Source organism: Schistocerca piceifrons, chromosome 1 (genome assembly GCF_021461385.2).
Source record: "Schistocerca piceifrons isolate TAMUIC-IGC-003096 chromosome 1, iqSchPice1.1, whole genome shotgun sequence".
NCBI lineage: Eukaryota > Metazoa > Arthropoda > Insecta > Orthoptera > Acrididae > Schistocerca > Schistocerca piceifrons.
Window position 1 is genome coordinate 1,253,764,915 of NC_060138.1, and position 288,358 is coordinate 1,254,053,272.

Sequence of the window (288,358 nt, forward strand, 5' to 3'; positions counted from 1 at the left end):
AGGTGATGGGAATAGATTATTCCGTGATGAGCATTATTCTGAAATGCAGGAAAAAAGACACGACTGAAACTCAACTGCCGATTCTACATGTGCACATACAGAGCATTGTAGGGAGGTGATTAATTTATTCATATGATCTCTTGGATTGATTGAGAGCTTCTAATGACACATGTGTCTGGATTTGACGCAAATGCTGAAATTACATACAAAAACCGCACGTTGTCTTAGCAACAGCTCATGAGACACCCACATTCTCCGGGATGAGACGAGGTCACAAACGAGTGAGGTACTGATTGATCCGGTTGGTGTGACTTTCTTTACCACTGCAAAAATTATTTGTGTCACAAACTGTATTACGTTAATGTATCAATAACAATCTACGTTTCTGCGTAACGATGCTTTATTGTATACTTAGTTTTATCGATTTCGAAGGTCCTACAGCATTTTCGAAAATAGTGGACATTTCAGCCTTGCCCGACGGCTGCGAACACGTGTACGAGCAAACAGACATGAAACTGTTGAGCAACTGGCCGCCCATCTACAGCTACATCTAAGTGGTTACTCTGCGATTCACACTTAAGTGCCTGGCAGAGGGTTCTTCGAACCATTTTGATACTACTTCTCTACAATTCCACTCTCGAATGGCTCGTGGGAAAAAGGAACACTGAAATATTCCCGTTCGAGCTCTGATTTCTCTTATTTTATTATGATGATCATTTCTACCTACGTAGGTGGGTGTCAAAAAAATATTTTCGCATTCGGAAGAGAACGTTGGTGATTGAAATTTCGTAAATAGACCTCGCCGCGAAGAAAACAGCCTTTGTTTCAGTGACTGCCACGCCAAGTCGCGTATCACATCAGTGACACTCTCACCCCTGTTGCGCGATAACACGAAACGAGCTGCCCTTCTTTGCACTTTTTCGATGTCATCCGTCAATCCTACCTGGTAAGGATCCCATACCGCCCAGCAATATTCCAACAGAGGACGGACAAGTGTAATGCAAGCTGTTTCTTTAGTGGGTTTGTCGCATCTTATAAGTGTTCTGCTAACAAAGCGCAGTCTTTGTTTCGCCTTCCCCACAATATTATCTATGTGGTCTTTTCAATTTACGATGTTCATAATTGTAATTCCTAGGTATTTAGTGGAACTGACAGCCCTGCGATTTATCGCATACCCAAAATTTATCTGATTTCTTTTAGTACCCATGTGGATAAACGCGCACTTTTCTTTGTTTAATGCCAATTGCCACTTTTCGCACTATACAGAAATTCTCTCTAGATCATCTAAGCGGGCTGCTCAGAGTATCACCTAGATCATTTATGTAAATCAGGAACAGCAGAGGGCCTACGACGCTACCTTTCGGAATGCCAGATATTACTTCTGTTCTACTCGATGATTTACCGTCTATCACTGCGAACTGTGACCTCTCTGAGGGGAAATCACGAATCCAGTCACACAACTGAGACGATACTCCAGACGCACGCAATTTTATTAATAGTCGCCTGTGAGGAACGGTATCAAAAGCCTTCTGAAAATCTAGGAATGTGGAATCGATCTGAGATCTCTTGTCGACAACACTCTTCACATCATGGGAATAAAGAGCTGGCTGTGTTGCACAAGAACGATATTGGTTATGTATCAATAAGTCATTTTCTTCAAGGTGATTCGTAATGTTCGAGTACAGTATACGCTCCCAGATAAGACGCTATCAACAGCGCCTCGTGAAAGACAGTTCCATAGACGTTGCTGCGCGTGGGACTCCGCACAACAGTCTCCTGGTTCATGAACCCGTGCTGACTGCTTTTCATCGGCGACGAGGGCTGAAATTTGCACGCCAAAAGCGCAACTGGACGTCAGCTGAGTGCGAAATGTGGCCCTTTCAGATAAATCACGTTTTATGCTACATCAGGCAGATGGCCGTTGCCTGGCACGGCATGAAACTTCTGGAAGCAAAGACTGAGAGAACGTTGTGGTGTGGTGAGTATTTTCGTAGCATTCCCTGGGTGACCTTGCCGTTCTGGAAAGCACAATGGATGAACACAGGTATGCCCTTGTCCTTGGGGACGATGTTCATTACTACAGGCAGTTTGTTTCTCCCCAGCACGATGGTGTTTACCAGCACGACAATGCAACGTAGCGCACAGCTCTCTGTGCGCGCGTGGTTCGAAGAGCACCGGGATGGGTGTACCATACTCTCCTAGCCACCAGACTACCCCGGATTTAAACCCAGTCGAGGATCTGTGCGGCCACCTCGGTCGGGCTGTTGGCGCCTCGCATCCCCAACCGAGAAACCTAGGGCAGCCGGCCACCCCAATGGAGTGGGGCATGGCTTCACATCCCTGTCGATACCTTCCAGAAGGCGACAGACTTTCTCCCTGCACGTCTCGCGGCTGTCCGCTCTGCAGAAGTTGGTTATTCAAGCTTTTCACACGTGGCCACATTAAAGTGACAGGACAGCGCACGATGTGCAAATCAGCAAACAGCCTATTGTATCTAGTGTGAACTACAGGGACTGTGTGTGTAATGTGTACCGCGGACTTTCAAATCAAAATAGAAATATGTTAATAAATTTTCTCACCGTGAAATAATATTAAGAACATTAATCTGGAATGTAAGATGTACCGATCACACGCGATTGCGTGGGCCACACGGTATCTATTGTGAACAGTAAGGACTGTTTGGCGCGTACGGTGGATTGTGAAATCATGTTACAAATATAGGGCGAGTCAAAAGTTCTTGGACACCATCATAAGTTGGAAGATTAAAGGGAAAATTGAAACGTGATGATGGGAACAAAGGTTTGACATGGGGCCGCAACTTTTGGAGTGAATGTCATTCGTGGCCGCCATCTTGAAATCCTCCATTTTGGATTCAAGTCTTTTTTTTTTTTAATGGGAAGGGGGTTTATGACACATCAGAAAACACTCGCTTGAGCTCTGGAATTGATTGGTGTAATTTGTTTTTGTCTATCTTGTACAGTTTAGAAGTTATTAAAGTTCAAAGTTACCTCGATGGGGATTCATGGTTCGGGATGGACAACACGTAGAACATGTGTTGTAGCTGTCGGTATGAAGGTAATTTCCCAACTTTGAAAATTAATAACCTCTAAACTGTACAAGATAGACAAAAACAAATTACACCACTAAATTCCAGAGCTCAAGCGAGTGTTATTTGATGTGTCATACACCCCCCTTCCCATTTAAAAAAAATGACTTGAATCCAAAATGGCGGATTTCAAGATGGCGGCTACGAATGACATTCACTCCAAAAGTTGCGGCCCCACATCAAACCTATGTTCCCATCATCACTTTTCAATTTTCCCTTTAATCTTCCACCTTATGAAGGTGTCCAAGGACTTTTGACTCACCCTGTATACTGACGTGCTTCCTTATCGAAGAGTGGTACTTTGAAATGTTCCGATTCGTGAACAAACGGGAAGCCAGTAATTCAAAGTTGTGACTATAAATTGCTAATAGGCGTTGTGGAGTCAGGATACATTACGTATTAACCGAATTCAGCGTGTCTTTCCTACGTCGCCGCTTGTAGATACGTATAATCCAGAAGCATCACGCTGTCCCACTTCAGCCACGAAAGGGCAACTGCGGTTAAGATCAGCACAACAACGATAATTACTGGACTGCACTCTCTTGGATCATGGTTAAACCGAGCGTAAGACGAGGACATGTCGATACCACCAGCTACATGGGAACTGACACTGCAGATGTTAAAAAAGCTCAACCTTCCTGACCAGTTACTGAAAAGAATTTTGTAATATAGCTATTATTTCTGCTCAAGCTGCATTGGTCTCTCTCTCTCTTTGCCACCTCCTCCTTCGTAACTGAAGCCCCCAAAAAGCTGAGCAGAATTTTTTCAATAACTTTCAATTTGAAAATAAAATTAATTTCGTTCATTAACTAACTTCTTGATTCTGTTAGTACAATTTGGCAGACACATTCTTTTTGATACTGCCCTCATTGCTGCAAATAGCTGCTATTATTTCTGAGGTCGTCACTCTCTATTTCTTTATTCGCATTTGTTGCCTATGCATACGTATTTTTTGAGTCGTCTTTAACTCTACAAGTCAACCAAAAGTTTTCAGAGTCGAAAAGCGTGTAATACGTATTATTTGTGGAGTAAATTCGCGGACGTCCTGTAGAAACCTCTTCAAAGAACTGGGTATACTAACTACTGCCTCTCACTATATTTACTCCATAACGAAATTTGTCCTAAATAATATATCTCTTTTTCCAACAAACAGCTCAGTTCATACTTACGATACCAGGAACAAAAATGATCTGCACAAGAACTTAATAGCACTTACCTTAGTTCAAAAAGGGGTCCACTACTCAGGAACACTTATCTTCAATAATTTGCCAGCACACATAAAAAATTTAGTTACAAATAAAGCTCAGTTTAAATGGAGTCTGAAAGACTTACTAGGGGCCAATTCCTGCTACTCCATTGACGAATTTTTAATAGAAACAAATGATGTGTTGTATATACTCATACCATTAGTATTGTTATTTCAGCTTAAAAAATGATGTATTGTATATACTCATACTGTTAGTATTGTTATTTCAGCTTAAAAAAAATTGACATGTTCCACATCCACGGGGATCTCCTCAGCACGGATCTATGGTACGAAAAACTAATCTAATCTAATCTAATCTAAAGTGTTACTTTTTGCAGTTGTCTGCTGCCTTCGTTTCGCTTGTCTTGCTGAGGTGATTATTGCCACATTTTGAGGACATACACGCAATGCGCAGTGTCCTCCATTAAGCTACCAGGCAGCAGTTAATCAGAAATAACAACATTGGTGAATTACTTAGGTAGCGCGAAAGTGTTGTAGGTATACATGAGATGATTTGCATTTGCTCAAACATCAACATTCATCACGATATGGTTTCCTAAGTCAGAGTAACGCCTAAACACATGTGTGTTAAAGATTCATACCAATTTCAATCTGTGTGGGCATAATAAATACGCCGGCCGGAGTGGTCGTGCGGTTCTAGGCGCTACAGTCTGGAACCGAGCGACCGCTACGGTCGCAGGTTCGAATCCTGCCTCGGGCATGGATGTGTGTGATGTCCTTAGGTTAGTTAGGTTTAATTAGTTCTAAGCTCTAGGCGACTGATGACCTCATAAGTTAAGCCGCATAGTGCTCAGAGCCATTTTATAATAAATACTGAGAATAGTCAAATATTCCTCGTCTACTTACCTTCAAACTTGTATGCGATACTGATTACACACTAGGGGTGACGTATTAGGGTTCCTTCACTTTTATGATTTAATTACAGTCATATTTAGAAACATTAATGTTTGAGGGTGTTCCTATTGCGACACATGCATTCTTCTTCTTCTTTTGCTTGCGCCTTTGTCCCGCCGGTTCCGCAAGGTGGACGTGGTTACCATCCGGTTTGGCGTAGTTAATTTGAATGGGTGGCCGGTTGCCCTTCCTGCGCCACCCCGTACCCACCACCCCACGCCCCTCCCCCCCCCCCCCCCCGAACCACGGCATGGAGAAAGTGTATCCCCAACTGTCTGCATCCGGTATAAATCATGAAATTGTGCGAAAGTGTTTCAAATGTCTGCGAGTCGTGCAACTGAGGCGTAACTTGGGGACCAGCCCGATATTCACCTAGTGGGATGTGGAAAACTGCCTAAAAACCACGTCCAAGGTGGCCGTCACACCGAATGCTTTCTAAAAACATGTTTTACAAACTCTGGTAGTAGTTCAAAGGAAGTGCTCTACAAAAAAAAATGTCTTCCATCATACTTTCATATGTTTCAAAGCACACAAATACCGTAAATTACGCACAATCTGAAATGGGTTCTTCTTTAATTTTTCGGTTAACTGTTCTCGAATTTAACCGGCCATATCGTTATTCTGCGTTCAGTGGTATTATCAGAAAGTGGTATTCTTTTCAGCTTATCTGACTCCTGCTTACCTAACATAATTTCATCCATATCCAGGGCTGCTGCCAAAGTAAGATTCTCGGCATCTGCCTGCGGGTTTCCTCTCTTAGAGCCTTGGTAGCTAGCTAATATTGCTTTCTCGTTGACACTGGATACCTAAAATCACGTAAAAATAAGGTTATATCAGAAAACAAACAAATAATGAATAACGTAATATTTTTTATCGACAAATAACAATACATTTTTATTACCTGGATTGTAGTGGTTTGCTGCTTTTTGAGCGTTTACGGTTACCTTTCGAAGAAATACAACGGTATGTCAGCTTTCTTGGGACGTTTAGTTCAGAGATGACACATAAGCTTTGACAATCCCATAGTCCAACGTGAAAATACTTTACCGCAAACTACACACTGAGGATTGTTAGTCACGTCAAGAAAACATACTCCAAATAATTGTCGTCATAAAGTCTCTTTTTTCGATTTTGATTCGCTTCCGCCATTGCCGCCTGTGCCAGACGTGGAAGGCTGCGCAAATCTTTTGAGAAACTTTTCCATTTTGTGCTCGCTCGGAGCGAAGTGCGAAGTTACAGTATTCACAATTACCACGGCTCGCTGGAGTACTCGGAGAACTGGCTGAAGCGAGCGAAAGCGCGCGCCTTTGCGATCGCTGATCCCTTCTCGCCCCCACGCCTCTAACGCGGCAAACTTTATATATAAAAATATCACTGCCCGCAGCGCTCTGCGACTACCTTGCTCAGTGCACTCCATCAGTGTGGTATCAATAGAAAGAAAATTGAATACGTTGCCTTTGAAATCACTGGCATAGTGTTGCTTTATTACTGTTATGAGGGCGGGAGGCTGGCCAGAACTGTTTTACTTGGAAAGCGGATGTCTAGTATAGAAGGTTCAGAAACACTGACCTAGACAGCAGATGTGGACAGTGAAAGCTATTGTCATCCACTCGGTGATGCACTCCCATCAAAATACTGACATTTAACCGAAAAAACACAGGCCATGTCTCGTTATACAATGCCACTTACCTATGGTGGGCATTAATACAGGGCCGGCTGGTGTGGCCGTGCGGTTCTAGGCGCTTCAGTCTGGAACCGCGTGACCGCTACGGTCGCAGGTTCGAATCCTGCCTCGGGCATGGATGTGTGTGATGTCCTTAGGTCAGTTAGGTGAAACGTCCCCTTTCAACAATTCTTACACGACTGTGCTTAAACTGACATAAAATATTTTTGTTAGCGCAACGCAATCTGACTTTCAAAATTCCCTACAAAAGAATGGCCCTGACTAACATTAAACTATACCTTTCACAAATCACTTACCTCACAAAAATCTTCGCTGCTCAAGCTACTGCAATACAGCGAGCGCCACTACTGCCAGCTAAATAAAAGATTCAAACTATGGAAGGCACTAACTACTGATAGGGATAGTTAGCAAATGAAAGATATTAATAGAGAACAAACAATGTATTTACCTTGATATCATCATATATAAATATAGCAGTTCATGACAAATTTCAAAACTCCGCCATCTCTCTCCCCACATCCACCACTGCTGGCAGCTCACCTCCAACTACGCAACGCTACGCGCTGTTCACAGCCAGCTGCCTAACACTACAATGGCGAGTATTACAACAATGCAAAGCAGCCACAGACTGCACACAGCACAGCCAGTGATTTTCATATTGAGCGCTACGTAACGTTGCCAATAAGAAAACATAAACAGCCTACTTACATAGAGAAAACATAAATAGCCTACTTACATAGCCCCCATGCTCCCCACAAAAAATTTTTACAAATGGTGTTGGGCACTGGCCAATACAGATTTGACAAAAATTTTTCACAATTACAGTAACAAAGATATAAAATGCATACACTTATTGATACAATGTTGGTCAAAATCTAAAAATTTCTCACAGTCCATAAAGACAGTCCTCATCATTCGTCACAGTAAAATTGCAGTGTTTTTCTCAAAGTCTGACCAGTAAAAGGCAATGGACACAGACGTAGTGGATTTCCATGCAGTCTTGAAGAAGTAGTGTTGTCCTTCCAACGGAAAGACAGTGCTGACTCTTGACATGCATACAGGTAATGGGCCACAACAGAGCAAACCCACAGCAGAGTCATTCGAAGTTCTGACGAATATTGGTAGGTAGGTCATCACAGAGCAGACCCACTGGAGTCCTGGTAGAGATTGTGGTATTGGTGGGCCACCAGAGGTGCAGACTCACTGCAGTCCTTGTAGAAATAATGGCATGGTGGGTCATCAAAGATGTAGACCCACTGTAGTCCTTGTAGAGATGGCCAGCAGCCATCTGTTGCGATTGTGCAGGTGCACAATCACCATCAAAGAGTCTTGCAGACAATATAGCAAGTCCATAACCACCACTTGTGCGCTCACAAAGTTTTTGGAATTGTCCTTAGAACCAGCAATGCTGTTATCCAGTCCCTTGCTGAATCATTAACACACGTGCAAACACTATCAGTCCCTACTTCTCACATATTGTCCACATACTATGACCAACAGAAACGTGTGCAGTGAAATGTAACTAACAAGTTAATAATGTCATGAACTGGTGACAATTACAATTTTATAACATAAGAATACAATTACAAAGGTACAAAATACATCATTAAAAACATAACAATACAGATAACATTTGTAGTAAAACAGGCGTTACAAAAGAATAGAAATAAACATATACATCAGTGTTACAAAAATAGTGACATAAGTACATACATAAAATAATGAGAATAGTTTTCGAAACATTAATTTCACACATGAACATTGAAACAGAACAGAATTGTAAACAACTTTACAAAGAAAATAACATATTATTAATGCAACTTATATTTGAGGATAACAGTATTCCTCCTCATAGTGAATATAGCTTAGTATTAGAAGAGAAAAAAAATTCTATGAAACAGTACACAGAGACAGGAAGAAAACAAATACTCAAGGGTACACAAACACATAGTGGGATAACACCAATAGGAAAGGACAGGGTTCGTTTTCAGTGTAACATTTGGTACTGCAGTCCAACCCAAAACTTCATATATCTTTCCTCTTATTTCATCCTCTGTTTCCACCAAAAAAAATTCTATCTAAGCATGCTTTCTGTATTTATATGTTCACACATTTCTTACCTCAACATTTATTTCCAAGAAAATCCTACCTAAACCTGTTTTATGTACTTTTTTCGTATTAATTCTCAATGCATTTCTTCCAATTCATCGCAACTCATTCTCTTATATAGTCTACCCCCTCTTAAGCTAACTTAAATCTACTGAGCTCAGATGCTAAACTAAGGGACGAGGCAATGCAGCATCACATAACAAATCAACACAAACAGCAATGCAAAAAAATGCAAATTGGCAAAGCTAGCAGCATAAATGAGCAAAAGTCAAATTCAATAACACTATGCCTGGCAAACAGCAGCAACTTATACCTAAACATGACATAGCGCAAGCAGAAAAAATATTACACTAAACAACAATGCAGATAAGGGAAATGTATCATCTTAATGTCTATGTAATTAAAGTGGTGCACCACAACAACTTATTGTAAAAGAAATATTACCATGTACTTGAAAAGAATATTATGTATGCAGTTACTAGTTCCTTCTTATTGTTCTTTCCTTTCCAAGTGCTCCTTTTTTAAAGAATGTGGATCATAAAATAATTATTTAATAGATCTGTTGACAGAAAGTGTTCACATTAGCAAATGCATTTTATTTTATAAAAGCAATGCTGCAACACAGCTGGAAACCAGATATCAAGTGAAATAAGCAATTACGCAAACCAAAGCATAAAAACATCATTCAATAGCTATGTGGCATTTCGTAAGTCAGTAGCTCTCAATTCTCGTAGAAAGACACTTGTCATTATCAGGTTTGCAGATGTAAGAATATTTCCAAGGATAATGGCCTCCCCTTTTTTTTTTTGTGCAACCTGTGCCGCTGAAAAGGGCTCGCAATAATGGCTTTTTCTCCAGGCGTCTGACACAGCTGGGTGCCCGCGACGCATTACGTGCAGGTGGTCACTTAACTTTCGTACGGAAATATTTACGACAGGAGATTCTGCTACCGTGGTAGTCTCATATAAAAATATTTCACAGGTCAAGAATTAGCGTTGCAAATCTGTAGAAACAAAACCCTATAAATATAACAGTGTCCAAAAAAATTTTCAGTGGCATTGTGATACATTCATGCATATACACACACATTTCATAACTCTTAAAGTACGATTCTTGGTTTCCAACAACCTTTTCATAAATCAGAGTCCCTAACCCCTACTCCTTATTCCTTACCTTATTACACATATACATATTCATATTCATCAACACGTCTTCAATATTTCATCATAATAGCTACATAGCATAATCAGATTCCTCATATAGCATCAGCTTATTTATCATAAACATACCTCAACAGCATAGTACACATCGTCGTCGTAATAATAACATCATAAGACTTCAGTCAAATCTTAAAATCGTCGTAACTTCCTCCAATAATTTCAAAACGTAAAAAAAAAAAATCTCTGCTCATTTCAATAGTGTCATCTACCTCAAACGTACTTTACAATCATGATCCCATACCAAATATCTCAAAGCTCTCATAGTATCACAATGAATCCGAAAAAATATGAACATTTCACAAAGTACAGACAAAATACAGTTTCATAAGTGTGAAGTTATCCAACTGTAATTGCGTAAACATCTGTCACTGACGTAGTAAAAAGAATGTTTGTTTCTCTGTCAAATAATCAGATAGCTGTGTAATTCTGTGTTAGAGAAATATGGTACCGACGTGTAAAGTTGTATAAGCAAATACCATATTAGCTAGGGTTCCTTGTGGTTGCCACACACATGGTACACAAAGTAAGTGTGTACCCCCCTGAGGATAAATGTAATTATACCCTCAGGTGTTACAGATTACAGCAATGGAATGTAATGTATCACGGAAAACTTTCTTTGTAATTAAAAAAACCTTTAAAAATAAATGTTTTAAGTACAAAATCTCTCAAATGCGTGTCCTGTAGCGCCAAATGTGCGTCTTGCTGTAAGATAATTCTGTGGAAGTGTCGTAATTATCGTCCTCCGAAAGCTAAGTTCTGCAGAAGTCAATGTACTTACCCCATCAGAAACAAAAGTAAAATGCTTTGCGTATAGATATCTTAGTTATTACGCTTATTGTTGTGATGATGAAAGTACTGTGCTGTAACGTATTGTTGTGCTATGGAAAAGGCTGTCTCCTTGTAGCTATACCACAAAAGTTACTAATAAAAGATGTTTTGATTTCCAGAAGAATTCAGAAAACTGTGCAGATATAAAACAGATACACTGCAAAAGCAACATTGTAAATTGTCACTCATTAGTAGCGTCGTGATAAAATCGTGTAGCTGTCACATTAACTAACTATTGTCTCATCTGGTATCTCACAGAAAGTACTTTAAATCCGGAATGTATTTTCAAGTAAACCAAAATGTTGCATTAAAATCTCATTAGCAGTACTGGTAAATGTTCTAATCGTGCAACTAACAAGCAAGAATGTACACACACAATTACACTGTGTCGTCTGTTCGCAATAACAATGCATTCGTAATTTCTGTTTAAATAATTTCTCTTGGTTCTTGGCTGGATATTTAACTTCAAACATTGTTACATGTTAGCAGTTTCTTAAGTCTAACACAGCATACTAGAAATGTGAAGTGAAAAGTTTTATGGCAAAGACGAAGTTAAAAAGCAGATTATCTTTCAATAATCGGTTTTACATGTGAAACGTGGTACAGTCTTTTACTCTTCAAAGTACTCAGAATTCAGCTTGAACGCAATTATCATGCAGTATACGTCGGTAAAGAATGCTAAAATTTTTCTCAAGGCTAGCGTCTTATGTTATTTTTCTCGGAGCCAGCGGGCGCACGCGGCTGCCTGCGGCGCGAGTCATTGCCTATTGTCTCTTTGTTGGCGCGCGTCGTTATTGGGATTTGGAGACCTAACTTCTACAAATTCACCGTGACGAGAGGGCCCTGCTCTGTTTGAATCCCTCCAGTTCTGATGCAGTTCAGGTCTGTCGTTACGATCATATCGTCTGTCGTCATGTCGGTAGATTCCATAGTTTCTTTCCTGTCGGTCACATGGTGGAGAATTTCTCCCTGAATCGTAACTGCGCGCTGGTCCGTTGCGTCTAAAGTTATTCTGTCTCCCTTGATAGTATTTCTTTTGGTTCCCGTATTGTCTGTTTATCTTATTGTCTCTGTGATAGTCATTACCATGGAGAGGTGATCTTTCCCTGTAGTTATTACTACTCTGCCAACGGTTGTCATACGGGTGGTGTCTGTTTTGGTCACGATTTGTGTTGTGAGAATAGCCTTGTCGTGTCAAGTTATTATTTCTTTCATCGTGGAATTGTGACAGATGTGACCTGTAATTGTTGTGCTCCTGTTTCCGCGTTCCCCGATTGTCAGTGTCAATTTCCAGTTCTTGTAATAGACCCTGAAATGCTTCAATGTCATCTTTGCAGCGTCCTGCTAAAATAATATGTCGTAAATGTTCAGGCAATTTGAGTAAGCAAATGCGGATGAGTTCTGAGGGGCTGTATGGGTTTGATAGATATTGATTCTTATGCAACATGTCTTCAAAATATTTGACAAGACTGGAAAATTCAGATTGTTCGAAATGTTTCATCATTATGATGCTATGTTTTACACGGTCTTGTGTGGCTTGAGACCAATATGCTGAGAGGAAGGCATGGTAAAACTCTCCTTCACTGTGGCAATCGTGAATTACCGATCGCATTCTTACAGCTGGTTCATTCTTTAAGTAGCCACACATAAATTCTAATCTGTGTTCCAACGACCAGTTGGGAGGAAAACAATGAGAGAATTGATGGAGCCATGCTTGTGGATGAATGTCGTTGCCAGAATTCTTAAATGTTTTGAATTTACGTGTAGTAATGAACAGCTTACAGTCAAAATCATCATGTCGGCGAGTCGCATATCGGTCATTGTTAGGTCGTGTCGGCCGTTCCCTCTCAAAATTCGCTGCACATTCCCAATTTCTTTCATTACTTCCGAAATGCCCTGTGTTATTTTGTGTCTGTTCCGTATTTGTATGTCCCTCTTCCCGTATTGGGGCGCGAGTGTCCTCTGAAATACGTAATTCTTGTACTACTTGTGCCAACTGATCTTGCACTTCCCGGATTTCTCTTTTGTACTGTGTATTGATTTGATTTTGATTTTGTTTGAATTTTCTAATTTGTTCATACTCTTCTGTGTCAGTGAAGGCTACAGGTGTTGTGTCATTCAGATCATCATCTACCTTTGTAGATAAGTTAGTGAACTGATCTGAAAGTTCGGCTACTTTATCCGATAGTGAAATCATTTCCTCTGTATGTTTTTCTGAACCAAGTTTCAGAGTGTCCATTTGTGTTGCAATCGTGTCTACTGTGTCTTTTAAGTTTTCTTGACTTTTTTGCAAGTTGCGTAACCGAATCGGTAGATGCAACTGCGTCAATTTTAGCTTGCAAGGTGTTGTGATTTTCATGAACAATAGTTTGCAGTTCTTTTATGGCTGCTTCGTGATTCTGTAATGCATTTTCATGACGCGAAAAAATAGGTTGGAAATGCTCACAAATTTGTGTTTTTACGTCGTTACAGACTTTTTGACATTTCGATTCAACGTGATGTAACTCAGCAGTTAAATCCTCACGTGTTCGTTCAAGAGTTTGCTCCAATGAGTCTAACTTTTTAAGATTTTGTTCCATTGTGTCTAACTTTTGAAGCTTTTGCTGTGTTTGTCTCTGATTTTGTTCCATTGTGTCTAACTTTTCAAGCTTTTGCTGTGTTTGTCTCTGATTTTGTTCCATTTGTTGCATTAATTGCAATAATAATGTATTAGTGTCTGGAATCTGTTTCTCTACGCTTTTCGGCAGTGCATTTGCACCGACAACATTCACATTTTGACAAGCAGAAAATGTGTCTTGACTTATTTGAGAAAACAGTGATGACCCAAAACCTGAATCTACAGTATTTGCGAAATTGTGTCCTGTCATTTCGGATTCCTGAGGCGAGCTGTTGCCGACCGATCGATCGATAATGCTTCCCTCTTCACTAATTGTTTCACTGTCCGTGCCACTGTTTGCCGCCCGCTCCATTTCCCTATGCACAATTACCAAATTACTACTTTGAACATCAGTTAATTCATAACTCGGTGGCGCTAACACACTGCTCTCATTTTCACTGTCATTTCTCAGTTTACTTTGGAGCCTAGTATTACGTTTTTCACACGCCATTATTGTCACAGTATTTCACACGACAACACAGAAAAACACAATTTGAAGAGCAAAAATAAGAGAACACATTAACATAACACTGAAAATAATATCTTGTTAATTACAGCTGCGAAATACTTGGTGCAAATCTATATGCATGCCACAACTGTTTTACTGTACAACAATGAAAGGCTACAACTACAAAGGAGATTCTCTCTACAATTACGCGCTAGCAATAAACAAAAGCTACACTAAATACACAAACTACAAGAAAAATCAGAAGATTCCAGTGAGGTATCCTCGGCTAAGGGTCGACATATGAAACGTCCCCTTTCAACAATTTTTACAGGACTGTGCTTAAACTGACATAAAATATTTTTGTTAGCGCAACGCAATCTGACTTTCAAAATTCCCTACAAAAGAATGGCCCTGACTAACATTAAACTATACCTTTCACAAATCACTTACCTCACAAAAATCTTCGCTGCTCAAGCTACTGCAATACAGCGAGCGCCACTACTGCCAGCTAAATAAAAGATTCAAACTATGGAAGGCACTAACTACTGATAGGGATAGTTAGCAAATGAAAGATATTAATAGAGAACAAACAATGTATTTACCTTGATATCATCATATATAAATATAGCAGTTCATGACAAATTTCAAAACTCCGCCATCTCTCTCCCCACATCCACCACTGCTGGCGGCTCACCTCCAACTGCGCAACGCTACGCGCTGTTCACAGCCAGCTGCCTAACACTACAATGGCGAGTATTACAACAATGCAAAGCAGCCACAGACTGCACACAGCACAGCCAGTGATTTTCATATTGAGCGCTACGTAACGTTGCCAATAAGAAAACATAAACAGCCTACTTACATAGAGAAAACATAAACAGCCTACTTACATAGGTTCTAGGCGCTTCAGTCTGGAACCGCGTGACCGCTACGGTCGCAGGTTCGAATCCTGCCTCGGGCATGGATGTGTGTGATGTCCTTAGGTCAGTTAGGTTTAAGTAGTCTAAGTTCTAGGAAACTGATGACCACAGATGTTAAGTCCCATAGTGCTCAGAGCCATTTGAACCATTAATACAGCTTCGTAACGGATAACGCTAACAAGCAAAACAAATGAAGCAGTCATGGTAATGCCGAGTGAACCACAAAATAAATATGATCTACAGGTCGTCCACGTCCCAGTTACGTATTGACAAATGTTACGTACTGCCAGCTGAATTCTGGGATTGAGACCAATGTTGGAATCGCAGGACAAAATGTCGTGAAAGGGTCTATTGTAACCAGGGGGCAGACAATATGGACGCCATTATAATTTTATTCTGAACACCATGGCGATTTATTCAGCTTGAAGACTACCCGAATTTTGCATGAAAACGATGTGTCAGAATAATAATCTAATCTTGGACAAGACATGTAACTATCGTTGCAAGTTAGCCAGACAATTTTATCGTCAATTGCTGCCGGACACCCTCAAATACAAATTAAGTGGTCTGATATGTATATCGTGCCAGTAAAAGGGAATACTGGTGAGAACTTGTCCTCATTATTAGGTGACTCAGACTGTTCACTCTCTCTTGCACCCTCACACACATACTCACAGACTTGTACTGCATCACACATTGAAATTTCCTTTAGCTCAAAATTATTAATAAACCATAGTAAGTCCCACTGCATAAACATCGATAAGCCAAAACATTATGACCACTGCCCACCACAAGGTTGGATGTCACCTGCTGGCGTTGCGGGAAGGTGGCACTGTAAGGAATACACACTACTGCCCATTAAAATTATTACACCACGAAGATGACGTGCTACACACGCGAAATTTAACCGACAGGAAGAAGATTAGCTTTTCAGAGCATTCACACAAGGTTGGCGCCGTTGGCGACACCTACAACGTGCTGACATGAGGAAAGTATCCAACCGATATCTCATACACAAACAGCAGTTGACCGGCGTTGCTTGGTGAAACGTTGTTGTGATGCCGCGTGTAAGAACGAGAAATGCGTACCATCACGTTTCCGACTTTGATAAAGATCGGATTGTAGCCTATCGCGATTGCGGTTTATCGTTTCGCGACATTGCTGCTCGCGTTCGTCGAGATTCAATGACTGTTAGGAGAATATGGAATCGGTGGGTTAAGGAGGGTAATACGGAACGCCCTGCTGGATCCCAACCGCCTCGTATCACTAGCAGTCGGGATGACAGGCATCTTACGCGCATGGCTGTAACGGATCGTGCAGCCACGTCTCGATCCCTGAGTCAACACATGGGGACGTTTGCAAGACAACAACCATCTGCACGAACAGTTCCACGACGTTTGCAGCAGCATGGACTATCAGCTCGGAGACCACGGCTGCGGTTACCCTTGACGCTGCATCACAGACAGGAGCACCTGCGATGGTGTACTCAACGACGAACCTGGGTGCACGAAGACAAAACGCCATTTTTTTGGATGAATCCAGGTTCTGTTTACAGCATCATGAAGCTCGCATCCGTGTTTGACGACATCACGGTGAACGCACATTAGAAGCATGTATTCGTCATCGCCATACTGGCGTATCACCCGGCGGAATGGAATGGGGTGCCATTGGTTACCCGTCTCGGTCGCCTCTTGTTCGCGTTGACGGCATTTTGAGCAGTGGACGTTACATTTCAGATATGTTACGACCCGTGGCTCTACCCTTCATTCTGTCCCTGCGAAACCCTAGATTTCAGCAGGATAATGCACGACCTCATGTTGCAGGTCCTGTACGGACCTTTCTGGATACAGAAAATGTTCGACTGCTGCCCTGGCCAGCACGCTCTTCAGATCTCCCACCAATTGGAAACGTCTGGTCAATGGTGGCCGATCAACTGGCTCGTCACAATACGCCAGTCACTGCTCTCGGTGAACTGTGGTATCGTGTTGAAGCTGTACACGCCATCCAAGCTCTGTTTGACTCAATGCCCAGGCGTATTAAGGCCGTTATTACGGCCAGAGTTGGTTGTTCTGGGTACTGCTTTCTCAGGATCTATGCACCCAAATTTCGTGAAAATGTAATGATATGTCAGTTCTAGTATAATATATCTGTCCAATGAATACCCGTTTATTATCTGCATTTATTCTTGGTGTAGCAATTTTATTGGTCAGTAGTGTATATTAGTGGATCAAAGATATATGGGGAATCATTCCAGCGACGACACGGGGCACAAATTGGGACACCTACTGACATAAGAGACTTGGAAAATTATCAGATAATTATTTCGCAGAGTCTGCGGATCAGTGTCTCGAAAACGGCGTAGCTGGTTGAGTGTTCTCGCTATACTGTAGTGAGCATACATGTGAAGTGGTAGAACGACAGTGAAACTACCACAGGGCGATAAGTGGTTGGACGTCCATGACTCTTCACAGGACGTTAAATTTGGAGGCTTACCTGCTCTGTAAAGCAGGACAGACGGCGATCTGTGCCATCTCTACCGAAAGAGCACAATTCTGGAGCACGAATAAGTGTTGCGGGGCACACCGTTTATTGTACACTGTTGAACACGGAGCCCCGCAGCAAACGACCCCTGCGTGTTCTCGTGTTGGCCCAACGACATCGTCAGTTACGATTGCAGTGGCGACAGGATCGTCGTGATTGGATCGTGGATCAATGGAAAGGTGTCGCTTCGTCGGATGAATCGTGTTTTGGCTACAGCAGGTTGAAGGTCGTCTCCGCAAACGCCTTCACCCACGCGATCGGCGGGTCGAAATGTGCACCGCCCCAATGACGCGGGGTTGTGGTATGCCTATGGAGACATTTTCATACACTCACAATGGACCATCGGTAGTAATCGAAGCCACGCTGAAGACTGTGGACCACCTGCACCCCTAAATGCTTGTTTTCTTCGCCGCCGGCGATGTCATCTTCCAGTAGGACAATCGCCGTGTCTCAAAGCTAAAACCGTGCTACAGAGGTTTGAGAAGCATGACAGTGTACTCACGTTGATGTCTTGGCCACTAAATTCGCTAGATATGAATCCAATGGAGTCCAATTGGGACACCAACAGGCGTCATCACCGCGGTACTCAAATCAGCGGCCCGCTGTTTAACGAAATTACATGGCTTGTGCGTGGACATCTGGTGCGACAAACCCGCCAACAAACTGCCGAATTCGTGATACGCAGAACGGGTGATGTATTGCGCTCCAAAGATGGATTAACAAGTTGTTAAGCAGTTGGTCATAATGTTTGGCTTGTCAGTGTATAACCAAAGCGCTTACAGCCCATGAGTCCCTGCAGATCAATAATCTACGAGGGTAAGTTAGTTATTGTCCGAAAATTGCTTATAAAATTTTATTGTATCAAATAGGAAAGTAACAAGGACATCATTTTTCGACTTAGTCCCTTGCGTTTCAATGCACTTAGTCCACCGTTGTACAGGCTTCCTGATGCCCTCATAAAACAAGGTTCTTGGTTGAGATGCGAGCCGGGAATGCGCCGGTTCTTTCACTGCTTCGTCCGAGGCAAATCGACGGCCCCTTAATTCCTGTTTGAGTGGACCAAACAAGTGATAGTCAGAAGGGGCAAGGTCGGGACTATATGGAGGAAGATCCAGTACTTCAAATTTGAGTTTCTGGAGCTTTTCAGCAGTGTGGGCAGCAGTATGAGGACGGGCATTGTCGTGCAACAACACAACACCTTTTGACAGCAGTCCTCTGCGTTTGCTTCGAATTGCAGGCTTTAGCCTGGCAGTAAGGGTCTCACTGTAACGTACACTGTTTACTGTTGTGCCCCGTTCCCCATAATGTTCCAGGACTGGACCTTGTGCATACAAAAAAAAAAAAAGAAACCGTAAGCGTCAGTTTTCCTGTGAACGGTTCGGTCTTGCCCTTTTTCTTGCACGGCGAATTTGGATGTTTCCATACTCTGCCGTTTACTTTCCGGGTCGTAATGATGGATCCATGTTTCGTCACGAGTAATGATCCTGTCTGCGAAGTTGTCCTCTTCGTTACCATAGCGGTCCAAATGTTTTTTGCTGATGTCCGAACGAGTTTGTTTATGCAACTGTGTGAGTTGTTTGGGAACCCATCTTGCACAAACTTTATGAAACCCAAGTCTGTTGTGGATGATTTCGTAGGCACAACCGTGACTAATTTGCAGGTAATGTGCCACTTCGTCAATAGTTAATCGTCTAAGAGAATCATTTCACGTGGACGCTCAATGGTTCTTTCATTTGTGGCCATAAACAGTCGTCCGGCTCCTTCATCGTGCGTAACAACTGTGCAACCATTTCGGAGTTTTTCAATCGATTCGTACGTACTCCATTGTGGCAAGACACTGTTGCCGTACTGTGCCGAAAGTCTTCCATGAATTTCGGCCCCTGATACGCTTCCGACCACAAAAAACGGATCACTGAACGTTGCTCTGCTTTGGTACAAATAGACAGTGGAGCAGCGATGATTAACTGCACGGCAGCGATAACATCAAATAAACAAAGCACGCGTCATCAACGTAAAACGACAGTACTACCAAAATAAACAAAAATATAACTAAATTGAGGACAATAATTGACTTACCCTCGTAGTTCCAATGACCAACTTAAGAGATTCAACTAAAATGCTGTCCACCAATTAAAGAAATTATTTGACGCGCTATAAATCTTAAAAGTGACACAGTCAATGGTGGCGCATTCGCAAGTAGTGTTATGCGCCGACCAGTAGGCCAATTCTGCTCTATATTACTCATCTTGTTACCACCCTGTCTGAATAATCTTCATACAATTTTTGCTTTACTGATTTCATGATTAGATTTCAAGTTGCTAACAGCGATTTTGAATCTGAGCCCGACTCACTGTTATCGTGTCCGTTCAGTCATCTGCGTCTTTCATTAATTATTACGCAAATACGTCTCCAAATTGATTAACAACTATACAATATTGTTCGCTTGCACCGCAACATGGCGACAGTTTTCTAAAAGCACTGCAATCTAAACTAATAAACATTTAACTTCATTATCTGAAATTTCAGCACTACTATGCAGTTTTTATCATTTGTCAAAAGTCTTCCGATCGTTGTGGAAGTAGTCGCTCAATAACGATTCGGTTATAACTGATTCTGCATTTTTTTATTTGATTTGTTCTTCGGAATCGATGCATTTTGCCAGATAACAGGGACATTAGGAGCACGTGTCATTAGTTATTATAGTTATCCGAAAGTGTCTGCCCGTTATAGATAGTTCTCGACTTTCAAAGATCCACGTAGAATTATCAAGTATTCAAAGAAAATGAAGCACACTTATGTGCGAGAAACAGGTTCCTACTGAATAATACACGGAAATTTGTCGGTTTTAATTATGATAGAATGTAAGTTCGGGGCTATAATGCTCAGTACAAAATACATAGATAGGTCTTGCTCGTTACGTAGGTACATAGTTGCTTTCGTTAAATAAAAACACGTACAGGCAGAAGAAAGAGAAAAAAACATGTTTGCAAGAAGTTTAGTTAAGTAAAACATCATGTATTTCTTTCATAAGAATTCTCAAATAGTTAAACTGTAGCAAATGATTATCTTAACATAACTTTGAGACTTGTGTTTACTGAAGTAATTTCTATATCTGAAAATTACTGATTGTTAAGGTGTTTTTCATTTGTGTTACTTAGTGGTTTTTACAAATATGACGCTAATAATTTAGCCTACACTCCCCTTTTACTAGGATTAAGTAACTGTAAGAAATTTCTTCATTAAGTTAATGGTGATTTTACATTTTGATTTTATATAATGCTTTGTAAACTCGATGTCTTCAGATGTATTGATGACGGTAGATGCACTGACAAAATTATTTACTGATCATGATGCACAGTACACTCATTGTCTTATGTACGGGCGACGGTTGACGAAATGAGAAAATTCTTTACTGCATACAATGTAAAGTAGAATCATTATTTGTCTTCATGTATTCAGTGCGCAGTGGCATCGGGATTAGAGCTGGAAAGCCGGCTAGGCTTTCCCCCTTCCCTGCCCCGCCGCCACACAGGTTTTGACTTCTGGTAAGCTCCGTCACTTGATAAGTTTAGCCGTAGCAAACTCCGTACACAATAGGCGATCGTGTGCAGCGGGTCTGGCATTAGCGCGTTGGCGGTCATTGTGAAACAAGGTGAGATCCATGATCCAATTGTCTATCATCGTTAAACATAAACTGCAGTTCATTAGCGCGCGCAGCTATAGATGAGGACTAGTGTCATTCGCTGGTTTTACATTGGTACTAGTATTTATGATTCTTGACTTTTAAAATTACTCACACTAAAGGTAAACTGATTGTTTTGCTCCTACTGGAGACCATAGTTCAGTGCGGGGTTATTAATTGCCAGCAGATATTAAACTATTGCAGCATTGTGGCTTTAAGTTCCGCGAACAGATATCATGATCATATGCCGCATAGAATAGTTGTTGTGACATCTTACTTTAAACTTGTAAATTAATGCACGAGTAACTGGTTCATTAGGGGCGGTAGTGCCGTGTTCATTGCAGGGATACTTGGGATGTTGTCTCCTGAAGATGTGTAAAGTGGCCCTGTTAGTCACACATACTTAATTTGTGCCCTCCAAAATAAACAAATGAGGAAGTAGTTAGCCACGAAATTAAACACGGATCGCAATTAGTGTAGTTTATTAGTTTAAACGTGTACGTTATACTGTAACAGCACCACCGACCACCTTAAACGGCAGTCGATGCTAACGTTGTACCGCAGCGAGGAATTTTTAAGTCGTTGTGACCGTGAGACAACTTAATGCAAACAGAACAGTAAAAATGGGATTCATTTCCGAAATACTCCAGCAGAGTATAACCAATAGTAAACGGTGGGTCTGTTCTCCCAGCACAAAAGCAAGTTGTAACATTGCATATTAAAACCGATCGCCAGCCTAATTAGACAGTCTTGTGTCAAGCAAAATGATAAAGGAGGAGGCAGCGCTAAGGCTAACCTAACCTGCCTTGACACACGCACTAAAGTCTTTCCTTATATCTGTTCACGCTACAACACAGTAACCTTTAACCTTGCAGATAAATGTTCTACTAACTATAAGTCAGACAAGCAAATGGCCAATGAGATAGTAAACAGTAACATATGCCTCTCAACAACACGTACCTGAAATGAACTAGGTGCAACAGTTTTGATAACCAATTACCGACACACATGAAATTAGTAGCAATACTGAACAGGGAAAAGCTTGAAATGATTCTGAATTTAATTGAGGAGGTCTGCTATTGATCATACTCTATAACTTCATTGCTTAGTAAAGGCACTCTATGCCTGTGCATTAACTAACGTGCATTAGAATAGATTACACAGTAAATAGCACCTTCTCAAAGTCGGTTTGAAGCAACTAAATAGAACGCAAATCTAACTACACTGGTTCTGAAGGAGCCTTTGCATTGCTTCATTAATTAACTAGCCTGGTACACGAGGGCCCTGAAATTTTCATGGTTTGAAGACCACATTCGTTAATAAAATTACACCACTATGTATGAAAAATAATAAATATTTTTATAGTTAATTATTAATTAAGTAAAACGCAACAAACTATAATTCTTTAAATAACAAATGTGCTTGGATAAGCAGTCTTTTGATCTACTCCAAAATATGATTGGTTGTGCAAATGACAACACAAAATTAAATTCAAGTTCAACCACTTTCTCAGATTAATTTAGGACAAAAAAAATGGTTCAAATGGCTCTGAGCACTATGGGACTCAACTGCTGAGGTCATTAGTCCCCTAGAACTTAGAACTAGTTAAACCTAACTAACCTAAGGACATCACAAACATCCATGCCCGAGGCAGGATTCGAACCTGCGACCGTAGCGGTCTTGCGGTTCCAGACTGCAGCGCCTTTAACCGCACGGCCACTTCGGCCGGCTAATTTAGGACACTCGGAATTAAATTCACTAGGATACAATGCCTGTCCAGGTTTGTGGTTTTGGATAATCATGGGTGTAAGATAGTGTTTTTAGCAACACCACAATTATTACTAAAATCAACTAAATTTCACAAACACCTGTTCCATTTACAGAGCGCCAAATGTAAACAATTTAGTGGAAGACTGGTGGCACAATTTGCAGTGGCTGTTAACCTGGAGGCGATGCAATCATAGCAATACTGTTGCCATCGCCCTGTTACGTATCCTCTTGGCGTCGGAATTATATTTTTATAGGGCCAAAAACCATGCTAACCAAAAATGGTATCATCAAATGCATCATCCGAGGCCGACAAATACTGCCCTTAAGGTCTTCTGGCCTCAAAACACCAGGAATATGAGCCACAACGATACGCTACTGCTAGCGAGATGTTAATCTCAGCACTGCTCAGCCCATAAACCTTCGCCGTCACAAAGGACGAGTTGCCACTTGCGCGCCAACCACATAGTTTCCACTCAGCCAGGCTTCTTCCGTAGCTGCGGGGCTTCCCCACATCTTTTTCATTTAACGCTACGTTCCCTAATTATAGACCAAGTCATTTACAGTACATTATATAACAATCTTTTCAGTAGTTATTTAATTTCACAAGCATAATTTAAACAACATCGTTCCAAAGTTCACATAACTGACACACGTATACATAGTCAAAGAACTTCCATGACAGATACAACATTCTACATAAGCAATACTATAAACTGACATAGAAATACAGATACAGATACAAAATAGGTCAAAAATAGGTGTTACAACACCATGTGACATACGTTGTCACAGGCAGTCTAATACCTTGGTAACCAGCTGGTGAATAAGACAACCAACCACTTGCAATAAATGGTGTTTTTGAGTTAACCTTAGCAACTACCTGTACATCCAATTGAAAAGTTAAGGCCTCTAAAATCAATGGATTTGTCACATCAATAAAATCAGTGACATGAAATGGTACTATAATTTAGTAATATGTAGCTCTTAATATAGCCTGGCATTTTATGTGATTGATTTTACTGATGTGACAAGCCCTTGATTTTAGGGGCCTTAACGTTTACAAATGGATGTACAGATCGTTGCCGACACATATCATGTGGTGATGTTGCGAAGGACTTCATCTTGCACCTTGTAACTGTGGTTTTCGTAAAGCAGGATAGAGCCTCCTTCTCTAAATTTACAGCTATTATGGTGTTCCCTAAGTGGGTAGGTATTGCCCTGCCAGACTGTTCTATACAGAATTTGCCACAATTACGAGTAATTTCTTTATATTCCAGTCTTTGACGTGCTGTCCTTACCAAAGGCAAAATGTGTTCAATAGTCTAGTGCGTATAAAATGTTATCTGTTCTCAATCTGAGAGATTATTCCCAAACATTGAACTGTGCACCATTTATTGCTGTCTTAGGATCCTGGGTTGACCACAGCGTAAAGAAGAGTGGAGACACGTTGTCTATGTTTTCTAAAAAAAAAAAAAAAAAAAAAAAAAAAAAAAAAAAAAAAAAAAAAAAAAAAAAAAAGAAAATTGTTCAAATGGCTCTAAGCGCTATGGGACTTAACATCTGAGGTCATCAGACCCCTAGAACTTACAACTACTTAAACCTAACTAACCTAAGGACATCACACACATCCATGTCCGAAGCAGAATTCGAACCTGCGACCATAGCAGCATCGCGGTTCCGAACTGAAGCGCCTAGAACCGATCGGCCACAGCGGCCAGCTATGTTTTTCATGTAGTATGATATACTACATGGCAGGAGCGTTACCATTACTTGAATCTATTTGATTAACTCGGTTTAATTCAGGTTGGAAGTTGTCATCACTCTTGGGGTTGATATAAGGCAATGTATCATTGAATGGGAGGTGGCATGTTTACGGGCACTCGGTATTGACAAGCAGGTGAGATTACATTTTCGAAAGCCCATCGAAAGACTCTTTGTATTCATTTAATTTAAAATATTTGACCTCACAAAAATTCACAGCCACGCATACACTACCTGATGAGAAGCATCCGGGGACCTCTATGTAATGCAGAAATGGGCATTAGATGTCATGGGGTGCGGACCATCCCCCCCCCCCCCTCCTCCACCCCCAGTATAAAAGGAGGCGGCGAGTATCGTGATGTCGGTAGAGAAGTAGTAGTGTCCTTGAGTAGAGTTCAGTGAAATCGTATGTGGAGTAGTCATTGGATGTCTCTTGGCGTTGAATGCACCTGGCGGCCGAACTTTCTCGAATAGGCGTCTCCCGGCCAACGATGCCATACGCTCATAATCATTTACCTGAGCTACAAAAAATCCATCACAGGAATTTCAGTCCTTCTACATCTGCCCTAGTCGGCTGTTGGTGTTGCCACTGTGAAGTGGAAACGCGAACGAAACAACCACAGCCAAACCACTACCACGCAGATATCACGAACTAACGGACAGGAACCGCCGAACATTGCAGAATGTGGTTGTAAAAAGTCGCATGGAATCAGCCAAAGGAATAATTTGTAAGTTTTAGAGTGCTACGAAGAGTTCAGCTAGCACGATAATGGTGTGTAGATAAACAAAAGAATGGGTTTCAGTGCTCGGGTAGGTCATCATGAGCTACTCATTTTTGTAGTCGGTACTAAGCAGCGCTTGAGGTGGTGTAAAGAGCAACGCCAGTCGGCTGTGGATGATGAGAAACGAGCTATATGGAGCGATGTTTCGCGCTACTCTCTGTGGCAATCCGGTGGAAGAGTTTCGGTTTCGTGAGTGCATGGAGCGCGTTATCAGACATATCAGCCATCATGTACGAAGGAAGAGCCGACCATTGTGGCCGAGCGGTTCTAGGCGCTTTAGTCTGGAACCGCGCGACCGCTACGGTCGCAGGTTCGAATCCTGCCTCGCCCATGGACGTGTGTGATGTCCTTAGGTTAGTTATGTTTAATTAGTTCTAAGCTCTAGGCGACTGATGACCTTAGAAGTTAAGTTGCTTAGTGCTCAGATCCATAATCAGGTAGTATACAGTTTCTGGTGCCTGATAATGCCCTAAAACAGTTAAACAATAAAATCTGTAGAACATTACACAAATTTCGTGTGGTTTTGATTCACAATGTAAACGAATTGTTGGTATTACATTAAAACATCATACATATTTTATTGCAGTTTAGCAGTTTATTGTCATTACAATAAAATAAATTTCTTGTTGTTATTATTATTAAAATCATTTGTGTCACGTTAATGGCTCTTGGCGACAATTTATATTTAAAGAATTTTACGGACTACAAGACGTACTTTTCTTTGTGAGAAACTGCCTCCGAAATTCAGGTGCGTCTTTCACTCGAAATTAATATAAAAATGTCCAGCGTATGACTTAAAATTCCTGCCAGTCTTTAAAATGGCCACATATTCGATGCCCACGGGAAACCTATTCTCTATATGGCAACAATGGATTCAACTGGTAGCAGCATTGCACCGATGCGCCGAACATGAGCTGCGGGGATTCACAAGCCTACTAACATTGTCTCCCTTCCCCCCCTTCCCTCCCCTCCCCCCGTCACAGGTCCATAGCACAAACTACCCCGGCCGCGTCCGCGTCAGTGCCAGTGAATTTGTATTGAAAGTGATTTGTGTACTCGGTAACAGTACAATAGTTTTGTTAGTAGCTAACTCTGCCAGGCACTTTATTGTGAATAGCACAGTAATCACTTAGATGTAGATGTAGGTTCGTAATGGAAAAAAATAAAATTGATTCATATGATTCGGGCAATAGATTGAAAGTAAGAGCACATACAGAAGAACTTGTTAACAGAGCAGCTGAGCGGCATTTAGGCCCTCCATCAACAGAAAAAAACCATTCCCGATTGGCGAACCAGTAAAGAAGAACTGAAAAAATGGGTAAGACTAAAATACGTATAGAGGACTGAACGCAAAATGGCCAATACTATAAGATGACGATTTTCAGGGATTTTAAGGTCAGTTCGGTTTTATAAACTAAGAACAACTTTTTAGTCTGGCTTTCCAATCTAATAATAAAACATGGTAAGATTGTTACTTAAAAAAATGCTCAAAAGTTAACGAGCGACTTATAGTTCGTAAAATACGGTAAGGGGGAGGGGGAAAATCAGTAACAAATTATGCCCCACCAAATCCCCTGTAACCGAACCCTAGATCTGAACGTCGGTGGCCGTAAGTTCGTACACATATCTGTTTCATGTCTTTTTATTTCTCACAACTATACTCAGTCTTGCTGTCCTATCCGTAGCAGCTAGCGGCTTGAAAAGGCAGCTCATACAAGAATGTTCTCATCGTGGTATATTTCGAATAAGCGACACGCCGCACGAACGAACATCAAACAAACTGAGAGAAGCCCCTTCCTCCCTTCCCCTACCCCCCCCCCCCCTTTCCACCCTGTGTGACGCGCCGCCACTGAATCGCTGCCCTTTGTGCCGGCAGCTTTCCCTCTCATTACACCCCACCCCCGCCGCCGCCCTTTGCGGGCCTGACACAGTATGGAACATTCCACACGAGTCTTTTGTTCTGGCGCTCAGAGCTGAGTGCTCTGTCAGGGTTGCATGACGATGGCTTAGGCGTGGCCGCTCTCACTGGAGCCGCGGGTGGGTCTTTTGCTCGACTAAAACACGAGGACGTGTGACACCGTGTGAGACGTGTAGGACACACGATGGTGATGTGGAGGAATTATTCAAGTGACTTTCCTGTGAGATACAGTGCTCTATTTAATTCATCACTGGTGGCCGAGTCAGACAATACAGTGTTGCCTATGGAAAAGACACGTTTTCAGACTGGAACGCTGTGGAATGGGAAGGAATAGAAGACAGAGTTACTGGAAAATATGGGCTCAGTAGTGGGGATGAGGGAGGAGATGTTCTGCAATAAATTTAAAGGTAGATTGTAGAATCTGGAGACATTGCAACAGACTTTCTGAAAAATGTCATCTATACAATCCTGAATATAGGAAGATCAGATAAGTTTGACATCTCATACAACCAAATTCCGACAAGGATAATATGCGGAAGAATAGAAAGGGAAATTGTGGGTCTTTTACATTACGATCAGTTTGGCTTCAGGAAAGGTGAAGGCACCAGAGAGACAATTACGACATGAGTATAATCTGGTTTTTAATAGAAAATGGTAGTCAAAAGGTTGAACTGGAGATAGGAAAAATGTTTAGAAACCAACACAAATATCTTTTGGTGTGCGGCCACACCCAAAGTTCCGCTGCTTTGACACATTAAATGTTGTAATTAAACTCCAGTTCGAGAACAATATACTACACAAAGGTTTTTCGAGTTGGCAGCCCTGTGAGAAGATATAATTTGCAACGCTCTTATGTTTTCCCTCCTGTATCTTTCGTGTTCGACTGTTGCTTTTGTGATAAAGTTTTCTTTAGTTTCAGTTGTTGCTGTTCCATTATTCTCGAAGTTTATCATGTCTCCTATTATTATGTCTCCAACAAAGTGTTTTGTTACTGGAAAACGTACGTTCTACGGCACGAGGCTTATTCCGCTAGCAAGTAGGTCGTGTAAATACATTGATAAATTGACTGGACGTTAGGTCGACTCCATCAAATGTGTCAAAATAGATGCTCAAATATTTGATACTTGTAAAAGAATTTATCAAGACAGTATATCTGAATGTGGTTCCAAAATTGCTGAACTAAGTGCTTTGTAAAGGTTTCTAATGGGTGTTGCTCTTTGTGCGCCCTGCGGGAAAGTAGAAGACCTTTAAGGCAGTAAAGGTGAGGCCAGGAATCTTAAAATATTTTGTGATTTTTGTGGAGTAAGTAAAACTGAATATTCTTAGGGATCGCACAGAGGAAGAGTTCATCATTCAAATATTAGACTAGCGCATGGGATGAGGTGCATTGTAAAGGGTAGAACAGCACCTGAAGTGTTTCGCGGAATCGTCACCTCCAGTATCCAGTCACTCGTCAACGAGTCTGGAAATTTTGGAATTTTGTGGTAAGGTCTTATGGAACCAAACTGCTGGCATCATCGGTCCGTAAGCCTACTCACTACTTAATCTAACTTAAACTGACTTACGCTATGGACAACAGTGCGTGGCCAGAGGTCTGCGTGGGGCGGCGGCCGCATGCAGCACGCGGTGTGCTGAGGGCTGGTGTACAGTCAGAACGGTGTGTCCGAACTGCAGGCTCGATGAAGAACACGGCGCTGGTGCAACGGCCGGTGCCCTTGCAACAGCGGGCGGAAGGGAGTCGCGGCGCAGCCACGGAGGGGCTGATCCGGGAACTGGTGTGGGCCGACGCCATGACGAAATGGGCGGAAGGCGGTAGTGGGACATCCACGGTGCAACGATCGCAGAAACTAGCGCGGTCGACGTGAGGGGAGGGGGGTGGGGGTACTGCGACACTAAGCTTGTAAGAATTTGCTACCCTGTGTATAGAAATGATCCATTCACAGTTCTGGAACTTCGTCGGCATGTCAAGCCAACCCAAAGGTAACGGCGTAGATGAAGGATAAACCACAATGTCTGGAACTGGAAGATCGTCCACGAAGTCGTCAGGCGGCGTGCACTGTCCATGTTGTGACTGTTGTTGTGCTACCATGATAGATGCTGGCCATGTTGAGCTGGTTAAGGTTAGGTGGTCGCTGGTGTGGCCAGGCGTAAATAATTGTTCACTTTTAACCAAACTCACATTAGGTACACTTGACCACTCGTTGTTGCCAGCACAGTTAATAGGGGGCGTGACACTTGCACCGAAAGACACTAGTAGATCCACTGTGGCGGAAACAATGTGGGATGTCACACGAAGTTCGTAAATAATGAAAACAAGCGAATGACACAACGACGGTGTCGGGGTCACCACTGTGGTTATCATGTATAGTTGGTCGGTAATTACACACACTGTTGTTGTTGTGGTCTTCAGTCCTGAGACTGGCTTGATGCAGCTCTCCATGCTACTCTATCCTGTGCAAGCTTCATCATCTCCCAGTACTTACTGCAACCTACATCCTTCTGAATCTTCTTAGTGTATTCATCTCTTGGTCTCCCTCTACGATTTTTACCCTCGACGCTGCCCTCCAATGCTAAATTTGTGATCGCTTCATGCCTCACAACATGTCCTACCAACCGATCCCTTCTTCTGGTCAAATTCTATTCAAAACCTCCTCATTAGTTGTGATCTACCCATCTAATCTTCATCATTCTTCTGTAGCACCACATTTCAAAAGCTTCTATTCTCTTCTTGTCCAAACTATTTATCGTCCATGTTTCACTTCCATACATGGCTACACTCCATACAAATACTTTCAGAAACGAGTTCCTGACACTTAAATCTATACTCGATGTTAACAAATTTCTCTTCTTCAGAAACGCTTTCCTTGCCATTGCCAGTCTACATTTGATATCCTCTCTACTTCGACCATCATCAGTTATTTTACTCCCCAAATAGCAAAACTCCTTTACTACTTTAGGTGTCTCATTTAAAAATCTAATTCCCTCAGCATCACCCGACTTAATTTGACTACATTCCATTATCCTCGTTTTGCTTTTGTTGATGTTCATCTTATATCCTCCTTTCAAGACACTGTCCATTCCGTTCAACTGCTCTTCCAAGTCCTTTGCTATCTCTGACAGAATTACAATGTCATCGGCGAACCTCAACGTTTTTATTTCTTCTCCATGGATTTTAATACCTACTCCAAACTTTTCTTTCGTTTCCTTTACTGCTTGCTCAATATACAGATTGCATAACATCGGGGATAGGCTACAACCCTGTCTCACTCTCTTCCCAACCGCTGCTTCCCTTTCATGCCCCTCGACTCTTATAACTGCCATCTTGTTTCTGTACAAATTGTAAATAGCCTTTCGCTCCCTGAATTTTACCTCTGCCATCTTAGGAATTTGAAAGAGAGTATTCCAGTCAACATTGTCGAAAGCTTTCTCTAAGTCTACAAATGCTAGAAACGTAGGTTTGCCTTTCCTTAATCTATTTTCTAAGATAAGTCGTAGGGTCAGTATTGCCTCAGGTGTTCCAACATTTCTGCGGAATCCAAACTGATCTTCCCCGAGGTCGGCACACTAAGTATCGAATATCCATTTATTAGTCACTGAGACAATACGAACAAACATGGCAGAAGAACAAGTTACGTGCTGAGAAGAAGCTTGAACAAAGCAGTCCAAAGAAAAAAGAGTCAAAGATAGGACGCTCTGCGCTAGAGACGCCACAAGTTCATAAACACTGTAACGAGGGATGTCAGCCTATTTTACTACTTTTCAAACAAAGATGTGTTTCATTGCCACCTCAATTTATGAAAGCAGTGTTCATTAATGAAGCCTGGCTTTCAGTATTCGACAACATATGATTCACTTGAACTGTTAGGAAGTAATTGTTTCGAGTTGATATCAATCACTCACAACTTATAACTGACTATATAACGATTTTGGTAAAAGAATTAATCTACTAAACAATGATGCTTTATTCAAAAATGAATTTTTCACACTGCAGCAGAGTGAGTGCAGATATAAAACTTCCTGGTAGCTCCCTATCTCTGGCTCAGCCATGTCTTCTGGAAACATTCCTCAGGTTGTGGGTAGGACATGTTTTCACAATATCCTTTCATCCAAGCGCGCTAGCCCCCCAAGTTACGTATGTCATGCTTGCAAGGTAGGAGAGTAGGTACGTCGATTTGCTTGCCTTTCTTTTACCAGTAAAAGACTTGCCTTTCCCTAATTTCCAAGTCCAGTGGGTATAGTCGTCTTCCTAGAATTACTAACAAAGCATAATTCCGGGTAGCGCAGTAGGCGTCTGTTAATCTTAGTAGCAGTCCTCGTTGAACTCTTCTCACTAATGAGGCTGGCTTCACTGGCTGCACTCCATGAGCCCAGACGCTCGCTCCATATCTACGACTGATGCTAATATAAATTGTTGGTATACTCTGATTCTTTTCAAGGGAAGCCGAAATTGCCTATTAGCAATGGTTATTATTTATTCATCACGTTTGTACCTTTTCTGCCTGCTTCCTCTACATGAAGTGCAAAGTTATGAATTTCATTCAGTAATACCCCCAGATATCGAGTTACTACACTTCTCCTAATCCTTAGACCATTTAATTTTATTTTAGGGTTCCTTACTAGATTCCATTTCGGTAGGAGGTACGTTGTTTTGTGAGATGCTGGTGACCCAATCACTCCCACGCATTCGCATGACAAAATATAGCTGAACATTAATTTTAAAAGATTCCAATATTACTTCAAAAAATTACAAATGTTATAAAATGAAAGATTCTAGTTATTTGACTTGTAGGTGCTGAACTTTTCATAACAACCCCATACCATGTTGAAATTTAATCTATTGCTGTTACTAGGTTACACTGAAGAGCCAAAGAAACTGGTACACCTGCCTAATACCGTGTAGGGCCCCCGCGAGCTCGCAGAAGTGCAGCAACACGACGTTGCATGGACTCGACTAATGTCTGGAGTAGTGCTGGAGGGAACTGACACCACGAATCCTGCAGGGCTGTCCATAAATCCGTAAGATCACGAGGGGTTGGAAATGTCTTCCGACCAGTATGCTGCAGGGCATCCCAGGTATGCTCAATGTCTGGGGAGTTTGGTATCCAGCGGAAGTGTTTGAACTCAGAAGACTGCTCCTGGGGCGAAACTGTAGCGATTCTGGACGTGGGGAGTGTCACATTGTCCTGCTGGAATTGCCCAAGTCCGTCGGAATGCACTGTGGACATGAAAAATGGATGCAGGTGATCAGACAGGATGCTTACGTACGTCTCACGTGTCAGAGTCGTTTCTAGACGTATCAGGGGTCCCGTAGCAATCCAGCTGCAGACGTCCCACACCATTACAGAGCCTCCACCAGCTTCAACAGTCCCCTGCTGACATTCAGGGTCCATGGGATCATACAGTTGTCTCAATACCTGTTCACGTCCGTGCACTCGATACAATCTGAAACGAGACTCGTCTGACCAGGCAACATGTTTCCAGTCATCAACAGTCCAAGGTCGGTGCTGACGGACCCAGACGAGGAGTAAGGCTTTGTGTCGTGCAGTCATCCAGGGTACATGAGTGGGCCTTCGGCTCCGAAAGCCCATATCGATTATGTTTTGTCGAATCGTTCACACGCTGACACATGTTGATGGCCCAGTGCTGAAATCTGCAGCAATTTGTGGAAGGTTTGCCCATCCGTCACGTTGAACGATTATCTTTAGTCGTTGTTGATCGCGTTCTTGCAGGATCGTTTGCCAGCCGCACCGATGTGAAAGATTTGATGTTTTACCGGATTGCTGATATTCACGATACACTCGTGAAATGGTCGTCCGGGAAACTCCTACTTCATCTCTACCTCGGAGATGCTGTGTCCCATAGCTCGTGCGCCGACTATAACTCCATCTTCAAACTCACTTAAATCTTGATAACCTGCTATTGTAGCAGCAGTAACCGAGGTAACAACTGTGCCAGACACTTGTCTTTATAGGAGTTGCCGACTAAAGCGCCGTATTCATCCTGTTTATATATCTCTGTATTTGAATACGCATGGCTACACCAGTTTCTTTGGCGCTCCAGTGCAGTTTTGAAATACTGAATTTTTTGTAATTTTTAGGTAAAATTTTCTATTTGTGAAACTATGATAAATAACATGATGAAATTTGGACAGTATCTTTTCAGCAATAACAAAAAGCAATGTGTAAATTTGAACAAAATCGGTGTATAACTAACGTAGTTTACTTACATTCACGGGGAGGATAAATATTCGCAGCGTTCTACAGGCAGGGTCAGCCAATGTGACAGGCAGCGTCTGATGTACTCGTAGGTGCGACAGCTGCGTCCTAAGTAACGAAAAGGAAAATAAGAAAAAAAAAATCTGCTGCAGTTACTGGACCAGAGGCATTCACGACTCCACACCTAAACCACACCTATGATAACCCAGAGTAACTTGCTGCTACGTTACAGAATGGCAATGCACCATGTCACCACGCCACAATTGTTCACGATTGGTACGAAGAACAGTCTGGACAGTATGAGCGACTGGTTAGGCCACCCAGATTGCCCGCCATGAATTCCATAGAAAATTTATGGGACGCAATTGAGAGGCCAGTACAGGAGAATCCACTGAATCAATATTATCTTTTTCGACGGCAACGCTTCTCATTTAAAGATCACGCAGAAAGAAGAGAAGTCTGTTTGTTTCCCTTGGATTTCCTGTACTGTACGGGACCATTGAGATATTTGTCCGTAGTTGAAATATATAACAACAATAAATTGATATACAATCATGAAATGACTTAATTTGATTCTCGGAAGGCCAAATACACTCGTAATTCCTGTAGCGCACGAGATGGTGGGCAGAAAGTTGTAAACGAAGATAGCGTTTCTGTACGAGGCTGCTAAGAACAACATAATGGGTCGTAGATAAGCAGGTAGAAAAATGTAAATGATGATTGTACTTCTGTACGAGGTTGCTAAGAGCAAGACAATGGGTCGTAGATAAGCGAAAATGCACCGTGCCTCCTCTCTGCTACTGTCTCAAAGCTTCCCAGAAATACAAATGTTTCTGGAGCCACAGATGGTGCAAGACAGAATTAAACGCTCAGTTTGTATTACCTCCAAAAATCATGTTTTTCGGGCTTTGTCCGAGAGGTGAACGAAGTATTGTATGTGGCAAATATTCAAAAGATCATTCGCCAGGATGACGAAACGACAGCCAGAATCCTAAAGTAAAAAACCTGAGTTTGCTGTTAGTAATGAAGTGTTGGGCGTAACTAAGAGCAACGTTTCAGCTTTTGAAATTTGCAGTGGTGGCTTCATAGTGTGGCTGGTTGAAGTCCGCAGAGTGCGGAAAACATGTGTATCCAAAATTTTGAAGAATACTAGAGCCCCTCCCGCATTACACTCTGGAAGACCGGAGTTGGCAAGCGTGCACTGCCGCTGCTGTTACATAAATCGCACTTGCGTTCAGCTGCCCTGAGACGGACGTTTTATTTTCATTTTGAGTACGAGACGCCGATCTCCGCCTCTCTACGGTAAAAGACGTAATCAGCCGCGACGAATGTGCAACGTGGTTCGATTTTGAAATTAAGTACATGAGGTGCAAACTCCAGTAATTATTCTCCTTAACTCAAAGCTGTAATTAAAGTCTTAAAAAAATAGGATGCTGGAATCTGAATAACGGAAAAGATCTCAAGTAAGTTAAACAGTATCCATTCAATTAGAAATGTTTCTTTACTTTGGAACTGCAGTCTTCCTGAATGCTATCTCCGCTTTTCTTATTATCATTTGACACAGAAAAACCCTTTTAACGACCATGCATAACGTATATCTCTATCTCATTCCAAAAACTCCAAAACCCTGAATCTCCAAACACAGAAATTAGTGGTAACCTGTTGTTACATCGCCAAACCATAGTAATGTTTTTATAGTTACACTGATGTAGCTCTACATTAAAACTTCGCTGCTGCAGTTCGAAAGTTACATTATTCACTCCAAGACGCCACTCGTGTCGACTGTCTCCGTTCTTCCTTTCAGGTTTTCATTTTTGACACTAGATGGCACTACACTCGTCTGTCACGAATGGTGCCTTCCTCCGTTGCAATATCAACGGTGTTTGTAACATGTGAATGAAATAAACCGAAAATTAACTCTACTTCTCTTTTCCTAGATAGTTAAATAAATTTTACTTAAACTAGATTTGATTTGGGTGCTGACAAAAAATAAGTGCGTTTCTTAGGAGAAGAAAAAGGGCTTGTGATTGGAGGTTAGAGTAAAAAAATATTCTATGTGAAGTGTTATCTTAGAAGTTGTTTTCCGGTGGGAAGGGCACCAGACCATTTTTACTTGGTTGTCTCTAATTAGATGCATGTAGCTTTCCCGCGACATGGATTAAGTGGTGTTGTCAAAGGCTTTTGGTGTCTTAGTTCCAGTACCGAACTTCTTAGATTTCTTTGCGTGCCTGTTTGTCGAAGCTAAAATGTTATCAGGCGAAGACTGATAGCATAACGAACCTAGAACAACAAAACAGAGATGCAGTTGTTCAAATCTCCCCAACTGTATTGAGCGGTATATTTTTGTCAGTGGAAGAACGTTGGTAGCTATGGGTAGACTTGCTTTGAGATGGTTCTTCTGTGATACATGTGCATTTCTTACATGGCACTTTATGCCGAAACTGTAACACAAGGTATTTCATACTGTAATATGCATTCTCAACAGTCAATATAGTCGATTAGTTAACGATGTATGGGGAATGCACACAATATTCACTACTGCCAGTAGCTGCACATCTAATTCCTTCTATTTAACCCTTCGTTACAGGAGAGTGAGAGGGGCTTGCTATGTACTGCAGCCTGTGGGGCTTTCTCTGGCTGGCTTACGACATGGAAGTTAACTTAGGAAGACCAAGGAGTCAGCAATTTGTTTGGCACTGAAAGCAGCTCTTGTGCAGGTGTAAGGCGGGGAGTCCGCAGTGTCCGTCCTGCCACCACCCAGCGGCCTCGTTGCGGGCGGTGTGCTCTCCATAAAACCTGCTTTCTGCAGGCCACAAAGAGACATCCTTTCAAGAGGGATAAAAATCTAAAAGATAGGTATGGTACTCAGAACCTGAGATCGCGGTATTAGCTGTTGTTTGTGACCATACCGCAACGGAACGTTCGTTTACGTTCGAGTAACAGGGACAGCGATTGGCTCAGAATAATTGTTTTTGAAGAAGGAATATTTTCCTACCCATCTCTACTGCCAAGTCTTTTGGCTGACTGTGGTTGGAAAGTTGGCTTCCTCGCCCCAGCAGAACGCTATTGGTTTACCGTGACAAAATCTGCATCAGTAGGAATTCGTTAAATTTGTTTATAAAGTTACTGTTGGTCGATATTCACAAGGTCTGCAGATACTGCTAGGTGAGCTTCCTAAGCTGGCAGATCCAGCTGAGTTCCAGAGAGCAACGTCGGTCAGACATATATTCATTTACATAACTGTAATGCCTTTTACATTAGTATAGAGACATTGAATTTTTGAGTTGATATTGCTAAATTAATTATAAAATTTTTTATATATATTTAGAACTGTATAGGTAAAATAGTATATTATTTAATTACATTTGGCATCATGAGAATTATAGTATCACTATTTACGTGCGCAACAACGAGGATGCAGTGGGAATGCATTTACATCTGTTGGACGAATGTTATGAAAACAAACACTCGAAACCGACGTTTCACGTTAGTCATTTGCAACGAAAATCTATAACGCAACCATCTGTGTGTGGCGTGTTTATAATTATGTTTTATTTATAGTTTAGGACAATTAATCTGTAAAGACACACCAAATGTCACAAAGGAAGCGTGTAAACCGTCTGAGGATGAATCACAACGATTCGAAACCGGTAACGGTTTCCTTTGAATAAAGGAACTGAAAGTAAATTTGTGGCTGGTTGCTGTCCTAACACCATCAACATTTCTCTAAAGCACTAAACATTTTGGCAGTCATTGGCTGTATCTACGATATAGTTTGATGTTCTGCTTACATATATTTAACCACTGGTGCCAAGATTATATTTCATAATTGCAAACTTCGGACCACTTGCGAAATGTGTACATGCCTAATTTGCTGGGTAAATCATTGGTCTGGTAATAATTGAATTGTTGTAACAGGCCGGCCGCGGTGGTCTAGCGGTTCTAGGCGCTCAGTCCGGAACCGCGCGACTGCTACGGTCGCAGGTTCGAATCCTGCCTCGGGCATGGATGTGTGTGATGTCCTTAGGTTAGTTAGGTTTAAGTAGTTCTAAGTTCTAGGGGACTGATGACCACAGCTGTTAAGTCTCATAGTGCTCAGAGCCATTTGAACCATTTTGTTGTAACAGATGTTAGCTGTCCTGCAGTTAGAGGAAACTCTTCGTTAATATATCCATACGAAGTTTGGGGTGCGTACTTTCGCGCTTAATTGGGCCAACCCTAGTAGTTTTCCTTCACTGAGACGTTACCCCTGTGCAACGTTGTTTCTCTTGGAACTTTCATTACCCGATGGGGTGCTTCCTTTCCCTGTAACCCACTGGGTATCAGAGTCGTAGCATCTTAGGGGTACGCTAAACAGTCCAACTTACAATTCACGTGCAGATTCGTCGGCACTTACCCAGGATTTTTGAAGCCAGGAACCGTCAGATTTATGTAGTCACAATTTTGGAGCAACCAATCCCTCTATTTGAATAATTTTCATATTGGCTGCATTTTTAACAGAAAAGTAAAGTCGAACCTCTCAATAACAAAAGAACTTCAATAATTTGAAGTAATGATAAGTTTCTCGTGCTGTGCTACTTCGTGCTTCTCTTACAGGAAAGGCTGGTGGGAAGTCCATCGTCGCTTTGTTTCGACGTCGCACTTTCGGTGAAAACATTTTAGCGTGCTGGTGTTCTCAGTACGATTTTATTGTGTTTCGTGGCGTGTCTAGGTTAGGAAATTAATCATCAGAGGAAAGTGTTTGTTTTGGATCAGTCTTCGGCTATGCCAAGGTTAACCCCAATCGTGCACGTAGCTTAGAAAATATGAGTACAATTGATAGAGAAGATTCAAATGGCTCTAAGCACTATAAGACTTAACATCTGAGGTCATCAGTCCCCAAGATTTTGAACTACTTATACCTAGCTAACCTAAGGACAACACACACATCCACGCCCGAGACAGGATTCGAACCTGCGACCGTAGCAGCAGCGCGGTTTCAAACTGAAGCGCCTAGAACCGCTGGCCCATTAACAGTTTTAGATACGCTAAGCTAAAAGCTGCGTTTACTTTTGAGGAAACATAGCCCATCAAAAATAACTACGAGATGGCGACTTGGTTAAGAGAAATTAAGATTCCGCATGAAGCAGTGAAGGAATCCCTGGATACAATCGGCCTGTGTGCAGATGTTTCAGCTGAAGAGACTGTGCAGATCATAGGAGTTAATCCTCTTAAGTACATAAAACTTACAGAAGAGGAAATTTTTGAACTGTTAGATTTGTTGCGTATAACCCAAGCTTTTAACTGTACTGACGGTAAGGCTTGTTTTCCAAAGCAAGACCTGGCAGTGGATCGCTGTCTTTCCATCGTACTGGCTGACATTTTCGTTAATTTCCTAGAAAGAAAATTCTTTTCAAATAATAGGACAGCGTCTGACAATATAATTATCTATCGTAGACATCTAGACGATATTTTCATTGCACTTAGAGGAACACAATCAGACATGACCTATTTGGCATTCTCCATTAACCTGTTGCATTCAAAAATACACCTACTGTAGAGTTGGAACGGAGTAGAAGTCTTAACAACTCAGACTTGAGTGTTACTGGGCAGTCTACAGATTTTCGTTTAGGCACGTTCAGAAAGGCTTAGACCTGTGATGTACATTAGTTATCAGTTTGGGCTGATGCCATCCACGGGCGCATAAGCGTGCTTTTTTTCACCTGTCAGTGTTCAACAGGTCCGCTAAACTTGACTTAAGCCCAACATGTATAAGGAAAGGAAATAATGTGATCACACAAATAGGCTTGCAAAACGGCTACACTGAACGTGCGACGAGGTTCATTTGTGAATCATTTTTCAATAGAAGAAAAAAATTTATTCCCAATCCTCCCGATAATCCACCCAAATTTGCATCTGTATTCCGTACACGACATTTTTGTGAACGAATTGCCAATCCATTTAGAGAGACCAATATAGAAATCGGCTCCCAGACGCGCAAGAAACGTAAGACAGTTTTTCGTACGTCTCTTGACAATAAGGCAGTATATAAAACCACTTGTGGATTCTGTGATAGTGTTTACGTTGGAGAGACAGCTCGTGGCTTTGCAGCCAGATTCAGGGAACACCGTAATAAAAACACCACTGCTATCGGTTGTCATCTTACTGATAAGGAGCATCGTTTAGAGACGATTGAAAAGATCTAGCAGTCTTACACATAGAGCCAAAAGGCTTAGACCTGGACATTTAGGAAGGTGTTGAGATTTATAAGCATTTTAATGTTAACCAGCATGGAATCTGGAATGAACAGACCCACGCCCCACAGGAAGTGGTTTTCCGTTATCTTCCAGGGTCTGTTGGGAACGCAGGCGGCTGCGCACTCGAGGGCACCTTCGTGCAGTGTGGTGTGGTGTGGTGCCCGTGTCCTCATTCTGACGCCCTATCCTACTTTCTAACGTCCGTGTTTTGTATTTTATGGTCTGAGATGTACGCTTACACTGCGTATTTCACACTTTGACTTTATATCTTATGTAAAGCGTCACAAGTTCCAAAGATTTTCACTTGTGACTGTTCATAGGACCAAGTAATGGTTCTCACTTTCATATGGTCATGACGTGCAATCCCCCTCGACTGATTTTTGCTCATGTCGAAACATTTCCCAAGCTTTATAAAAAAAAAAACTAGTTGTATTCATTAGCAGAAAATGGTGCTTTGGTCTGATGAAAGCGCAGCAGTGCACATAATTAGACTCGATTAACCAGACTAACTGCAATCGTAAGTAGTTCGGACAATCTAAAATCCGGACAGTTGAATGTCTGAAGAAAACTGACTTTTGTATTAGTAACTCCAGACAGACAAGCTACGTCACAACCTTACGGTTATGTTTCGAGTACGTTGTCGCACGGTTATCTTTCTAGGGTGTAAGGTGGCATCATTTTGAGCGACATTACAACTACCACTCCGGAAGTATAAACATCGAGACAGGAAACCATTAACGATACTGACATCGGCTAGGGGTCTTAATTTGTAGCAGAATATCTGCACGTCGGGCGATGGTGAAGCGGACGGAGACGGGAGGCTGGCAGGAGAACGGGAAAGACACAAGCGTGGCAGGCAGGCCTGAGAGCTGAAGACAACAGCGCCCGTAAGCTACCCTGGAAACCCCAGGCGGGTGGACCGCAGCTTGGCAGGAGCCACGTGGCCGAAGACAAGGACAAGACACAGGGGTTCGCTCACAAAACGCGTGGCGGCGTGTAGGAGGTTTTCCCAACGGCCGGAGCGGAAGCTTCTGGAACAGTCTCGAAGCTTCTAGAAGCTTCGGTCGGTTGCAAAAATGAGATTGGTCACCGCTCGGAAACGAACGCCTTCCAGCAACATGATTGGCCACCCCCATTAAAAGGGGGAAGAAGAAAAGAACAGGAGCTGCGAAAAAGCTTAGTGACTGAGAAACACTTGTTCCTGGAGCGTCGAGGAGAGAGGTTGGTCCTTGCGAGGTGTGCGACCTCGTTACTGGGGCAGAGTACTTGTAGCGAGAGCCTGAGGATCGTCTGGTGTTCCACGGCAGCCGTGGAGGTGCCTACGGAAGCTTCTGGTGAAGTAGAATTTATGTTATATCGCTGAGGCGAGAACCTTTGCAGCGATAAGCGTCAGATCACTGAAGTGGTCGTGCGAGGGAAGTAAAGTAAATTGCTGATCACGTGCCTTTCTCGTTCTATGCTGAGGCTTCACGTTGCTAGTCGCGAGTGTAGTTCTAAATATAATTGCAATTGTCATAGCTGATGTCAGTATTCCGGGTTTGAATTAACGACCGCGATTATATATCACAGGACAGTGCCAGACAGCGATTACCAAATGTGAATAGGCAGAACTAAAATGTTACTCGTACTGTGTAATCTTGAATAGAGTGAATTGCAGAAGAGTAAGGAATTTAGCACTACTGAGTGTATCATTTCATAGCTAGTACTTTCCTTTGTCATTTTACTATCTCCTTATTTGTGTATTTCATGTTTGCAACCACCTGGTGGAGGCAGTGTTTGTAGGTCACCACATCTGAACATTCTAGCAAATACTGAGGATATGGTTATAAACTAATCAGATTTGCATACGACTAGTTAACGTCACATATAGAGCAAAGGACAAGCTTACCCTTCTGGAGAGCGTATAAGTGTCAGGGCGACAAATCAGCGTTATGAAATCCGTTGTGCAAAATTTTTCACTTATACGTTCGGCTCTCAGGCGTAACCATCAGCAGAAAAGAGCAAAACAGAAGCGGTAGCTTACAAGGGTTAATACGTAACATTAGGTGTTTATTCAAATTAACAAAAAACTCGTTAAACTTATTAAACCCAATAAAAGTCAGTGTTCAGTAGGAGCTTAGAAACATATATACATATTTTTTTGGAAATTACTACAGTACTGCAACCTTAATCATGAAGGACCTAATAACTCACACTGGATAGTCATTGTAGTTTGGTTTTGTTTAAAATGTTTTGTAATTGTCATTTGACGTATACATTTTTTTTCTCTTCTTGCTGCTAATTCGCGAATTCGTTTTAACTATAGTAAACTCTCCGTATCACACCCTGCTTGTTTTTCGAACCACTTGTAAGCTGTTTCCAGGGCTTCAAGTGCTTCCACACGAGATAGTGCTGCATCGTTTTCTGCATCTACGTTTCCTTCTGTTTCATCTTCTTGTATTTCCTGCCGTATGCTTGCCTGCAATGAGTTTTCAACAATTTCGTCATCCGACTTTATCTGAAAACCTAGATCATTACTGTCAGAATTGAACCTGTCATTCTTATCATCGACATCACTTTCCTAGCGTATTTGTGTTTGTCATTAGCTCATTTATATCCTCCAAACCACAATCATCTATATCGGTATCGAATTTTTCAGTTTCTTCATCACCCTAGATGTTTACTCCTGTGTTCACTATCAAGTTTCCAGGTGTGCTTCGAAACTGAATCACTATCCTTCTTAAAATCGCTTCTCGTGGAAGTACCTACGCCATACTCACGACCAGTTCCAATTTTGAATGAATCAATAATGTTTATTTTGTCTTTAAGCGATAACGCCTCTGTGTCGGGCTTTGATATTTTTAAGCACAGAGGCGGCGCGGCGCAGCGGCAGACAGAATGGCGACTGCCTGTCTGACTCAAACGGCAGCGGCGGAGGGCGCGGGGCAGACAGACACACAGAGACAGGCAGAGGCGGCGACAGGCAGGCAGTTGCCGGCGAGGCGGCGTGACAACCCGCATAGTCGCGAATCCGTACAACTGAGGTTCGGGTAATCGAGTCTCCACTGTACTAGGTACTTCCTGGTAGCGGATTTGGGTTCGACAGACGTCCTGTCGAAGTTTCAACGAAAATATCGTGTCCCCCTTCATCTGTCTTACAGCCTATATTTAACTTCGAGGCCTATGTTTGTTCTGCTGTTTTATACTTCAGTTTCATGTCTCGAGTCATATCGCAGAGTTGCTGTGACTGCAGGTTCTGACGATCTGTGGCACCACGTTGTGTTCCCCGTGTTAAACAAATATTTTGCGTAACCTTTTATCATTGTAACTTCGTGATAACCATTTGTACAAAGAAGATATTTTATATCTGTTATAATTAGTTGGTTAATAATCATCATAAACAAGGTATAACAAAAATACGTTAGTTGATACGCCTTGGGGCCGTTATACATATTGTAATGTCACCTGGTGGCAAAAGTATCTTCGTGGTCCCCTCTCTGGATAACTGTATCTGCACTCTGTGAATGTTGGTTTCCTATATAACTTGAAAAGCCACATTGCGTGCAGTGATCGCTCATTGGTAGACGTAGTGCAATTTGCACCAAGTGTTCTCAGTCAAACGGAATTCTGTAGCTATCCATTCCTGTACAGAAATGTTAAAGCTTTCGTGGCCATTTGTTGACAAACTGCCTCTTGGCTTCTGCCTCCGGTTCTTCGGCTGACGTTTGTTTCACGATTTTTCCGACGTTTCGCCAGCACGATTGGCCGGAATTGTCTCAGCTTCACCCTCCACTGTTGGCGCTGAACTCGCGTCTAGCACGCGGCCTCAGATTACATGTACCTGGCGCGCCAACGTGCAAGGGCTTTTCTGCGGTCACTTTCGGTGCGGTTCTCTTGTTGTGACCTGCAACGATCGTTCGCTGCAGCACGGGAATAGAGGATCCTCCCTCGCTGAGGCTTTCCTCTTTCTTGCTGAAGCTATTATCGTGTTACTGTATTTCTATAGCTTCTCTGAACAAGCCGATGTGATAGCTCTTCTCTACGGCCAGAACTCCTGCGTCGGCGAAATTCGCTGCGCAGTCGGCCTCACACAGCGCGTACTCCGCCACGGCCGATTCCTCCACCTGCCCCAGCCTGGAGTGTCCCTTATGTTCTGCGATCTTGGTGGTGACTGATTCCAACACAAACTTTCCCACTTGTGCATAGCATGTGGTACATTGACGACATTGAAAGTGTGTCCATTTTCTCCTTTTCCGATATAAGACACTCTTTCATCTTCTTTTTCGGTTTACAAATAGTCTTTATGGTGTGTTTGTGCAATATACGTCCGATTCTGTCCATAACTCTGGTAATATAAGGCAGAAAACAGATTGATAAGGCTATTCCCGACACGTCATGGACAGTGTACAATCTCATAAACGACAGTTGACCAAAGAGGAACAGTCTGTCCTTCGAAAAGGAAGGAATTTCACTCCCATGTCGGGAACTATACCTATGGAGGATATCATTGCTGATACTGATGGTACCATTCGGACGCTTGCTTGTCAAAGAACTGAGGAAATATGCACTGGAACAGCGAGAATATTGCGCTGAGCAAAACCAGCAGCTTGCAACTTGCAGTAGGAAGAAGTCAAGCTGCCAAGAACCTGAACGCCGACAGAAGTATATTGGAACTGCCTGCTGTCGAGGGAAATACGGCCGTCGTAATGAAGACCAAAGATTATGAGCAGAAGATGCGGGACCTATTAGATCGGACGACGTACCGATAACTAAGCGTAGATCCGACGTAGCTGATCACCCGGAATACGAATCGGTTAAACAAGGCGTCTTCTCTCTCGGCGGACGTACAGAGGAACCTGCGCAACACAGAATCCCCACCAGCTCGGCTGTAGGGATTTCCAAAGGTCCGTAAGAATAATGATGCATTAAGACCGATTGTTAGCGCTCCTGGCTCACCGTCGTATGAACTGGCAAAACAGCTGGCTATCTGCTTCAGAAGCAAATGGTGGAGAGTGACACACACGTAAAAGATTCAGGATATTTCACTGAGAAGCTGAAGAAACTAAAACTTGGACCAAACCTCATCCTGGCCAGCTTCGATGTTATTTCTTTGTTTACAAAAGTGGCACTCAGTGCTTCTCTGGAGCACATCGGTTTCATTTTCCTGCAAGATATCACAAATCCTTTCCATGCATGTCTCATCACGTGTTATTTCACATGGTATGGCAACTTCTAACAACAGCTGGAAGGCGCCGCCATGGGTAGTCCACTTAGCCCAGTGGTGGCGAACTTCTTCATGGAACATTTCGAAACACTGGCACATCGTAAACCTAAGGTGTGGTACAGATACGTCAATTATGACTTCTTGTGTGGAACCATGGCGATGAACAGCTCAGCCACTTCCCAAGACACTTGAACAACCTCGACATGAAATTTACCATGGAAGTAGAAAAGGACAAACAGCTACCCTTTCTAGATGTGCTGGTCAAAAGGGATGGTGAAAACCTGGGACACAGTGTGTATCGAAAACCGCAACACACAGGCCGATGCCTGCACAAACTGTGAAATCACCACCCGATCTAGAAAAGATGGCTGATTAATACGCTCGTAGCGCGAGCAGGACGAATATCTGAACCGAAGCACCTCAGACGCGAGATGCAACACCTGGCAAGTGTTCTGAAGAGCAATGGGTGTTCCACCGGTTATATGAGAAGCGTGACAGAGTGAGTCACTCGGCCTTTCTGCCATACATTCCCAGAGTGATGGATAGAATCGGCCGTATATTTCGCAGACACGGCATAAAGGCTATTTATAAACCGACGTAGAAGTTCCAAGAGTGTCTTAGATCGGCAGAGAAGAAAAGAGACCCATCTGCAGTGTCACGAATACACCGCATTTCATGAACAAGCGGGAAAGTTTATGTTAGAATGGCTGGACGATCAATGAACACCAAGGTCACAAAATATAGAGGACATTGCAGATTGCGGCAGCTGTAGAAATCGGCCGTAGCAGAGCACGCGCTGTGTGAGGCCGACCACATAGGAAAATTCGCCGACACAGAAGTTCTGGCTGTAGAGAAGAGCTATCACCACCCGCGTCTTCACAGAAGATGTAGGCATACACAAACATGAGAATAGCTTCAACAAGAAAGAAGAACGTCTCAACATGAACGTATCCTGGATTCCCAGGCTGCAGCGAACGACCGTTGCAGCAGGTGTCAAGAGGAGAACCGCACCGGAGATGACCACGGAAGAACCCTCGGACGTTCGAGCGCCGGGAACGAATGATCTGCAGCCTCGAGCTCGACTCCAGTTCACCACCAGCAATGGAGGGTGAACATTTGACAATGTCAGCTATTCGTGTTGGCAAAACGTCAGATAATTCGTCAAAGAAACGTCGGCCGAAGAACCCGAGACAGTCTCCATTACCACGTTTTATAAAATACTTTTATATTTGATTTTTTTGTAGATATGTGATGATGCATAATTTCCGAAACGCATCATATCGGGAATAAAGTCATTGCTCGCCTGTTGTCTGACTATTGCCTTTGGTACCCAAACAGCCTGAATGCAGTACTACTGTTTAATTCGCGGTAAAATTAGGAAGGAAGCTTCAAAAAGACCTGCAGCCATACCAATCATGCACTGAGGTGAGAGAAGTCACGGGACAGCGATGTGCACAAATACAGATGGCGGTAGTGTGTCGTACACGAGGGGTCAAAGGGCGGTGCACTGGCTGAGCTGGCGTGTGTACTCAGGTGATTCACGTGGAAAGCTGTCCGACGTGATTTGTGCCCTCAGACCGGGAATTCACAGACTTTGGACGCGGAATGGTTGTTGGAGTTGGGCGCTTGGGACATTCCATTTCGGAAATCGTTAAGGAATTGGATATTCCGAGATCCACAATGTCGAGAGCGTGTCGAGAATATCTCATTTCAAGCATTATCTCTCACCGCGGACTGCGCAGTGGCAGGTGGACTTTACTTAACGGCCCAGAGCAGAGTCTTTTGCTTAGAGTTGTCAGTGCTAATAGACGAGCAACATTGTGTGAAATACCTGCAGAAGTCAGTGTCGGACATACGACTAACGTACCTGTTAGTACAGTGCGACGAAATCTGGCGTTAATGGTCTGTGGCAGCAGAAGACAGACGCGAGTAACAGCACGACATCGCCTGCAGCGCTTCTGCTGGGCTCGTCACCGTATGTGTTGGGCCCTGGGCTACTGGAAACCGTGACCTGTTGAAACAAGTCCCGGTTCCAGTTGGGAAGAGGTTTTGGTTGGATTCTGGAGTGCTGCAGAGTCCACGAAGCCGTGGACTCTGGTTGTCGTTGGTTGTTTGGGGAAGTAGACCAGACAGCGAGGTCATCGGTCTCATCGGATTAGGGAAGGGCGGGGAAGGAAGTCGGCCGTGCCCTTTGAAAGGAACCATCCCGGCATTTGCCTGGAGCGATTTAGGGAAATCACGGAAAACCTAAATCAGGATGGCTGGACGCGGGATTGAACCGTCGTCCTCCCGAATGCGAGTCCAGTGTCTTACCACTGCGCCACCTCGCCTGGTCTGGTTGTCAAGAAGGGACAATGCAAGCCCGTGGTGGCTCCATAATGGCTATTTTTGGCTACTTGTAGACCATGTGCAGCCATTCGTGAACTTTATTTTCTCAAATAACGATGGAATTTTTGTGAATGACAATGAGCCATGTTAGCAGGCCTCAGTTGTTCGCAAATGCATTGAAGAAGATTTTGGACATTTAGTGCGAATGATTTGGCCAACCACATGCCCCGACATGAATCCCATCGAACACCTGTGGGAGATAATCGAGAGGTCCGTTTGTGCCCTAAATCCTTCGCCGGGAGCACTTTCGCAGCTATGGACGGCTATAGAGGCAGAACGACTCGTAGAGTCCACACACCGTCCACTTGCTGCCCTACGCCGGGCAAAAAGAGCTCCGACACGACACCAGGAGGGAGGCGTCCCGTGACTCCTGTGTCACCTCAGTGTAGACTGGAGCAGGTTGACGTTGAAATTGGCGTTGTGTTGGAGCGACTGTCTGGGATGTCGCAGCAGCTCTCGGTTCTTCTTCCACGTACATGATAAACTCTAGGTTACTAGGAGCGTAAATTTGTCTTAGCCCTCGTCAAGTCTATCATCTCGCATTTGATGTCCAAAGGTCCCGTGTTCGATCCCTGGTCAGCCCTAGGATCTCTGTTCGTCACTCATCAGTTCTATAATCTCTGACAGCGTTTCTTGAGGCCAAAAACGCCGAGTTACAACACAGATCGGAATCCACGTTAAGCCGCAAGTACCCACAACACATCTGGCTGGGTCAGTCATTTGAGAGATCTGGGGAAGGCGACCGCGTACCACCGCCAACTGGACCACGCGCTGCTCGAAACAGCCTTCGGATTGATGACTGCTTCACTTTTTATTTCCCCATGTCCGACGTTGTCTGAACATGTTTCGTGCTCTATGAAGACGGTAGTTGTCGACTTATCTCAGTGACACAAAATCGTCTGGAATTTGTCTATTTTATTATTTTTTCTTTATTACAGCCAATTATCTGAAAAGCTGAAATAGGTAACAAAAAACATACTTCCGTGGATAGTAAGAGTATGGTAACTATTTATTTCTCATACTCAATCTCTAAAATACAACGACTTGTACTACTATAAAACTACAATAAAACCCTTGACCAATTATCCACCTACTAATACTACTCTAAGTACTATTATCTCTTGTCTATTTGTTCATTTATTTCAGTGCATTTAACTGGTAGATGGCTGCTTCCGCTACTGGACCTGCTCTCCTACTACCCCAGTCAACAGCCACGGTCTGCTGGATTCTTTGGGCATCAGGCAGCACGTCAGAAGCTTTTCCACCCAAGCAAGTGATTCCGCCCATCGCTGTTACGTCTTAAAGTCCACACTTGCACCAAGGCACTGTACATTCCTGGGACACTATGTCATTCGGTTGTCTCCAATCTAAGTAACCTTCTCTCCGCATGCAGACTATGTTTCCTATTCTGGATGGCAGCATGCTGACATACTCGTGTGACTGAATGCTTCGAGAAGTCTTCCTTGCCCTTCCTGGATACTGAGGCTGCAGAATCGTCCAAGACGCGCCAGGTCGACTCGTTCCTCAGTGCTGCTTCGGGATCCCGTATCCTCAATACCTGACGACCACCAGCCTCCGCACCTTCATACACCGCACAGTCCCACAACGTGTGTTCCGGTGTGTCCACACTGCGGCAGGCCCAGCTGTCACCCACCTGTCTTCTCGTTTTGTACAGATACGTGGCGCAAGGGCCGGGCCCACTCAGGCAATGTACCAACCAGTCCACTCGACGGGAAAAGAAATCTCATTTCTAATCTCTCCCTGATGTAGAGGGAGAAATTCGCGCGTTCTCCTGCCAGTGCCTGAAGCGTCCCATTCATGATGCCACAGTTGTGATACGCGATCTTCTATTTCCTTTTTCGAAATGGCCTCAGTTCCGAGCACCATTCGCACTTCTCTGTTCTTGCTTTTCTTTAACCAGTAAAAGATTCCCTTTGCCCTAACTTCCAAGTACAGTGGGCATATTCCTAGAACTACTAACAATGTATAATTCGGGGTAGTGCAGTAGCCGCCCATTAATCTTAGTGGCAGTCCTCGTTGAAACTGGCTTCACTAGCTGCAGTCTATGAGCCCAAACGCTCGCACCATGTCCTACGACGGATACTAATATAAATCGGTCCTACACTCTGATTTATTTCAAGGGAAGCCGAAATTGCCTATTTGCAATGGTTAATCGTTCGGAGTCAGAGTAACTGATTTCATTAGTTACTTGTTACAGAGGGAGAAGAAGCTGAATTGCGTGTATGTAATGTGTTTTTCTAGACAGCGAGCCATTATGAGCTGATTGTTTATTCACGTGTATTTGCAAGCGCTTCCCGACGACGGCGACACGTGTGGCTGTTTTACGTAAGCGCTGCGAGAGCTTCCGCTGTGACAGCGAAAGCCACGCGGTACGTTGCGACACTCCCCTGCCGTTATCTCCGGCTAGCTGCCGTACTCGTATTGTTAACCAGCAGTTACGCCTGGGCCTGACGTCGTCTCGTCTGTACCTCTATCTCTCTCTCTCTCTTTATCTCTCTGTGTCTCGCTCCCCTTTGTGTGTGTTACTGTCTTGCGGGCGTTATACATTTCTGCACATTCTCATGTCGTTGCCAGATGTGCGTTTCTCGGAACAAACACAACAACTTTCATCTCATCCCCATTAAACGCTATAATGGTGCCCATTAGGACACGTGCTCTTCAGTTGGTGGGTTAATGTCCGGCGCAATGGCTCTAAAAACACTCTGGTCGTCGCTAGCGATCGCCACATCTCCACTGAAGGCGAGCAGAGGGCGCCGAAGTTCGTCGAGGTACCGCCAGCACACAGGTGAGCTCCAGTCCAACACATGCTGACCGAGCCGGCCGGAGAGGCCGAGCGGTCAAAGACGCTACAGTCTGGAACCGCACGACCGCTACGGTCGCAGGTTCGGATTCTGCCTCGGGCATGGATGTGTGTGATGTCCTTAGGTTAGTTAGGTTTAAGTAGTTCTACATTCTAGGGGACTTATGACCACAGCAGTTGAGTCCCATAGTGCTCAGAGCCATTTGAACCATTTTGAACCTGCTGACCGCGGCCACCGCAGTCGGTCTCTGCCTTTCCAGTCAGCCTCGTCCGTCTCCTCCAGCACACGTCTTCCTCTCCAGCTACTCCAGTCGTGCTCGTACCCTCTCGGATCTCTTCAGTCCATCTCAGATGTGCTCTTCCGCCTGGTCCGTTACCTCTGACGTCTTCTCCCACTACTTTCCCGCTCATCCAGCTTTCTACATCTCCTCTCTGTAATCACTGCCAAAAGGTGCAGCAATTAGGACAACTCCTGCAGTTCGCAGTTTTTTTTTTTCCTTTTCTCCAATCGTCTCCATGCTTCATTGGCCCAGACGTCTGTCTCAGAACAGCATTCTCGAGTGTTATGACTTTTCTTTGCATCTTCTCGGTCAGAATCCACGTCTCTGTCCCGTTAAGCACCACAGATTGTATTACTGACTTATAGATCCCAGTCTTCGTGAATCTCCATGACAGAAACCGGAACTGGAGCAGCTTTCCGAGTGCAAACCTAGAATCGTTTCGTGCCTAAATTCTACATCTGCATCTACATGGATACTCTACAAATCACATTCAAGTGCCTGGCAGAGGGTTCATCGAACCACCTTCACAGTTCTCTGTTCTTCCAATCTCGTATAGCGGAAAGAATGAACACCTACATCTTTCCGTACGAGCTCTGATTTCCCTTATTTTATGGTGGTGATCGTTCCTCCCTATGTAGGTTGGCGTCAACAAAATATTTTCGCATTCCGAGGTGAAAGTTGGTGATTGGAATTTCGTGAGAAGATTCCGTCGCAACCGAAAACGCCTTTCTTTTAATGATTTCCAGCCCAAATCCTGTTTCATTTCTGTGACACTCTCTCCCATATTTCGCGATAATACAAAATGTGCTGCCTTTCTTTGAGCTTTTTCGATGTACTCCGTCAGTCCTATCTGGTAAGGATCCCACACCGCGCAGGGACCGACAAGCGTAGTGTAGGTAGTCCCCTTTAGTAGGTCTGTTACATTTTCTAAGTGTCCTGCCAATAAAACACAGTCTTTGGTTAGCCTTCCCCACAACATTTTCTATGTGTTCCTTCCAATTTAAGTTGTTCGTAATTGTAATACCTAGGTATTTAGTTGCATTTACGGCTTTTAGATTAGACTGATTTATCGTGTAACCGATGTATAACGAGTTCCTTTTAGCACTCATGTGGATGACCTCACACTTTTCGTTATTTAGGGACAATGGCCACTTTTCGCACCATTCACATATTTTTTCTAAATCGTTTTGCAGGTTGTTTTTATCTTCTGATGACTTTATTAGTCGATAAACGACAGCGTCGTCTGCAAACAACCGAAGATTGCTGCTCAGATTGTCTCCAGAATCGTTTATACAGATAAGGAACAGCAAAGGGCCTATAACACTACCTTTGGATCGCCAGAAATCACTTCCGTTTTATTCGATGACTTTCCGTCAATTACTACGAACTGTGACCTCTCTGACAGGAAATCACAAATCCAGTCACATAACTGAGACGATATTCTATAAGCACGCAATTTCATTACGAGCCGCTTGTGTGGTACAGTGTCAAAAGCCTTCCGGAAATCCAGAAATACGGAATCGATCTGAAATCCCTTGTCAATAGCACTCGACACCATTTGAATAAAGAGCTAGTTGTGTTTCACAGGAACGATGTTTTCTATACCCATGTTGACTGTGTGTCAATAGACTGTTTTCTTCAAGGTAATTCATAATGTTCGAACACAATATATGTTCTAAAATCCTGCTGCATATCGACGTTAACGATATGGGCCTGTAATTTGGTGCATTACTCCTACTACCTTTCTTGAATATTGGTGTGACCTGTGCAACTTTCCAGTCTTTGGGTACGGATCTTTCGTCGAGCGAACGGTTGTATATGATTTTTAAGTATGGAGCTAATGCATCAGCATACTCCGAAAGGAACCTAATTGGCATACAGTCTGGACCAGAAGACTTGTTTTTAATAAGTGCTTGAAGTTGCTTTACTACTCCGAGGATATTTACTTCTACGTTACTCACGTTGGCAGCTGTTCTCGATTCGAATTCTGGAATATTTACTTCGTCTTCTTTTGTGAAGGCATTTCGGAAGGCTGTGTTTAGTAAATCTGCTTTGGCAGCACTGTCTCCATAGTATCTCCATTGCTATCGCGCGGAGAAGGCATTGATTGTTTCTTGCCGCTAACATACTTCACACACGACCAGAATCTCTTTGGATTTTCTGCCAGGTTTCGAGACAGAGTTTCGTTGTGGAAACTGTTACAGGCATCTCGCATTGAAGTCCGTGCTAAACTTTGAGCTCTACATCTACAACTACATCCATACTCCGCAAGCCACCTGACGGAGTGTGGCGGAGGATACCTTGAGTACCTCAATCGGTTCTCCCTTCTATTCCAGTCTCGTACTGTTCGTGGAAAGAAGGATTGTCGGTTTGCCTCTGTGTGGGCTCTAATCTCTCTGATTTTATCCTCATGGTCTCTTCGCGAGATAAACGTAGCAGGGTAGCAGGGAGCAATATACCGCTTGACTCCTCGGTGAAGGTATGTTCTCGAAACTTCAACAAAAGCCCGTACCGAGCTACTGAGCGTCTCTCCTGCAGAGTCTTCCACTGGAGTTTATCTGTCATCTCCGTAACGCTTTCGCGATTACTAAATGATCCTGTAACGAAGCGCGCTGCTCTCTGTTGGATCTTCTCTATCTCTTCTAACAACCCTATCTGGTACGGATCCCACACTGCTGAGCAGTATTCAAGCAGTGGGCGAACAAGCGTACTGTAACCTACTTCCTTTGTTTTCGGATTGCATTTTCATAGGATTCTTCCGATGAATCTCAGTCTGGCATCTGCTTTACCGACGATCAACTTTATATGATCATTCCACTTTAAATCACTCCTAACCCGTACTCCCAGATAATTTATGCAATTAACTGCTTCAAGTTGTTGACCTGCTATATTGTAGCTAAATGATAAGGGATCTTTCTTTCTATGTATTCGCAGCACATTACACTTGTCTACATTGAGATTCAATTGCCATTCCCTGCATCATGCGTCAATTCGCTGCAGATCCTCCTGCATTTCAGTACAATTTCCCATTGTTACAACCTCTCGATATACCACAGCATCATCCGCAAAAAGCCTCAGTGAACTTCCGATGTCATCCACAGGGTCATTTATGTATGTTGTAAATAGCAACGGTCCTACGACACTCCCCTGCGTCACACCTGAAATCACTCTTACTTCGGAAGACTTCTCTCCATTGAGAATGACAGGCTGCGTTCTGTTATCTAGGAACTCTTCAATCCAACCACACAATTGGTCTGATAGTCCACATGCTCTTACTTGGTTCATTAAACGACTATGGGGAACTGTATTGAACGCCTTGCGGAAGTCAAGAAACACGGCATCTACCTGTGGACCCGTCTCTATGGCCCTCTGATTCTCGTGGACGAATAGGGCGAGCTGGCTTTCACACGATCGACTTTTTCGAAACCCATGCTGATTCCTACAGAGTAGATTTCTAGTCTCCAACAGAGCCATTATACTCGAACATAATACGTGTTCCAAAATTCTACAACTGATAGACGTTAGAGATATAGGTCTATAGTTCTGCACATCTGTTCGACGTCCCTTCTTGAAAACGGGGATGTCCGGTGTCCTTTTCCAATCCTTTGGAACGCTACGCTCTTCTAGAGACCTACGGTACACCGCTGCAAAAAGGGGGGCAAGTTCCTTCGCGTGCTCTGTGTAAAATCGAACTGGTATCCCATCAGGTCCAGCGGCCTTTCCTCTTTTGAGTGATTTTAATTGTTTCTCTATCCCTCTGTCGTCTATTTCGATATCTACCATTTTGTAATCTGTGCGACAATCTAGAGAAGGAACTACAGTGCTGTCTTCCTCTGTGAAACAGCTTTGGAAAAAGACATTTAGTATTTCGGCCTTTAGTCTGTCATCCTCTGTTTCAGTACCATTTTGGTCACAGAGTGTCTGGACATTTTGTTTTGATCCACCTACCGCTTTGACATAAGACCAAAATTTCTTAGGATTTTCTGCCAAGTCAGTACATAGAACTTTATTTTCGAATTCATTGAACGCCTCTCGCATAGCCCTCCTCACACTACATTTTGCTTCGCGTAATTTTTGTTTGTCTGCAAGGCTTTGGCTATATTTATGTTTGCGTCTGTAAAAGATTGCCAGTCTTGGGGATTTTGCGTCTGTTTAGATTTGGCATGTTTGTTTCGTTGTTTCTACAACAGTGTTCTAACTCGTTTTGTGTACCAATGCGGATCAGCTTCGTCGTTTGTTGATTTATTTGGTATAAATCTCTCAACTGCTGCCGATGCTATTTCTTGCCATTACTTCCTGGTGTACCCCGTTCCCTTCATCGAGCATCGCCCCCCCCCCCCACTACCCCGCCCCCTGCAGCCCTCTCTGAAGGCCAGTCAGCCTCCTCTGTCCATAGCTGCGCTCCTCTACTGCTGGTCTCGTCACATCGCACTGCCGCACTCCAGTCCTGGCGCCCAACTTCTGCACGTCTTTCCATTCTCTTTCACCGCCTGTTTGCAGTTTTGCCACATTCACATGTGACTCTAATTTTTTGGTATCTCGCAACACAGACTTAACAAAAGTTCTGACATCCATCTTTCCGATGTATGTCTTTGTGAAATTCAGTAAAATTTTTTTTCAGCTGTACATTGACTACACTGGCAACAGCCAAAGCCGTCCTCAGACAGCGTCTGCGTCTGCTTTAGCTGTTCGCTGTTGGCGTCCATTTAGAGAAGACAGAATTCAATGTTGTTGTTGTGGTCTTCAATCCAGAGACTGGTTTGATGCAGTTCTCCGTGCTACTCTGTCCTGTGCAAGCTGCTTCATCTCCAAGTAACTACTGCACCCTACATCCTTCTGAATCTGTAAGCGTCTCGAGCTATTGGTCTCCCTCTACGATTTTTACCCTCCACGCTTCCGTCTAATACTAAATAGGTGATACCTTGATGCCTCAGAATGTTTCCTACCAACCGATCCCTTCTTCTAGTCAAGTTGTACCACAATTTTCTCATCTCCCCAATTCTATTACTTCCTCATTAGATATGTGATCTACCCATCTAATCTTCAGCATTCTTCTGTGGCAGCACAATTCGAAAGACTCTGTTCTCTTCCTGTCCAAACTATTTATCGTTCATGTTTCATTTCCATCCATGCCTACACTCCATTCAAATACTTTTAGAGAAGACTTCGTGACTATTAAATATATACTCGATGTTGACAAATTTCTCTTCCTCAGAAACATATTTCTTGCCATTCCTAGTCTACATTTTATATCGTCCCTACTTCGACCACCATCAGTTATTTTGCTCCCCAAATACCAAAACTCATTTTCTACTTTAAGTGTCTGTTCCTAATGTAATTCCCTCAGCGTTGCATGACTTAATTCGACTACATTCCATTAAGCTCGTTTTGCTTTTGTTTATGTTCATCTTATATCCTCCTTTGAAACACTGTCCATTCCGTTCAACTACTATTCCATGTCCTTGCCTGTCTGTGACAGAATTGCAATGCCATCAGCAAACTTCACAGTTTTTATTTCTTCTCTACGGATTTTAATTCCTACTCCACATTTTTGTTTTGTTTCCTTTACAGCTTGCTGAATAAACAGATTGAATAACATTGGGGAGAGGCTACAACCCTGTCTCACTCTCTTCTCAACAACTGCTTCCCTTTTGTACCCCTCGACTCTTGTAACTGCCATCTGCTTTCTGTGCAAATTGTAAATAGCCTTTCGCTCCCTGTATTTGATCCCTGCCACCTTCAGAATTTAAGACTGTTCCGATTTCAGTTTCTACCATTTTTCCCTTCGTTTGTAAAGATTTCGTGTCAGTATTTTGCAGCCGTGACTTATTAAACTGATAGTTCGTTAATTTTCACACCTGTCAACACCTGCTTTCTTTGGGACTGGGGCTATTATATTCTTCTTGAAGTCCGAGAGTATTTCGCCTGTCTCATACATCTTGCTAACCAGATTGAAGAGTTTTGTATGGCTGGCTCTCCCAAGGCTATCAGTAGTCGTAATGGAACGTTGTCTACCCCTGGAACATTGTTTCGACTTAGGTCTCTCAGTGCTCTGTGAAATTCTTCACGTAGTATCGTATCTCCCATTTCTTCTGCATCTACTTCCTCTTCTATTTCCATAATATTGGCCTCAAGTAAATCGCCATTGTACAGACCCGCTATATACTCCTCCAACCTTTCACTTTTCCCTTCTTTGCTTAGAACTGGTTTCCCATCTGAGCTCTTGATATTCATACAAATGCTTCTCTTTTCTCCAAAGATCTCTCTAATTTTCCCTGTAGGCAGCATCTGCCTTATCCCTAGTGATACATGCCTCTACATTCTTAAATTTGTCCGCTAGCCATCCCTGCATATTGCACTTCCTGTCGATCTCATTTTTGTGACATTTGTATTCCTTTTTGCCTGCTTCATTTAGTGCATTTTTATATTTTCTCCTTTCATCAATTAGATTCAATATCTCTCATGTTATCTAAGGATTTCTACTAGCCCTCGTGTTTTTACCTACTTAATCCTCTGCTGCCTTCACTATTTCGTCTCTGAAGGCTACCTATTCTTCTTCAACTGTATTTCTTTCCCCCGTTCTTGTGAATCGTTCCCTAATGCTCTCTGAAACTCTCTATAACCTTTGGTTCTTTCAGTTTATCGATGTCACATCTCTTTAAATTCCCTAAATTCCCACCTTTTTCACCTGTTCACTCTGTCATACACTGTTTTGAAAGTCCTCCAAACGACAGTGGACACTTCGGCGATATTCGCAGCTCGTTGGTAAGACTTGGCTCATTATATGAAGTTACTCTACGGTCGATGTTTTTCTTTCTAAACTTTGTTTGCTGGAATCCAAGTAGCTCTATCGGCGCGTGCTGCTAGCCGCTCCAGCGACAGCTCGAGGTCTTACGAGCCACTCCCAGTAAGGCCGTGCCCCTGCGGTTGCTGCTGCTCGCCCAGCCTCCTTTCCTAAGCACCGGACAGATGACAAACGGCTCGCATTCTACCAGCATCCGTTCTCTCCCCCAAACAGAGCACATGAGGTGACTCTCTCTCTCTCTCTTTAAACATATCTTTTCTCCATTTCAGCGTCTGTGCAAGCAATCCATGTATTCCTGACGCCTTCCCTTTCTTCGGCATTTCTATTACTCCGTTCCGTGCTCGGCAGTTCATTACAATTAGTTCTGAATGTATATGCTCGCTGTTAAAGGACATATACACTGAAGCACCAAAGAAACTACTACAGGCACGCGTATCCAAATACAGAGATATCTAAGCAGGCAGAATACGGTGCTGCGGTCGGAAACGCCTATATAATACAACAAGTGTCTGGCGCAGTAGTTAAATCGGTTACTGTTGCTAGAATGGCAGGTTATCAAGATTGAGTTTGAACGTGGCGTTATAGTCGGTGCACGAGCGGTGGGCCACACCATGTCCGAGGTAGGGATGAAGTGGAGATTTTCCAGTACGACCATGTCGCGAGTGTGGCGTGAAAATGAGGATTCCGGTAAAACATCAAATCTGCGACATCAATGTGCCCGAAAAAGATGCTGCAAGAACGAGAGCCAACGACGACTGCAGAGAATCATTTGACAGAAGGGCTAGCTTTCCACAAACTGCCTCAGATTTCAACGCTGGGCCATCAACAAGTGTCAGCGTGCGAAACATTCAACGAAACGTTATCGATGTGGGCTTTTGGAGCCGAAGGCCCACTCGTGTGCCCTCGACACAAAGCTGTACGCTTCGCCTGGGCCCGTCAACACCTGCATTGGACTGTTAATGACTGGAAACATGCTGCTTGGTCGGACGAGTCTCGTTTCAAATTGTATCTAGCGGATGGACGTGTACGGGTGTGGAGACAATCTCATGAATCCATGGACCGTGCGTGTCAGCAGAGGACTGTTCAAGCCGGTGGAGGCTCTGTAACGGTGTGGGGCGTGTGCAGTTAGAATGATATGTGACCCCTGATACGTCTAGATACGACTCTGAAAGGTGACACGTACGTAAGCACCCTGTCTGATTATCTGTATCCATTCGTGTCCATTGTGCATTCGGACGGACTTGGGCAATTCCAGCAGGACAATAAGAAACCGCCGTCCAAAATTGCTACAGAGTGGCTCCAGGAACACTCTTCTGAGTTTAAATACCTCCGCTGGCCACCAAACTCCCCAGACATGAACATTATCGATCATATCTCGGGTGCCCTGCAACGGGCTGTTCAGAAGACATCTCCACCCACTCGTACTTTACGGATTTACGGACAGCCCTGCGCCGGCCGCTGTGGCCGAGTGGTTCTAGGCGCTTCAGTCTGGAACCGCGCGACTGATACGGTCGCAGGTTCGAATCCTGCCTCGGTCATGGACGTGTGTGATGTCCTTAGGTTAGTTAGGTTTAAGTAGTTCTAAGTTCTAGGGGACTGATGACCTCAGATTTTAAGTCCTATAGTGCTCAGAGCCACTTGAACCATTTTTTGGCAACCCTGCAGGATTCATGGTGTCAGTTCCCTTCAGCACTACTTGAGACATCAGTGGAGTCCGTGGCACGCCGTGTTGCGCTCGTTGTGCGTGCTCGCGCGGGCCCTACACGATATTTGGCGAATGTACCAGTTTGTTTGGATCTTCAGTGTGGAATTATGACGAAATTGTAGTAAACGTCTGTAAATGTAATTTCGCTGCAGATACGCAGTCTCACATTGTAGGCCACGATAATCGATTTATACTTTCCACTACTATCGTTTCAGGTCACTGCGTCTTCACTTGTTTTGTCCCTATCGACCCACTGGTTTCATTTCAGTGCATTCATGTCATCCCATATTTCTGCCCTTTGGCCAAGTAAGTCACTCCCCTCCACCGACTTCGTTTCCGGTAAAAACTGCCCTCACATGGCCCATGGGAACCCCTCAGCAGCAGCCACCGTCGAGGACGGGGTTCGAGTTGGTTCGTGTGAAGCGGGCCTGCAGGCGCAATCCGCCAGCCACACGAGGCGACCAAGCAGCCAGCCTCGCTTCTCGGCCTTTTCATTTTCACCACATATTTACTACACTGTAGGTCCAGCATATTTCATCTGTTTGCACTTCTGTCATCTTCTGTCATTGCATCTACATCTACATCTGCACGGATACTCTGCACATCACACTTCCGTGTCTGGCAGAGGGTTCATCGAAGCACCTTCACAAAAATTCTCCATTATTCCAATCTCATACAGCGAGAGGAAAAAAAAACGAACACCTATATCATTCCGTGCGAGCTCTGATTTCCCTTATCCCGTTATGGTGATAGTTTCTCCCTATGTACATTGGCGACAGTAAAATATTTGCCCGTTCGGGGAAGAAAGTTGGTGAGTGGTTCAAAAATGGTTCAAATGGCTCTGAGCATTATGGGACTTAACATCTGAGGTCATCAGTCCCCTAGAACTTAGAACTACTTAAGCCTAACCAACCTAAGCACACCACACACATCCATGCCCGGGGCAGAATTCGAACCTGCGACCGTAGCGGTGGCGCTGTTCCAGACTGAAGCGACTAGAACCGCTCGGCCACAACGGCCAGCGTTGGTGAATGGAATTTCGTTTAAATTTGGCATGGTTTTTTGTTGTTGCTCCTGCAACAGTATTTTGACCAGTTTTCTGTATCAAGGAGGATCAGCTCCGTCGTTTGTTAATTTATTTGGTATAAATCTCTCAATTGCTGCCAATATTATTTCTTTGAATTCAAGCCACATCTGGTGTACACTTACGTTGTTAATTTTGAAGGAGTAAAGATTGTCTCTCAGGAAGGTGTTAAATGAATTTTTATCAGCTTCTTTGAATAGGTACGTTTTTCCTTTATTTTGGGGGGATTTAGAGGGTTGCAATATTCAGTCTCGCTACGACAACCCTCTGTTCAATAATTTCACTAATCCCTGTATCCGTTTTGATGCTCGTTATTGGCTCAGGATAATTTGTTGCTAAGAGGTCATGTGTGTTTTCACAACTGTTTACTATTCACATGAGCTCATGAACTAACTGCTTGAAACAATTTTTAGAGAAAGCATGTAGCACCATTTTGGATGATGTTTTATGTGTACCTCTGGATTTAGACATGTATTTTCACCAACGTATCAAGGCTAAATTAAAGTCACACCATCTACAGTTGTATGAGTTGGGTATCTGTTTGAAATTAATCTTGCAAGCAAAACTGGCAGCCTTTACCACTTCCGTTAGGACCTCGAAACAAATGAGAATCTCTTTTGACCCAAAACGACACACACCCTTGGTACTGATGTGAGCCACCACCTGCAGTTGGCTGCATCCTGTACTCTTCATGGCATCCGGAAGGATCTGTTCCATGTCTGGAATGACTCCACCTGGTATGCACACAGAGTCTTTCTTGCCATTGTTAGCAGCCATGTCCCTAAGGGGCCCCATAATGCGCCTGAGGTTGGAGCTCCCAACTACCAATACACCACGCTCTGTGATACCCAGATCTTTCTGGCTGAGAGGTTTTCTCTGAAACAGTACAGGCGACGGCATCTGACTGAGCCACAGTGTCGGCCACAGACAGCGCCTGGAACCTGTGTGTCAGACTGACCGGGGAGGCCATGCGTGCAGCACCCTGGGAAGTCTTTGGCGTCCTGAGGCGACCTCCCACTCGGCCACAGGTGGGGAGCAGTAACTGGGCTGACCACCGGTAAGGACCATCGGAGGACTCGGACGTGCTGCACGTCCTTTGGATCCCCACAGCCCTCCCAAAAACGTGGCGCCCATCCACTACAGCCTCAAGCTGTGTAACCAAAGCCATCACAGCGTGGAGCTGAAGCGAAGTCTCACCAACTCGGCTCGCATCCGCATACAGCAGTCATAGTCCCTATCCACAGTAAGGAACGTGGAAAACTACACTACACAGACAAAAAAGGACTATCGACTACGGAATTATTCTATAGATATGGAGGAAAGCACAAGAAATGTGTCTAATAAACTAGATTAACATGCGGAGAGTCAAAAACCGAACTACCGAATCACTAGAAAGACTAAGTAATTCGTTTCTGATTTGGAACTTGTAATATGTCACAAAATCGTTTTACTTTCCGATGCAAGTGAAACCGCAAGAACTGTATCTATTAGGTATTAAATTAACACGCAGAAACTGTAGAAAGTAAAATATTAAGTAACACAGATGAAATTATACATTTTGCTCCTGGTAAGGAACTTGTAAAAGACACAAAATCGGTTACATCCGTGTTGCTGTTTCTACCTCGGCCAGCTGCTGCCTGACTTCATCATTTTCTGTTCATTTCATTTCAGTGAATTTCAGATCGGTTCGTATATTCTGTTCGTGTGTCACACTTTGTACACGAAATACACGCAACTCTGCATTGGTAAAGAATGGCTGGTTAGTGCGTGGAATCTTCTCGTATCTTCCGGTCTTTTCCAAATATACCTCCACCTCTTGTGATCCTTGAGCAGAGTATTCTCTGTTATTAGCTGACATTTATTGCAGAACTCGATTAGTCTTTTCCTCCCTCCTCCCTAATACCAAGTCTCTTTTCTCTCTTGATCCTGTGCCCTTCCTACTACCAAGTGTCTTTTCTCTTGTGATCCTTTGTTCTACTCCTTTCCATACTACTGCAATCCAACCCGCCATGATTAATAGATTTTCATCTCCATTTACGTACTGAATTACCAGTTCCAAAACCTCACATACTTCCACTGTGTCTTCCTCTTCTGCTTGCGACGTCAGCATGTATTACTGAACTGTTGTTGTCGGCTTTGGTCTGCTGTCATTGAACTCTTCACAATAACAAACTCTCTGCCCTAGTTTCCTATTCACAATGGCACGTCATCTCATTATACCATTTTCTGATGCTGTTAATGTTGCCCTAGATTCGTCTGACAAGAAATCCGCAACTTCTTCCCATTTCACTTCACTGATCCCTACTATATGTAGACTGAGTTTTTGCATTTTCTTTTTCATATTGTCAAACTTTAACGGCCTTGCCGCAGTGGATACACCGGTTCCCGTGAGATCGCCGAAGTTAAGCGCTGTCGGGCGTGGCCGGCACTTGGCTGGGTGACTATCCTGTCCGCCATGAGCTGTTGCCATTTTTCGGGATGCACTCAGCCCCGTGATGCCAATTGAGGAGCTACTCTACCGAATAGTAGCGGCTTCGGTCAAGAATACCATCATAACGACCGGGAGAGCGGTGTGCTGACCCCATGCCCCTCCTATCGGTGTCCTCCTCTGACACAGCGGTCGGATGGTCCCGGTAGGCCACTCGTGGCCTGAAGACGGAGTGCTTTATATTGTCTGACTTTCCTGCTACGTTCAAAGTTCTGACTTTTCATGCTCTGAGTCGTAGAACGTTATCCTTTCGTTGATTGTTCAGTCTTTTCTCATGGTCACCTCCCTCTTCGCAGTCGCCTCTTGGAGGTCTGAATGCAGGACTATTCAGAAATCTTTTGCTCACGGAAAGATCATCATTACAATTTTTCAATTACAAGTTACATGCCCTGTGCATACATATTACGTGTCTTTGATGCGTGGGTTTTCCACTGCCTTGTGCATTCTCGCTACGTTGATCATTACTGACTGTTTCTCCTTTTAGGTGCAGTTTCCCACTGCAAGGAAAAGAGCGCGCCGTGAACCTATGCCGCTCCTCTGCCCTCCTTGAAAGGGCTGTTGGCTGAACGGGAGTGACTTCTCATGCCTGAAGCCTTCAGTCGCCGTTGCTGGAGATTTTTATTCAAAATTGAGTCAGTGGCTGCATTTGAGACCACACGCCCCAGGAAGTTTGGATAACTACTCAAAGATGCTACCCTGGACCATAATATTTTAAACTGAATCGATTAAACTGGTTGTGATCACTGGTGTGTGTGGTGAGATAGGCACCTCTCCAGCTGCTCAATCTGGGAGAATAGTGGCCTCAGGAACATTGCTCTTCATATTTTTAATCAGCAAACAGAGAACTTTACAATGTTTTGGACGATTCAGACTGTGCAGTAGTACTCTTATCATATGCCGATAAGCCACAAATACAGCTTTTCTAGTGTAGAGGTTTTATGTGATGAAGAACTATGACTACATATTGTTGAATACACAATTTTTGTTTTGAATTATATATACAAAAGAACAGTACATATATGAGAAACAATTTGTCAAATGGTTTAAATGCCCTAGTGACGCAGTTAAAACTGGCTGTGAGAAAGATAACTAAACCACAGGTATTCACAGTACACCACAGGATTTTCTCTCTCGCAGCCAGTCTCAAAAGAAAACCTATATACTGCCTTGTAAGAAAGTAATAAGCCCTTGTTGTCTCAATATTTATTAGGGTATTGTGGGCAAAAATTTAAAGTAAATCGCTCAAGAACTTTTCCAAATCTTTTTCATTCGTTTTCCATAATTTAGAACCTTCAAAGAAGGGGAAGTAACAACATGAAGCCGACATTTCCGTCCCATCACAGCTGCCAGGGATACACCAGATTAGGACGTATATCCAATTTACATATCTAGTTAGCAACTACGAAGCATTGCCCGGTCCACTTGCATATTATAAAAATATCTGTAAGTACGTATGTATGTTCTACGTCTCCTCCTAAACCACTACATGGATTTCAACCATACTTGGTACACCTGTCATTTGTTATGTGGAAAGAAGCACTGTATGCGTAAGACTGAGCTACCTCCCATAGGGATGGGGATGAAAAGCTGATGACATAGAATGTGAGTGTGTAGATTTTATTTTGTGAAGTTGTGCAATGGATTGATCCCACAAGTACCCTTTGGCTCCTGCAAGAAGCAATTTCCACCTCACACTACTACAGAAGTCAGACAGACGCTCCTAATGTACCAACAAGAACTGCTTGAAAAACTTTCAGCAACAAATATCTTCTGGAGTCGTCCGCTGTAAGGAAAAGACACAAAAATATTCTGTATTTTTACGTAACTAGTGGAATACTTGGGTACTGGAGTATTGCTAGTTAGTGTAAGAAAAACATTAAATGAACGAAAATTATTACCTATTGCAAAAAAAATTAATAAATTTCTGGGTTCTTTTTGGACCAGTAGGTTGCCTCTCATGGATAGGAATGCTATTATTTTATAAAGTATGGGAAGGTTCTTTTCTCCCTTTTCTTGAAGAATTTTATTTACTGGGCACAATGGCTGAGAGCTGTGCCTAAACAGCTTGAATAACTTTTCTAGGTACGGTCAAGGCTGTCGCACGAGAAATGTAAGGGAGTGTACCGTTATGGAGGACAGATGGGGCTCTCATACGCTGTGCACACAATACCGTGAGCTGCGACGACTGCTGCCTGCGTCGCTCGCTGCTGACAAATAGCACAACTATCTCTTTCTCCAACAGCGACAACAGAATGGCCCCTTTTTCGGGAAAACTTGCAAGGGTATATCATTCGCTGTCTTCCCTCACTCCTCTGGCTCTTGGTGTCAGAAATATTCCACCAATCAGTGTTGCTCTTTTAAACGGGAGAATGACGTTTCGTTTGAGTCGACCAATGCGGATATATGTAGCATCTCCATTAGGCGTAAACTGTCCTCCTGTGAGAGCTCCATAACTACGCTGTCGGTCCGTCAAAATATGCGTCTTCTGGGCACTCCCACACAATGTAGCGGAATTTGCTTTTAAGTCGAAGACGGGGGTCCTTCGCTCTGGTAAAAGCTGTCCTCTCTCTGGGTGGTCGCTCCGGCCGAAGTAGGTGTGTGATGACTCACACCTACGGGATGGGCCTCCCAGCAGGCCGGTTGCCTCTTTTGAACGAAAATTCCTGTGGTCATCATATTGTGTACGCCAGCCTCTTCGTTTTCGACCTTGTTGCACACTTGCGATTTACTTATTAGATTTGCATATTGCTTACATGAATTCATACAAAATTGACTCTAACTTATCGAGTTTGAGTTCGAATGAAGCGTCTTGATGTGCAGAATACGAGTGTGAGGATGGAATATGTAAGAAACGAAGGTCAAGAAACCACACCACCTTACAAGAAGTATAACTCGGGAATGTGTTTAGCAGTTCAACCAAATTTCATACCCACATGTCTCATTATTTGTATAACAATACTGCACGGGGGACTATAATGCTACTGTATCTATCTCTGATGTGGGTGCAGGGATGAGAAGCCATGACCTAAAAAGATAATGACCGATATTAGTACTGAATCCATGGGTTCTGGGGTCGCTAGGCTTATTGGAGGAAGCCCTGGTGAAGTTTCGTCCCAAAGTTTGGGCGTAGCAGGAGGGAGCAGGAGAGCAAGATACGGCACACATACCACTTGCAACGTGGAAAACAATTCCTGTGACAGGAAGACCCAGCCGACGCTGTGGATGGGGGTGGGAGTGAGAAGGGCTGACGTACGAGCACAACTCAGAGTCACCTGGAGAAATTTTAATCAAATTTGGTATTTATACATGTCACATTTTTTGTATAAAATGACTACGGGAGTGAGACAGCCCTGCTACCTCTAGGATGTGCATGAGAAGGGCGTGATATGCTGAAATGTGCAAAAACGACCTGCTGGTATTTATTTCTGCATTTGGTTGTCTTGTTACACTTTAAAGAAATGAAGTGCAATTTGTCTCTTATTTATTCGGTTCACTGTGTCAGCCGTGTTGCGAGAATGAACACAACTACTCTGCAATAATTTTATCCACGTGTTTTGGGACCTATCATAGCGCCACATGGCTGAATATGCCACATAATGTAATATTCTTTCTGGAATTGTATGGGGAAAAACCGTACAGAATCACACATATAATTATGTGTGCAATATATGTGGCTTGTTTAGTCATCTCTAGCAGCTATTGGGGGAAATTTGAGATAGCTGGTTCAAGCATTTAAGTCCTGTCTCGAAATGAGGCTCTTATGTCCGCAATGTTGTGCTATTAAGAACACTGTCACCATTTCTGTCAGTGTGTGTGCTAGTAATGGTTGCCACATAGTCCACAGACAAAATTCACATAAGTTATTTGATAAGCATTTCAATCCATTACACTGTATTATGTATATTCCGCTTTTAACAACGTCTGAAAAATGTCATAAATGTAAATGATGTAAACCACCTCCAACAGTCAGAAGGGAAATGAGAGTCAGCTGCGTCTGATTCATTGGTGGAATGGTGGTAGTCATTTCTGAAAAAAAAAAAAAAAAATTGTATGTGGCGCCCTGTGTCACACCTGAAGTCTGTTTCTTCGTACGTAAGTCTGTGTCAGTCACAGACACGGCCCAGTATTTACACACGGGCCACATGGGCACGGGCTCAGCGCGGCAAATCTCAGGGGCTCCAAAATCTTACGGGCGACAAAATTTAGAGTATACAAATTTACGTGTGCAGTAAAAAAAACCGGAGCAATGTTTGCGGGAACTATTATTAGGTTCGTTCGGGTTATGTCGAAACCGTTTCGACAGCGTTAATGCGTTCGAGTGCATCTTTTTCCCAGTTGTCGTGGTTTCTGACTGGCCATTTACTATTCGATTTGTTGCACAATGGATGACCGAAACTGACTCCCACTGAGGAGAGGATTTTTTGTGATGGTTCCAAAGTGTTTAAAACTGTGCCCCAAAGAGATCATCGCGCATGTGGATAGAACAGTTTTCTGAAGCGAGCAAAGTTGTCAACTAGCGCTATGGGTGGCCAAACCACGAAACAGACAAAAAGCGTTCGAGTTTGCAAAGGAATCGAAACGAGCGCAACAGTTTCAATAGTTTGTGATAGCTTAATTCAAATGAACCTGGGGCGGAAATCGTAGGTAGGCGGTTGGGATCTCCACAGTGGCATGGTTTCAGTTCGGTGCTTTTATTGTTGTTTGTGTGTATTCCCCCCCCCCCCCCCCGGTTTATTAATCTGGTGACGTTTTGACATAACGTAATCGTGAATATGGATGGTCTCAGTGGCACTGGCTACAGCAAATTAGTTGAACAAAGGAGGAAGAGGGGAAAGGACTAGATTCTCCCCCAGCAACTTCTTCCACCCTTGCGAACTTGACACCTACGAATGATTCACAGTGCAGCGGCAATTGTGGTGAAAGGCTAGACGATGGTGACTCTGAAACTGATAAAAAGCATACGAACAATTCCACAGAAAGTGAACCAGAGTTTTGGCAAGGGGAAGTTGCATCAAACTCTACTGTTGATAAAGATCCTTTCTTTTAGGAAATCAGTGATAAAACACGAGATCATGTAGTATGATACCGATTTAATCAGAATTCTGATAAACGAAGATTTATTTCCCAGGATTTGTTTGAAAGGAAATTGTTGGTGGAGACATTGTGCAACGCGATTACTTGATTCACTCACCCAGTCAGGGATCACTTTGCTGTGCACCATATAAAGTGTTTGGGGGATCATCCCAGTTCGCTGCAAGTGGCTTTAGTGATTGGAAACACGGTAAACATGGACATTCCAGTGCACATCGCGACTGTGTTGTAAGTTGCAGACAGAAAGGACGTACTCTATGTAGAGTTGATAAACAATTTATTACTCAGCTACAAGAAGAAGTAAAGTATTGGAGAAATGTACTACAGAGGATAGTGACCGTAGTGAAAAAACTTTCCTCAAGGGGACTGCCATTTCGTGGGGATGAAGAACTGTTTGGTTCCTTAAGGAATGGCGATTTTATGATGCGTTTACAGCTGATAGCTGGATTTCATCCATTATTAGCAGCTCATATACCTAAGTACGGAAACCAGGGTAAAGGAAATACCTCATATGTATCATGTAGCACTTGAGAAGAAATTATCAGTGTTATGGGGAAGACTGTCACAGAATAGACCATACAGGAGATAGTTGATGCAAAGTATTTCTCCATTATTGTGGATTTTACACCTGGTTTTTCACAATGTGGTCAGTTAAGTTTGGTTATTCGATACGTAAACAAAGATAGTCAACCACAAGAGTGTTATTGATGTTGTTGTGGTCTTCAGTCCTGAGACTGGTTTGATGCAGCTCTCCATGCTTCTCTATCCTGTGCAAGCTTCTTCATCTCCCAGTACCTACTGCAATCTACATCCTTCTGAATCTGCTTAGTATATTCATCTCTTGGTCTCCCTCTACGGTTTTTACCCTCCACGCTGCCCTCCAATACTAAATTGGTGATCCCTTGATGCCTCAGAACATGTTCTACCAACAGGTCCCTTCTTCTAGTCAAGTTGTGCCACAAACTTCTCTTCTCCCCAATCCTATTCAATACTTCCTCATTAGTTATGTGATCTACCCATCTAATCTTCAACATTCTTCTGTAGCACCACATTTCGAAAGCTTCTATTCTCTTCTTGTCCAAACTATTTATCGTCCATGTTTCACTTCCATACATGGCTACACTCTATACAAATACTTCAGAAACGACTTCCTGACACTTAAATCAATACCCGATGTTAACAAATTTCTCTTCTTCAGAAACGCTTTCCTTGCCATTGCCAGTCTACATTTTACATCCTCTCTACTTCGACCATCATCAGTTATTTTGCTCCTCAAATAGCAAAACTCCTTTACTACTTTAAGTGTCTCATTTTCAAATCTAATTCCCTCAGCACCACCCGACTTAATTCGACCACATTTCATTATCCTTGTTTTGCTTTTGTTGATGTTCATCTTATATCCTTCTTTCAAGACACTATCCATTCCGTTCAACGGAATGGATTTTAATACCTACTCCGAATTTTTCTTTTGTTTCCTTTACTGCTTGCTCAATATACAGATTGAACAACATCGGGGAGAGGCTACAACCTTGTCTCACTCCCTTCCCAACCACTGCTTCCCTTTGATGTCCCTCGACTCTTATAACTGCCATCTGGTTTCTGTACAAATTGTAAATAGCTCTTTGCTCCCTGTATTTTACCCCTGCCACCTTCAGAATTTGAAAGAGAGTATTCCAATCAACATTGTCAAAAGCTTTCTCTAAGTCTACAAATGCTAGGAACGTAGGTTTGCCTTTCCTTAATCTAGCTTCTAAGATAAGTCGTAAGGTCAGTATTGCCTCACGTGTTCCAATATTTCTACAGAATCCAAACTCATCCTCCCCGAGGTCAGCTTCTACTAGTTTTTCCATTCGTCTGTAAAGAATTCGTGTTAGTATTTTGCAGCCGTGACTTATTAACCTGCTTTCTTTGGAATTGAAATTATTATATTCTTCTTGAAGTCTGAGGGAATTTAGCCTGACTCACACATCTTGCTCACCAGATGGTAGAGTTTTGTCAGGACTAGCTCTCCCAAGGCTGTCAGTAGTTCTAATGGAATGTTGTCTACTCCGGGAGCTTTGTTCCGACTCACGTCTTTCAGTGCTCTGTCAAACTCTTCACGCAGTATCATATCTCCCATTTCATCTACATCCTCTTCCATTTCCATAATATTGTCCTCAAGAACATCGCCCTTGTATAGACCCTCTATATACTCCTTCCACCTTTCTGCTTTCCCTTCTTTGCTTAGAACTGGGTTTCCATCTGAGCTCTTGATATTCATACAAGTGGCTCTCTTTTCTCCAAAGGTCTCTTTAATTTTCCTGTAGGCAGTATCTATCTTACCCCTAGTGAGATAAGCCTCTACATCCTTACATTTCTCCTCTAGCTATCCCTGCTTAGCCATTTTGCAGTTCCCGTCGATCTCATTTTTGAGACGTTTGTATTCCTTTTTGCCTGCTTCATTTACTGCATTTTTATATTTTCTCCTTTCATCAGATAAATTCAATATTTCTCCTGTTACTCAAGGATTTCTACTAGCCCTCGTCTTTTTACGTAATTGATCCTCTGCTGCCTTCACCACTTCATCCCTCAAAGGTACCCATTCGTCTTCTACTGTATTTCTTTCCCCCATTCTGTCAATTGTTCCCTTACGCTCTCCCGAAACTCTGTACAACCTCTGGATTAGTCAGTTTATCTAGGTCCAATCTCCTTAAATTCCCACCTTTTTGCAGTTCCTTCAGTTTTAATCTACAGTTCATAACCAATAGATTTGTGGTCAGAGTCCACATCTGTCCTGGAAATGTCTTACAATTTAAAACCTGGTTCCTAAATCTCTGTCTTACCATTATATAATCTATCTGAAACCTATCAGTATCTCCAGGCTTCTTCCATGTATACAACCTTCTTTTATGATTCTTGGACCAAGTGTTAGCTATGATTAGGTTGTGCTCTGTGGAAAATTCTACCAGGCGGCTTCCTCTTTCGTTTCTTACCCCCAATCCATATTCACCTACTACGTTTCCTTCTCTTCCTTTTCCTACTGACGAATTCCAGTCACCCATGACTATTAAATTTTCGTCTCCCTTCACTATCTGAATAATTTCTTTTATTTCATCACACATTTCTTCAATTTCTTCGTCATCTGCAGAGCTGGTTGGCATATAAACTTGTACTACTGTAGTAGGTGTGGGCTTCGTATCTATCTTGGCCACAATAATGCGTTCACTATGCTGTTTGTAGTAGCTTACCCGCATTCCTATTTTCCTATTCATTATTAAACCTACTCCTGCATTACCCCTATTTGATTTTGTGTTTACAACCCTGTAGTCACCTGCCCAGAAGTCTTGTTCCTCCTGCCACCGAACTTCACTAGTTCCCACTATATCTAACTTTAACCTATCCATTTCCCTTTTTAAATTTTCTAACCTACCTGCCCGATTAAGGGATCTGACATTCCACGCTCCGATCCATAGAACGCCAGTTTTCTTTCTCCTGATAACGACATCCTCTCGAGTAGTCCCCTCCCGGAGTTCCGAATGGGGGACTATTTTACCTCCGGGATGTTTCCCCAAGAGGACGCCATCATCATTTAACCATACAGTAAAGCTATATGCCCTCGGGAAAAATTACCGCCTTAGTTTTCCCTTGCTTTCAGCCGTTCGCAGTACCAGCACAGCAAGGCCGTTTTGGTTAGTGTTACAAGGCCAGATCATTCAATCATCCAGACTGTTGCCCCTGCAACTACTTCAGGAACCACACATTTATCTGGCCTCTCAACAGATACCCATCCGTTGTGGTTGCACCTACGGTACGGCTATCTGTATCGCTGAGACACGCAAGCCTCCCCACCAACGGCAAGGTCCATGGTTCATGGGGATAGACCGCAAGAGTAATTTGTAGAATTTATGAGAAATGCTGGACGTACCGGGAAAGAGTTGGCAGGTACTGTATTTATGTTCCTCAACTCCCAAGGACTAGACATAAGCAATTGCCGTGGCCAAAGCTATGATAATGCTGCAAATATGGCGGAGATCTACTCTGACCTACAGGCCTAAATCAAGTCATTTAACCCTTTGAGATTTTTCAGCCCCTGCTCCAAGGGCATCCACATGCTGTAAAATGGCTACAACATTTTTTGACCTTCTACAAACGATTAATTACTTTTTTTTCGGCATCTACGCACCATGACCCCCTCTCCTCCTGCCTGTAGCCTTACGACGATTTTGCAAAATGTCTGCTTCCAGATGTTTGACGCCATACAAGCCAACAGCCGTCTGTCGGATAGAGCGTAAGAAGTGATCCACCCGAAAAGGTCATCTGTCGTCTCACAGTGGACGTCCACTTGCGATATTGGCGTGCAAATTCCAGCCTTCACGATGAACAGCAGTCAGCGTGGACGCACGGACCGGGCACCTGCTGTGGAGGCCACAAACAGCCATACTCGCTGATCGGCCGTCGGTAGCCCCTTGGTTCATCTACCTGGGGGATCAGTTGCCCAACAGCTGCACTTCTATTCGTCAGTACATATCTTCTCAGCTGCCATTCACGCCTGTCATCTGTAGGGTATGCAGCATCACAGTTGCCTCGGCACTGGTTATGGTTAGCGCCATTTTGCCACGCACAGTATACAGGGTTTATTAAAAACAATCATCTGATTAAAAAAAAAATCGTTACTGTACTGTTGGAAAGAGCAGACTCTCGAGTCTTACATGGTTCCCGCTAGATAGCAGCAGTGTGCGCCCACTTCAGTTCTAGTAAAAATGGTCTCGGGACAACAGAAAGCGTTTGGTATTCTACGTTTTGGGCAATGGGGGTCAGTAATAACTGCTCAGCGTATGGTGCGGATCTTCCTACAGCACAGAGCATTAGACGATGGCATGAACAATTCCGAGTAACAGGTTATTTGCGTAAAAGCAAACCGCCAGGTAGTCCCGGAGCGCCTGACACAGACGTCGGACGCATCCTCCACAGTTTGCCAAGGAGTCGGCAGAAATCCGTTCGCCGTCCAGCCCGACGTGCCCCTGATATCCGTCTGGCTTGTGTTGCGTCGAGTTTACACTTCAAAACTGTACAAAATTCGAGGTCTTCGTGAAGGTGGCGAATAACAACATGTGGAGTTCTTGGCCAGATGGAGGATGGCAGTTTTCTTCCCTGCTTAGTGTTCACTGATGAGACAACATTCCATTTAAATGGAAACGTGAATCGTCATAATGTGAGAATATGGGGTACGGAACAACCACATACAGTTGCACAACAGGAGAGGGACTCTCTAAAATTTAATGTGTTTTGTTGCAGTTTTGGGAGAAAAGATGTACGGTCCATTTTTCTTTGCCGAGAACACAGTTGCAGGACGTACTTGTCTCGCTATGTTTGAGAGCATTCTTTTTCCACATACGGAAGCTGATTCGAATGACTTTATTGACCAACAGGATGGGGCACCGCCACACTGTCATTGGGAACTGCGGGAATTTTTAAATCAAAGAATTACTGAATGATGGATCTGTCACACTGGACCAAATGATTCAGCCTTACATTACTGCCATCCAAGGTCACAAGACCTGACTGTAAGTGATTATTTCTTGTGGGGCTTTGTAAAAGACTGTGTTTATGTGCCTCCATTACCGACAACAATGAATGAACTGAGACATTGCATAACAGCAGCTGCCGAAGATGTAACTCAAGACATGTTCGCTGCAGTGTGGGAACAATTTAAACACCACGTTGACATATGCCATGCATTTCAAGGGGGGATAGTGAACACCTTTGAAAAGGTATAAAAAATAACCTTCTTGAGTTTCCAGTTCATCAAGAAACAAAATTCATTGTATGTGTTTATTAGTTTCAGAAGTACAGATGTGCCAAATCGGATGATTCTTTTTTATACACCCTGTACTTTAACCACTATGGCACACGAATAGTTTACAAACTTAGCCGTTTCAGAAATGCTTCCACCCTTGGACCGAAAACCAATGATGATGCACTTTTAGGCTTCAGATAAATCTCTCCGTGTTCTCATTACGACAATGACTACATTGTTTCTTCGTCTGCCTTCCGCCCCCCCCCCCCCCCACACGCTGTGTATACCTTCCACTGCTGATGCTGCCACCTGCAGTCTTTGAGTGGTTGTTGGACGTAGACGTCGAACATAGGTTGTGGTCACGTCTATGTGACTGAACCGTGCATAACATGTGGACAATTAAGCCATACGTCGTCGGTCACGCACCATCTTGTCCCTCGGAACGGAAGGCCTGTTACCACAGAACTTGTGATACTTGCAAATAAACTAAGATTTTTAGTTTCTTAACAATTTCACCTACCCTGAATATGGAAATTCGTATGTGTTTTCAACAGCTTCCGTTTTAAAATGTGTTTAACTTGTAGTTGATTTTCGATAATACTTCTGCTTAATTTGATTTCCCTATCTGATTATTGGTGTGTAGCAGAGCAATAATGTAAGAAATAGACTATGAAATAACATCTTGCCAAGATTTACCATAGCAACACTTTTAAATTTCAATAGCATGTTGTTAGGTACATTGCTAAGTACTCTGAAACAGCAGATCCAACGAGAACAACTCAGGCAGTTCAGAACTTGCAGGTACCCAGTAAAGCTAGCCTAGCATCTTTTGATATTGCAAATCTGTATGCTAGTGTCACTGTCAAAGCAAAGTTAGACATCGTTAACAAAAGTTTACATAAATTTAAACCAATTGCAGCAACAGAAGTGTTAATGGACCTCTTTGGACTTGCAGTGAAACATAATTACTTTTAATCTAAAAGAAAACGTTTGTCAACTGCTAGATGGATTAGCCATGGGACCGAGTCTCAGTGGCTTGTTAGTTTGCATTTAAATTGATCACTTAAAAAATCAAATTCTGTCTCCTAATCGTGAAAAACCTAGTAAAATAATTTACTATTGTATATATGTCTATGTCATTATCGTACATTTCCATGGCTACAGAACTGAAATAGAACACTATGTAACATTTTCGGCCATTTACACACCAACATCAAATTCGACATCCAACATTGGGGTACACAAGACATTACATTTCTTAGACCTAGCTGTCTGCATAAAAAAAACACACACACACGTTCAGCATGATCATAAAACAACAGCTACAGACATAACTATTCACAAGAGCTCCTCCCATCCCACCACTGAAAAGCTAGCTGCATGCAGAAATAACACGGGCCAGTGAAAATCCCAATTGCACCACTGATTTTGCTGATAAATTTGCATTAAATAAACAAATAGCCACTAATAGCGAATATTCACCATTCACAAAACATAAAATATTTCAGTATTCTACCCATTGGAAGAGCTTCTCACAAAATTGCCAATCAGTTCAAAAGGAATTCCATCATAACAAGCCATCACACATCTAGTAACATGAGAAACATGAACAACCAGGTGTTTACAAGATCACATGTCGAGACTGTCACAGTTTTTACACAGGTATGAGAAGCAGATCATTTGTCATACGATATAATGTATACATGTCAGCTCTTCGGTGAAATGTTCATCATAAGTCTGCAGTGACAACTCACCTTTATGAATGGAAACGCAGCATTCCAGACATCAATAAAGCTGTCACAATTTGTCACAGACAGGAACAAAACTCAGTATATTAGAGACACTTGAAATACGTGGACAACAGATCTTCCAACCTATTGACATGCTAAACAAATAGTCAGATAGTGAATAAAACACATTACTTTCTGTATTCAGTAATGACTGTGTCTTAGTACAACAGCCTCACAAGAAGCAACGAACACAGTTTCCTTACCCGTGGGTCAAAAACAAATACAACATGACATTTGCTTCTCATTCCACCGACCCCAGTCTCTCTCTTTCTCTTCCCCTCCATTCCAGCATTTGCTCACTGCCACTTTGAAGGCAAATTCGTTTATGCATAGAACTAAAATAATGTGAAGCTTCGGTCGCAGTAAGTGTAAATTACATTCTTAGCAATAGAAGTAGTAAATTACAATGATAATTATGCCACTCTGTAAGCAAATAAGCATGTCATATTTCGTCTTGAATGCTTAGGTATGTCAAACCAAAGTTATTAAACGATATTCCTCTAAACAAATTTTTTAATTTCTTATTTTATTTCCTCTGTTATGTAAATGGAAATAACATTAAATCTAATATTCTATCATACAAGTCTCATTGTAACATAAATTTATATGCACCATTTTCGTATCGTAACACTGTGACAAACATGTTAAACAGATTCAAAATGCAACTGGAAACGGGGAAGTTTTTCTTCTGCACAAAAGACTTTAATTCTATAATTGGTCTCGAGTTATGTCTTTAATCCCACCTGAGGTATAAATATGACGACTGTGTCCTTCTGCCACTGTTAGCTGAAAACCTGAAGGAGGTGTAATGCCCAGTTTATAAATACATTTCTCGTAAATAGAATTATAGCTCAGGAACGCGTTGGACAGCAATCAGAAAATAAAAAAAAAAGTTGTTACTGACGACGAAATATTATTAATTAATAATAATACCTAACCCAGAAGTTACTGTCACGGATAGTCCACAACATAATGCCTATTAATAACTTTGGAACATGTTTTAAAATTTGGAAAACACTAATTGTTTGGAGTAATTTTTGTAATTTCGGAAAAAGACTGCAGCACATAAAAAGAGAATGGCATTATTTAAAAAAATAATCAGAAAATAAATTTACGTTGTATTACAGTTCGGAGGCCGAAGTCCGAAAAGGTTCCAACCTGCAATAGTGAGCCCGACCACTGTCTGGAAGAGTCTAGCTGCAGTCTGCGAAATAGAAAGGGCTAAGGAAGAACTGTGCATGCATGTGTGAGAGAGAGAGTGAGAGAGAGATAGACTCTAAAATTTATTATTGCTACCAAAGCTAGACAATCAGGGCATTTAGGGAGCACCTCGTGCGTGTGTCCTTGCGCTGCAGTGTCTGCGGTGTTTTGCAGGGAGATGGCGGGTCCTGCGTCAGTCGTGGTGCTGGCTCGGCTGGTGCCGCTTCTGCTGGCTGCAGCAACTCCGTCTTCTGACAGAGGCCGCTCTGACATACAGTCGAGACTCAACAAAGCAGGTTCGGCTTAACCGTCGTCATTAATTGTTTCGCTGCACAGCTCTGAAAATACGCATTTTTCAGTTATTTTTAGTTGTACTAAATCCCCTCTCGAGCCTACATAACCGATGCTTTCCCCATTACAGGCCAACGACCTTACAACCAGGAAAGATGATTAGTTTTCACTTCTGTAATTGTCAACTAAGCTTCTTCGACCAGTTTTTCCTTTTCGGTTTCCACAGCAAAAATTTATTGATATACAATTTAATTTTAACCCTGAATGTTATACAATCAATGTCATTTATTCTACACGATAAGCTCATATTGGCTGTTCACCACTTTCATATGCGTACTCCTTCACTCGTAAGTTCATATCGTCGCCCTTTGTGGCTTTGTGCAAATGTACATCTCCCATATTAATCGGAGGTGCGTACAGCCAGTAATGCAACGCTTTTTTTCTGAAAGCAGTTTGGCTTTATTCAGGATCGCGATACACTACATTATTGCCTACCCTCTTGGCTACAAAACGCTACTTATGAACGTAATCTCCACTCACTGCGACAGCCTTACGCCACCTCTCTGGGAGCACGTTTGTGCCCGCCCGGTACCACCCTACCTGCTGGTGGGCGCCGCAGCCCGCGCCTCGCTGCACCAGTCACCTCCCCGTCATCCACCTACTGCTCTCCTCAAAGAGTGCATCCTTCTTTGGGCCAGGCAGATGCAAGTCGAAGTTGCGAGGTCCAGGCTGTAGGGTAGACGAGGGAGAGGTTTGCGTCACTCGTTGCGATGATGACAGACATCTAGCCCAACGACTCGCTGTGCTTTTGTTCACTGCCAAGTCTCTGGAGACATTGTACAAGCGCCTTTGAATATACGCGACGCTTTGCTTGTCTGCCAAAAGGAACTCTATGACAGCTCTTTGCTTAGAACACACATCTCCGTTACAGACGCAATTTTGGAGGCTACATATAGTTCCGCCACCTGTCGGAACTTGATGAAACTACAGGGGCTGGAGCGAGGATATTCCACGATGTCCCACAACAAATTCCTCATTTTTTAAAACCGAAACTGTCTGAGAGAAAAATATTGTTGCATTAATTATTGAACGCCACTAATACGTAACTACTGTCGTAGTAACCACAAGTCAGAAAAAAGCTCCATCTTCGTCAACACTTTAAAATAACATTGCCACCATAGTAGTGTATGTATAAAAGCACAGAACTCATAACACATGGAACAGACCATTATTCTGTTTGAGTTAAATCATATATTAGTGATGTAGCGGTGAACTGCATGTAATGTAAATACAAAGCGTAGTATTCCAAGAGACTTATTTCGAAACTTTTCCATGCCTTATACGACTTTATGGTACAGCATGTGTTTAATGTCAGCAGAAAATCGATCTATTTCAATTTAGTACATGGTACTACTTCAACACTGGATACGACACTTTCTTCACGAAATTATCTGCCCAGCCGCCTGCTGCTACCCACGTGCTCTCGTTGCCCAACTGTGACATCTATTACTCTCTACAATAATTCAGGCCGGTATTACACTGTCATATTTCTTTGTCAAAGTTGATGTGTGAAATATGTATGTCAAACAAATTTGAAAGTATAATATGGAACTTTGACAAATCTCGCCCATCGTCAAATAAATGTGATCAAATCTAGAGCCTCGCCGTAGATTTGGTCATGAAAGTCGTTCTTCTTCTGTTCACTGCAATGTGAAATGTAACCGCATGGAGCAAAGGCATCGCTACGGCTATTTGACGTAACTGTAGTGTGTTTGTAAACATGTCTTCAAAGTTGGTGTGTTCCTTCGAATGTTTCTAATAACCCTGCTTCGACTAAGGTGCGGGCGGGTGGTAAGCAAGGGGCACATTGCATGCTATGAATCGTGTGGTGATGAGCAGGTAGAATATGCTGCAGGCCACTTCATATCCACAATAACAGCTACAGCCATCCATCTCTACATCTGAAAATATCCAGGCAGCTTTATAGCAAGCTGGAGTAGAGGGTGTGGCCACAATCTAAAATTTAAAAAATTTCTCAGCTTTTCATTCCAATTTGTCTATTTTTGAACACTGAGTGCCCCAAGTTAAAAAGGATTTCATTTATTTCGTACTTTTCTTTAATTTTGTAGTTGTTGGAACACTAGTTCCATTACTTAAATTGTTCAAAAATAATAATAGTTCTTATTGCCCATATAGTGTACTAAACATTTATTTACTTTCTGCGCTTTATAAACCGCTTCACGTGTTTTTGGAATTATTTTGGTTAATGAGGGCTGTAGTACTTGAGCGCTGTATTGTAAACTAGAGTACATCTTTCCTGTATCAAGAAATCGCAGTGTCATGGTGAGCCTCTGTTCAGCACATATGGAATTGCTCAAGTGAGTATTCTATTTTGTAACTGCAGAATTCACCTTACTAAGCAAATATTGAAATCCACTTTCATCCACTCGTAAGTAATTTATATGACTTGCCGTCCTCCATTTCCAGCTCTCGTAACAGATTGTGCTGAATGCTTTCATTCTCTTGACGTAATACCCATGGCTTCACCCAAGTTTGTTCCCATTTTTCCGCCGCCTTTTCTTAGAAATGAACGCACAGTGTAACTGTGGTATAAGTGACTGCAGTGCATAACAAAAAGTCGTTGGTGTCCGCCATCTTGGAATCTGACAAAAAATATGATGACAGTGTAACAACCCTTTTTAGTGCCACGTCAAAGATCTTTGTCAAAAAAATATGGTAGGGTAATATCGGCCTCACTTATGTCAGCTGCTGTTGTCCAAGATACCACAGTTTTCTATAATAAACGGACTGAATGCCACATAGTGCACTTTCGATGCATATTCTGACTCTGCTTCCTATAATTATTGATTCAGATTAATTATTTAAAATATGTCTATGCTGATTTTCAGGACACATACTTTGTACTTCATAGCAGTAAACTAAGCAGACAGGGTGGAAAGTTCAGAAATGTTGATTGACCAAAATAATTGCTACATAGCTGGTACAATTCTTCTTTGTTGTTTCTCTTTGCTCACATCTAGGGATCTTCTTTCTCGCTTTCATGTAGAATATTGACATAATATTTGCTTTTGCACATGTTGACAGGTTTGATCTTGTTGTATCAACTCTAATCAAAACAAGGAAAACGTTTCAGTTTTCATTTTGTTGATGTATTCTTAAAATCAATTCAAAGATTTTAAATAACAATTTTTCCTTGTAGTTCATAATTATAAAAATATACTGCTGAGCATTATTATTTAGATATAATGGACAACACTTGCCCGACTTTGACCACTTTTCTCGGCAAACTATTCCCCAGAAACTAACTTACTTTATCCACTGACAGTCCACACATTATTAAATATAGAGATAACAACATATTGGTCAAAGATTATTAAATTTCTCAATGTTTACATACCTTTCTGACGCTTACATTCATAAAATAATGAACACAGTTTTATAAGAAATGTTTACAAAATGTATGAAAACTGGAAAAGGGTATCGTAAAATGATTAATAAAACATCTTTTATCAGAAATTGTGCTTGGTACATAGAACATGATACAGTCAGACCAGCTTCATTACACAACCTCATCAGTCAGAATGTGAGCATGAGAATGATAATAGGCTGATGTAAATGTAAAGGGAAGTGGTCTGACCATGGTTTTATATTTTATACAGTGTAAAATAGTACGTTTTATATTTCTTCATGGAGGTCTCGTTTCTCCTGCTGCATTTCTTTAGCATGATTGGTTGAATGGCACATCCCGTACTGCTTCGCCATCATTACATGTTTCTGGGGAGACTACAACAGATATGACACTTTGTCACTAACTGGCGAGGACAGGAGTCACAAACACAAAAGGATTTCAGGAAGGGATGCTGACATGAGACACAGTGGATTTTAAAATGTTAAGGAAGTTACCACAGAACTATGGATAATGCAACAATGACAATAATATAAAGGTACATACCATAAAACATAGAATAAAATAATAGAACAACAGTTGTACTAAGAAAAATGAGAAACTGTATCATACTGTGCTTAGTGTGGTTCATTAACTACTTAGTTAAATTTTTTCAGTGTAAGTATAGATGCATTGGTTTAAGAGTTTTGCTTCATTAATCAGACATACTAGTTTTTGTCTACCTTTTAAATTCAGCCAGTATGTGGGCTACTTATAACTATTCCACCTCGAATCTGTTATTCTATAATTCAATTCATCATTAAAAAATATTTTTCAGTCTGATCTCCCTTATTTTTCTATAACTATGTTTTTATTCTGTAATGCAAAATGAGTTTTTTCAAGCTGTAAGTATCATTTTCTTCACCATTAAACTATTAACTATTCATCAAAAATTATCTCATCTTACAAAGATGTGTACAACAAAAACCAAAAATATCATTAAACTTCTCAAACAACATTTCTTCACTATAATAATCCAGTACATCATCTCTATCTCAAATTGAGGTCGGTATTACATTTATTAATTTTTATGCATACAATAAACCCAGTAATTAACAAGTTATTCAAGTTGTAATGTTGTTCCTTTAATTTGCTATGAAAGCAGTACTGATAGACAATAAAAGCAGGTTAAAAGCTGTGAGCTGTCTGGGGAAGTTAACCTTGCATTACTGAGCAACTATTTCACCAGGTATCCAGTCTAGCTTACCAAATGCCCAACCAGACTAACGTCAATTATAATCTTTTAACAGTCATACGACAACTGGTGAAATGTATATAAAAAAGAGAATTTAAATAAAAAGAAATATATCAGTTTGTATTTGGAAATTTATTTTAACATTGATCATTGAAATTTCAGCATATTAAACTTGAGTCGTAACTAAGCTGGTGCCTTATTTAGGATTGTGAAAATGTGAGATTGTAATCTTACGGAACACATCAAATATGGAGCCAAGATTGGGAGACTGCATACAACACTGCTTTCATAAACTAACACACGAAGAATGTTGAAACATATGCAAGAGGAAATTAACCACAACCAACCGATTCAATTTTCACCCAAAGAAGTCACGTTCGTAGCACAATCCTGTCCATCATGCAATTACCACACACTGGTATACTAAATTCATACTAATTCTCTGTGAAATCTTCCTGAAAATAATAGCTGAGGGCTACTTTGATGATTACACCACATGCTTTACGTGGTCAACTTGGTTTACACAAAGAGTGTAACTCCACAATAATTTTGATAATTAAAATAAATTAGATCGAAAAGCAATTTACAAAAGAAAAACCTCGAACTGGTTACTATCGTCTTATTATTAACCTGATGGGTCAAACAATTGTATAAGCACGTGGTACTGGTCTCACAAAGGACACCCCATGTGGGTTGAACATAAAGAAAAGTTGCTATATTGAAAAATATTGTCAAGACGAGACGTTCTAATCTCACGCACATTCGCATTGAAGATTGATGATGCTAGTTAGAGTTACTTATCAACACGTGGTTCCACTTTACTCACAAAGTAGTGACAAAGCAACTACTGGAATATTCTGAACTGTACACTCGAATCACACTGCGTTGCAATTTAAGATAACATGAGATATTTTAGAGCTAAACCTGAAATAAAGGTGATTAAATTTTCAGTTAGGCTGAACATAAGAAATCCATTGTCCTACGGACTTAGCAGACACGCGCTTAGCCGGAGATCTTACCACTTCAGACGCTCGCCATGGACAGACTGCCCTGGTCCCTTCCTGGGGAGGGTGGCTCACAAATACAAACGGAAGTGGCCAGAGGGGCAGCTTCCTATACCAACATGGCAAGGGACGGACAGGACCATACTAAACATAAAAACCTCTCTGCTTTTAGAAAGCGTAGCTACCTGTTCCGACGTTGGTCCTACTGTTCTCTAGCAGACAGGCTTGTCTGCTACCATCCAGCATGCAACTAGAAATACATTTGCTCATTCATCCTCTCACACAGAAGGGAAGGGGGGTGACAGTATCTTATCATATACAGTATATAAAAGAAAGCGGATGTAGGTTCCGTATGAGACTGTGTGACACGAATTACATATAAACTTTGTTTTAAAGTGTAGTGGTGTGACAGATCGTTCTTGTTTATGTGTAAAAGTAACAAGTTTCACTACTCAGTCTCCTCCCAGATAGTCACAAACACCACAGTAAATTTAGAAGAGGAATTTATGCCGTAAATGACGATTTAAGAAATTAACATGAAGGGAATCAAAAGAGACCTTTCAAAGTCTCCCTCAGAGCTTTAATCTCACTTTACTCTCCAGTGTACACAGGTTTGGAAAATACTACTTTCTTTTTCTTTCCGTTCTCTCAGATTCTCTACCCACAGGTTTATTTAGTTACAAGATTATTATCATGGAGAATGACCCCTCTGCTGACTGAAAAAATTGCTACGAGGGTCACTCCAGAAGAAATGCACACTATTTTTTTTAAATCCATCTTTTATTCCACATGTCTGAAAATTTTACAGTCTGTAGATACATCCTTTAGGAACAATATTTTCATTTCTCCACATAATTTCCATCCCTCTCAACTGCCTTACGCCATCTTGGAACCAGCGCCTGCATACCAGCACAGTAAAATTCTGGACCAGCCTGTTGGAGCCACTGTTTGGCAGTGTGCACAAGGGAGTCATCATTCAAACCTTGTTCCACTAAGAGAGTCTTTCAGTTTCCCAAAGAGATGATAGTCACATGGAGCCAGGTCAGGACTGTAAGGCAGGTGTTTCATTGTTGTCCATCCGAGTTTTGTGATCGCTTCCATGGCTTCTTGACTGACATGTGGCCGTGCATTGCCATGCAACAGCAAAACATCCTGCTTTTGTCGATGTGGTCAAACACGACTCAGTCGTGCTTGAAGTTTCTTCAGTGTCATCACATATGGATCAGAATTTATGGTGGTTCCACTTGGCATGATGTCCACAAGCAAGAGACCTTCGGAATCTAAAAACACTGTAGCCATAACTTTTCCAGCAGAATGTGTGGTTTTGAATTTTTTTTCCTTGGGTGAATTTGCATGATGCCACTCCATTGATTGCCCCTTCATCTCTGGTGAAAAATGATGGAGCCATGTTTCATCACCTGTCACAATTCTTCCAAGAAATTCATCTCCACTATTCTCGTACTGTTCCGAAAGTTCGCTGCATACCGTTTTTCTTGTTTCTTTGTGAGCCACTGTCAGCATCCTGGGAACCCACCTTCCAGTATTCTGCAAACACTTCCTTCCCATATCCCAACGTAGCGTGACAATTCGTTCGCTGTGATGCGTCTGTCAGCAGTCACCAATTCGTTAACTCTCTGCACATTGTCTGGAGTGTGTGCAGTACGAGGCCTGCTGCTGCGAGGACAATCCTCACTATTGCCGTGCCCACTTTCATCACGTGACCTGCCTGCCCACCGACTAACTGTACTGCAATCGACAGCAGAATCTCCATACACCTTTTTCAACCTCTTGTGGATGTTTCCCACTGTCTCTTTTTCACAGCACTGGAATTCTCTGACAGCACGTTGCTGGGTTCCAAGATGGCCACCGAGTAAGTGACGCCAGAAACCATTTCCAGAAAGTTAAGTGATTTAGACAGGAATATAATTTAGTTTAACGCCGACGACAAATTAAATACGTGCATTAGTGTATCGTTTTGTCTTGCCATTAAAGGTTTGACTTTTCTTTGCGTATTTTTTCAGAAAACACGAAAAGATCGTAACTTCGCGAAGTCGCGCTTGTTTCTTGTTTCACGGTAATATAACTAGTTTCTCGGTAACAAATAAGTAAACTACCGTAAATAGCGTATAACTTCATTGTTTTAATACAGATTTCATAAAAACAGCGTAACTTTATATCAGAAACTTGCCAATACACATTTGTTTATAGGCCTAATTCTCGTAACGTTTTTGGAGAATCAAAGTTAAAGTATCTCGTTTAATTGTCCTTTTTTTCACTCCATCGAGTGAAATATATAATAAATAGCGTATACCTTCATTGTTTTAATACAGATCTCAGAAAAACAGCGGAATTTTAAATCAGAAACTTGCTTGTATACATTTGTGAATAGGCTTAATTCTTGTAACGTCTTTTTTGATTTTCGGTAATTTAATTGATTTATTCTAGCTAAAGTATTATTTTTGCCATGAGTGAGAAGTGCCTGACTTGCCGTAGAATTGTTAGTTCCGGGGTTTGGTGTGATGGATGTAGTAGTTCTTTCACTGGGGGGACTGTAGTGGCGTGGGTGTTGGGAAAGTGGATCAGGCTCATCACTGGTTATGTAGGATTTGCAGCAGAGATAGGAAGATAGTGGAACAGGAGGGGAAAATTGCTGCCCTTCAGGCTGAGCTAGATCAGGCTAGGGAAGATCTGGACAGGTTAAGGAGGGAGAAGGGCAAAGAGAGGTGGGAAGTGGCAACAGGTAGCAGAAGGAACAGGCCTAGAACTAAGTCTGACAGTTTTGTGGTGAATGTCAAAAATAAGTTTGGCCTGTTGAGCCTCAAGCAGAGGTAGGAGTAGACAGGACACAACAAACTTTCAATAGGAAATTGAAAAAGAATGTAGGAAAGTCATCGAAAAGGAAGAAAGTTTTGTTGTTAGGCAGTTCTCATGCCAGAGGTGTAGACCAACTTCTGCTGGAGGAATTAGGACCAGAATACCAGGTCACAAATTTTTTCAAACCAAGTGCTAGTCTGGATCAGGTGACAGAGGATTTAGGTTCACTCTGTAAAGGATTTACCAGGGAAGACACCGTGGTTATTGTGGGAGGGCCAGGGAACAGCATCGACAGAGATCCTGGGTACAGTGTAGAGTGTGACCTGGTAAAGATTGCGTCGGCATCGAGACACACCAATGTTGAATTTGTATCTGTCCTGAGACGCCATGACCGGCCTCATTTGAACTCTTCTGTTGGGAGAGTTAATTTGGAGTTGGAACGGCTGCTTGGGTCGGGTGCGGGGGCTCGTATTGGTGTGGTTCCTGTTGATTATCTCAGTAGGTGGGACTATACCAGGCACGGCCTACATCTCAACAGGAAAGGGAAGGGGAAACTGGCTGGGGTAATAGCAGGAAATTTAAGGGGGGGAGGCACTGCCATGAATGGTAAAATACCAGTGGTTACAGGTGTTGGAGCAGCACCTTTTTTAGGATAGGTAAGACTGAAAGATGTCAAGTTCTACGAGAGGTCAGGATTGAAACAAATCTTCAGTTTAGGAAAGAAATTAAACAGCACAATTCTAGCACATTGGATCACCAATCACAGCTATCAATTATAAATTTTCACCAATCACCAGAAATTTTATCTCCACCAAGTTGTATCTCAGTCCTAGGTAATTGCATTGATGAATTAAAGTCACCCAACCCAGTTGACATAATCTGCCTCTCTGAACACCATGTGACCACTGGTATAGGAACTAGGCCTAAGCACAATGAGAAACTCAGACAGGAGAGTACTGCAAATGTTAGAATAACGAAAGGTTCTCATAAAAGTATAATTAAAAATAATGTAAGTATATTTCATCAAAATATTGGGAGTTTAAAGAATAAAGTAGATGAGCTTCTGGTTTGTTTAGAAGATTTAGAAGCTGAGGATGAAATAGATATACTATGCCTGTCTGAGCATCACATTGTTACTGATATGGATAAGGTAAATGTAAGTGGATGTAAGCTCTCTGCACATGTAATGAGAGAAAATATGGAGAAAGGAGGAGTTGCCATATATGTCAAAAGTTATCATTGTGCAAAAAGTATAGAAACAAAAAAGTTTTGTGTAGAGAAACATATAGAAGCATATGCCTGTGAGCTTAAATTAAATAAAGGCACATTTATAATTGTAACTGTATATAGGTCCCCATCAGGAAATTTTCATCTATTTCTGAAAAATTTAGACTCCTTGTTGTGCTATCTGTCAGACAGGGGGAAGCAAATTATTATTTGTGGGGACTTCAATGTAGATTCTCTGAAAGAGGGTAATAGGAAAAATGACCTTGAAGTATTACTCGGTTCATTCAATTTGACACCCGTTATTGATTTTCCTACTCGGGTGGTAAAGGATAGCAGCTCACTGATAGATAACTTCTTTATAGACCAAGATAAGTTTAACCAGATAAATGTTCAGCCCGTTGAGAATGATCTTTCTGATCATGGTGCACAGCTAGTTACAATATATGACATAGCTCCATTCAGCAATACTAAACAGTCCTCCAAAGTAGTACGTTCAGTCAACGATTTAACAATTGCAAATTTTAAGGAAAGCCTACAGCAGTTAGACTGGGATGAGGTGTACCGTGAACCTGACGTCAATTTAAAATATAGTTTATTTCATGACATTTTTGTAAATGCATTTGAAAACTGCTTCCCCAAGAAAATAGTTAAATATACTTGTAAGAAACCTTGTAACAAACCATGGCTTACTAAAGGTATAAAAATATCTTGTAACCAGAAAAGGGAAATGTATCTGACAGCAAGAAAGAGTAGTGACCCAGAAACTATCAAAAATTATAAAAACTACTGTGTTATATTAAGAAAAGTTATTAAAAAATCCAGTAGTATGTGTATCATGTCTGAAATCAGCAACTCTGATAATAAAATTAAAACAATTTGGAATATTATTAAAAGAGAAACAGGTCAACCAAGAGCAGAGGAAGACAGTATTACCATCAAATTGAATGAAAACTTTACGAACAAAAAGTCAGAAGTAGAAAATATTTTTAATAATCATTTTCTAGATGTTGTGGATATAGTAGAATCCAGGTGTTCATTAGAAGATGCTAGGCTGTTGATGGAAGAGGCCATACATATGCAATTTGATACAATTGAAATCTCACCCACTTCACCCTCTGAAATTAGGAAAATAATAAACTTGCTTAAAAGCAAAAACTCACATGGAATTGATGGCATTTCCAGCAAAATACTAAAAGCTTGTTCTCAACAGATAAGTAAGATTCTCAGCCACCTGTGTAATAGCTCTCTGGAACAGGGCATTTTCCCTGATAGACTGAAATATGCTATTGTTATACCTTTGCATAAAAAGGGGGATAGATCTGATGTCAACAATTACCATCCAATCAACCCTTCTAACAGCTTTATCCAAAATTTTTGAGAAAGTAATGTATTCAAGAGTAGCTTCACATATCTGTAAAAATGAAGTACTAACAAAATGTCAGTTTGGTTTCCAGAAAGGTTTTTCAACAGAAAATGCCATATATGCTTTCACCAATCAAATTTTGAATGATCTGAATAACCGAACACCACCCATTGGGATTTTTTGTGATCTCTCAAAGGCTTTTGATTGTGTAAATCATGAAATTCTGCTAGACAAGCTCAAGTATTGTGGCATGAGTGGGACAGTGCACAAATGGTTTAATTCGTACCTAATTGGAAGAGTGCAGAAAGTTGAAATAAGTAGTTCTCGTAACATGCAAAGATCAGCACATTCCTCAAACTGGGGAACTATCAAGAATGGGGTTCCACAAGGGTCAGTCTTGGGTCCTTTGATGTTCTTATTATATATTAATGACTTGCCATTCTATATTCATGAAGAGGCAAAGTTAGTTCTCTTTGCTGATGATGCAAGTATAGTAATCACACCTGACAAACAAGAATTAACTGATGAAATTGTCAATACTGTCTTTCAGAAAATTACTAAGTGGTTCCTTGTAAACGGACTCTCACTGAATTTTGATAAGACACAGTACATACAGTTCCGTACAGTGAATGGTATGACGCCATTAATAAATATAGACCTTAATCAGAAGCATATAGCTAAGGTAGAATATTCCAAATTTTTAGGTGTGTCCATTGATGAGAGATTAAATTGGAAGAAACACATTGATGATCTGCTGAAACGTTTGAGTTCAGCTACTTATGCAATAAGGGTCATTGCAAATTTTGGTGATAAACATCTTAGTAAATTAGCTACTACGCCTATTTTCACTCATTGCTTTCATATGGCATCATATTTTGGTGTAATTCATCACTGAGGAATAAAGTATTTATTGCACAAAAGTGTGTAATCAGAATAATAGCTGGAGTCCACCCAAGATCATCCTGCAGACATTTATTTAAGGATCTAGGGATATTCACAGTAGCTTCTCAGTATATATACTCTCTTATGAAATTTGTTATTAACAACCAAACCCAATTCAAAAGTAATAGCAGTGTGCATAACTACAATACTAGGAGAAAGGATGATCTTCACTATTCAAGATTAAATCTAACTTTGGCACAGAAAGGGGTGAATTATATGGCACTAAAGTCTTTGGTCACTTACCAAATAGTATCAAAAGTCTGAAAGATAACCAACAAGTATTTAAGAAGAAATTAAAAGAATTTCTGAATGACAACTCCTTCTACTCCATAGAGGAATTTTTAGATATAAATTAAGAAAAAAGAGAAAAAAATATTTAAAAAATAAAAATAAAAAATAAATAAAAACAAAAAACACAAAAAAATAAAGTTGTTATATTAACTTAAGTATGTTTTTAAATTAACCTAATTATGTCATGTATTGGAAAATTCGACTCGTTCCACATCATTACGAAATATCGTATTCATGATCCATGGAACTAGTATTAATATAATCTAATCTAATCTAATCTAATCTAATCTTCTGACGAACGTCAAGTGTAGCAGCCATCTTGAAGACATGCTGTGATGGCGCCACTCACGGGAACAGGTTGAACAAAGTTTGAAAACAAGCGGAAAGGACGTGTCTACACATTGTAAAACTTTAACACATGCAGAATGAAAACTATTTTTACAAAAATAGTGTGCATTTCTTTTGGAGTGACCCTCATATTTTTATACCAAACAGAGGTTCCTCATACTTTATTTCTCACATTAGTATCTGATTATTTCTGTGATTTTCTAGTATAATAAATATTTTACTGAGAAAATTAGATGAATGTGTCTCATTTACAACAGTGTTGCAGTGACAGAATGTTATGTTGTACATAATGAGATAAATATGTACTTCCTATTTCTTATTAAGTAAAGCAAATGTCTTTTGTTGGAACATGTTTTACACTGATTATTTGTTTATTAGTCAATAAGAGAAAATATTAAAACACTGTATTCAGATAAATGTTAAAGAGACAGCATTTCATTAATAGCACACCAAAAGTGTAGTAGTGAAGACAAACTTAATAACTAGTTACATGAGTCTAAAAATTTCTAAAATATTCAAAATGTTCATTCATTATTATGTACCAATAGACTTGAGAAAAGAAATATATTTAGCTAAAAATTAAAGTTTTCACAACTGAGATAGAAACTGTAATACTACATCTACATTTATACTCCGCAAGCCACCCAACGGTGTGTGGCGGAGGGCACTTTACGTGCCACTGTCATTACCTCCCTTTTCTGTTCCCTTCGCGTATGGTTCACGGGAAGAACGACTGTCTGAAAGCCGCCTTGCGCGCTCGAATCTCTCTAAACAGTGAGAATCCCTTCAAATGCGTAAATGTATATACAAGAACATGGTTTGCAGTGCGTTGTGTGCTGTGACCTGTTTTGAGGCTGATCTATAAATGATGAACTCTTGCTCAGAGCTCTGTTCTGATACTGCTTAAGAGTACTGTCATGAACTAGAATACGTGGTCAAAGAATAATTGTGAGGATGTGAGGGTTTCATCTGCTACGGACCAGCAAAACCGATCAGTAAAGACTGAAAAAGAAAATTTGCGCAGGTAGCCTTTCCGAGACTTTCTGTTTGGTGCCACTAGCCAGTAACATTGCTCAAACAGCAATATCTGAGACTTTTAATGGTGATATTGCGTGGTGAAAACCAATTTAAGTTCATAATGATTATCTTTGACACATTCATTTCATCATCACCAATTTAAAGACAGTTTCTCAACATTTCAACATGACAAAAACTACTTTATCATCTAGTTGAAGATTGTCCAACCTTTCCTTTCGCAAAAGAATAATTCTTGAGTATGGCACATGTCACGGTTCAGAGCGTAGATTAGAAGTTTGTTTCACAGTAGGCAAATTACGTAGTGTTAAATCAATACACAGCATTTTGTGTCTAAACATTTTCCAGGTAAATATGTGTAGCTTTATGATTGGTGTTTTCAATGAGAAAAGATAGCGTTGACAGTAGTAGAAAACATTGATAGGTTCAAAGATAGGAGAGGAAGCTGTAGTTAAGAAAACTACAACACCTAAGGCCCTTGTGCTCACCAAGCAAATATTTTGTTCAACATCATTTATAATGAAACTTCCTGGGAGATTAAAACTGTGTGTCGGACCGAGACTCGAACTCGGGACCTTTGCCTTTCGCGGGCAAGTGCTCTATCAACTGAGACGAGGTACTGGCGGAAGTAAAGCTGTAAGGACTGGGCGTGAGTCGTGCTTCGGTAGCTCAGTTTGAAACACTTGTTGTAAAGGGCATTACATCTGGATTTCGTGACAAAAATAGTTCGTACATTGTTGTAACTTTTTGTTTAGCATCAGGATATTTCATACGTAAGCTACCATAGTGGGATTCTTTCACTGGAAAGGATTCCATGATGTCTTTCACAAGTTCACAGGTTTCCCCAGGCACTGCGTGACTTTCGACAGTCTTTCTTCTGAAATCATTCGTAGATTGAAGCAAGAGACCAGGTAATCGACGAAGTCTCTTTGTAGAAACGTCACACAGTCACATTATAGCTCGTTTGCACACTTGAAATCTCCACATCGGTTTCTGGGCGTGAATGTTTTTGGTGCACTGTTTCCTCAATCATACTTTGCAGAAATATATCTTGTTTTTTTTGTTGTAGTCATATCGCAGAAATAAGAAAGCATTTGTAGTTTTTCATCATCACTGAATTGCTTCATGCAGTGTCTGTTTGGGGAACTCGATAGCGAACTCACCGAGGTTCTCCTGTGGAACTGTAGGTTTTGCAAAAAAGACAAGAGAATCGGTGAGCAGGAGAGACAAAGATTTGAGCTTCCAGGATGAATTAGATCACACGAAATTTTAACTAGATGGGTTGAAGGGGTAAAAAGATTCGGATGAGAAGCACTAGGCGAAAGGAAAACTGTTCTCCAACTTCATCTAAATCTGATTAATACTATCGAATAAACTTGACTTGCTACCTGAATTCGGAGAGGGGGGGGGGGGGGGGGAAGAGCCTCATTGAGCTGTAGGTCACACTAGGGTGCAGCAGACTTATACCAAAGAAACTAAATGTAGGCCGGTATTGAAAGAGAGTAGGAATGGGGGTGTAGACCAGATGGTGCACGACAAATTAAGGGCAGAGCATCGGGTCACACGTGTTGTGAAGCTAAGTGCTAGTCTTACCCAGGTGACGGAGGGCATAGGACACTTGTGCAAAGATTTTGGCAAAGAGGACTGGGTCATTATAGTTGGTGAAGCAGGGAACAGCATAGCTAAGAACAGTAATTACAACATTAGGGATGGCCTGGATGAAATAGGAATAGGAACTACACACACAAATGTGAGTCCTGTGGAGGTTCTGCAGCGCCATGACCAGTCCTGGGTAAACACTGCTGTGAGCCAAGTGAAGGCTGAGTTGAGCTTTCTGCTGCTGACTGGAACGAAATCTCCTATGAGTGCAGTGAGTGTTGCTAAAATTTGGAGATAGGAATATACTAGAGATGGCCTGCACCTGAACAGAAGAGGGAAAGATAGGTTGGCTGAGCTTCTTGTATGTAATAAGGGGGGAGGGGCAGCATCATACATAGCAAGATCCCTGTGGTTGATGGTGTCAGAGGGGGGCCTCTTTTTAGGTTAGACTCAGGATTCAGGCACACTGTTTTCAAAGAAGAGAAAATAACAGAACAACTCCACAAAATTCTTAACAACGCACAGAAAAGTAAGGTTAGCTTATTTCATCAAAATATTAGAGGACTGAGTAATAAGATAGAAGAGCTTCTTGTCTATTTGGAAAATTTAAAGTATTCTGAATAGAAAAACATCCTGTGCTTCCTGAGAACCACAGAAACACAGGATTAGATACGTTATATGTAAACCATTACACTACCACAGCTTATTCATGCAGAAATAAGATAGGAAGATAAGGAATTATTCCATATGTTACGACAGAACACAAGTTCAAAAGTAGTGAGGCAAGTAGATTTTCTAGTAATCAGCACATAGTGTGTGCTTGTGAATTAATGCTGAAAAATAGTTCACTTTTAATTGTAACTGTATATAGATCATCACTAGGAAATTTTGAAATATTTATGATAAATCTCGAGTCCAAATTATGCTATCTGTCAGAGAGCAGGAAGCCATTAATAGTCTATGGTCACTTCAGTGTAGATTTTCCAAAGGATTTGGATAGGAACAATGATCTGAAAACCTTATTTGGATTCTAAAATTTGGTCTCAGTAATTAACTTTCCAACACAGATGGATAAAGACAGTAGGATAATGGATGATGCTTTCTTTGATGAAGTTCAAAGTGAGAAAATAACTGTTTAGCCAGTAACAGATGCTCTCTCTGATCAAGAAGCATAGTTAGTTAGGATAACTAACATAGTGCCTTACAGTATAGATACTCCTCAGTGGAAATCAGTTAGAACAGTTAATGACTCCAGGATAAATGTTTTTAAGAATAGTTTACAGAGGTGATGTGGAATGTAATTTATAATGAGCTAAATACTCACATACAATTCCATGATAAATTTGTATCATTATTTCAAATAGCTTTCTGCATAAGCTAACCAGAAAGACACTAAACAGCCATGTAAAAAAACCACAGATCACTAGAGGGATTAAAGTATCTTGTGAAAGGAAAAGGGAAATGTAATTTTTGGCAAGAACAAGTAGGAGTCTTGCAGTAGTTGCACACTACAAGAACTACCCAAAATTACCAAGAAAGGTTATTAAATATCAACGCATATGCACATAATGTCATAAATCAGTATTTATGACAACAGACTTACGGCTATATGGAATGTAGTGAAATGAGAGACAGGACAACCAGCCACAGAACAACACAAAAGTGCTACTGAACTGAATGGAAGGACTATAAATAACGAGTCACAATTAGGAAATGCCTTTAATACTCATTTCTTAAATCTAGTAGAAGCATAGAGACAAACAGTATAAGAGCAAAATCACAGCAGTATGTTGAAAATGCAACTTTCATTAAATTCAATCACATGATTGTATCAGCAACTTCTCCTTCTGAAATTAAGAAAATTATAAATTCTCTCAAAAATAAAAGCTCATCTGGTATTGATGCTGTTACCAATAGGTTACTAAAAATTTGATTCCATGTAGTAACCCCATCCAATCTGAAATACGAAATGCATCACTAACTCAAGGCATTTTTTGTGAGAAAATGGAATATGCTGTTGTTAAAGCCCTCTTTAGGAAAAGTGATACGAGATCAGATTAGATTAGATTAGTACTTGTTCCATAGATCATGAATACTACACTTTGTGATCATGTGGAACGTGTCAGGTTAATAAAAGTTGTCTATAGAAGATATTGCAGTACACAAAATATTACATGACACCTAATTTTTTTGGGTGGGGGTGGGGAAATTACCCACTTACTATATCCAAACATTCATCTTATGAGTAGAAGGAGTTGCCATTCAGAAATTAATTTAATTTCCATTTAAATGCTATATGGCTATCTGTCAGACTTTTGATGCTATTAGGTATGTGACCAAAGACTTTGTGGCAGCATAATTTACCCCCTTCTGAGCCAAAGTTAGATTTAACCTTGAGTAGTGAACATCATCCTTTCTCCTAGTGTTGTAGCCATGTACACTGCTATTACTTTTGAATTCGTTTGGATTGTTAATAACAAATTTCTTAAGTGAATATGTATATTGTGAGGCTACAGTGAAGATCCCCAGCTCTTTAAATAAGCATCTGCAGGATGATCTTGGATGAGCTATAGCAATTATTTTGATTACACAGTTTTGTGCCATGAACACTATTTTACTCAATGATGAGGTACCCGAGAATATGATGTCATACGAAGGCAGAGAATGAAAACAGGTGTGGTAAGCTAATTTACTGAGATATAAATCGCCAAAATTTGCAATGACCCTGATAGCATAAGTAGCTGAACTCAAACGTTTCAGCAGATCTTTAGTTTGTTTTTTCCAGTTCAACCCCTCATCAATGCATACACCTAGAAATTTTGAATAATCTGCCTTAGCTACCGATTTCTGATCGAAGTCTGTATTTATTAATGGTGTCATTCCATTTACTGTGTGGAACTCTATATACTCTGTTTTGTCAAACCACTTTATGATTTTCTGAAAAACATCATTTACAATTTCATCAGTTAATTCTTGTCTGTTGGGTGTGATAGCTATACTTGTATCATCGGCAAACAGTAATATATATTAAGAACAGCAGAGGACCCAAGACCAAACCTGGTGGCACCACATTCTTGATTGTTCCCCAGTTTGAGAAATCACTAGTTTTTTGCATATTATGTGAACTGCTTATTTAAATTTTCTGTACTCTTCGAGTTAGGTATGATTTAAACCATTTGGACGCTGTCCCATTCATACCACAGAACTTGGGCTTATCTAGAAGTATTCCATGATTTACACAATCAAAAGCCTTTGAGACATCACAAAAAATCCCAATGGGTGACTTCCGGTTGCTCAGAGCATTTAATATTTCATTAGTGAAAGTATATATAGCATTTTCCGTTGAAAAACCTTTCTGGAAACCAAACTGACATTTTGTTAAAACTTTATTTTTACAAAGGTGTGAAGCTACTGTACAATTCAATAGTTTTTCAAGAATTTTGGATAAGGCAGTCAGAAGAAAGATTGGGCGGTAGTTGTTGACACCAGATGTATCCCCTTTTTTATGCATTGGTTTAACAATGGCATACTTTAGCCTATCTGGGAAAATACTCTGCTTCAGAGAGCTATTACATATGTTGCTAAGAATCCCACTTATTACTTCGGAACAAGCTTTTATTATCCTGCTGGAAACGCCATCAATTCCATGTGAGCTTTTATTCTTGAGAAGTTTATTATCTTCCTAATTTCAGAAGGAGAGGTGGGTGGAATTTCAGTTGTATCAAATGGCGTGGGTAAGGCCTCTTCCATTAACTGACTTACTTCTTCTAATGAACATTTAGATCCTATTTTCTCTACAACATTTAAAAAATGATTATTCAAAATGTTTTCGACTTCTGGCTTGTTGTTTATCAAGTTTTCATTTGCTTTGGGGGTGATGCTGTCATCCTGTACTCATGGTTGCCCTGTCTCCCTTGTAATAATATTCCAAATTGTTTTGATTTTGTTATCAGAGGTATTAATCTCACACATGATCCACATGCTTCTGGTCTTTTTAATAACCTTTCTTAAGGTAGCACAGTAGTTTTTACAATATTTGACTGCCTTTGGGTCATTACTCATTCTTGTTGTTAGATACATTTCCGTTTTGTGGTAACAAGTTTTTTTTCATTCGTTTAGTAAGCCAAGGTTTTTTGCATGGTTTCTTATAGTTAGATTTAACTACATTCTTGGGGAACAGTTTACAAATTCTCTTACAAGTGTATCATGAAATAAGTTATATTTTATATTAGCATCGTGTTCATTGCACACCTCATCCCAGTCTAACTGCTGAAGATTTTCCCTGAAATTTCTAATTGGTGAGTCATTAATCCAACGCACAACTTTGGAGGTTTGTTTTGAATTACTGACTGGAGCTATTTCACATACTGTAACTAGCTGAGCACCATGATCAGAAAGGCCATTATCAGCAGGACAAGAATTTATGTTTTTAAGCTTATCTTGGTCTATAAGGGTGTTATCTATCACTGTGTTACTGTCCTTTACTACCCAAGTGGGAAAATTAATGACAGATGTCAAATTGAAAGAACCAAGCAAGACTTCCAGGTCATTCTTCCTATTACACTATTTCAGTTAATTAACTTTGAAGTCCCCACAAATAATAATTTGCCTTACCCTGTCTGACAGATAGCACAACAAGGCATCCAAGTTTTGCAGGAATAAATGAAAGTTTCCTGAAGGGGATCTATATACTGTTACAATTATAAAAGAGCCCTCCTTCAGTTCAAGTTGACAGGCACATGCTTCTATATGTTGCTCTAGACAAAACTTTTTCGTATCTAAGCTCTTTACACAGTGATAACTTTTGACATATATGGCAACTCCTGCTCTTACCTTATTCTCTCTACTCATATGTGCAGCTAGTTTATAACCACTGATATTTACCTTTTCCATATCAGACACAATGTGATGTTCAGACAGGCATAGTATATCTATTACAGTATCAGATTCAATGTCATCTAAACAAACCAGGAGCTCATCTACTTTATTCTTCAATCCCGGAATATTTTGGTGAAAAAGGTAACATTATTTTTTACTTTTCTTTTGTGAGAATCTACTTTCTTCTTTAATCCACCAATATTTTGGTTAAATATGGTAACGTTATTATTTACTTTCCTGTTGTGAGAATCTTGTGAGCTTTGGACCTCTTTACCACCAGCATGCCTGAACTCCTAATTGGACACTGATATTAATTTAAAAAAGATGTACATTCATACTCATGCACGAAAGCAGGCACCAACCCAACATTGGTATGGGTCGTTGCAGAGGCTATTTTCACCAGGTCACACTCAGTACCTTGCTGTTAGTTGGGAGGTTTGCGTGCCTCAACAATACAGATAGCCGTACCATAGGTGTAACCACAACAAAGGGGTATCTGTTGAGAGGCCAGACAAACGTGTGGTTCCTGAAGAGGGGCAACAGCCTTTTCAGTAGTTCCAGGGGAAACAGTCTGGATGATTGACTGATCCAGCACTGTAACACTAACCAAAACGGCCATCCTGTTGTGGTACTGAAGCAAGGGGAAACTACAGCCATCATTTTTCCCGAGGTCATGCAGCTTTACTGTATGATTAAATGACGATGCCGTCCTATTGGGTAAAATATTCTGGAGGTAAAATAGTCCCCCATTCGGATCCCCGGGCAGGGACTACTCAGGAGGACGTCGTTATCAGGAGAAAGAAAACTGGCGTTCTATGGATCGGAGTGTGGAATGTCAGATCCTTTAATCGGGCAGGTAGGTTAGAAAATTTAAAAAGGGAAATGGATAGGTTAAAGTTAGATAGAGTGGGAATTAGTGAAGTTCGGTGGCAGGAGGAACAAGACTTTTGGTCAGGTGAACACAGGGTTATAAATACAAAATCAAATAGGGGTAATGCCGGAGTAGGTTTAATAATGAATAAAAAAAATAGGAATGCGGGTAAGCTACTACAAACAGCATAGTGAACGAATTATTGTGGCCAAGATAGATACGAAGCTCACGCCTTCCACAGTAGTACAAGTTTATATGCCAACTATCACTGCAGATGATGAAGAAATTGATGAAATGTATGGTGAGATAAAAGAAATTATTCAGGTAGATAAGGGAGAAGAAAATTTAATAGTCATGGGTGACTGGAATTCGACAGTAGGAAAAAGAAGCGAAGGAAACGTAGTAGGTGAATATGGGCTGCAACTAAGAAATGAAAGAGGAAGACGCCTGGTAGAATTTTGCACAGAGCATAACTTAATCATAGTTAACACTTGGTTCAAGAATCATGAAAGAAGGTTGTAGACATGGAAGAACCCTGGAGATACTAGAAGGCTTCAGATACATTATGTAACGGTAAGACAGATATTTAGGACAAGATTTTAAATTGTAAGACAATTCCAGGGCAGATGTGGACTCTGACCACGATCTATTGGTTATGAACTGTAGATTAAAACTGACGATACTGCAAAATGGTAGGAATTTAAGGAGATGGGACCTGGATAAACTGACTAAAGCAGAGGTTGTACAGAGTTTCAGGGAGAGCATAAGGGAACAATTGACAGGAATGGAGGAAAGAAATACAGTAGAAGAAGAATCGGTAGCTCTGAGGAATGAAATAGTGAAGGCAGCAGAGGATCAAGTAGGTAAAAAGACGAGAGCTAGTAGAAATACTTGGGTAACAGAAGAAATATTGAATTTAATTGATGAAAGGAGAAAATACAAAAATGAAGTAAGTGAAGCAGACAAAAAGGAATACAAACGTCTCAAAAATGAGATCGACAGGAACTGCAAAATGGTTAAGCAGAGATGGCTAGAGGACAAATGTAAGGATGCAGAGGCTTATCTCACGAGGCGTAAGATATATACTGGCTACAGAAAAATTAAAGAGACCGTTGGAGAAAAGAGAACCACTTGCATGAATATCAAAAGCTCAGATGGAAAACCAGTTCTAAGCAAAGATGGGAAAGCAGAAAGGTGGAAGGAGTATATAGAGGGTCTATACAGGGTCGATGTTCTTGAGGACAATATTATGGAAATGGAAGAGGAGGTAGATGAAGATGAAATGGAAGATATGATACTGCGTGAAGAGTTTGACAGAGCACTGAAAGACCTAAGTCGAAACAAGGCCCCGGGAATAGACAACATTCCATTAGAACTGCTGACAGCCTTTATGAGACAGGCGAAATTCCAGGTGTTGACAGATGTTAAAATTACCTAACTATCAGTTTAACAAGTCACAGCTGCAAAATACTAACGCGAATTCTTTACAGACGAATGGAAAAACTGTTAGAAGCCGACCTCGGGGAAGATCAGTTTGGATTACGTAGAAATGTTGGAACACGTGAGGCAATACCGACCCTATGACGTATCTTGGAAGAAAGATCAAGGATAGGCAAACCTATGTTTCTAGAATTTGTAGACTTAGAGAAATCTTTTGACAATGTTGACTGGAATACTCTCTTTCAAATTCTGAAGGTGGCAGGAGTAAAATACAGGGAGCGAAAGGCTATTTACAGTTTGTACACAAAGTAGATGACAGTTATAAGAGTCGAGGGCCATGAAAGGGAAGCAGTGGTTGGGAAGGGAGTGAGACAGGGTTGTAGCCTCTCCCCAATGCAATTCAATCTGTATATTGAGCAAGCAGTAAAGGAAACAAAAGAAAAGTTCGGAGTAGGTATTAAAATCCAAGGAGAAGAAACAAAAACTTTGAGGTTCGCCGATGACATTGTAATTCTGTTAGAGACAGCAAAGGACTTGGAAAAGCAGTTGAACGGAATGGACAGTGTCTTGAAAGGAGGGTATAAGACGAACATCAACAAAAGCAAAACAAGGATGATGGAATGTAGTCGAATTACGTCGACTGATGCTGAGGGAATTAGATTAGGAAATGAAACACTTAAAGTAATAAAGAATTTTGCTATTTGGGGAGCAAAATAACTGATGACGTTCGGAGTAGAGAGAATATAAAATGTAGACTGGCAATGGCAAGGAAAGCGTTTCTGAAGAAGAAAAATTTGTTAACATCGAGTATTGCTTTAAGCGTCAGGAAGTCGTTTCTGAAAGCATTTGTATGGAGTGTAGCCATGTATGGAAGTGAAACGTGGACGATAAATAGTTTAGACAAAAAGAAAATAGAAGCTTTCGAGATGTGGTGCTACAGAACAATCCTGAAGATTAGATGGGTAGATCACATAACTAATGAGGACGTATTCAATAGAATTGGGGACAAGATGAATTTGTGGCACAACTTGACTAGAAGAAGGGATAGGTTGGTAGGTCACGTTCTGAGGCATCAGGGGATCACCAATTTAGTATTGGAGGGAAGCGTGGAGGGTAAAAATCGTAGAGGGAGACCAAGAGATGAATACACTAAGCAGATTCAGATAGGATGTAGGCTGCAGTAGGTACTGGGAGATGAGGCAGCTTGCAGAGGATAGAGTAGCATGGAGAGCTGCATCAAACCAGTCTCAGGACTGAAGACCACAACAACAACAACAACTCTTAATACTATAGCCCTGATCCCTATCAATGCTGTTTCCCACTCCACCCACAATCATCACATGATCCTGCTTTGAGAAACCCTTGCACAAGGAACCTATATCCTTTTCTACCTAGCTAAGACATGCACTTGGCTTGAAAAAGTTTGTGACCTGGTACCTGTCACCTAATTTTTCCCTCAAAATCTAGCCCACACCTCTTCCATGGCTGCTACCTAGCAACAGAACTTTCCTCTTACTTTCTACTTTTTTTTAAGCAGTTGGTTCCCTAGTAAGATTCTGTTGCATCTTAACTACACCTACTTCTACTGGAGCCTCTTCCTTACTTAAATGTGGTAGCAAGGCCAATCTATTAGTTGCGCCAATTGGGAAACTGTCAGACACTCTCTCTTTCTGTGGCCCCTGTTGCCAGCTACCACTTCCCACCACTGTTTACCCTCCTCCCCCTTAACCTCTTCAGTTCCTCCCTTGCTCTGTCCAAATCAGTCTTAAGGACTCCAGTTTTCTCCTCCTGTCCAGCTATAATCCTATCTCTTGAATAAACCCTGCAAGGCAATGGAAGAGTCTTGTTTGCTTCCCCAATTCCCACGCCACTACAATTTCCCCAATGAAACCACCTGTCACAACAGCTGCACAAAACCCCTGAACTAACTTTGCTACTGCAGCTCACACACTTAGTATCCATGGTAGTTTGGAAATTAGTTATGAGATTTACTAAGTGATAACGACAATGTATTAAATACAGATGTAAAAGGGCACTAAATATGTTTTGGAAACTAATGTAAGTAAACTGTTAGCAAATGCTCTTAAGTTTGTGGCATAACGCTAAATATGCACTTTCAAAAATTAGGCATAAACAGCCGAATGTAACCAAAACGAACTTTTTGCGATTACTGGAAGAATACTCAAATAAATGAAAACCTTTTTGGCGAAAAACCTTTAATGGTTGTAAATGTCAACAACTACTGACCTGTTTCACTGCTGACATTAGCCAAAGTTTTTGTGATGGTGATGTATTCTAGAATCCTATCTCACCTTAGCAACCATAGTATCCTTAGCAAATCACAGTCTGGGTTTCAGGAGGGTTGCTCTACTGACAATGCCATTTACATGTTCGCTAACCAGATTTTACAAGCATTAAATAATATAATAATGCCAGTTGATATTTTCTCCGACGTCTCTAAGGCATTTGACTGGGCGAATAACAGTATTCTCCTAGATAAATTAAAGTTTTATGGGGTTAATGGTATAGCCAACCAATTATAATGTCATGTGTAACCAAAAGGCTGTGGAAAGTTGTACTTCGTAGTTCAAGGAATAAAGTTCAGAGACATTATTCTGATTGGGGAGATATCATGAATGGAGTTCTTCAAGATTCAATCTTAGGCCCACTACTGTTTCTCATAAGCGTAAATGATCTTCCATCTAGTATACAACAACGAGAGCCAGCCGGTGTGGCCGAGCAGTTCTAGGAGCTTCAGTCTGGAATCACACGACCACTACAGTCACAGGTTCGAATCCTGCCTCGGGCATGGATGTGTGTGATGTCCTTAGGTTAGGTAGGTTCAAGTATTTCTAAGTTCTACGGGACTGATGTCCTCAGATGTTAAGTCCCATAGTTCTCAGAACCATTTCAACCAACAACGAGAATTATTTCGTTTTGCAAATGATACTAGTATTGTAATCAATCCAAGTTTGTGTACAGAAACAGAAGAAATAGCAAACAAAGTTCTTAAAAAAAAACGTGGACTGATTTGATGCTAATGGTCTTACCCTCAATTTTACAAAGGCACAACATATTCAGTTCTGCTCATCTGGAGATACTACACCAATGACAAGTGTAATGTATGGTGAGTAAGTAAGTAATGTGGAAACTTCAACATTCTTAGGTGTTCATGTTGATGACAATTTAAATTGGAAAAAGCACATTTGTAACTTGTAAAACAAGTTATTTAAGCCACATTTACAGTTAGAATCATTGGAAATTTTTTGAGTGACAAATCAGTAAGTTGATATATTTTGCATGTTTTCATTCAATAATATTGTACAGAACAACGTTCTGGGGTAACTCATCTCTGAGTAAGAAAGTCTTCATTTTGCAAAAGTGTACTGTAAGAATAATATGTGGTGCTCACCCATCATCATCTTGTAGACATCAATTAAGTAGTTGAACATTCTGGCTACCACTTCACAGTGTATTTATTCCTTCATGAAGTTTGTTGTAAATAATCCACTACAGTTCAAAAGGAACAATGAGGTTCATAATTACAATATCAGAAGGAAAAAAGACATTCATTACTCCACATCAAGTTTGTCTTTAGTACAAAAGGGGGTGCACAATGCTGCAACAAAAATTTTTGATTACTTTCCCAGTGACATAAAATGTATGACAGCAAAGTAAAATTTGATTACAAATTGAGAAAGCTTCTCTTTGACAACTCCTATTCCCTAGAAGAATTTCTATTACTGTAATGTGTAAAAGGTGGTAGGTAGGAAGTACTAGCTCACGTCTGTATGTCCTCTTTCACTATTGTAAAAAAAAGTAACAAAACAAAAATCCCTTAGAAATGTTCAGAATGTAACCATTAATACAAATTAATTTGAGATGTGAATGTAAAGTGACTCTTTCCACATCATTATGATCTACAGTGCAGAATGATCCATGGAACATGTAACTAACTAACATGTGGCGCCTAGCAGCAGTATTACAAAACAAAGCTATGTGAGTTCACGTGTTGCAAACTGTACCGAAGAGTGCTGTTACCTAGTGACGAAAGTCTGAAGTAGATAATGTATTCTTTTCTTGAGTAGTATGTAAAATGCACCAACTGTTAAAATGTTGAACACTGAGATGTTGTTAAAAATGAAACAAAGAGCTGAATAACATTTTAAAAATATTCTGTATTTAAAGATAGAGAAATAGCTCAGAGTAATTAACTGTGATGCAAATAATGAGAAGTAACGGGGCAGTACTACAGAACAAAGAAACCATGCAATCCCACCTTTCTCATTAGTTGTAGTTGTAGGCTAGCAGAATCGTCTGTCTTTAAGAGTCACTGTGGGAAACTATTTTTGTAAAAGTGGGTGAGTGTACTTATGTGCCTCAGACTATTTTATTAACTATGCTACTTTTAAAGAACCTGTACATCATGAAAGTGGGTTAACTGTGGCTCAGTTTCTGTAGATAAGAAGAAATCAATATTACAGCAGTGATATGAACATAAAAGGCTTCTAATGGATGGTGGTTGGTGTTTAATATTTAGTATTCAGTAGCTTATATGTTGTGCTAGGTATGTCCAAGACCCATAAGTATATATTGTACAGCTGTTTGGAAATTTACGTAGCATTTTCGATGGAAGAAGATGGGGTGCTCAGTATATTAAGTGAACATTTAAGTATTGTTATTGTAAGTATTATTAGAATTGCTAAACGAGTTGGGCACTGGCCATTAATGAAAGTTGTAAGTTAATCCCTCTCCTATGTCCTACATGAATTGCTTAAATAATTATTTCATTGGTACCAAGATAGTGTGTTAAGTGTTTTTATTCACCAACTATGAGTGATTCCAAGTTTGTTTCCTTTCAATAACATTGTTTTCCTTTTCCTGTAGTCATTAGAAGAAACATATACTACAGAAAGCAATTTCAGCATCAAAAGATAGTAATGAATCATATGGATAAATTTGTAGCTTTCTCCATTTAAAATATCATCTAGCTGGTAATTAGGCCTAGAATTTTACGTCACAAGATAATATGATAAAATCTCTATTATAAAGCGTAGGTGGTGTGGCGATGAAAATCGGTGAAACCGTACACATTTTTTGCACATGACAAATTTAAGTGTTTTTCCAGTACGAAAGGCGATTGTTAACATTACGTTCAGTCAGTTAAATGTTTTCATATCATTACGATAAAACGAAGTGTTGCCTGCTTTTGCACACTGTAACAACATATAAATCAATGAATAGCATCTTTCTGACTGAAACACCAGCCATTCAAGTGTGCACTGAGCCTTCAGCTGAAGGCAGGTTAACTGAATAATTAACGTCTGAAAATTAATTACGTATACCAACAGCATTTGAATTTTTTCGTGTTAATATGGTTTATGTTCTTACGTGCATACAAATTGAAGCATTTTCTGAATAAATTGTTTTACAGGTGAGTTAAGTACCCTCCAACAGTCAGCTCAAAGTGACTAAACAGTTAACATCACAGACGTCATTCCTTCCTCTACGCAATACAGAATTCCAGTGAGGTTATTTGCGTGCACAGTCGTGTAATGAAGTGCACTGTGGTAAAACGTGATACTGAGCAACTGATCCCCATGATTGCTAGTGTTCCAAAGTCCGATGTCGCACAGACAATTGCAGGTCACGTAGGAAAAGACGCATTACTAGACACAGAACAGTGGCATCGCATGTGGGAACTGGGGCTGTAGTACATCAATCTTAAATTTTGTAAAAATTTTGCACGTGTTTAGATTGTCAAAATTAAAAGTATCTTTTAAGTCAGCACAAAAATTACTTCTTTCAATATTTTTGAATTTTTGTTGCAACTCCTCCTTTTTCCCATGTTAACTCTATACGAAAATGATGCAAGTCTATAATCTGTGATATTTAACTTCTCCATCCCTGTTGTTACATGGTGTTCAGAGAGGCACAGAACATCTAATCATTCATAATTTTCCAAATCTTCTAGGCATGCAGAAGTTCATCTCTCTTGTGTTACAACTCTCTAATGTTCTGATGAAAAATATCAATTCTATTTTCCTGGAAGTTTTGACACATATTATGGTCTTGTACTGTTCGGATTCCTTTCAAAATCTCTGTATGTAATCCGACTCTAACCTAAAAAATATGTCCCTTTGGCCCTAGTAATCATAGGGATTTTGTCTTGTGTGCCTATGCCCCTCCCCCTACACATCTATTTAGATGCAGGCCATGATTAGTGCATCCCCATCTCCCAATGGTAGCAACAGGCATGGCACAGATATGAGACTTTGTTTCAGTCAAAAGCAACTCGCTCAGCTTTTTGTTCACGTGGCTAAAAACTTTGTTAGCCCAGACTTACTCATATCACCGCAAAACTTCGAAAAACCCCACACGAGTGTATGCCGTTGCTTCTCATATCTTCTTCAGGTCACTATCAATGCTATATTCCTAGTTGTTAGCCAGGTTGTTTCCTGCTCCTCCTACAGTAAGTACATTATCCTCGACATCAAAATCTCTACACAAGGCCCGTGTGTTCTCTGGCACCTTTCCAAGCATTGTGATGTTTCATTACGCTAGTGACCTCGTATTCTATGCCTGGCTTTTCCTATAGCAGTTGGCCTGCACCTCTCCTGTGACTGCTCCCTAGTAGCAAGACTCTTTTCTTTCTACGTGACTTTTCTACCGACTTAGCCTTAATGTCGTTCCTATAAGTCTTGTATACTATTACGTTCAAACATTGGTTGGGGTTCTTTCCCTATTTTAGTAACAAGTCACACTGATGGAATTCAGAGGTTTTCTTCTTTGCCTATTATTTGTCACCTTTTCACAGTTGTCACTGTCTCTTTTCCCCTTCAACCGTTGTAATTCATAATACTCCATTTGTAATTCTGCTTGGAGGGCACAAATCTTTTTCCCCTGTTCCACGATTTTCTTCTTTCGACTACGTAATCTACATCTTCATGGAGGAGCCTCATCTGACACATTTTTAGCTTCCCCACTGCATTCTCTACAATGAAACACCAACCCACAATCCTAACATCTTTCTCCCATACCAATAAATCCACAGCAGTCCACATTTGTCGCACATGATGCTATGCTGACACTAAACTAAAAAGCACTACAACTCACTTAGACTGTAATAAAGTAACAATCAGTAAAACTATGTTTCAGTGAGTCGTGCAGATATCTTCCAGGCGTCAGGCAGGCATACAAAACAAGATCGAATTTCGTTGAACATAGGTAGTACCAGACACAAAGTGAATTAAAATTATAAAAGCACGACATTTTCTAATCCCATTCTTAAACCGCCATTATGAGGAAATTATTTAAAGCAATATAATTTATCCTAGGCAGTACGTAACGATTATACGGTTTATAAACACAACATAGATTTGCACTTAACTTAGGTCTAAATCACAGAAGACACGAAAGAAGCAGAAACTCGTGGTATTTATAACACTGTATAACAAGATACAATCTGGAAATTTTGGTGAGCACTGCACCTATTTTAAACAACTCGTAATGCTACACCACTGCTGTTGTTTAATGCCTAGCATTTCAGTGCACCCATCTGCAACGGCTGCTACCTGCCAGTGCTGATATGAATTGAAAACAGTTTTATGACGAACGATGTTGATATAGGGCTCAATTTACTACACATTCAGTGACATAAAAGCTATTTTCAAATGTCCACAACTCTACAAAGGATCATAAAAGAGTAAACGTGATGCGTTCTTGTTCAAAACGTCGTTAAAAACAATTTAGCAAAGGATATATTTCATAATTGTTAACATGTGCTTGGTTCCTTCCAGATCAGTGATGCAGCCAGCAGAAAGTCGTACTCTTAGCTCACTTACTTGTTTCATAGTTTAAATCTTAATTTCTTTGCGTGTTTTTGGTAACTTGCTTAGGTAATTTCACAAATTTCGGGCGTATTATAGTATTTGAGAGTTGTAGCATCGCGTTTTAGTACCTGAATAGTGTAAATTCGCGTAGTCGTCAGTCATCTGTTTGTTTTGTACGGCTTGTGAGATAAAAGAGAGGAAAAAAAGTTGTTAGGGATTGATAGGGATTGCGCCTGTTGTGTACGGTTTCAGGGGGAATTGGCCACCGTCCGTAAACAGCTGGAAGCTGTGTTGGCTGTGGTCGGCAGGCTCCAGGCTGTGACCCTGGGCTGCGGTGACACTGGGACACCCGAGGCGAGCGCTTTGGCGCCTGTGGAACCTGTAGCATCGTCTGGGATCTCTGACGCCACTGAGCCCTAGGATTCGGACGTCTCTGCCGGTCGACACTTGCCTGACTGTGATTGGCGAACCGTGGCGGGGTCGCGAATCCCTGGGCGGAAGGCGAAAGTTGGTGCTGGCCGCAAGGCTGTAGCCTTACGCCTCCGTAACAGGTTTGAGGTGCTGCCCACTGCTGAAAGTGCTTCTGAGCCAGCAAGGGCGGCCTCGCCCGTTGCGGCAGTGGCCGGTCTTCCTGAGAGGTCCGGACAAGCGCAGATGGTGGGATTACATGTCACTGGGAGCTCCAATGATATGCGGATGATGGAGCCCCTTAGAGATATGGCAGCCAAGGACAGGAAGAATAACAATGTGCACTCCGTGTGCATACCAGGGAGTCATCCAAGATGTGCAAAGGGTCCTTCCGGATGCCATGAAGGGTACAGGGTGCAGCAAACTTGAAATTTAGTGCGGACGTCAATACGAGATGCTTTTAATAGTTTCCACAATGAAACATTGTCTCAAAATATGGCAGAAAACCCAAAGAGATGTATGTAAAGTACACCAGTGGCAAAAACAGTCAATACCGTCATTGCGCGATAGCGATGGAAATGTTACCGATGATGGTGCCACTAAAGCGGAGTTACTAAATACAGTTTTCCGTAATTCCTTCACGAAAGAAGACGAAGTAAATATTCCAGAAGTCGAAGCCCGAACAACTGTTAGCATGAGAGACATAAAATTAGATACTTAGGTGTCGCGAAACAACTCAGATCACTTCAGAAAGGCAAGTCTTCCGGCCCAGATGGCATACCAATCAGGTTCCTTTCAGAGTATGCAGACGCAATAGCGCCTTTCTTAGCAATTATATACAACCGCTCACTTGACGAAAGGTCTTTTCCTAAAGGCTGGAAGTAGCACAGGTCACACCAGTGTTCAAGAAAGGACATAGGAGAAATCCATTGAATTACAGACCCATATCACTGACCTCAATTTGCAGTAGGATTTTTGAGCATTACCGTACTCCAACATTATGAATCACCTTGAAGTAAACGACTTATTGATACATAACCAACACGGATTCAGAAAATATTGTTCTTGGCATTCCCATGTTGACAAGGAATCTCAGATCGATTCTATATTCTTAGATTTCCAGAAGGCTTTTGATACCGTTCCTCACAAACGACTATTAATCAAATTGCTATATGGAGTATCGTCTCAGTTGTGTGACTGGATACGTGATTTCCTCTCAGAGAGGTCACAGTTCGTAGTAATAGACGGCAAATCATCGAGTAGAACAGAAGTGATATCTGGCGTTCCGCAAGGTAATGCCATAGGCTCTCCGCTGATCCTGATTTACATAAATGATCTAGGTGATAATCTGAGCAGCCCCCTTTGATTGTTTGCATATGACGCTGTAATTTACCGTCTAGTAAAGTCATCAGACGATCAACTCCAAACTCCAATTACAAAATGGTCTAGAGAGAATTTCTGTATGACCTAAAAAGTAGCAATTGGCACTAAACAAAGAATAGTGCGAGGTCATCCACATGGATACTCAAAAAATTCCGATAAATATTGGGTATACGATAAATCGCACAAATCTTCCAGTGAACAACATAATTCCTTGTTCAACGCCTGTCTAACAATCATGATCTAGTATTAGATTACTGAAGTCCAGCATTCATATTAATAATTGTATAGTTGTTCTGTCGTCGTCCATTGCAGTTTTTCCCTTTTGACTTACTCAAACTAGGACGAAAATAATTTATTTCTTATTAATACCAAACTATCTTGTACTGAACAGATTTGTAAATTTAATGTGTTTCCTGGGCGACAATAGAAGCACTAATCAAAATATCCACGGGTGTACTGCCGGTCTATAGTGTCCAACGGGCACAATATTTCGGCGATCATACATGTCGCCATCATCAGGTGAACTGACGGACTGAGCTCCTGTGAACGTGCCGGCACGGAGATCCGTACCCTATGGCTGCTCAGAGGGAATTGGGTTCGGTCGCGGCGGCGGCCCATTTAAATACCCTCCGCCCGCGGCGCGCTCCCTCCGCCGTCCGCGCCCCGCGCCACGGTCGCGCGGTGGAGCAGATTGCGACGGCGTCTGAGATGACGTCGGAGTGATGGCTCTGTCCGCCGTGGTCGTCACAACTATACGTTTGCTCGATTTACTCTCGATTAACCCAATCGCTGGTTCCCGAGCCTTGCTAAGATTATAGCCACAGTCATGGTTTATGAGGTCGTCATTGGTGCGAATTTCGATGGACTCTCTAACAACGCTGTCCCAGTATCTCGATGTCTGTACCAGAATCCTCGTGCGTTCATATTCCATAGCGTGATTTTCCGACATTGACACGGAATCTGGTACACGCCGGCCTTCCTCAAACCGAGGTCATCTTTGGCACTCCCCACCAGTGCACGAGTTTTATTCGGAGGACAAAAGAGTAAATCGAGCAAACGTATAGTTGTGACGACCACGGCGGACAGAGCCATCACACTGACGTCATCTCAGACGCCATCGCAATCTGTTCCACCGCGCGACCGTGGCGCGGACGGCGGTGTGAGCGCGCCGCGGGCGGAAGGTATTTAAATCGGCTGGAGCCGCCGCCCTTCTCCATCCGAGAAGGGAATGAAATGTGCTAAAAAAAAAAAAAAAAAAAAAAAAAAAAAAAAAAAAAAAAAAAAAGCCACCGAACCCAGTTCCCTCTGAGCAGCCATAGGGTACGGATCTCCGTGCCGGCACGTTCACAGGAGCTCAGTCCGTCAGTTCACCTGATGATGGCGACATGTATGATCGCCGAAATATTGTGCCCGCTGGACACTGTAGACCGGCAGTACACCCGTGGATATTTTGATTATCAAATACGCCGGGACAAACTCAAGAATCACATCATACACCTTTACGGGGAGAAGATGTACCGCAGAATGAAGAAATTTGAAAAGTTGAGCCACCGTAGATGTCGTTTGCTAAGTACTCTTGCCTTTCTAAAGATATGTCGTTCTGAGAATGTTGTTCCAAATTTTCCTAAGGTTATGCATCACATCGATTCTGCAGCAACTAAGAGAATCAAGAAACGAGCCAGCCTCGCATTGGTACGTGAGAGAGGGCAATTCACCCGCCGGAGCCTTGAGTTTATCTCACAGGAATTACTCAAACTACATTTGCAACTGGCTAGTAATTTCACTTCCTTTTCCTGGGATTGGATTGACGGTGTCACCTGGGTTGCAGCTGATTCCGCCCATAAGAAGGCAACGGGACGTCAAACAGCTAAGTTCTCACGTCTCCTTGACAAACCATCTCTGCAGGTTCCGTGCAAGACTGTCATCAATTTGAGTGGCATGGTGTTGAGTGATGTTGCGGTCTCGGTTTTGCAGAAAGGTCTCAACTTCGCTCCCACCCCCGAGTTCACTCCGGTCGCAGAAATTGTTAGTGCTGTTGAACAGGTTGCAGCTCGACTGCCGCCTGAATCAGCTGTGGAAATACGTCGTGAAACTTATCGTGCGTTGACGAAATCCAAGCCGATGAAGTCAAATATCAGCAGTAAAGAGAGGGCGGCCATTCGTGATCTGAGGGAGCGCTCTGATATTGTTGTCTTGCCGGCTGGCAAAGGCAATGCTACAGTTGTTGTCTCCCATAAGGACTACACTGATAAGATGCAGAGCCTGCTAAACGACGATTCCAATCGGAAGATCAGCGTCGACCCTACAAAGAAGGTGGAGAACAAGACGAGGGCGCTTCTCAAGGACCCAGATTTACCGGAGGGTGACGCTAAGAAATTGTTACCCCAAGGTCCGGTACCGCCTAGACTATATTGACTCCCGAGGGTTCACAAAGAGGGGGTACCATTACGCCCCATTGTCAGCAACATCAGGGCACCTACATCTTTGTTGGCCAAATACCTGACGGGAATATTAAGTCATGTGGGTAAATGCCCTCATCACATCCGTAATTCCGTAGATTTTGTTAAACGCCTTGATAGCTTCAGGTTGTATGAGTCAGATATCATGGTGAGTTTTGACGTCGTTTCCTTGTTTACGAGGGTACCCCTGCGAGTCACTAGAATTGATTAGTCAGAAGTTTGACGAGAAGACCACTGAACTTTTTAGGCATGTCTTGACTTCCACGTATTTTCTTTTTAATGGAGAATACTACGAACAAACGGAGGGAGTTGCCATGGGTATCCCACTCTCACCGGTGGTAGCGAATTTGTACATGGAGAACCTCGAGGAGGAAGCCCTGTCGTCATCCGTATGGAAACCTACTTGCTTTTTCCGTTACGTGGACGACACGTTCGTCATCTGGCCACATGGTATGGATAAACACCTTGACTTCCTTACACATCTAAACTCCATACACCCCAACATCAAATTCACTATGGAGACTGAAACGGAGGGTAAACTACCTTTCCTTGACGTCTTGGTCAAGAGAAGGCCTGACGGCACCCTAGGTCATGGGGTGTATCGGAAGACAACGCACACTGATCTGTATTTGCACGCAGACAGCTGCCACCACCCTTCACAGAGGAATGGGGTACTTAAAACTCTAGTACATAGGGCGCGCACTATCTCTGACGCAGAGAGTCTACCCCAGGAATTGGAACATCTGAGAACTGTATTTCGAAAAAAATGGGTACTCAGAGTGGCAGATTCAACGTGCTCTCCGCCCAACCACTACAGCACAACCTGTGGAGATGGATGAAGTCACGAGGGAGGAGGTAGGCACTGCATTTATTCCATATACAGGCGCACTCTCGGGGTAAATCGCCCGCATTTTGAAAAAACACCGGGTCGGAACTGTGCTTTGTCCTGTGAATAAAACTCGTGCACTGATGGGGAGCGCCAAAGATGACCTCAGTTTGAGGAAGGCCGGCGTGTACCAGATTCCGTGTCAATGTGGCAAGTCGTGTATTGGTCAAACGATGCGTACCGTCGAGGCACACTCGACTGATTTATCCGAGCAAGTCGGCGGTCGCTGAACATTGTTTGTCGCAAAATCACGCTATGGAGTATGAACGCACGAGGATTCTGGTACAGACATCGAGATACTGGGACAGCGTTGTTAGAAAGGCCATCGAAATTCGCACCAATGACGACCTCATAAACCGTGACTGTGGCTATAATCTTAGCAAGGCTTGGGAACCAGCGACTGGGTTAATCAAGAATAAATCGAGCAAACGTATAGTTGTGACGACCACGGCGGACAGAGCCATCACTCCGACATCATCTCAGACGCCGTCGCAATCTGTTCCAACGCGCATCCGCGGCGCGGGGTGCGGACAGCGGAGGGAGCGCGCCGCGGGCGGAGGGTATTTAAATCGCCCGGAGCCGCGACCGAAGCCAGTTCCCCCCGAGCAGCCATAGCGTACGGATCTCCGTGCCGGCACGTTCACAGGAGCTCAGTCCCTCAGTTCACCTGATGATGGCGACATGTATGATCGCCGAAATATTGTGCCCGTTGGACACTGTAGACCGGCAGTACACCCGTGGATATTTTGACAATCAAATACGCCGGGAGTAACTCAAGAATCACAATAGAAGCACTAATGTCTTCTATACCAATAAAACCAGACTTTGAATTATTTTATGTTATATCATTGCCTGACAGTTTATAAGAATACATATGCTGAACAAGGTATATAAGTTATAGGAAATATACAGTTTATGTTTTTATTGGTAAGTACGAGGGCAGTTCAATAAGTAATGCAACACATTTTTTTTCTGAAACAGGGGTTGTTTTATTCAGCATTGAAATACACCAGGTTATTCCCCAATCTTTTAGCTACACAACACTATTTTTCAACGTAATCTCCATTCAATGCTACGGCCTTACGCCACCTTGAAATGAGGGCCTGTATGCCTGCACGGTACCATTCCACTGGTCGATGTCGGAGCCAACGTCGTACTGCATCAATAACTTCTTCATCATCCGCGTAGTGCCTCCCACGGATTGCGTCCTTCATTGGGCCAAACATATGGAAATCCGACGGTGCGAGATCGGGGCTGTAGGGTGCATGAGGAAGAACAGTCCACTGAAGTTTTGTGAGCTCCTCTCGGGTGGGAAGACTTGTAAGAGGTCTTGCGTTGTCATGAAGAAGGAGAAGTTCGTTCAGATTTTTGTGCCTACGAACACGCTGAAGCCGTTTCTTCAATTTCTGAAGAGTAGCACAATACACTTCAGAGTTGATCGTTTGACCATGGGGAAGGACATCGAACAGAATAACCCCTTCAGCGTCCCAGAAGACTGTAACCATGACTTTACCGGCTGAGGGTATGGCTTTAAACTTTTTCTTGGTAGGGGAGTGGGTGTGGCGCCACTCCATTGATTGCCATTTTGTTTCAGGTTCGAAGTGATGAACCCATGTTTCATCGCCTGTAACAATATTTGACAAGAAATTGTCACCCTCAGCCACATGACGAGCAAGCAATTCCGCGCAGATGGTTCTTCTTTGCTCTTTATGGTGTTCGGTTAGACAACAAGGGACCCAGCGGGAACAAACCTTTGAATATCCCAACTGGTGAACAATTGTGACAGCACTACCAACAGAGATGTCAAGTTGAGCACTGAGTTGTTTGATGGTGATCCGTCGATCATTTCGAACGAGTGTGTTCGCACGCTCCGCCATTGCAGGAGTCACAGCTGTGCACGGCCGGCCCGCACGCGGGAGATCAGACAGTCTTGCTTGACCTTGTGGCGATGATGACACACGCTTTGCCCAACGACTCACCGTGCTTTTGTCCACTGCCAGATCACCGTAGACATTCTGCAAGCGCCTATGAATATCTGAGATGCCCTGGTTTTCCGCCAAAAGAAACTCGATCACTGCCCGTTGTTTGCAACGCACATCCGTTACAGACGCCATTTTAACAGCTCCGTACAGCGCTGCCACCTGTCGGAAGTCAATGAAACTATACGAGAAGAAGCGGGAATGTTTGAAAATATTCCACAAGAAATTTCCGGTTTTTTCAACCAAAATTGGCCGAGGAAAAAAATGTGTTGCATTACTTATTGAACTGCCCTCGTATTATGCGTTTCCATAATTGATATCTGAGCTTCTTGTTCTTTTGTTTTGCTGAAAAATGCATACTTGTCAAAGCATTAATGCAATGTGTCAACCTATGGGTTGATTCACAATTATAAAAATAATAGCTCTCTGCCATAGTCCTCTGGCTGAACCTAATTCTTTAATACTGTTGCACTGCAAGTAAATTAATCATTATCTACTTTAAAATCTCTATGTTGTTCATCAAACATCTCATCTTACAAACTGTGTATGAATTGAAGTTGGTGAATACAGTTGTTAACAGTTAAAAAAACTCATCTTCATTTCTCTCAGTATCAGGATGAATACTGTGCCCATAATACCATGCTGACTGTCAGTATTGACAGTGAAGAGAGGTTTTTCTTTCCAAGATAAGTAATACGCTGACTATTTACCGATGAAGAATATTTCTAAAATAATTGTTTATGTTGCCACACTAGTCTATTTTCGTGCCAATTTTCATTCACTGTAACTGTATTATTATATACTTAAAAGTGTTGATTCCTAGTATCTAAAGTCTAGAAGTATAGGAACTCTCCTTTATTTCAGCTAGAGCAGTGGCTGCTTGGACACCATGTATGGGAGTGAGTCCATCGGAATTAAGTGATCTGGAAGATACTGATATCATGGACTTGGGTGATGAAAGGATGGTTTATAAAGACAGAAAGTGGCCAAATAAAACCATTCCATATTTCATAGAAAAGACTGATTTTAGTAAGTGAATTATGTTACAATTTATTATTACACACTTAGAAAGTTAACATTAAGGCATCATAATCCGTCATCAGTAGCAATATTGTACAGGAATTCTCAGTGAGCTAACTGACAATATTCAAGCAAAAGTGCGGCAATAGTCATCCGTTTGACTTTTGTTGCTTTGAATTAGAGAATGCAGTAGTCCTCCTCCACACTTCTCAACCTTGCCTGTTGAATGAAGATGTCGCGTGACGTTTAAACGGTCGCAGATCGTCACATACAAGTATTCCTGTTGTATAGACTTCCTAACTGTAGAAAATAGCTCGTGCCAGAACGATCTTTCTTGCAACAATAAAACTATTTTCTGTCGTGTTTCCCAAAAAGCACTCGCAATACGAAGTTTCTGAGCTGTCTCTTTTTCCTTCCCCCCTCTGTTAAAACCTTAACGAACATTATGTCTCAAATGTTAGAGGTTTTCCCACTTGCGACCCTATTTTACAACTCTCGGACAATGTTCATGTATCAAGCACGCAGTATACAAGACTTAACAGCAAGATAACTACTAGAACCGCAGTGCACAGCTGACAGTACACTCGCAGCCCCTCCACCTGTTCGCCTGGTGGTGGGCTACGGGCGGTGCTCGGTGACTGACTCCCAGCCTGAGGCCCGTGGCCGCTGTGGGGCGAGCAAACTCTCCAGCACGAACTGCTCTCATCTTGACGCAGCCACGAGCTATTTGACGGAGTTGTTACTGGTGAGCTAGACAGTGAAGGGAATTGTCTTTGAGTTTCCATCAGGCATAACTTTAGCAGAAACCCGAAATATGATTGTAAAATATCAGGCACTGAGGTATCCCGACCTTGTATGACGGTCGTTCAATAAGAAATGTCCAACAATTATTTAAAAAGCCATTAATATACATAGACAAACGTCCTTGTTGGTGCTTCACATTTCATGCCTGTTCTGTGCGCCAGTGAAGTTTCGGCAGAGCCGTAGCACAGCGTCAAAATGGCGTCTACATACGACTCACGTTACAAGCAGCGTGCTGTTATAGAATACCTGTGTGCAGAAAAAGAGACCCTGGTGAACATCCATAAACTTTGTGTGCAGTGTATGGCGATGCTGCAGTCGACAGGAGTACAGTTGGGCGATGGCAATAGAAAGTTACAGCCTCACGAAATGCATAAACAGAGCTTCACCTTCAGCTAGGTCCGGGACGTCCTGCCACACCCACTGCTCCAGGCATGCCGAATCGTGCGGATGCCATTATTCGTGCCGACCGGCGCATCGCAACTCGGCAATTGGCTTTACAGTTGTCGGTCAGCATTGGAAGTGCGTCTGCAATGATCGAGACTCTCGGATATTCAAAGAGGTGCTGCCGATGGGTTCCACGAATGCTCACAGCGGACCACAAGATTCAAAGAACGACCATTTCATCTGAATTATTGTAGTGTTATGAGACCGATGGAGACGCCTTGCTGTCACGAGATCTGGGTGCACCACTTTGCACCGGAAACAAAAAAAAAAAGCAGTCCATGGAGCATCATCATCCTCATTCATCACAAAAGAAGAAATTCGAGGCAACCCTCTCTGCCGGAAAAGTCACAGTGACAGTCTTCTGGGATTGGGATGACGTCATTCTCGTGGATGTGACGCCAAGAGGGTTAACCATCAATTCAGAGGCATACGTGAAGACTCTGAATAAACTCAAGAACCGTTTCCGACATGTTCGATCGGACAAGAATCCAGCAGAAATCTTGCTCCAACACGATAATACACGCCCACACGCAAGTCTGTGAACCTGGGAACAGATCGCGAAATTGGGTTGGACATCATTGCCTTATCCAACCGACAGTCCCGATTTGGCACACTCTTAGTCCCATCTCTAGGGGGCTGCTTAAAGATGCCGAGAGCGTCAGTGGTGCAAGTCGTGCAATGAAAACGTGGCTACGCCTGCAGGACACGAGCTTTTACCAGCAGGAACTACATACTCTTCCACAATGTTAGCGTACGGCCATAGAACATGATGGGGTCTACGTAGAAAAATAGGACGTGGACAAGGAATATTGATGTATATTGTCACCAAATTCTGACTCTTACCTATAAATATGTTCAGAGAAAAAAAAATTGGGCCATCACTGACTGAACGACCCCCATATCTACACTGTGTGACGTTGGCCACTAGACCACGAAAAGATGCAGCTATGGAATGACGCGAGAGGAATCAGTATTTCCTGCTGACATTTCCGTATCCCACTGTGTTGCCAGTTCGTGCACAGGGCTGGAGTTCTGAGGGACAGACAGCCTGTAACACTGGCTGCCTTAAGTGAAAGACTTGGACGTCTCTGTGGCGGCCGGGATGTGTGTCTGGGACTGCACCAGCCAAAACAACTGGTTAACGCGCTCCTGCCCGCTGTCTAAATACTTTTACGCTTACGAATGGGTATTTACGTTAAAATGTTCTAATGCTCTGCGTTACTCATTGCTACAGACAGACTGGACCGCTGGCATCCATATATGCTGTAATGAGTGGAACAGTCTAAAAATTTCTAGGTGAGATACTTCGACAATTTAGTATATGTGTGTGGCATACCATATTCCCCAGAATGGTGGTAAATACTAACACGTGATAGTTTGACACTACAAAAATGAACGTGCTGTAGGCAAATGTGTGTGACTGAACTTAAAAATGGTAGGCAATATTACCATAATTAATGGATTTCGTATCTTAATTAACACAGTAATGTATTAGACATTTTCTGTAAGTGCGCCACAAATATCTGCTCCAAGTCCGAGATCGTGTGACGCGTTTACATTTAATATTCAGGTGCTGTTAATACGTATTAGTGATCGCATATGTTACAGTATTTGTTCGACGTAATGTATCGATTAGGTGGCTCGCATTTTTCTGTTCCTACACTCGCACATTTTTACTGAGTCGTTGACTGCTAAACGTACTGACTAAGATCATTGCCAGTCCCAGTTTGTTAGGGATTTATAACCGAACTTGTCACTTCCACAACTGAAATTGATCTGAAGGATCTCTAGCTACTGTTCACATAAGGACGAGTCACGAATTGCTCTGTAGCTGGGAATCGAATTTTGTATACGAAAGGTAAAGTGGAAGTGTCTCCCGGTTTTTTAACGTTTCCCGGACCATTTATCGCTGTTACCAGCGTACATCTCTCCTCATCACAAGAATCTGCCGCTAACAAGCACAATATTTCCTGTCAGTTACTGTCATTCAGCTACAATTTTTCATTTGAAGAACAGCAGCAACTCACTTTTAAGCCTTTCACAGCCCCTGACGGTTTGCCTGCAACTTGCTTTGCACGAGACCATTCATGTGGACCTTCTAGTGGCCAAGAAACATTGCCTGGGCAAGCACCCATCGATACTTCACTATACAACTTATCTGTTTTTTTGTATCCTTCTTCTTTTTCCAAATGGTGAAACTACTAGCAATGATGACCCAATCCTGGACTCTACATTTACTCATTTCATGACAAATGTACATTACTATATAAAGATTTCATATTCATCTTTCTATTTGGTTCCATGTACAGTCGTGCTCAAAAGTATCCGAACGACCTGAATTGCATTTCGCCTGATTCGCATACAACCCTCATAACGCAGCTGTCTAGCAGGTCCTCTAATCGCTCCTCGGTACAGTCGTTTGACTATTGAAAATGGTTACAACAAGTCACCACTAGAAAACACTGCTCTGTATCGCAATAACTCAAGATGTAAAGTGATACCACGATACTACAAATGTCAGGGAACACCTTATCACAAATAAGACTGTCCTGAAGGCTTGTAAGCTCACATTTATTACAATAACTGACATACCTGTAATGTTACAACTCTCATTATTACGTCAGGTAGGTAATGCACGTAGTAAGTTTGTCGTATTCATGATTTCCTCTTCAAAGTAACATACCGTACTTATTATTTAACACAAAGTATAAAAAATTTATGTTTTTCACGAGCTGCTAGTTGACAATATGTATGAACTTCAAGTGACACGACGAACCGTCTCGTTCTGGATTCAAACCCAGGTCATGCAGCCTAAGCAAAGATTTCATGACTGACGGAAAGTAACAGTCATTCCTGACTAGGCATACAGAGAGTGATATACGTCGATTTTAGACAGTATCAGATAGGAAATATCAACTTTAAATTACATAACGTAAACATTTTTAAAGGACGCGAATTCCTACCCAGCATCTATTGTCCCTATTAACGAACTACGAGAGATGTTAAATATTGCTTCTTCAGAAGTAATTTACTTGAAATGCCGTGAGGTAAAGCTTTGTGTTGGACAGGGATTCGAACCCAGAACCTAATCGGAGTGTTATCGAAGCACAATCAACTGTGACGTATCGGATATTCTCGGCAGTAGCAAGATGTTTTAACTGATATGACGAGACGAAACATTAATTTTTTCCTTCCCAGGACTCAAACCCGGCCCCTGCCACTGTTATATTCTAGAGAAAACGAACGTTACATATGGGTTTGTTACACCAGCAGCGACTTGTGAGCATGTTTGAACTAGAAATAATATGACGAAGAGTTCAGTGCCGACTGGTAATCTAAACCCACACATATCGTTGTTGACTACACACAAAGAGACGTCAGCTACCAAATTTTTATCCACCAGCAGCTCGGAAGAACATCCACGAACTTACAGTGATCTCGCACACAGTTGTGTGTCTCACTGAGAGTCAAAAACGTCAGATATCGTTAGTGTTGACAACGAATGAAAATACATAAAAAATCAAAATTATTATCCACCAGCAGATAGATGTTCTCATGCTAGAGCTTGATAATACATAATGAAAACTTTAGTGCCGGGCCAGGATTCAAACCCATTCACGCGCGAAATATGTGGAGATGTTGAGGAGTCTGCAGTTTTTAACAAACAACAAATTGTAGTCGAGCTGTATTGTCACGAAGGGATCAAATTCCGCGTTAAGGCCGGTCGGAGTTGGATTCCCAATTCATAGCCAATTTTATCGACATACAGAAGCCCAAATAAGAGATAGAATGAGAGTCCTGTGACCCTACATAACGTTTGTTTCGCCACTAGAAATAAATAACTAGTATAAGAAATGTTACTGCTGATACAGTTTCTACATGTCGCCACTCCTGACTTTATTGTGGTTCAACCTAATGTCTACTTGGTAGAGAAGGAATATCATGTTTAATGTTAATTTCAGACCACAATGCCATTATACCTTCCTCAGTAGGCGAAGCCAGAAGAGAATTGAATCTGTCTCTCCCTATCAAAAATCATCGGCAAAAGTTGGAATCGAACCCAGGCTATGAATCTATCAGCAGTCCAACAGACCACCAAACCCTCTACTCTGTGTCTCATTTCTCTATTGTAACGCCGTTGCGCCACGCTGGGTGAGAATTCTGACACACAGGCTCCCTGTAGTGGTTTGCAACATGTTCAGTACATTCATTTGCTTGGTTGACCGAATCGCCATGAACTAGCTGCCTCGGCTACCCAGTGCATACATTCGACTCTATTTTGTAATCACCGAAATAAAATTACGTAACTGCCACCTAGACAAATTGCCAACAGCGTAGGATGCAGAAATTTAAACAGGAAGTGTTGCTTTCCACTTGACCTACCTTATTGCGCTACATGTTTGTTGAAAACGTCAGGCAGTGCAAAAGAAAAGCTGTAATTGTCTGTCTCTCAGAAGTCTACATCCAGCCATACAACACTGTGGAATGCGGAAGTTCTGGAGGACTTGTTCTCAACTGTTTGAGATGCTGTGGCTACGGTTCAGCTATTAGTGTAACGGTAAGTGTAGTGCACCGTAGACAAAATGTGGCGAGTTCCAATACATTCGCTGCTGCATTTTTTAAAACGCAATTCTGCTGTCTCCTGAAGTCATCAATCTAATGGAACTTTCAACATAATTCCCTTCACTGTACAGCCCAAAATAGTCGCATGGGGAAATAGGGCAACTACTGCGACATTTCGTTCTTTTCAGGTTTAATAGATGGCCAGGCTGCAGATGTATTTCGAAACTTTTGTATTATGTATAGGGAGAGCGCATCGTGCCAAAATACGTCAGAAAAGTATTTTCGACATTAACTGTCGTGTGGTAGTGGCAGTTTATCCTTCTTCAAACCTTGTTTGACAGCTTTAACTCAGAACAAGTTTTCTACAAGCATGTAATCAATAAACTGCATGCACATTTATTTATTTATTTATTATTCTGTGGGACCAAATTAAGGAGAAGTCTCCATGGTCATGGAACGAGTCAATACATGAAATTATAACACGATATTAGAAACAGATAAAATGAAATATAAAAAAAACCATATTCACGTGACAAGTCGTAAGTTTAAATAAAGAAAATCAACAATGTAACACTGGAATTTGCTTAATTTTTTAGCTCTTCCAGGAGCTCCTCGAGAGAATAGAAGGAGTGAGCCATGAGGAAACTCTTCAGTTTAGACTTAAAAGAGTTTGGGCCACTGCTAAGATTTTTGAGTACTTGTGGTAGCTTATTAAAAATTGATGCAGCAGAATACTGCACTCCTTTCTGCACAAGAGTCAAGGAAGTGCATTCCACATGCAAATTGGATTTCTGCCTAGTATTAACTGAGTGATGGCTGCTAACTCTTGGGAATAGGCTAATATTGCAAACAACAAACGACATTAAAGAAAATATATACTGCGAGGGCAACGTCAGAATTCCCAGACTATTGAATATGGGTCGACAAGAGGTTCTCGAACTTACACCACATATAGCTCGAACAGCCCGTTTTTGAACCAAAAATACCCTTTTTGAATCTGAAGAATTACCCCCAAAAATAATACCATACGACATAAGCATATGAAAATGTGTGAAGTAGACTACTTTTCGTGTTGAAGTGTCACTTATTTCAGGTACTTTTCTAATGGTAAATAAAGCAGCATTTAGTTTCTGAACAAGATCCTGGACATGGCCTTTGCACAACAGCTTACTATCTATCCGAACGCTTAGGAACTTGAACTGTTCTGTCTCGCTTATAATATGGCCATTCTGTCTGATCAAAATATCGGTTCTTGTTGAATTGTGAGTTAGAAACCGTAAAAAATTATTTTCCACAAGCCACGAACTTATTTCATGAACTACATTATTTGATACTGTTTCAATATTACACACAAGATCCTTCACTATCAAGCTGGTGTCATCAGCAAACAGAAATATTTTTGAATCACCTGTAATACTAGAAGGCATATTATTTATATAAATAAGAAACAGCAGTGGCCCCAGCACCGACCCTTGGGGAATGCCCCACTTAACAGTGCCCCATTGGGACTGAACATCACTACCACTCTCAATATTGCGGAGAATTACCTTCTGCTTTCTGTTCTTAAAGTAAGAGGCGAACCAATTGTAAGCTACTCCCCTTACTTCATAATGGTCCAACTTCTGCAGTAATATTTTGTGGTCAACACAGTCAAAAGCCTTTGTTAAATCAAAGAAAACACCTAGCGTTCGCAACCTTTTATTTAATCGTCGAAAACCTCAGAGAGAAAAGGGAATATAGCATTTTCAGTTGTTAAACCATTTCTAAAACCAAACTGAACATTTGACAGCAAATTATGTGAATTTAAATGCCCCAGTAACCTTGTATATACAACCTTCTCGATAACTTTAGCAAACACCGATGGCATAGAAATAGGTCTAAAATTGTCAACATTATCAATGTCTCCCTTTTTATAAAGTGGCTTCACTACCGAGTACTTTAATCGGTCAGGAAACTGACCACTCCTGAAGGAAAAGTTACAGATATGGCTAAGTACTGGGCTAACATACATAGAACAATACTTCAGTATTCTGCTAGATACCCCGTCATATCCATGAGAGTTCTTCGTCTTTAGTGATTTAATTATTAACTCAATCTCCCTCTTGTCAGTATCATGGAGGAGCATTTCAGGTAACAGTCTCAGAACACTTTTTTCTAAGAGCGCTATATGATTCCCTGTTGGGACTAGGTTACTATTTAGTTCACCTGCTATATTCAGAAATTGATTATTAAATACTGTACATATTGCGACTTATCAGTAACACGGACATTCCCACTACGCACTGATTCTATATCCTCGACCTGTCGCTGCAGACCAGCCACTTCCTTTACGACTGACCATATGGTTTTAATTTTATCCTGAGACTTAGCTATTCTATCTGCATACCACATACTTTTTGCCTTCCTATTAACATTTTTAAGCACCTTACAATACTGTTTGTAATGGGCTGCTGCATTTAGATTTTGACTGTTTCTAACGTTTTGATATAATAGCCACTTTGTTCTACAAGATATTCTTATCCCTCTAGTCAGCCACCCAGGCTGCCTGTTTGTGCTAGTACCCTGTTTTGAACGTTCTAACGGAAAGCAACTTTCAAAGAGCACAAGAAAAGTCTTGAGAAAAGCATTATATTTACTGTCTACTGTATCAGCGCTATAAACATCTTGCCACTCTTGTTCCTTGATAAGGTTTACAAAGGTCTCTACAGCAACTGGATCAGCTTTCCTAAACAGCTGATGACTATATTTAACACGTGTTGCAGCACAAAAATCTTTTAGAGTTAAAATTTGTGCACCATGATCTGAAAGGCCATTCACCTTTTTGCTAACAGAATGCCCTTCTAGTAATGAGGAGGGGGCTTTTGGGCGCTCAACATCGAGGTCATCAGCGAGTAATGAGGAATGAACAAAAATGTTGTCTATGGTTGTTCTACAGTTCCCTTGCACTCTCGTTGGAAAGAATACGGTTTGCATAAGATTATGTGAATTAAGGAGGTCTACCAGCATCCTCTTCCTTGCACAATCGCTTATACAATTAATATTCAAGTCACCACATATAACTAACTTTTTGTATTTCCTATAAAGTGAACCAAGAACCTCCTCTAGCTTTAGCAAAAATGTTGTGAAATCGGAGTCTGGGGATCTATAAATAACAACAGTTAGAAGTTTAGCTCCGTTAAATTTAACCAAACCTGCACAACACTCAAACACCTTTTCAGTGCAGTACTTTCAAATATCAATTGACACAAATGGGATGCCGTTTTTCACATACATGGCTACTCCCCCACACCGCAAAGAGCTCCTCGAAAAGCTACCAGCCAAGCTGTATCCTGGTAAAGGAAGCCTCTGAATTATCTCCTTATTTAAGAAGTGTTCAGATATACCAATAATTTCAGAGTCAACATCTATAAGCAGTCAGACTGTTGTAGATAACATCAGAGAATTCGCATATACCGTTGATGATTAATTTCTCTCTCATGTTTACTATTGTTTAAACGACACAAAAAGAAACCCTACGAAAATTGTGCACTGTATTATAAGAAATGAAATAAAACTACCCACGATAACCTTACGACGAAAGTCTGTTTTAATAAAGCTGAGTATCTGTACACAGGTGTGCCTCTATCGGACCGAATTAGTAAAATACTACTCACTTAGATTTCGATTGGGTCTGTGTATAATTGGTATGCTGTGTCATACTCAAGAGGTATGCAAATGTAGCATTTCATAAATAAAGTTATGTATTCCTAGAAACCCAAAATTTGCTTGTCAGCAAGGGAACGAGGCATTACCTGTTGTGCAGCATTGTAAGTTTTTCACCATTGCACTATGAGCTGAAAGTATTTTCTTGCGTTTTCCTTACCTGACTGCTTGTAGCTCTTTCACAGAAGGGATAAAAACGTCACAGTCAGACTGGAACCGCGAACCAAAACACGCGCTTTTTCACAGCTCAGGATGTTACCACAGAGCTAGCAAAAAGGTATGTGTCTGGGATTCCTATTACGAGGCGAATAGTAACTAGAGCTCGTAAATCGCTACTCAAAGGAGACGATTAGTTGAGATTTCCACGTGCAACGACTTTCCTGGCCTGACAACCGTAAATTTACAATCTTTTGTTACACCTCAAGCGATAATAACTCAGATTATTCAATGGAATTGACAGGAAATATCAAGTGAACTTTGAGGCTTAATTCCGTGTACACCAGGAAGTAACTCGTCGATCACAGAGTTGCCAAACATACCTTGCCTTGTTGCCAAATCTCAGTTACAGTACCAGCAGGAAGAAGGCGAACCGATGTGATCCTATAGCGGGCTGGGCAGCGACCATAGCTGGCATCTCAAAGACGCGGCTGGCACGGCCTGAATACGTAATGCGTCTGATTCGCATTTCTGTAACTAGGTTTAGGGCCTGGAGTGTAGTTACTAATATTACTCAGAATTGACTGTAAACTAAGCATCATAAACAAGTAACTCTTATAGTTGTTTTTATATTTCTTTCGTAAGTGTACTCAAAACTAAGAAATTCATCCATAGACCTTTTCCTCCATGGCCGATAGCCGAGCACAATAAACAAATAAAAATACAAATTAATGTTTGTTTGTGTGTGTGTGTGTGTGTGTGTGTGTGTGTGTGTGTGTGCGTGAGATAGAGAGTTAATAATTGTTGTAAAGGAATTGCATCATTGTATGTAAAGATATCTTTCATTAAAATGACACTTTCCACATCATTACGAAATGTCGTATTCATGATCTATGGAATAAATATTAATCGAACCAAATCTAATCTAATCATATTGCTGACTAGCCATGAAGAGTCATGAATTACCGAAATTTTTGCCAATATCAGTAACCAAATCTAAACTTGAAATTAAAAGGACACAGTTTTTGTAATAAACTGGGACTCCTATCAAGACCCTTTCGTCTCTGTTAACTAACCACGAAAGATGTCTGATATACCTCCATTCAGAAGTAACAAAGTGTGCATGCGTTTAAAGATGAAGCGAATAATGTGATGTTCTGTGACGGAGATACGAACCCCACACATTATCGGATTGATAACTAAGTAAAATCAAATGTTTTGTATCGGTTTTTCTTACTAGCTGCTAGATGTTTGAATCTGAAATAAGGATACAAATTTTTGTGCTGAGTGACAATCGAACAGCACACCTACCGTCCTTCTTTATCATCCACGAATATAGCTTAAGTATCAATTGGTTACTCACCAACAGTAAGATGTGTGCGTGTTTGACCAGAAATAACGACACCTATTGCGAACAGGCATTATAAATGCACGTTAATTTTCACTAGCAGGCCGGTGTGCACGTGATAGGGCATGAAATGAAATTATGAATATTTTTGTACTGGATCAGTATTTGGACCCACATAATTACCTTTGGAGGAGACCTAGAGAAGTCTTGGCAAAAGGAACGAAATGACTGAACTGTACTGTCCCTAGAGATTCAGATCCTCGAGAGAGGAGATATGAATTCAAATCACAGTCCAGCACCAAATTTTTCAACCTCTGTAGTTCAATCAAGTACAAGTAAAATGAGAGCCCTATTCCTTTAAATGGATATCGGTTCATCAAATAAAATAAAATTTTCTAATGTAAATAAGTTTAGTGGCGACAGTATTTCTGTTTACCGAGATTTCCGCCTATGTCATTTCCAACGTAAACTGGCTCTGAACAGTTGGTAATGAAGGAATGTGATGTTTAATGCGGATTCTGAACTATAACGTCTTTCTCTTCAGGTTACCAGAGGTAAAGTAAATCTGTTTGTGCCTCTTAAAAGTAAATGCCTGAACCCACGCACTCCACCTGTGGTAGTTCGTTCCACCAGACCACTGTGGCTACGTTTCCCAGCCCCAGGAGTGTGCTGTAACGGATCATGTGCTTAGCTTACAAAATTAGCCACGATGGAAAACATGTGAGTCTATTAAATGGTTAAGTAGAAGCAAGCTTCTGAAGGGGAGATTATGCTATTCTCATGTCAGCAGGCATCATAGCCTCGATGTGAAGCCATTTTGAAATTTTCACTAATTCAGCAAATTTCTTACTTCGAGAAAATCCACTGTGAACTGTGAAGTTACCTGATAATTCGATTACTACTGTCATTATTACTATCATTTTCTTCATATCGCTCCTGGAACACATGTGCTTGAACATCTTTTAATGCCTTTTGGTCATTATAGAAGTAGTTGCCGCAGAACAGGTTCTTTCCCTGTCTATGGAATCCTTTTCATGTTAAAACCAAACATCAGCAATTACTCGTAGATTACATTAAAACTGAAGTAATTGATGAAGACGTCACTTGATAAAAAAAAAACGTGCTGTCTTTCTTCATTGGATGTAGAATACTGCCAAACCAAAAGCCAAGGGATCTTACCGCCTTCCGATATACGTCGCTGTCGGTTCTTCCATATGACTTGGTCGACGTGACCTGTTTCAAGTTGCGTATGACAGAGAATGTTTCAGAAAATCAATTGTTTTCCTTTGCAATAAACAGAAAGATTTTCATTCCAAGCTATCCAAGTTCAAAATTTTCGCAATATTAGATCAAATTTAATATTCGCTTCTGTAATATGGGCAAGTATTTCATAGTTGCAAAACCCGCATCCGACCCATTGACGTTACACATAGTCGCTGACCATAAATTCTAGCTAACAGTGACACCAGTTTAAGTAACCTAATGTAGCAAAGACTGTTTTCCAGTGCTCTTTCTCACCGGAAAATACGCAATTACCCCATTGGGCTCGATAAGTACACTGTAACAGTAATTTCTGTGTGTATGCAATGCATACGGATTGTAGAATTTAGCCGACCGGAGTGGCAGGGGTTCTAGGCGCTACAGTCTGGAACCGCGCGACCGCTACGGTCGCAGGTTCGAATCCTGCCGCGGGCATGGGTGTGTGTGATGTCCTTAGGTTAGTTAGGTTTAAGTAGTTCTAAGTTCTAGGGGACTGATGACCTCAGCAGTTAAGTCCCATAGTGTTCAGAGCCATTTTTTTTGTAGAATTTAGTGGTGCTCTCTTCCACTTCTGTATACAATATGCCTGATCTCAACGGGCCCTTTATCATTACAGGCCCTGCGCAGTGCATCATCATACTGACAACAGTAATGTGGTTTTACTGACAACCTCACTGTTCGTTTTACCTGATTTTGTAATCATTAAAATAAAACAACGTGACCTTCCACTGTACGTTTTTTCTCATAAGACGTATAATGGTAATGAAGATTGAGGCATCAAAGAGAGACCATTTATGTTGTTTAGTTTTTCTCCTTTTCTGTTTATGCCTTCTTGAAGGCACTACATTCAATTCAGTTCTTTTTACTTTGGTGCAGTGACGCGCAAGTGCCAACACAGGCATAAACAAGAGATCCTTAATTTTAATGCCAAGCAGAAGCCACCGTGGTGGCTACATGGCGGCAAAGTGATAAATAGCAAGACTCCGAGTACGAAGGTCCTGGCTTCGATCTCTGGTCAGTCACACGAGTTTTATCTCCCCTCTTACACTTATTTCCCCTCGGTTAGTGATTGTTTATGTGAAAAATTCCGAGTTGCACTGTGGTCCGAAAGCTACTGTAAACTGTAGGTTCCCTATTAACTGTCTAGGCAAGTAATCTCAAAGGTTGGAGGAAAGCAACGGCATCCCACCTCTAACAGGACCGTGTCTATTAAAGCACCGTGGTCTTCAAACAAATCTTCTAACTGATAACTGATTTACTTTACTCTGGGTTCCAAAGTTAATAATCTTCAGGATATTAACATTTTTGTGTTTTCATGCTGTAACTTTGATACCAGTAAACGTAAGTAACCGGACGAACACTGTCACCGTTCAAGTTGTCATGGAGGTAGACGACGATGCTGGCGACCCCAGCTACAATCTTGGTCATGGCTATGTTTCAGTCGAATACTCCTTTGTGCCTTTCTGTGTATTTCAAGATATACTTTTATACATTTGGTACGCATCCACATTGATATCTGATAGAGATGTATTTAGTAACATGAATCAGATATGTTTTCTGAGCAATATATCAGACACTACCACACGACAGTTAATGTCGAAAATACTTTTCGTATTTTGGCACGATGCGCTCTCCCTATACATAATACAAAAATTTCGAAATACATCTGCAGCCTGGCCATCTATTAAACCTGAAAAGAACGAAATGTCGCAGTAGTTGCCCTATTTCCCCATGCGACTATTTTGGGCTGTACAGTGAAGGGAATTATGTTGAAAGTTCCATTAGATTGATGACTTCAGGAGACAGCAGAATTGCGTTTTAAAAAATGCAGCAGCGAATGTATTGGAACTCGCCACATTTTGTCTACGGTGCACTACACTTACCGTTACACTACTAGCTGAACCGTAGCCACAGCATCTCAAACTGTTGAGAACAATTCCTCCAGAACTTCCGCATTCCACAGTGTTGTATGGCTGGATGTAGACTTCTGAGAGACAGACAATTACAGCTTTTCTTTTGCACTGCCTGACGTTTTCAACAAACATGTAGCGCAATAAGGTAGGTCAAGTGGAAAGCAACACTTCCTGTTTAAATTTCTGCATCCTACGCTGTTGGCAATTTGTCTAGGTGGCAGTTACGTAATTTTATTTCGGTGATTACAAAATAGAGTCGAATGTATGCACTGGGTAGCCGAGGCAGCTAGTTCATGGCGATTCGGTCAACCAAGCAAATGAATGTACTGAACATGTTGCAAACCACTACAGGGAGCCTGTGTGTCAGAATTCTCACCCAGCGCGGCGCAACGGCGTTACAATAGAGAAATGAGACACAGAGTAGAGGGTTTGGTGGTCTGTTGGACTGCTGATAGATTCATAGCCTGGGTTCGATTCCAACTTTTGCCGATGATTTTTGATAGGGAGAGACAGATTCAATTCTCTTCTGGCTACGCCTACTGAGGAAGGTATAATGGCATTGTGGTCTGAAATTCACATTAAACATGATATTCCTTCTCTACCAAGTAGACATTAGGTTGAACCACAATAAAGTCAGGAGTGGCGACATGTAGAAACTGTATCAGCAGTAACATTTCTTATACTAGTTATTTATTTCTAGTGGCGAAACAAACGTTATGTAGGGTCACAGGACTCTCATTCCATCTTTTATTTGAGCTTCTGTATGTCGATAAAATTGGCTATGAATTGGGAATCCAACTCCGACCGACCTTAACGCGGAACTTGATCCCTTCATGACAATACAGCTCGACTACAATTTGTTGTTTGTTAAAAACTGCAGACTCCTCAACATCTCCACATATTTCGCGCATGAATGGGTTTGAATCCTGGCCCGGCACTAAAGTTTTCATTATGTATTATCAAGCTCTAGCATGAGAACATCTATCTGCTGGTGGATAATAATTTTGATTTTTTATGTATTTTCATTCGTTGTCAACACTAACGATATCTGACGTTTTTGACTCTCAGTGAGACACACAACTGTGTGCGAGATCACTGTAAGTTCGTGGATGTTCTTCCGAGCTGCTGGTGGATAAAAATTTGGTAGCTGACGTCTCTTTGTGTGTAATCAACAACGATATGTGTGGGTTTAGATTACCAGTCGGCACTGAACTCTTCGTCATATTATTTCTAGTTCAAACATGCTCACACGTCGCTGCTGGTGTAACAAACCCATATGTAACGTTCGTTTTCTGTAAAGTCTATTCACCGAGAGCTGGGACGAAACATAAACAGTGTCACGTGAGCGACTACGCTCGTTTCCAGAGACGGCATTCGATGTTCACGTGATACGCAGGAGTGTGGAAAACCCTTGGCGCACGCTTTTCAGCTGGGGGCGTTCGGCTGGCTGCCGAGCTGTCACAGAGGACCGTGAGAAACCTGGGCAACAATGTACGAAATAAATTTAACAAAAATGTTGAACTGAGTTCATTCTGTCGAAGCAGATTTATTTTCATTCAGGTTGCTAACGAAACGCTTCATTCAAAAACAATTAATTGTTAATTTTAATAACAATACCAGTAACAATAATGAGAAATGACGAAACAGGGTTCACTCTGTCGAACTTGAACTGTTTTCAGTGAGGTTTATAACAAACCGCACCTCTCTCTCCTCTATAATGCAGTCTAATTTCCACATTTGAGTTTCCACTTTTTCTACAACGTGGAGGACGCACTTTTTCCAATCCTCCGCAGTCAGTGTTCTCATTGCTTCTTCTAGCAGTACTTTAACTTCCGGCATTTTGTATGTTTTGTTTTTCGCTGCAACATAGTCTTTGATTCTTGCCGAGGGTGACCAAACGCCCCGGAAAACCGGGATTGTCCCGGTTTTCATCCCTGTGTTCCGGTGTCCCGAAAATTTGTTTCGGGACGCTCAAAAGTCCCGGAATTCAGTTTTTAAATAGATTTCATGAAACTTTCTCAAATTTTTGGGATTTCGCTATATTAAAGGAAATACAACACAAGAAATGAATATACTTTAGCTTATTTGTCTAAAACCTCCATTGTCCCATACTAGTAATCACAGTTTCAGAATTGATACACTCAGGCAATAATTTACTTGGAGCGGTACTTTGGCCAACAAGTAGTAAGTTTTATTATGGTAACAGAGCTATGAAACCGTCCGATTGTCGCGCCACTTACTTACACACTCATTGTCAGAACAGTGTGGTAGTTGTTTTGTCAGACAAACTGCAATAGTTTTTTTTCTCATATTAGTGGTATTATTGCTGCAGTACTGTGAAACGTGCCTGCAAGTTCAGTGACTGTTATTCTAAGGAATGGAATTTCATTGAGAAAGGTCGTTCTGATTATGAAGCAGAGTGTTCCGTATGTAACTGTTTTATTGGTATAAGTCATGGTGGACGTTCCGACATAGTTGATCACATCAGGTCAAAGAAACACATTAACAGATACAGTGCACCGAGCTGCAGTAAAACTCTACAAAATTATTTTGTGAAACATCAGTCAAGTGAAGAGACGAAAGTTTAGCAGCCGAGCTTACATTAGCCTACCACATGGTAAAACATCACCAAACTTATAGATCTAGTGATTGTATTAATAAGCTTAACAACATTATGTTTGATGATTCTTCCATTGCAAAAAAGTTTAGTTCAGCAAAAACTAAAGTGTCAGCCTTAGTGAAAGGAGTTATTGCTCCCCAGAGTGTGAAGGAAAGCCTTGAAAACATCAAAAAGTCTTCTTTCTACGGGATATCCACTAAAATATTTCCGTTTGTTGTTCAGTTTTTCGATATTAATCAGGGAATTCAGACCAAACTTTTGAAGGTGAGTTCCCTACCTAATGAAACATCTGACGAAATTTCAAGATTTTGTATGAATACTATCGAAATGTTTGATCTTGGGAAAAATAAACGTGTGGCATTTTGTGGAGACAACACCAATACAGACTTTGGTGGTTTAAAAAGACAAGGCAATTGAAACGTATTTACCAAATTAAAGGCAACATTGCATTAAAACATAGGAGGCATAGGGTGCCCTGCACATGTTTTACACAATAGTGTGCAGGCATCTGCTGACAGTTTAAGCTGTGATGTTGAAACTATCGTCATGAAGGTATACTCACACTTTTACATATATACTGTTAGAACAGAGAGGCTTAAGGAGTTCTGTGATTATGTGGGAACTGAATATGTGAATGTAATGTGTCACTCGAAAACTCGCTGGTTATCACTGTTTCCAGCAGTTGAAAGAGTAATCCGCCTGTTTGAACCGTTAAAAGATTTTTTCCTAAACGAAGACAAAGCCCCCAAAATGTTGGTTCAGTTTTCAGTAACCCTTTAAGTGAAGCCTACTTATGGTTCATTCACAGTCAGCTTAGCACTTTGCAGCATGGGATAAAGGAAATTGAGGGAAGCACGAAAAGTGTAATAGAGGTAAATGATGTTTTGAAAAATACTCTGGAAACTGTTACTAAGCGGAGAGAACAGCAGTTCATTTCTTTTAATGTTAAATCTGTCCATAAAAGAGCAGAAGTATCAGAAGCAGCGGAAAGGAGATTTAGAGAAGAAGTTAACAAGTTTTATGACACTTGTGTAGAATATCTCAGCAAGTGGAGCGCCTCATATTTACCCTCATAGCCGGTGTTTGATTGGATGTTACTGAAGAGAGTGCCAAAATGGGAAAGTGTTGAAGAGACAGTTTCTTATTTGAAGAGTAAAGAGACTGAAATCGATGATTCCATTCTCTTTGATCAGTTCGGCATACTGACAAATTTTGTTGAAGAAAGTCTCCACAAGTGGAATGATGAAAAAAAAAACACTATTGGAATGCCATGAGAAGTGGCTGAGTTTTTTTAAAAGCTGTGACTGTCTTCAGCATTACTCTGAGTTGGTAATAATTGCAAGGTATTTATTTGCAATCCCAGCCCATAATGCCAATGTGGAAAGAATATTTTCGTTCATGAATATCCAGTGGACTGATGAAAGAAACAGAATGGAGGTGGACTCTCTTGAAGCAATCCTGCAGATCCTGTACAACTACAAAATGGATTGTGCCGAGTTTTATCACTGTGTCTCAAAGAACAAAGACATGATCAAGAAGGCTGGAGGCAGTGAATTCCATCTACAAGTGCTCAGTAATATTAAAGCTCATGTTAATATTAATTGATTAAAAGTTGAATGGTTGTAAAATTTTGTAAAATCGTAATAGAATTCTTTATTACTGTATACATTTATTAAATGTCGTTAATTATACAGATAATCTAGATTATATCAATCTTTTGTATCCTCTTATTAGCTATAATAATCGGGTTAGCAAAATGTATCAACAAAACATTAATATTTAAAATTAAGAAACCTGGGTACATGTGGAATGAGGTGTCCATTGGCACCCGGGTGAATGTGCCCCGGTTTTCACCGAAAATAATTTGGTCACCATATTCTAGCCCACACTAACTCGATGGCGTTTAATTCACAGTGGTACAGAGGAATTCTGAGAACAGTTTTCCCTGCATTTTTCGCCATTTCATCTGTTGCGTATTCGTTGTGCGCTGTTCTGTGATTTTTAACTACATCTAAAAGTTCTTTCTTCAACATACCGTCTTCGAAATCGATGTTTTTAGATTTTAGCCACTCTGATATTTCGTGCTTATTGGAATTCGCATTGGGAACTTTTTCTTTTCTCCGAGAATGGTACGGCGCGTTATCAAGAACAAAAACTGCATTTTCCTGAAGCCGAGGAAGAACATCTTGAAACCACTTCTCGAAGGTTTCGGCGCACATCTCCTCATGATTCTTGGATTCGAAAGTGTACAAACATCCTTCAACGAACCCTGCTTTGCTGCCAATGTGTGCGATAATCAGACGTTTCCCTTTACCTGATGGGCCCTTGCTTCCGGTGGATAATACGGACAGAAACGCTTGGGTATGTCCTGCGTTCACCCACGTCTCGTCCAAATAGTAAATGGGTCTGCCTTCATCTCTCAACCGTTTAATGGTTCGAAGATAACGCCGCCTCCATAAAATGATGTCATCCCTGTCTATTAGCATGCTATCGCGCCGACGCCGGACATATTTGAAATTCATTTCTCTCAATAACTTACAAAATGTAGTTCTCCGAAAATTGCCCAGATCTGCATCTTCGTTCACGACTGTAAGCACTTTGTCAATCGTTGGCAATTCGTTACGAAAAAAAAAATCGTGTACTTTCCTCCGTATCGCATTTCTATCGAAGTCATCAACACTTCCAGAAAGTTTCTGTCGTAATTTTTCTTTCTTTGGAGACTTCAAAGAGTGTGTGGCCTTGTACTTATTTATCACACGATACACTGAAGAACGTCCACCACCTGTAGCTGCGGCTGTTTTCGAAAAAATGTCACTCATCGACTGCTCTGGATGTAACAGTTCCGTTTTATACACATTAAGCACCATGTGTTTCTCAGAAGAACTTAATGATTTCTTCTTTGCTCGCTTCTTTGTGGACTCTGAACTGACACGTCGACCTCGCTCGCTGAATCCGTGGATGACATAATGAAGACAGCCGTATGTGATGCTAATGAAATAAGTGAATATATAAAATAAGAAACCATGCGATGCTATTGGTTGCGCACATAAACAGTGAATGCTCAGCGTGACTACAAACACATATACTTACTCTAATAACCAACAACTAGTCTTTCAAGCGTCTTTACAGATGAACTTAAGATATCCAGAAATCGCCGCTGTACAACACCCACTGACGAGCTCACACCTGCAACTGAGACGGCCACACCGACCGAGCGCCGCGCCTGCGAACCGCACAATGCTTCGCTCATAAAGGACAAACGGTTGCACCCATCGCGTTCGAACAAACTACAAAATTAAATTCGAACCTTTCTGAAACTTTTGTCGCTTACACTCCCACAAAAAAATTTAAAGGGGAAAAGTTTGTCGCTTACTATATTTCGGATGATTATTTGGTAAAAGTTCTGCATCAGACGTGAGATTTTAATTTATTACTTCACTATTACTGACTCTATTGGGCAGAAAATTTGCAGACGTCATCAACATATAGTACTGAAGGCAATTATAAAATTATTTTTCTGTGCGACACACAGTTTAGGAGATTGGCGTCATTAATATAGAGTAAACCGAAAAAACAACTTTTCCTGAAAGCTTAAATATTTGTCTTTTTCAGTGACAATAAATTTTAATGTAATGTAAAAAATGGTGTCGGAAGGTAGTTCTCGGATCACTTTATCATGTTCAGGTGCAAAAATATAAAAACACGACTTTCATTTTTAATTTGTGACGCCCTTGCCTTGTATACCCCTCGAGGGCAGCGCTGTGTTCTCGCGCCTTGCCGTGTTTACAGTACGTCTCTCGTTCCGGTGAATGGAGTATAGAATATAACAGCGGCAGGTGCCGGGTTTGAGTCCTGGGAAGGAAAAAATTAATGTTTCGTCTCGTCATATCAGTTAAAACATCTTGCTACTGCCGAGAATATCCGATACGTCACAGTTGATTGTGCTTCGATAACAATCCGATTAGGTTCTGGGTTCGAATCCCTATCCAACACAAAGCTTTACCTCACGGCATTTCAAGTAAATTACTTCTGAAGAAGCAATATTTAACATCTCTCGTAGTTCCTTAACAGGGACAATAGATGCTGGGTAGGAATTCGCGTCCATTAAAAATGTTTACGTTATGTAATTTAAAGTTGATATTTCCTAACTGATACTGTCTAAAATCGAGGTATATCACTCTGTGTATGCCTAGTCAGGAATGACTGTTATTTTCCGTCAGTCAAGAAATCTTTGCTTAGGCTGCATGACCTGGGTTTGAATCCAGAACGAGACGGTTCGTCGTGTCACTTGAAGTTCATACATATTGTCAACTAGCAGCTCGTGAAAAACATAAATTTTTTATACTTTGTGTTAAATAATAAGTACGGTATGTTACTTTGAAGAGGAAATCATGAATACGACAAACTTACTACGTGCATTACCTACCTGACGTAATAATGAGAGTTGTAACATTACAGGTATGTCATTTATTGTAATAAATGCGAGCTTACAAGCCTTCAGGACAGTCTTATTTGTGATAAGGTGTTCCCTGACATTTGTAGTATCGTGGTATCACTTTACATCTTGAGTTATTGCGATACAGAGCAGTGTTTTCTAGTGGTGATTTGTTGGAACCATTTTCAATAGTCAAACGACTGTACCAAGGAGCGATTAGAGGACCTGCTAGACAGCTGCGTTATGAGGGTTGTATGCGAATCAGGCGAAATGCAATTCAGGTCGTTCGGATACTTTTGAGCACGACTGTCTGGTAATATGTTGAAAATATTATATGTTAATGTTTTCAGAAAGCAGATTTTCCATCAGTGGCCGTTTTAAGCGTAATACATTGAAATCATAGTGCCTATGAGATACTGAATTCAAATTTCATGTTTGTTGTCTTGTAGGTGGAAGGGGTCATTTTCCTGTAAGGCGCAGATGGCATTTTTCATAATTATCCCTTTTCTGCATGCACTGCTGTTAGAAAAATCAATGTTACCGACATCACTTGTAGGAAATTTCATGTACTTTCAGCGGATGTAGAGTTTTTTGTTGGTGACCTCTATACTTTCCGAGTTGTATGGCGTGGCAGTGGGTGCTTTCGACGTCCTCGCAGAAGTGCCAAAAGGTCCCTGCTTTTCAGCGAGTACCAGCGTCAGTATCGCTCGTCATAAAATCAAACCTGACCAGCGTATTTTCTAGGAAATACTATGTAGTTTAATTTTGTAACAGGTGGTCACCTTCAGAAAATGCAAAGTTTTCGAGATATAAATGACAAAACTGTAAATAGTGTGAGAATTTTGATTTTTTGCGTTTTTCGTTGCCAAAATGACCTCCTACAAGACAACAAACATGAAATTTGAATTCAGCATCTCAAAAAACCATATAGATCTGGCGAGAAAAAAAAACTTGCGCTGTTTTGTTTCATGAAAATAGCTGTCTTCTACCCCAATTGACTGGACCACTTGAGCACATCGGTGAATTTCTAACCCATCGACAGTTAGCGCCTTGATACGAAGGACTGGTCAGTTCGGAGACATGGCAGACAAATCCATGTGATCGTTAAGCGAAGAGCGGGGATAGGTGCTAAGGACAGAGCCTTGTGTTACTTTTAAAAGTTACGGAATGGCCAAATATCAAAGACTCAATAGTAATTCAACCGGTTATTGTAGAAATAATTTGAGTACACTGAAATCGCCAAGCAGTCATAATGTTTCTGACATCTGCGGTACCTCCAGTAATACGGAAGTTTGCTTTTGAATACAAGAAAATCAGGTGGAAATCGAGCACATTTGAATCACGAGCAAGTGCAGTGTGCGGTCTCGACCGACGTTGTAGCTGGCCATAGCGTTGCGTTCTGGCTACACAGCCAGAAACAATCTAGTACTCAGTTATAATATAGATTCAATGTATATCAGGGTCGGATCATGATGTCCTCCATATCAACAGTCACTGAAGCCAGCGTAATACCTCCTCCATCAATCATCCGTGCACTTTAGTTAATAATTACTTCTTTTATACAAAGTGCGGTGGTTCATTTCATTAAGCATGCCAGTTTATTGAGCATTCCGTTTTGTTAAGCATCAGGTCTAAGAAAGAAGTTGGAAAGGAGACAAACTGTAGTCTAGTAATACAGGCCCATATGAGGTCTCGTATCTTATTGGCACTGAGAATTGCTGATCTGGTGTCAAGAGGTGGGGAGTTCACGTAAGGTTTTCAAGTGATGATTTAACTTGGGTGGCATGCAGTCAGACTTGATGCTTTAACAATTTTTGGGACACTGAAAAGATTTAGGTATTGTGGCATGTAGTCAAAATTCAGCGGTTGAGACTTGTTGTGAAGTCGAGCTCTGTAAACAGTTAGCACTGGGAAATCTTATACATTTTCACATTAATACCTTACAGCAAGGCTCACAGTGGGCTTTATTTTATTATTAATTATTTAAATAATTGATGTGGAATAAATATCTTTAATTATTTGAAAGAACTAGCGAATAAATCAATCAATCATTCACATAAATATCTTTTTGTTTGACTATATCATTTAACTGTGGTATCTCCTGATACCATTATTTTATTTAATGTAAGCAGTTGCACTTTATGTTGTTTATTATTTGCAATGACTAGCCAGTTGTTGGTAAATTAGGCTGTAACATCACTGGCAATTGGTGTATATGATGCAGTCAAGCTACTGCAGGGCGTTAAAGCTGGGGTGCGTAGCCCAGTCTCTATGGGGTGAGCCAAGTATCCAAAATGAGCCACACATTACCCACTAAAAGTCTTCATCATATTCTTCTGGTGAGTTGCAAATGGTTTGTCCCATCTTGGATAATCAAATGCGATCCTGGCTGTCCTCAATCTTTCCACTCCTTTCGCATGCGGTCTCGTTATTGTGGTTAAGAAAACGCTAAGTGGAAGAGGACGTAAACACATTTTTCAGCAACGTGTGTTGCATACGGAAGAAGAACAACTCGGAGACGATGATTTTTGCATCAGCTTGACGATGCATGCTGCCATGAAGCAACACTTCGAGCCAATGGTTTGTAGAGAATGACGTCTTGAAATAGACTGACCTGCCGAGAGTCCGTGCCTGAAGCCGATGGCGTACTTTCGGGATGAGTTAGAACGTTGGCTCCGCTCCAGAGCATTGACGCAATCATACCACCGAGGCACCAGGTTGAAGATACCCGTTTTGTAAAACACGATGTCCTGCTGCGTGTAAAAGTCTGTAACTGCCTTCTGCACATCCACGTTAACGATTCGAGGCGTTTTTTAAGGGATCGAATGCACTATAATTACCTGAGGAGACGTCAGAACTACGAGTATAGGGTGGATGCTGAAGTGTCTTCCACTTGATTTGGCGCAACTTGAGTCTTACGACATTTCCTATTTTGAGACTTGTGTTATCGAGACCAGCACTGAACTTGGCACACCATTCCACAATAGTGGTTCTTGACAGATGTGCTGCCCCATACACACTATTCTTTCTCCATTGCATGTTTACTAGTGTTTGTCCTTCGGTAGCCAATAAAAGAATAAGAGAACATTAGTCCTGTTTCTACACATTTGGTAATAACGTCACCATAGTTTACGTTTGTGCTTTCACCGGACACACGTCGGAAAGGCAAGAATGCCACCCTAATCCCTTGCCTAAGTTTTAGTGCTTACACATCCACATTAGAGTCACACTACACTGCATATAAGCTGCAGCAGTGCCTCAATAAGAAACGATGTGATCGGCCCTTGCAAGACTGGTAAGGGGCCATACATTGGAGTACTGGTCCAAAGCGTCGGAATCTAGATTGTTTAGTACATTAAGGGACACACAGAAATTCTGTTTACAAAGCTCCGTTCACATCTGGATCTGCTTAAAAAGGCTGGTTACATTGATCCCAATATGGTGCACTTAGCAACACAAAAACTGTTTTGCAGCGTTTAAAACTGGTGAATAAGAACTTTTAACGATAATTCGTTTGTAAGAATTGTCAAAAACTTCTGCACGAAAATAATGTAAGAATTTGGAGTAGGAGAGCTGGTAACGTACACAAAGGGAGATAACAGCGGCGCTATGCTGGAGATAAGAGGCAAGAAGAAGGACATTGTGGGTTCTGGCCAAAAAATTCGCTGTTATCAGCATCAGCACCTTCTTATCCGTGGCGTCATATTGCAGCCAAGGCAACTCCACACATCATAGCATGTTTTGCTGACAGTAGCATAAACACTTCCTTATCGCCAAGGAGCATTCGAGGAAGGATGGCATCCTGCCACTTGAAGGGCGAGCAGGGTTGCCACTGCCATGCAGGTCCGAAAAGTGTCCCTGCCCTGGGTGCCCCTCCCCCCACTTGGAAATCAGATACAGCAAAGTATGCTGAATTGCTGAAAAATATGTCAACTGTGTATGTATTATTGACTTCCAAAAATTCATTTTAGGACTAGCTTTCCAGCCACATTGATAGTTTTTTTTCTTTATTGTGATTTTAATACCTGTAGAACAGGTAGGCTGGCAGCAGCACAAAACGCCGCTCGTCAGCCAAAGATAGTACAATGATGAAACAGAGAAGACACATGGGTTGGAACAAAACGGCGGGGAAAAAACAGTAGACACATGAACATAAAAAACATGAAGCCGTTCACACTCGATGACAATCCACACTACAAACTGTTGACACGAAGCACAAACACTGAAGATGTCGATGGCACGGGTGAACGATGGAGTGTGACGGTGAACACTGAACACTAAACACGACGACACACACGAGACACTGATGGCGATGATCTCCGGCGCGCGACTGTCCACTTAGCGTGTGCGAGTCTGGGGACCTGCCGAGAGGGGAATAAGGATGAGGTGGGGGAGAAGGGAGAACGAGGACGCCAATGGCTGAGGAGATGGGGGGAGGAGGAGAGGGACAGGGGAGGGGATGCCTGGGGGGACGAGTGGGGAGAAATGGAGGAGGTAGGGGAGAGGGAGAGAAGGGAGGGAGGCTGCCCAAAGGAACAAACACAGGAAGAGGGAGGGAGGATCAAAGTTGGTAGGAGGGGTAGATGGAGGGGAGGAGGGCATCATTAGGGAGAGGGAGCTGGCGGAAGCCACCTTGGGAGAGGGTAAGGAGGGTGGAGAGATGGAGACCGGGTGGGATGTGGGAATACAGGCGCGGCAGCGGGTGGGGGTAGAGAGGATGGGCGAGACAACCAGGTGAGGAGGATCGAGTTTGCGAGAGGTGTACAGGATCCGTATCCTTTCGAGGAAAAGGAGGAGGTGGGGGAACGGAATGAGATCATACAGGATCCACGTGGGGAGGGGAGATGGATGCGATAGGCGAGACGGAGAGCATGGCGTTCAAGGATTTGCAGGGATTTATAAAAGGAAGGGGGGGGGGGGTGGAGATCCAGGCCAGATGGGCGTAACAAAGGATAGGGCGGATGAGGGATTTATAGGTGTGGAGTATGGTGGAGGGGTCCAGACCCCACGTACGGCCAGAAAGGTGCCGTCGACGGTCAAGGGTGACGCCAAGGTACTTAAGGGTGGGGGTGAGGGCGATAGGACGGCCATAGATGGTGAGATAGAAATTAAGGAGGCGGAAGGAAGGGGTGGTTTTGCCTACAATGATCGCCTGGGTTTTGGAGGGATTGACCTTGAGCAACCACTGGTTGCACCAAGCGGTGAACCGGTCAAGATGGGATTGGAGAGGGTGTTGGGAGCGCTGCAGGGTGGGGGCAAGGGCAAGGAAGGCGGTGTCATCGGCAAACTGGAGAAGGTGGACGGGGGGGTGACGGCGGCGGCATGTGCGCCGTATATAAAAGGCACAGAAGGGGGGGAGAGGACGGAGCCTTGGGGCACACCAGCGGAGGGAAAAAAGGTGTAGGAATCCGTGTTATGGATGGTGACATAGGAAGGACGGTGGGAGAGAAAGGAGCCGATCAGACGGACATAATGGGAAGGGCGAAGGTTTGGAGCTTGAAGAGGAGACTGGAATGCCATACGCACTCATAAGCACATTCGAGGTCCAGGGAGAGGAAGATTGCGGAGCGACGGGAATTAAGCTGTTTGGAAAGGAGACGAGTGAGGTGAAGGAGAAGGTCGTCGGAAGAGAAGGACGGCCGAAAGCCACACTGGGTAACGGGAAGGAGGCGGTGCTGGCGGAGATGCTGGTGGATGCGTCGGGTGAGGATAGATTCCAGGACCTTGCTGAAGACCGAGGTAAGGCAGATGGGACGGTAGGAGGAGACGGCGGACGGCCACATTGATAGATTTCATTTGAAGCTATAATCCATTCATCATGGAATATTGGAATGAGTAGATAGCATATTTCTCTGTAACCAATTAAAATCTAACATTTGCTTGGGAATATAAACAACAAATGAGGAACTAATATTTGTTGAAAATGAGTTCTGTCTTAAATACTACCCCATAAACCTTGAAAACATAAATAAAAGCAAGTCCTGTTTCACATGGTGCTTGCTCTGTCACCAGCAGACGGCTGCACTGTAGAAAACGAGTGCTTAACATCACCAGCAGATGGCAGCACTGTAAACTCAAGAGACATTCAATCTATATACCACGATTTCGTACTGCCACCAACAGAGTGCTGCATAGTTAAAAGCGAGACAAAGTCAGAAATTATTTTCCACATCTAACATGTTGAAAAAATTCTACAATATCTGCAAAATACGTCAGCACTGCGAAAACTACGATGTATACTTCGCTCGTTGAGGTTAACACAAGAAAATTGCTATAGGAATGAAATCAATTAATATGATGTCACAATATTACATAAAAAGCGTCTGCAGTGTAAAAGGTAATATGAGTTAGTTTCCACACACACACATATCCGCTACCTTAGTGCCCAAAACTCTAAAGTATGTACCCAGGGGTAAATTTCCTTGTCTAATAGCATTTGACATTCTAGAAGTTAGGACTAAAAATTAGATTTCGTAAAATTAACCTAACCAGGTTTATAACTACAGGAAAATACACCTAATGTTGATGCAAGTAGCAGCACAGCCTCAGATTAAATATTTCTGCATTTAAAATGATGTGAAGCACCATTTTAAGTAGGTCAAAGATAATCCATCATGTTATTCTTATAGGTAATAAAAGGCTTATAACGTATGTTATGTCTGCATATAGTTTTAGTTATGAACCTGTAAACTAAGTGGAGATTCTTAACACTGACTCCAACAAAGATGATGTAAGTGGTGTTACATTAACACAAGAAAAGCATATTTTCTGACTACAATATTATTATCCACAACATTGCCGAGCTAGACCTGCTTTCCCACAAACAATGTAATTCCACGAGTTTTAAGTAAAAGAACCAATGAGTTGAACAAACTTAAACCATTATCTATTAAGGAAATTACTCCACTATGTATAGTTAATCTGTTATGTGGATGACACAGAAAATTGGAAGTAGAAGACATTGAACTCAAGAAGCTAAAACTGGATTATATGATGAAAACAACTGCCATAAAGGAAGAATATAAGGTTCAGTTGGAAAAAGAAGAGCATTGCGTGTATGGCGAAATCAGTCTACAACTGTGGAATATGAAATATTTGCATTTACAGTAAACAGCAATGAAAACTGGTTATGCACTGGAGTACTCACTGAAATTAATCGGATCGAAAACGTTTACCACATTAAAGCATGCATGAGGAATCTGTTTGTAAACCTCCATTCCCACCTAGACCTACTTAAAAAATGATTGCATTATATCTAAATGTTCTGACTGAGATGTTGTGCACCTAGCAACAGAGCAACCGTTTGCAGAGCTAAAAATCAGTGGCATAAGTACATGCAATGGACACTTGTTTACAAAAGTTGAAAACTTAAACTTCTGTATGCAAATTTCATAAGCATGTGCAGCAGAAGAGTTGGTAGCGTACAGCCAGGAAAATGTGGAATGTTACAACAATAGTGTTATACAAGAAATGAGACATAAGATTAAACTCCCCAAATGTTCTCAGCTAGAATATTTGCATGAAAGAATGAAACTAATTGTTAATGCAATAAAATAATATATTTTACCAGAAAAAATAGATATATATAGTAGAATTTGAGAATGTACCATCTTTGTACCTATCAAATTACTGGATGGGGAAAAAACTAGAAGACTCCAATGTAAATTTAAATTACAAGTTAAAAAGTAATCTGGATGTTTTTAAAACCACACCAAACAACATAAAGAGAGGGTTGTTTTTGTCTGTAAATGTATTTGTTGAAAGTAATAAAGATTTTGTGCTTGTTTATTCGCTAACCTAACATTGCGGCCACTTCGTCCTGGAAACAAATTTTACACAGGAGAGTACCTTCAGCCAAATGCTATTCAGATGATACTACTTTGTTCAGAATATCTACGTCAAGTTTAATATTTAACGTATCGTTTGCTGTAATTATCGCTTTTTTTGTTTGAAAGATAGTAGTCTCAAAGTCAGTGCTCTTTACACGAATCAGAAAAATAAAGTCGCAGGACAAAAGAGAGTGCGATGTCCGCAGATCATCCTTTTCATGCCACTGCTTCAAACCACCACCAAAAAGGAAACAGACTGTTTCACTACCATTACTGGTGTAAAAGTACCCTGCTTCAGTTAGCTCATCTGATCACTGCTTAGAAGTAAGAGGCCACTCATCGAATGGCGCTAATCTAGCACCCTCCATGCTCTATATTTCATGCCCTGACATGAACTCAGCTAAGCTGTACTTAGGTGTTGGTTGTGGAAAGGGATTTGGACTTATCTTCATTCTGTGCGGATCTAACTTCTATATCCAAACATACACACACAAACACACACACACACACACACACACACACACACACACACACACATACACACGGGATGCTTACGTGACCATCATCAATCTGCAACTGCGGTGAATGGAATCGCATTGCACACTGCTGCATCACAAGCAGCTGCAGTGGACTCAGAGAAAGGATGATGACTCAGCACTGCTGTACCATGTCTGCTGCGACGTGAGACACAGGCCATGCCTGAAAGGCTCTTCTTGGTATCAGCTAAGGTTGACAACCAGAGAACCAAAGACTTAGCACTGTGCACATTGAGACATGCTGGTGGAACCAGAGAACAGGCAGATCTTCCAGTTAGCAGCAAAAGCTGTGCTACATCCGCTGGACACAGGAACGCCAGGGAGCGGGTGCACTCTCCAGAATCTGTGTGCACATCAGTTTATATACTGGACGATTAGAATTTTACCTTGTACAGACAGGCTTCAAAGCGACTCTGGATACAATTAGCAATCGACCACTGGTGCTATGATTGTTATACTGGCAATATCTCCAAAATTATTTCTCCTATGATTCAAGAGGAGCATGGTCGACGTCTGTTAAATACTTCCCTGAAGCCTGTAAGTGAAGAGGTGGGAAATAGGAAGTGAATAAATAAATACAAAGTCCTGTTTACAAAAACATTATTGGTGGATTACATGATGGTATTTTGCGCAACCAGTCGAGCGCATAAGCTCACAACACAACCGACCACGTGAGTTTTCGTGTGGTGGCTGCCATAAACACCTCTCAGCACTCATGCTAGGCCAAATACATGGAACGGCAATGCCCGATGCCTGCCACATGCCGTCTGATGCCCAATGCGTGCTGCCTAACGCTGTATGGCAAAAATGCAATCTGCCTAAATGTCATGTTACTTTGAACAAGTGCTCTCACATATCAAATTAGTAACAGATGCTCATAGACTCAGAATATTACATGTAAATGTATTACACATTCTCATACTCATAATGGATATTTGTGGAGTGGTCACAGAAAATGTCTATTACTTTCCTCTTAACTGTGTTAATTAAGAAATGTTACAGTAACATTGGCTACCATTTTTTGGTTCAGCCACACACAAGGAATAACACTTTCACAGAATTCACACCCACCCACACACACGCACACACACACACACACACACACACACACACACACACACACACCATAATCTCAAAGTATCACACATCAATATTTACAACCATTTCATCGAGTATGCTATAATGTCACAAACACAGTGCCGTGTCAAAGTATCTCACCTCGCCATTTTTAACTCTGCGTCTCACTACAATGTTTAAGTGCGCCAGTGGTTCAGTTGTCTGTAGCACCCAGTAATGTCCAGTTCTCGAATATTATAATGAAAAGTGCAGCTGCGAGAACAGGTGAATTTACACAGAGAGCAGGTACACATCTGACTTTCTGTTGGCTGGTCTATCTGCACTGTGATACCAGTTTTGCGTCCATTTATATCAGTTGCCTGATTTGGCGTCGTAATAATTCGCCAGTTGTACAGCCAGTACCACAAATAGCCTACCAGCTTAAAAATGGGTAGTTGGTGACAGTGGCAAAACTCTGCCGGTGCAAGGTCGAGAGCTAGCAATTTATAAGCCATGAGTGTGTGTGTGTGTGCAGCTACGTCTACATATACATCTATACTCTGCAATCAACCTCTCAGTGTGTGGCGGAGCGTCCTTTGTGTATCACTGTCACTTCCCTCTTTCCTATTCCAGTCACGGATAGCCGGTGACGAGAACGACTGCCAGCAGGCCTCTGTGTGGGCTAAAACGTCTCTGTTATTGGTTGACAGGGTAGAAATAAAAAAAAGATATATGTACTTACATGTAAATATATCCTCAATTTACGACCGGTAATTACAGTAATAATTAATCATTGTTGTGCTATATTGTCCCTGATTGCTTAGCAGTCCAAGCAGATGCAAAAGCCTGCTGCTGTGAACACTTCCATTTCGCCTGGTGGACTGTGGGCTGTTGGAGCTGTTTTAGTGGTTGAAGCACTAGTAGTTCTGCTAGAACTGTAGTAACGACGAAGCCCTGAGTGTAACGACATACACTACCACAGTGAACCAAGCATCCCGTCTTCAGGCCACGAGTGGCCTACCGGGACCATCCGACCGCCGTGTCAGCCTCAGAGGAGGATGCAGACAGGAGGGGCGTGGGGTCAGCACACCGCTCTCCCGGTCCTTATGATGGTATTCTTGACCGAAGCCGCTACAATTCGGTCGAGTAGCACCCCAATTGGCATCACGAGGCTGAGTGCAGCCCGAAAAATGGCGACAGCGCATGGCGGCTGGATATTCACCCATCCAAGTGCCGGCCACGCCCAACAGCGCTTAACTTCGGTGATCTCGCGGGAACCGGTGTATCAACTGCGGCAAGGCCGTTGCCACACTATAAAATAATAACTACAATTATAATTAGAGTTAATTGTAGTTATAATGAATGTAATAATAATAATGAGAGATGGGTGGAGAACTTACTGACAGATATTTTCGGGTACATCTCACAACAGCTTCTTGCGTGCTGCCAGACACTGGACACACACTTTAAGAAGGGGATACGATCCCAGAAAGTGCAACATGTTGTGTTCTTTGCTTAATGCAACTATCTAACCAGCTGAACGCATGAGACTTACACACATGTAAAGAGAGTGAACAAACGATGGCGCTCACGCAGTTGTATTATAACAGTTAAAATTATAGGGGGGTGGGGGTCTGAGCTTGCATGCCATTGGCTGAAACATCAGACACACAGCGAAGCATTTATGTTATGTCATCAGTGATGGTGAGGGGGGGGGGGAGGGGAAAGGGAATTCCAGAAAATGGGCGATGAGAGGGAACTCTGGGAATGCTGACGCTGGTGTCAGTGGTTTGAGCCAGAGGCCGCAGCGGTCGTCTACTAATGTCGTCGACTCCAGGGGCTTTGTTTCAACTGTCTATCAAATTTTTCTCACAATATCGAATTTACTTACAATTTTTTCTCCCTCCATAACATCGCATTCATTTACCTTGTACAGCCCCTCTATATAATCTTTCCATCTTTGAGCTTCCCTTTCTTTGGTTAGTACTGGTTTCCCATCTGAGCTTCTGATGTTAATACAGCTGCTTCTCATTTCTCTAAACACCTCTTTAACTTTTCTATAAATAGTATCTATCATACTCCTAGTTATATATGCATCTAAGCATTCTTATTTAGCGATTTTGCACTTCCTGTCAATGTCATTTTAACTCATGTGATGTCCAAGGATTTCTACTAGGCCTTTTCATTTTATCTATATGATTCTCTACTGGCTTCACTATTACACCTCTCAAAGCTAAACATTAGGCTTCTACAGTATTTATTTATTCTGTTTCAGTCAAACATTGTCTAATGTTCCCTCGAAATTCTCAACAACCTCTGGTTCTTTCAAATTGTCTAAGTCCCATATTCTTAATGTACTATTTTTTGCACTTTCTTCGACTCTAATCTACAGTTCATATCCACTGAATTGTGGTCAGAGTCCACATCTATGCATGGCAATCTCTTGCAGTTTAAAATCTGTTTCCTAAATCTCTGTCTTACCATTATATAACCAGTATGAAACCTCTCAGTGTTTCCTAGTCTCTTCCACGCATACAGCCTCCTTTTATGACTCTTAAACAAAGGGTTAGCCATGATTAAATTATGCTCTGTGAAGAATTCTACCAGGTCGCTTCCTCTTTCATTCCTACCCGACAGTCCATATTTTGTTACTATTTTTCGCTCTCTGCCTTTTCCTATTATCGGAGCGAGTGGGCATGTAAACCCGTAGTATTCTGGTGGGTATTGCCATCATGTTTAACATGGCTATGATACTGCGTTCAGTATGCCGTTCATAATAGCTTTCCACATTCCTGTTTTCTCATTCATTACTAGAGCTAGTCTCGCATTAGCCCACTTGATTTTGAATTTATAGTGCTTTACACACCTGGCCAGAACTCCTGTTCCTCGTGCCACCAAACAGCACTAATTGCCATTATATATCTCTTCAACCAATCTTGCTCCTTTTTTTAAAATTTTCTAACCTACCAACACAATTACGAGATGTAATATTCCACACTCTGATGCGCATGAAAGCATGTTATATTTTTATTGATTACGACATCTTCGTGAATAGTACCCATCCAGAGATCCGAATAGGAGACTATTTTACTCCAGAATATTTTATCCAAGAGGATGGTGTTATCTTTCGACAATACAGTAGAGCTACATACCCTCGGGAAAAATGACGGCTACAGTTTACCCTCGTTTTCAGCACAGTACCAGCACAGCAAGGACATGTTGGTTGAATCTGCAAGTCCAGGTAAGTCAACCATGCAAACTGTTGCTCCTGTAACTACTGAAAAGGCCGATGTCCCTCTTCAGGAACAACATGTTTATCTGTGCTCTTAACAGCTCTACCCTGCTGTGCTTACATCTACAGTTCAGCTGTCTGTGTCACTGAGGCACGCAAACCACTGCACCGTGGCAAGGTGTATGGCTCATGGGAGGTGGATGCCTTCCATGACGACACGCATTTCTTCATCAGACAAGTCCTCCCCCTCAAGAAGGCCTTCAATTTGCTCTTTGCTCTTTACGCTTTTGGAATGAACAACAGCCGTTGTCCACAGGCCTTTAGCCACACAGCAAATTTGTTAGAAAACTTTACCAGTCAGCTTCCTTAAATAAGATGATGTCTGAAATGTAAGTGTAATTATTTGGTTGTTATCATAAATGATGTACAACCACTCATTAATTTTTGAAATAGTATTGTGAAGCAGCTAGTTAAGTAAACAACTCATAAACGAATCTAACTGATTTATGGTCTTTTCTTGCAGCTCAAGAACAATTATCAGACATTTATGGAGCCATCGAAGGCGTGAATAAGGTATCTTGTGTGAAGTTTCGGGAAGCCACAAATTCTACAAAAGATTTCGTTCGTATACGAGGCAAACAGGAAGGGTGCCACACAGAGCGCTGGGGAAGGAAGGGCGGCGAGCAGTACATGAATTTACAGCCTGATCATTGTTTGCATAGGGGCACTATATACCACGAACTCTTTCACGTAATTGGATTTGTGCATGAGCACAATACACCTAGACGTGATGATTTCATTCGAATAATTTGGGAAAATATCGAAAAAGGTGAGAATTATTGAAGACTTCCTACTTAGTATCTTGTATTTAGTTTTTTGTCGTCAATATAAAAACTAGGCTGTTCCGTCCTATGATCCAACTAGTGAAACAGCCAGTTCTCCTGAAGATCGGTATATATAAATTTTGAATTTTGTTGTTGGTAAACCTTTCTAGGGTACAAGCTTGTGGACCAAGAAACTCTCCTGTTCCTAACGTTTCGTCTAGAACTGCACTCACATCTTCAGAAGCGTTGCTCCTCAGCTGAGTATTGCCGACTTGCAGGTTGGAAGTCTGAGAGTGACATACATACTGCAGAAAAAGGGGCGTGGATGGAGATGCACATGATATGTAGTGATGGTCCTTGCCAAAGGTAAAACTTAACGGTCTATTGTCTTCCTGTCAAAGCTATTACTTCATTCTGACGTCCAATCCATCAGTCGGCCAGACTAAATGGAGGAACAACGCTTCTGAAGATATCCAGCGTAGTTCTGGACGAAACATAGCAAGAGTCTATTTTCAGAGAACCACTTTATTATGGTTCGGATTTACCAATTATTCTGTTGCTTTAAATCTAATGGCATTTATTATAACACTAGTACTACCTGCAAAGGGTACAGTTTTACTTACTAAATGTCCAGTAGAACGTCGTTGGTATATATAAGAAATACGAGTGGACCTAATAATGAACCCTGTGATTTGTGTCTGAATTATTCAGCACAACCTTTTGAATTCTGTTTGTTAAGTATGATGCAGACTAACAGTGTGTAAAGCCACCAACTCCATAAAACTTGAGGTTTTCCAAGAGTGTAACATTATCTTCATAATCAAACACCTTGGAAAGATCTTAAAATACCACCTGGTGATAAATTATTATTTAAAGTGTGCGCTGTGTGATGAGTGAATATATAAATAGCATTTTTAACTGAGAAACCCTACTGCAACCAAAACTGTAATATACTAAATAAATTGTTTCCTCTTAAGTGTGCAATTATTCGTATATGCACTATTTTTTTGAATATTTTTGAAAAAGATGTCAGTAAGCAAACTGGACGATAACTATTTTAAGTTCTGTCTTGTCACCTTTCTTACGAAGTAGTTAAACAATTGCATATTTTAATCTGTCTGGAAAAACTCCCTGTGCCGGTGATGCATTGGATATATCACGACGGACATTATTTACTATGTTGGAACAACTTTTCAGAATTTTAGGTTTTTAGAATTTTTATAATTGTATGAATTTCAGTGAAGGATGTTGGTGCTACTTCTAGTTGCTTAAAGTTCTGTGGGGTACCTTTTGTAATGTATTCTCTTGCTTCTTCAAGTGATTCATTTAATCTTATATTTACAGCTATGTTTAGAAAGTGGTTATTGAAAGTACTTGCAACCTGTGAATCATCAGCCACAACACTGTCATTTAGTTTAATTGTTATGGAATATTGCACGCTGAGTGCTTCTCCTGTCTCCTGTTTGACAAGGTCCCATGTAGTTTTAATCTTATATTTCTGTCAGGACATGTATACTTCTGGGAATTTTAATGACTTTTCTTAAAACACTGCAGTATTCTTTGTGGTTGCAAGTAATATCCGTTCTTTACTTATTTTGCTCCTTATATAATTTTCGTTCTTCCTATTGTATGAGATTTTAATTCCCTTAGTTATCCAGAGCTTACTTGTTTTTTATGGATCTTCCAGATAATTGTTTAGAAAAGTAACTTTCAAATGCTGACACAAATTTACTAAGGAATAAGTTGAATTTGACGTTAGCAAATCTTTCTACATACACCTCTCCCCATGGCACTACTTTTAACTTACTTTTGAAATACTATCCTGTTCTCATTAAAGAACCTCACTGCTTTGTATGAACCTGCCTCAGTGTTGTAAGGTGCCATGCTGTTTATTTTCATTAATTAAGCATCATGATCAGATAGTTCCTTAGCAGCTGAGTACGCATTAATTGTTTCAGCCTGAGCACTGTCTATAAAAAATGTTGTTAATCAGTGTCCTACTATTGTGCCGCAAGCGAGTAGGAAAATTTACTGCTAAAATTACATTGAAGCACCCAAATAATAGTTTTAGTTCATTTTTTCTGTCTATATCTTTTAAGAAATCTACGTTAAATCTCCATAGACGACTAACTGTTTCTTCTTATCTGACAGGTAGCCTAATAAGGCATCCAAATTTCTCATGAATAGCTGAAAGTTTCCTAGAGGGGATCTGTAAACTACTACAATTATCAGAGAAGTATTCTGCAGTAACAACTCATAAGTGGATGCTTCTAGGTCCTGATCAACTGAAAAATTACTTCTTTGTTGATCCATTATGGATTGTGGGAAGTGGCTGGCATGAACTTCTAAATGCAATAATTTACCAACAGCCGTATGTGTTGTAGAAATTTATTTTATTTTATGAACTTCGATGTGCTACCAGTTTCGGCTTTAGAGTGATGCTATTTTCAGTCGTCATAGTCGTAAAATCATTATACACGGAAGGAGCCATATAACTGGATCCGTGAATCAAATCGTCCTGTAACAGCTCTTGGTGGCCAGGCGACACATACGGAGGCGGTTTGCAAACATGATGTCTGGCACAGATACGAGACTTTGTTTCAGTCAAGAGCAACCCTCAGCACTTTCGTCACACACCTAACAACCGTGTTAATTCAGGCCTGATCATGTCGCAGGAAAACCTCAAAAAACCCCAGATGAATGTGTGTTTTTCCTGCTCCTATTTCTTCCACATCAGCTTTAATGATATATTTTAAGTATCTAGCCAGTCTGTTTCCTGTTCCTCCTGTTATAAGTACCTTTTCGTCGCCATCACAATATCTGCACAAGGCCTCTTACATTCTTTTTTCGGCTCTCTAAGCTTGGCGCTAGGCTTCACTGCACTTGTGACCTGGTTACCTACAACTAACTTTTCCTGTAGCAGTTGACCTACACCTTTCCTGCGACTGCTGCCTAGTAGCAGGATTCTTTACTTTCTATGTGACTTTTCTACCGACTTATCCTCAAAGTCGTTCCTATGAGTCTCTGCACTGTGTTAAGCTCAAGAACCGGTTGAGGCTCTTCTCCTACCTCGTGTAACAAGTCAAACCAATTGCTAACCAGAATCTGAAACGTGACTGCTGTGTTTTTGCCCTTTAACTTATTACTTGTCACCTTCTTCCAGCTCCCATTGTCTCTTTTCCCTTCAACCTACCTAATTAAAAATATGCCATTTCTAATTCGCCTGGAGCGCACAAATCTTCCTTCCTCGTTCCACGATTGTCTTGTCTCATTTTCTACATATCGATGGAAGAGCCTCATATGGCACTTTCTTGGCTTCCCTGGTGCATTCTCCCCAGTGAAACAGGAACCCACAGTCCTATCGTATTTCTGCCATACCAATTAACCTATGCGAACGTCCACGTTTGTCATACATGACGCTACTCCTACTGTAAATTAAAAAGCACTTAAACTTTCGGCGTATTGTGCAGTTAACGTGCAGGCATCAGGCTGCCTTAGAATGTTCTATTGATTTCCTTCTCCACCTGTTGCGGGTGTCTCAGTTGTAAGTGTTCGCAAGAACATCTATGTCCTGTCCTTCTGATAATAGGAGCTTCTGCTTATGAGTTATGTTCAGGGTGTATGTTGAGAAACCGACAGCGGTAAGGAACCATATTATCATAATGAATTTTATTTTGTTAAATGATTGGTAATATTCGAGGAGAGTATACTTCATGTTAATAAATGTCTGTTTTCATGGAGTGTAGTTCGTTAGTCTATTCACCCACATTGTGTTCCACCACCCTCTTCCATATCCTGTGGTTAGTCAGTATAGTTGACCTGCTTATAAATTACCTTTTTAAGTTATTAATGCTGTACATTCCCTGATCAGTCATGCTAGGATTGCTTAGCCAGATTCTCTTGTTGAGAAAAATTCAATGAAATTTTCTTACTGACTTCAGATGACATTGCACTCAGAGGAACGTACCAGTGAAGAAGCATTGCCTATACTTGATACAAGGCACGGTGTATTCAAAAAGTCCAGGTTATATGGCGAAAGATGTATCCGATATTTAAATATAAGTTCAGAATTAAACAGTCAGACGATAGGCAACAGCAATTTGTAAGATAAATTTAATTGTAAGACAAACAGATCTCTTTTCCTTTCAGTGTGAGCTTAGAACCGTATGTGAACTATTTTATGATCACCAAATCTGTTAGTGAATGCACAACGTCCTTTGTACTTGGAGGAAGACAAACTGGATTACACAGCTCGAACTAGCGTCCTCCAAACACGAGTCTGGCACGAGTTCTGGAACCTACATAAATAAAAACGTAAACGTTCGTTTTCAAAATCGTATATTTCTGAAAGATCTTCATCGATTGCTTTAAAATTATAATACAGCGTTGCATTCGCATACGAGCATGGTTTTATATACCTACTGGTAGTAATAATAAAGAGGGTATGTTTGTAGCAAGAAACTCATGGTAATTTGTTCAAAGTCTTAAATCTCCAAATGTTCAGTACTGATTTCTTTTTTTTACAAAACATTGAATCAGAATATGTACGGCACGTATGGACAGACGTCAACCCTCACGCAACTGTTGAAGCAAGTCATCAACAATGATTTCCTGTCAATGTTTGGACTTGCATTGTTGGTGACCGGTAGGGGCTCCTTCCTTCCACCTAGGCTCAACGGACAAAGTAGAGATGCTCCACATGATCTATTAGCAAATGTGCCTTAAACTGTGCAACAAAACATGTACTTCATGCACGATGGAGGACCGGATGGATAGATAGAGATGGATCAGTTACCAGGCCTCCACCCTCTCCGGACCTAAGCCCACTGGACTTATATTTGTCGAGGCATTTGAAAGCTCCTGTGAATGAAAACCCAGAACAAGGTGTTTACAGTCTCCGTGCCTATATTACGGAAGGCTGCGAAACCAAACGGAGAACTCCAAGGATACATCGGCGCATCTGAGATTCTCTACGATGGCGGGTTGATGCATGTATAAGTGCTCACGGTGGGAGTATCGAACGTCTCCTGTGAGAAAGAGTTGCGTTATTTTCGATTATTCCCTTTTAGAGATCGATTGAACTTGAGTAGTCACTATTTCTTCTTCTTCCTATGTTCTTCGCAAATTCTCTTCGTACGCTCACTGTGCTCTCTCTTGCGCTCTTCCGACCATTTATTTCCTGTTATTTTCTCACTGTGTTTCTGTTTAAGTGTACGTTTCTTTATGATGGTCCTGAACCGTTCTCGGCTGTTTATATTGTCTTGTGTGATTCCCGATCCCTGGATGTCTTTTCTGTTTCAGTGATCCACTCTGTCTTGTGCTTGCTAGTGTTTGCTATGCCAAAGATTTGCTTTGTGAGCCTGTTCTTGTTCATCCTGCCCACGTGTCCTTAAAATTTCATCCTTCTGCTTCTAAAGGTGTCCGTTATTTGATCTATCTCTTTTTAGATCTCTCTTGTTGGTCTCTGACCAAATGCCATTTTCCTCAGAATTTTTCCTTCTTGCATTTCAACCTCCCTGTTTTTGGTATGACCATGAATCACTGTAGTTTCTGCAGCTTAGAGTCCTTCTGGTAGAACTGCTCTGTTGTAAAGCCTTCGTTTTGCATTGACAGAAACAGATTTTTTGTTTTATTGTAATGATTGCACTCTCTGTAATTTGGAGACTCTTTCTTGGCTGGCTATGGAGTTCAGTGCTGAAGGTTGGACTATCTCTCCGAGATATCTGGAGTGCGCAAGTTGTGGCACTTTCCCGTTCTGCGATGTAATGGGGAGATGATCTGCAGGTTTTCTTTCCACGTACTGAGTCTTCTCGTACGAAAGTAGTAGGCCAGTCCTCTGTTGAGATTTCGTGAAACTTCTCCAGTACAAGTTTGGCTTGTTCTCTGCTGTTGGTTAGAATGGCAGGATCGTCTGCGAAAGCCAGACACTTCACATTGATTCTCTGCTCTTCTTTAATCCCGAGCTGGATTCCTTTTATTTCCTTTCCCATGTCCTCACAATTTTTTCCAGAACCATCACCCCAGTATGAATGTGAAATGCTTTTGTCGTTTGTCCCGTGAATTTAACTATGGAGTTTGCAGCTGTTAATGTCTGTCGGATAACTGTTGTTTTCCTATCAATCTTTCTCTCCCAAAGTGTGGAATAATGTTTGCCTATCAAGTGAATCATAAGCCTTTTTTAAAGATGGCAAAAGTTACAACAGTATTTCTGTACCTTCTCATTTGCAAGATTGCCTTTAAGTTCCATATCTGTTCAATGCTAGATCGACCTTTGCGAAACCCTGCCCCATACTCTCCTATTAGTTGATCCGCCTGTTCTCCAAGTCGACTTAATAGGGCTTTTGAAAGAATGTGGTACACTACAGGGGGCACTGAAATTCCCCTGTAATTATTCGGATCGGTTTTCTTCCTTTTTGGGGAAGAGGATGAATTAATGCATATTTCCACTCTGCAGGTATGTGTTCAGTTCCCCAAATGTCTGACATATTTCCGTGAATTACAGTCCAAAGCAGAACATACGAGCGATGGGACACAGCATCTCCGAGGTAGCGATGAAGTGGGGATTTTCCCGTACGACCATTTCACGAGTGTATCGTGAATATCAGGAACCCGGTAAAACATCAAATCTCCAACATCGCTGCGATTGGAAGAAGATCCTGCAAGAATGGGACCAACAATGACTGAAGAGAATCGTTCAATGTGACAGAAGTGCAAAACATACGCAAATTTCTGCAGATTTCAATGGTGGACCATCAACAAGCGTCAGCGTGCGAACCATTCAACGAAAGATCATCGGTATGGGTCTTCGGAGCTGAAGGCCCACTCGTGTAACCTTGACGATTCCATGACACAAAGTCTTACGGCTCGCCTGGGACCGTCAACGCTGACATTGGACTGTTGATGACTGGAAGCATGTTGCCTGGTCGGACGAGTCTCGTTTCAAATGGTGTCGAGTGGATGAACGTATACGGGTATGGAGACAAACTCATGAATCCATGGTTCCTGCATGTCAGTAGGGACTGTTCAAGCTAGTGGAGGCTCTGTAATGGTGTGAGACGTGTGCAGTTGGAGTGATATGGGACCCCTGATACGGCTAGATACGACGCTGACAGGTGACACGTACGTAAGCATACTGTCTGATCACCTGCGTCCATTCAGGTCCACTGGGCATTCCGACGGACTTAGGCAATTCCAGCAGGACAATACGACACGCCACACGTCCAAAATTTCTACAGAGTGGCTCGAAAAACACTCTTATGAGTTTAAAAACTCACGCTTGCCACCAAACTCCCCAGATATGAACATTATTGAGCATATTTGGGATGCCTTGCAACGTGCTGTTCAGAAAAGATCTCCACCCCTCGTATTTTTACGGATTTATAGACAGCACTGCAGGATTCATGGTGTCAATTCCTTCCAGCATTACTTGAGATAGTAGTCGAGTCTATGTCATGTCGTGTTGCGACACTTCTGCATGTTCATGGGGGCCCTAAACGTGATTAGGCAGGTGTATCAGTTTCTTTGGCGCTTCGGTGTAGAAAATGTGCTTTTGGATGTGATTATGGAGAAACTGAAAAGAAGAGAAAGAGACGAAACAGAGAGGACGGCGAAGAACGAAGTCAAAAGGGAGAGGAACTGACTTCGGGACAGTTTACCTGTTTCTGGAGAACGGTCGTCTACCGTTAATTTAGATGAACCTATCGGTCCTTGAAAGATTATATTAGTTGTGATGTTAAGAAAGTTGATGTTCCTGAGATTAATTTTTATATGAACGGAGTAAAGTTGGCTTTAGTTACTGAAAAACGTTTAGCTCAACTGCATTTAAACTTTGCCAGCTAGAATTTTTGGAACAGTAGCGACAGCAGAACATGACCTCTGAACTACCTCTTTAAGATTCCTTGTAATGATTGTTATTTACAGTAAAGTCTTGAAACTTGGTAAAGATATATTTTTTCATCAGTATGATCAACTGCTTAATTAGAACTTTCTAACACAAATAGAAATGATGATTAATCTATTATGAATGAGGATGTTTTCGTTCCGAATTTAGTTTTTAGCAATAACTTGAAAACTATTACATGTAGCTTAGTGGAGCCACACAGTTAATGTTTTTATATCAAACTGAGGTTTCATAAAATTTTCATCTTTATGTGTCTAATATTTAGCATCTTCAAATCTTTATTAAAAGGCCGATTTTGACCAAAATATTGCTCCAATCAAGTTGAGAGTTGTAACTTGTGTTCTTGACATTCATTTGCACATTATGAACTATTTTAGCTTTCTAGCTGTGTTGTTTAGCGCCACTTACTATTTCTTAAAATAATATATTTAGTGAAACATATTCATTAGATCATTCTGAGACTTAACAATGTTAACATTAATATACATGAATACATACATACATTAATCCTTGTTCCATAGATCATGAATACGACATTTCGTAATGATGTGGAACGGGTCACTTCAATATAAGTTTTCTTTACACAAAATAATTAATTAATTTTATCATTTTTTAGTTTTTCTTTTTAATTTTTTTCTTTTGTTTACAGTTACTACTTCAGATCTAAGAATTCACGTGTTGTGTAAAAGGAGTTAAATTCAGAAATTCTTTTAATTTGCTTTTAAATATTGGTTGGCTATCTGTCAGACTTTTAATACTAGTTGGCAAATGACTAAAGATTTTTGTGACAGCGTAATTCACCCCTTTCTATGCCAAAGTGAAATTTAATAGAGAATAATGAAGAGCATCCTTTCTTCTAGTTTGTAGCTATGGACTTCGCTGTTATTTTTGAATTGGGATGGGTTATTAACGACAAACTTCATAAGTGAATATACGTATTGTGAATGTACTGTGAATATACCGAGTTCCTTAAATAAACGTCTGCAAGGTGATCTCCAGTGGGTTCCAGCTATTATTCCGACTACACGCTTTTGTGCAATGAATAATTTCTCTCTTATTGACGAAGTTCCCCAAAATATGATGCCATATGAAGGCAGTGAATGAAAATAGGCATAGTAGGCTAAGTTACTGATATGTTTATTACCAAAATTTGCAATGAGCCTAATAGTGTAAGTAGTTGAACCTAACTGTTTTAGCAGATCTTCGATGTGTTTCTTCCAATTCAATTTCTCATTATAGGACAAACCCAGAAATTTTGAGTATTCTGCCTTAGCAACAGACTTCTGTTCATAGTCTATATTTATCAATGGTGTTATGCCATGTACTGTACAGAATTATATAAACTGTGTTTTCTCAAAATTTAGTGAGAGTCCGTTTGCAGAGAAGCACTTAAAATTTTTCTGAAAGACGTTATTTACAATTTCCTCAGCTGATTCTTGCTTGTTAGGTGTGGTTACTATACTTGTATCATCAGCAAAAATAACTAGTTTTGCATCTTCATGAATACATAGTGGCAAGTCATTAATATATATTAAGAACAATAAGGGAGCTAATACTAAACCCTGTGGACACCATTCTTGATACCTCTCCAGTTAGAGGACTCTGCTGATTTTTACAGACTATCTGTAATATTAATTTTAACCTTCAGAATTATTCCAGTTAGGTATGAATTAAACAATTTCTGCATTGTTCTACTCATATCACAATACTTAAGCTTATCTAGAAGAATTTCATGATTCACATTATCAAAAGCCTTTGAGAGATCACAAAATATGCCATTGAATGATGTTCAGTTAATAAACCAATAAATTTTGGAAAAGTTATTTTAACTTTTAATTTCACTCTTAGAGTATGGCGCAATACTTTGTATGCTACATACAGGCGCATTATGATGTCATGGCGCTAGTTTTGAACTGGGATAAATCCCGGTAGGCTCACTCACCTATGTATCTCTCACAATGATGCAGGACTTGTTTCACCACATCACTCCCTACTTATTTTTACGAAAAAAATTATTTTTTGACAAAAGTAAATATGAGAAATATGTGATGTTACTATAGCTGACCTCTTTTTAATGAAATTGATGTTTTGCAAAATTTTCCTTAATACTACACCCACAAAAGTGACCATACATTTATACACATAGAAAAACATAGTACAGTGGATTTCGGCAAATCATCTGCATGAATAACACAGAAACATGAAATAAACATTTCGATTATTATAAAATAAATTTTGTGATTTAGAATTTTTAGTCTTTACCTGAAAGAGAAACACACAAAAACATCTAACTTTTCAATACACACTCATTTAATTACAGCGGTGGGCACTGGTTAGTGTGTCCTTACAAACCACTTTAAGTAAAACATTTAAGGTAGGGGGTGGGAAGTCACTATGTATGACTTCTTCACGATGACCTGTTACCAAAACGGAAAGGGGAGGAGCCACTGTTGTTTGTGTTTTTCTCAGTTCTTCTCTCCGCTACATCTTGTAGGCTGTCTTTCATGACCCCTTCATGTCCCCAAGAAACAGGTACCAGCCTAAGCTTCTATTCTCACCTTACATCTAAGGTAGGAAAAATAGATTCTATATTCTATTTTCCTTCTATGATTTAAATAAACAATTGAGAAGTTATCAGAAGGAATTTTTCTTTTTAAATTTTATTATTTGGTAAAGTATTATTAACTTTTTCAAAATGATTACCAGCAGCTGCAGCTTCACAAAGTCCTGACTTTAAATTTTTTCTATATATAAAACCATCGCTATTATGCTTGTGAGCTAACATCCCAACGATGTTCAGGCTCACATGCGGTTCCTCTTCATCGAAATGTCTTGGCTCAAACTCGTATAGGGATCGAACTGGGCGTGTCGCATTACAGACCCTAAATTAGACACTTATGACCCTTGGGTTAAATTGTCTAGTGGATGTCAATTTTGCGAAATACAAAGTTAACATCACATATAACAACAGTAATAATAATATCGGTAACTAAATTAACGAGCCATAAATGATGTAGGCCACACAGTTGCGATTTGGTTAGAATAATATTTCTTCAGAAAGAAAACTAATAGCGAAAGGGGTCGTATTTAGAGTTACTGTTAGACTCGAGCCCATACCCATTTGGCACAGTTCGATCATTCACAATCTCATCGCGAATTACAAGTTCGATACTCCACATCGTTAACTATGCGAGACGTTAGAGGTCACACCAATCCCACGATACCACACAACGCGACATTTTCTAAGCCATTTAACTTCCTAGCTACCTAAAGACCGACTGTCCGCTTTCGTGTCTCAATCCGAACTGTACCCTTTCGTATCTCCAGCCGAACTGTCCCCTTTCGTGTTTCGACCAGAGCTGTCCGCTTTCGCTTCTGCGCCAGCACCGCCTCTGCCCGTCTCCGGCTGCCTTTCCCGCCCACCGAATATCGTCGCTCAACTGAATAGGGCAGTTCCCTTTCCTGTAGCATTCAGGTCTTTGTTACAATACCTGTTAATTTCAATTTAACAATAAATCCTAAACTATTATAGATATGATCAATACTCATGTTTTATTGGGATCACCATGAAAATACATGGAGGATGACAGATTAAAATTACTATGGCTCCATTCCCTGCACTATTACAGAATTAAATACTTTTCATAAATGTTTCCCTTTATGACCGATCTTAGGTCCGCCATATTTAACACTGCTACGTCTCCATGGCCACAACAGCCTTCTACTGGGTTTCCCTATGACGTAGGTTCTCGTCTGTCTCACTCACACACTACAGTGCTTAGGCCTCAGTAGACAGTAGACGCCTGTGAGTTTCCCCATCTCGAGGTGACTCTGCGCGCTTCGTGGTATCTGGTCCTGGACGACAGCGTCCGTTTCACAATTACTGAGGCTGACTCTTTCGGCCATATATTTAAATGAGAGCGCAATGCTTGTTAACTCACACACCTCCACTTCATAACATGTTGGCGTGCCACATGTTATGAAGTAGCACGCAAATTTCTAAGAAACAAATTCATAACACAATAACATAAATATCCTAGGCGCCAGCTTAATAGTGTAATTATTTGTAGTGGTGTTGATACAACATGCTCTAAATTTAAAGAAACTTATTTCTAACATCAATTATCAATTGTGGGATATTAATTAAATGCCAAATAAAACTATGCACTTATCGAAACCTACTGTCTATTGAAATGCCGCAGAACTAGCAGCGCCACTCCGCACACTTTCTCATGACCTTTTCGTCACAGCGAAGTCTCCAGTGGTGCTCTCCACAGATTCGGAGCCGTGTTCCCTGCCGGAAGTCTGTATGGCTCTGCATTCCGTTGCCAACGGTTTTTGGGAACAAATCTGTTGAAATTCGAATCAGGTGTAGATACCAGAAAACAAAGACTTTCTGACACCACCCAGGATCTGCAGTGAACTCATCCCCCAGTAGAATCGATACAAACAGATCTAAACTACGCAGTAAACAATTTATTTACAGCGTTTGCAAGATTCTCGTAAATTCTTCAATGATTCTGACACGTCATTCAAGTCCCACTACAGACATGAATCTCGTGGCAGATTTCCAGTCGACTTCATCGAAAAATTAATATTCTCTTTTAATTTATATAACTCCCTTTACACTCAAAGCTAACAACAAATATGAACAAATCTCAACCTCGTTTAATTCCGTGCAGTGAAGCTGCATATACAAAACATTACTCCACACAACACTAAATTATTCCCCTAAAATACTCTCAGATAAGTAGATAAACATACGTCTGTCGTCCTGGGTAAGTATTATTAATTTCCATTTTTCCAAATTTCTACAACCTCCATGCACTCAAATTGGCATGACCATAACTTAAAATTTGGAAATTACAACAAACATAAAACCATCCAAAAACGTAAGTCTAACACATACATACACACAAATAAATCACTTATATAACCCCAAAAACCTGATTTATATGCGTACTATGCACTGATTTTTGACATAATACCGTTCACCAAATAACTGAGTTCTCCAACCTCCTCGCACCCAAATGTGTGTCTAAATTATCTCTTCATAATTACACAGACCTTGTGCCCAAAAAAAAAAATCCTTATGTGACGAAACAACAAACAATTCACAATAAATCCTGAAATAAAACATTGCAAATTACCCCTTCAAATAATTTTATAATCTAACCATAGATACTCTTATTTCTTAACCTATTTTCCCCTTCCCTTCCATCTCTAGCGTACACATATCCAGTTCCATCCACCCCTCAATTTCATACTCGTCCCAAAATAATTCATTAAATACTTGTTTCGACACAATTTCATTTTTTTTCCCCTTCTAGACCTCTCGCTATCTTAAACTTCTTTAGAGTCCACAAATGAAGCAATAACAATCGTGATGTTCTACCGTACCATCGCCAATCAGTTACAGTAAAATCACATTCCTCCTTAAGACACCATTCTGTCCAAATAACACTATATTAGAATCAAACTCACTGTATTCGCGTTAAAATTATCGACATTAGTAGCTAAAACATCGTTATAATGAAATAGAGCACTACTTTTTACTTCCACATCATTACAAACACCTTCACAAACAGCACTTTCAAGAGCCGCTGACACATCATACAACTCGCTACATAAAAACCTCATTTACCTCCGCCCACAAATCACAAATATAAGAACCGTTCATAGTTTCACCAGCCTCTGCCGTTAGATCACATAAATTATAGCTACAGCGTTGTGCAATTTCAGAATCAACAGTACCATTAAATTCCACTGCGTTTTGATTTAAACCTGAGCATAATACCTTTTTCTCTCCTACACACTCCTGCGCCACATTAATTTTAGATCGCACATCAAATTTAGATCCACATTCATTCTCAAACAAACATTCAAGATCCACATATCCATCCAGAATTTCTGGCTCACATCCATTAGTAGAAAGATATTCACAGATTTCTTCCTTTGAAATAGCAATACCGGCAGCTTCAACTTTGGTAACTAGCACATAAAACATCATTAGTACCTTCCTTCAAATTTAGTTCACCAATATCCGCCGATACACACACAACTCATCAACAGCTGACGATACTAGTACTACGCCGCCCTTGTTAACCTCCTTAACAACTTTCACCATCGCAATATCACCATCACAATATCACCATCACAATATCACCTTCATCACTATAATCGACACCACTGGTTAGCACCTCTTTAGAATTTTCTGTACCATCTAGCTCCACCAAATTCAGCTCCACCTCAGCTTCCTTTTGACACATAGAATCTTTCATTGTATTGATTTTCATACACTCTTTTGTCTCAGATTCATAAAACAAATCATTTACCTTTCGCGTCTGCACCAGCGCTGCCCCTCTGCCGTCCCCGGCCGCGTTTCTCGCCCGCCGAAAATCCTCGCTCCACTGCCTAGGGCAGTTCCCTTTCCTGAAGCAGTCCATCTGATTGCCTACAGCTTATTCTACATTATTTTACATTTAACATATTTAGATAATCAAAGCTTGACCACTTTCACGTTTTAAATAAAGTAACAGTAATAGCCATCGTTAAATTCTTTTACATAAAACCAAAACAATTTTCTTCTTAATTTTGAAAGTCACGGCCAGTACCCTTGGACTAAAGTGCTTTCTGATAAATAAATAAAGAACAAAAGTAACTGTTAAGCCCTACATCTTACAACAAATATTCTGTTACATAATGATTCAATAAGGCGTTTTGCTGTCATCGTTCAGTGTGTTTTGTTTGGAGGAAATAATGATGTGATGAAAGGTGGCTATAATTTCGCACCTTACAATGACTCATCCATATACTTTGCCATGATCTACAAACATTATTAGGTATCATGCGATAGGTTGACATCATATGCACGAATATATAAAGGAGACTGACATTGTCACGTACACCTTGTAAATAATTGTTAATGCTTATTGAATGAAAGGTGAGGGAGTGTCTTTATTAGCAGAACGGCGTAATGAATGATTGCCTATACTAGTTGAGGTTGGAAGGCCAGTGGAGAAGAAATGGCAGGCAGAACTCAAGCTGTGGATGGAAGGCCCGCACAGGTGTTGGTCTTGCTTAAAAGCAGGAGGTAGCTGGACGGACCTCGTGGCACGTCGCAGCTGGAGCACAACAGAGTCGCCGCCGGCTTGTAGCTGGACCGGAAGGATTACGCTTCGGAAACTACGAAAACCTTGGACGCAGCTGAGAGGAACGTGGAAGCACCACCTTGGAAACGACACAGGCTGGGTTATTTCCGAGGATTTTTACTCAGAAGCGTACCATTGTACAAGTATAGGTTTTTCCTCGCAAACTTTCAGCGCTGGACGACAAAAGACTAAAATATGGTTGGTCGGTGTTCGGAAGAATCTGCAGAGAGGAAGAATATTCTGTGGTTTCGGGAATATGATTCGTTTTCGGAATTATGTGGCTGGGGAGCCGAGCCGTGCTGGGAAGGCAGTGGTGGAGAGACGTGGTCTTCCATTGTGAGCGTCCGGTCGCTCGGTATCACAGTTGTTGGTACAGACAGACTTTCTGTCTTGCTCTCAGGAGAGTTTATAGTTAGAACGGTTTGGCGCTGTAATGTTGCGAACCAATACGAATCTGGACTTCACATTCGGGTTGGAAGTCGTCATTGAGTACGCAGCATTCAGTAATTGAGAGCACTTCTACTGCCTATACTTACGTTGAGGCGTTATGTGAACTCCGTCCTTGTGGCTGCGAGTTCTCGTTTCTCGTCTGTAGACGACAGAGAGGAAAAGACAGCATTAGAGTATATTAGTCAGAGGACCACCTTATGCCATCCTAGTGTTTGGCAGAGTTTATTTTGTGGATGGAGTTCTTCCATCATCGCAGACGAGTACGAGAACCATCACTTCGATGCACCAGACCCAGTACATACGGTGATATAGCAAATTGCTTCGGCTTATTAGAGCTATAAAGCTAAACAGATGGGATCACATTAGTTTATATTCACTGAGGTTCCACACCACCGTAGATCATCTTTGAAAGTAGTCTTCTAGTGTTTGGTACGTAGATAATGTCAGTCATTTCGCATTGTTTATGTTAGATCGCGTGGCCAAAAAAAGGGGCAGGGTTGGGCAATTTATCAATAACTTTACTTAGGAAATGTAGACATTTGTAATAAAGGGTGTTTTTTTATCTACAATAAATGTACACAACTGGCCATTAAAATTGCTACACAGGTAAGAAATGCAGATGATAAACGGGTATTCATTGGACAAACATATTATTCTAGAACTGACATAACTGACATACGATTCCATTTTCACGCAATCTGGGTGCACAGATCCTGCGAAATCGGTACCCAGAACAACCATCTCTGGCCGTAATAACGGCCTTGATAAGCCTGGGCATTGAGTCAAACAGAGCTTGGATGGCGTGTACAGGTACAGTTGCCCATGCAGCTCCAACACGATACCACAGGTCATCAAGAGTAGTGACTGGCGTATTGTGACGAGGCAGTTCCTCGGCCACCATTGACCAGACGTTTTCAATTGGTGAGAGATCTGGCGAATGTGCTGGCCTCGGCAGCAGTCGAACATTTTCTGTATCCAGAGAGGCCCGTACAGGACCTGCAACACGCGGTCGTGCATTATCCTGCTGAAATGTAGGGTTTTACAGGGATCAAATGAAGGGTAGAGCCACGGGTCGTAACACATGTGAAATGTTACGTCCACTGTTCAGAGTGCCGTCAATGCGAACAAGAGGTGACCAAGACATGTAACCAAAGGCAACTCATGCCATCATGCCGGGTGATACGACAGCATGGCGATGACGAATACACGCTTCCAATGTACGTTCACCGCGATGTCACCAAACACGGATGCGACCATCATGATTCTGAAAACAGAACCTGGATTCATCCGAAAAAAAGACATTTTGCCATTCGTGCACCCAGGTTCGTCGTTGAGTACACCATCGCAGGCGCTCCTGTCTGTGATGCAGCGTCAAGGGTAACCGCAGCCATGGTCTCCGAGCTGATAGTCCATGCTGCTGCAAACGTCGTCGAACTGTTCGTGCAGATGGTTGTTGTCTTGCAAACGTCCCCATCTGTTGACTCAGGGATCGAGACGTGGCTGCACGATCCGTTACAGCCATGCGGATAAGATGCCTGTCATCTCGACTGCTAGTGATACGAGGCCGTTGCGATCCATCACGGCGTTCCGTATTACCCCCCTGAACCCACCGATTACATATTCTGCTAACAGTCATTGGATTTCGACCAACGCGAGCAGCAATGTCGCGATACGATAACCCGCAATCGTGATAGGCCACAATCCGACCTTTATCAAAGTCGGAAACGTGATGGTAGACATTTCTCCTCGTTACACGGGGCATCACAACAACGTTTCACCTGACAACGCCGGTCAACTGCTGTTTGTGTATGAGAAATCGGTTGGAAACTTCCCTCATGTCGCCACCGGCGCCAACCTTGTGTGAATGCTCTGGAAAGCTAATTATTTGCATATCACAGCTTCTTCTTCTTGTCGGTTAAATTTCGCGTCTGTAGCACGTCATCTTCGTGGTGTAGCAATTTTAAAGGCCAGTAGTGTATAATAAGAAACAACGTTTATCTTTTAATAGTATTAGTTGCCTTCATCATTCATTTATGTTTAGATTGTAATCTATAGAAATAAGAGTTCCTCAGATCTGCCTCAGGGGTTAGTCGGACAGGGGCAAATCATCATTTTAGCATTTATTATTTCCCATTGTGCACATTCATTTTACACCCACCTAGAGTAGCATCTTGGATTGACACTTAACTGAAAATACTGATAATTTAAATTTACTATACTGTTTAAACAAATAAAGTTACAGAGTTGATATTTACAAATTTCGTCATTTTAATGATGCGCTTCTATATGAACTACCGATCGTTACGAGCGACCAAAGCGTTCAGACTGAAGCGTTTAGGTCTTTGTCACAATACCTGTTAATTTCAATTTAACAATAAATCCTAAACTATTATAGATATGATCTATACTCATGTTTTATTGGGATCACCATGAAAATACATGGAGGATGACAGATTAAAATTACTATAGCTTCATTCCCTGCACTATTACAGAATTAAATACTTTTCATAAATGTTTCCCTTTATGACCGATCTTAGGTCCGCCATATTTAACACTGCTACGTCTCCATGGCCACAAAAGCCTTCTGCTGGGTTTCCCTATGACGTAGGTTCTCGTCTGTCTCACTCACACACTACAGTGCTTAGTCCTCAGTAGAGAATAGACTCCTGTGAGTTTCCCCATCTCGAGGTGACTCTGCGCGCTTCGTGGTATCTGGTCCTGGACGACAGCGTCTGTTTCACAATTACTGAGGCTGACTCTTTCGGCCATATATTTAAATAAGAGCGAAATGCTCGTTAACTCACAAGCTCTGAAATTCAACATAGATTTTTAAATAGTCACATTTTGCAATTTATTTCATTACTTTAGATGTCAGATAGTCAAGAAGCTACTATACGAGGGTTCCTTAGAAAGTAACGCACCGAATTTTTTTTCTTCAACAATTATTTATTGAACATAATAAGAACTACACTGCAACATAACCTTCATACTGGTGGTGTTGTAACTCGAGTTGGTACCAGCAGGGGAGAGAGGAGAGTGTCACCCCAAATGTGCTGGTTGCCACCCCTTCAGGGGCAATGAGCGGGTTGCCTACCCTTAAGGGTTGTAACGTCACCTGATGACCTGAGTTCTGTTATCCAAGATGGCGGCGGTGACGTCAGCTGATGCCGCGATCGACGTCATTCAAGACGGCAGGCGTGACGTCAGATGATGACGCGAGTGGGCAGTTTGAATCTTGGAGGGAAGATAGGTCAGTTGGGCTACCTGCTCTAAACTAAGAAAATAGCAGAAAAGAAAGGGCACTGCGGCTACCTCCACTAACGTAAGTCACCCAACCGCCACTTCTTCCTAGGAACTGGAGGGGAAAAGGACTTGGTGTGTGCTGGACATAAGTCTTTATTTTCAGTCTATTTAAACAACCAGAGGCAGTACCACCATCAAGTGTGTTAGCCATGGGGCCCTGGAGCGTCATCCTCTTGGAAAATGGGCGGGAATTTCGAATTTTGCTGTAAGAGATTACTTCTGCAGCTGAGGTGAATTAGTATGGTTTTGCCCCCACTAGAGGTTGCCCATGATGTCAATGAATTAGAATATAATTTGTTTAAATTTATTATCTACATACAGCATTAGTGTCGTGTTACTGCCACAAGAGGTTGAGTTATCAGTTGTTGGTGTGGAACAAGCATGATGCCCGACAGGGAGTGTTTCAATAGCTGTATTACATGCTCTCATGCAGTTGAGGAATGTAAGCTAGCATTAATGCTTGAACATATGAAGAGGAAGAGTATGGTGCTGCATTTAAATGCTTCGCACAATGCACAGAAAGATCTGTCGCAGTTCCCGCTCAACGACAACTGCCTCTGATCCAGAATACTTAGAAACTACATTAGAGGGTTCTGCATTGTGCTCGTCTCCATTGTACACACCTTCCATTGAGCAAGGCACGTTGTGGTCGAGCGGTTCTCTTGAACTGCGCTTCTACTGCAGTTGCAGGTTCGAGTCCTGCCTTGGGCATGGATGTGTGTGATGTCCTTAGGTTAGTTAGGTTTAAGTAGTTGTAAGTCCTCATATGTTAAGTCCCATAGTGCTCAGAGCCATTTGAACGACTTTTTTTTTTTTTTTTTTTTTTTTTTGAGCAAGGCATAACAGCCATTCCAGCATCAGTGCAAGAACAGATGTTGTGGATGATAAGATACCAACCTCCAGTGCACCACCATCTTTACTGTTTGCCTCATGCTCTGTGTTAACGGTTAGCAGTTCAAAACATCTTCATGTAGGAATTTCAGTTTCGTGAGACAGTAGCTTGTCAACTGTGGTAGTGCTCGAAAATGTGCCGAAAAATATTGAAGTCGGTTTTCAGAGTACGAGTCGTGTGAACTCTGTCATGCAAAAACATACATCAAGAAGCATATGATCGCAAAATATGTTTCATCCCCCTTCTTCCAGGACATCTACTGCAGCGGTCTAACAGTGACTATATTATCAATGTATGATGATGCTACACTAAGACTTAAAAGTGCTGAGGGTCAGGGTATTGACATGCAGCACTCGACTGTTGATAACTTTTTCAATCTAGACTCGGTGATAACTACTACAATGCAGATACTAACTAGATGGCTCCCATGTGTTCAAACCATATTCAGTAATATCGTTAACTGGCTTCACACATGCAACATTCACATAGAAGATACAGATCATTGTTTTAGTACCTGTATAAGTGCAGTGCTGAAGTCTTGTGCTATTCACCAAGTAGGTGTGGAGAATGTCGAACCCAAATTTACTGATGGAATACCAGACTATTGCAATGCGCCGATTATACTGCGATATATATGTGCAGAAATTGAGGGATATAAGAAGTGGCTGATTTCCAATTACTGAACTGCTGCTGCACTGATTAAAAAAGAAGCAAATGATTTTTCTGAAGTTGATAATAATGGCATGTATAACTGTAGATCGTGAATATACAAATATATTCATGATCTCAAATTTGTGTTTGTGCTATTTTTCTAGACAAAATGATCCTTCACAGAAATGTGACACACTTTTATGCACATAAATGCACGTTTAAGCATGTAAATGCAAGAATGCCACATGTGATTATGGACATTTTCTTTTTTTATATAACAGCCTATTACACGCCAGGACCTAACACAGAAGGTATCATGGCAGGCTGCGTGAAGCACTCTCATTGCAAATATTTAGTTGTAGGTGACTGGTCTTGCAATGATGATGAAGATCCTTTTGGAAAAAGAATTTCGCAATATCTCTCCAAAAGATTGTTACTGAGTTACACTGCTCTCCCACTGAGGACAGAAGCCTGAATATTAGAGCCTGAAACCAATCTCCAAACCAGCAATATATCACCGTGTACCATGTCAATGTAGTAAATATACAATTCGTATCCTGCACCGTACAAAATCACCCCTTTTACATCATTCGTACATATACCACGAAGGCAGATAACATAACCACATGCACCCTACGTATACTCGCAGCACTACATATTTCCAGGGAGGTCGGGTGGTCATCCACTCCCGACATGTGACCAGAGCGCCCTCAGTGGATCGAAGTCAGTCTCAGAACTGTTGTGCAAAGACTGACTCGTTTCCCTCTCTTCTCAAACCAGTTACTGTTTCTGGTCTGGACCTGCTTGCTTCTTTGCTTTTCTACACACATCTCCAGACCCTGGGATTACAAGAATATATGTAATTTCGCATCATTTGCTAGAATATCATACCATTTTCGCGGTACTTCTCGATATCAAGCACATAGCAATATCGTTTGCATAGCAGTATTGGTCGCACGACATAACTCCATAGAAATAGACTCGAAATTATTTCTCTAGAAACCCAAAACTTTAGAGAGGTGGAGTGTGCTGTAAACCACAGGGTAACTAGAAACTTATCCCATCTGTGAATCCTTTAAGTGAAAAAACTGACATTTCCACTCGTGAATACCGATGTCAGTGAAGTAACAGATTCCAAATCAACCCTATAACTTAAAAAGTCAACTAAGGTGTTCCTCATGTCTAGAGAACCAGCAAACGTGTCTAGATGCACACACCACAATCGGTGTTCTCTCAACTAAATAAAGTCGCGAAATGTGAAGATGCATTCAATGGAACAATTTACATGGTAGGGAATAATTGCCCAGTGCAAACACATGTCCATGTTGAATCTTGTCAAATTTCCACTTGATCACGAAAGCTACCAAACACATACTAAGTATTAGTTCGCTCTTTGGCGTCTGGAGGACGATATGATTAATTCAGCTACACTCCTACAATTCCAACAGACCTCTCCATTTGGACAGCTGCTGCCCTTAACAGGAAATGTGAAGCATTCGCGCCACAGGTCACCAGCACTGTGCATCAAGCACACACAGGCAGAATCGTCCTAGGAAAAAAACCGGCCTCATATATATTTGATCGCTATATCTTTATTACTAATAAATCTTATGATCGCGGTCTCAGTTGAACGACATTCGACAATGAGTGAAGTATCGGAAATACACTCTGCCGACAGCTGTGTCTCTGGAAATAGAAATATCTGTACCATTCTTATGACTTTACATACTCTCCCCTTTGCTATCACAGTATTCCAAAGTCATTTCTTTTTCATATGTCAGAACACAAACACATAATTTATAAGCCTGAGGTTCATGGCGAACGTATCACACACAGGCTACTACTAAGTATAATATTTCGTCAATAATTGATTGCCGGCGACACGAAATACTACTGACCAAAAATCAACGATGGGTGGGCATGTCTAATAAGTTTTCTTGCCATTGGTACCACTGGGTCCTAGAAAGAGAGGCATAATCGTCATACAAACAGCGAGATGTTACAAAACACAACCATATTACCATTACAAGCGGTCTTGGTTCTACAGGTGCATACAAGTATCCATGTTAAAAGCTATACCTTCTTTACAAATCTAGGTACGTCATTATCTTTGTATGAGGTGGAGTTTTCCAGACAAATAGCGATACTGAATATAGGCGGTGATAGGTGGCGTGTATAGAATGAGACCAACAGTGCGGGTACAGGTCGCCAATGGTGCGACATGGTAATAAAATTACCGAATTTTGAAAGTGATTTGGCTAAGGACCGTGCTGATTGAGGTCATAAGGAATGTACACTAGTTTTCAGGTCTCAAGTGTTATGCTGTCCGCTAGAAATGCTCTCTGGGATTTGGAATCAAGTCTTTCCATTCAACTACATACCTAAGTTGGATCCTATGGAGAAGTCCCATAATGAGTACAGCCGCTAGTGAATCATATTTCTGGCACTCTCATATCTCGAAACGAGTCACTTTCTCGAACCTATCTACTACAGTAAAATCCCAACCGCACTTTAGGTAGCACCCATGCATCTTGCGACTGCTGCCATTTCTCCAGCTTTACGCATTTGATCGTTCCAATTTAAGTCGGGACTGAATGGGAGTCGGAGGAAACTATATCTACCACCTTCTGCAACCCATGTAGAATCAGGCTAAGGTGAGTTACTGCGACAGGACGGTGTTTTGAGCATTCGATTGAAATGGGAACTGGGAGAAAGACAATGATTTCTGCTACTGCACTGTTGTGCGTCCACACACTACATAACTACTACAGATTCACATCCATTCACATCTATCTTCGTTATTCTGCACCATACAACAGAGAAAAATTAGCGATTATAAAAGCTCCACTAACTTCATCCGATAGAGAACTCAATAAGATTTTTACCTCATCTCACTCCTCCCACATATCGAAAACAAATACCGCATGCATGCAGGCATTGAGCACATGTGACGATCCTATTAAGTATACAGGTATTGATCAACTGTGCAGACCAGTTTAAAGTTCCATCACCTGTACTGTAGGGAGACGGTCACATCCCGCAGACCATACTGTAATTCATAAGAGACAAGCTATGTGACCCTGTCTCTTTGTTTCAACATCTTTTTTTTCTGCTATAACACACTTCGTACACTACCCAACATTTTGTTTTTCTGCCACAATTTTGAGGTCTGTGTCAGGTTCTAAACTGACATTAACACGTTGTGATCCACAGTCTCTCACAGAAAACTAGACATCCCACAGTGTAAAACATGGTGTTAATGCTGTTAGCATAACACACCACACACACTGGATGAATTTAAATAAAAGCCAGTAACAACATAAGGAAATTGGAAGAGTTTTGCGATGATGTGGGGAGTTTCCAAACTACAGTCCGAAGGTGATTCACGATCTCTACATTTAAACTCATCCGTCACAGTGACGGAATAGCTAATGGCTCTGCGTTCAGTTTCGAGTGATTCCTCATATTGCAGCCACGTACGCGATCACTGTTTCGGTGCTAGCCACCCCAGAAGATTTCACCCCTCCACAAAACTCTTTCTCCAACTCAAACAAGCGTTGTCAGTCAATCATTATGTGGGAACCAACAGTGTGTCAGTCGACGGATGAGATGGAAAAGACACCCCCGATGTACTGAAATAATAGGCATCACAGCTGATTGTGTGAACAATTTTAGCAATTTTACAGTAATTTCAACACAGACCACTGACGTGACAGCATATTTCCCAATTCCAACATCATAGCTAAACCACCCCTTCTCCACTTTTCGAGTATCATTGTGAATGTGGGTAGATGACTGTGCAGTACGTCCATTCATTGTTAATTCTCGAACACATACATCATCAAAGTATATCAGAGGTGCTCTACATATTTCTATCACCTCGAGCATGGTGCTTAATTTACGATCTATCTCTATGCTGACAGGAGTCACAGAGCATTCTAGCAGTCTTACGGTAAAACTAGAGACTGAAAGACGCCCTCCTCACACTGACATTGACCAACCACCCTCCAGCATCGTTACTGATTTAAACTGCAACCGACCAGAAGCGGACCGCTTCATTCCACTTCTCACGAATGAATGGAGCTTACCGAGTCGTCGCCCATCCAAGTGCACAAGACTTCTCGAGGTGACCCATGTTGAGGAGGTTAGCACTCCTTATCGATGTATAGTAACAGATTTGAAAGTGTTGTGACGTAATAGCAGACGGTTAAGAAGAACAAGAAACAGGTGATTTTTATGAACGATGGAGCTCCAAACGGATGGAGTTCGAAGTGATTTTACATAAATCAACCAAGTTATCAATTTTAAATTATTATTCCAGGCTCTAGGATCAGTACCTGGAAGGTATTGGTGAGAGAGAACATAGACACACACAGTCTTAAGACTAAAACGTTCCGCACTTAAAATGGACTATAATGTTAGATGGCTTGCGTTTCCAATCTATCAGTCGTACGGGATGTAGTGCTGTTAATATCCCAATGTAAGAAATTTATTTCAAGAACATGAGATACATCCTTCTTGCCGGATTCTCTACAATAAACTATGTTATCGAACTGTGAAACGAAAAAAATTACTTATTTAAAACATTGGTCTGTGTGATACGAGCACAATACAGCTTTCCAGAGATGTATAGCGTCCACTGTTCACACCCAATCATGGTTCAGAAATTATCCTATATGAGTTAGCGTTCGAGTGTGGATCTTCCGCGTGTTATATTCGGAGTAATGTTGGGATGCAGATCCACAATATGCCGCCCGTGGGATAAGGTTTGAAGGTGGATCTGCCACGCACAATGTACGGCGCTGTGTTGGGATGCAGATCCACAGTATACCACATCCGAGTTAGTGCTCGAGTGTGGATCTGCTGTTCACTATACATATGTGGACCGATGTTTGGAGGCAGATCCACCACACGTTACAGCTGGGATAGGGTTAACAGGTGGACCAATCACGCGTTACGTCCGAACACGTGCTTTATGATCGAAGTTTGGTCCACCAGCGGGGTGACTGGGTCCTGGGAGCCTTCCGCGACACGTGCATATACACTCACATACAGAAAAATAGAACAGACGCTCTCCAAATACGAATGTGACTTGATACAATCGAGTACAGTGCTATTCTATGCCTCCCAATCAGTGCATTTGGGCTAGGTGTTGGTAGCTGTACTACATTTACAAGCAATTTTAGAACAAAGAACGAGAGGTTATGTCATGATCGCATGGGTAGAACTGACATAAAATAGGTAGAATTGCGAAAAATGACTGGGAGGAATAGGAAGAATTAACGGAATATACATCGAAATATGGGGAAATTGAGGAAGTACTTGCTTATCTTCTTGTTGGCGCAGAACAATTTGTACATGGGAACAAGATTGCAACATCAAGAGGAAGCTGAGAAAACGTCAAAATGTAAGCGAAGGGGATCAGGGAAGCAGTAAATTTTTTTCTGTCGAGGCAGCATTATACTGTATGTCTATTGAGGTACCAGTGATACACGCGAGTCGACTACTGATTTGACGCTTTTCAGGAAGACAGAGAACCAGCCGTCTCTAAATTTACATGCATCTGCGTTAAAGTATAACAGAGAGTGGGTGGGGCGATCGATTGAGATGGAGCTGTAATGAGGTACGATTTAATGGTAGACTGATGATGTATTCTAGAGAGGGAAAAGTTGCTGCAGTCAATTTTTCTACTGTTCTGTCAGGATGCATCAGCAGCCTACATTCAACTCGTATACAGCCGCATGTTCTATATGTGATTTAAAGCACTATCTACTCTATTGTTAACAGAAAAATTGTAGTTCATCGCAGGACTTCCATCTCATGTGTGATGAAACATGACACATTCCTCTAAATGAATTATGATTTATGTCATGTACTCCATCCCCCTGTCGCATCTTGGGTGTAAAATCGTGACTTCAGCTTCATAACTAAGTTAGCGATAGGTGCTTGTGAGAGGCACTGCAGTCCCCATGTATACATTTGCCTGACAGATGTGCTGTTTACAGAGTTAGTGGCGGAATGACCTGTAAATTTCACATGTCGGACACTGCTGCTATGCATTTATCTGTTTCCTTGTAAGAGGTATTCCTCATAACTAACCATCATTTTGCATATGGCTGATGCAGGTATAGTATAATTTCTGAACCGTGATCAGATGTGAACAGTGGACTCTATACATCTGTGGAAAGCTATATTGTGCTCGTGTCACACAGACCCTATGTTTTAAGGAAGTTGTTTTACTTTAAAATTGAAGCAGGGGTACTGCCTGCTTGTGTACCTTAGGTAAACCGTAAAATCTCGGCGCGACTGCAGCACCAGGTCGAAATTTTTTAAGAACATCGTCAGATAATGAACCCTTTTTCAAAAGTGAAAGCGTCTTGCGTTTTATACGTTCAGTTGAATCGTTCTTCAATCTTCGGCCTATTGTCGGCAATTTTGGCTCACCTACTTACAACTTAGCCAAGTATTTAGCGTCCATTCTCGGTCCCCATGTCCGAAAATGCGAACAGCATGTTTACAATTCTCTGGCTTTCATTCATCGTTTGAAGTCTTTGTGTCTTAGTGCCACGGATTTGCTTGTTAGTTTTGATTTTGTGTCTCTGTTCACCAGAGTTCCTCTTGAAGACTCTTTGCAGTTGATTGGTGAAAACACCATACTAACTCAACTCAGCTGCAGGAGTAATCTCTTAGAGAAAAATTCGAAATTCCCGCCCATTTTACAGGACCCCATGGCTAACACACTTGATGGTGGTACTGCCTCTAAATGTTTAAATAAAGACTGAAAATAAAGACTTATGTCCATCACAGGCCGAGTCCTTTACCCCTCCAGTTCCTAGGAACTTAGTTTAGTAGAGGTAGCCCAGTTGACCTATCTTTCCTCCAAAATTCAAAGTTCCCACCAGGGAGGGCGTGGCACTTTCCCACTACTTTCGGGTAATGGCAGTCGCGTCATCAGCTGACGTCATGGCCGCCATCTTGAATGACGTCAATCGCCGCATGAGCTGACGTCACTGCCTCCATCTTGGATAAGTCAGCTGATGCCACAGCCCCTCAAGGGTAGGGAACCCGCACACTGCCACTGAAGGGGCGGCAACCCGCATGTTTGGGGTGATGCTGTCCACTCTCCGCTTCTGGTATAAAGAGTATAGCCGTCTTTCATTCCTACAGCTCCTGCCCTCTGAAGTAATGGTGTAACAAATTCGTGTCGTCCACGGAATTACAGGCCCCTGGAAGTTACTGCTGGGGTATAAATAATTTCTAGCGGATGGGATGAAGCAACTGGTAAAAATTTGAACGCAATGGATAATGCATTATTTTTTAGAATCACTACAGAAGGCACGTATGCAGGGCTCAATGGGGAGCATACACCCGTTATTTACTTTCATGACCCAGCATTCAACTGTGGTACTGACTTTCACCTATTCTTTATGATGAAGGGAAGAAATAATCAGTCGAGCGTATGCGTTAATTGATATTTATTTAATACCGTTGGCATTTTAGTAACTGTTAGAATATACGTCATCACAACTGGTATCGCTAGTTAACATGATTCACTTTCGCCACGTAATTATGGAAAGGGAGACGGGAGCGCAGACTTGGTTTCAATGTAATTTTCTGCAGGCACATAATTATACCTAAACCAGTACTTATTATAGTCAATTACTATAGGTCACGCAGAACAAGTTCAAAGACATTACAAGCGAACTCGGTCAGGGCGGAAGAGTATCTCAGTTGTCGTTAAAACTTACGCTGAAGAAGGGGTAGCAAGTGGTGCACTTAAGAGTGACTGCCAATTCTGGTTTGATCTTGCTTTCAGAAACAACGCCACGTTACTGAGCCGGGGAGGAAGAACATTTGCTATCATATGGCGGGAAAATTTTTCAAGTCTTTATTCCATCAATGGGCATTAAAATCTGATTTTTTCTAGATACAAGAGTTTAAACAGTGTAATGTACGTAACGCACTTCATTATAGGCGAATCAAATAGTTATTGGGGGACAAGAAACATTAACTAACTATCACATAAATACTATCCTACACACGTGGCGAACTAGTGGTAGCCAACAGAAACGCAGAAAATACGGACACACAGGATTATTCCGTCTCTATCTTACACTCACCCACTACTGTATGGTTATTCACACCACTACTATACATTTTCAGAAACTGGCGGCTGCTCCAACCGACCATGTGGCGGCAAAGCAAGTACACGAAGAAAACGTATGGAAAAATAAAAAAAAATCCCCCAAAATATTACTACAAAAGAAAGACCTCATTAAAATACACTCCTGGAAATTGAAATAAGAACACCGTGAATTCATTGTCCCAGGAAGGGGAAACTTTATTGACACATTCCTGGGGTCAGATACATCACATGATCACACTGACAGAACCACAGGCACATAGACACAGGCAACAGAGCATGCACAATGTCGGCACTAGTACAGTGTATATCCACCTTTCGCAGCAATGCAGGCTGCTATTCTCCCATGGAGACGATCGTAGAGATGCTGGATGTAGTCCTGTGGAACGGCTTGCCATGCCATTTCCACCTGGCGCCTCAGTTGGACCAGCGTTCGTGCTGGACGTGCAGACCGCGTGAGACGACGCTTCATCCAGTCCCAAACATGCTCAATGGGGGACAGATCCGGAGATCTTGCTGGCCAGGGTAGTTGACTTACACCTTCTAGAGCACGTTGGGTGGCACGGGATACATGCGGACGTGCATTGTCCTGTTGGAACAGCAAGTTCCCTTGCCGGTCTAGGAATGGTAGAACGATGGGTTCGATGACGGTTTGGACGTACCGTGCACTATTCAGTGTCCCCTCGACGATCACCAGTGGTGTACGGCCAGTGTAGGAGATCGCTCCCCACACCATGATGCCGGGTGTTGGCCCTGTGTGCCTCGGTCGTATGCAGTCCTGATTGTGGCGCTCACCTGCACGGCGCCAAACACGCATACGACCATCATTGGCACCAAGGCAGAAGCGACTCTCATCGCTGAAGACGACACGTCTCCATTCGTCCCTCCATTCACGCCTGTCGCGACACCACTGGAGGCGGGCTGCACGATGTTGGGGCGTGAGCGGAAGACGGTCTAACGGTGTGCGGGACCGTAGCCCAGCTTCATGGAGACGGTTGCGAATGGTCCTCGCCGATACCCCAGGAGCAACAGTGTCCCTAATTTGCTGGGAAGTGGCGGTGCGGTCCCCTACGGCACTGCGTAGGATCCTACGGTCTTGGCGTGCATCCGTGCGTCGCTGCGGTCCGGTCCCAGGTCGACGGACAAGTGCACCTTCCGCCGACCACTGGCGACAACATCGATGTACTGTGGAGACCTCACGCCCCACGTGTTGAGCAATTCGGCGGTCCGTCCACCCGGCCTCCCCCATGCCCACTATACGCCCTCGCTCAAAGTCCGTCAACTGCACATACGGTTCACGTCCACGCTGTCGCGGCATGCTACCAGTGTTAAAGACTGCGATGGAGCTCCGTATGCCACGGCAAACTGGCTGACACTGACGGCGGCGGTGCACAAATGCTGCGCAGCTAGCGCCATTCGACGGCCAATACCGCGGTTCCTGGTGTGTCCGCTGTGCCGTGCGTGTGATCATTGCTTGTACAGCCCTCTCGCAGTGTCCGGAGCAAGTATGGTGGGTCTGACACACCGGTGTCAATGTGTTCTTTTTTCCATTTCCAGGAGTGTACATTGAATGAGTGAACTTCCGTTAGGCACAAAGCAATAATGCGACCATGAGCTTAAGACCCATGGTGCGTGCCCTGACCAAGGCGCAAATGCAAAGTTCTTAATGAAATTTGATTAATTATGAAATTAAACTCCTTTATGGGGGTTTGGTGGTAATCTCACACCTGATTTCGGCATCTGGCAGTTTTGAGACATTCTGATGCCTTTGTTAACATTACCAAAATCGAGAATAAGTTTCTTCCTGTCCTAGTGGCCCGTTTCCTGATTTAATACCCTCAACATCCCCTGATTAAATATGAGTACGTTACCTTTGTTTTACTTATGTTGATGTTCATATTACAACCTCTTGTCTAGATGCCATCATTCTGCCCAGCTGGCCCTACATGTTCTTTGATGTCTTTCACAGAATCACAATGCTATGTGGCCCGTTTGTGGTATCTATTCCAAAGACTGATTTGATGCAGGTCTCTATGCTACTCTATCCTTTGCAAGCATCTTCATCTCCGAGTAACTACTGCAACATACATCCTTCTGCATCTGCTTAGGGTATTCATCTCTTGGTCTCCCTCTACGATTTTTACTCTCCACGCGTCCCTCCAGTACTAAATTTGTGATCCCTTGATGCCTCAGAATGTGTCTTACCAACTGATCCCTTCTTCTAGTCAAGTTGCGACACAAATTAAATTCCTCTTCTCCCCAATTCTAGTCTGTACCTCCTCATTAGTTACGTGATCTACCCAACTATTCTTCAGTATCCTTTTGTAGCACCACATTTCGAAAGCTTCTTGTCTAAACTGTTTACTGTCAATGTTTCACATCCATGCATGGAAACACTCCATACAAAAACTTTCAGAAAGCAATTTCTGGCTCTTAAATCTATACTCGATGTTAAAAAATTTCTCTTCGTCAGAAATATTTGACTTGCCATTACCAGTACTCCATAATTCGAACATGATCAGTTATTTTGCTTCCCAAATAGCAAAACTCATCTACTACTTTAAGTATCTCATTTCCTAATCTAATTTCCTCAGCATCACCTGATTTAATTCGACTACATTCCATTATCCTCGTTTTGGTTTTGTTTGATGTTCATCTTATATCCTCCTTTCAAGACACTGTCCATTTCGTTCAACTGTTCTCGCAAGAAAATTGCTGTCTCTGACAGAGTTACAATGTCACTGGTGATCCTCAAGGTTTTTATTTCCTCTCCCTGGATTCTAATTTCTACTCCAAATTTTTCTTTTGTTTCCTTCACTGCTTGTTCAGTGTACAGATTCAATAACATTGGAGATAGCCTACAACCCTGTCTCTCTCCCCTCTCAACCACTGCTTCCCTTACGTGCCCCTCGACTCTTATAACTGCCATCTGGTTTCTGTACAAGTTGTAAATACCCTTCGCTCCCTGTATTTGACCCCTGCCATCTTTAGAATTTGAAAGAGTATTCTAGTAAATATTAACAAAAGCTTTCTCTAAGACTACAAATGCTATAAACTACGGTTTGTCTTTCCTTAACCTAGCTTCTAAGATAAGTTGTAGGGTCAGTATTGCCTCGCGTGTTCCTACATTCCTACGGAATCCAAACAGACGTTAACCAAGGTCGGCTTCTACCACTTTTTCTATACGTCTGTAAAGAATTCGTGTAAGTACTTTGCAGCTGTGATTTATTAAACTGATAGTTCGATAGTTTTCACACCTGTCGGTACCTGCTCTCTTTGGACTCGGCATTATTATATTCTTTTTGAAGTCTGATAGTATTTCGCTGCTCTCATACGTCTTGCTCACCTGATGGAAGAGTTTCGACATGGCTGGCTCCCCTAACGCTATCAATTATTCTAACAGAATGTCGTCTACTACCGGGGCCTTGTTTCTACTTAGATCTTCCAGTGCTCTGTCAAATTCTTTACGCAGTATCATATATCCCATCTCACCTTCATCGATGTCCTCCTCCATTTCCATAATATTGCCCTCAAGTACATGGCCTTTGCGTTGATCCTCTGTAATTCCTTCCACCTTTCTGCTTTCTCTTCGTTGTTTAGGACTTGTTTTCCATCTGAGCTCTTGATATTCATATAGGTGGTGCTCCTTTCTCCAAACGTCTCTTCAATTTTTCTCTAGGTGGCATCTATCTTACCACTACATTTGTGCTCTAGCCATTCCTGCTTAGGCGTTTTGCACTTCCTGTGAACCTCATTTTTCTTTTTTATATTTTCTCCTTTCATCAATTAAATTCAATATCTCTTGTGAATGGGCCACAGTGAATTTTAATTGAAGATTAAATTTTTATAGAAAAATACGATCTAATTTGCTTGCCTAGGCGACGTATAATCCTCTTAGACTATTTTCTGCCCATGTTAAGCATATTGTGTGGGAATATTTAGCGAAGGCCACCCGAAATACAGTTTTAGATCGTGTATGAAATGTTATCAGCTACACCTGACATTCATTATTAACAGCAGATCAACTTTCTTGCAGGTAAAAATGGTAGTTTTACAAAATACAGAAAGGGTGTTTATGAAGATTTTGGACTTCGCTATGATTATGACAGCATTTCGCACTTTAGCAGGAGAGCATATTCGAAGAATGGAAGGGACACTATTGAGACACACGTGAGTATATTAGACATATATTCTTGTAAGTAGGCTGTTTAGGTTCTTATATTGGTAACGCCACCGCCACGTAGCGTTCTGTATGAAAATCAGTGGCTGTGCTGCGTGCAGTCTGTGGCTGCTTTGCATTGTTGTTGGCTATTGTAGTGTTGGGCGGTTGGCTGTTAACAGCGCGTAGCGTTGCGCAGTTGGAGGTGAGCCGCCAGCAGTGATGGATGTGGGGAAGTGAGATGGCGGATTTTTGAGAGCGGATGATCTGGACGTGTGTCCATCAGAAACAGTACATCTGTAAGAATGGATGTCATGAACTGCTATATATATTATGACTTTTGAACACTATTAAGGTAAATACACTGTTTGTTCTCTATCAAAATCTTTCATTTGCTAATTATGCCAATCAGTAGTTAGTGCCTTCAGTAGTTTGAATCTTTTATTTAGCTGGCAGTAGTGGCGCTCGCTATATTGCAGTAGTTCGAGTAACTAAGATTTTTGTGAGGTAAGTGATTTGTGAAAGGTATAGGTTATTGTTAGTCAGGGCCATTCTTTTGTAGGGATTATTAAAAGTCAGAGTGCGTTGCGCTAAAAATATTGTGTGTCAGTTTAGTGTTGATCAGAATAAGTAAAGAGAGTAATGTCTGAGAACGTTCAGTTTTGTTCTGCTGTTTGAACAGCAAATAACGTAAGAGGTTTATCAGCACAGTGATTCATTAATTTTTCTAAGGGGACGTTTCATTCTTACAAAACAACAAAGAGATATAGCGCTGTTGCATTCAACAAATCTATTAAATACTGACAATATTTTAAGGTTTTGATTTCAGTGGGTGTGTCAGACTGCCATACTTGATTGTTAAAGAATGTAAATTACTTTCCCGCTTTTTGTATACGACTTTTCTGTGCAGGACACTCACAAAAATGAGTGGGGAGGAACAGCTGGTTATTTTCAAGTTTTTTCTAGCTTGTTACTGAGAGTTCACCGCATCCTCATCTCACACTTGTCTTCTGGTAATGCCACTTTTCTTTACGCTTCAGTGCCACTTCAGTAGATTGATGTATGATTCCTGACTATTTTCCCGCCATATTTCTTCGATCCAAATCAGCTACCAGATTATTACTTGAAAAATCGCACTACCCGCTTCAGTATAAAATATTTCCTTTTATGAGTTACCGAATTATAAATCTCAGTACAACTTAAGAAACCGAGTATCTAGATTTTTGTCTTAAAACACAGTACAGCGCCATTTTAATGCGTGAGGATTGGCCAGGTGGGGAAAGCAGTATGCAACCGTTGAGGTGAAAAATGAAACATATTTTTAACTGCGTGAATGTTTAATGCCGTAAAAAGGAAAGGCAGGCCTGGAGAAGCCGCCGAGACTGAATGGGCTGCGCCCAAGAGCGCAGGAGAGGAGAGGAGGGCGCCTGGTCGGGTCGGAAGCTGCCAGCAGAAGAGACTGGCCGGCGTGTATGTTCCCAGCGGCTGGCCGCGGTTCCACCCCCACCTGGCCGCCTCCAAACCTCCCTCTTGGTTGGCCAAATCGTAGACGCGCTATTTGGTAGCGTTACCTGCTCAGCAACGCGTGAGTGTAGCTGGTGACGGCTCAGCACGTGAGTTTCAAAGTGGTTCTGTCCGGTTTCTTGCAACGTGACTGATCTGCTGCAACTAGCCGCCAGGCAGAAGGCACTGGCGAACATCAAGTGAGAAATAAAAATCAAATTTTATACTATCAAATCCATTTATTAGCGGCGCCCACTGTACAGCCAGCTGTAGAAGTAATAACTCTTCGCACTTGATAACAGTTTTAAAAGTCGATCAGAACAATCCACGCGTCTGACTGAGATACTAAAACAGGTCTGTTTCTTGTCGTCTCACAAGGGAAAGAAAAGATGTGTTTATAAATCTGCAAGTTCCATGTTCGACGTTGTTTACAAACACTCCAAGGTACTGTTTATGACTTTTGCTCTAATGTTTTCTTCAAAATACTCACTCATGTCTTTATTGCACGTTCTGAACGAAGTGCATCCTGACTGCCTCATCTAAATATTATCGTACGTAGTGATTCAGCTGAGCAATTCACCACATGCATTTCCAGAACCATTCATGGTATCGTAGTTCTGTTGTCACCCAGATGAACTGCAATAAAGTCCTCACTAAGCCAAGTATACTCTTCATTCATAGCCATGTCTGTTACAGCTATATCGGCGTCAACTTGGCTTTTAAAAATGGAATAGGAGTAATAATCCGTTGCTAGTATTGTAGTTGTAAAGGACAAGAATTCAATGGTGCTTTAGTTTTCGAAATGCGATTACTAGTTTTGGAGTGATTAAAATGTACAGAATTCAGGATTCGTCTCTTTGGAACAAGAACCCGTTTTAGTGATTTTTCTTTTGTGGGCATTGGGCTGTGGTTCCAAGCATATTTTTCTGTGTACCATTTGTCTTCCAAACGCAGCTTGTTTAAGCTTGAAACTGCCGTTCGAGTTTTCATAGCCTGTGATGATGTCTCCAGCATCAGAATACGAAACTTGGGCAGAGAAATAGGCCTTGAATGACGGTCTAGCACGCAAGTGCAGCTGCACATTCCATTCTTGAAAAATGTATTCAATATGGCGGATCCACGATGGCACTGATAGATGTCGCAAAATCACAATGACGTCATGGCGGCAAATTCAGGTTTTGGCGGGAAAAACAGGTCCATTGGGCTACCTCCACTAACCCAACCCCCACCCCTCACCCTCCTTTCCACAAGAAAATGGTGGGAAAATTTTGGCGGGAAAAAATGTCACATGGGCTACCTCCACTAACTTGTCATCCAACCACCACCTCTTGCTTGGAATTGTTGGGAAAACGACTTAGTCCGTGCTCGGCTGCTGGATAGGATAAACGTAAGTCTTTATTTTGCACGTATTGTTTATTTAAACAGTTTGAGATGCTGTAGGGAGTAGCTTCATACAGCGTGTTCACCATGAGGGATGGAGTCCAACTGACCATCAGCAGAGGGTGCTGTCATCCCTCCCATGACGTAATACAACATGGCGGTCTGGGGAAAATTCGCGGGAAAAGGAAGCAGTCTGTGCAGCAAAGAGGGTAATTTATTAATTTTCAGTGGTAATTTCGAACAATTGATTTTGTCATGGATTTCACGTAGTTTATCTATTACACTGATACAAAACACTCAACCTGATGTGCTTGGTGTCATAATAAATAGCCTACAGACCTGCAAACTGCTCGTAAATTACCGAAATAATGCCGTACACTGATGTACAGACACGCAAACAACTCGTAAATTGGCAAAATAATCCATGTAAACCTCTCTGCAAACACACTCATTAATTGTAAACTGTCGGAATAATGCATTGCCTGTCGACAGACTTGTTCACAAAATAATACAGTACACTGACGTAAAAATACGTTCTGTACGCGTAAAACTGTCAAAATAATGCATGTATAACGGTCTGCAAACAAGCTCGCAACATTTAAACAGCCTAAATAGTGCAGTGCAGGAACACTCATTGCATGTAAAAACACTTTCGAACTATCGTTAAGGCATTAGATGGCAACATATCAGCGATCTGCTCCCTACAGAGACCCATGGTAGCATGAGGGTACTGGTCCAGCCTGTCCCACATACAACAAGCCTCCGACCACGTATGTGTTTACCGAACCACGTCGCCTTCCTACCTGTGGGTCCAGCACTGACCTAACTGCTGAGCAAGATGTTCACCTGGTGACTCACCCTCGCAACTACAGCTAAAACGTTGTCAGTCTTTACTGACGTCTCATGTCTATGTAAATAACAGCAAAGTCTCCCTCAGGATACGCTATAGAAATCTTTTGCAACGCTTTCAGAAACTGTTTACGAAAATATCCCAGAATAACAAAGGATGCATTCTTCCTAGCGACCCTAACGGGACAGCCCCTCCATTACACATTAATCCTTCTCAAAAGTGGGAAAGTGTAGCAGAATCAGTTAATGGTCGCTTTTGTTGTTGCAGGAGCTTTCGTGATGTCTCAGCTTGTCTGCATGGAAAATCTTGTCCTAACAGTACCTGTTTACGAAAATAGCACAGAATAACGTCGAATGCACTTTTCCTGATGATCCTAACGAGGCACCCCATCCATCACGTGTTACCCTTGCTGGAAATTGTAACGTCCTGATTTCAATATACGTCTCAGAGCTAAAAGACCTCATCATTTCCGTACCTGCTTGCAATGTCACCATGAATTACAAAGTCATTCTTTTTGTTTGGAAAGAGAGCACTGTCTAAGCACAAAAGGGAAAAAAACAGGACAACTACGCGAACAGAATTCGAAGCACCCTCCTACAGAAGAGAAAAAGACTGGAATTTCCGGTGTCTTACAGCTGCTGGCCTGGAGATGTTCTAATGCCACAATGGCGGATTAGGGACAGCATCGCGCAACATATGGATGGTCTGCTTCAAATTGTCTTTGAACACTTGAACAAAGAAGAAAACACGTTACTCTCAAAACTTTCCATCGATACCTTGCCCCCATCTTGGTCGAAACAGTCTATCGAGGCTCCTGTGTACCATCACAATTGATGTCTTGTAATTGAATGGAGCGTTCTGAATGGCTATCACTGAATTAACCTGCAAAACTGCTGGTGCTGGTGTGAGAGCACTATCCGCCATTTTTTTCTCCTGACAAGACTTTCAGTGGCAAAACTATTTTGTACAGATTGCTGTATTGCGCTGACAGTTAATCCCTGCAAAAGTGATCTACAGATCGTCAAATATGGAAAGACATGTCCTCAGTTACACTGCTCCGCTGTTGTTGAGCAGAGCTTGAATTTTTGGATGTGAAACCTGCCAAACTACTAATGCTGGTGCGGGATCACGGTCCGCCATTTTCTGCAGACGAGACTTTCAATGCCAAAACTATTTTGCACACATCGGCATATTGCGCTACAGCTAAGCCTTGCAAAAGTGGTCTACAGATCATGAAATACACATATACACTTCCTCATCTACGCTGTTCTGCTACTGTCGAGGAAATCTTGAATATTTTAACGTGAAGCCGATCTCCAATCCGGTTATATCACCACATACCATATCAAACCGAACATGCCAAATCTAAACAGACGCAAAATCCCCAAGATTGGCGATCTTTTACAGAAGCTCGAAATTTAGAGAGGACTTCTATGTGAAATGCTTATAACACTTTCCACAATGAAACTTTGTCTAGAAACCTGGCAGAAAATCCAAACAGATTCTGGCCGTATGTGAAGTATGTTAGCGGCAAGAAACAATCAATGCCTTCTCTGAAGGATAGTAATGCATACACTATCGAAGACAGTGCTGCCAAAGCAGAGTTACTAAACACAGCCTTCCGAAATGCCTTCACAAAAGAAGACGAAGTAAATATTCCAGAATTCGAATCGAGAACAGCTGCCAACATGAAAGTAAATATCCCGAAGTAGTGAAGCAACTTCAGTCCCTTAATAAAAGTAAGTCTCCTGGTCCAGACTGTATACCAATTAGGTTCCTTTCGGAGTATGCTGATGCATTAGCTCCATACTTAACAATCATTTACAACCGTTCGCTCGAAGACAGATTCGTACCCAAAGACTGGAAAGTCACACAGGTCACACCAATATTCAAGAAAGGTAGTAGGAGTAATCCACCAAATTACAGGCCCATGTCGTTAACGTCGATATGCAGCAGGATTTTAGAACATATGTTGTGTTCGAACGTAATGAATTACCTCGAAGAAAACGGTCTATTGACACACAGTCAACATGGGTTTAGAAAACATCGTTCCTGAGAAACACAACTAACTCTTTATTCACATGAAGTGTTGAGTGCTATTGACAAGGGACTTCAGGTCGCTTCCGTATTTCTGGATTCCCGGAAGGCTTTTGATACTGTACCACACAAGCGGCTGGTAGTGAAATTGCGTGCTTATGGAATGTCGTCTCAGTTATGTGACTCGATGTGTGATTTCCTGTCAGAGAGGTCACAGCCCGTTGTAATTGACGGAAAGTCATCGAGTAAAACAAAAGTGATTTCTGGCGTTCCCCAAGGTAGTGTTATAGGCCCTTTGTTGTTTCGTATCTATATAAACGATTTGGAAGACAATTTGAGCAGCCGTCTTCGGTTGTTTGCAGATGACGCTGCCGTTTGTCGACTAATAAAGTCATCAGAAGATCAAAACAAACTGCAAAACTATTTAGAAGAAATATCGGAATGGTGCGAAAAGTGGCAGTTGACCTTAAATAACGAAAAGTGTGAGGTCATCCACATGAGTGCTAAAAGGAACACGTTAAACTTCGGTTACACGATAAATCAGTCTAATCTAAAAGCCGCAAATTCAACTAAATACCTAGGTATTACAATTTAAATTGGAAGAAACACATAGAAAATGTTATGGGGAAGGCTAACCAAAGACTGCTTTTTATTGGCAGGACACTTAGAAAATGTAACAGACCTACTAAGGAGACTGCCCACACTACGCTTGTCCGTCCTCTTCTAGAATACTGTTGCGCGGTGTGGGATCCTTACCAGATAGGACTGACTGAGTACATCGAAAAAGTTCAAAGAAAGGCAGTACGTTTTGTATTATCGCGAAATGTGGGAGAAAGAATCACAGAAATGATACAGGATTTGGGATGGACATTATTAAAAGAAAGGCGTTTTCGTTGCGACGGAATCTTCTCACTAAATTCCAATCACGAACTTTCTCCTCCGAATGCGAAAATGTTTTGTTGACACCGACTTACATAGGAAGTAACGATCACAAAGATAAACTAAGGGAAATCAGAGCTCGTACGGAAAGATGTAGGTGTTCATTCTTCCCGCGCGCTACACGAGATTGGAATAATAGAGAATTGTAAAGGTGGTTCGATGAACCCTCCGCCAGGCACTTAAATGTGATTTGCAGAGTATCCGTGTAGATGTAGATGTAGATGTACATGCAGTAAACACACAATTTGTATCCTGCGTCATACAATATCGCCGTCAGCAGCTCGTGGTCGTGCGGTAGCGTTCTCGCTTCCCACGCCCGGGTTCCCGGGTTCGATTCCCGGCGGGGTCAGGGATTTTCTCTGCCTCGTGATGACTGGGTGTTGTGTGCTGTCCTTAGGTTATTTAGGTGTAAGTAGTTCTAGGTTCTAGGGGACTGATGACCATAGATGTTAACTCCCATAGTGCTCAGAGTCATTTGAGCCATACAATATCGCCACTTCTGTGTCCTGTATATAGCTATCGATCATCACTCATACATATACCGCGAAGACATATAGCACAAGCACATGCGCCCTACATACTCCTCACAGCAGTAGGTATCTCCTGTGAGGACGGGCAGTCACCCACTGAAGCTGACGGTCATAAGTCATTTTGGACCGACACGTGAGCAGAGTACCCTCGGCAGCCCGACGTCACCCTCCAGACTGTTGCACAAAGGCTGCATCGGTTCCCCTGGGCACAAAGGCGTTCCTTTTTATACACTGACCTGCTTCATTGCTTGCTTGCTTTCTGCACCCATCTCCAGACTCTGGGATTACAAGAACATATGTATTTTCACATGGTTTACCAGAATAACATACCATTTTCGCCATACTTCTCATATCAACACATAGCAATACCACTTGCACAGCAGAATCGCTTGGACAGTATGATTCCGAAGATAAAGACCGGAAATTATTTCTCTAGAATCCCAAAACTTAGGCGAGGTGCAGCGAGGTGGACCACGCTGCCAACCACTGAGCAACTAGAAACTTATCTCGCATGCGAAGACCTTTACGTGAAAGCTCGAAAAAAATTGAGGAAACTGGTAATTCCACTCGCAAATGCCGATTTTGGTGATATAACAGATTCAAATTCATCCTTATGATTTACAAAGCCAACTAAGGTGTTTCTCTTGTCTAGAGAACCAGCCAGTGTGTTTTCACGCGTTTTTCACCTGCTACATCCACACAACGAAAGCCACAATTTATGTTCTCTCAACCAAATAAAGACGGGAAACGTGCATAAGCAGTCAATTGGACTATTTACATGGAGGGAATAATGGTGTGGTGCAAACAGATGTCCATATTGAATCTTCTCAAATTTCCATGGAGAACACATGCGATCATAAAGGCTTAGGGGGCTTCCATGGACATACTGGTCAGCTTCGATGTGTTATCACTGTTTATCATGGTGCCACTTAATGATGTACTAGAACAGCTGGATCGAATTTTTCCTGCCGATATTTCAGAACTGTTTAAGTGTTGTTTGACGACCACATACTTCAAGGGGAATGAACAGTTTTATGAACAAACGGATGTCGTGGCTGTGGGAAACCCCCTAAGTCCCGTAATTGCAAACTTCTTTATGGAGAAATTCGAAGAACAGGCCTTAGGTACTGCCAGCAAAAAACCAAATTTGCGGTTCCGATACGTGGGTGACACATTTGTGCTGTGGAGACATGGCAGGGAGGAACTAAGCCGGTTCCACGAACATCCGAATAGTATAAACTCGAGAATTCTGTTTACAATGGAGGAGGAGGTAGAAGGCAAATTACATTTCCTCGGTGTGCTTGTTTTTAGAAACGAAAATGGTAGTTTGGGCCATTCAGTATACCGCAAACCCACGCACACGGACCGTTATTTGCACCGGGATTCGAACCACCACCCACAACAGAAGCGGGGTGTTATCAAGACGTTAGCGGACGACCTAGAAATATTTGTGAACCTGAGTTGCTCGACGCTGAGATGGAACATCTCCACAATGCACTAATGAAGAACGGATATTCGTCCGCCGAAATAAAACGTGCGTTGAGACAGCCACGCAGAAACCGTAGTGATGTACAGGCTACTGCAAAATCTAAGGTTTTCCTGCCGTTTGTTAAAAATGTAACGGAAAGAATAGGGAGGATCTAGACGAAGCGGAATATTACCGTAATTTACAAACCCACCAGGAAGATACAGGAATACCTTAAGCCTGCCAAGGACGCTCGCAAACCATTGGAAAAAGCTGGAGTGTATAGGATCCCATACAGCTGCGGAGATGTTTATGTGGGTACCACGAAAAGAACTGTTTCAAAACGTTTGGGAGAGCACAAGGGCATTAGTAGAAGAGGAGAAACGGAACGATCAGCTGTTGCGGAACATGCTTTCCAGCCAGGTAACAACCATATTCGTTTCGAGGAGACGCAAGTACTAGCGGCCATAAGCGATATTACGAAAGGATCTACAGGGAGGCAATCGAAATCGCCGAACACCCTAATAATTTCAATCGAAAGGAGGAGGGCGTGAAATTAAACGGTATAAGGATGCCGGTGTTGAAGAAGATGTGTACCATCCGTCCACCCCTGGGTGATGGCAACGGCGATCGACGGCGACGGACAGCGGCCAATTGCACTGACGCTTTCAAAACACGTGACGTCACGCCTCGGCGCGGGAGCGCGCGGACACGGAATTTAGCGGCAGTCAGTAGTGAGCCAGTGGGTGTGTTGGACCTTCCGTCGAGCTACGGACCCCCTTGAAGATGTCTCCCGCAGACGGAGACGAAACGTTGAGAATTGACACAGAATTCATCAACCGACCACGGCATAACAGCCCGGATAATTATAATGGACGTGAGAAATTTAGAAAGTGATTCAGCTAAGGAACGTGATATGAAGGCGGTATTTGCAACTCCCTTATTCCACCGCTAGATGTTTCTCTTGTACTTGTAACGCAGTTTGTCTCGATGCCACGTCAGAGAACGAGAAGTGATGTCATGATTGCATGGGTATAAGTGATAAAAAATCGATAAAGTTACGAAACTGACGGAAAATACATATAAATTGAGGGAACGTGTCTTCTGGTTGTCGCAGAACAATTCTTGTACATAGGAAAGAGTATGCGGCAGCAAGAGGTAAACGAGAAAACGGTGACATGGAAGGACCGGGGACCAGGAGAACAGTAATTTTTTTTTTCGTCTACGCAGTATTCTACTGCATGTCTGTTGAGGTAATAGTGATACACACGAGTTGACTGCTGTCTTTGATGGTTTCCTGAAAAAACAGAGAAACATCTGCTTCTAAACCTATGTTCATCTGCGTTAAAGGATGACAGAGAGGGGAAGGAGTGATCGGTTGAGATGGAGTTTGAATAGGGATGTGGAAATTGATTAATAATTGAAACTTCCTGGCAGATTAAAACTGTGTGCCCGACCGAGACTCGAACTCGGGACCTTTGCCTTTCGCGGGCAAGTGCTCTACCATCTGAGCTACCGAAGCACGACTCACGCCCGGTACTCACAGCTTTACTTCTGCCAGTACCTCGTCTCCTACCTTCCAAACTTTACAGAAGCTCTCCTGCTTCTGTAAAGTTTGGAAGGTAGGAGACGAGGTACTGGCAGAAGTAAAGCTGTGAGTACCGGGCGTGAGTCGTGCTTCGGTAGCTCAGATGGTAGAGCACTTGCCCGCGAAAGGCAAAGGTCCCGAGTTCGAGTCTCGGTCGGGCACACAGTTTTAATCTGCCAGGAAGTTTCATATCAGCGCACACTCCGCTGCAGAGTGAAAATCTCATTCTGGAAACATCCCCCAGGCTGTGGCTAAGCCATGTCTCCGCAATACCCTTTCTTTCAGGAGTGCTAGTTCTGCAAGGTTCGCAGGAGAGCTTCTGTAAAGTTTGGAAGGTAGGAGACGAGGTACTGGCAGAAGTAAAGCTGTGAGTACCGGGCGTGAGTCGTGCTTCGGTAGCTCAGATGGTAGAGCACTTGCCCGCGAAAGGCAAAGGTCCCGAGTTCGAGTCTCGGTCGGGCACACAGTTTTAATCTGCCAGGAAGTTTCATACCAGCGCACACTCCGCTGCAGAGTGAAAATCTCATTCTGGAAACATCCCCCAGGCTGTGGCTAAGCCATGTCTCCGCAATATCCTTTCTTTCAGGAGTGCTAGTTCTGCAGGTTCGCAGGAGAGCTTCTGTAAAGTTTGGAAGGTAGGAGACGAGGTACTGGCAGAAGTAAAGCTGTGAGTACCGGGCGTGAGTCGTGCTTCGGTAGCTCAGATGGTAGAGCACTTGCCCGCGAAAGGCAAAGGTCCCGAGTTCGAGTCTCGGTCGGGCACACAGTTTTAATCTGCCAGGAAGTTTCATATCAGCGCACACTCCGCTGCAGAGTGAAAATCTCATTCATGCTTAATAATTGTTTGAATAATTCGAAAAATTGATTGGAAAGAATAGTTGACATAATTTCGAAGGTAATTTATAAATCTGTGCACAATCTTGGATGAACTTTAACTGATACCAATATCAACAGATCTAGTATATCATTATCTTCAAGGTCAATAAACATAATTTGGATTATGTACTGCAGCTTCCAGTAATGTGTGGTACCAAATAATCACTGGAACCATTGAAATTGTCGACCAGTCTATAAGTTCTTCAAAACTCGAAGCACAACGTTTTTAGTATATGTAAATCAAGTTTAATAGGTGCCTATCAAGTCTGAGTCATTACTTCATAATAATGAAACGTGACACATTCCTCTAAACGAAATGTGATTTATGCGATGTACTCCTGTCGTTTCTTGGGCGTAAAATCCAGGCTTCAGATTCATAACTAAGTCAACTATAGATGCTTGCGACTCACTGCATTCCCTGTGTACAAATATGTCTGACAGTGTGCTGTTTACAGAGTTAGTGACGGAATGACTGGTAATTCTGACATGTCGGACGCTGGTGCTATGCGTTTACCTGTTTTCATGTAAGAGATATTCGCCGTTACTAAGGATCATTTTATATAGGGCTGATGCAGGCATAGTATAATTTCCGACCCGTGATGGAATGTGTACAGTGGGCGCTGTACTTCTCCGGAAAGCTATATTGTACCCGTATCACACAGTGCCAATGTTTTAAGGAAGTAGTTTTTTCGTTTTACGGTTCGATAACATAGTTTATCGTAGAGAAACCGGGAAGAAGGATGTACGTCATGTGCTTGAGATATATTTCTTACATTTGAATATTAACAGCGCTACATTCCATACGACTGACAGGTTGGAAACGCTGGCGGCCCATTTTAAGTGCGGAACGTTGTAGCCCTAGGAGCGCGTGTGTTTATGTTCTCTGTCTTACCAACACCTTACAGGTACCGATCCTAGACTCTAGAACAATACTTTAGAGTATGCTCTGTGACTCTCATACACAGAGGGGTTGTTCGTAAATTAAGCACTGTGCTCGAGGAGTTAGAAATATGTAGAACTCTGGTATACTTTGATGATTTATGTATTTGAGAATTAGCACTGAATGGACGTACTGGGCAGTCATCTAGCTACATTCGCAATGATACTCGCGAAGTACAGAAGGGGCACTTTAGCTATGATACTGAAACTGGGGAAACATGCTGTCACATCAGTGGCCGGTGTTGAAATTACTGTAAAATTGCTAAAATTGTTCACGCTGTCAACTGTGATGTTTATTATTACAGTACGTCAGCGGTGTCTTTCCATCCCATTTGTACATTGGCACACTGTCGGTTACCACATAATGATTGACTGACAGCGCTTGTTTGAGTTGGGGAATGAGTTTTGTGGATGGGTGACACCTTCTGGGGGTTGCTAGCACCAAAAGAGTGATCGCGTCCATGACTGCAATATGAAGAATCAGTCGAAAGGGAACTCAGAGCCATCATCTACTCCGTCACTGTGGCAGATGAGATTAAATGTAGAGGTCGTCAATCACTTTAGGACATCAGTTTGGAAACTCTCCACAATGCAACTAAACTCTTCTAATTTCCTTATGTTGTAACTTTCTTTTATTTAAAATCATCCACCGTGTGTCGCGTGTTATGGTAGCTGCAGTAACAAAATTATTTACACTTTGCAATGTCTAGTTTTCTGCGGAATGCCGTGTCATAGGACCGTTGCTAATCACAATATCCATAAATGACCTTGTGGATAACATCGGAAGTTCACTGAGGCTTTTTGCAGATGATGCTGTGGTGTATCGAGAGGTTGTAACAATGGAAAATTGTACTGAAATGCAGGGGGATCTGCAGCGAATTGACGCATGGTGCAGGGAATGGCAATTGAATCTCAATGTAGACAAGTGTAATGTGCTGCGAATACATAGAAAGATAGATCCCTTATCATTTAGCTACAATATAGCAGATCAGCAACTGGAAGCAGTTAATTGCATAAATTATCTGGGAGTGGGCGTTAGGAGTGATGTAAAATGGAATGATCATATAAAGTTGATCGTCGGTAAAGCAGATGCCAGACCGAGATTCATTGGAAGAATCCTAAGGAAATGCAATCCGAAAACAAAGGAAGTAGGTTACAGTACACTTGTTCGCCCACTGCTTGAATACTGCTCAGCAGTGTGGGATCCGTACCAGATAGGGTTGATAGAAGAGATAGAGAAGATCCAACGGAGAGCAGCGCGCTTCGTTACAGGATCGTTTAGTAATCGCGAAAGCGTTAGGGAGATGATAGATAACCTCCAGTGGAAGACTCTGCAGGAGAGACGCTCAGTAGCTCGGTACGGGCTTTTGTTAAAGTTTCGAGAACATAACTTCACCGAGGAGTCAAGCAGTATACTGCTCCCTCTTACGTATATCTCGCGAAGAGACCATGAGGATAAAATCAGAGAGATTAGAGCCCACACAGAAGCATACCGACAATCTTTCTTTCCACGAACAATACGAGACTGGAATGGAAGGGAGAACCGATAGAGGTACTCAGGGTACCCTCCACCACACACCGTCAGGTGGCTTGCGGAGTATGGATGTAGATGTAGATGTAGATAAGGGGCGTCTTAATGTCAGTTTAGGACCTGACACAAACCTCGAAGTCGTGGCACAAAATGAAAATGTATGGCAGTGTACAAAGCGTGTTAGAAAACAATGTTTCAAACAACGACACAGGGTCGCAGGGAGTGTGTCTTGCAGACTTACAGTATAGTCCACGGGTTGCGGTCATCTTCCTACAGTACAGGTAATGAAACTTTAAAGTGGTCTGTGCAGTTGATCAATACCACTATATTTAATAGGATCGTCATATGTGCTCGATGCTTGCATGCTTGCGGTATTTGGTTTCGGTATATGGAAGGACATCAGACCTGGATAAACTGACTAAACCAGAGGTTGTACAGAGATTCAGAGAGAGCATATGGGAACAATTCTCACGAATGGGGAAAGAAATACAGTAGAAGAAGAATGGATAGCTTTGAGGGATGAAGTAGTGAAGGCAGCAGAGGACCAAGCAGGTAAAAAGACGAGGGCTAGTAGAAAACCTTGGGTAACAGAGGAAATATTGAATTTAATTGATGAAAGGAGAAAATATAAAAATGCAGTAAATGAAGCAGGCAAAAAGGAATACAAACGTCTCAAAAATGAGATCGACAGGAAGTGCAAAATGGCTAAGCAGGGATGGCTCGATGACAAATGTATGGATGTAGAGGCTTATCTCACAAGGGGTAAGATAGATACTGCCTACACGAAAATTAAAGAGACCTTTGGAGATAAGAGAACCACTTGTATGAATATCAAGAGCTCAGATGGAAACCCAGTTCTAAGCAAAGGAGGGAAAGCAGAAAGGTGGAAGGAGTATATAGAGGGTTCATACAAGGGCGATGTACTTGACGATAATATTATGGGAATGGAAGAGGATGCAGATGAAGATGAAATGGGAGATATGATACTGCGTGAAGAATTTGACAAAGCACAGAAAGACCTAAGTCGAAATAAGGCACCGGGAGTAGACAACATTCCATTAGAACTACTGACGGCCTTCGGAGAGCCAGTCCTGACAAAACTCTACCATCTGGTGAGCAAGATGTATGAGACAGGCGAAATACCCTCAGACTTCAAGAAGAATATAATAATTCCAATCCCAAAGAAAGCAGGTGTTGACAGATGTGAGAATTACCGAACTATCAGTTTAACAAGTCACAGCTGCAAAATACTAACGCGAATTCTTTACAGACGAATGGAAAAACTGGTAGAAGCCGACCTCGGGGAAGATCTGTTTGTATTCCGTAGAAATATTGGAACACGTGAGGCAATACTGACTCTACGACTTATCTTAGAAGAATGATTAAGGAAGGTAAACCTACGTTTCTAGCATTTGTAGATTTAGAGAAAGCTTTTGACAATGTTGACTGGAATACTCTCTTTCAAATTCGGAAGGTGGCAGGGGTAAAATACAGGGAGCGAACGGCTATTTACAATTTGTACAGAAACCAGATAGCTGTTGTAAGAGTCGAGGGACATGAAAGGGAAGCAGCGGTTGGGAAGGGAGTGAGACAGGGTTGTAGCCTCTCCCCGATGTTATTCAATCTGCATATTGAGAGAGGAGTAAAGGAAACAAAAGAAAAATTTCGAGTTGGTATTAAAATCCATGGAGAAGAAATAAAAACTTTGAGTTTCGCCGATGACATTGTAATTCTGTCACAGACAGCAAAGGACTTGAAAGAGCAGTTGAACGGAACGGACAGTGTCTTGAAAGGAGAATATAAGATGAACATCAACAAAAGCAAAACGAGGATAATGGAATGTAGTCGAATTAAGTTGGGTGATGCTGAGGGAATTAGATCAGAAAATGAGACGCTTAAAGTAGTAAATGAGTTTTGCTATTTGGGGAGCAAAATAACTGATGATGGTCGAAGTAGAGAGGATATTAAATGTAGACTGGCAATGGTAAGGAAAGCTTTCTGAAGAAGAGAAATTTGTTAACATCGAGTATAGATTTAAGTGTGAGGAAGTAGTTTCTGAAAGTATTTGTATGGAGTGTAGCCATGTATGGAAGTTAAACATGGACGATAAACCGTTTGGACAAGAAGAGAATAGAAGCTTTCGAAATGTGGTGCTACAGAAGAATGCTGAAGATTAGATGGGTGGATCACATAACTAATGAGGAGGTACTGAATGGAATTGGGGAGAAGAGGATTTTGTGGCACAAGTTGACAAGAAGAAGGGACCCGTTGGTAGGACATGTTCTGAGGCATCAAGGGATCAGCAATTTAGTATCGGAGGGCAGAGTGGAGGGTAAAAATCGTAGAGGGAGACCAAGAGATGAATACACTAATCAGATTCAGAGGGATGTAAGTTGCAGTAAGTACTGGGAGATGAAGAAGCTTGCACAGGATAGAGTAGCATGGAGAGCTGCATCAAATCAGTCTCAGAACTGAAGACCACAACACCAACAACTTATGGGAGGAGAGAGATATGCGTTAAAAGTCTTAATTTGTTCTCTATTGGATGAAATTAGTTGAGCTTTTATAGTTCATAATTTTTCTGTAGCTGTTGGAATAAAATAAAGAAGACAGAATGTTGGGATGATAGACATGAGTGGACCTTAGGGACGCCGATCTGCAGTACCTGCTTGTAGTTTGGAGAATCACCACAATGCAATTGGCAAAATCCATGTCCTTCCCCCAGATCCGTATTGTCTTTTATACTACCTCATGTTGCAGGACCAGGCTTCATTTCCGTCGAATGATGCAAACACAGTATCTCAGCTTCGCCTGTTTCTACATAGATTGCCTTGTAGCTTTCTCTGACTTCTACTCAGTTCCGATTTACGTTGGAACAATCACATGTGCAAAGCTGCAGGTGTGGTAGCGCTGAGTCTGAAGGGTAGTCGCAAGATACATAAGGGCTACCTGAAACCACGTTGGATTTTTACTGTAGCAGATAGGTTCGAGAAAAGTGGCTCGTTTTCGTGATATGAGAGTGCCTGAAGTATGATATGGCTTTGAGACGGAATGCGTTAAAACACTGGAAAAATATCTAGTGGCGGTGGCGTGAGGGGGTTGCACATATCTGTTTCATACCACGCTCCTTAGCCGAATCACTTTCAAAATTCAGCGATTTTATCATGAGGTTGCATCGTGGGCTACTAGTAAACATGCTGCTGGTGTGATAACATACACTCCGGCGACCACTGTCTCGGTATTTGTAGAGACAGAAAAACCATGTCATTCGTAGCTAAAGCCATAAGTGGATTTATAAGGCCAGTATAGCATTTAACATGGATACTTGTGTGCATCTGTTGAACCAAGACCGCTTGTAACAGTAACATACAGTAGCTGTTGGGATCGGGTTTTGTAAACATTTGAGACGATTACGGTTCTCTTTCTAAGACACAGTGGTATTACTCACAAGAAAAACTTATGAGATATGTCCACCCATCGCTGATTTTCTCTCAGTATTATTCTGTGTTGTAGGTAATCAGTTATTGACGAAGTAGTACACTCAGTAGTAGGGGGTGCGTGATAGGTTCGCCTTGGGCATCAGGCTCATGTGTTTGTGTTCTGACATGTGCAGAAGAAATGACAATGTTCATTCATAAGGAAGGTATGGATTTGACGTCTAGTACTGTGTCAGCAAAGGGAAGAGTATGTAAAGTCATAAGAATGGTACTGATATTACTATTTCCAGAGCCATAGCCGTCAACAGGGCGTTTTTACGATAGTTCGCTCATTGTCGACTGTCGTTCAACTGAGACCGCGATCGTAACATTTAGTTGTAATTACAGGGACAAAATATATATGTGACCGATTTCTTAGAATGATTGATTCTGCCTGTGTGTGCTCGGCCTGCAGCGCCAGTGAACTGTGCAGGGATGATTCACGTTTCCCTTTAACGGTAGGGGCTGTCAGAATAGAGAGGCCTGTTGGAGTGTAGGAATGTAGATGAATTAACGTGTTGTCCTCTAGACTATCGAATAGTGAACTAATACTTATTATGTGTTGCATAGCTTTTATGATTGCGTGGAAATTTGAGATTGAATACGGAGGTGCGTTTGCCCTTCCATGTAAATTGTTTGGTTGACTGCTTCTGCACATTTCGCGCCTTTATTTAGTTGAGGAAAAATCGATTGTGGTGTGCGCATCTAGCATGTGGAAGACACGTTTACCGGATCTCTAGACATCCTTCCTGTCAGGAAGGTCGCAGTTCGTAGTAATGGACAGCAAATCATCGAGTAAAACTGAAGTGATATCAGGTGTTTCCCAGGGAAGCGTCCTGGGACCTCTGCTGTTCCTGATCTATATAAATGACCTGGGTGACAATCTGAGCAGTTCTCTTAGGTTGCTCGCAGATGATGCTGTAATTTACCGTCTAGTAAGGTCATCCAAAGACCGGTATCAGTTGCAAAGCGATTTAGAAAAGATTGCTGTATGGTGTGGCAGGTGGCAGTTGACGCTAAATAACGAAAAGTGTGAGGTGATCCACATGAGTTCCAAAAGAAATCCGTTGGAATTCGATTACTCGATAAATAGTACAATTCTCAAGGCTGTCAATTCAACTAAGTACCTGACTGTTAAAATTACGAACAACTTCAGTTGGAAAGACCACATAGATAATATTGTGGGGAAGGCGAGCCAAAGGTTGTGTTCCAATGGCTGGACACTTAGAAGATGCAACAAGTCCACTAAAGAGACAGCTTACACTCCACTCGTTCGTCCTCTGTTAGAATATTGCTGCGCAGTGTGGAATCCTTACCAGGTGGGATTGACAGAGGACATCGAAAGGGTGCAAAAAAGGGCAACTCGTTTTGTATTATCACGTAATATGGGAGAGAGTGTGTCAGATATGATATGCGAGTTGGGATGGAAGTCATTAAAGCAAAGACGTTTTCGTCGCGGCGAGATCTATTTATGAAATTTCAGTCACCAACTTTCTTATCAGCTACATCACCAGCATCGGTATTCGCAAGTGGAAATATCAGTTTTCTCTATTTTTCTCGAGTTTCCGTGTAAATGCCTTTGCAGACAAGCTGCTAGTTAGTCAGTCACGCCCCGACCCATCTAATGTTTCGGGTTTTGTAGAGAAATAATTTCCAATCGATATCTTAGGAATTTCGTTGCGTGAGCAATCGGTAGGATACTGCTGTGACACAAAATTGTTAAGGCTTTCGTGGCCACTTGTTGACAAACTTCTTATTGGCTTCTGTCTCGGGTTCTTCACCACCAGCAATGGAGGGTGAAGCTTTGACAATGCCAGCCACTCGTGCTGGCAAAACGTCAGAAAAATCATTAGATGAACGTCGCTCGAAGAACCCAAGACAGAAGCCAATAGGCAGTTCGCCATACTGCTGTGAGCTTGATATGCAGAAGTACCGCAAAAATGGTATAATATTATGGCGAAGGAAATGTACGTTTGCTACATCGACACGGTACATGGTGATATATTGTCGGATTGGAGATCTGTTTCGCGCTCTGATATTCAAGCTCCTGCCCTCAGTGGGAGAACAGTGTAATTGAGTAAGAGTCTTTCTGTATTTTACAATATGTAGGACACGTTGCAGAGTTTAATTGTCGATGCAATATGGTGATTTGTACAAAATACAGTCATAATGCTCTATTCACTCACAAGACATCCATTGTGCTGGGACGTAGGAGCGTCTACAAACTGATTCGAACAAGATGGATACAAGGTATCTACAGAAAGTTCTGAGAAAGTTAGTGTTCAAAGACAAGTTGAAGCAGACCATCCATCTCTGGCGGGGATGCCGTCACTCATCCGCCACTGTGGCATTAGGACATCTCCAGACCTGTAGCTGTAGGATATCGAAAATTCCGGCCATTTTTTTCTCTTCTGTAAGACAGTGCTTCGAATTCTCTTTGCGTAATTGTTCTGATTTCCCTGTCTGTGCTTAGAGAGTGCTCTCTTTCCAAACAACAAGAATGCTTTTACGATTAACGGTGTTTTCGAGAGCGTGCACAGGCTTTTAGCAGTGAGAACGTTTGCGTATGTTGAAAGCTGGAAGAGTAACATGTGATGGATGGGCTGCCACGTTATTCTGCGCTATTTTTGTAAACAGGTTCTGTTAGGGCAAGAATTTCCGTCCATACAGGCCGAGAAATCGCGAAGACTCCTACAAAAGCGCACGTTAAATATTTCTGGGACACTACACAGTTTGCAAGAGTTCGCTATAGATACTGTGATTCGTTCCAGAACCATAGCCGTCAAGAGGAGACATTACCTGTACATCGATCGCTGTCAGACTGTAGCAGCAGTCATAATATTTAATTGTAAATATGTTCCTGTCTTTCAATATTCTTGTGAGTCTTGTACATATTTGATGATCTGTAAATAACTTCTGTGGTGTTTAACTGTCAGTGCAATTTAGCGATCTGTGCAAAATAAATTTACCCCTGAAAGTCTCATCTGTAGAAAACAATGGCGAAAGGATCACTAGGAACAATGCAACCTGTGCTATCATGGGAAGCATTGGAATATCTCTCTCAGTGCCGGACCGTACCATAGCTATGCGTCATCGCGCATGGGACCAGTAGGAGTGCGACTTGGAGTTCAGTGACGTCAGTACAACACTCGAAGAATTCCAACTGTATACACGAAAATAGACCCAATTTTCACCTGTGGCGGGGTGAGAGAGCGATGGCTCGCAATGACTTGTGGAGGCGGCTGCGGCTGGGGCAGCGTCGGCACCGTGCATCAAGTGGTGAGATGTTTTTACTAGCAATCGTTTGTTTAAACTATATTCCATCGATTTCAATAACCAATAGGATGCTGCGAATTAAGAAAAACTACCCCATACATGTGAAGAGTACCGCTTTAAATAATTTACATAAATTTTTTATGACAATGAGGTTTTAACAGTACAGTAGTTAATGGGAGAGAGTGCATGAGTGGCCAACATGAAGCAGAACAGCAGGTTATGTGCAGAACACTACGTGAATTTTCATAATATTTATGTAAAACGCAGTACAATAGTTTAAGAGGGTCAGTGACAAAGGAGAATGCATCAGAAATGGCATCGAAAAGCATGTGAAATTCGAAACGTGTACCAGTGCACGGTGAGAGGACATAACTGACAACTCAATTTGGTATCAAAGGCCGTACAATAGTTTAAGGAAATGGGGGTGACATGGAAAACCAATTAATGGAACAATAGCTTAAGTGCCAACAATGGCCCAAACATTAGATTAAGACACCCAGAGTACAGTGTGGAGCATTAGGTTATGCAGCATGTTTGCCCCATGTAATTGCTTCTTGCAAGACCTACATGTTTCCAAACAGCAGAGAATGATTAACAAGAGAAATCCAACCCCCAACACCAGAATTGTTTATAAATAAACAATATACCCTTGAATTTCCTGTTATGAGATCCCTCCTCTCCACTAATTTCCATATGTTCCATATAATGCCTTCAATTCCCTAAATTATTTAAATAAACAATGTTCCACTTAACGTCTAAATTGTTTAAACAATATTCCATACACTACAATCGAATAACCTTTAAATGATCGATCAATTGAGTCTTTTTCCCGCCAATTCCTAGGAAGAGGTGACGGTCAGATGACTTAGGTTACTGAAGGTACCCTTTTTTTCCGCCATTTTTTATGTTAGTATAGGTTGGCATCTTGGATAGCAGTACTTGTTTCATCAGCTGACTTCATGGAACCATTTGGATGACGTCATGCACTGTGCACATTAATACACGTTAGTGCATGTTAGTAAACGTTAGTACATTAGACCGTCAACATGGGTTGGTAGGGGGACGTGGCGGTCGGTAGACGATCGAGGTGGATGCTAACTATTTCCTTCTAATTCCAGGTGGGAGTGGCACTTGCGAAAATTGATTACAAATCCAAGTGTTCTTGACAGGGGGTGTGACACTTTCCCACCAGAGAGCTTAACTAATTAATCAAGTTAATTAAATAGTCAATCAAACTGATAAGAGTGAGAGAAGGGCCTATTACAATAACTCAGACCTGAATGAACACCTGTAGCAGCGAGGGGGGAGGGTGTTGGGAGAGGAGGTGGGGGAACAATATGTTTAGTGCCTGTCAGTCAAATGGAAATGGGGTCACATGGAAAAGCGCTTAACAGAACAATAGGTTAAGTACCTGTCAATCAAAGGAGAACAATAGGTTTGCCTCTGAGTGCATACCTGCCCCTGATGTAGGCAACCCGCACTAACTAAATGCACTGGTGCCCTTGTTGCGCCCATACTGGTGACCCACTGTGAGACATGAGAGAGCCAGAAATATGATTGAGTAGTGGTTGTAATCATTAAAGGGATTGTCAATAGGATCCAATGCAAGTATGTGCGTCAATGGAAAGAGCTGTTCCAAATCCCAGACATCATTTCTAGCGGATAGCTTGACACTAGAGATCTGAGAAGCTAGTGTACATTTTCTTACAACCTCAGTTGGCACATCATCTACTACTTCTCTTTGTGTTCCTTCTCAATCAGTCATCGCCTATAACTCACTGGGTATATCACGGAACCTCTGATACGGTCTTGAGACAGAATGCGCTACAACTACTGTAGAATTACACTCCTGGAAATTGAAATAAGAACACCGTGAATTCATTGTCCCAGGAAGGGGAAACTTTATTGACACATTCCTGGGGTCAGATACATCACATGATCACACTGACAGAACCACAGGCACATAGACACAGGCAACAGAGCATGCACAATGTCGGCACTAGTACAGTGTATATCCACCTTTCGCAGCAATGCAGGCTGCTATTCTCCCATGGAGACGATCGTAGAGATGCTGGATGTAGTCCTGTGGAACGGCTTGCCATGCCATTTCCACCTGGCGCCTCAGTTGGACCAGCGTTCGTGCTGGACGTGCAGACCGCGTGAGGCGATGCTTCATCCAGTCCCAAACATGCTCAATGGGGGACAGATCCGGAGATCTTGCTGGCCAGGGTAGTTGACTTACACCTTCTAGAGCACGTTGGGTGGCACGGGATACATGCGGACGTGCCTTGTCCTGTTGGAACAGCAAGTTCCCTTGCCGGTCTAGGAATGGTAGAACGATGGGTTCGATGACGGTTTGGATGTACCGTGTGTCCCCTCGACGATCACCAGTGGTATACGGCCAGTGTAGGAGATCGCTCCCCACACCGTGATGCCGGGTGTTGGCCCTGTGTGCCTCGGTCGTATGCAGTCCTGATTGTGGCGCTCACCTGCACGGCGCCAAACACGCATACGACCATCATTGGCACCAAGGCAGTAGCGACTCTCATCGCTGAAGACGACACGTCTCCATTCGTCCCTCCATTCACGCCTGTCGCGACACCACTGGAGGCGGGCTGCACAATGTTGGGGCGTGAGCGGAAGACGGCCTAACGGTGTGCGGGACCGTAGCCCAGCTTCATGGAGACGGTTGCGAATGGTCCTCGCCGATACCCCAGGAGCAACAGTGTCCCTAATTTGCTGGGAAGTGGCGGTGCGGTCCCCTACGGCACTGCGTAGGATCCTACGGTCTTGGCGTGCATCCGTGCGTCGCTGCGGTCCGGTCCCAGGTCGACGGGCACGTGCACCTTCCGCCGACCACTGGCGACAACATCGATGTACTGTGGAGACCTCACGCCCCACGTGTTGAGCAATTCGGCGGTACGTCCACCCGGCCTCCCGCATGCCCACTACACGCCCTCGCTCAAAGTCCGTCAACTGCACATACGGTTCACGTCCACGCTGTCGCGGCATGCTACCATTGTTAAAGACTGCGATGGAGCTCCGTATGCCACGGCAAACTGGCTGACACTGACGGCGGCGGTGCACAAATGCTGCGCAGCTAGCACCATTCGACTGCCAACACCGCGGTTCCTGGTGTGTCCGCTGTGCCGTGAGTGTGATCATTGCTTGTACAGCCCTCTCGCAGTGTCCGGAGCAAGTATGGTGGGTCTGACACACCGGTGTCAATGTGTTCTTTTTTCCATTTCCAGGAGTGTATCTAGCTGAGGTGGTGTGAGGGAATCGCAAATACCGCTTACATACCACGTTACTTAGCGGAATCACTTTCAAAATGCGGTAATTTTATCACGAGGTTGCATCGTGGGCTGATAATACACATTCCTACAATCACTGTCAGGGTATTTGCCCAGTAAAGACCACCTCATTCAGAGGTAATGTCGTACCTCGAATCGTAAAGTGGGTATAGCTTTTAACATGGATACTTGTGTGTACTTGTAGAACCAAGATCGCTTGTGACAGTAACATGCAGTAGTTATTGCAACCTTTTCTTTTTTTTTTTTTTTTAACTTCTAGCCGATTATGACTCTCTTTCTGAGACACAGTGGTAGCACTCGCAGTAAGAAAATCTAAGAGATATCCACACCGATCGGTCAGTATTATTTCGTATCGTAGGCAATCATCTATTGACGAAGTATGTGTTTCTGTAAAGGAAATGACTATGTGCAGTCGTAAGGAAGGTACATATATTTCCATTTCCACAGCCACAGCCTTCAGCAGGGTGTATTTCCAATACTTCGCTCATTGTCGAATGACGTTGAATTGAGACCACGATCGTAACATTTAATTGCAATTATAAAGATAAAACATAAATGTGACCGGTTTTCTATACTGATTTGGTGTAATGCATGGCCTTTGGGGGGAATGATTCACGTTTCCCGTTAACGGCAGCATCCGTCCAAATGCAAAGGCTTGTTGGAGTGTAGGAATGTATCTGAGTAAGCTTTATCATCCTCTAGACGACAGAATAGCGAACTAATACTTAGTATGTGTTGGATAGCTTTCATGAAATTTGAGAGTGAATATGGAGGTGCGTTTGGATTGGACCGTTATTCCCTCCCATGTAAATTGTTCGGTTGACTGCTTCTGCACATTTCACGTCGTTTTTTAGTTGAGAGAAGATGGATTGTGGGGTGTGCTTCTCATCTTAGTTGGCTTGTAAATTATAGGGATGATTTGGAATATGTTACATCAGCGAGATCGGTATTTGTGGGTGCAAATATCATTTTTAATCACTTTGTTTCTAGTTACTCAGTGGTCTAGAGCACGCTCCACATAGCTAAAGTTTCGGGTTTGTTGAGAAATAATTTCCAGTCTATATCTTGGGAATTATGTTGCGTCAGTGATCTGGAGCCTACTGCTGTGTGCTTGATATCAAAAAGTACCGAGAAAATAATATAATATTACGGTAAACGATGCGAAAATACTTGTGTTCTTGTATTCAAGCTACTGTCATCAATGGGAGAGCAGTGTAATTGAGTAAGAATCTTTCCGTATCTGTCGAAATGTATGGCACTTTGTGAGGTTTAGTTGTCACTGCAATATGGCGATCAATGTAAAATAGTTTATTGTCACTGAATGTCACGTCTGTAGAAATAAGAAAAAGGTGGACGGTGCTTCCCTAGGGCTCAGGAGCATCATGACAAAGTCGGTGTTAGTGTAGGCATACGATAATTTTTTCGGGTGCTGCACAGATGGAATGACTAGAGAGGATGACTGTGTGTCCTATCGTGAGGGACGTATAGATTCAGCACATAGATAACCGCAAGCGGTTTTTACGTGGAAAATTATGTGCACTACAGATACTGAGATTCGTTCCAGAAGCACAGTCGTCAAGAATAGACATTACCTATACATGGATCGCTGTCAGACTGTAGCAGCAATCGTAATATTTAATTGTACTTACACTGGTAAATACGTTTCTGGCTTTCAATATCCTTGTGAGTCTCGTATCTATTTGATCATCTACTGACAACGTTATGGGTTTAACAGTCAATGCACTTCAGCGATCTGTGCAAAATAAGTATGCAGAAAGATTAGGTGGATGGCGCTTAAATACCGACGGCGTCAGTAATTTGGCGGGTAAATTCATAATGCTCGATTCAGTCACACCCTTTGTGCTGGGATACAGGAGTCTCTACATAGAGGTGAGAACGATTGCGTATGTTGAAAGCAGGAAGGGTAACACGTGATGGAGTGGGTACCACACTAGATGGCGAGGACCTGCTTTATTTTCCTAAACAGGTTCTGTTAGGGCGGGAATTTTCGTGCATACAAGGTGAGACATGAAGAAAGCAAGCGTTAACTATTACTGGGACATTTCCGTGAGGTCGACTCAGTTCTAGTTTTTTACATAGTCACGTGAGATGAGTATAAGGTTGAGAACATTATTAGATGCGTTTGCGAACGTTTGTAAATACTCTGTCATCAACGGTAAAGACAAGGGCTGTCCGGAGGTGTCTCGTATATGGGGGCCGCGCCTTGAAGTTCTGTGATGTCAGTATAACAGTGGCTGTACACCTGAATGTAGGTGCAGCTTTCACCTGAGTTCGGCAGCGGCTCGCGACCGTGACAGCACACACGTCCCTAGCCAGTCGCGCCAGCATCTGTGTCTAGGGGAACACGTATTTGGAGAGGAATTTCTCCCAAATCAAGTATGAAAGGGATGTCCCCGCCTCATGCATGCGGGCATCTGTGTGTGATTTTGCCAATGGACAGTCGCGTCATTTGGCAGGGCTTGCCGCTAACCCACTGTGTGCTCTACTGGACACGGGGTGGCGGGCGGCGTTGCGAGAGCTGATGGCATTATTTTGCGAGCAGGTCTGTAAGCTGCGTTGTGCTTTATTTGGGCAGTTTACGAGTACTGAGCGTGTGTGCATATCACTGTGCTGCGTTATTTACGAGGAGTCTACAGGTCTGTACTGAAATTATTTCGGTAATTTAGGAGTTGTTTACGTGTCTGCATGTAGCGTAGCGCCTTCGCATCGCTCCTGTCACTTGTTAGGACGAGTGATCGACAGCTGTCACCAGCTGACATGGACCTGAGTTACAGAGCTGCACGTAGTTCTACTAGTAGGCGGCAGAGGTCAGCAGTTGACGGACAGTGCTAGCAGTCGTAGTCAAAACAATGTTGTAAAGTAATATTTGATTAATATTTAATGCATTTGCATAATTATAATTGTTTTATATGAGTAGTAATTAGCAGTGTGTGTTGTATGAGTGAAAAAGAACAGAAGTAAATGAAAATCGTTTTGTTTATTCACGAAGTACCAGTTAAACTATACAGGGGATTTACTATAATTAAATGTGCAGTCAGTTTATGGTACTAATAAATCGTGAGTAGAACACAAATTAATCGGTAATTTCAGAAGAAGTAATTTTATATTTGATACTTTTCTAATTTTTTTTATTTAGCAATTGCCATAGAAAGAAATGTTTTACTATGATTGGTCACTGAAGTAAAGGGCAGGTTAGCGTGGGATAATACTGCAGCCTGATTTGTTGTTTGTGATATCAGACAATCAGAAAAATGTAGGTTCGCGCCAATCTATGCTGGGAACAAAGCCTTTGGTGTGATCTAGAGGAGTCTGGGCTGAGGGTTCGAACTAGTAACATCTCATTGAAAGCAGCTCCGACGAAAGTACTGTAAAATCGCGGAAAAATGCTAATTACGAGTTCGCGAAGTAGTACAAAGTGTATGACGGTATAGTGGAAGTCGTGTGGAATTTCGGACGGAATATCAAAATTAATGCTTTTGACTGTTAGTTAAAACCGCATGGCGTGTTGTGCGATCTAAGACTGGAACAGGTATTACGTGTAGAGCAAAGTGCACAACATTTGAGCGAGCATTTTCATAACTAAACGATCCGGTGAACTCTATTAACTTCGGTTGTTGTTGTTGTGGTGGTCTTCAGTCCTGAGACTGGTTTGATGCAGCTCTCCATGCTATTCTATCCTGTGCAAGCTCCTTCTCCCAGTACCTACTGCAACCTACATCCATCTGAATCCGCTTAGTGTATTCATCTCTTGGTCTCCCTCTACGATTTTTACCCTCCACGCTGCCCTCCAATGCTAAATTTGTCATCCCTTGATGCCTCAGGACATGTTCTACCAACAGATCTCTTCTTCTAGTCAAGTTGTGCCACAAGCTCCTCTTCTCCCCAATCCTATTCAATACCTCCTCATTAGTTACGTGGTCTACCCACCTAATCTTCAACATTCTTCTGTAGCACCACATTTCGAAAGCTTCTATTCTCTTCTTGTCCAAGCTATTTATTGTCCATGTTTCACTTCCATACATGGCTACACTCCATACAAATACTTTCAGAAACGACTTCCTGACACTTAAATCTATACTCGATGTTAACAAATTTCTCTTCTTCAGAAACGCATTCCTTGCCATTGCCAGTCTACATTTTATATCCTCTTTACTTCGACCATCATCAGTTATTTTGCTCCTCAAATAGCAAAACTCCTTTACTACTTTAAGTGTCTCATTTCCTAATCTAATTCCCTCAGCATCAGCCGACTTAATTCGACTACATTCCATTATCCTCGTTTTGCTTTTGTTGATGTTCATCTTATATCCTCCTTTCAAGACACTGTCCATTCCGTTCAACTGCTCTTCCAAGTCCTTTACTGTCTCTGACAGAATTACAATGTCATCGGTGAACCTCAAAGTTCTTATTTCTTCTCTCTGGATTTTAGTACCTACTCTAAATTTTTCTTTTGTTTCCTTTACTGCTCGCTCAATATACAGATTGAATAACATCGGGGACAGGCTACAACCCTGTCTCACTCCCTTCCCAACCACAGCTTCCCTTTCATGCCCCTCGACTCTTATAACTGCCATCTGGCTTCTGTACAAATTGTAAATAGCCTTTCGCTCCCTGTATTTTACCCCTGCCAGCTTTAGAATTTGGAACAGAGTATTCCAGTCAACATTGTGAAAAGCTTTCTCTAAGTCTACAAATGCTAGAAACGTAGGTTTGCCTTTCCTTAATCATTCTTCTAAGATAAGTCGTAAGGTCAGGATTGCCTCGCGTGTTCCAATATTTCTACGGAATCCAAACTGATCTTCCCCGAGGTCGGCTTCTACCAGTTTTTCCATTCGTCAGTAAAGAATTCGCGTTTGTATTTTGCAGCTGCGACTTGTTAAATTGATAGTTCGGTAATTTTCACATTTGTCAACACCTGCTTTCTTTGGGATTGGAATTGTTATATTCTTCTTGAAGTCTGAGGGTATTTCGCCTGTCTCGTACATCTTGCTCACCAGATGGTAGAGTTTTGTCAGGACTGGCTCTCCCAAGGCCGTCAGTAGTTCTAATGGAATGTTGTCTACTCCCGGCGCCTTGTTTCGACTTAGGTCTTTCAGTGCTGTGTCAAATTCTTCACGCAGTATCATATCTCCCATTTCATCTTCACCTACATCCTCTTCCATTTCCATAATATTGTCCTCAAGGACATCGCCCTTGTATGGACCCTCTATACACTCCTTCCACCTTCCTGCTTTCTCTTCTTTGCTTAGAACTGTGTTTCCATCTGCGCTCTTGATATTTATACAAGTGGCTCTCTTTTCTCCAAAGGTCTCTTTAATTTTCCTATTAACTTTGGTAACGGGTATAAATACTACAAACTGGCTACGTGTGTGATTGTGGAGTGCATGTGAACTTTAGATTGTGTTGCCACTTAGTACGAACTTGGCAGTATTAACTGTGATCTTTATCATAAAAATACACATGAAAATTTACATTGCCAAGTTAACACTTTTATTTCAGTAGCTAGCCACATCCTGTTTGTTGGACAATTCTATGTATGTTGCGACCTGCAGTAGACAGTAGTGGTCTAGTATTTTCTACTACAGCTTTTAGCTAGACAAATGAACATTGCTGGGCAAGTGACATGCCGTGCTGCATGCAGACTGTGTATTCTGACCCCAAGCATATCGGGGTGAGTTTTTTGTGTCAGCGGATAAATATACTCCATCCCTAAATAAAATGTTCCAAAATAAATAGAGTACATTCCTTCCTTAATCTCCCCAGCAGCCTAGTGCAGCCTGAGTTATTTTCGCTCCATTTTACCGCTCCAGACTACCATCTGGGATTATGTCACAGGAGGGATGACAGTACCCTCTGGTGGCAGTAATATGTACTAGATCAGTTGGAGTCTAGATCTTGTGGTGGAGTCACTGCTTGCAAAAAAAAAAACTTATGTCCACCATAGTTAGCGTCGTTTTCCCGCCATTTCCCCCCACCATCTTGGATGATGTCAAGTGCTGTGCGTGTTAGTACATGTTAGTGCACGTTAGTACACATTTGTGCACATCAGTACACTTTAGACACGTTATTACACGTTAGTTTACTTTAGGCCGCCGATATGGGTTGGTAAAGGGACGTGGCAGTCGGTTGAGGATCGTGGTGGAGACTTTAACTACAGGGTGGCGCACGAAATGTGTTACCATTTTGTTTTTGAATATAAACTTTATTGTCAATACAATCTGAAGGGAACATATACTACAATGAAGAGCCATCCATGGAGATTTGTTCTAACTCAACACATGCTCAATATGTCCACCATTTCGTTTCCTAACTTCCTCCAACCAACACTGAAGTTAGTGATTACCCTACGGCACATGTCTTCCGTAATTTCACTGCAAGCTTGAAGAATAAGTCTTCTGAGCTCCATTAAATCATATGGACGTTTCGGGAAAATTTTTTCCTTCAGGTACCCCCAAAGAAATAAGTCACATGGATTTAGGTCTCGACTATTGGGGGGCCAATTTTGTCCATCATAGAAGCGACCTGGAAACCTGAGTGAAATGATCTGCATGTCGAAATGCTCGTGTAAAAACTCGAACACAGTGTTTGCAGTATGTGCCCTAGCTCCATCTTGGATGAACCACTGTGTGTTGAAGGGCAAAGCAGTAGCAAGAAGGTGTGGAATAAAGCTATTGCGAAGCATGCTCAAATAACGTTCGCTGCTCACAGTTTCTTCAAAGAAAAAGGGTCCAAGAAGTCCGTGACTGGAAATTGCTGCCCACGTTGTAATCCTCGGGGGCCGGCCGCGGTGGTCTTGCGGTTCTAGGCGCTCAGTCCGGAGCCGCACTACTGCTACAGTCGCAGGTTCGAATCCTGCCTCGGGCATGGATGTGTGTGATGTCCTTAGGTTAGTTAAGTAGTTCTGAGTTCTAGGGGATTGATGACCACAGACGTTAAGTCCCATAGTGCTCAGAGCCATTTGAACCATTTTTTGTAATCCTCGGAGCATAATGTTGTCGTTCATGAAGCACTTGTGGGTTTTCAGTGGCCCAAAAGCATACATTTTGTTTGTTAACCACACCGTCTAAATGAAAATGCGCCTCGTCTGATAACCAAACGTTGTTGAGAGTTTCTTCCCTATCCTCCGCCCACTGTGCAAACAGTAGTCTCTGCTGCTTGCGTTCTTCAGAGAGCTTCTGTGCACAGGTCATCTTGTATGGGTACATATGGAGATCACTTTTAAGAATGCATTGAACGAAGCGTCTGGATATTCCCAGTTGCACTGCTGCCTTTCTACACGATTTCCCAGGGCTTCTCTGTACAGCAACTCGTACCGCTTCAATATTCTCTGGCGAACAAACAGGCTTAGGCCGAGGTCACCTTGCTTCCAATACTGTTTCTTCCTGTACAAATTTATCACACAACCTGTGGATGGTCTTCTTGCAAGAGCGCCCTCTGTGCACTAAGTTAGCTGGAGTCTTGATCTCATGGCGAACACACTGGATGGTGTACTGCTTGAAATTGTTTAAGTAAAGACTTATGTCCTAGTCCTTTTCCCACAAATCCTTGGGAGGAAGTTCGGCCGGGTGACTGACGTTAGTAGAAGTATCCTTTCTTTTACGTCATTTTCTTAGCTTTATTGACCTTTGCTTACCGCCAAAATTCAATCTTGGCGCCAGTTCATAGGAAGAAATGACGGTCAGGTGACTTAGGTTAGTGGAGGTAGGCCAAATGAGCTATCTTCCCTCGATTTTCTTAGCTTAGTAGAGATAACTGCGGTGTGATGCATTATCCTGTTGGAATTAAAACTTCTGGCCATTTTTCTGGGGGAGATGGCGGTTGAGTGATTGAGGTTACTACAAGTGTGATTTCTTTCGCGCCATTTTCTTAGGTTGGTAACGAAACCCCAAGTGACCTTTGTTTACTGCCAAAATTGAAACTTCCCACCAATTCATGGGAAGAAGTGGCGGTCGGGTGCTGCTTCCCGTGCATGCACCAAACCGAAATGTGGCCATCATTTTGAAACAAACAGAACCTGGATTCATCCGAAAACACTACCTGATGCCATTCCTAACGCCTGTGACATCGTTCCATACACCATTACTGTCTAGCCCGTTTCTGCACATTTGTCGAAGGTAGATGGAGAAGTGGATGACGCTCACGTCATCCATGCTGTAATAAATGGCGACAGACGGTCACCCCCCGATAGTATTGATGTATTACAGAGTTCCACCTTTGTGCCAGAGCCGAGGAGGACAAAGATCTGTCATGCAATGCCATTTGGATGAGGTTTCGATATTCTCTAGGGTTGGTATGGGTTGTGCGACCTGATCCATCCCATTCTGTTTTATGAACTTCCATGAGCAATTCTGAGCACACTCTTTGCACTGCCTAAGCCACATTCTTTGCACTGCCGAAGCGCTTCGTCCCATACAGGCAGTAACTTCCTTGATGGATTCATCACATTCTCTCATGCCAATAATGTGCCCTCTTTCAAATGTTTCAAATGCAGTGATTTGACAGTACGGTTCACTCATTCATTTGCGAAGCGATCTGCACGTCTGATCAAGCCACAATGATCCATTATCTTTGGTTTGGGGTGACAACTAATGCCACAGGCAGATTTTACCAGTAAGTGGTGCTGCCACACGATATCGATGTTGACCTTGAACCCATAAGCTGATATGGTTCAAATGCTAATCGCTTCTGTGGAACTTACTAAAGCGTATGTCCTGTGAGTATGAACGTTCTGTCTCTAGTCATTGAAGGTGAGGACCAGTACTTTGTTTGTTGGCAGGGGTGTCTATGGGGCTTTTGGACCATTTTTGGTATGTACATACATATGGTACCAACCCCACTACTGTACAGTGATATAACACATATATATTGCATCGGGTTGTATACATGATGGGGCAGGCCTGCAGTGAAGGCGGAGGTGGCTTGCCTGTCAATGCATACCCACACACGCAAGCACACACACACACACACAATTTAGATCTCCCAATCACAGCTGAGAATATTACTGATGGTTTAAATGAAACACCCAATAGGTATGTACCCTGCAGAGCTGGCCTGTGTAATCTCCACTTAAAAAGTCACAATACTATTTCTGTGTCTAAATTGTCTGTATTTATTATCAAAATCTGAAGGGATGTTGATACTACTGATCTGACTTAAAGGTTAATGAATAGCCGACATCTCGAACAACCTGTGCACTCTCAAATTAATCATCGCAGTCTTATCTCCATATCTTAAATGTCTACATTATTTATCAAAAGTACATAAAGTTATTGACAATACTAACGTAAGTTACAGGTTAAGGTACACTTAAGGCTTAAAAAATAACTACAGACTCTTAGATTAAGTGCCACAGTGTTTTTTACACATCTAAAATTTCAGCAACGTTTATCAAAATACGTAAATACATTGACGTTTCCATCTTGGGTCTACTTGAGGCTATATTAATGAAGGTAGAAAAATTGAACTTTACTCGCCTGACATTTCGTTTTTAGAAGTTTATAACTAATGAAACACTTCTCCAAGCACAATTTTAGGGGCAAGAAGATAATGCATCCTGTTCTACAATACAAAAAATACAGTTGACACTATCAACTGGCTAATTTAGTTTTTGTTTTTAATTTTAGATCTGAGGCTCACTTGAAGTTATGTCTCATTGGTGACACAAAAATCAACTTTGAAGGGCAGGCTGGAACCTTTATCAACGAAAACTATGGACTCAGTGGTCTGTAAAATGTTTACAGATTGTATCTCCTTCCCTTGTCATAATCACATACTAAATAATACTAACAGCTGGCCCCATGATATGATCTGTAGCATGTAAAACCCCCCACTCTATGGCCATGGTGCAGCAAATCTGATATATTTCCAGTAGGAAAAACAGTTTAGGTTGAGAAAAAAAAAGCTTCATTAAAGCGTTTCGTCCTTTTGGGGCATCTCCAGAATTCCTACATCGGAGAAATACATGAAAGCAGATTTGGGGTATGGTCCCATCTAGAATGGAAGAGAGTAAAATTTTTCTTAAAATGCTATAGAAACATCAGCGTCCTGCCTGCCAGTCTCACATAGCGTGTGCACGTGTTGTACACCAATACTAGTGTCAAGATTGGCTGTTCAGTCCCATCTAACCATAGCTGCATGCCTTCGCCAGAGGTAAGGATCGTTGCCTCTTTCATGGCTCCACTACCAATTTGCAATATGGCTTTTCGTTACTAGCCTAGAGCAACTATTTTTAAAACTCTTTTACTTTTACATTTTAAGTGCACGCCAAAATTTTGACTAGTAATGACTGGTGCCTTACCTGTAGTTTCTATACGTAAGTCCTCCATTACTGTAAAGTTTTTATATCATTAAAAAAAAGTTTTTCCCACCTTCTCATGCAAGACACGACCATACCCCTACTCTGCTTTTACTTATTTTTCCCATGTAGGAATTCTGAAGACGCCTCAAAAAGGCAAAAAGTGCCAATAAAGCTAGTCTGTCATGTTTGCCCACTCCTGTTACGTCTTCTGACGCTGTACTGCAATAAACCATGTAAAGAACGACGTTTTTGGTGAGATCATTGTTGCGGTCTATGACTTAACCTACAAATTTTCATAATATGCAAGGAGTGCAATGTAAGATACGGTAGTTTTGTAAATTCTTGGACTAGCATAGTGGCTGTTAGCTCAAAGACATTCCACATCCCTTTTAGGTGTACTACAACTGTGAGTCTCTGCGGTAGTAATGTCTTTGAACAAGGTACCACAAACACACACACACACACACACACACACACACACACAGATGAATGTTCAATCTCTAATTGGGGACGAATATAATTTGATCCTCATACTAACGTAAAATAGCACTTTAAAGAAACCTACAATTTTCTGCATTATCTTTCGATAACAGTACTAAACACATGTGGCTCACTAATTGGCACTATTGATCAAAACTATATTTTAAGGTACATTTGCTGCTGACAAGAGTTTCATCTTTGTAGGCTCTACCACTTGAAAGAAACCAAAAAGTGTACTCCCAAGAATAATTAGAGAAGAACACACTAATATTAACGAAGTAAATGTGTGGTGTACCTGGTAGATGCTTGAGGTATTTGGGAAATTGCAAGATTAGATTAGATTTACTTTCACTCCAATTGAGCCATGGTGAGGAGATCCTCCAGGATGTAGAACATGTGAGAAAAACAATAATACATGACAAATATTTACAACAGAAACAAATAAGTTAATGTACCTTCCACAGGTCCCAAGTGGAATGATCGTCATTTTCTTAAGTTAACACTATATGAAAGAATCATTTTAAGGACACTAATGCACTGAATTTAAAATTTTAAAAAAATGTTTTTTTATTTATAAGGTAATAAACATGTAATAGAAGTACTATAATACTTATTTACAATGAACACATTACTGCAATGAAATGGTGCAGAAGTTAGATTGTATTTACACACACACACACACACACACACACACACACAAATCAGTTGCTTCTACTGAGAAATTCATCAATGGAGTAGAAGAAGTTGGCCACCAATAAATCTTTTAGGCTTCTCTTAAACTGAATTTCATTGGTCGTTAAGCTTTTTATGGCTGCTGGCAAGTTACTGAAAATGTGTGTTCCTGAATGATGCACACCTTTTTGTACAAGAGTAAGTGACTTTAAATCCTTGTGAAGATTATTCTTATGTCTAGCATTGATTCCATGAATTGAGCTGTTGGATTGAAAAAGTAATATATTTTTAATAACAAATTTCATTAAGGAATGAATATTGCAGAATGACTATTACTTTATGGATCTGGATATAATGCAAGATGTTGCTAGGCTACGATTTTTAACAAAATGGAGATGTGTAACAATGGGCTTGGATAGCTTTTGGACAGGCGGTGGGGAGGGAGGGGGAATTAAATTTTTAAGGAGTTGGATCACTCGCACTTTTTTTGTCTTACAAACTACACGAAGACACCTACAGGAAAGTTTAGGTGTATATAGTGTAGGGGGCGCACCTACTGGAGATCTTGCTTTACATATAAATGAATAAACCTAAATATAAAATTATGCCTTTATTTAATTGAAATTGTTTAAGTAGGTATCTGTTTTAAAGGTAACTTCCGAGGCTCTTAGGCAAAAGAGTATATCACATCTCCCATGAAAGGACCACCTACGTAATTTACAGGTTTTTTGGTGCAATAAGTATAGAAAGTCGATTTAACCTGTCTTCGATCATTGTTAATGTGAGCCATCTTTTTGAGCTTCTGAGTCTACTGAATGGCCTTGCAATTGTATCTGTGGAATATGGCGTTGCCACTAAAATTTCTAGAGTTATTTTACGATTGGAAATAAAACACAAACAAACAAATCGTACCTTTCAATCTCTCTGAGTATGTAAACTAAGGCCTGTATTTACTAGCTAAGGGTGATTAAAATTGTGTTTCAGAGTCGTAGCATCACCAGTAAAATTACAGTTTTCTGTTGGTATCCATTCCATTCGCTTTTCGGTAGTCATTAAAAAAACTCTTCCAACCCGCCGCCCAATGTCATTTTCATGACAGTTGTCTCCATCTTCCAGAATGATTGTAGACACAAGTGCCTGAGATTTGGAAGATACCACGTTAATAATATTACCAAAATTTACAGTTTCCGATCCCGACTCTGCTAGTGTGTTCAGTAGTGAGTTACACAATTTTTTATTACTATTGTTTCTTGGATGACCAGAATAAAACTGTCTAACTCGCACTGGGTCCACTTCACTAGACTTACTGCCACTTGAATCATCCTCTTAACTCGTAATTTTCCTCTTTTTTGGTAAACACGCCTAAAATTACGTTTCAATTATAGTCTGGCCATCGAAACCTGGCTTAATTAATAAATTAATTTGTTTTCACATTCTCACTGATCGCTGTTTTTCATCGACTTCAGAAAAGGAGACTTTATATATTCGACCGGTACCTATGTATTTATGTGTTGCACGATTTTGTTGAAAAATAATAAACTGATTATATTTATGCTCTACGCCTATTTGTCAGCATCTTTTGAGGGTCCCATACACGAGCGACGGATCGCAGCGATCCATCGCATGGACGATCGATCGCTTCGTGAATCGCGTGGGCAAACCGTGGCGATAGGTCGCCGCCGATCGCTTGTCGCGTGGAAATCGCAGGCCACCTGGCGGATCGCATGCGCTTCGTGCAAGCAATATGGCTCCCTGGCTGTTCAGCACTGGTGTGTGGCAATATGGCGGCAACTCGTTTCTGTATTTATTAAGCACGGTTGGGCAGTTTTGTTTCGTTTCACTTTGCTAGTGCTGAGTAAGCAATTTACCCTAGAATTTTAAATTATCCAGGGACCACGAACCACTCGGAGAAACGAATTTGTAGACAGAGTTGCCATTTCCATTAAGAATCAATGCAAACCACACCCTCCTTTTTCGCAGCTTGTGCTCTTGACGGACAATAGATGAGAAGTCGATAGTCGGGATACAATGGGTTCCCTCGTTATATTTAGTTATTTATGAAATAACTATGCACATTTTTAAAGTTTTTAACTTCCAAACAGATTGACATACGTGCCTACTGTAACGTTAAGAGGTTATTTTAATTGAAATGTTCAGGGCAGATCTATTATGGAGTTGTACTCAAATGCCTTGTAACTTCATATAAACTAACTCTCCTTCATATAGTGCATAAGAAGACATACAGTAATCAGTAATGTTGCTATTGACAACATTTATACAGACACAGTGAGAAAATTGTGCAAAAACTTGCAGTTCAATTATAAGATTGTTGTTGTTGTTGTTGTAGACTTCAATCCAGAGACTGGTTTGATGCAGCTCTCCATGCTACTCTATCCTGTGCAACTTCTTCGTCTCCTAATAACTACTGCAACCTACATCCTTCTGAATCTGCTTAGTGTATTCATCTCTTGGTCTCCCTCTACGATTTTTACCCTCCACGCTGCCCTCCAATTCTAAATTGGTGATCCCTTGATGCCTCAGAACATGTTCTACCAACCGATCCCTTCTTCTAGTCAAGTTGTGCCACAAACTTCTCTTCTCCCCAATCCTATTCAATACTTCCTCATTAGTTATGTGATCTACCCATCTAATCTTCAGCATTCTTCTGTAGCACCACATTTCGAAAGCTTCTATTCTCTTCTTGTCCAAACTATTTATCGTCCATGTTTCACTTCCATACATGGCTACACTCCATACAAATACTTTCAGAAACGACTTCTTGACACTTAAATCTATACTCGATGTTAACAAATTTCTCTTCTCCAGAAACGCTTTCCTTGCCATTGCCAGTCTACATTTGATATCCTCTCTACTTCGACCATCATCAGTTATTTTGCTCCCCAAATACCAAGACTCCTTTACTATTTTAAGTCTCTCATTTCCAAATCTAATTCCCTCATCATCCCCTGATTTAATTCGACTACTTTCCATTGATCTCGTTTTGCTTTTGTTAATCTTCATCTTATATCCTCCTTTCAAGACACTTCCATTCCCTTCAACTGCTCTTCCAAGTCCTTTACTGTCTCTGTCAGAATTACGATGTCATCAGCAAACCTCAAAGTTTTTCCTTCAGCTTCATGGATTTTAATTCCTATTCCAGTTTTTCTTTTGTTTCCTTTACTGCTTGCTCAATATACAGATTGAATAACATCGGGGATAGGCTACAACTCTGTCTCACTCCCTTCTCAACCACTGCTCCCGTATAACATCTATGATTTAAAAGTAACTGAGGAATTCCCTTCTCAACCACTGCTCCCTTATAACATTAATGATTTAAAAGTAACTGAGGACTACTTAATATAAAAAGAATTGTACTGACACCCTGGAAACACGTACACAACCCTTCTGGCGTCAGTGAAAAATGTAATATATTCTGCGAAGTAACTTACAGTTCCTAGCGTTCATAACAAGTTTAATAAATTATGATTCTCATTTATTTTAAATTTATGTTTAGCAAGTATTGCTGGGGATGCGGAAATCAGCTGCAACTGCTGCTAAACATAGTTCATTTTCCATAGCAGAATTTCTCGACACAGTGACGTTCATAGGTGTTATACGCTATTCGTGCCTTATGCAGTTCAATGCCATCTCGTATGAAACAAGTTATCAGGGCCCGTGGTGGACCTGTCCCTACTAGGCAGTGGGACACATACTAAACCGAGGTGACTGAAATGACAATTATTTATGCAGAACATGCTATTATACATGTCCTGTGAGTAGGAGTGTCCTATCTCTAGTCGTTGAATGTGTTCTGTTTTTTCTGAACATGAGTGTAGCTCTCCCTTAGTAAATACTTCTGAATCCTTACATTTGTGCAGTAACCATCCCTGCTTAGCCATTTTGCAGTTCTTGTCAGTGTCATTTTTAGATGCTTTTATTCCCTTGCACCTGCTTCATTTCCTGTAATTTTACATTTTCTCCTTTCATCGATTAAATTCAATATCTCCTGTGAATTCAAGGATATCTATTAGGTCTTGTCTTTTTTTCCTATTCGATCCTCTGCTGCCTTCACTATTTCTTCTCTCAAATGTACTCATTCGTCTCCTACTGTATTCCTTTCCCCATTCTTGTTAATCGTTGACTAATGCTCCCTCTGAAACACTCAACAAACTCTGGTTCTTTCAACTTATCCAAGTTCATCTCCTTAATGTCCTACCTTTTTGCAATTTCCTGAATTTTAATCTACAATTCACAACGAATAAATTGTGGTTAGAGTGCACATCTGCCCCTGTAAATGTCTTACAATTTAAAATCAGGTTCTAAAATGTCCGTCCTACTATTATATAATCAGTCTAAAACCTTCTGGTGCAACCTCCTTTCATCATTTTTAAACCAAATGTTAGTGGTGATGAAATTATGCTGCATGCAAAACTATGCCAGACAGCTTCCTCTTTCATTGTTTTCCCCAGTCCATACTCATCTAGTATTTTTACTTGCTTCCCTTTTTCTACTATCGAATTCCAGTCCATTGGCATACTAAGTTTTCGTCTCTACTAACTATCTGAATAATATCTCTTATATCCTCAAACATTTCTTCAATCTCTTCATCATCTGCGGAACTAGTTGGTTTATAAACTTGTACCACTGTGGTGGCTTCGTGTCTGTCTGGGCTACAATAATGCGCTCACTATGCTGTTCATAACAGTTTACCTACATTCCTGTTTTCTTATGCATTAATACACTTAGTCCTGTGTTTCCCCTTTTTTATTTTGTATTTATAATGCTGTTTTCACGTGTGTTCCCTGTATTCCTCCCGCAACTGAACTTCACGAATTCCCACTACATCTATCCATTTTCCTTTTGAAGTGTTCTAATCCACTTGCCTAATTAAGGGATCTAACATTCCATACTCCGATCCGTAGAACGTTAGTTTTGTTGCTTCTTAAGACGCTTTCCGCATTAGTAGCCCCCACGAAGAGATCCAAATGGGGACTATTTTATCTCCAGAATGCTTTACCCAAGATGATACGATCAATACTTAACCGTACAGTAGAGCCGCATGCCCTCATGTGAAATTATGGCCATAGTTTCTCCTTGCTTTCAGCTATTTTCATGATAGTCATAGTGTGATGGTACAGGGCCAGGTTACTCACTAATCCAGACTGTTGCCTCTGCAGCTACTGAAATGTTTGCTACCCCTCTTCAGGAACCACACATTTGTCTGGCCTCTCAACAGATACTCTTTCTTTATGGTTGCACCTATGGTTCAGCTTTCTGTATCACCGAAGCATGCAAGCCTCCTCACCAAGAGCAAGGTCCATGGTTCATTGGGGGCGTGGGGAGGGAGGTGAAATAAGATATATATGTCAAATCACAAGCCAAAGAGTGAATAATAATCATTTGATTTCCTAAAATACTAATCTAAAAGAAAGTTTCGCATCGCCCTTTTCTGAAGAACGTGATATTACCAGACTGAAAGCTACAATTTATAACCACAGAATGGATGGTTGACAGTGCACAAGTACACAGGCAGTCCCGTCTGTCAGCAAACTGATACATATACTACCAGAATTTCTGTAATGTGGTTAATGGGGTATGTACAAGTTTGAAAGCGTCAACTAGTCCTGATTTGTAAGAGACTTTGCCGTGTAAGCATTGGTACACATCTTAGCATGATCCTTTTGTCGCCAATAGCCTCAGTGTGGCGGGAGGGGAACGGGTGGGATGTGAGACCTGCTGTATGATTTATTGGTCTCTGCCCCCACTCAACCCTCACGCCCAAAACGAACCCAGCCTTCCCAGCTCCTGCCCTCTCACACTGCTCATATCGGTGAAGTTCATTCTGAGAATGGAGTAGAGGAGCTTAAGCAGGAACTTTTCATCAATCCTCATTTGTCTACATCGTACTTCACAAGTCACCTAATGGTGTTCCCTCTGCATCTGCAACGACTCCAAAACCTCATTCCTAGTGTACATGTTCTCAGAAACCAGTTACTTATTATCTCCATAAACAATGGTTTGAACATGCCCAATTCCAAGTACAAGTATGTTATTGACTGAAAGACAAAGAACATCTAACTCAGTCCTGGAGAAATTCCTCCACTTGTCCACTTTGCAGACGTAACCCTCTAATGAGACAGAGTATGGACCAACACTCTCTGGCTGGACGATATCCCAGTACACTCAGTCCCGTAAAAGTGTGCCACAACCTCATCGATCAAACTTGAATATGCTGTCGTTTGCCATCTCACAGATACATCACTTCACCGAAACAATTCCTGTCACCTATCTCCTGCAGTGGCAGACGTTATTTTTTTACTGCAAAGTATTCATGCTTTTGAGCGTCACCACATAATTCAATACGTCACACGGACTACTTGTGTCGTAATACGCCCAAATGCCATCAACTGACCACCGAAAACACTTCTTTATTTCACACCTGGTCTCTCTTATACAATCTTACTTCAATCCTATGCACACACAAGGACAGAAAGTTGCACTCCCACATACCAACAATAATACCGTAAATTTTCCCTGTCATATGTGGTTTTAAAGTTAGAGACCTAAAAATCAGGTACTTTTCGATTCCACTGGCGTCGCCCTCCTCACACTGCTGTATGAAACCATCAAACTTAGAACTGTCTGCGAACGATCGCCGTTGAATTATGTGCATTTAATTTTTAACAAGCTGTCAATCCATATATAGAATTTACTGAATATTGTTAAATTTGTTACCATAATAATGTGAAAACTTTCTTGTTCCAGGATATATTTGCCAACATTGGTCTAAAGAAGCAACCTAGTTATATAGATATTGCGAAGATAAAATTTCTCTACGAATGTTAGCCTAAATCAAGAAGACCTTCGAAAGTTTAAAAAGCGGTATATGACGATAAGAAATTTTAAAATATTATGTAAAGTAAACTATGCACAATATTGTTTTCACTCTGTATGTTCACTTAGAACAAGTTCTGACACAATGTTACTAATCAGTTGATTTCATGTTTGATTATATTAAGAATGATGTTAATTTATGATACTGCACAGTTTAAATAAAGGAAAGTGCACCTTATTTTGCTTCTAAAATTTAGTCCCGAGTTAGATACAAGGGAATTTCAAGTAATGCAACGGTTTTTTTTTTTCAATTAATTTCGGTTTAAAAAATGTGGAATTTGTTGTGAGACATCTTGGAATATTTCCGCTTTAGCCCCTGTAGTTTCATGAACTTCTGGTAGGTGTCGGCACTATGCGTAGCCTTCAAAATGGCGTCTGTAACGCAGGCGGGTTCCCACCAGACAGCTGTTATTGAGTTTCTTTCGGCGGAAAACCAGAATATCGCAGATATTCATAGGCTCTTGCATAGCGTCTAAGCAGACATGGCAGAAAAAAATAGCAAGGCGAGTCATTGGGCAAGGCGTCTGTAACCATTGCAATTAGGTCGCTAAAACCCGTCCGATCTCCCGTTGGCACACACAGCTGTGACTCCTGCAGCTTTGGAACATTCGACACTCACCATTCGAGGTGATCGTCGGATCACAATCAAACACCTCACTGCTCAACTGGACATTTCTGTTGCTAGTGCTGACACACTTGTCCACCAGCTGGGGTATTCAAAGGACTGTTCTTCCTCATTCACCCTACAACCTGGATCTCGCAACTTCTGGCTTTCATCTTTTTGGCCCAATGAAGCAGTACATGGATGATGGGGATTGGTACAGCAAGTCATTGAATCCGACATCGACCAGTAGAGTGGTATGACTAGGGCGTACATGCCCTCCAATTAAGGTGGCATAAGGCCGTCATATTGAACAGCGATTATGTTGCAAAATAGGATTTTTTAGCGAAACGTGTGGGGAACAATATGGTGTTCTGTAATCCTGAATGAAACCACCCTGCTTTCAGGAAAAAATGTGTCTTATTACTTACTGAACACCCCTCCCAATTACCACAGCTACAACTGATGTTGTCATTAGCCCTTTCACTGCTACAGAAGTGCTCTCCGCATTCCGTGATGAGTGCGGCTTTGTCGAGGCTGTTCTGGTCACCTAATGCAGGAATCTGTGATCAGAGATGGCGTTCTCGCCACTATGAAATACTTATCATTCAGTGTTAAGAAAACTGTTCACTGAAGAATTTATTTTTGCACACATTACAGTCAGATATCCTCACTCGATAAAGAACTGAATTTCTTTTCATTATATGTTATAGTTACTGCACTGCATAAAATGGAGTAAAAGACTGCACGAAATTTTAAAGACTTTTCAGAGGTAAAAACACATTGCGCATACTTTGCATGCATTTGACTTTAGCTCATACGTTGTGGTATACGAAATGTAAAAAAGTCTATTGAAATGTTGTTTCAAATTGAAACCAGAGCAACATCTCATTTCGTTCTCGAATTACTGATTTTTATATTCGTCAGAAGGAGGCGTGGGACATGTCCATTTTCGTCCTGGAGAATTGAGAATTGTGTGGTCATGACACTGTCATATTTCATAAATGGTTCCAGATATTGAAACGAGGTTTTTTGCTAAGTGTATACTTCCGTTGTGTGGATAAGCGGATTGTTTAAATAAGAAATATTTGCACTTTGTTCTAATGTGTTACTCCACGCAATAGTTCGAGTGAAGTGCCGCAGTGATTATCTCACATTCAGGAGGATGATGCTTAAAATACACTTCTGGCCATCCAGATTTAGGTTTTTCCTGATTTCCCAAATCACTGCAACAAACATTGTGATGGTGCCTTCGAAAGGGCTTTCAAATCCTTGAAACAATCTGAGGGTGGGCTGTCTCTAGTGACCTTGATGTCGATAGGATGTTAAACCTTAATTTCCCTCCCTTCCTTCCTTCGATGCAATCTGAAAGATACAAGTGGCACATATGTCAGACGAAAGTGTTCGTGGCTAGCTCGAGTCGTCTGCAGCTTTCACTGTTTGTGCCAGCGTTGAAGTATTTGACAGTAATAAAGGTTTGTTGAAACTAAAAACTGGACTATTTTTTGTTTACATTCCAGCCGCTGTGGCCGGGCGGTTCCATGTGCTTCAGTCCAGAACTGCGCTGCTGCTATGGTCGCAGTTTCGAATCCTGCCTCGGGCATGCTTGTGTGTGATGTCCTTAGGTTAGTTAGGTTTAAGTAGTTCTAAGTCAAGGGGACTGATGACCTCAGATGTTAAGTCCCATAGAGCTTAGAGCCATTTGAACCATTTTGTTTACATTGAGGTGGAAATAATTTTCTAAACTTTTGGATTTGATGTGGGGAGGAGAGATGTTTGCTGCTCTCTACAGCAGTTAGTTCTTCCCAGTTTAGATCCTCATTTACAATAATGCGAAGGTATATTACGGTCGTTTTTTGAAACAGTAATTGGGTACCATTAAGAAGTATGTGAGTAACTGTTCAAGAAAATGCCCACTGAGCGACTTTCTTTACGACATGAGGACGACTTGTGACTTCCTGGAATTTAGTTAAGGACTGAGGTATTCTGCCCATCACAGTGTTGAACAATGATTTTCTTTCAAACTTGACAATGAGCAGCAATGTTCTGAGGGTTTGCCACTTTGTTACAACTGTGTATGATAAGTATATAAGTGGTACATAATTAATATACAGTGAGGAAATCAGCGGACCAAGGACGGAATACTGGGGGGACTGAGGCGACAAAAATGTTTCCATGACGACTTTTCCCGCTCACAGGTGACTCATTCATGTATGTTTTTGAGGTAGTTGTCTAACAAAGGCATTACACTGTTCGGCAGACCCAGCTATTTCTCTATAATAAGTATTGCATGTAAATAGATACTATCAAAATCCTTGCTAACATCAGGCCATGTTATAATGATGGTTCCATGGCTACCCCTGGTGTGTGTGACGTCCTCGGTCACTTTAACAGCCGAGAAGTGGAGCGAGTGCGAGTCTAGTGTTGAGGATTGCCTACACTGCAGGTCAAGGCGCTGCTGTTGGGCCAGTACAGTACCGGCTTCCTCCCTTCCTTCTCTGTCGAGTCTGAAAACGGTGGTGCCGTGGTTGCTTCCTGCTCGTCAACACGTTCTCCCTTACTGAAGGGAGCTGGAGTGTACGACAAGTCGTGAATTAGTACAGCTGTTCATCGAGATCAAATTGACTCCAACAATGTTTCAGTCGAGAAGCATACAGAGTTCGTGCAATAGAAACAAAATTACTGTATATTTGTTTATGTCACCTTCATAATGTGAATAGATACGTGCTGCATCAAACGAAAACTGAGCACAGAGCAACATGACTTTTATGTCCCTGTGACCAAAAGATGCAGTATTTGCAAATTCTTCTAGTAATGACAATATGTGATTATGGGATAACAGCAAATTGTGAAGCTAATAACTCATTTCTCTCTCTTTTTCAAGGATTTCTGAAAATTTATTTCAATAATTTATAAGTATTTAGAGAATACACTGATCAACCAGAACATTATGACTGCCTTTGTGATAGCAGGTGTGGCCACCTTTCTCATGGATAACAGAGGCGACGCATCGTCACATGGAAGCAATGAGACTTTGATAGGTCGCTGGGGGGACTTGGCATGACATCTGCACACACAAGTCACCTCTTGTTGTTGTTGTTGTGGTCTTCAGTCCTGAGACTGGTTTACATGGAGCTCTCCACGCTACTCTATCCTGTGCAAGCTTCTTCATCTCTCAGTACTTACTGCGACCTACATCCTTCTGAATCTGCATAGTGTACTCATCTCTTGGTCTCCCTCTACGAGTTTTACCCTCCACACTGCCCTACAACGCTAAATTCGTGATCCCCTGATGCCTCAGAATATGTCCTATCAACCGGTCCCTTCTTCTAGTCAAGTTGTGCCACAAACTCCTCTTCTCCCCAATTCTGTTCAATACCTCCTCATTAGTTATGTGATCTACCCATCTAATCTTCAGCAATCTTCTGTAGCACCACATTTCGAAAGCTTCTATTCTCTTCTTGTCCACTCTATTTATCGTCCATATTTCACTTCCATACATGGCTGGACTCCATACAAATACTTTCAGAAACGACTTCCTGACACTTAAATCTATACTCTATGTCAACAAATTTCTCTTCTTCAGAAACGCTTTCCTTGCCATTGCCAGTCTACATTTTATATCCTCTCTACTTCGACCATCATCAGTTATTTTGCTCCCCAAAGAGCTACACTCCTTTACTACTTTAAGTGACTCATTTCCTAATCTAATTCCCTCAGCATCACCCGACTTAATTCGACTACATTCCATTATCCTCGTTTTGCTTTTGTTGATGTTCATCTTATATCCTCCTTTCAAGACACTGTCCACTCCGTTCAAATGCTCTTCGCAGTCCTTTGCTGTCTCTGACAGAATTACAATGTCATTGGCGAACCTCAAAGTTTTTATTACTTCTCCATGGATTTTAATACCTACTCTGAATTTTTCTTTTGTTTCCTTTACTGCCTTCTCACTATACAGATTGAATAACATCGGGGAGAGGCTACAACCCTGTCACACTCCCTTCCCAACCACTGCTTCCCTTTCGTGCCCCTCGACTCTTATAACTGCCATCTGGTTTCTGTACAAATTGTAAATAGCCTTTCGCTCCCTGTATTTTACCCCTGACACCTTCAGAATTTGAAAGAGAGTATTCCAGTCAACATTGTCAAAAGCTTTCTGTAAGTCTACAAATGCTAGAAACGTAGGTTTGCCTTTCCTTAACCTTTCTTCTAAGATAAGTCGTAAGGTCAGTATTGCCTCACGTGTTCCAACATTTCTATAGAATCCAAACTTATCTTCCCTGAGGTCGGCTTCTAAACGTTTTTGCATTCGTCTGTTAAGAATTCGCGTTAATATTTTGCAGCTTCGACTTATTAAACTGATAGTTCGGTAATTTTCACATCTGTCAACGCCTGCTTTCTTTGGGATTTGAATTATTTTATTCTTTTTGAAGTCTGAGGGTATTTCGCCTGTCTCGTACATCTTGCTCACCAGGTGGTAGAGTTTTGTCAGGACTGGCTCTCCCAAGGCAGTCAGTAGTTCTAATGGAATGTTGTGTACTCCTGGGGCCTTGTTTCGACTCAGGTCTTTCAGTGCTCTGTCAAACTCTTCACGCAGTATCGTATCTCACATTTCATCTTCATCTACATCCTCTTCCATTTCCATAATATTGTCCTCAAGTACATTGCCTTTGCTTAGGAATGGGTTCCATCTGAGCTCTTGATATTCATGCAAGTGGCTGTCTTTTCTCCAAAGGTCTCTTTAATTTACCTGTAGGCAGTATCTATTTTCCTCGTAGTGAGATAAGCCTCTACATCCTTACATTTGTCCTCTAGCCATGCCTGCTTAGCCATTTTGAATTTTCTATCGCTCTCACTTTTGAGACGTTTGTATTCCCAGGATTTCTACTAGCCCTCGTCTTTTTAGCTTCTTGATCCTCTGCTGCCTTCACTACTTCATCCCTCAGAGCTACCCATTCTTCTTCCACTGTATTTCTTTCCCCCATTCCTGTCAATTGTTCCCTTATGCTCTCCGTGAAACTCTGTACAACCTCTGGTTTAGTCAGTTTATCCAGTCCATCTCCTTAAATTCTGACCTTTTTGCAGTTTCTTCAGTTTTAATCTACAGTTCATAACCAATAGATTGTGGTCAGAGTCCACATCTGCTCCTGGAAATGTCTTACAATTTAAAACCTGGTTCCTAAATCTCTGTCTTACCATTATATAATCTATCTGATACCTTCTAGTATCTCCAGGATTCTTCCATATATGCAACCTTCTTTTATGATTCTTGAACCAAGTGTTAGTCACCTAATTCCCGTAAATTCCAGGGTGGGGTCGATGAGTTCTGATGCCACGTTCAGTCACGTCAGGGATGTGTTCGATCAGGTTCAGCTCTGGCTAGCTGGGGAGACAGCACATTGACTGGAACTGGCCACTGTGTTCCCTGAATCACTCCATCACACTCGTGGAGTTGAGACACGGCGCATTATCTTCTTGTAAAATACCACCGCTGTCGGGAAACATGATCGTCCTGATGGGCTGTACGTGGTCTGCAACCAGTGTAAGATACTTCTTGGGCATCATTGTTCCTGGCCCAAGCACAATTGTACCCATGGATGACCATGTGAATGTTCCCCATAGCATAGTGGGACTGTCGCCAGCTTGTCTCCTTCCCGCATTACAGGTGTCAAGTAGCTGTTCCGATGGAAGACGACGGACTGGCGCCCTCCCATCGGCCCGATGAAGAAGGTATCGGGTTTCATCAAACCATGCAACGCTCTGCCATTGCGGCAACGTCCACTGCCGATGGTCATGTGCCTATTTCAGTCTTAGTTGCCGATGTCATGGTGTTAACGTGTTAAAATTGGCACATTTACGGATCGTTGGCTGCAGAGGTCCATTGTTAAAAATGATCCGTGCACTGTGTTCAGACACACTTGTACTCTGCCCAAGATTAAAGTCTGTAGTTAGACCCGCAACAGTTCGCCACCTGTCCTGTTTTACCAGTCTGCAAGGCCTATAATGTCCGACGTCTCTAATGGGAGGTGGTCGCTCAATGAGACGACGTCTGCACATGGTTTCACTTTGGTTTCACCACAGCGCTCCTCGAACACCCGACAAATCGTGGAGTTTCCGAAAACGTGCCGAGCCTCCGGGTAATCACAATCTGCTCTCGGTCATACTTATATAGATGGCGCACCTTCCCCATTCTACACACGGACGGCAGGCTCACCGAAACTACACGCGCCATGTGTGTGTCTGAGTAGCAGTGACTCCTCGTCAGATGACGCTGCTGCAGCCTGGATGGGTTTATATCGATAGTAGATCGGTGGTCATTAATATTCTGGCTGATCGATGTACATGTATTCCTAATGTACTGTTTTCTTTTACTGTGTTCACAGGCTTCATAACGCGTCGGAAGAGTATCTGTGTCAATATAATTGTTACAAGTTCTTTGAATAGACATTGCAGCACTCTTCAAAAACGTTTTATACATACAGGGGTTGGATAAAAATATGTAAACAACAAAACACAACAGATTAGCGTGGCTAATACGGTGTAGAAAGCCTGTTGGCATTCAGATTGCAGTCGTCTCGGCATCGATAAACAGAGATCCCGCGTGATTTTCAAGTGAATCTCACACCTTTCTGCCTGCAGAACTGTGGCATGTTCAGGTAACCACGATGGAGATGCACAGCGACACATACGTTTCTATCCACTGTAGAAAACAAAGACTGAGTAGTGTGGAGGTGTGGCGGCTGCGGTGGTCAGTGGGGACGCGACGGTTTGTCCTCGCGGTGCTCCCGAAGCCAGGTCTGGACGACGCGATGTGGGTGGATGGGGGCCTTGTCGTCTTGGAACAGAGCAGTCTCGCCGGGAAACACAAACTGTACGATGGGATGCACCTGACAACACAAAATGCTCAGATAATCCTTGGGGGTAATGCGAACTTACAGACTAACCACGGTGTCCACGGAATACCACGTTATGGCTGCCCAAATCACCACCAAATCCGCGCCATGTTTCACCCTTGGCACGTAAACTCTTCCAGAATGAGGAAACAGTGTGAAACAGGGCTCTCACCTGCATCACTCATGGGTGGTTTGGGACTCGTAGCTCGCCCTGAAGTTCCCTGCTTATGGAACGCCTTTATGTTGTGTTGGTATTGACAATGTTCGGGACCATGACATTCAGTTCTGCGGTGGCTTTTGCAGTTGGCATACTCTAGTTTCTCGCCACAATCCTCTCCAATGACCGCCTGTAACGATCACTCAACGCACGCTTTCGTCCGTGTTGTGACTTAGCTGATGTTGTTTTTCCCTCTTCGCTGTATGCAGTATAAATCTAGGATACAGTGGCTCTCGAACCACTTTGTCTGCCTCAGTTACGGAAGCATCCGTCATTTGAGTACCAATGATAGCTCCGACATAACGCACCCACAACCACAGATGCCTCTATTCTGAACACTACTGGAACTTGAGACGTCTTGAGAACATTGTACAAGTAACGTTCGTTGTCAAATACAACAAGGCAACCTGCGTGCTCCGTTAGAATTTGCATTTATGTTCAAGCATAAGCACCAGTAGACATACCGTTGCGCTACAGAAGGATATCATGGACTAGTACAAAATTTTCGTAAGGTTTTCTGCAGCCAGCACCAAGTAAAGTTAAATGACAAACAGGAAGCGAGCCGATACAGCGAACAATGAGACACAACAAAAATGGTTCAATTGGCTCTGAGCACTATGGGACTTAACATCTATGGTCATCAGTCCCCCTAGAACTTAGAACTACTTAAACCTAACTAACCTAAGGACATCACACAACACCCAGTCTTCACGAGGCAGAGAAAATCCTTGACCCCGCCGGGAATCAAAACCGGCAACCCGGGCGCGGGAAGCGAGAACGCTACCGCACGACCACGAGCTGCGGACAATGTGGCACAACCAGAAGCTATTATTTCATCCCGCTTGAGCAGGAAGTCAGAAACTTGAACTCACTGCGGACAGATCATCACGCCATTCTGAGTAGGAGGAGGATATTAGTGTTTAACGTCCCGTCGACAACGAGGTCATTAGAGACGGTGCACAAGCTCGGATTTGACGTGTCCTTTCGAAGGAATCATCCCAACATTTGCCTTAAGTGATTTAAGGAAATCACAGAAAACCGAAATCAGGATGGCCGGATGCGGATTTGAACCCTCGTCCTCCCGAAAGCGAGTCCAGTGTGCTAACCACTGCGCTACCTCGCTTCGTCATAAAGCCATTCTGACTGCACAGCGTGATGCCACAGGAACAATTAGACGCTGCACGAGGATGTCTATCATACGGTCCACAAGCATCAAGCTGAAGACCAGAAAGCCATTGTTATGACACCGAGGTGCGGCGAACACTACTGATGAGCCCAGGAAACGAGGACAAATGGTGGCCACCATTGGCCTGACATAACGTCGTTGCCTCAGATAGACAGTAATAAATGCTCAGTCTTCCAAGCCCATATCCCGTTCAGTTACTGTGAGCCACTGCTGCCTACCATTCGCCAGGTCACTTCTCCCTGCCTGTCCGCCTGGTTTCCTGTACTTCGTCGCTGTGAGCTGCGAACATGTCATCCACTGGTGTGAAGTCTTCAGGACGCCTGTCTCCACTTGCTGAGAGCTGAACTGATGGTGTTTGACGCACCAGCACCCGTGACCTACCTCTGGAGGTGGGGCACGCCGTAACTCTGCACTTACTTGTCTATTTTTGCTTTACACGTCTAGTTCCATAGGACCAAATTGAGGAGCAAATCACCGAGTCATGGAATGTGTCAGTACATGAAATTACATCAGAAAAGCAATAATAGATAAAGTGTTCATGGCTGCTAAAACGAGAACAAACCATAAATTTACATAAATGCAGTCAATGACGTAATCCAGAAATTAGTTTAGTTTTTCAAGGAACTCCTCGACGAAATAGAAGGACTGACCCACTGAGAAAACTCTTCTGTTTATATTTGAAAGCTTGTGGATTACTGCTAAGATTTTTGTTCTTGTAGTAGCTTACTGATAATCCTTTCTGCACAAGAGCCAAGCAGGTGCGATCCAACTAAAGATGGGATTTATACCTACTATTAACTGAGTACAAACTACTAATTCTTCGGAATAAGCTGATATTGTTAACAAGAAACGACGTTAAGGAATATATATATATATATATATATATATATATATATATATATATATATATATATATATATATATATTCCACAAGCTTTCAAATATAAACAGAAGAGTTTTCTCAGTGGATCAGTCCTTCTATTTCGTCGAGGAGTTCCTTGAAAAACTAAACTAATTTCTGGATTACATTTCATGTATATATATTGAGAGGCTAATGTCGTAATACCCAGACTAATAAAAAGACAAGGACAAGTGGATCGCGAACTTACTCCATTTGTTGCCCAAATCCCCCATTTATGAGCTACAAATACTCTTTGCCTCCCGTTTCTGAGCCATAAATATCTTTGAGAATGGGAAGAGTTACTCAAAATATAATACCATACATCATAAGCGAATGGATATAAGAAAAGTTGACTACTCTTCGTGATCAACTATCATGTACTTCAGACACTGTTCTAACAATAAAAATGACAGACTTACATCTTTGAACAAGATCCTGAACACGGGCTTCCCACGAAAGTTTACTATCTATCTGACAACCTAGAAATTTGAAATGTTTAATCTCACTAATCATACGTCTATTTTGTGTAATTAGAACGTCAGGTTTTGTTGAATTGTGCTTTAGAAACGGTAAAAACTGAATATTATTGTGACTTAGATTTAGTTTATTTTCTACAAGCCATGAACTTACGCCATGAACTGCACTATTTGATACAGTACCAATGTTGCACACAACATTGGTTACTACCAAGCTAGTGCCATTAGCACACAGAAATGTTTTAGAATCACCTGTAATACTGGAAGGCATGTCATTTATACAAATAAGAAACAGGAGTGGCCCCAGCACCGATCCCAGGGACACCCCCCATTTGCCTGCGCCCCACTCAGAACCCACACCATAGCCATTCCCAGTACTGTGGATAATGACCTTTCGCTGTCTGTTATTAAAGTATGAGCTGAACCAATTGTGGGATACACCCCTTATTCCATAACGGTCTAACTTCTGGAATAATATTTTCTAATCAACACAATCAAACTCCTTAACTACACCAAAAAATACGCATAGCTTTCGAAACCTTTCGTTTAATCCAACAAGTATCTCTCAGGGAAAAGAGAATACAGTATTTTCAGTTGTTAAACGACTTCTGTAACAAAACTGTACATTTGACAGCAAATTATATGAAATGAAATGACCAATTATCCTTACATACACAGTCTTTTCAATAACTTTAGCAAACACTGATGGTATAGAAATAGGTCTAAAATTGTCTACATTATCCTTTTCTCTTTTTTCACAAAGTGGCTTTACTTCTGAGTACTTTAATCATGCAGGAAACTGACCATTCCTAAAGGAAAAGTTACAAATATGAAATATGGCTAAGTACGAGGCTAACATTTGCAGCACAGTACTTTAGTATTCTGCTAGATACTCCGTCATATTCACGAGAGTCCTTAGCTTCAGTGATGTAATTATTGACTCAGTCTCCCCTCGTCAGTAGCATAGAGAAGTGTTCCAGATATCATTGGAAAGCCATTTTCCAAGCGAGTAATATGATTCCCTGTAGGAATTAAGTTTTTATTTAAATCACTAGCTATGTTCAGAAAGTTATTGTTAAAGACTGTACATATATCTGACCTATCAGTAACAGAAATATTTTTACTATGTGCTGAATTTACATCCTAGATGTTATGCTGCTGACCAGACACTTCCTTCATGACTGACCACGTACTCTTTGCCTTCCTATTAACATTTTAAGCACCTTATAATACTTTCTGTAATGGACTATTTAGTTGGATTGTGACTACTTCCAAAATTTTCATATAATTCCCAGTTTGTTTACATAGTATCCTTATCCCATTAGCCAGACACCCAGGCTGCCTTCTACTGCTAGTACCCTGTTTAGAATGTTCTAATGGAAAGCGACTTTAAAAGAGCATGAGAAATACGTTATGAAAAACATTATATTTGTCATCTACCTTATCAGGACTCTAAACATCCTCCCACTCTTGCTCCTTAACAAGATTTACAAAACTCTCTATTGCCATTGAATTAGTTTTTCTACATGGTTTGTAATAATATATGAGTATAACTTTTGTTTGAGTACAAAAACCTTTTAGCGTTAAAATCTGTGCATCATGGTCCAAAAAGGCATTCATCCTTTTACTGACAGAACGCCCATCTAGTAATGAAGAATGAATAGAAATAACGTCTATGGTTTTGCTACTGTTCCGTTGTACACTGGTTGGAAAAAATATAGTTTGCATCAGATTTCATGAATTTAGCAGACCTTCCATCATCCTTTTCCTTGCACAATCACATACAACATTAATACTGAAGTCACCACATACAACTAATTTTTGGTACTTCCTATAAACGAAACCAAGAACCTTCTGTAGCTTGTGCAGAAATGCTCTGAAGAAAGAGTTAGGGGACCTATAAATAACTATAATTAAAAGTTTAGTTTCACTAAACTCAGCTGCACCTGCACGACAGTCTAATGCGTGTTCAGTGCAGTTCTTTGATTCATCTATGAACTCAAATGGAATACTGTTTTTTATGTACTCTCCACTACACAAAGCTCCTTGAAGAGCAACCAGCTAATCTCCTCCCTGGTGAAGGAAACTTCTACATTCCAAGAAGAGCTACTGGAGTTTACCCACGTCGATGTCCACAAGACTGCTCTAGTAACGAGCAGTCTACAGTGTGGCAGTCAGTGCCACTGCACGGACTCCACCTGCTGATTTTGTGGGGTGCCGGGACTAGTAGTGTATTTGCACAAAATTCTTCGAGAATCTTCGTATATAAATGATGCTCTGAGCCCCCCCCCCATTCTAACTCCGACTTTTGCTGTTGCACATGGATTAAAAAGAAACGCGAACTGACTGTAATCGACCCTGCGAGTGGAGTAGAAAAGAGTTTGGCACCTGCAATAATTTAATTTGATAGACATTAATTAAATAAAGGAAAGTTTCAGTAACGTAGTGAGAAATGAAAGGGTTGCTCTACCGATTAACAGCATGAAAGTTCTGTCCAAAATAACAATTTCATTTATTATGACTAAACTCAAAATCATAAACAAAACACATGAAACATTTACAATACATCAAAATGGATCAAATTGGATACTCAAATAAATGCTGTGGTATGTGGAGCCAATCCCTTGCAACTCAAATCTTAAGAGAAACACACAACCAACCCAACATTAATTGCTGCTACAGTAGTGAGAACTCAGGCAATGAACACCCAAGACAGAACAAAGTTAGAAAAAGACGAACAGGCGCGCTCTGGTGAGCTCTGATTATCACTGTGCAAATTCCCTAACCTGCCGGTGTTGCGGACGTACATTACCAAACTGTCTTCTTAGCTGCAAGGACACGATCTGGCGTACCGGAAGCGATGGCTGGTTGCTTAGACGTTCCGTCGTGGTGATGATAATGTTGCGAGTATAGCTCGAAACAAATTGTTCTGGTCTGGTTGTTCCAGACTAAAGACTTCCTATCAATGCAAATGCGCCTCTGAGAGAGACGAAGAAGGCTCGCCACACAATCACTGACGGTACAGTGATTGATTTTAACAAGCGAAGTCACACAGTAACTACAATACAGTCAACTTTAGCCAAAACTGCCCAAGACAGACAACATAGACCGCTTGTACGCAGAACGCTCAATTGCCAGCTGTACTCGGAAAGTTACATTGAAGTCGAAACTTCAGCAATTTCGTTAAACAGTTACAATCAAATAAAAGTATATTAGACAGCCAACGGAAGGCAGGCTGACCCGCGCAGCGAGAGCTCAGTCTTGTAACCTTCTCCGACCGAAAGGCGAGAGCCGACTACCACAAGAGCACCTGTACAAACCAAACGCAGAACATTCCTGCCCCCACGACAGCGGCCGTGGTTAAACGTTCCAATCAGCAACTCGGAAACCGGCGGAAAATTCCACTCTATTGCCAAAGCACTACCATTCCACCAATGGAGATTCTTGGCGCCAATTTCTGCGCCGATTTTGCTACGTCACGGAGCTATGTCCTGAGCAAGCCAATCACAGTTACGATTTGGCAGAAAACGCGGGAATTTGCCCGCCAAGACTGCCTGGGGACACAAGACATTCCCACGCCTCGCTGGTAGCCCGCCAGAAAGTGTTTTCGCTAAGTTTCTGCGAAGTAACGGAATCTCTAGCCCAACCGCTCCTTCAGGCCCCTGCGGGCGTGTCTCCGCCGCTCTACTGACAATGTCGGTGTGGTGTCACCGCCAGACACCACACTTGCTAGGTGGTAGCTTTTAAATCGACCGCGGTCCATTAGTATACGTCGGACTCGCGTGTCGCCACTATCAGTGATTGCAGACCGAGCGCCAGCACACGGCAGGTCTAGAGAGACTTACTAGCACTCGCCCCAGTTGTACGGACGACTTAGCTAGCGATGCAACACTGACAAAGCCTCGCTTATTTGCAGAGAAGATAGAATAGCCTTCAGCTAAGTCAATTGCTACGACCTAGCAAGGCGCCATTTATCCTTTGCTATGTATCTAATGAAGCATGTACAGTAAGAAGACCAATGTTCACCAATTGTGGATTAAAGTTAAGTATCCCAGAAGCTATGTACTTTTCTTTATACCATTCATTAAGTATCCTGTTTCAGACCTCACGCCATCCTGCGTGAGCTTATAGCGTGCATTTCGGCTTCCTCAAACAACACGGTGTTGGCACTTCTGCCGACACTTCAGTCGGCGCCTGGAAAGCATTCACTCGACTCCATCACACCCGTCGGCTTAACCCTTCCAAGATCAGCAATGCCCGCCTGTCACCGGACCACCCGGGTGACGAGAGACACTGCGTGGGAAGTCCGCGTGTGAAGGAATAGCAACTTCTCACCGCATGCAATTAGAGGGGAAAATCGAACTAGTCAGAGTAAGATAGAAATATGAGAGGGGGCTTCTGCCACCTCTCAACTTCACCGCATCATGCTAACTGCCATCGTGTTGGACAGTGGCCCCAGGACACTGCTGACACTGCCGACACTGCTGACATTGCTGACATTTGCTGACACTGGGTGCCCACAGCAGCACCGTGCCATGCCACGATGTGTGCGGTGGCTCCCTCACCGCTGCTATGCAGAAGACTATTCAGCTGTGACACTTTACTCCCGTAAATATATGTCTTGCTAATACTATTTTATTAGTGTGCTTTGTCACCCTTCAATCGCAAGAATTCCAGTCCAGGTCCTAAGAAATCGATGTCGGACATGTTTACGCAGCCATATTGGAACCGCATCTGCAACATCATTGTCATCGGTGCCTGGAGTTTCATTGCGCCAGGATGCAATGCGGTGACCGAGGATCTTTCTGATGACCTTACCGGTTGCCTTTACCGCGTGTGGCCATGTCTTACGAACACTAATTCCAGTTTCAAAGTGATGCTTGTGAAATCTGCAGGCTTTTATTGTTTAAGAGAAATGCCAGATAGATGTATTTAACGCCAGTGAGGGGCTAACTTTGTAATTTATCACGGCACGAGTTTCCATGCACTAAGTCATTACAGTCTATGTGTGAGACTTGTACACTGTTTGGTCATTTAGCATGGAACTGTTCTGAATCATACTGCGTCACGATCCAGCGTAGAAAATAATATATTTCATTGTTGTTGTGTGATGTAAGTCTAGCTTTTCCCTCATCTCTGTTGTTGTAATGACAGTTGGGTAACAGGCAAAGTGGTAGAGACGCGTGCTGCTACGACAGTTGAAACAGTTATCACTTTAACCGACTGAGTAGAAACGCATGACCAGGAAAATAAAGGCCTACACAGGCAGGTCGAAATTCTGCGAGCTGTGGCACAGCGGTTGTCATTGGTTCAGAGGAGGCTGAGGCAGCTGAGCGCACGCTCCCCTTCTTTCGATCGATTAACAGAAATCTTGGTAACGCCTTTTCCCAGTAATACGATGAGGGATGTGACTGTTTTCATTAGAGATGTTACCTATATTGGTCTAGAGGGTATCGGCATTGTAGCTCAGCGTGTTCAGTCAAGAGGGCTGGCTGCCTTCTATCTTTAAAAAACTGAGTAAAGGAATCAACCACGAACTTGAACAGATATCACGTGACGTCTCCTCAGAGCAAATGCAACGAATAGTAACGAACAAAACGAGAAAAATGGGTTAGCGTCTTTCGTTAGCAATCGAAACATTCTGGCACTCGAGTTTAAACCCCTCACTGCTTACTTAACCTTTGAATACAAACCATCAGCAATGGCGACCGAAGACTTGCAGCATAAGAAGTCGCCCTTGTTCTGCCAACGGCCTTGTCAAAGAGAACGGAGGATCGGACAGAGGTTCAGGGCACTCTCGTTTTGTTCGTTACTATTCGTTGCATTTGCTCTGAGGAGACGTCACGTGATATCTGTTCAAGTTCGTGGTTGATTCCTTTACTCAGTTTTTTAAAGATAGATGGCAGCCAGCCCTCTTGACTGAACACGCTGAGCTACAATGCCGATACCCTCTAGACCAATATAGGTAACATCTCTAATGAAAACAGTCACATCTTGCTCTGCCCCTAAAGGAGGAAGAGTCAGCAGTGATCGACGGCATGAGGACGCAGTCGGCAATGGAAACCACTGCATCAAAGACACATAACGTGTATCCACATGACAGGTAGAATATAATTGAAAAACTGTCTGATGATCTCTCTAGCCAATGAAAGAACAACACTCCACGAGTCGAGACGCGGAATCATAGAAATTTGAACGTGGTAGGGAAGCTAGAAAATCTTTACAACGAAATGCTAATGCTCAATCTAGATGTAGTACGCATCAGTGAAGTGAAATGGAAAGAAGACAAGGATTTCTGGTCAGATATTATATGGTAATAACAACATCAGCAGAAAATGATATAACAGTGTAAGTAGCGTGAAGCGCGCTTTGTATGTATCCTGATGGCTAAAAGAGCCACGAACATTTTGAGTAAGAAAATGCTATCTGACACTGAAATCAACGTAAAAGATCGGGTCGCCACCAACTCAAGCCACACGACAAATAAGAGGGTGCGCTGAGTCGGAAAATTAATTAATTTATTCATAAGAAAAACTCACAAAAGAATATTCATTGTACAGTCGCCGATAAAGAATGGGATGTGATTGTTAATATGATCCAGTCATTGTCCCCGTGAATCAAATATTGAATGAAGAAAAGAGTGCGCGAACACTGCGCATAAGTGCAGCTTGCAACAACATTCCTGAAAACAAGATCTATTCCAGAGCATTTGTTTTAACCAAAAAAAGGACACTAATGATAGACCTGTGCACATGGAAACGATACGGATGGGCTAACAAGGGAAACTACAAGGTAAATGGCGTAGGTAATGGAGACGTAACATCGGTGCCTGGGTAAGATAGGAGGCAAAATGATTTATTCGTTAAAACATTGATGTAGTGCATCTATAGACTGCTGTTGCCTGGTAACTAAATACAATTGCTTGTGAAACGCTGTACGTTTCATAACAGACTCCTGTGTCCACATGGTTCGTGCAGACACAATTTCTACGTACCATGGCCAAATTTTAGTAACATCAGACTACGCACTCGCGAACAATTAACATCTTACAGAGAACACATTGAAATAGACAAAGGATAATGGCAGAGGGGCAACACACTCTAATATTAACCCATGTAGATGGTTTCCACCGGACATAAAGTGATGAAACAAAGACAATTCACAAAAGAAGCAAAAATTACCAAGATTCGGAAAAGATTAGAATGCATAAACACGCAGTTGCAGGCACACGAACATTCACACTGAACCGAGGGAGCTTCAACATATGCAACACCTTTCTGCTGCGTTCTTCTTACGGATCGAAGTCTGCATTAGGAATGAAACTGAAAGTCTGCCAAGCCTTGCATTCCTTGCTGCGACCCAGCAAATCAATATTTACAAGATGAAACGCGAGACCAAAAGCTAAAAGCTCCCCTCTTGCAACGAGACAGCGCGCCAGCGGTTAACTCAGCTCACACTTCTTCGAAGAGGCTTCGGCTGCAGACCCTCGGCGAGCTGGAAGCAGGCTGCCCCTCACACACACTGCAACGTCTCCCACGCGACTCCGTGCCCAGGAAAACCCAGAGATGAGGCTTCCGCCACCTACCTAACACCTGCAACTTTCACGCCTGTCTGAAAACTACAGGGGTTGGCCATTCTGTACGACTACCGCTGATTCTCTGCAGCAGACTAAGCCACTATATAGCAAAATGAAACACACCCACATTCATTCAGTCATTCACTCACGCATACCGGAGAGTTCTGTATCATTGGGAAGCAAATAAAATGATAATCAAAGGAGACTACAGGACCCTTACAACAGGAGTAGAATTCGTTATGAATAGGAAAGTAGGACAAAGAATGACTTACTGTGAACAGTTCAGTGACAGGGTTATTGTAATCGGAATCGACAGCAAACCAACACTAACAAAAACAAGTATATCAGGATACTGAGGAGGTAATGCAGTACGTAAAGGCACATGAAAATCCATGAGTCGTGGGGGAAGCAGTATAAGTAAGGATTACGGGAGAATACGGACTTAGTAGAAGGAATGACTCAGATGTAACATTTGAGTTCTGCAAAAAATTTCAGCACGGAATACCGAATACTATATTCACGAATCACAAGAAGAGGAGGTGTATTCGGAAAAGGCCGGAGATACAAGAATAGTTCAGTTAAATTACACCATGTTCAGGTCGAGATCACAAAATCAGATATCGGATTGTAAGGCGACTGCAATAGCCTACAAGGGCGAGAACTAGCACACAATCAGCTTAACAGCTCATGCATCCAAGTTTCTGATAAGAATAAGTCACAGAAGAATGAAAAAGAAGATTGGGGAACTGTTAGATGATGATTAGTTCGCTTTTAGTAAAAGTAAAAGCACCACGGAGGCAGTTCTGACGTTACGGTTGGTAATGGAAGCAAGAATGAAGAAAAATCAAGACACTTTCAGAAGGTTTGTTGACCAGGAAAATCGTTCGACAAAGTACTATGCTGAAAGACGTTCGAAATCTGAGAAAGATAGGCGTAAGCTACTGGTGAAGACGGGTAATATACAGTAACAGTAATAATAATATACTGTATAATAATATACAATATTACCAAGAGTGGAAGACCAAGAACGAAGTGCTCAGGCCGACTGGAGTGGACGAGCGATTCTAGGCGCTACAGTCTGGAACCGCGCGACCGCTACGGTCGCTGGTTCGAATCCTGCCTCGGGCATGGCTGTTTGTGATGTCCTTAGGGTACTTAGGTTTAAGTAGTTCTAAGATCTAGGGGACTGATGACCTCAGAAGTTAAGTCCCATAGTGCTCAGAGCCATTTGAACCATTTTTGAAGTGCTCACATAAAAAAGGGTGTAAGACAGGGATGTTGTCTTTCGCTCCTACTGTTCAATGTATACGTCGAGGAAGCAATTACGGAAAGAAAAGAAAGGTTCAAGAGTGGAATTAAAATTCAAGGAGAAAGGATATCAATGATAAGATTCGCTGATGACCTTGTCATCGTCAATGAAGAAGAATTGTAGGTGCCGCTTAATGGAATGAACAGTCTAATGAATAAAAAATATGAATGACAGTTGAAGAACCGAGAGTTGAGAACCGAAGAAATATGAAAGTAGCTGAAACGAGAACAAAGTGAAACTCAACGTCAGAATTACTGATCTCGAAGCAGATGAAGTTAAGGAATTCTGCTGCCTAGGCATCTAAATAACTCATGACAGACGAAGGTAGGAGATCATGAAAAGCAGACTGTTACGGGCGAAAGGAGCATTACTGACCAAAAGAAGTCTACTGATATTAAACATAGGCCTTAATTTGAGGAAGAAATTTCTGAGAATGTGCGTCTGGAGCACAGCACTGTATGTATGGCAGTCAGACATGGACCGCGGGAAAACCGGAACAGAAGGGAATCGAAGCATTCGAGATGTGTTGCTACAGACGAATGCTGAAAAGTAGGTGGACTGATAACGAATGAGGAGGTTCTACACACAACCGGCGAGGAAAGATTACATGGAGGACGCTGACAAGAAGAAGGGCCAAATTATATGACATCTGTTAAGTCATCAGGGAATAAACTTCGACGGTAGTAGAAGGAGCTCTATAGGTTAGAACATGGAGAGGTAAATAGAGGTTGGGACACATACAGCAAATAATTGAGGACATAGGCTGCAAGCGCTACTCTGAGATGAAGATTTTGGCATATGAGAGGAATTTGTTTCGGGCCACACCAAACCAATCAGAAGACTTATAAGCCTAAAAAAAAAGAAGGGCTCGATCTGTATTACAGCTTAGTGCATTTTTCTGTTACATGAAGTCTGGCAAATTATATGTTAATAATTTTTAAAGACAGTGTTAAATTCAAAGTAAATCATTTCACGTTCCCAACTGCAAGTCACTTCAATAACTGACTGAATTGTTTCTCTTAAACCATAGTATTTCGTAATGTAAAAGCTTGAAAGAAATAAAATTAAGGCTGCTGAAGTAATTATGACAATCTATGCTGAGAGAAAGAAAGTTTTAACCGAGTGCATTGGTCACTGTGTGATTCAGTTCTTTGTGACGTGATTATTTTGTTGTATTAACTTCAAACTTTCACTGAAAGCTAAATTCTTGCTAAAAAAAGTAATTTGCATAATGTGGTACGTAAAATTAAAGATGACTGGTTCACAGCATATGAATGAATAAGAACATTAGGTTCCACACTGGAAAAAATAAGTAACACCAACTGGAAATAAAATCCAGTGACCATCTAGAATTTAATTCAAAATGAAAGCAAAGTAAATTATCTCCAAAACAGCTTGGTGGCTATAAAGAAAGCAAAGTAATACTTGGTAATAGTATTTGTTATAGGAGGATAGTACTGGATGAGTCACAAAATATTCTTTCCTGGGCTGGCATCTTCGACTAATCGCGATATCAAAGCGATATCGAAGGTAGGCAGTGTTAACCATAAGGCAGTGCTTCGTACGCCACAGTGAGTGTGTAGTTGGAGATCGAACCCCCGAATCCACCAGTCGATTTGGAATATGCAGTCGATCGCCCTTCTCATGACCCAAACAGCCCAGGTGGGGGACACGCGGGTCAACCGAAATGCGGCAATATTGATGTCGAATAAAAAGTTCTCGGTTTTCCAATCGCGTCAAGCTTTTGGCCAAGTAGTCCTTGGCCATTGCCAAGTGGTACGGCTGACAGTGGACTGTTGGTAGGCCTGTTACGTACACCGGCTGCCGGCCGCGGCGCCACGGTGCCCGCAGCACCACCACATACAGGCCGCACTGAGCTGCAGGCCACCCTCCCTGTTCAGCGTGTTATTGGTGATTTTTATTTCAATGGCTTCTTTAATTAGACGACCCCAGAAGTCGTTTGTGCGAGCCACAAGACTTGTTTCGTCAAATTTCATCTGGTGCCCATTTTCTACAGCATGCTCAGCTGAAGCAGATTTCTCTGAATGAAACCTCTCACCCTCCTTCTTGCACTGTTCCACAGTGAGTGCTGTTTGTGCGATATAAGACTGGCTACACTCGCAATCTATCTTGTAAACCCCAGGTTTTCTGAGACCTGCAGCGTCATTAACTGGTCTCAATAATTGAGGGATTTCATCGGAGGCCAGAAGATCGATTTGAGCTTGTGTCGTTTCATCAGGCGGCTTATCTTGCCCGGCACAGAGCCACAGAACGGTAAGTAAGCAAGTTTCTTTTCCTGCTGCTCGTCGGTGATCTTACTGTGATTGTTGTTTGAATTCATTTTATTTATCTGATGGACGCTATCCTGAAGACTTCGCGTTGGTGGTTCAGCTCGTGGAGCAGGTTATCAGCGTTTGATAGCATTCTTGCACGATTCACCAGTATTCCTCCCCCCATGAACCGTGGACCTTGCCGCTGGTGAGGAGGCTTGCGTGCCTCAGCGATACAGGTGACCGTACCGTAGGTGCAACCACAACGGAGGGGTATCTGTTGAGAGGCCAGACAAACATGTGGTTCCTGAAGAGGGGCAACAGTCTGGATGATTGACTGATCAGGCCTTGTAACACTAACGAAAATGGACTTGCTGTGCTGGTACTGCAAACGGCAGAAAGCAAGGGAAAACTACAGACGTAATTTTTCCCGAGGGGATGCAGCTCTACTGTATAGTTTAATGATGATGGCGTCCTCTTGGGTAAAATATACCGGAGGTAAAATAGTCCCCCATTCGGATCTCTGGGCAGGGACTACTCAAGAGGACGTCGTTATCAGGAGAAAGAAAACTGGCGTTCTACGGATCGGAGCGTAGAATGTCAGATCCCTTAATCGGGCAGATAGGTTAGAAAATTTAAAAAGGGAAATGGATAGGTTAAAGTTACATATAGTGGGAATTAGTGAAGTTCGGTGGCAGGAGGAATAAGACTTTTGGTCAGGTGAATACAGGGTTATAAATACAAAATCAAATAGGGGTAATGCAGGAGTAGGTTTAATAATTAATAAAAAAATAGGAGTGCTGATAAGCTACTACAAACAGCATAGTGAACGAATTATTGTGGCCAAGATATGCACGAAGCCCACGCCTTCCACAGAGGTACAAGTTTATATGCCAACTAGCACTGCAGATGAAGAAAAAACTGAAGAAATGTATGATGAGATAAAAGAAATTTTTCGCATAGTGAAGGGAGATGAAAATTTAATAGTCATGGATGATTGGAATTCGATAGTAGGAAAATGGATACGGAATGGGGGTAAGGAATGAAAGAGGAAGCCACCTGGTAGAATTTTGCACAGAGCATAACTTAATCATAGCTAACACTTGGTTCAAGAATCAGAAAAGAAGGTTGTATACATGGAAGAAGCCTGGAGATACTGACAGGTTTCAGACAGATTATATAATGGTAAGACAGAGATTTAGGAATCAGGTTTTAATCTGTAAGAGATTTCCAGGGGCAGATGTGGACTCTGACCACAATCTATTGCTTTTTGAATTGTAGATTAAAACTACAGAAACTGCAAAAAGGTGGATATTTAAGGAGATGGGACCTGGATAAACTGGCATAACCAGAGGTTGTAGAGAGTTTCAGAGACAGCATTAGGGAACGACTGACAAGAATAGGGGAAATAAATACAGTAGACGAAGAATGGGTCGCTTTTAGAGGTGAAATAGTGAAGGCAGCAGAGGATAAAGTAGGTAAAAAGAAGATGGATAATAGAAATCCTTGGATAACAGAAGAGATACTGAATTTAATTGATGAAAGGAGAAAATACAAAAATGCAGTGTATGAAGCAGGCGAAAAGGAATACAAACATCTCAAAAATGAGATCGACAGGAAATGCAAAATGGCTAAGCAGGAATGGCAATAGGACAAAATTGTAGAGGCATATATCACTAGTGGTAAGATAGATACTGCCTAGGGGAAAATTAAAGAGACCTTTGGAGAAAAGAGAAGCACTTGTATGAATATCAAGAGCTCAGATGGAAACCAAGTTCTAACAAAAGAAGGGAAAGCAGAGAGGTGGAAGGAGTATATAGAGGGTCTATACAAGGGCGATGTTCTTGAGGGCAATATTATGGAAATGGAAGAGGATGTAGATGAAGATGAAATGGGAGATATGATACTGCGTGAAGAATTTGACAGAGCACTGAAAGACCTAAGTCGAAACAAGGGCCCAGGAGTAGACAATATTCCATTAGAACTACTGATAGCCTTGGGAGAGCCAGCCCTGACAAAATTCTACCATTTGGTGAGCAAAATGTATGAGACAGGCGAAATACCCTCAGACTTCAAAAATAATATAATAATTCCAACCCCAAAGAGAGCAGGTGTTGACAGATGTGAAAATTACCGAACTATCAGTTTAATAAGCCAAGGCTGCAAAATACTAACACAAATTCTTTACAGATGAATGGGAAAACTGGTAGAAGCCGAAGTCGGGAAAGATCAGTTTGGATTCCATAGAAATGTTGGAACACGTGAGGCAACACTGACCCTACCACTTACCTTATAAAATTGATTAAAGAAAGGCAAACCTACGTTTCTAGCATCTGTAGACTCAAAGAAAGCTTTTGACAATGTTGACTTGCATACTCTCTTTCAAATTCTAAAGGTGGCAGGGGTAAAATACAGGGAGCAAAAGGCTGTTTACAATTTGTACAGATACCAGACGTTAGTTGTAAGAGTCGTGGGGCATGAAAGGGAATCAGTGGTTGTGTGGGGCGGCGGTTAAGAGTTTGTAATAATAATTAAATCTATTGCTGTATAAACGCTTGCGTGTTGAATCAGTTTCTAGCTCTTAGAATGTTGTTATTGCTGTCTTTTGCCGTTCTCAACACTGGCTCTCTATTTACTCCGTGACCCCCAGAAAGTGATTTAATAAAACTTGGAGCCAGTAAATAGATATCCTAGTGCCCACTTTACCTGAGAATGTTCTTATAGCTGCAGCTTATAGCTCTGAGGAATTAGGAGATTGTCCGGGATTTCTAATCAAAAACGGTTTTCCAAAATAGTTGAGTATATTCTGAAATTCACTAATAAAAACCACAAGTATCCCTACAACCTAACTAACAGAACAGTTCAGAGTCTAATTCGCTGATGCAACTATAAATGTCCGAATCAAATGTTAAAAAGAATGCTCGCCATAATTTGATGAAAATACTTCATCAAACGCCACGCTAAATATTTGGTAGAATGTCTGTCCTGCGACGGCACGTGAAAATACGACAATACGCAAACTGAAGCTAGTTAATGAAAATCATTCCAGAATTAACACTTCACATGAAATGTTCTCATGGTTCCGCGTATCTCTAGTAACTTAATACGGCACCCGAGGCTGTTTGTAGCAGATACACTGATGCGACGCGACTACCGACACAGATGGCGTGTCATTCAGCGTCTGGAGAGAACTGGGGCCTTGCTTCCTCGCGCAGTGTTCTTATATATAAAGCCGCGGTGCGGACGGCTGAGGGAACGCCTGATCAATTCCGCTCTCCCGACTAGTCGCTGGGCTAGTAACGCACCACTTCAAGTTACAATATAATTTATAGCTTCTTTGGCTGATGGTCGAAGAAGCTCTTAATTTAAATGTGCATTCAGCACGCAGGTAAGTATTGATAATAAAATTTTGACGTGGCTAAGTTAAATACTTTGAGCGAGAGAATTAATTAAATTACACTGCACGCAGCAGATGAGCTCTGAACTGTCCCTTTTGAGATCCGCTATCGCTATAATTTTATAGGTATTAAAAAGAAACTTTACACATCTTCATAATCATAGCGGACCTCCAACCTATTTAAATCTAAACATCCTAGCCTTATTTACTAGCCTACTTAATCTATCTTGCTTCCTTCAGTTTTGAGACGAAAACCAGAAAATCATGAATTTCCACTAAAGTCTTAATTTGTGACATCCAAAGTACCGTTTTTATTAAATCATTATAAAAGATGAATCTAAATATAAATTTTGAAGTCTCTAGCTCTTTCCTGTTGCGCCAATGATTTTTCCAGAAAAATGTCCCAAACTCGGAAATGGCTGAAATTATCGAACTGATATTTACCACACATTAATTTAGTATTATTTCTGACATGCTAGAAAAGTTTTAGTTCATTTGCTTGATTTTTAAGGTATTGCGCAACATTTATGACGTCAGAGCTAGTTACAGCAGACTGGCTGGCACACAATGGAAACTGATGTGAATTTACTACAGCGTGAGTAGGCTGCTTCCCTACATCACCCTCTACTTAAATTGTTTTTATTTATGAATGTTAATGAATGAAAAAAAAATTTAATTACAAAACGGGAAGCAAGAGTACAGTTTAACTCCCTATGAAAAATCAAAATTGAAATATAAACCTGTAGAAACATTAAAGAAAACTGATTACCTACATTAATTATTTAAATTGTAGGCATATTCACTGCCTTTTAAACAATGTCATTACTCAAATTTTTAAAACACAGTCATGAAATATTTTGGCATACATATGGCCTTAGACAAACAAACACATACAAATTGAAAAATTATGAAAATCTTAAGTACATTAAATACAATTTTACATACACAAATTCTGAGAAAATAACATGATACATAAACAGATGATTATCTCTTAGCAGTCCTTTCTAAACCTGAAAGAAAAGTTCACAAATAATTTTTACACACGTGGTTGTAGCCGCTTTGGCTGGCGTCCTACACTTCCATTCGCAAGGGTAGAGGAGGGGAAGTTGCTATGGTGTGCGTCCTTCACGTTCTCTCTAAATTACATGGGGGAAAGGGGAGGGCTCACTGTGAGTTGTGTCCAAGTCACTCCACGCTTTCACGCAGCTACCAGGCTGCCATTATCTGGTTTGTCCTGTAGAACAAACAAAAAGAGTGCCTCAGACTCTGTTCACTTAATATCTATGGGTGGGTCACAATGAAATGGGGATATATACATTTTCTCTTCCACATTTTTCTGGAACAAAGTTAACAGAACCTTTTCAATTTTACTCTCATGGTTACTTAACTGTCATAAAATCGGTAAACAAATGGCTCAAAACGCCGTTAGTCACTTACTAGAGAAAATTTATGCTCAAGGCATACAATCATAAATCTTATTTAATCTGAATTTATTATTTCTGGGCCGGAACACTGAACCAATGCTCGGTACATTCCTGACACATTTGCATTTTAAGTACTTAACTGACTCATCTTTGATTACCTTATTCTTAGAGATAGTATGAGTATGATTAGTGGTTGTTTTCTCAGCTTCTTTGTACATGTGAGTAACTTTTGGTAATAGTACAATTGTGAGTTTTCAAAACACACTACGTTTAGTTGACTATTAAATCCACTTATTGGTCCTCTGCTGTTGTCAGTTCCACATCTGCAATTAGGTACTTACTTACTTTGAAGTGTATTTATGCAGAGCTAAAATTATGTTTTACGTCTGTCATTATGTACTTACTTACTTTGCTAGTGTATGAACTTAAGTAATACTCACTCCATTTAAATTTAAAGCATAGGAAACCACATTTATTTCATATTCATAGTGTATTGCAGCTGATTAGTTTGCTCACGTGGCAATCCATTTCCACTCGATCGGACGCTGAAACCTCAGGTAGTCTCTCTCAGACCTACCACTAAACTGCATCAAATAATTATGGACGAGCGTAATGCTAAATTCCTTAAACCTATAGGACACCATGAGCTGCTCTGTCTCATCTAACATAAGGGTACCTATGGTCGCATTCACGCCTCCAACTCATAACCTCAATATGTGTAGGTGTATCCTGTCACACACTACACTAAAATAATGGCCAACTCCAATCGTATAAATACTTCAGGGACGTGTCCTTCACGTCTCAACCACAAACACTGCTCAATTCTATTACACTGCCTTTCCTTGCTACACAAGGTGAGTTTATCCTTACAACTTATCTGCATATATTTCATACCACTAAGCAATCTCTTTTATTATTTATTAGTTAGCTCTAATGTATACACTAGGTTTCACTACCACTTCAGATCCTGCTTGTACATGAATTCATATATCTTTTTAAATTACTGTTGGTGGACCATTTCCAATAAAACAACACTTTGTACTTACTATATTACCAGGTTTCTACACATACTTGTTACTCCAATATATTTTATCTTAATTACCTCATACTTCTCTATTGTTTGTCACTATTAGGTTTGTCACATTAGGTATTTTTTTTTCACTAATCGGTAGATAGAATGGTTACATAACTCAAGGCTTGATAGTCATAACGGAAAATTTTAGTATTTGGAAAGAAAAGGTCGAAATTTTTGAGGACAGGAAAGAGGAAGAATGAGTGAGACCTGAAATGGGAAAGAAGATCTCACACAGCTGGGACTGCACAGCTGCCACACTGTGTAGAGGTTAAAGAACAACCTCCTCCCTACAGCATTCATTAGTTTAATGCTGTAAAGAACAGTTAGAAATTTTTATGTGTTGTAAGAAGATGTCGAAATTTTGTAGATAGGAAAGATGAAGAGTGAGTGAGACCTGAAATGGGAAAGAAGATCTCACACAGCTGGGACTGCACAGCTGCCACACTGTGTAGAGGTTAAAGAACAACCTCCTCCCTACAGCATTCATTGGCTACCTATGAATCTGCCAGGTCGATCTGAAAATACTTCATGATGCCTTTTTAGAACCTGTCTCAGTTCTTCCTTTGTATTGTCTGAAATCTTACAGGTTTCCTGCAATTTAGCTTCTATCTTGTCTAACATAATTGCTTTTTCTTCTTCTTCTGTGTTCAGCTTATTGTTATTAAGATTAACATCCTCGTCCCAATACCTCCTGTTTTTCAGAACTCGTATAGGCAGCTCCCAAGTTTCACGATCAGTTACTACATGTTTATCACTAAAAGGTACTATAATTACTCCGGTTATTGGCAAGACCATTTTTAACTGGCTTCTTTCAAAGTCAACAACACTCTGATATTTTGACAAGAAATCTATGCCAATTAAAACCTCAATACTGAGATTGTTTACAATTAAACATGGATGATCAATTAAATTACCATTAATGTTAAAGGGTAGTAAAGCTTCTTGCTTTACCGTTTTTGACACCTTGCCAGTAGCACCAATTATTCTTAGTCCTGATACCCTCATTACAGTAAGTTTGTCTTTACCAGGTAATGCATCAAAGAAGGACTGAGATATTGCACTCACCTCACTTCCACTGTCTAAGAGACAACGTACATTGATACCCAACATATTCACTATTATTATAGGGTGGCTTATTCTAGGTTGTACAGGTGGTTCCTCAGATTCATCTAATAGTTCCTTTTGGATTTGTCTCCAACTAAAGTGATCAACATCTGTCTTCATTACATTTAGGTCACAGTGTGTAGGGGTTTCCTGAATTACATTTTCAGCTGCCTTTTCCAGTCGGTCTATTAATTTTAAATCGAAACACCGCACGACTTCATTACATTTAGTTTGCTGAACATGACCCAAATTACTGTAGTCTGAGCGATTCTGCGCCTCCAGACCGGGCATAACATTAGTTACAGCTAAACCACTTTCACCATTATCGTCGGTTTCCTTATCAAGTGACAACTGGTCACAGCTACTGGGTTCATCGACCCCAAACTGCCTACCCTTTACATTCCCACTTATCTCCTGTTCTAAATCTATTAGTACATTATCAACATCCTGCACAGGCACTTTAGATATGAGCACATCATCCTCATCGTAAATATAAGCATGAATTTCTTCTGCTTCTTCACCTGACAATTCAGTATTTTGTAGCTCATCCCTACTGTTACACTGCTGCGCCTTCTCTTTCTCTTCCCACTTAGAAAGCGTCTCTAACACGGAATCTATCAAATACTGTGAGTGATCTAATATTTCTGTTGTATCCTTAGGTGCTACCGACTCTTCATCCACATGTTCAGTTTGAGTATTCTGATCTGTCTTACCAATTCCCTTAACTACTGGCATAGGAAAAGTAACCGCCTGGTGAGCGCCAGTGTCCTCATAGACGGGAACTAGTTTTCCTGCCTAGGTCTACTACTGTTTCCTTTATTTTCATTATAGTTAGCTGGCATAGCCTTACTTTCTGTACTGTTGTTTACATGCATATTTCTGTTTGGAACAAAATTATTATCCCTTGGACGCCATTGTTGATTCTGATAATTATTTCCCCAATTCCTATCTCTCTTAGGATGACGAACACCTACTGTTCTGATGTTTACATTGCCATTTTGCTCGTTCCTAAAATTACTATTATTATTATTGGCATTACGATTATTACGTGCTTGCTCCTCATTGGCAGCAACACGTTCTACACGTTCCAAATATTCAATGAAACGATCCAGATTGTCTCTAGGGGCTGATATAATTCTAGTTTGCCAGTACCATGGCAGTTTGGCTTCCAGACCTAGTATAATCATTTCTGGTTTTAGCTTTTCCGCCAAATGTGACAAACGTGAAATCCATGACCTAGCAAACTCTTTAATAGATTCCTTGCCTGCATTGAAGCGTTTTCCACTCCAAAATTCTCTCAACACTTCATTTTGCTTATTGCTAGACCAATATTCATTAATAAAAGCTGTTTTAAATTCCGCTAACGTTTTACATTTCAACATAACATCAGCTGACCAACGCATGGCGTCACCTGCTAAATGGCTTCTAATAAATGATATTTTCTCTCGCTCAGACCAAGTTGGTGGAATCACATCTTCAAAATCGTTCCAGAAATCTAGCGGGTGGATATTTTTATCTGGATCGAACCGCAAGAACTGCCGACACCCGATAAAAGCGGCGTTTGCAGCTACAACTTGTTGTACATTACCATTACCAGAAGTTACTGAAGCTACTTTACTCTCAATGTTAGCAATGTTAGTACTTATATTTTCTACTTTCATTTCAACATTATCTACTCTTTGCACAATATGAGTAGTGTCAGTTTTGATTGCTTCTACTTCTGCTTGACATATGTTTACTTTTATATTAACATCTTTAAATCTATCTGAGCACAGTTCAGACTCCGCCTCGATCTTTTCTGTTAACTTGTGCTCCAGCTTCGCATCTTCCATTTGGAAGTCTTTGCGAACCTCAGCGACTTCGGATTTTATTGTCTTATACATTTCAGAAAATTGTTGAGCAACCTTTTTCTTAATATCCTCATGATTGCAATCAATTTTAGAATTCAAACTGTCTAGATCCTCTTTCAATTTATTGCAACCAGCCTTGAAAGTATCGTCCATTACCTCCAATCGTTTATTAAAATTTGTTTGGCTGGCCACAATCTCAGACTTTAATTCCGCATTACTGCTTTTGACCTGTTCACTTATTTCAGACTTTAACTCAGCATTCATTCTAGCATTACTGCTCTTGACCTCACTTATTTCAGACTTTAATTCAGCATTATTGGATTCTAATTTATTGTCCATTGCCTCAAACCGCATATTAAAATTTGTTTGACTGGCAGCTATTGCTTGTAATATAACATTTAGATCAACAGCCCCAGCATCTTTGGGTTGCTCACGAGCTGGCTTTTTATCACACTCAGGTGACGAAAAACTAGCTCCAATACCAGAATCATCAAAACCAAATGAAACTTCTGATTGGTTAGTCATCTCTAACTTCTCCTTCTTAAACTCTACCATTTCTGATGACTGTTTCATTTCTAATTCATCAGAGAAACTATTATCCAATAAATTTACAATTTCTACTTTCCGCTTTACTACAGGGGTCTCTATTATTGAATCATTGCCCCTTCGCACACTATTGTCAGGAGACAATACTTCATTTTTCACTTTAACATTACTACCTTCATGCATGTTTATACTTGAAACGTTGTCTGAATTTACAGTTCCCTCAACAGACATAGGTTCTAATTTAAGTTTAAACTCAGTTTCTTTTGGCGGTTCCATCGCCGACAGTCTTTTAGTGCAGGTTAATAAAATTTTTAACAGCTTTTCACTTAACTTAGTTCCTTCTGCACGACGTATGGCGTTGCCGGCGCGGCGTACCAGGATTCCTGATGCGACGTGGCACGTTGAACTGCAGACGGCTCTCCGACGGCTGTTGTGTGTTTGCGTGGCCCGCAATTGCAGGCTCTGCGCCGGCTGCTCCAGGGGACGACTGCGGTACGGCGAGACTGGCTTCTCGCGATGCCGGCAGCACCGCTAGACTCAGTGCCAGCTCCGTCAATCCAGATGCGTTGTTAATCCAATTGCGTCGTCCATATGCACACGTAACACTTTCACTGCTCTATTACTCAGCTGCGTGTCGCATTCCACTCGCGGATCCGAATAGTTAAAATCACTTTCACTTAGTTGAATTCCCGGCCGATGCACCATATGTGGGGCGGCGGTTAAGAGTTTGTAATAATAATTAAATCTATTGCTGTATAAACGCTTGCGTGTTGAATCAGTTTCTAGCTCTTAGAATGTTGTTATTGCTGTCTTTTGCCGTTCTCAACACTGGCTCTCTATTTACTCCGTGACCCCCAGAAAGTGATTTAATAAAACTTGGAGCCAGTAAATAGATATCCTAGTGCCCACTTTACCTGAGAATGTTCTTATAGCTGCAGCTTATAGCTCTGAGGAATTAGGAGATTGTCCGGGATTTCTAATCAAAAACGGTTTTCCAAAATAGTTGAGTATATTCTGAAATTCACTAATAAAAACCACAAGTATCCCTACAACCTAACTAACAGAACAGTTCAGAGTCTAATTCGCTGATGCAACTATAAATGTCCGAATCAAATGTTAAAAAGAATGCTCGCCATAATTTGATGAAAATACTTCATCAAACGCCACGCTAAATATTTGGTAGAATGTCTGTCCTGCGACGGCACGTGAAAATACGACAATACGCAAACTGAAGCTAGTTAATGAAAATCATTCCAGAATTAACACTTCACATGAAATGTTCTCATGGTTCCGCATATCTCTAGTAACTTAATACGGCACCCGAGGCTGTTTGTAGCAGATACACTGATGCGACGCGACTACCGACACAGATGGCGTGTCATTCAGCGTCTGGAGAGAACTGGGGCCTTGCTTCCTCGCGCAGTGTTCTTATATATAAAGCCGCGGTGCGGACGGCTGAGGGAACGCCTGATCAATTCCGCTCTCCCGACTAGTCGCTGGGCTAGTAACGCACCACTTCAAGTTACAATATAATTTATAGCTTCTTTGGCTGATGGTCGAAGAAGCTCTTAATTTAAATGTGCATTCAGCACGCAGGTAAGTATTGATAATAAAATTTTGACGTGGCTAAGTTAAATACTTTGAGCGAGAGAATTAATTAAATTACACTGCACGCAGCAGATGAGCTCTGAACTGTCCCTTTTGAGATCCGCTATCGCTATAATTTTATAGGTATTAAAAAGAAACTTTACACATCTTCATAATCATAGCGGACCTCCAACCTATTTAAATCTAAACATCCTAGCCTTATTTACTAGCCTACTTAATCTATCTTGCTTCCTTCAGTTTTGAGACGAAAACCAGAAAATCATGAATTTCCACTAAAGTCTTAATTTGTGACATCCAAAGTACCGTTTTTATTAAATCATTATAAAAGATGAATCTAAATATAAATTTTGAAGTCTCTAGCTCTTTCCTGTTGCGCCAATGATTTTTCCAGAAAAATGTCCCAAACTCGGAAATGGCTGAAATTATCGAACTGATATTTACCACACATTAATTTAGTATTATTTCTGACATGCTAGAAAAGTTTTAGTTCATTTGCTTGATTTTTAAGGTATTGCGCAACATTTATGACGTCAGAGCTAGTTACAGCAGACTGGCTGGCACACAATGGAAACTGATGTGAATTTACTACAGCGTGAGTAGGCTGCTTCCCTACAGTTGGGAAGGGAGTGAGACAGGGTTATAGCCTATCCCCAATGTTATTCAATCTGTATATTGAGCAAGCAGTAAAGGAAACAAAAGAAAAATTCGGAGTAGAAATTAAAATGCGTGGAGAAGAAATAAACACTTTGAGGTTCACCGATGACATTGTAATTCTGTCAGAGACAGCAAAGGACCTGGAAGAGCAGCTGAATGGAATGGAGAGTGTCTTGAAAGGAGGATATAAGATGAACATCAACAAAAGCAAAACGAGAATAATGGAATGTAGTCGAAATAAATCGGGTGGTGCTGCGGGAATTAGATTACGAAATTATTATTATTTTGAGCTTTTCCTCATTACAGAGGCTTATCTCCAACATAATAATTTACTTGGAAATTAAGATTAGGAAATGAGACGATTAAAGTAGTAAATGAGTTTTGCAATTTAGGGAGCAAAATAACTGATGATGGTCGAAGTACAGAGGATATAAAATGTAGACTGGCAATGGCAAGGAAAGCGTTTCTGAAGAAGAGAAATTTGTTAACATCGAGTATAGATTTAAGTGTCAGGAAGTCTTTTCTGAAAGTATTTGTATGGAGTGTAGCCATGTATGGCCGATACATAGTTTAGACAAGAAGAGAATAGAAGCTTTCGAAATGTGTTGCTATAGAAGAATACTGAAGATTAGATGGGTAGATCTCACAACTAATGAGGAGCTATTGTATTGAAATGGGGCGAAGAGAAATTTCTTGACTAGAAGAAGGGATCGGTTGGTAGGACATATTCTGAGGCATAAAGGGATCACCAGTTTAGTATTGGAGGGCAGCACGGAGGGTTAAATATCGTAGAGGGAGACTAAGAGATGAATACATTAAACAGTTTCAGGAGGATGTAGGTTGCAGTAGGTGCTGGGAGATGAAGAAGCTTGCACAGGATAGGGTAGCGTGGAGAGCTGCATCAAACCAGTCTCTGGACTGAGGACCACAACAACAACAACAACACCAGTGTTTGTAACACAGTGCGCTTCTGTGCCTGCTGATGGCGTGCCAGTACAGATCGTTGCGGTTGGGTTTCCTGTAGACGCTGCGACCAAGGCATCCATTTCACTTGCGGCGGACGAGAATGCCGAGAAAGGGCAATGCATCGTCTTTTTCTGTCTCTATGTTAAACTGGATGGTACTGTTTGCGCCACCGAGGTGTTCCAACAAGTCGTCTACTTGATATTTTAAGTTTCATCTACATCTACGTGATGCAGCGTCGGGGTCTCCTTAGAGTTGATACGACTCGGAGGTGATGGTTATCCCAGTCGGTATGACGTGGAACGTTGTCCGTCGCTCACGACAACACCACCCAGTAACTAGTTGAAGAACACAAACTCCTCATATGGTCTGGTCATATTTCAGATACAGTCTTTAGTGATTAATGTCAATACTTCGATAGAGCAGCGAGTCAGTGTGTAGCGGCTCTTGCTTCTTCAATGATAAACGTTGCAATTGCACCCCCCCCACGCCCCCGCCCCCGCCCCCCCCCCCCCCCCGGTGACGCGATGACTGCCTTGACCTGAAATTGTGACCAACAGTTTTCTTTTGTTGTGAATCCACGACAGACTTTTCGGCTTGCGCAAACTGTCTGACTGTAGTTATGCCCGGTTAGATAATGGCTGCTGAATATTAATAATATAAAGTCATGAATCTTCAATCCATCAACCAAGTCGTGGCCACATTATGGAATTGCGAGGATGTTAAGTTGATAAATTGTTATTCCATCGTCAAGTCGTCGCTACGTCGCGTGTTCAATAACTACACAACGTAAGTCCAGAGATGACATACTTAAGCAATGTCGTAATCTTGGGACAAATGACAATGACTGTACACTGTTACATAATCATGAATTCATTAATCACTTCATAATATTCAAATAGTCAATTAAGTTTCACTAATACACCTCATGATGTCTATCCCATTATCTAGGTGACACGAAGAATTAAGTTTGAATCCAATTTTATTGCTCCTTGTACAAGGTGCATTCAAGTTCTAAGGCCTCTGATTTTTTTTCTCCGGACTGGAAAGAGATAGAAACATGCGTATTGTTTTAAAATGAGGCCGCGTTCATTGTCAATACGTCCCAGAGATGGCAGCGCCGTACAGCAGATGGAATTTTACCACCAGCGGCGAGAATGAGAACTGTTTTAAATACTTAAAATGGCGACGTTTTCCTTACTTGAACAGCGTGCAATCATTAGTTTTCTGAATTTGCGTGGTGTGAAACCAATTGAAATTCATCGACAGTTGAAGGAGACATGTGGTGATGGAGTTACGGATGTGTCGAAAGTGCGTTCGTGGGTGCGACAATTTAATGAAGGCAGAACATCATGTGACAACAAACCGAAAAAACCTCGGGCTCGCACAAGCCGGTCTGAGGACATGATCGAGAAAGTGGAGAGAATTGATTTGGGGGATCGCCGAATGACTGTTGAACAGATCGCCTCCAGAGTTGGCATTTCTGTGGGTTCTGTGCACACAATCCTGCATGACGACCTGAAAATGCGAAAAGTGTCATCCAGGTGGGTGCCACAAATGCTGACGGACGACCACAAGGCTGCCCGTGTGGCATGTTGCCAAGCAATGTTGATGCGCAACGACAGCACGAATGGGACTTTCTTTTCGTCGGTTGTGACAATGGATCAGACGTGGATGCCATTTTTCAATGCAGAAACAAAGCGCCAGTCAGCTCAATGGAAGCACACAGATTCACCGCCACCAAAAAAATTTCGGGTAACCGCCAGTGCTGAAAAAATGATGGTGTCCATATTCTGGGACAGCGTGCGCGTAATCCTTACCCATTGCATTCAAAGGGCACAACGGTAACAGGTGCATCCTACGAAAATGTTTTGAAGAACAAATTCCTTCCTGCACTGCAACAAAAACGTCCGGGAAGGGCTGCGCATGTGCTGTTTCACCAAGACAACGCACCCGCACATCGAGCTAACGTTACGCAACAGTTTCTTTGTGATAACAACTTTGAAGTGATTCCTCATGCTCCCTACTCACCTGACCTGGCTCCTAGTGACTTTTGGTTTTTTCCAACAATGAAAGTCACTCTCCGTGGCCGCACATTCACCAGCCGTGCTGCTATTGCCTCAGCGATTTTCCAGTGGTCAAAACAGACTCCTAAAGAAGCCTTCGCCGCTGCCATGGAATCATGGCGTCAGCGTTGTGAAAAATGTGTACGTCTGCAGGGCGATTACGTCGAGAAGTAACGCCAGTTTCATCGATTTCGGGTGAGTAGTTAATTAGAAAAAAAATCGGAGGCCTTAGAACTTGAATGCACCTCGTAATTAATTGCCCCTACACTAAGCAGCACACCGACTTCCCACTCAGGGAGGAACTCTCCTTCCGTTTGCATCAGTAATCCTGTCGTTGACGACAACTTCTGACAACTAGGCGCAATTGTACGTCCTTCGTGTAGACGTTTTATGTTACCTACTCGAGACTAATAATTGTTTTTCTGTCGCCTATCTTTCTTTTTCAATGTCCTAGAATGTTCGTGCTTATTCAGTATCATGAAGGTTAAGTTCCATCAGAAATCTCAGACGATTTAACTTTGTCGCGAATCTCCGTATCCCGTTATCATGCTGACGGTAAAGATGACTTTCCTTTAGTATGACTTCTGTATAATGCTTCAGTCTACACCGCAAAAGTTTCAAACTTCCGATTACCTTAAAACAACTTAGTAGCGCTTACATGCATGCTACGATCGCAATAGTACTACAAAGCGACTAGATAGCTACCGTTTCCGTTTCCGAGCTACATTGTAGTCACATCGAACTTCCTACAACTCTCTTCTATGGTTAATGTTATCTTCGGCCAATTTACCACCTGGGCTTTAACCTTCGTTATAAATTATTTTGCAATTCTTTCTTTGATGTTTTTGTTTCATATCTTATCAAGTTCTTTCATTCAGTTTCTATTTCATGATAAATATTATTATTCGCATGACATTCCTGTTGATCAAATTATCACAAGTGTAAAATTTGTCGTCAGTAGCTGCCATCATTGTCAGGATGACTTATCCTACTTATTCTACAAGGGGTAGCTTATTAGGGTTTCTTTAATTGGGGTGTTACATTGAGTACTCCCCAACTCATGCTTAAGTGCCTGGCAGAGGGTTCATCGAAACACTTTCACTCTACTTCTCTACTGTTCCACTCTCGAACAGTGTCCGCGAAAAACGAGACTTACGTATTTCCGTGAGAGCTTTAATTTCTCCTATTTTATTACAATATTCATTTCTCCCATTGTAGATGCATACAGACTATGGTTTTTGTATTCGTAGGAGAACACTGGAGATCGAAATTTCGTGAAACTAGCTCACCATTGAAACTAGCTCACCATAACAGCAAACGCCTTCGTTTTAATGATTTCCACCCCAACTGTCATATCACATCCATGACGTTCTCTCCTCTATGTCACGATAACACAAAACACGCCTTCCTTCTTTGAACTTTTTCGATGTTCTACATCAGTCATACTTGGTGAGGATTCCACATTGCACAGCAATACTCTTGCAGAGGATAGACAGGTATAGTGTAGGCAGCCATGTTAGTAGCCCTGTTGTGTCTTCTATGTGTTCCGCCAAAAAACACAGCCTTTGGTTTTAGTCCCCAGTAGGATGTTTTTGTATGTTCTGGACCCATAGACCAACTGCATAAAAAATAAAAAATTACTCAGTAACACTCACATTTTTTATTTTCCATCAGATTGATCTAATGATCCACAACATACAAAAACATTCTACTTTCCCTTTTACCTAATAATAATATTATATAATAAAATAATATAATTAAAGTTATGATAGAAAATCATTTATTTTATGTACATTTCCCATAGATGAACGTAATAAAATAAATAAAATGAATTAGCTAAAAAAGGTAAATTATTTTTAAAATTTTACATTATGAACATTAATAACGATATTAGTTAACAAAAGTAAATTTTGCATTGTGAACTCTATGTCATTATTTCTATTTTTAACTTTCTTCATTTCTTTATATTTAAGTTTAATTTGGCCATTTCTAATTATTTCAAGTTCCCAAAGATCAATTAACTTGTAATATTTATTCGGTAAAATAACTCTAAAATCATTATTAAGTTCCATACAAATTTTTTCTCCATATCTAGTATTTGAATATTCACTGTCATTAATATTATAAATACATTTATTTCTAGTTCAGTTATTTTTTTACTCTCTTTCGAGACACTAAAATCATTGAGCTTTTTGATTATAGTCTCCATTTATATAGAAAATATTTTATTAGATTTATATATAATAATTATTTATTAGATTTTCAATAATAAGTAATCACCATATGGTAATGTATCTATACTATTTTCTAAAACATATCTTTTACTATCATGAGGACTTAGTGCTTTTTTGTTTACTTGAATTGTATATATTTCTTGCTTTTTCACTTTTAAATAAATTAAATTTTCTATATTGCTCTATATTGTTAACAAACAATCATTATAATCTTCTAAATGTATTTTGTTTTTAATGGCATATTTTTTAATTCCCTTAGATTTTTTTCTCTATTTAATCATTAACTTTATAAGCAAACATCTTTGCTCTTAAACCACAAATTTCTTCCATTATTTTTCCATTACATTCATCTTTTATCTCACCAACAACATTCTTGTTTACTTGTGGATTACCATATATATTATCTGTTGGATGATCAATTGTATCAAAGCAATCAATAATTAATTTCGTATATTCATAGAAATCTTCAGTTTTGATAGTATAAATATAACTATCTGTATCTTGATAACATAATTCAATATTTTCTCCATATTTAGGCTTCATTTACGTAAGAAAATCACATCGCTATGCTTTCTGCAACCTAGTTTCAGCTACTTTTATTTTTTAACTTTATTTAATTATAGCTACTTTTTTGCAAATCTAATGTTATTTTATATCTCTAAATGGAAGCTGAAATTAAAATGTCTGCTACAAAGGAAAAGAAATATTCTTTAACGGAATTTAGGGGAAATAAAGCAAAACTAACTAATGAAAGATTTGGATTATGGTTTCTTACAGAAAATTTAAATAGTAGTAATCTTGTTACAAAGTGAGAACAAAAATTAGAAGGATTTAAACCAATTACAGAACCATTTTGCGATAATATAATGGTAATTAAAATAACAGATTTTATAGATTGTGAAGGAGAAATGAAAAATAGAAAATTTCTTGTAAAAATGGCCACTAGTGAAAGTTTTAATAGTTTTTTAAGATCTAAATTTTCTAAATTTAATTTGGCAAGACATGGAGTTAAAGCAAAAATTCCGTCTTTATTAAATTCAAATACACAAATAATAAAAGGTACTAAACAAATTATTAATAAAGATATAAAACTTATAGAACAAAGGTATAAAAATCCTGTTGTTATTCCTTCCAAAACAGAATTAGCAGATGTTAAACTTAATACACTTTTAAGAGAATTACCAGAAACTTTAGAAGATTTTGAAAAGGAACACTATTATTTATTGGATTTAGACATAACACAAGATATTGCAGGAATTTTTAATAAAGAAGAAATGTGTAAATATTTAACAAATAACTTTAATTTAACAGCAATAATTCTGTTGGAGAAGACTGTTTAACATGGATTAATTCTAATTCTAGAGTTAAAATCTACAATAAGTTTATTTGCCAATTAACAGGTTCATGTGTTAATGAACAACTTGGTAACAATATTATAGATTTTTTAAATTGTCCTGTAAAACGATTAAAGGAAACTTTTGCTTTACATTAGCTAAAGAAAGTGGAATTACAAGATTAGAAGCAACAGTTTATAATTACATTAATCCAGATTTCGAAGAAGAACAAGAATTTGAACCATTAACAGGTTGTTTAGAATTAGTAACTAATAACAGCAAACATTTCGAAAAAGCAGCAAATATTTCAAAAAGCTCCATTTTATTCTGTTCCACTGGCTAAAATATGTCAAATATTAACAGATTAGTTAGAAAATAGTGGTTGCATTATTTTTAATGATCTTTTATAATGTGTAAAACCTCCATTTTATTCTGTTCCACTAGCTAAAATGTGGCAGAAATTAACAGATTAGTTACAAAAAATTTGTTGTATTATTTTTAATGATCTTTTACAATACGAATATTGGAGTAGCAGAAATACAAACAAATTAACAGGAATAGATATAAAAATTAAAACAGAAAATAAAGAAGGATGAGAAAATTAGTTAAATTTGTTTTATCTGCATTTAGTTTGAACTTGTTACCTATTAACTGTATATAGATTTTGGAAGAGACAGATAATGTAATTTCAGTAAAACAAACATGCTTTGTAAAATCTGGAGATACATATTTTTCGAAATCTAATACTTTGTTTTCTACAATACCCATTCAAAATGATATTCAAGAACTGGGATTAATAAACACAAACAGTATTATTCCATTTGTATCTAGAAAAAGAGTAAATGTAACTAATAAATTGCTGCCATTTCCTATTCAAGAAATAAAATGATATAATACACCATGTTCACAATCTACTAAAAAATGAGAACAAGAACTGGAAAATTTAGATATACGAGAAAGAAAACTAGAATATTTAGATAAAACACAATCTTTAATGGGTAAATACAAATATATTTTGGAAAAAGAACAAAAAATAAGAGAAAAAGAAGAGGAAATTAATAATAATTTTAAACAACAATTGATTTATTTCCCTACAAGTAGAATTTTTAGTGTTTATGCTCTTGTGGTAAACAATAAAAACAAGTTTACATATGTAGAGTGTATTGGGTGAACAAAATGGTAAAAATCTGTATATATTGTTAAAGGACCCAATAAAACTACATTTATATAAATTAAGGAAGATAGAGATATTCTTAAAAAAGAAGGATTTCTTTGTATTCCATATAACAGTCATTGACAAGAATTAGAAATTTTTTAATATCCAAAGGAATAACCATTTTTGAAAATAAAAACAGACTGTTTTTCAACTTCTAATGGACATTTGTTTCCTAAAATAATTTTCTGTAAAACAAAAACGACTTTCGAAGACAAATATAGTTTATTGTATCAAGAAGAAGATATAACTGAAAATGTAAAAATGGACCAAAAATTAGGAAAACTAATAATTACAAATTGTAAACGTTTATAAGATCTAGATGAAGGATTACAACTAATTATTTCAATATTAAAATCGAAAATTATTGAGGAAAAGATAGACATATCGTCAAATTCGAAAATTTAACAGATTGTTATTATTCCAATTATTGGTATGAAGAAGAAATTAAAGATAAAATTATAGACCTAAATTACAAGATTAAAGTTAAACTTGATAGAATTAAACAATATCAAATAAACTCAGGGAAAGATTACTGGTTGTTGACTAATTTTTGTGTGCATATTACAAATCGTCGGTGATTGCCGACACTTACATTGCTATATATTGTTACGTATCTATTTTAATTGTTTCGAATTTATCTGGAATAACTATATTCTTCTGTTTAAAAAAGTCTAACATTAATGGTGGATATTAGTAATTAAGTCCAACTAAACTTGTTATATATATTTACGAATGTAGTATTTTCCAAAAATATAACAAGGATAATTTAAGTTTCCAACTTCTGCAGAATAAATATGATAAACATTATATGTTAAATAACTAAATAATAATAGATACCGTTCTTGTTCTATAGTTTTATTAGGTATCTAAACAAATACATCTCTTTCCCAAGGTACTACATCTTTAGAAATAATTAATTTATCCATTTAATCTAAGGACATTTATTTATAACTTACTAAAAATCTGTATAGTAAATGGAAGAAGACTGAAATGCTAAAATTACAGATCTATTTTTTAAGAATAAAATGCATTACCAAGATACAAGAGAGAAATTAAGTACACTCCTGGAAATGGAAAAAAGAACACATTGACACCGGTGTGTCAGACCCTCCATACTTGGTCCGGACACTGCGAGAGGGCTGTACAAGCAATGATCACACGCACGGCACAGCGGACACACCAGGAACCGCGGTGTTGGCTGTCGAATGGCGCTAGCTGCGCAGCATTTGTGCACCGCCGCCGTCAGTGTCAGCCAGTTTGCCGTAGCATACGGAGCTCCATCGCAGTCTTTAACACTGGTAGCATGCCGCGACAGCATGGACGTGAACCGTATGTGCAGTTGACGGACTTTGAGCGAGGGCGTATAGTGGGCATGCGGGAGGCCAGGTGGACGTACCGCCGAATTGCTCAACACGTGGGGCGTGAGGTCTCCACAGTACATCGATGTTGTCGCCAGTGGTCGGCGGAAGGTGCACGTATCCGTCGACCTGCAACCGGACCGCAGCGACGCACGGATGCACGCCAAGACCGTAGGATCCTACGCAGTGCCGTAGGGGACCGCACCGCCACTTCCCAGCAAATTAGGGACACTGTTGCTCCTGGGGTATCGGCGAGGACCATTCGCAACCGTCTCCATGAAGCTGGGCTATGGTCCCGCACACCGTTAGGCCGTCTTCCGCTCACGCCCCAACATCGTGCAGCCCGCCTCCAGTGGTGTCGCGACAGGCGTGAATGGAGGGACGAATGGAGACATGTCGTCTTCAGCGATGAGAGTCGCTTCTGCCTTGGTGCCAATGATGGTCGTATGCGTGTTTGGCGCCGTGCAGGTGAGAGCCAAAATCAGGACTGCATACGACCGAGGCACACAGGGCCAACACCCGGCATCATGGTGTGGGGAGCGATCTCCTACACTGGCCGTACACCACTGGTGATCGTCGAGGCGACACTGAATAGTGCACGGTACATCCAAACCGTCATCGAACCCATTGTTCTACCATTCCTAGACCGGCAAGGGAACTTCCTGTTCCAACACGACAATGCACGTCCGCATGTATCCCGTGCCACCCAACGTGCTCTAGAAGGTGTAAGTCAACTACCCTGGCCAGCAAGATCTCCGGATCTGTCCCCCATTGAGCATATTTGGGACTGGATGAAGCGTCGTCTCACGCGGTCTGCACGTCCAGCACGAACGCTGGTCCAACTGAGGCGCCAGGTGGAAATGGCATGGCAAGCCATTCCACAGGACTACATCCAGCATCTCTACGATCGTCTCCATGGGAGAATAGCAGCCTGCATTGCTGCGAAAGGTGGATATACACTGTACTAGTGCCGACATTGTGCATGCTCTGTTGCCTGTGTCTATGTGCCTGTGGTTCTGTCAGTGTGATCATGTGATGTATCTGACCCAGGAATGTGTCAATAAAGTTTCCTCTTCCTGGGACAATGAATTCACGGTGTTCTTATTTCAATTTCCAGGAGTGTAGTTTGTTAGATGAAGAATACCAAATAGAATGTTTAGAATTATTTTTACTTAATAATGCTTGTGTAAAAATTACAGTTTACCACAAACAAATGTTAACATATGTTAAATTTAGTTTTTTTATTTTTATTCTCCTTGCATTCTAAAATTAAAATGACTTGTTAAATATTTGGACATTTCTTGTTTGTTAAAAATTCCTGCAATATCTTTGTGTTATGTCTAAATCCAATAAATAATAGTGTTCCTTTTCAAATTCTTCTAAAATTTCTGGTAATTGTCTTAAATGTGTATTCAGTTTAACATCTGCTAATTCTGTTTTGGAAGGAATAACAACAGGATTTTTATACCTTTGTTCTATAAGTTTTATATCTTTATTAATAATTTGTTTAGTACCTTTAATTATTTGTGTATTTGAATTTAATAAAGACGAAATTTTTGCTTTAACTCCATGTCTTGCCAAATTAAATTTAGAAAATTTAGATCTTAAAAAACTATTAAAACTTTCACTAGTGGCCTTTTTTACAAGAAATTTTCCATTTTTCATTTCTCCTTCACAATCTATAAAATCTGTTATTTTAATTACCATTATATTATCGCAAAATGGTTCTGTAATTGGTTTAAATCCTTCTCATTTTTGTTCTCCCTTTGTAACAAGTTTATTACTATTTAAATTTTCTGTAAGAAACCATAATCCAAATCTTTCATTAGTTGTTTTTACTTTATTTCCCATAAGTTCTGTTAAAAAAATTTCTTTTCCTTTGTAGCAAACATTTTATTATCAGCTTCCATTTAGAGATATAAAAAAAATTAACTTGCAAAAAAGTAGCTAGAATTTAAAAAAGTAAAAAATAAAAGTAGCTGAAACTAGGTAGCAGAAATCATAGTGATGTTATTTTCTTATGTATATGAAACCTAAATATGGAGAAAATATTGAATTATGTCATCAAGATAGAGATAGTTATATTTACAATATTAAAACTGAAGATTTCTATGAAGATATGAAATCAATGATTGATTACTTTGATACAAGTGATTATCCAACAGATAATATATATTTTATTCGACAAGTAAAAAGGACAGTTGTTGGTAAGATGAAAGATGAATGTAATGGAAAAATAATGGAAGGATTTTATGGTTTAAGAGCAAAGATGTTTGCTTATAAAGTTGGTGATTAAACAGGGAAAAAATCTAAAGGAATGCAAAAATGTGTCATTAAACAAAATAAGTTTAGAAGATTATAAGGATTGTTTGTTTAACAATATAGAAGGATATAGAAAATTTAATTTATTTAAAAGTGAAAAACATGAAACATATACAATTTAAGTAAACAAAAAGGCACTAAGTCCTCATCATAATAAAAGATATATTTTAGAAAATAGTATAGATAAATTACCATTTGGTGATTACTCGTTATTGAAAATCTAATAAATAATTGTCATATATAAATATAATAAAAAATTTTGTATATAAATAGAAACTCTAATCAAAAAGCTCAATGATGTTAGTGTCTCAAAAGAGATTAAAAAATAACCGAACTAGAGATAAATGTTTTATATAGAGGTAAAGGTGGATAAATGTTCCCCCACTTTGTTTTTGTTATATAACACCTTTTATTTTTAGTATAATCACCTGAAATTAAAGTAAAACATTTCTCTAGTATGTCCTGCAGTAGTTACGACATGTTTTGGTTTAACTTTTTAATATTTAAAACAAAATTTTATTTTTTTCCTGATAGTCTGCATTTTGTTGCTTGAAGAACTTGTGCTGGTAATATGGGCCCCAACGTAGTTTGAAATAAAAAGAACCAAAAATTTGGAAAAATAATTTTATTTAATTTTTGTGTATAATGAAAGAATGATTTACTCTGAACATTGTTAATTAGTCTACTGGTGGGACGATTTTCACAGCCTACACCTAGTCTGTTTACAATAGTCACACACATAAGTATCTTTTTCACATCCATCACATTCGTTGTGAGCCAACATCTCACAGGCTATACACTGGAACCAAAGGTCACCTTTTGTGTCCTTTGGAAAAACCCCTTCACAAAATAGACATACAGCATCATCAACATCAGGGACAGAAACACCAACTTCAATGTCTGGGAGGGATTCTCCCGAATCAAAGCCTACACTTACCTCTTCACCTTCTTCACCTGATTCACATCCTTACACTAGCTTATTTCTCCAACTTGTTCTAGAATTTGGTTGCTTTTCATTGCCGCCATTCTTCATCGTACCGCTCTTTTCTTTTCCATCTTGTTTCTTCTTAGTTTTCTTATTTTTCTTTTCTTCTGCCTCTTCTAGTGCACGTTTATAAGCGCAAGTAATGTGTTTAGGGCCTTTGTTTGTCAATTTTGTTTTTGGTCTTGGTATCAGCAACTCTTCTTGGGGAGAAACATGACCAAACTGTTGTTGGGAGGAGCATCCAGAGGGCCTAGCATCCTTCAAGTCTCATGCAGATGGTGTAGTTAATGTCGATGATGTGCCAGGCTGAATGCATTGAGCTGACTGACTTGAAGGCTTGTCCTTAGGAGATCGCCCTTTACCGGCTTTTAGAGCATCTACAGTAAGACTTTGAAGGTCAATATTTCAGAGGGAGCAAAGTCAATATCATTAAACACTTTGCAATTTACAGGAAAAAATCCTGTGACTCTGAACCCTGATTTGTCTATTTCAGCTGTTTGACATTTCATGAATGCATTCCCAAGTAGCTCAACAATATTGTATGGTCCAAGAGGCCTATTTTTGTGCAGCATCCATTGCCTTATGTAATCACTATAATGATTCTTAAGGGGTCCCATGAAGCTCCTATCTAGTGGTTGCAGCTTGTGTGTAGTGTGCGGAGGCAAGCTAAATATTGTAGCGTGGTGTTCACGAGCTATGTCAATTACGTCAATAGTCTTTGTGTGGGTATAGTGGTCATATAAAATAAGCAAATAGGATCATCTTTTGATGGCTTTGTTTTACAGATAAAATGGATTAACCACCAGTGAAAAGGTTGCTCTGAATCCAGCCAAAGGGATGACACCTTCCTATAGAGTCAGGCGGAGCCCCTTTCGTCAGTGTATCCATTATATTTTTCCTGAGGAAAATTAGCATTGGTGGGACGAAAGTACCAGACGCACTCATGCAGAACACACACGTTACAATTGATCCTCATTCAGCTGCAGATATTGCACCAACCTACATTTTTCCCCTCAGGCCGATGACACGAGAAATTTTGCTTTGAACAACACTAAGGCTTGAGTTGTCTACATTAAAAGCTCTGTCAGCAGGATATTTGTAGTTACTGAACACAGCTTCAAGTATATTGAAGAAATTGTCGACAGCTTGTTTATTAAACCCATTAACACGTGAAATTGAAGTTGCTGATGGTTTCAAAATAGACAGAATAATTTTATGCCATGACATAAAATGGTCAAACCAAGCTCGACCAGCAACTTCGCCCTTTACAAATGGATGAGGGATTTTATTTCTTGTGCAAAGCTGGTAGGCCATGCGCCTGACATCATTTCTGGAAGACCGTAGAATTTGGGTTCCATTATGAGAAGATATTTAACCAGTTCTTTCTCAAGTCCCTGTGGTAAAACTGGTGGACGGCCCAATTTAATATTAACTCTTTCTTCGACCAGTTTATCGATTTGTGAAAGCCTTTGGAGCCGAAAACGAGGGACAGAGTACACTTTAACCGCTTTTTTCAATCCCATTTTTTTCTCTATAATAGCTACAATATCATTTGCCATATTTGCTTTGTCCCACGATTGCCGTTTCGATTTTTTGGGGGGTACAAGATGTCTTTGAGGCATCTGAAACATGAAGAGAAGCAATATTTGTAAATGGTCCCATAAAATCTGATTGATTTTACGGGGCCCATAATACCAGCAGCAAAAGGGGCCCATATATCCACCCTCACCTTCTTGGGAAAAACGATTTTGCCTACGGTTAGTTTGGTTCACAACCAACGTTAATTAATGTAAAATGGCATCCCAACAACAAGCCAAATACGTACCTTACCTTATTTTTACCAATAACATGTTATAAATTTGAGTTTTATTCAAGTAAACTTTTGATGACAGCGAAAAAATTCATAGCACAACTACTCACAAACCATGACAGCTACTACATCTGTGCATTCTACATTGAAGTTTGGCAACTAGTTCCAGTAGTTCATGTGCTCTCTTCTGGAATTCGTGGCCTGTACTTCCAAATATGTAGGGGGCCCATAATACCAGCAGGGACCCATTTTTCCACCTTTGCCTCTAATATTGATGACTGAATATTTAAATACTAGATATGGAGAAAAAATTTGTATGGAGCTTAATAATGATTTTAAAGTTATTTTACCAAATAGATATTACAAATTAATTGATCATTGGGAACTTGACATAATTAGAAATGGGCAAACAAAACTGAAATATAAAGGAATGAAGAAACTTAAAAATAGAAATAATGAATTTCATGACATAGAGTTCACAATGTAAAATTTACTTTTGTTAACTAATACATTTACTTACGTGCACAACGCAAAATTTTAAAAATAATTTACCTTTGTTAACTAATTCATTTTATTTATTTTATTATGTTCACCTATGGGAAATGTATAAAAAATAAATGATTTTTTATTATAGCTATTATTATACTATATTATTCTTAGGTAGAAGGGAAAGTAGGATGTTTTTGTATGTTCTGGATCATTAGATCAATCTTATGGAAAATAAAAAATGCGATTGTTAACGAGTATTTTTTTATTTTTTATAAGATTGGTCTATGGGTCCAGAACATCAGCACTGTCTACCTGATCGATCCAACTTAAGTCATTTGTAATGTTAATTTCTAGAAACATAGTTGAACTGAGAGCCTGTAGATTAATGTGATGTTTCATGCAACCTAAATGTAACGAATTCCTTTTACTACTCATAAGTATGGCCTCGTACTATTTATTATTTACAGTCAACTGCTACTATTCACACCATACATATATCTTGTTTAAAACATAATGACTTGTCAAGGGGGTAAACAGAGGCTGTAGTAGTAGGGCAATCAGGTATCACGGCGTTTGTTAGTGTTGGCTTCCTACATCAGGGGCAAGTACACATTCAGGGGAAACCCATTGTTCTCTTTTGATTAATCTATTGTTATGTTGAGTGGATTATGACCCCTGGGAATAATCCGTCCTCATGAAAGACCTCCCCACACCCTCCCCATCTCCCTCACCCCTCCTGGCAACCTCCAACCCTTCCACCCCCACCCCCCAGTGATAAAAGTACACTTTCAGGACTGAATTATTCGAGCAGCCCACTCTATCAGTCTGATTGATTAATTAATTAAATGAATCAATTAATCAACCCCCCTCTTCTGGGAAATCACCCAGCCCTTCCTTCCCACCTCCCACTGCAAATTGGCAGTTCTGTGATGAAGAGGATGGATCTCAGAACAAGAAATTTAATTACATCATCATTCTCTCCTGTTTGGGAAGTTGCAGGTCTTGTAAAGTACATCTAAAAGAAGTAATTAAATCGATCTCTTATCCTGATCATGTAAGGAATACCGTAGACATCACTCACTGCATGTAATTACACTGTCAAAAATCTTTCAGTTGCGAAACATGCGCAGACCACTCGGGATCCCATGAAGTGACTTGTCTCTCAATGCGTCGTGCGTTGTGTAACGTGGATGTCGTGTTAATCCCCTAAACAAAAGCGCCAGATGGTGGCAACCCTTTCATATTGATAACTGAGAAATTCCCGTCAAAATACATGCTCTCTCTCTCTCTCTCTCTCTCTCTCTCTCTCTCTCTCTCTCTCTCTCTCTCTCTCTCAAGTGGTCACATCCTATTGCATTTCCTTACTTCCTATATGTGAATACTAGGTTGGCATATTTGGCAGAATTTGATCCTGTAACCAACCAGTTTCCAAACCCTATTGGTATTTTTTCCTTGCCTCCTGTTGATGGATAGTGGCACAGTTATCTTATATGGTAGGATATCCATTACGTTGGAGGTAGCTGAAATTTTAAGACTCAGCCACATGCTCTGTCCTTAAAGAAAATGTGGAGTTTTGGACTTGTGTGTGTGCTTGTAATACCACTACGAGAAACAATAAATTGATCAGTCGGGAACTGTTCAGAGAAATACAAGCTAACATCAAACCATGACTTCTGCAGTCAAGAGGAAGGTTACCGGGGGTGGTGGTAAATTGCAATTGCCACATTTCTTCTCGCTTGTGATTATGATGTTTATTTCCTCATATGATGTCAGTGTTTCTTTGTACGCTTTTTTTTGCTGCTTATGATCATTTTACAAGACTGTTGTGAACACATCACAATTTCCAAACCATAATTTGGCTTGAACTTTGTAAACAGCAAGCGTCATCCATCTCTGGAAACCTATGTAGTGTTTGTGTTATAAAGAATTGATGTTTTCTTTGATATGCAAGGTAGTTGTTTTATTGCCTTACAGTTTGTCACCACAGTTTATCGTAGTGAAACTTGCAGGGAGAATGTATGTCAGATATTGGACATATATGTCTGGCATTAGAGTATTAAGATCATTGTATTCCACAAGACTAATATTTCAGAAACCACATGGGTTTAGCATTATAGCATGTTTAAGTGCAGATCCGTGTAGCCTTAGGAGTGCAGGTGTTTGTATTCCACAATCATTTTTCTCCTGCCAGCGCCTTCTTGGCACTGATCCTTGACACTACAACAAACTTCAGAATTGATAACGTAACTGATTTAAATAAAATACTTGAGCTCCATCATGCATAAACACCGTGTTTCTTTTTAACCATCTGTTATATCATCAAAACACTCTCATATCTACTATACTAAGGGGTACTTACCTACTCGACAAGCATGCATCTGGACAGATCTTTTGTTCTTGAATAGGTGGCATGAATAAGATTAGAGTGGAACAGTCTTCACTGAACAGCGGTCAGAGATTCAGCTCGCTCTGTTCCTTCACGAGACTTTGAGTTTGGTGGGTATAGTACCCTCCTACTTCTGATCAGCTGCAAATTATATTGGCGACAGTGTTGTTGAGAGGATTCATCAAAGACAATGTGGGCAGATCTTTCAATCTCCAACTTTATCCTAAGAATGCGAGAATACTCTATGATTCCCATCCACATAGGGAAAGATGGGGAATTGTAATTATAAATTAAGGAGTATGATTGAGGCACTAGAAATATGCAGATAACCTAACCAAATTGGTATAGGACGGTGTGTGGTATACTTTGATGCATATGTTTGAGAATTAACAACGAATGGACGTTCTGCATAAACATTTATCTACATTTGCAATATAGTAAATGGTATACGCAAAGTAGTGAAGGGGTGGTTTACAGATGATACAGAAATTGGGAAGTATGCTGCCATGACGCTGGTTTGCATTCAAATTACAGAAAAACTGATAAAACTCCTAAAATTTATTTCACTATCAACTGTGATGTTTATTACAGTGCATCGATGGTGTCTTTTCCACCCCACTGGTGGAGAGCTGGTTACCATATAGTGATTGACAATACTTGTCTGAGATGAAGAGAGTCTTGGTGGGAGCAACACTTTCCATAGATGGTGAGCAGTGAAACAGTGATCACATACATGGATGCAATATGAGGATTCAAGGCTGATGGTCTCCTTGAAACGGAACAGAGCCACCTAATACCGTGTCATTGAGGAAGATAATTTTAAATCCTCAGTCACCTTTGGGCTACTGTTTGGAAACGCTCCAAAATGCCGCAAACTCTTCCAGTTTCCATATGTAGTGACATTTTCCACATTTTTGTCAATAACAAACACTATCTCTGTATGGTACTTCCTGGCAGATTAAAACTGTGTGCCCGACCGAGACTCGAACTCGGGACCTTTGCCTTTCGCGGGCAAGTGCTCTACCATCTGAGCTACCGAAGCACGACTCACGCCCGGTACTCACAGCTTTACTTATGCCAGTACCTCGTCTCCTACATTCCAAACTTTACAGAAGCTCTCCTGCGAACCTTGCAGAACTAGCACTCCTGAAAGAAAGGATATAGCGGAGACATGGCTTAGCCACAGCCTGGGGGATGTTTCCAGAATGAGATTATCACTCTGCAGCGGAGTGTGCGCTGATATGAAACTTCCTGGCAGATTAAAACTGTGTGCCCGACCGAGACTCGAACTCGGGCACACAGTTATAATCTGCCAGGAAGTTTCATATCAGTGCACATTCCGCTGCAGAGTGAAAATCTCATTCTGGAAACTAACTCTGTATTTTATTTCAGTCTTGCTATATGTTGTGGGAGCAACAGTATGATGTACACCATTCGATGCCCAGCTTTCAGTGGTAGCCAATGGATCAAGGGGTGTTAAAGTTGGTTTAGCACCTGACACAGACCTCAAACTCGTGGTGGAGAAAACAAAATGTATGGCAGTGTGCAAAGCTGTCATGTGATACAGCAGAAAAAATAGTGCATCAAACTTCTTATGAAAGAACAACACATGGACCCTCTCTTGTGATAGATAGTCTGTGGTATATAATCCTCCTACAGTACAGGCAACGAAACTTTACACTCCTCTGTGGAAGTGACTTTGATCACAGTCCGCCTGCTCCAGAGGACCAATACCTGTATATTTAATAGGATATGCTAGATGCTGCCATGCAGACGGTATTTGTTTTCGATATATCAGAAGACAGGTACATGGTAACATCTTACTGAGTTCTCTGCCAAGTGACGTTAGAGGAGTTTTGATAGTTCATAGTTTTGCTCCATTGGATTGTACTAAATAATGAGGAGGGAGATAATGTTTGGGTGAGATACGAATGCACCCTGAGAGATGCAGATCTTCTCTGGACTACAGTACCTGTATGTAGCTTGGAGACACACTGCAATGCAGTAGCAAAATCCTCGTCTCCCTTCCAATTCCTGTATGGTGTGCAGTCTTCCTACTTTTCCTGAGAAGATACCCCACCATAACTGCTCATACTGTTTTTTCTACTACCTCATGTTGCAGGAGAAAGCTTCATTTGATGCTGGCCTTACACGCTGTACACGGTTGGTGGCGCTACAGAACATGTTCGCATTTCCACCGAATGGTCAAAACACGGTTCATTCGGATTAATTCAGTTCACCCTGTTTCTCTACAGAATGCAGATCTTATGTGTAGCGCTCTCTGACTTCTGTTCAGTTCCGACTTAAATTGGAATGATTGTATGGACAAAGCTGCAGGGAGGGCGCGGTAGAAACTGAGGAGGAGTTTTAATATGCAGAGAAACTGTCCAAAAAGCTATGCTGGAGTTTTGCTGAGTGGGTCCCTTAGCAGATAGGTTCGAAAAAGGTGACTTGTTTCGAGATATGAGAGGATCACGAATGTGATTCACCGGTGGCTGCAATCAATAAAAGATGTGTTCAAGGTTCCAATGCAAGTATGTGATTGAATGGATAGATTTGATCCCAACTACAGACAGCACTTCTACTAGAAAGCGTATCTCTATCAGTGACTCTGGTATGTGCCTATAGAAGCAAGACTGCTTCTTATGCAGGGTGACAGTAACTTAGTAATTAGGATCGCGTTTTTAATAGCGTGGTCCTTATGCGAAATGTATGTTGCACACGATAGAGTCCTTCTGTAGTCAGCCTTAAATGTCGGTTCTCAGTAGTGTTCCTCGAAAAGAACATCGTCTTCCCTGCAGGAATACCCATTTCAGTTTCCTGGTGGTGTACTGCACCGAAAGATAAGAAAAAAAAAATTACTCATCACGCAAAGTGACTCTCATGATCAATTTCATTAATCAGCCTATCAGCCGGCCGGTGTGGCCGTGCGGTTAAAGGCGCTTCAGTCTGGAACCGCGTGACCGCTACGGTCGCAGGTTCGAATCCTGCCTCGGGCATGGATGTGTGTGATGTCCTTAGGTTAGTTAGGTTTAATTAGTTCTAAGTTCTAGGCGACTGATGACCTCAGAAGTTAAGTCGCATAGTGCTCAGAGCCATTTGAACCATTCAGCCTATCAATTTTATATCAATGACATGCTGCCTGGGAGATGGAAACAATGGCTAGAGTACGACAGATGATTCGGGAGTGGGAGCGGTAATCAGGCATAATCTTCTATGCGATGATATCTTGTAACGAAATTTCAATCACCCACCTACACAGGGGAAGACGACCATCATCATAAAATCACATACAGCGTGGTCCAAATATCTCACGAAATAAGCGTCAAACGGAAAAACTACAAAGAACGAAACTTGTCTAGCTTGAAGGGGGAAACAAGATGGCGCTATGATTGGCCCGCTACATGGCGCTGCCATAGGTCAAACGGATATCAACTGCGTTTTTTTAAATAGGAACCCCCATTTTTTTATTACACATTCGTGTAGTACGTAAAGAAATATGAATGTTTTAGTTGGACCACTTTTTTCGCTTTGTGATAGATGGCGCTGTAATAGTCGCAAACGTATACGTTGGCGTGGAATTGGTCAGACTTACTGTATAGATCCAAGCCACAGCTGTTTGGTCGCAGGAGTGGTCACTGGGAGTCGGAGACCGGAAGTAATGGATTCTCACAGCCTGTGATAGGTGGTTAGGTACAAAGAAACATCCACGGCAATGGGGGCTAAAAAAGTGACCAGAGCACTGTGTGACAGAAACTGACGTTTGTGTTGCACGAGAAGATTCAAAATGACGGCTGTTTGCGCTGGCCGATTGTGACACGCACGTAAACTGATTGGTTGACTGCTTGGCGGCAGTCGCTCCGGCCTCTGAGCATTCGGTACGGCGGGCCATGGGTGGGCGTGCAGCCGCTACGTGTGGGCCTCTGCTCACCAGCGCTCGCGGGGCGGTGCCACGTCCCTGCCGGCAGTCTGTGGACGCCGTGCGCTTCACGGCCGCGAGTTTGTGTGACTGGTACGATTTTTATCACCAGATACGTTTAAAGGGAACGCTGTGGTGGTGTGCAGTCGTTGTGTTCTGAAATGTTGGTGCATACAAGACCTCGTATACATTTAGTGCTATGATCTATTCCTGGCGGAAATTTCATTACTTGATTAGCATAATGAGTATGTGTAACACTCAAACATTGAAAATATGTTTTATTACGAAGAAGGATCATTGTAAGGTGGAGGTGAGTTTTTTAGTCAACTTATTTGACTCCTGTCAACTGTTAAACAACTAATTTGATAGGGTAGTGTAAATAGATAATTTCACTCTATTCTTGATACCGAAATTGCGTCAGCTCTCCCTTTGTCCTCGTATTGACCAATAAGAACACAGTATTCTGAGGAGAGATGAAAACCTCCGCCTCTGTGTTTGGAGGCACTGATCCACGCAGACGAACAGGGAGTGGCCTCTTGAGAGTGACAGAGACAGGAAGCGAGTCTGGAGTTTCCTGATCGACTGAGTGCCGCTACTTTACGCTTCGTTTGGGGGCTGTGGTTGGTGTTATTTAGTAACATGATCTGTAATTAGGACACTGGGCGCTTTTGACATTTACGGCAGTGCCCTGACAATAGACACACATGTGGGAGGCCCCAAACCGTGGTTACTATACCATACTTCATTCCATTCCTCAGTGATTACAGTTATTATGTCATGGGAAGCGGAGGTTGGGCGATGCAGAAGTGAGCTCTACCCAAGTAGGGGAGCCCTTTTAGGACTTCTATAGTGCTTTAAAAACCAATCATGACGTCAAATTACCGAATAATTAATTTATTGTTTCCGATGGTGGTGTTGCACCAGTCGAACCCCACTGTATATTGTTTAAGGACATAGCACGCAACTGAGCTGAAATTTGAAATTTTCAGCTACCTCCAATATGATGGACCTCCTACCAAATGATGTAACTCTGCCAGTATTCACCTGTAGGAGGAAACGGGAAAAATCCAGTAAGGTTTGGAAACTGTGTGACTGCAGGATCGAATCCTGCCAAATATTCCTATCCTAGAATCCACCAATAAGGCACAAGGAAACGCAATAGGACGTGGCCACTGGAGAGAAAGAGAGAGAGAGAGAGAGAGAGAGAGAGCATGTGTTTCTCAGGTATCAGTAACAAAGCTGAGCTGGCGACCCTTCGCTCACAGCTTCAGTCTGCGTTGGCTTCTCTCACACAGCTTGAGGCTGCTGCCAGGGGGCGTCAATGTGGGGGGTCGGACGCGGGGATGTGAGGGACGTCGAGCACGTCCCACGTGTCCTCCGATCGGTCCACCCTTGTGACGTCCCCGGGTTCTGCCTGCACTGAGGTTGACCCCTCACCCGTGGTCGAGTGTGAGATCATTCCAGAGTCTGGCAGGCAGCGAAAAACTTCCCGTGGGGCCGATCGTAGGGCCTCCCCGGTTCGTTTGACGAACAGGTTTCGGGCGTTATCTGTGGATGACGATTTCTCTGAGCCGGATGCAGTCGTCCACCCTGTTCCAGAGGAAGCTTCTCGGCCCGCAAGGTCTGGGCATTCACAGAGGGTGGGTTTGCTGGTAGTTGGGAGATCCAACGTTAGACGCGTAATGGGGCCCCTTAGGAACATGGCTGCCAAGGAGGAGAAGGAAGCCAGTGTGCACTCCGTGTGCATTCTGGGGGGAGTCATTCCGGATGTGGAAAAGGTGCTTCCGGATGCCATGAAGAGTATAGGGTGTAGCCAACTGCAGGTGGTGGCTCATGTCGGTACCAATGACGTGTGCCGCTTTGGATTGGAGCAGATTCTGTCTGGTTTCGGGCAGCTAGCGGAAATGGTAAAGACTGCCAGTCTTGCTTCCGAGATTAAGGCGGAGCTCACCATCTGCAGCATCGTCGATAGAACCGACTGTGCTTTGGTGCAGACCCGAGTGGAGGGTCTGAATCAGAGGCTCAGGCGGTTCTGTGACCGTGTAGGCTGCACATTCCTTGACTTGTGCCATCTGGTGGTGGGTTTTCGGGTTCCGCTTAATAGGTCAGGAGTCCACTACACACAGGAGGCGGCTACACGGGTAGCGGGAGCTGTGTGGAAGGGACTGGGCGGTTTTTTAGGTTAGAGGGTCTCAGGCAACCACGGAAGGAGAGTCCGTCAGAAAGAGGGCAGTTAAAACACAGTAAGGTAGTTGTAGAGTCGATTGGTATTGTTGGTACTGTAGTTGTAAATTGTTGTAGCTGTGTTGGGAAAGAACCAGAGCTCCAAGCCCTAATAGAAAGCACTGAATCTCAAATAGTTGTAGGTACAGAGAGCTGGCTAAAGCCGGAAATAAGTTCAGCCGAAATTTTTTCAAACGATCTGACAGTGTTCAGAAAGGATAGATTAAATACAGTTGGTGGTGGAGTATTTATTGCTGTCAGAGGTAGTTTGCCTTGTAGAGAAATTGAAGTAGATTGTTCCTGCGAAATAGTATGGGAAGAGGTTACATTTGATAATCGGACTAAACTATTAATTGGATCGTTTTACCGACCTCCCGACTCATAGGATATTTAAAAAAGCTGATAAAAATGCTCTTAACGCCTTTTTAAGAGGCAGTCTTCACTCCTTCCCATCTGATCATGTGCAGAAAAGTTGTGGAATGTTTTCAAAGAGATAGTATCAACAGCAACTGACAGATATATACCACATAAATTAATAAGTGATGGTACTGATCCCCCATCGTACACAAAACGGATCAGATCGTTGTTGCAGAAGCAACGAAAAAAGAATGCCAACTATAACAGAACGCAAAAACCCCAAGATTGACAAAGTTTTACAGAAGTTCGAAATATGGCGCGTACTTCAATGCGAGATGTTTTTAATAATTTCCACAACGAAATTCTGTCTCGAAATTTGGCAGAAAACCCAAAGAGACTTCTGGTCATACATAAAGCACACCAGTGGCAAGACACAACCAATACCTTCACTGCGCGATAACAGCGGTGAAGTCACTGATGACAGTGCCACAAAAGCAGAGTTATTAAACACGGTTTTCCGAAACTCCTTCACCAAAGAAGACGAAGTAAATATTCCTGAATTCCAATCAAGAACAACTGCCAAGATGAGAAACATAGAAGTAGGTACCCCCGGTGTAACAAAGCAGCTTAAATCACTTAATAAAGTCAAGGCCTCCGTTCCAGATTGTATACCAGTCAGGTTCCTCTCAGAGTATGCTGATAAAATAGCTCCATATTAAGCAATTATATACAACCACTCGCCCACAGAAAGATACGTACCTAAAGACTGGAAAATTGCTCAAGTCACACCAATACCCAAAAACGGAAGTAGAAGTTATCCGCTGAATTACAGGCCTATATCACTCACGTCGATTTGCAGTAGGGTTTTGGAGGATATACAGTATTCGAACATTATGAAGTACCTCGAAGCAAACGATTTATTGACACATAGTCAGCACGGATTCAGAAAATATCGTTCTTGTGAAACACAACTAGCTCTTTATACTCATGAAGTAATATGTGCTATCGACAGGGAATATCAAATTGATTTCATATTTTTAGATTTCCAGAAGGCTTTCGACACCGTTATTCACAAGCGTCTTCTAATCAAACTGCGTGCCTACAGAGTATCGCCTCAGTTGTGCGACTGGATTTGTGATTTCCTGTCAGAAAGGTCACAGTTCGTAGTAATAGACGGAAAGTCATCGAGTAAAACAGAAGTAACATCCGGTGTTCCCCAAGGAAGTTTTATAGGCCCTCTATTGTTCCTGATCTATATTAACGACATAGGAGACAGTCTGAGTAGCTGTCTTAGATTGTTTGCAGATGATGCTGTCATTTACCGTTTTGTAAAGTCATCAGATGATCAAAACGACTTGAAAAATGATTTAGATAAGATATCTGTATGGTGCGAAAAGTGGAAATTAACCCTGAATAAAGAAAAGTGCGAAATTACTCACATGAGTACTAAAAGAAATCAGCTAAATTACGATTACGGGGAGTCACAGAAATCTGAAGGCTGTAAATTCAACTACAAAGTTAGGGATTACAATTACAAATAACCAAAATTGGAACGATCACATAGATAATCTTGTGGGTAGAGGAAACCAAAGACTGCGATTCATTGCCAGAGCACTTAGAAGGTACAACAGGTCCACCAAAGAGACTGCTTACACTACGCTTGTCCTCCCTATTCTGGAGTACTGCTGTGCGGTGTGGGATCCGCATCAGGTGGGTCTGATGGATTTCATCGAAAAAGTTCAAAGGAGGGCAGCTCGTTTTGTATTATCGCGAAATAGGGGAGATAGTGTCACAGACATGATACGTGAATTGGAGTGGTAATCATTAAAACAAAGGCGTTTTTCGTTGCGACGGGATCTTCTCATGAAATTTCAATCACCAGTTTTCTCCTCCGACTGCGAAAACATTCTGTTGGCACCCACCTACATAGGGAGAAATGATCATCACGATAAAATAAGAGAAATCAGGGCTTGCACGGAAAAATTTAAGTGCTCGTTTTTCCCACGTGCCATTCAAGAGTGGGACAGTAGAGAGACAGCATGAAGGTGGTTCATTGAACCCTCTGCCAGGCACTTTATTGTGAGTACCAGAGTAATCACGTAGATGTAGATGAAGGGTAGTCGCCACCTGACGGTTTTATTTGGGGGGATAAGCGCGTCATCAGCTCTGTGCAGTGCACAAGGTGGCAAGCGTGTGGCGTGGCTGCTGATGGATGAGTTGCTTCATGGGATCCCAAGCAGCCTGGGGATGCTTCACAATCAAACGATTTTTAACAGTGTGATTACATGAGGTGAGTTATGTTGATATTCCTTGCAGAACTGGATTAAAAAAACCGACCGGTTTAATTAGTTCTTTGCAAACTTTTTACAAGACCTGCATCTTCCCAAACAGTAGAGAATGATGAGCAAGAGAGATCCAACCCCTGAAAATTGGATTTCTTTTTATAAATAAGCAATATACCCTCCTCTCCAGTACTGACCTGACAATTTCCAAGGTGGGGTGGTGGGAGGAGACAGCTGGGGGATTTACCATTAACTAGTCATTCTGTTGTGGCGTAACAAGCTAGCTACGCCACACTGAGAAGGGAGCCGAAAGGCACGCGTACACACACGCCGACTGGCGTCAAGTCTGGAACAGGATACGTTATGACTGCTATCAAGAAAATACGTAGCTTTGGAATATACTCAACTTTATTCTTTGTTGGTTTACAACGTTCTTCTTGAGACACTTATACAATAACTCTCAAACTAGGTAAGGCTAATGGCGTCTTGCTAGGTCGTAGCCATGGACTTAGCAGAAGGCTATTCTAACTGTCTCTCGGCAAATGAGAGGAAGGCTTCGTCCGTATTGTCGCTAGCAATGTCGTCCGTACAACTGGGGCGAGTGCTAGTCCGTATCTCGAGACCTGCCTTGTGGTGGCGCTCGGTCTGCGATCACACAGTGGCGACACGCGGGTCCGACATGTACTAAATGGACCGCAGCCGATTTAAGCTACCACCTAGCAAGTGTGGTGTCTGGCGGTGACACCGCACATTCAGACTGATAGAGTGGGAGGGAGCTATTCAAATAACTCAGGCTTGAAAAAGTACTTGCATTGGCGAGGGGGAGGGGGAATTGGAAGTTTCGAGGGGGAAAGAGGCGGAGGGGGAATGTGGTGAGAAGTTTCTCGGAAGGACAGATTATCTGCAGGGGGTCATAATCTACTAACAATAGGTTAAGGACCTGAAAACCAAACGAGAACAATGGGTTTGTCCCTGATTGTATACTTGCTCCTGATGTAGGCAACCTGCTCTAACAAAACGCCCTGATACTTGCTTTGCCCTACTACTGCGATTATCTGCAAACATTGTAAGAGGACAGCTCTGGTTCTCTCCGAAATCGTTTGTATACATTTCTGCAGAAGACAGTCTATAATACACCATTCATCCCTTCTATTTTACCGCATGAATTCACGTTAGTTGCTATGAATTGTAACCTTTCTAAAAAATGGTTCAAATGGCTCTAAGCACTATGGGACTTGACATCTGAGGTCATCAGTCCCCTACGCTTACGAACTAACCTAAGGACATCACACACATCCATGTCCGAGGCAGGGTTAGAACCTGCGACCATAGCAGCTGCGTGGTTCCGGACTGAAGCGCCTAGAACCAATCGGTCACAGCAACTGACTGTAACATTTCTGATAGGAAATCACGAATCCTGTTGAGTAACAGAGACAATACTACATAGATATGCAATTTGATTAGAAGTTACTTGTGAGTTACAGTGTCAAAAGCCTTCTAGGAACCTAAAAATATGGAATTAGTTTAATATCCCGTACATCATCAGTCATTACATCACAGCAATTAAGAGCTAGATGTGTTTCACAATGACATTTTCTGAATCCGTGTTGCCTGTTTCTAAATAAATGGTTGTCTTCGAGATAACTCATAATGTTCGAACACAGTATGCTAAAATCCTACTACAAATCGACGTTAACAATATGGATCTGTAATCTGGTGGATTAGTCCTATTTCCCTTCTCGGGTTCCGGAATGACTTTTGCAACTTTCCTGTCCTTAGATACGGATCTTCCATTGAGCGATCGGTTGTGTATGATTCCTAGATATGGAACTATTTTATCAGGATGCTCTGAGGAACCTGACATGTTCAGTCAGGACCAGAAGCCTTGCTTTTATTAAGCGAATTAAGCTGCTTTGCTGCACCGAGGATATTTACTCCTAAGTGACGCATGTTGCCTGCAGTTCTTGATTCGAATTCTGGGTCTGGAACTGAGCGACCGGTACGGTCGCAGGTTCGAATTCTGCCTCGGGCATGGATGTGTGTGATGTCCTTAGGTTAGTTTGGTTTAATTAGTTCTACGTTCTAGGCGACTGATGACCACAGAAGTTAAGACGCATAGTGCTCAGAGCCATTTGAACCATTTTTTGTCGAATTCTGGAATGTTCGCTTCGTCTTGTTTGATGAAGGAATTTCGGAAAACCGTGTTTAGTAATGCCGCTTTAGTGTCGCTGTCATTGGCAACATTACCACCGCTATCGCACAGTGGAGCTATTGACTGGTGTACAAGAGTCTCAAATCACCAGAAATTGCTCTGTTATAAATGTATTAGGCTGGTGCGGTAAGTTCGTAACGTTTTTGTTTTGCTTGCTGGTATTCAGGTTGCTATTGGTGTATTTATCGATTATCATTTTTTATCTGTAGTTCACTGCTGCTGTCTGAGTTTACAGATGGCCATTTTGTCATTTGGAGATAGTGAGCTGAGCTGTGGCAGATTTCACACTTGGCGCCTGATCCTAGGAGGTCGTGGCGGTCGGGTGGATGAGGTTAGTAGAAGTGCCCTTTCTTTACGCGCAATTTTCTTAGGTTGGTAGCGAAAGCGCAAGTGACAGAATTCAAAATCGGAGAGGGTTCCTAGGAAGAGATGGCGGTCTGGTCATCGAAAAGTAGTTGAAAGTAGGTAGTTGAACACCTTTGCATACGTATATGAAATTGTCGCCTGAATTATTTAATATGATTAAAATTGAAATGGAATTAAGTACTCAGGTAATTGATAGGTTAGATGCGCGATGTGGGAGTTGGCATATTTACAGAAGACTATGTCCGGGCCGGCCGCGGTGGCCGTGCGGTTCTGGCGCTGCAGTTCATAACCGCGGGTTCGAATCCTGCCTCGGGCATGGTTGTGTGTGATGTCCTTAGGTTGGTTAGGTTCAAGTAGTTCTAAGTTCTAGGGGACTTATGACCTAAGCTGTTGAGTCCCATAGTGCTCAGAGCCATTTGAACCATTTTTTAACTATGTCCGTCTCGTGTATGGAGGGGGCGATCGAGGGTGTGTGACGTAAGCGGTCGGACGTCAGCGGGCCGGCGGCGCGGCGAGTGTCCAGTTATAACGCGCGCGCGAGAGAGAGAGAGTCAATTAACTTAGCGAGCATTCTCGTGGCGGCCAAACGTGCTATTATACAGTCATGGCGGATTCGACTGCCGAGCAAACTTTGGCGCCAAAAGTGTAGCACGGCGTTCTCGGTTGCGCAAAGTCACGTGGTGGACAGTGAACGGTCGGCATAGACAGGTTCCAACCTGCCCAGCGAACAGCTTTGGCGCCAACTGGCCGGTGGGGGCAGACTCACCTGTTCACGAAAACATGTTGTTGGCGAGAGTGCTGGACTGGCCGTGACGTAGGGCGATGCGGCCGCTCGCTTACCTGTGGCGCGCGCGTTTATGCGCCACTCGCTTGGCGACCGTGGCGCCTGGGAGACGGGGCCAGGTGCGGCGACGATTTCAACTAATTCAGTTGTAGTGTGGACGTCGTGGCGACTGCGCTAGCATCTCGAAGATTTTTACTGATTGTGTTGGAGAACAAGTGATGATCATACTACTTGAAATAAAGACATAAGCCCTTTTTTCCCACACAAAATCAAAGGATGTGAATTAGACTACTATTATCGCACTTTATTATTTGACGCGATTTTCATAGCTTAGCAGTGAAAGGATAAATGGGTGCGGAAGTTCGTAGGATGTGGGCTATTTCGTACGTGTGATAGATTATGTTGTTGGAATTTGAATTTGTGACAGGTTTTTTATTATGGATGAAACGCAAATGGCTTTCTTCCCACCGAAATCGGACATCTTGAATAAATAATAAATCATAATAAATGATAATAATAAATAGAAGTACAGTTTTCGAGACATTATCGTGTTGAAATATGAATTTGGCGCAATTTTCTAGTGGAGGTAGGCCAATAATAATAATAAATAATAATAATAAATGATGAATAATAATGAATAATAATCAATAATAATACAGACAAGTATGGTTTGCAGCCATTATCATACTGGAATTTGAATTCAGAGCGAATTTTCTAGTGGAGGTAGGCCAATAATAATAAATAATAATAATAATAATAAATAATCAATAATAATAAATGATAACAAACGATAATGAGTGATAAGGAATTATAATGAATAATAATAAAGAAAAGTAAGGTTTTGCATGTGTTATCTTGTTGGAATTTGAATTTGGCGCCAATTTTTTCTGGAGGGTTAGGTTAGTGGACGTAGCCCAATTGGCCTATTTTCCCGCCAAAATTCAAACTTCCCGCCATTTTTTCTGGAGGTTAGGTTAGTGGAGGTAGCCCAGTGGGCCTATTTTCCTGCCAAAAGCCGCCATCTTGGATGACGTCCTGCGCTGTTGCCAAGTCTACATGCCGCCATCTTGGATGACGTCATCGCCGCCATCTTCAATAAATTTGGCAACAGTGGAGAGTGGGG